General features: G+C 43.4%; 4 protein-coding genes, 3 non-coding genes and 3 pseudogenes across 10 annotated transcripts; 7 read left to right on the plus strand and 3 right to left on the minus strand.

Moving 5' to 3' along the window:
• Positions 1 to 7,739: 7,739 nt before the first annotated feature.
• Positions 7,740 to 80,297, plus strand: PAQR5 (progestin and adipoQ receptor family member 5). 2 transcript variants are annotated; one of them, XM_090270836.1, is made up of 8 exons: positions 7,740 to 7,862; positions 36,204 to 36,366; positions 57,134 to 57,261; positions 59,648 to 59,853; positions 64,235 to 64,361; positions 71,598 to 71,694; positions 73,844 to 73,985; positions 77,037 to 80,297. In XM_090270836.1, exons 2-8 carry the CDS (start codon positions 36,316 to 36,318, stop codon positions 77,276 to 77,278), a joined length of 993 nt encoding a protein of 330 aa, XP_090126962.1. In that variant the 5' UTR covers positions 7,740 to 7,862; positions 36,204 to 36,315; the 3' UTR covers positions 77,279 to 80,297. The 2 variants fall into 2 exon arrangements, with proteins under 2 accessions (XP_090126962.1, XP_090126963.1); XM_090270837.1 differs by lacking the exons at positions 7,740 to 7,862; positions 36,204 to 36,366; positions 57,134 to 57,261 and adding an exon at positions 58,996 to 59,334.
• A 4,325-nt stretch (positions 80,298 to 84,622) lies between these two features.
• On the plus strand, positions 84,623 to 111,395 carry KIF23 (kinesin family member 23). 3 transcript variants are annotated; one of them, XM_090270838.1, is made up of 24 exons: positions 84,623 to 84,778; positions 86,614 to 86,683; positions 87,783 to 87,911; positions 92,740 to 92,845; positions 93,062 to 93,198; positions 93,408 to 93,517; positions 93,952 to 94,122; positions 95,891 to 95,932; positions 96,629 to 96,741; positions 96,888 to 97,009; positions 99,302 to 99,404; positions 101,025 to 101,104; positions 101,192 to 101,311; positions 101,515 to 101,641; positions 102,192 to 102,350; positions 103,135 to 103,292; positions 103,837 to 104,010; positions 104,282 to 104,461; positions 104,733 to 105,044; positions 108,175 to 108,405; positions 109,020 to 109,102; positions 109,279 to 109,357; positions 110,478 to 110,548; positions 111,318 to 111,395. In XM_090270838.1, exons 1-24 carry the CDS (start codon positions 84,768 to 84,770, stop codon positions 111,331 to 111,333), a joined length of 2,904 nt encoding a protein of 967 aa, XP_090126964.1. In that variant the 5' UTR covers positions 84,623 to 84,767; the 3' UTR covers positions 111,334 to 111,395. The 3 variants fall into 3 exon arrangements, with proteins under 3 accessions (XP_090126964.1, XP_090126966.1, XP_090126965.1); XM_090270840.1 differs by lacking the exon at positions 104,733 to 105,044; XM_090270839.1 differs by lacking the exon at positions 95,891 to 95,932 and having other exon boundaries at positions 84,624 to 84,778.
• Positions 111,396 to 120,194: 8,799 nt separating this feature from the next.
• RPLP1 (ribosomal protein lateral stalk subunit P1) lies at positions 120,195 to 122,429 on the plus strand. The gene is made up of 4 exons (XM_090270841.1): positions 120,195 to 120,409; positions 121,138 to 121,212; positions 121,976 to 122,093; positions 122,304 to 122,429. The coding sequence occupies exons 1-4, from the start codon at positions 120,338 to 120,340 to the stop codon at positions 122,381 to 122,383; spliced, it is 345 nt and encodes a 114-aa protein (XP_090126967.1). The 5' UTR covers positions 120,195 to 120,337; the 3' UTR covers positions 122,384 to 122,429.
• Positions 122,430 to 133,261: 10,832 nt separating this feature from the next.
• Positions 133,262 to 133,368, minus strand: LOC150016722 (U6 spliceosomal RNA). The gene has a single exon (XR_016510126.1). It is a non-coding gene; the product is annotated as a U6 spliceosomal RNA (small nuclear RNA).
• A 1,882-nt stretch (positions 133,369 to 135,250) lies between these two features.
• Positions 135,251 to 139,246, plus strand: ARF6 (ARF GTPase 6). The gene is made up of 2 exons (XM_090270842.1): positions 135,251 to 135,398; positions 135,499 to 139,246. Exon 2 carries the CDS (start codon positions 135,977 to 135,979, stop codon positions 136,502 to 136,504), a length of 528 nt encoding a protein of 175 aa, XP_090126968.1. The 5' UTR covers positions 135,251 to 135,398; positions 135,499 to 135,976; the 3' UTR covers positions 136,505 to 139,246.
• A 56,710-nt stretch (positions 139,247 to 195,956) lies between these two features.
• Positions 195,957 to 197,014, plus strand: LOC150016724 (nuclear pore complex protein Nup88 pseudogene; annotated as a pseudogene).
• A 1,099-nt stretch (positions 197,015 to 198,113) lies between these two features.
• On the plus strand, positions 198,114 to 198,601 carry LOC150016725 (procathepsin L pseudogene; annotated as a pseudogene).
• Positions 198,602 to 198,813: 212 nt separating this feature from the next.
• LOC150016726 (Y-box-binding protein 1 pseudogene) lies at positions 198,814 to 199,768 on the plus strand (annotated as a pseudogene).
• A 997-nt stretch (positions 199,769 to 200,765) lies between these two features.
• On the minus strand, positions 200,766 to 200,929 carry LOC150016727 (U1 spliceosomal RNA). Its single transcript, XR_016510397.1, has one exon. It is a non-coding gene; the product is annotated as a U1 spliceosomal RNA (small nuclear RNA).
• A 31,032-nt stretch (positions 200,930 to 231,961) lies between these two features.
• LOC150016728 (U6 spliceosomal RNA) lies at positions 231,962 to 232,068 on the minus strand. Its single transcript, XR_016510144.1, has one exon. It is a non-coding gene; the product is annotated as a U6 spliceosomal RNA (small nuclear RNA).
• Positions 232,069 to 288,358: the final 56,290 nt, after the last annotated feature.

Consider the following 288,358-nt stretch of genomic DNA (forward strand, 5'->3'; position numbering starts at 1 on the left):
CCTGCTGTTAGGTATAATGCTGGAACTTTGTTCAAAGAGCTTTCTCATTGTTTGAGGGTTATTCCCTTAGGATACATTCATAGGTGTGGGATGGCTGGGTAAAAGGTGATGAATATTTGTGTGATTCTTGAAAGAGAGTTGAATCCAGGTTTTGCCTAGAGCTTGCAGACAGCTGGTGCCTGGGGACTGAAAGAGAGCTGGGGGTCAGAGGGGGAATCTCAGGGTTCCCTAGGGTAGTCAAGATTTTGCAGGGGGAATCCTTAAAGGCTGTTAGCCCTGGAGGAGAGGCAGCAGCCCGGGGCTGAGGACAGATACCCGAGGCTGCCCAGAGGAGCTCCCTCCTTCCCACTCCTCCAGCGTGGGGGGCATCCACAGTGGGGGATAAGGAGGCTGGGAGGGGAAGAAACCCAGCGCAGGATGGCCCAGAATTCAGGCAGGAAGTGCAACTGCAATTGCTGCTGGGGAAATCCACCACATGGCTATGGGCTGAAGCGGTCAAGATAGGCTCCCCATGCTCCACGCACATTTCTTTGTACATACAGTATATTTGCTATGTGCCAAGTCCAACACAGGGCACTGTGGGGCAGGATGATGAGGACACAGAGGTGGCCACGGCTCTCTAGGCACCCCAAGAGTCAGGCAGCTAAGGGAGCTGAACTACCTTGGGGTCTTCATGCTGGCTGCACATCAGACTCACCTGGTAAACTTTAAAAAGACCTGCTCCCACCCGCAGAGGTTTGGATTGATTTGGTGGCTGATGCTGACATCAGCCAGGACAGAACCACTGGATCCGGTTTTATATTTTCTTGTTAGAGCAGTTTTGGACACAGGGACAGAGACCCTGGGGCTAGTAGGAGAAAACAGAGGTTATTGTGGGGTAGGGATGGTGCTTGCAGGGGGAGGGGGAGCAAAACCCCCTTCATAATCTCTACGTGTGTCCTTTTCCTAGCCACCCCAATTAAACCGTGCTTCTCTGAAATGTATCTTCAAGACCGGTCCCCTAGCTCTCCCCCTTGCAAGCAGGGGGCTGCCCAAGCCCTTTGTATGGAGGATTTCAGGCCCTCGGCTGGTGTGAAGATGCTGCCTTGTGCCTGAGAAGCTGGCATCTGCGACAAAGGCAGCCCTTGGACACCACAGGTCTGCTGGTCCCCCTCATAGCATCTTTGCTTCTTCTTCTTCTTCTTTTTTTTAAGTATATTTTATTGATTAGGTTGTTATAGTAGTCCCATTTTTTTCCCCTTTGCTCCCCTCTGCCCAGTACCCACCTTCCCTCCAGCAACCCACCTCCCTTAGTTCATGTCCATGGGTCACGCATATAAATTCTTTGGTTTCACCCTTTCCTATACTATTCTTAACTTCCTCCTGTCTAGTTTGTACCAACCGATTATGCTTCTTAATCCCTGCACCATTTCCCCATTACTCCCCTTCCCCCTCCCAGCTGATAACCCTCCAAATGATCACCATACTTATGATTCTGTTCCTATTCTGGTTTGCTTAGTTGAATTTTGTTTTTATTTTTTAGATTCAGTTGTTGATAGTTGTGAGTTTTTTGTCATTTTAGCATTCATAGTTTTGATCTTCTTTTTCTTAAGTAAGTCCCTTTGACATTTCATATAATAATGGCTTGGTGATGATGAAATCCTTTAGCTTTTCCCTGTCTGGGAAGCATTTTATCTGCCCTTCCATTTTAAATGATAGCTTTGCTGGATAGAGTAATCTTGACTGTAGGTCCTTGCTTTTCATTACATTGAATACTGCTTGCCAGTCCCTTCTTGCCTGCAATGTGTCTTTTGAGAAATCAGTTGATAGTTTTATAGGCACCCCTTTGTAGGTAACTCTCTGCTTCTCTCTTGCTGCTTTTAGGATTCTCTCTTTATCTTTTACCTTTGGTATTTTAATTATGATATGTCTTGTTGTGGTCCTCTTTGGATCTAGCTTGTTTGGGACTCTGTGCTTCACAGACTTGTATGTCTATTTCCTTTGCCAAATTTGGGAAGTTTTCCTCCATTGTTTTTTCACATAAGTTTTCAATTTCTTGTTCTTCCTCTTCTCCTTCTGGCACCCCTATGATTTGGATGTTGACATGTTTAAAGTTGTCCTAGAGGTTCCCAAGCCTCTCCTCGATTTTTCAATTCTTGCTTTCTCATTCTGTACTGGTTGACCGTTCTTTTCTTCCTTATGTTCCAAATCATTGATTTGAACCCCAGTTTTCTTCCCTTCACCATTTGTTATGTGTGGCTTTTCCTTCATTTCACTTAGTATAGCCTTTACTTCTTCTCTTATGCATTTTCTGTACTCAAGCATATCTGTCAAGCCTGTGAGCATCTTTATCACCAGTGTTTGGAATTCTTCATCTGTTAGATTGGCTCTCTCCTCGTCGCTTAGTTCTCCCACTGGAACCTTGCTCTGTTCCCTTTTTTGGACCATACTTCTCTGTCTCCTTCTCTTGACAGGTTCCTGTGTTTGTTTGCCTCTGTGTCTTAGGTAGAGCTGTCACACTTGTTATGTTGTAAGGGGTGGAGCCTTAGGTATTCATCACTATGGGTGAGCTGTTTCACCACGTTGCGGCACTGTGTGTGGGGGAGGGGACTGAGAGGGAACAACGCCACCTGCTCAGCACTCGCCCCTTTTCCAGGCACTTCTCCCACTTCTGTATGGGACTGATGCCTCTCCAGCTGTTTCCCTGGCTGTCGTTCCCAGAGTGGATGGGTCTGCAGACATTCTAGGACCATGGGACTCTTCTGAGAGACCAGCAGTTTCTGCCTCCACCCCAACCCCCACTGGTCTGCACAGTCAGAAGCAATGAGGCTTGATTTTCCCTGGTGCTGGGACCGTGAGCTGCGCATCTGGTGAGGAGCTGGGAATGCTCCCCAGGTGTCCCTCCTGACTTTTTTAAATGTGTAACTGTGCTTTCTGCCAGCCTGCCACTGCTGCCACCACCACACCACATCCTCTCCACCCCCAGCTCCACCCCTCCTACATTTCTGGATGAGTGTTTCTTCTTTATATCTTTGTTTGTTGGACTTCCATGCAGTTTGACTTTCTGGAACTTCTGGTTGTTTCTAGTTTTGAGGTAGTTTTATTCCTTCTTAGTTGTGGAGGGAGACGCAGCATGGCTGTCTATGCCTCCATCTTGGCTGAAAGTCTAGCATCTCTGCTTCTTGCTGAGCATCTTTACGATAGGTCAAATGACTCTGAATATCCTTTGGATTCTCTGGCTCTTGACAGATCCTGGCACTGGACAGGCCTGGGGCATCCTTCAGGGACCTGAGAGGTGAGGCCCTCATGGTCTCTCCCTGGGAAGGCAGAATTTCCAAGCCTGGCCCTGGCCAATGTGAGTCCCAGACAAGGTAGGTCATCCTCCTCCTCACCTAACATCTCCCTTCTCCACACACTCTTCAAGGGCCAGCCCTTCACACTCTGCCTCCCTCGATCCTGCTCTAAGGACAGGATCCACACATGGGGAGGGACTGCTGTGCCCCCCGCTACAGGGGGCTTTGCCTGGAGGGCTGCGCTCTCTGCACACATGCAAAGCTTTGGTGCTCCCTGGCAACAGGCTGTCACCTCCTGGCTTCAGAAGAGAGATTGGGGCATGGGGTGGGGTGAGCACATTCTCCAAAAGGGGCAAGATGCCTTCCATAGGTGCCTCATGGTAGAAAGATGTTAGAGCAAGGGGAGCAAAGCGTGCTATTGAAATAGCTATGGTCAGACCATGAGATGGTGTGAGAGGAAGTCAAATGGAGGTAAGTCCCCTGACTCAGTGCCCCCAGCAAGGTCCCCATATGACTCTTGTCTCCTCTCTCCTCTGTGACAGAACCAGATGGGAGAAGACGCCATACAAGGCTCTCTCCAGGCAGCTGAGATGAGGTGAGAAATTGAGGAAGGAAGGAGGGGACTGACTTCAAGGGACCACCAGGTACTGCCATTAGGAGGAAAGACACAGCAGTGGGTCAAACAGGGTCCCCCTAAAAGATCAGCTCATGTTCTAACCTTCAGTCCCTGTGACTTCTCTGCACACAGAATTAAGTTAAGGGCCTCAAGATGAGATCATACTGAACCCAGTGACTGGTGTCCTTATACAAACAGGAGAGAACACAGAGACACAGAGGAGGCCATGTGAAGACAGAGGCAGAGACTGGGGTCATGCCACCACAGGCAACGAAGCTCCCAGAGCCACCAGAAGCTGGGAGAACTGAGGCACATTCTCCTACAGCAGCTTCAAAGGGAGTGCAGCCCTGCTGATGCAGAATGGGGGCTTCGAGCAGGCAGAGCTGGGAGAGAGTATGTTTCTGCTTAAACTACTGCATCTGTGTTATTTGTCTCGGCAGCCCCCAGAAACTACTTATAGCAGTGACCACTTGTTGGAACACAGAGGCTGAAAGAGAGGCTTTCAGAGAAGTTCCTATGGGCCCTGTCCTCTCCCTGAGCCACCATGTCTTCCTCTGTACAAGGAGACTAATAATACTCTCGGCCCCGTTGAGACGATGGCCAGGAAAGGGCCTTGTTGGGGGCAGTGATGGTTCTCGATCAGCCCTGGCATGTCTCCCAGTCTCAGTTTTCCCATTTACAAAGGGGAGCAGTAAACCCTGCCCTGGTGACTCCACCACAGAGGAGGCGACAAGAGGGAGAGGGCTTATGTGGTAAATTAGGGTTGGGTGCTAGAGAGTTAAGAATGCATGAGGGACCAGAGTCCTGCAATTAAGTGGGATGATGGTCCCTTCTGTACTGTTCCTGCTGTCAGACGAGGAATTTTGAATAAAGAAGACAGAGAGTCTGGGCCCACTGGGTAGTAGCTGGTGAGCCCCGTAAGGAGCAGACGCCCAGTTAGGAAAGTAACATCTAATACTGCGCATGCTGAACACCTAGGGGCCAGGAGGGGCAGAGGCAGAGATGGGAGATTCTGAGTCATATGAATGGGGTGGGACAATTCTCCCACAAAGGGCATTAGAGTTACATTGCAAAGGTGTCCAAAGGAGGTGTGACATTTATGACCAGCATTCTCCTTCATTCCCACCCTCCATGGGTCCCTCTGACCATTTGCAGTTCCCCCCCTGGTTCGTGGTCCATGCACCCATTGCCATGAAGAGACACACAGAGCCCAACCCAACATGGGTCAGTTCCACAAATGTTTACCACGGCCCGTGACAGAAACAACAAAACTCCAAATGTTAAATTCACTCAGCACTCTGCAGTTTACAGAGCACCCCCAAATGCATCCTGTGGTCCCCATGATAACCCTGAAAGAAAAGACGTTATGATCCTGACTCTATAGATAAAGAAACCAAGGGTCAGAAAAGATAAACAACTGCTCAAAGCCATTTAAATACAGGTTGCCTGACTCCTGGTGCTCATTCCATGTCACCTCACCAACTTCCTGACATGTTATCTGCTTCCTCATTGGGTAATTTGGGGCCTGTGCCTCTCTGGGAATGTCCCGTGGCCATACCTTCCCAACTGCTATGGGCTCAAAAATCCTGCAAGCACCCTCCCTTCTGCTCATCCCTACCTCTGCCCTTTGGCTCATCCTTCTCCCAACTGGAATGCTTCTCCCAGTCACTGGTACATATCCCAGTCCTTCCCATGCTTCAAATTTCCTTGGACTGCACAGAAGGCCCCAAACCATCCCCTCCTTCCAGACTCCCGCCTTGCCAGTCTCCTGCTCTGCCCTCCCTGTGTGCTCCCCATCCACAAAAGCCTCTCCTTGTTCCACATCTTTCTCCAATGTGTTCCTGTTTAATCATTCAGCTAGATTTTAATCTCCCTGAGAGCAGAGCTGGGTGTCTATGGCACCTACCAGCCAGGTATTTACCCAGGACATGCTGATAGTTTCATTGGTAATACACTGAGCACCTCCCTTTTGGTCGGGAGCCTCTTGATCTACCCTCTCTAGTTTCCCAAGGTGCACATGAGGGCCTGAAGTGGGCTGGAGTCCGGTGAGGCACTGTGTGTCTGTGCGCTTTGCTGGTGGTAGGAGTGGGGTGAGGTACATGCCTGTGCTGTGCATGCTGCAGCATCTGCAGGGTGGGAGCAAGGCAGGAACTAGGCTTTGAACATCTTGGGTCCTCTTCTGCCTCCAAAGTCCATCACTGTCACAGGCATCAAAAGATGACATCAGAAAACACACAACCTCTTGCCTTGCCTATTCAAAGGGCTTCATAGCTAATATCTCAGTTAGCCTCCAACACCTTTGGGAAGGCAAAGGGAGGATTATTAATGAGGGACTTGTCTGAGGCCACTCTGAATTCAGCATAAGCTGGAACCAAGGCTTACTTCCCCAGTGCCAGCCATTCTTGTCAAACTCTGCTTTGCACAGGATGATCTACCTGTTTGTATGCCCTCAGTCACTTTCCCTTCAAGAACTTAAGGCTGAGTCCTGGCCAGGTGGCTCAATTGGTTGGAGTGTCATCCCATACACCAGAAAGTTGTGCATGCAATCCCTGGTCAGGGCACATATCTAAGTTGCAGATTTGATTCCTGGTCAGGGTGTGTATGGGAGATGTGATGTTTCTCTCTCTCTTCCTTCCTCTCTCTCTCAAATTAATAAACATATCCTTGGGTGAAGATTAAAATAAGTAAAATAAAAAGTAAAGGTGTGGTTAAAATATGCTTTATTTAAAAAAAAGAACTTAAGTCTAAGAGGACAAGCTAATCTGGACTGAGGGTCACACATACAACACACACACACATACCTCTTTACATGATTTGCAGCCATAGAAAAATGTATAAAGCAAGATGCCCAACAGTACAATTTGGGATTCATATAAAGGGCCTTAGAGATAATCAGTTGAAACCCACTCACTGCAAATGGGGAAACTGAAGTCCAGAAAGGAACAGAGACTTGTCCAAGGTCACAGGGCTAAATGGAGGCCTCTGGACTCCAGGTGTAAGTGCTCCTTCCACTGTCTGTGCACTTAGCAAACAAGGAAGCAGGGAGCAGAACAAGCTCAGTGAGGCTGAGGTCCCAAGGGGGTATGACGCCCCCTCCCCCACTTCAGTCCACAATTTTTGTCCAAGGGGTAGATTTTACAGAAGTGGGGGCAGGAAGTAGCTGGAACCTGTTCCTTCAGCACCTGGGAGCAGCCACAAAGTCTGGGTCCCAGGAACCAAAAGTTTCTTTGTCCTCTGTGTCCCTTCAACTCTTATCTCTGTGTCCACTGAGTGGCAGAAGCCCAGGCCCAGCACCCTCCAGACCTGGGAAATAGAAACTTGGGAGACAGGGTGAGGGGTGGTAAAGCAACACCTCGATCGCCTTCTTGGCCACGCGGGAGAGAGGCAGGTGTAACTGACAACAGGGCCCGAACAGCCCAGAGCTTCTTCCACCGGAGGAGAGCACATGTGCGCTGTGGCTGCGGGTACCTATTCTGTTTTGTTTTGTTTTCTTCCCTGTGCTCCACCCCATGCATTCTTTTGAAGGGCATGCTCAGGGCCCTGTCCCTCAAGGAGACCTCAGGCTCCTGACCCTGGGCCCCTGGAAGTGGGCGTGGGCGTGAAGGGCTCAGGGGGGGCACGAGGTAAGGGGGGCCTAGGCGCACCCCCTGGGGCGCAGGGCTTTGGTTTGACCTCAGCCTGGCAAGTGGTGGGGTGACCCTTTGGAGGTCACCGAGTCCAGCGTCGCTGGCTGGCCAGTTTTTAAGTGCGAGTCGCAAGAGGGGAGGGTGCCCCCTGCCAGCGGCTCCTCCCCCAGACTCTCTGCCCCGCCCGCCCCGCCCGCGCGGCGCAGATCTCGGGCGGGACTGGTGGAGTAGGCGCGCGGACCGGCCGGGCCAGGTGCAGTGCCCGCGTGTCTAGGGGCCGCTGCGCCCAGAGGAGCGCCTGGGTCCACGCGCCCTCTCAGCTGGACGCCCGTGACCCTCGGAACCCAGGTAACCGAGGGCGGAACTCCTCGCCGGTGCCGCCTCTGGTCCCTGTGCGCGCTCTCCCTGTTTCCCGTCCATGCGCACCCAACTCCGCGGCCTCCCGCAGGCTCCTTGGAGCCAGCCGGCCGCTCCGAGGGCGGGTCTTGGAAAGTTCGCGCAGGACGGCTGTGCGCGGGGCGGCAGGGAAATGCAGCCGGGCTCCCCGCACGCCGTCCGCCCACCTCCTGCTGCGGGGAGCCAGGGTCACGGTGGGGCGGCTGCCGCGGATGCACAGGGTCTCAGCTGAAATTGGTTGAGTTTTGCCTTCTCACTTTTTCCATCTGTCCCTCTTCTGAGCCTGTGCTGCCCTCCCCGTACTACCCAATCCCTTGAAAAAATCTTTGGTGGGGACTGCAGAGTTCGTGATGTCTTAAGGGATGTTTATATTTGTGCTTCCCGCCTCCTGGGACCAAATACACGCTAGGCCACCGGGCTGAGCGAGCAGGGGTGAGAGTGAGGTGGTGGCCCTTCGCCCAGGGGTGTCCGTCTGGGCGCTGTTGAAGTGGGTGCCCAGCCCAGGGATGTCCTGGCTTCTTTCCTGCCTTGTGGCAGGCCACAGCCCTGGCTGGGCATCCTTGGCGCACCCAGTACTTCCCAAGTCCCAGAGAGATGAACGCAGGAGAAAGGGTGGCCTGCAGCACAGCAGGAGCGTAGACCTAGGCTCAATAATCCTTGCTGATTTGATCAGAATGGGTGGGCATCCTCCAGTCTAGAATGTAAGGAGGCTCAAGGTAGAGATGAGGGTGAAAGGTGCCCCTTTCCACAAAGAACCAGAGAAAACAGGTTGGGGGAGGTCAGTGGGTCAGACAGGAGCTGACATGAACACATCTCTGATTCCATTTTACCCCCGCAAGAAACCAGTGCCCTAAGGAGGCCTTATTTCATTGGCAGAGAGGAAAAAAGGAGGCTCACAGAAGTTAAGCAGTTTGTTCATGAAAATTGGTGGACTTGGACCTCAAACCACAGTGTTCTTGAGCCAGATGGTTGCTTCTGGGCATTTTTTGGGGGCCCTCAACTCGGCAAGGGTTTGTTTCTTCTCCCTCTTCCTTGAGGTTCCTCCTCTGAAAGGGGTAGGCCAGGAAAGGGGACCTCCAAGAAGCAATAAAATATGGCCAGGAAGCCGCTCCATGAGAGAGTCTGCTCCTTGCTAAGCTAAGAACTGCAGGAGGGCAGGGCCCTGTTTTGTTCCCAGTTGTAGCCGGAGTACCTGGAACAAAGGTACTCAGCCAGAACTGAATGAATTAACCTGAAACAGCAGAGGCTCTTTCCCAGCTGAGGGCTATCTGACCTTGGTGAGCAGAAGAAAGGGCACTCTGAAAAGCTGGACCAGGAGGGGGTCACCACCACCAAAGGCCTTTGACTTCCTTACCCAGTGGAAGCAATTTGGCATTTTTAAACCAGTGAGCACATCCACAGTCCCATGTAGTTTCCCAGACAGAAGGGCTTCTGCTTTCCACTCAGTCCACTTCTTGTCAGGCCAGGGAAAAGTAGAGGGAGGTGGGCTACATGCTCGGCTTGGCCTGCCCTGGGCTGGAGGCAGAGGACCCTTGTCCTACTGACACCCAAGTCTTATCCATCCCTGCAGAAAATTGTATTTGGAAACGTTAATCTTTGTTGCCTCCCGCCTCTCATTACTACTCCGTGGGGCCATCATTGACTGAGGGAAGAGAACTTGCTTTTCTGGGCCTGCATTTCCTCACCTGTAAAATGGGGACAACAGATCTGCGTGGTTTTGTGGGAGAGCGGGTGGCCCGAAGTGCTCTGCAAAGTTCAGAGTGAACTGTGGTCATCCCCCCATGTGTATGGGGGTCAGGCTGGCATGCCCAGGCGGGCTGTGAATTCCTCTGGGAATTGATCACGCATCTTAGAATCCCTCAGAGAGCTGACCTCATCTGAGCACACAGTAGGTTCACAGGAAGTATTTACTGATCAAAAGTAGTCTCTACTGGATGAGAAATTGCTAAAATTGATAGAAAAAGGAAGAGTTTTTAAGCCCTCTTCCCCTCTGCATGTGAGATAGGGACAGGCTGCTATATAGAAAGGGTCCAGGAGGAGGGACAGGAGTGGTGTGAGTGCCCCTGGAGGTGGAAATGGTCATTGTCTTCTTGTTTATCCAAAGCCAGGGGTGAGTGGACTGTGTGGGGTATCTACAGAGGAGGGCCCGAGAAGATTTTCCATGGCTCTGCCCTGAAGACCGAGGCCCTGTGAGGAACCCTGGACTCCTCCGCAGAGCCCAGTGGCTGCTTTGGCCCCAGGACAGACCAGGACGCCCAGAGGTGGTCAGTTCTGTTCCCTAGAGGAGGCTACTGTGAGCTGCACCAACATGCTCCCCACCCCCTGGTTGTCCCTGCTCAGCTTCCTACTGCGGGTTCCTGGGTCTAAACAAGTGCTCCAGACTCAGAATTGCTCAGCTGGAATCAGCCTTAGAGATTCTATCTCCACACCCCTCCCTGCTTGATTTTCCGTAGTACTTCTTGCCAGGTAACATCCTGTATATGTCACTTTTTTTAAATCTTGTTTATTGTGTGTTGTCCCTGTAAGAATGTCAGCTGTATGAGGGCAGGGCTTGTTGTCTGTTTTATTTGCTGCTCTATCCCCAGGGATCAGAGCAGTGCTCGGTGTGTGTAGTGGGTGCTCTGTTATATATGCTGAATAAATGGTGCATCCAGCCTGCCCGTCCTCGTTGTACAGATGGGAGACCGAGGCACAGAGATGAGGAGTGACCTGTTGGAAACAGCACTGGAGCTTTTCTTGATTGGACTCCAACTAATTCAAAGCTGGGTCTCTGTCCCCTGCATCAGGTTGTTGGGGTGCTTCAGGCCAGCTGCCTCCAGTCACCCAGAAGTGCAGGTCCCAGGATAAGCAAGCAGCCACCCACACAGGGCGATTTGAGAGAGCCTGGGAAGAGTGCGTGGGGTCAGACCCCGTTCTGAAAAGAACCCACCCAGTGCTGGCCTCCAATGCTGGGCAGTTCCTCTGTTAGTGGGGAAAATTGTACCTTTTCCAGGCCTCCTTTTAAAGTTCCCCTGGGCACTGGAGAACCCAGGAAGACCAAAGCCAAGTCCCTGTAGTCCTGGGGAGAGGATGGAGCTTTAGGTCACTTGGGCCAGGGATAGCAAACCTGGCTGAGAAGGTGCAACCTGACATGTGGGCCGGGAAGAGTGAGGACATTATTCTCCCCAAGTCCCTGTGAAGGCTTGGAGCTCTGAGGCCTCACATAGGAATCTGATAGGATGGTTCCCTAGGGGGTCACAAGCACTTGAATTTCTGAGACAATGTATAGAGACAAGCAGGATGGAGAAACTTAAGTGTGGGGTATGGAGGTAGAAGTCCAAGAACTATGTCTGGGTAGAAGCTGAAGCTTTCTATGGGATAGAAAATATGGGAGACACATCCACACACACCAAGCAACTTCAGCCTCCCTTGCCCCGCATTCTTTCAGCCACCATTGTTTCAGCAAAGGAATGAGATCTGTGCTCTAAGGCAGAACTCTGGGGCCATGTGGAGTTGATTGGAGGGGAAGAGCCTGGTGGCGAGGAGACTTCCTGAGGACCTATGGCAGGGGCATAGATGGCAGGTGGGGTCCCTGGAGGCACCTCTCTATAGACTCTGTCTTCTTTCCTGATTGTTTGGAGGGCTGCATTTTTAATAATAGTAATGAACATTCAACAACTGTGAGCTGGGTGTTAGGCCCTGTTCCAAGCACTTTACATGTATTAGTTAATCCTTACAATTACTCCATATCATCTCCGTTTTACAGATGGGAAAACTGAGCCTCAGAAAGGTGGCATGACTTTGCCCAAGGTGACATGGGTAGGGACAAGGGGCACCAGAATTAGCCCTGACAGTCTGGCTTCAGACCCTGCAGCCTTAGCTTCCATGCTACACTGCCTCAATCAGCCAGGTAGGCCACACTCATGGGACAGGGAGCCTGGAGGCCAGGGTGGTGGGCTCAGCCTCGCAGAGGAAGCAGGTCCCATGCGAGCCCACACATTACATCCATGGGGGCTTTGGTTTCCCTAAGCCCTGCTGTTGACACTCACATTCTTTCCCATTGTTATTGTGGCTTGCTAAATTAAGAGTTGGAATGCACCTGAGACTTGGTTTTGGGGAAGAGGCTCCAGAAGTTCGGCCTTAGAGGGTTTGTAGGAGTTTATCAGCTTGTTGGAAAAATTGGAGAGGAAAGGGACAGGGCAGGTGGAGGGGACAGTAATGATTTTTAGACTGAAGAAATGAATTCGTAATGGCCACTCCTCCTGTGTCTGAAGCCACTGTAGGTTCCACCTCACCGCCTTGGCCCCACTACCACTCCCTGTGGGTGCCCTTCCCCTGAAGACGGTGAGGCCTTGGCCTGAGACATAACTCATGCATTTCTGTCCCCTGACCTTCTCTTTATCACCACCATCTCTACAAGTCTGGTGGCTTTCAGCAACAGTGGATGGAAAAGTACGGCTGTTGTGACATGATGTGAGTCAGTCCTTCATAAATAATGGGGTTGCACTGTCAGCTCTGATGCCTGGCCCTGTGCCCCAGTGTCTGGCCCAAGGCTGGTGTTGGCTCCTGGGGAAAAGGACAAGGGTGACTTGAGATGTTATTTGGAAATTATGCAGGATGGAGGCAAGGGGCCCACAGGTATGAGAGACACAGTCATTTCTGGCATGTAGGAAAAAAAGACAGTTGTTGTCCAAAGCGGTAATCTAGGGGTGTAATTCCCACCCATGCCCTGTTCTCTAAGCCTAGGTTTATCTGATAGAGTTGTGCTCACGTCTGGCCTCGACAGCAGGCTGGGATCACCCCTCATGTTCTGTGGGGACTTGCACGGCAACTTCTGCCTAAGCCTCAAACAGGCTTTTTTTTTAAATCCTCACCCAAGGACATTTTTTCATTGCTTTAGAGAAAGGAAAAGAGAGAGAAAGGGAGAGAGAGAAAAACATCAATGTGAGACAGAAGCATCGATTGGTTGCCTCCCATTCACACCCAAACCAGGGATTGTAGGCCCCAGACCAGAGATCGGGGATCAAACCCGCAGCCCAGGCGTGCGCCCTGACCAGGAATCGAACTGCAACCCTTCAGTTACAAGACGACGGGCCGTCCAACTAAGTTGCACCAGTCAGAACCCAAGCAGATACTTTGCATGGACACACGATAGCCCCTTAAGACATTCTTTCTCTTTGGTTGTTTGGGAGCCCCAGAGGCACCGGGCCCAGCCATCATGGGCTCCTGGATTCCACGGTCCCAAATTCAGCCACGCTACCAGCTTGCCACCAGTCTTTAGTTGATCACTTCTTTTTTAAATCCTCACCAAGGATATGTTAATTGATTTTAGAGAGAGAGGAAGGAAGGGGAGAGAGAAACATCAAAATGAGAGAAAAACATCAATCAGTTGCCCTGTGGGGCATTGAACCTGCAACCTACATATGTGTCCTGACCAGGAACAAATCTGTAACCAATCAAGCCTCCGGGCCAGGACCCACTGCACTCTTGGGAGCTGAAGGCTGGTGTGGCTGGTTGGGAGCCTTGGATTCTAATTCTGACACTAACTCAGTTGACTTTGGCTCTGTCCCCTCCTGGGTCTCAGTGTTCTCATCTGTGAAACAGACAGCCTGGCTTTAGTCAGGGACTGTTGACTATGGGATTGGGTACAGCTTTGCTGTGGGGCTGTCCTGAGCACTCTAGGGTGTTTAGCAGCATCCCTCCCTCTACTCACCCGATGTCGGTAGTGCCACCTCTCACTTCCTTCTTTACAACCAAAAATGTCTCCAGACAATGCCAGATGTCCCCTGGGGACCAAAGTGTTGTGACCAGGTTAGATGATCTCTGAATACCCTCCCAAGAATTACTCTCAGGACCCAGGATACAGTTTTCTCTTTCCAGCACCTGTTTTGTAAATGTGGACTGTGTGTGGCTCTGTGGGAAGGGGCTCCAAGGGCTTAGAGGGCAGGATGTGAGAAAAGGGAAGGCTCTGGGCTTGCTGGGCCTCTTGCTGAGAGCCAAGGTCAAGTTCTCTTTGCTTTCCAGACCTTGGGTTACATAAGAAGATGGGGGGCAGGGGCAGCAGGCCTATGGTCGGCCCACGAACTAAGGTCAGCAGCTAGTGACTAACCAACTCTGTGTTCAAAGGACTTGGCTTTTCCGTGGTCCTCTCTCTCACTGTCCCAGAAGGGACACAGGAAGTGAATCACCTCATCCTCTGTGCAGAAGAAGGAAAGGACAGAGCTTCGTGATGTTAGACACAAGGGCCATGCACACCTGCCCCCGCCCAGCCCTGGTTTTATTTTGTTTATTCCTCCCAAGTTAGCTGTTTGTTATCTTCTGAAGCCCCTTCTGACCCTGTTGCTTAATGGAAGGGTGAAGATTTATCTTTTCCAGGCGTAGGAGGCATTTGTCGATGAATCTTGCAAGTATCCAATAAATCACTGTTTTAGGGACAACAGGCTGTGAGTTTTGGAGTAGTATTAACCCAAAATGGTTGAATTGGGTTATTAATTCTTATAGTTCCCACCAAAGGACTATAGAGTGCTCTAGACTGTGGGCTAGATGCTGGGGAAGGAGTAGTGTGTTAGACAGAGTCCCTGCCTGCAGAAACCTTCAGTCTGGGAGAACACGATGTGAGTCTGTAGTTGCTGTGTGACGTGGATGTGTGCAAGCCTGTGCAGAGGAGGGCCTGGTCTGCCCCACGCAGGGCGCGCTGTGGGGACTGGGGATGCGTGGGTGGGGTTTGATGAGGTGGTGTTGGCATATAGAGGTTTTCAACACCAAGAAGGAGGTTTGGGTTTTGTTTTCGCCTTTTTTTTATTGCAATAAAATATACATAACATGAAATATACTATTTTTATAATTTTAAAGTATACTATACTTCAGTGTTTTTAAGTGCGTTCACATCATTGTCCAACCATCACCACCACCCGACTGTGGAACCCCTTTCACTTTACAAAACTGAACTCTAAACACTAACCCCCGTGCTCTCCTGCCCCAGTCCCTGGCAACCAGCGTTCTTCGTTCTGTCTCCATGTGTTTGACTACGCTAGGTACCTAATACAAGTAGAGTCATGCAACGTGTGACCTTTAGCGTCGGGCTTCTTTCACTTAGCGTCGCGTTTTAAGGTTCTGCTGTGTTGTAGTGTGCCTCAGAGTGTCCTTTTAAGGCTGAATCATATTCCATTGTATGGATAGACCACACTTTTTTTTTTTTGGCAAACTCTTATTTTATTATAGATTTTTATTGTTTATGCTATTACAGTTGTTCCCTTTTCCCATCTCCACCCAGCCCCACCCTCTCCCCTCCTTTAGTTAATCCCCATATCATTGTCCAGGAGTCATGCATAAATACTTTGGTTAATCCCTTTACCATCTTTCATCCAGCCCTGCCTCCCTCCCCTGCAGTCATCTGTCAGGCTGCTTTCACCTTCTGGCTCTGTGAGTAGTGCTGCTATGAACATTCGTGTGCAAATACCTGTATGAGTCCCTGCTTTTAATTCTTTTGGGCATATAGCCGGAAGTAGAAACACTAGATCCTACGGTAATTTATGTTTAACTTTTTGAGGACCCACCATACTGTTGAGGAAGAAGTCTTTGCAGCAGACTTTAAGAATGAATATGAGATCTCCAGGTCTCTTAAGGAGAGGAAGGGGAAGGGAAGAGAAATGAGAAGGGCCCTGAGTGGAGAGGAAGGAGGAGAGGGAGAGGGGAGGGCCTAAAATGTGGCCTGAAGCTAGTGGCACAGTGCTGGGGACTGAAGCAGGGCTGTGACTGGTGATGAGGCCACGGAGGGGTAGAGTATGCAGGGTCTTGGACCAGGCTAGGGAGCTTGGCCTCCACACTGTAGGCAGTGAGAAGCATTGAAGGGGACTTTTAAATCAGGACGTTATATGTGCCATTTGCAACCTTAGAAGGGCGTCGCTGGGAGTGATGTCACAGGTGGACTGGGAGGGAAAGAGACTTAAGGCAAGAACCAAGTGGGAGAAAACTGGTAACACTGAAGTCACATCACTGGGGTGGACGGAGGGAGAAGGTTTGAAGGACACGAGGGTGCCAGGTTTCTGGTTCGGTGGCTGGGTGAATGGTGGGTAAGCTAGCAAGGGGAGCAGCTGGTTTGACAAAATTATGAGGCAGTAAGCTTGGGTCCCGTTGTTTTGAAGGGGCCCCTGGAACCACCTGGGTGGAGATGAGGGTTTGAGGGGTGTCTGTGTAGAGCTGGGTGCTGCAGCACAGGAGAGAAGCTGGTCAAGGGCAAGGGTAAGGACTGCTGTTGGCCAGCAGAGGACCCAGTGTTGCTGGAGGCCAGGACCCAGGGTGGCATCTGCTCAGGACAGGTCAGTCCCTGCCTTGAGCATCTCACATCAACCCACTCCTTTTCACTGCTGAGTTCAAGGTTCCAAGCTTGAGGCTACTCACTGGGGGTGGAGAGAGAGATAAACATGAGCCAGTGACTTTACTTCATTTATTTACCCCATAGAGCTTAGAAAATGGAACTTGGCCAATATCTTTGCACAGTTAAATATTTAATCACGATCCTGATAGGTGATATGCAAGAGAAATAGAGCATGTTATGAAAGTGTGTCATGGGGACGTGATTTAGTCTAGGCCAATGCTTCTCGCCTCTGCACCGTGGACATTTTGGGCTGGGTCATTCTTTGCTGCAGGGTGTCCTGTGCATTATAGGGCATTTAGGAGCATTCCTGGCTCTACTGACTACATGCAGGTAGCCACAAACAGCTCCACACCAGCTGTGAAAACAAACAATGTCTCCAGACATTGTCAAATGTCCTGGGGGGCAAAGTCACCCTCAAATGAGATCCATTGGTCTAGCAGGTCAGGAATGGTCTCTTGAGGAAATGGTGTTAATCTGAGTTTTAGAAGACAGATAAGCATTAAGATAAAGCAGATGTGGAGAGTGGAGGAGAGTATTCAAGGCACAGCTGTGGGCAAAGGCCCTGAGACAGGAAAGAGCAAGAGGAAGACCAGCGAGGGGGGTGGTGGAGCCGAAGAAAAGGCACCCAGTAGGTGAGCAGCGGTGGAGGGGGAAAAGTGAACAGACTAGGGACACTCAAGAAGGAACGCGTGCAAGGAGGCCTCCCAGGGGTGGAGGATGAAACGGGCAGGAAGCTGGTGAGTTACATTTTGATTATGTTGGGCTGGAGATCCCTGGGAGACAGCCGGGGAGGGGGGCGGTTGCTGAGCCGAGAAGCAAGGTCTGGCTGGAGGTGTGGATTTGGGAGTTACATGAACATAGCAGGTGAGTGAAGCCCTGGGTTGGATGAGCCAGAAAGCTCATGTGGACCAAGAAGGGAGGAGGGGAGGCCTAGAAGTGAGCTCCAGGCGTCCTGGAGTAAGGACGAGCCTGCAGAGCCTGGAGGAGTCCCAGAGATGCAGCAGAAGAACCCAGATTGGGTGGTGCCCTGGAAGAGAGCTTGGCTCACTGTGATGTCTCCAGAGCTCAGGCTCCTCAAGGAAGATGAGGGCCAGGAAGCAACCACTGAACTTAGAGACAAGTAAACGCCACAAGGGAGGTCAGATGGAGGTAGCTGAGGGACTGAGGGACGGGGCAGGAGGGAAGCTGGATGTCAGAAAGGGAAGTGAGTCAGGGAGAGTTTTGTTTTGTTTTGTTAATTGTGCATGTGCCCTCCCTCCCCCACCACACACACCTTTTCTTTTTTTCTTAGAAAAGGGATGTACATGGTTCAGAATTCAAAAACAATGAAGATTTCAGTGTGAAAAGTCTTCACCCCCATTTTCCTTGGCCTTCCAATTCCACCCCCTCCCCCTTCAGAGGCAACTTCACCAGTGTCTTCCAGATTCTTCCAGAGATGCTTCATGCATGAATCAGTAAGCACATATGTGGAATCTTGCCCCTCTAATGGGAGCATACTACATGTAGCCTTCTGCCCCAATTCATTCTTTTCCCAGTTCACTATCTTGAAATGCTTCTAGATCAGTGCATAGCATCTTCATTCTTGTTTACAGTTATACAGTATTCCACTACTACATGGATGTCTATAATTTAACTCATCTCCTGTGTTTTGAACATCACAAAAAACGTCCCATTGAATTACCTGTGCTTTAGTTATTTTGCAATGTAGGTAGATGCATGCGAGATAAGGTCCCAGAAGTGGAATTGATGGGTCAGACAATGTGAATTTGTACTTTGAAAGATATCGGCAAATTGCTGTCCACAGAATTGCTAACAATGTGTACTCCTACCAGCCATGTATGAGGATGCTCATTTTTCCACACCCTCCAACATACAGTGTTACCAAACTTACTGATATTTGCCAATCTGGAAGACAAAAATAATTTCTCAATATAGTTCTAATTTGCATTTTTCTTGCTGTGAATCAAGTTGAACATATTTTCATAGACATAAGAGCCATTTCTATTTCTTTTTCTGTGGACTATCTATGCATGTGTTTTCTATCATTTTCTACCAGGTTATTGGCCTTTTTCTTATTGAAAGGGAGGTGATCTTTAGTCTTTTGTTTAGAATATAAATTATAAGTGCTTTTCCCCCCATTTATTGCTACTGTCTTTTTTTTTTAAGAATCATGGATGCTGGTGGGAGAGGTTCACTAGGTCCCTGAGGAAGCATCAGGGTACATTCCAGATTGGGAAATCAGGAAACCCCTCCGCTGTTGTAACAGGCAGAAGCGGGGGACTGGGTGCTGGTGCGGGGGGCTGGTGGCCACAAGTTGGGGGAGTGAATGCTGATAGCTGAGTTAATCCAGGGATGGGGTTATGTTAAGGAGGTATCAGAGAATTCGAGGGACAGGAGAATTAATGTACTGGCAAGAGAGGGATTGGATTAATGAACCCTGGAAGCTGAGCTAGTTGAGAGGAAGTGAGTGGATGGGTGTTATATGTTTGCTCCGCTTCTGTCTGTCTGTTTGGCCCCCATTAATCACAGGGCCAAACTAACGGCTGAAGTTGTTTACACCTCCCTTGTGATCCGGAGTCTACACTCTGACCCGCCTCCTTATCTCACTCTCACACACTAAGCCCTATTTCCCCTTCCCTAAACCAGCCCAGCGCAGGTACCAGACAACTAGGAACAGCTCCTGTGCCCCCAAAACGCACTGGAATTATTCAAATGAGCCAGCCCTGAGCTGCTTAACCTGCCTGCCTTGCCTTTCCCATGGAAACCCAATGAAGGCTCTGGCTTAGGCCTTCCCTTCCCGCCAGCTTCTGTCTCTTGACTAAAATCTAGTGCCCCCCCACCCTGTCCTGAGTAGTGTGATGCATCCCCTTCTCTTGAGAAATATAAGTAATAAGTTCTTTCAATGGCATTAGCCTCTCCAGGTGCCATTCAGTCAACTCCATGAATTAAAATCCCTCAGGTACAATTGAGACATCAGGGCCCGTTGGACGGGCACAGAGTATGAGGCTCAGTAAACCTCAGGCCTCAGCAAAGCTCCCGAACTATCACAATGTGAGAGGTTGAATAAGCAGCTCCCAGGGTAGACTTCCTAGAGGAAGTGGGCTGGAGACGAGGCAAGGCCTCATGGGGGAATACAGGACCACAGACTAGAAGGCACGGGAGTGTGTTGGGATGGGGACGGGGGTCAGTGATCAGAACAGAATGTTTTTGGGGTCAAGGGAGAACTTACTTATTCTAAAAATGTTGGCCTACATTCCAGTCCTGTGTGCTGTAAGTCAATAAATTCACCAGAAGTTCACAAACGCATGTATACAATTGGCAATGACTCATGCTACCTTGTGATTTCTCTTTTATTGTTGTCTGGAGAGTTATTTACCTTCTTGAGAGTGGAATTTCGGGGGAAATAATCTCACACTCAACAAGTGCTTACCCATTTCTTATGATCTCTGACCTAGGCCTGGTGCTGTGGGTCTTACAGGTTTGTGGCAGGAAAGACACCAGGTCACAGCCCTGGGGGGCCAGTGCAGAGGGCCACGGGAGGCCAGTTGGGCTGTGGTTGGCAGAGAAGACTTCTTGAAAGAGGAGAAGCTGAAGCAGACAGGGGGTCTGGAAAGGTGGTGAAGGAGAAGGGAGGGGGAACAAGGTCCAGAGAGGAGGCTCCTTGTTTCAGGCATTCCGCTGGCCAGGTGTCCTTGGGGGAGATGGAGCATCAGGCCTCCCGGTGACAGGAAGATGGTCATGGTCACCCTGGGGCAACGCGTGAGCCTCCAAGATGGAAAGGGAAAGGAAGCGGTGGAGCATCTGGGGGCCCTGTCATAGTGGGGATCTCGGCTGCTAGCACGGAGCCCCGGAGTGGAGGGACCCTTGAGCTAGACGGGAGAGGTTGGACTCAGTGACCTTGCTTCTCTGAGTGACTGTGAGGCTTCAAAAACTTCCACTGGGGGGTTCTTGCCCCCTGAAGGATCCCTCTGTTGCCAGTAGGGCGGGGAACTAGTGTTTCCCCAGCTCAGGGCTCAGCAATGCTTCTCTCAGGGAGTCCTTGTGGAGGGTTGGCGGGGGAGGGCGAGCAGGAGCTGCTGGAAGGCGCCGAGGGGAGGGCGTCCATTTCTGAAATATGGGACCTCAAGAGTTTATTTCTTGAATGTTTTTGGTACACATCCTCTCTGGAACCTGACCAATGATTTCAAAAAAATGAAAGTGATTTTAAAAAAACAGGAAATTGTGTGAAGAAGGATGAAAATTTGGCTTACCCATGAGGCTGGGGGGCGGGGGGAGAAGGGAGGAAGGGAAAGTGGTCTGCGCCACTGCCTCCTCCCTCTGTTTTCCTTCTTCCTCCCTCCCCCCTCCTTCCCAGTCTGGTTGGGTTTGGTCTTCACCATCCTCCCAGGGACCGTTCCTCCAAGTTCCAGAGATGCCCAGCTGATGGAATGTTGCTTTTCAAGACTGGGGGCTTCAGGACTTACCAGAGCTTATGCTCCTGAGCAAGCCACCCCACATCTCTGGGCCTGGGTAGTACACCTGGCTTTTCTTCTAGAAGCATCAGTTTTGCCTTTTAGGTACCGTTTAAGCTCCGCCTAACGATCAAGTCTTTGCTTGTCATCCTCAAGATTTCCTTAAGGGCCTGAAAAGAGCCAAAGAGGAGTATGAGGAAGTTAATTCCAGAGGTCAGGCTTTTGCAGGCCTGGTGGGGAAGGGACGCAGCCTCTGGGGGCCTCCACCCTGCCTGCCTGGGTGTGCTGTGAACACCCCTCTTTATCTGAAAGCCTCAGATGTGACTTTCAAAGGGAAAGCACCTCTCCTGATAAAGGGGATCTTACTCCATTAAAGATGACTTTGTGTGGGCCCCCTGGTTTAATCCTGGTGTGAGGAGGATGGAGCTGACTTGGATCTCTGGGAGGTTGAATAATTCCTGCTCTGGATGAGCCAAAGTGTTTCACACACCTGGTCGTGCCCAGCCATGCCTTCAGCATTGTGTGTGAGTGCAATGGGTGCTGGGCAGGTATTGCCATCTCCATTTTCCCACGCTGGGATGGGGAAACTGAGGCACAGGCAGGGCATGCAGCTTGTGCAGGCACTTGGGCCTCTCAGGGACTGCTTAGTCAGAATTGAACCAGGTCTTTGGACTCCCTGCCCAGTGCTCTCCCCACACACACTGTTTATGATGTGCCCTAACACAGCAGGGTTTTCTGCCCCTCCACTCCATCCCTCCCAAAGTGCCAGCTGCCACCAATTATTGTGGAAATGAATTCACTTTGCTCAGGCAGGAAGATCTGGGCCTCTGTATGAAAAGTGAGAGGAAAAGAACTTCCTCAAAAAATTTCAGGGAATCATCATGACACCTCTCTTCTCCCCAAAGTACCAGTATACAGTGTATTCCTGAGGCCCTTCCTTGGAGCCTCAAAGAAATGAATCTGTAATGGTGAAATTTCCAGTCTCAGGTGTGGGAGTGGCCCTTAATTTGTACTGCTGAGGTGACCACCTTTCCGCCTCCTGATACCAAGCCCACTGGGACACTCCTGAGCCAAGAAATACAGAGATGTATGTTCAAGCATGTTTCCACCTTCACAACGCTCCTAACACGGCACTCTGTGGTACACTACAGGAACGCGTGTTTGGGAGGGCTGTTTTAAGCATGAAAAAGGTTTTTTCTTCCTTCTCACTTTTCATAGAGGCTTGGCTTTCCCTCCCTGGGCGAAAGTGAATCATTTCCCACAATAACCAGTGGCTGTTGGGGCTTTGTGGGGCAGGAAGGTATGACCAAGGCCGCTTCAGGCAGAATCTGCACCCTGACCCATGCTACTGCCTCTGGGGCCGGCCTTCTTAGGTTCTGGGTGGACGCTAGGTCAGGGGTGGGAGGCAGCGAGGCAGCCTGAAGCCCAAGGGGCACGTGGAAGGTGGGCAGGGGTTACTGTTTCCACCTTCCTGAGCTCTGGTTGCACGTTCTTGGGGCTGATTCCGTAGGACCCATTATTGCCATTCTTCATGGGTTTTTGAATAATGCATTTGTCTCAGCCCTTTAAAAAAGCCTGTGCTTAATAATGCTAGAATAATGACCTTGTGTCACATTTCAGCCACTGGGGCTCTTAATCCACTGCTGCATTCAAATGTGAAATGTGTTTCTAGTGACATTAGGTTAGCAGGAAAAATACCATCCTAGTGAGGAGGAAGGAGAATTAGTCTGGGGTCACCTTGTAGCCTGTGGTGGTTTTGAGGAGGGTCCTTGCTCTTAACATCACAGGGGCAGGTGCCCTGTCTTACACCTACTGTGCCCCCAACCCTCACATATGGGCTCTTGGTAATGCTCAAAACAGACCAAAGTGGTAGTCACTCTGGGGATTATAAACGTGCTCATCCAGAGGCATCTGTGGAGTGTAAAATGCCCATACAGGGCTTGGAATTGACTAAGTGCCCAATAAATGGGATTTCATATCAACACTATCGTCCCCATTTTACAGCAGAGGAAAGTGAGGCCTAGAGAGACTTAAGGACTCAAATCTGGGTTACTCTGAGTGCAGGGCCCAGACTCACACATCACCGATGGGAATGATTGTATGGCAGGGAGGCTTCCGTCTGTCTGAGCTTCTCACTGGCTGCGGGGCCATTTGCCAGTCATACCTGTTCCCATCAGGGCCCTGTGTCCTTCTCTGACCCCCTGTGTCCTCTGCTCTGAAGGCCTGGGCACATGCCAGTCCCCGGCCCAGTCCACGTGACCTTCTTCCTTCTTCCCTGACCATTTCCCCTGTTTTGGGGTAGTGATTATGTGAAATGGCTCACCCAGCAATTTGATCAGTGACCAGTCCCCCCAGTCCTGCTGGGGGGAAGCTCAGGGTTAATAATTGCCAGGGGGAGCTTCTGAGGAATGTCGATCCTCTGAAGAGGAAGTTTGCCCTAAAAACCCTGTCCTGGAGGAGAGACACCAGGGGCACGGTGTCCAGCCTGCTCCCCGTGCCCCTCCCATCTCTTGTCCCTCTGAGTTAGCACCAGTAGACCTCTGCTCACCCTCTGCTAGCCGCCGTCCCTGCTCTGGGCCTTTGCTCTAAAATTCCTCTCCCTGGAGTACCTTTCCTCCTTCTCTGCCAAAGCAGTCCCTCCCCACGTTTTGGGATCCACCCCAAGCGCTATCTCCTTCAGAAGCCTTCCCTGTCTGCCCCAGCCTCCTTGCTCGGGTCCCTTCTCTCAACTCCTCCAGGCTGTTGGGCAAAGTTTTCAGCACTCCCCAGTGTGGCCGGCGCTGTGCTTGGTCCCTGGGACCCTGCAGTGAGCAAGGTGCCAGCCTGTAGCCCGGGAGGGGGATAGACATGCTCCAGGGGCACATGTGCAGCCGAGGTGTGGCAGGGCTGGGGCAGGAGCTCCTGCTGGCCCGGGGCAAACAAGGGGGCGGGGGGGCGGGGCAGGGGGACTTGGGTGTACACTGAAGGGTAAGTGGAACTTTCCAGGCAGGCAAGGAATGAGGGTCAGGGCAACTCGAAGCAGAGGGTTTCAAGGCACCTGTGAAACCCCCAAGTGGGCTGTCCAGAAGGCAGGTGGCCTCTGAGACAAGTCTGTCTCCTTCCCATCTGTTGATACCACACAGTTTTATTACTGTGTCTGTCTCCTCGGAAAGAAGGGATTCTCCTTGTGGGCAGCCATGGTTTCTTATCTTGCTCACCAAGGGCCTGAGCATGGAATGCTGAGGAGATGTGGAACTGAGTAAAACCTCCTTCGGCACCCATCACTAGACTCCCTTTCTGCCCCACCCCCACACAACAGCTTTTCGCCTCCCTGCTGGTTCAGGTCCCTGTACTTCCATGCACTTTGGGCCCTGCGTGCCTGGTCTGCCTAGCCAATTCTCAGCCATGTGAAGGTGCGCAGTCACAGAAGCTCAGGGCAGCTGTTCTGGAACCCCCCATGTGTGGGAATCACCGTTCAAGCTTGATAACCAGGCTGCCCTCTGGGGATTCGGATTCAGAAAGCCTGAGATGGGCTCACCTGGGTGGTCTGTGTTTGCAGCAAGACCCCTGAGTGATATGGATGCATGTTTGGGTTTGGGACTTACTGCTAGAGAGCTCTTCCAGGCCCCTGTCTCTACCCCTAACTTCACCCCCCCTCCCAAGGGTCAGCACCCCAGACTCCACCCGGGCATTTTCTGGGTGGAGCAGCCTTTCTCAGTGGGGGACAGGGCCTCTGTGGCTCCCATCTGGGGCTCTTGGTTCTTTCCTCAGAGACTGCATGGCCTCCTCCAGCTTTCCAGAGCTGCTTCCCCAGGATGTGGGCTGGTATCTGGTGCCGTCCTCCTCCTTCCCCTTCCACGTTCTGGGCTCTCACAGGCTGACAGCCTTATCTCAGACTTTAAGTTTCTGATCAGATTAAAAGCTTGGGATGGGGGTGGAGATAAGATCATGCCTACCCCAGCAGCCTGACATTTCCCTGCTGGAGGAGGGGAACCCCAACAGTCAGGGCCTGCATTCACCTTCCATCAACCTGGCAGGGACTTCACCCTTTTACCCATGTTTGGGGGAGGGACCTGCCTTCTGTACCGACCCTGAAGGCCATCCAACCATAGCAGAGCTCCCCAACCCTCACTCTGCAGGGCTCAGGGCAGAGCAGCTCTGAGCAAGGTCTGCTCTCACCTTGGCCTAGACTTCCAGCAGCTCAACTCTGGCTTTGATTTCCAGTCCCCTGGGCCCCTCCTCCCTCCCTGACCTTTGGAGAGCCTAACTTACCTGAGCTGTAGTGGGCCTAAGGAAACTATGTTTTCAAGTTCCCTGCTGGTTCTAAGGTGCATCAGAGTTAAGCACCCTAGACTAGATGCCCAGCACCCACCTATCCAGCTCTGACAATGTGTAGAAATAGTTATACTGGAGTCAAATAACCTGGACCATCTTACTTTGTATATCACCTAGTACTAGAGTAAATCTTTGTATTTTATTTAAAAAGTATTTAAAAATTAAAATCAATAAAACCAATTATTTAATAATTTTTAAATACAAAAATATATAACAATTTAGAATATCAAGTAAATGTAAATTTATGAAAATAGACAATTCTGGTATATATTAGTAGTAAACAAAAATGAAGTATTCAAAACATTAAAATCTACACACTTCAAAAACATTTAGTCATGAAAAATTGAAGATGTAATATTATTTGATCCCTTTTAAAGCAGAGTCTTAAATACAGAGGACATTGGCAATATCATTATGTCAAAAGTATGTTTTTTTCCTATAAATTTTCTAGAAAAAGCTTTTCCTGACTCTAAACTAGCAGGGGAATGGTGAGAAGATATATTTGTGAGATATCTTTGAATATTTTCGGCTGACAAGGCCCTTTGTCTTTTTTTTTTTTTTTTTTTTTTTAAATCATGGACTGCAGTCTTTTATTTATCGGGAGCCATAGTTCTTATTTCTAAAGTGTGTCCAGTTTGTCCTTAAGTTCTTTAGTCTTATCTTGTTCAGACAGAGATTCTGAGGCAGTGTTTCTTGTATCAGTTTTAAAACTATGTTGCTATTCCATATGTTAGGAAAGTCTGTGAATAGAGTAATAACTATTCATGCAAGACTTTTGCTTTGTTTACTGCCATGTCTGAGAAGAACTCAAGGCTATTTCACATTTCAGGGTGTTGTTTTGTTTCGTTTTTTGACATTGTGATTGTTTCCTTTTAAAAATTGAGAGATGCGTGTAATGAACTTCCATGCCTGGCCTCAACAATCATAACTCATGGCCAATCTTTTGCACATCTACCCCTACCCACAAGCCCTTCTCCCAAGCAGGTTCTGTGGAAGCAGGTCCAAGACCTCATATCATTTCCTCTGTGATTACATCAGTATGCTTCTTTACACAAAAGGGCCCTTTAAAAAACATAACCATAGTACTATTATTGCACTTTAAGAACCGAACATTTCTCATTATTATGAAATAGCCAGCATTCATATTTCCACAATTATCTCATATATTCATTTTTTTATAGTTGGTTTGAGATTTCAGATTGTAACAATTCTGAAATAAAAATTTTGAACCAAGCAAAATACACCATTTTGGCACTGAAATGCAGGATTTATCAACAGAGCATGGCCACCACTGGGTGGACGGTTCTGGAGAAACGGGCCAGACCCTGCCTCTAGGATTCAGAGTGTTGTGGGTGGCGGAAGTCATTCAGCTGCTCAGCAAACATGCATTCTTTCAGCAGTAACATTGCGCCCAGTCCCGGGCTGAACACCTCGAACACATCAGAAGACAGACCAGCCAGTCTTGACCTGCGGGGAGCCAGGACACTGGTATTTCACTGTGAAGTTTGCAGATGGGCTGACATAGACCCTTGCAAGTGATACTTGAGTGTAGACTTGAGTGGGTAGAATTTCATCAAGAAAAGAAAGTGGAGGAAGAGGTGCCACCCGAGTAAACAGCGAGCACAAAAGCATGGAGGTGTGAAAGCCCTGTGTGTTCAAGGACAGAGACCAGTGGTGGCAACTGGCAGGGCTGGTGGGAGGGGAGGCTGGGGCTGGGTGGCCTGTGGAAAGCTGAGGATATGCTAAGTAAGGAGCAGGGCCTTCTGGAACCCTCTGGAGAGGACCCAAGGATTTCATTGTAGGAGCTTAAAGTGTGGACCATGAGTCAGGAAAGCAGTGCCTTGCAGGAACTCTGAGGAGTTTGGATTTCTAAGCCCTTCCTCAAGCTTTGTGTATACTAGGCCAGGAGTCCCGAGGGGGCAGGCCATTTCCCCTTTATCTCCAAGGCTAGCCTGGTGCCTGGACCACAGAAGGTGCTCAATATCTGTGTATTCACTGATGACTGATGATGACCTTAAGGGCTCCAGTGTGGGGCTCTCCTGTCCCCCTCTGCCACAGTTACAACAGAGGCAGTAGTACCCTCAGGCCTTTGGCTTGGGAAAGATGGTGGTTTTGCCAAACTGCATGAGCTATTTGGCTTTAGGACCTGGGTCCCAGTTCCCCTTAGTGGAGGACTTCAAGCCATTGTTGCCCCTAGGCCAGGGCAGAGGTGTGTGAAGCTTCCCAGGTAGGTGTGTGAAGAAATGCCACTGATTGCAATGGATGTGCAAATATTTGCCGTACAAACTTGCCGTGGGTTGGCTCACAAGCTAATTTCTTTAAGAATGGCCAAGGGTTAGACGACTCATTCATTATTGTTGCTTTGCTAAAAAAAATAATAATAGTAACATGCTCATTGTAGGCAAACTTATGTTATAGAAAAGTAGAAAGAAGTAAAGCAAATCCCTAGAGCTAACCACTACCATCTAGAGAGAACCACTGTGCACACTTTGGGGAACATCCTCCCAAACACTTTTCTGTCCATAAATACAAGCTGTTAAATGTAACACAGTTTTATATAGATGGTGTTACAAGATTTATGCTGTTCCATAACCTGCTTGTTTCATTTAACAACATGTCATGACACCATTTCCTGTCAGTAACCACAGATCTGTAACATTTTTAATAGCCGCACAGTACAGTTTTGCATGGGTGTACCATAACTTAACCATCCAGCTCTCTCTTGCCAGAAATGTGGATGGTTTCCAATTTTTCTCTACAACATGCTAAAGAATATTGTGCAGCCGTTTTCAAATGTGCACAAATCGCCTGGCAGTAAATATCTAGAATAACTGGGATAGCCGGAACAAAGAAAAGGTTCAGGTCACTCACCAAATCCAAAAGCCAAGCTGGAAGGTCACCATGGCAACCCCTCCCCACAGCACATGGAGCGCCCATTAGTCACAGCTCCAGGCAGGGAGGTGGGTCAGAGCCAAAGGGGAACAGTCTCTTTTTCATGCAAAATTACAAACCAAAGGCAGAGGGAACATGAGGGAGCATTAGTGAAGAATTCACATGGTGTGGGATGCAATGGTGATAATAGCCACCATTTATTGAGTGCTTGTTATCTGATAGATCCCGTGGTTTTTCATCCTCACAAGAGCCATTGATACTTTCATTATCCTCATTTAACTGATAAGAACATTCAAGTTTAAGAGACTGGTAATCTGCCAGAGGCACACAGTAAATGATGGAGCCAGGATTTGAAATTGACCAAAGTCCACTCCTCAGAATTCTCCTTATCAGTCTCTCTCCTGACACCATCCCTGAGATCCCCAATCCTAACTCCCCAGCTCCCCTGAGTCTTCATCTGGGCTCTTCTTCAAGGCTGCCCTGGCCACCTGACACTCCACCCTTGCCCCCTCCACTGAACGACAGACAGCTCCCAGAATTGTGTGCCCTTCTGACCTCCGTGCCTTGGCTCCTGCCACACCCTCAGTTCTAATGCCCTCTCTCCTCCATGGCTGCTGTGCTCCTGTTTATTCTTCAAGACTCTGCTCAAGTTTCATTTCTTCAAGAAGTCTCTCCTGATTCCCTAGTGTGATGTCCCTCCTCTGTGTTCCCCCAGAGCATCTGGTTCTAACTTCCCATCACATGTGCTTTGTATCAATTATTTGTGCCAGTCTCCTGGAACTGTCTTATCTGTTTCTCCATCCCCATATCCTGCCACAGCCTTGGACTCGTGGCTGGTATTCAGTAAATGTGTGCTGTGAATGAGTAAGTGATAGAACATATTCACATCCACTCTCCATTTCTGCTCCCAGCCTGAGGGCAGGCAGGAGAGAAAGAGCGCCCTGCCCCCCGCCGCCCCCCCAATCCCGGCAGCCACTCCCTGCTTCCCTGCCTCTCACCTGGCTGGTTCCCTAACATATTGCCCCACAACACTCACCCCCAACCTTATCCTCCTCAAGACTGGCTCACCCCTTTCTCTCACAATTTCTGTTCTTTCCCTTTCAGGGAAACCGAGGGAATGGGCACATCTCCTATATCACCCTTCTGCCCCCCCCCCAGCCCTTAGTCAGCATTACCCCCATCAGTCCCATGAACCTGACTTTTTCTCACCTCTTGTGTTCCTCTCCTTTGGGTGACCTCAGTGCTTCGAAACTCACCTCTCTGCCTCCTGAATTGATCTGTAGCCGCCTTCTTCACCTCTCAGATGTGGCCACATATCTTTAAACGCAAATCTGTGCAATTCAAACTCAACTGGTCTGAAAATTGTCCTCCTCCATTCCGCCATGGGTGTCACCATTCCCCAGCCCGTGGGAGATGGTGCTCCAAAGCCCGGCTCTCTCCTTGTGATTGGACACCTGACCTTTACCACTGGGTCCCCAAATGCAGAGCTCCCAGCTGAGTCTGCAGGAGTGGGGGTGCTGCCCAGACTGAACCATGAGCACTTACCCCTTGGGAAGGAGCAGCCAGTTGTCACCATGTGCAAATTTGGCCCAGGGCTGTAGGTCTTGAGATTGTCAGGTTTTTTATGTGAGGTCCCTTGATTTATTTTATGTTTGCCTAGTTTTTTTTTTTTTCTTAATAGACTTTGTTTTTTAGAGCAGTTTTAGTTTTATAGAAAAACTGTGCAGAAGGAACAGAGAGCTCCCATGTGCCCCCCTCTTTCCTCCCCCAAGTTCCCTCTGTTATTAATATCTTGCATTTGTGTGGTACATTTGTTATAGCTGATGAACCAATATTGATATATTATTAACTAAAGCCCATACTTTACACCAGAGTTCACTCTCTATTGTACATAGGATGGGCTTTGACCAATGATGTCTTGTATCTCTCATGACAGTATAATCTGTTGTTTTTAAAACACTTCAGAAGGGCAGCATCTCTGCTTTCCACACTCTTTCATCCCACTCTGCCCCTCTTTTCCTTGTCTCTACCACTGTCTGTGTTCACATCTTCTCACCTCTCTGTGCTCCTTGGAGTTTCCTAGCTCTGCCCATGGACAGTTTCTTGTCTGTCTTTTCTCTCTGCCAGACACGAGCTCCTGGAGACACTCAGAGAAGCCTAAGAAGCCTAGAAGTATGAGTCTTAGTGCCTAAGCTCGTGCTGGGATGCTTTAGGGATTCACTATGTACTGAGTAAATGCCTGCGCTGCTGCTGGGTACCGTGGACAAGAGGCAGAGAACGTGTGGCAAGGGGCAGACACCGGGGCACATCCCCAGTTCCGGAAGCTGCAGGGAGGAGTGAGCAGGTGTCCTGGCAAGCGCAGCTTTAGAGAGGGGAGATGGAGGAAGAACACAGCTGGGGGTGGTAGGATGCTTGGATCCCCGGCAGCAGCGAGCAGAGGTCTCGAGGGCAAAGAGAAGGCGCTGCCTCCATGGAACGCCCTCATGCCCCAGCTTTCTCTTCCCACCTGCCCATGCGGCAGCCTCCTGCAAGAAAGTGGGTGAGCAAGCAAGCATGGGAAAACATTTGAGAAGAAAATAAAAAGCTTCTCCCTGGTGGGGCTGCCCTCGCCCCCATGGCAACCCTGGGCTCCCTTCTACTACCTCCTACACACGCACACACTCCTCAACTCTGCCCCCAATCAGCCAGAAGAAGATACGTGCCTCCCACTCTGCTAAAGGAGCTCAAAGGGGTGACTTGCTATTCCTATAACATGTCTGTGTGCCTCTGTGCAAGCTGTTCCTTCTGCCAGCTGTGCCCTCTCCAAACTGACAGATTGTTTCTGATTGCTTACGCTCCCAGCAAATGGCACCTTCTCTGTAAAGCTGTAACCCGCCCCTGCTTCCCCACAACTCTGAAGGCATCCCTGCCCACATACTTCCATGCAAGTTTGTTTTCACCGCCCACGTAGCATGTATAGCCTCTAACCTGCCCAGTCACTGGTCTGCGCATCTCCCTTGTTCTGCAGGGGCTCCCGAAGGCTCAGCTTGTGGTCACACCACTGCGTCTGTGCTTTGGGGCAGTGCCTGACACAGAGACTCGCTACGTGGATGGATGGGTGAAGGGACAGACAAATGAACGAGTGGACTGCCTCTGAGTAGAACAGTCAGCAAGTTTGTATTGTCTCTTCTTTTATATAAAAGCAGATCCAGGCCCCATCTTCAAGAAATCAAAATTGTGGCCACCAAAACAACCAGCCTAAAAGAATCAGAGACTGTGTAGCCAGGGTGATAACAATTGCCATTTGCTGAGGTGCTACAGGCAGGCCCTGTGCGAAGGGCCCCGTGTGCATTATTTTCTTTGCTCCTACAGCTTACGAGTGAAGGGTGAGACCAAGGCTAAGAGAGTTCAGCATCGTCCTCCGGAGGGTCCAGCTCGTGCATAGAGCAGCCTGGCCTGGAACCCAGCGGACCGGGGTCTGTGTCTGGAGGTGCTCAGGGAAAAGAGAAAGCAGGGAGGTGGAACGGAGAGGTCTTCTTCTGGGGTGGGGCGGGGGAGGGTGGTAGGGGGCTGGGTCTGGAAGACAGCCAGAGAGAGGACAGTGAGGAGGTGTTCAAGGCTCAGGCCAGGCCTGAAGCCTGGCCAGGGTGGGGAGATTCCCAGGAGTTGCAGGGATGGGGTTGGGAGCAACTGTCCCCCCAGCCTGGCTAACTCTGGGTGGCCCACAGTGGCCGTGGTGCTGCAGTGCCTGTCTGTCTGCCTGGCCTGCCTTGCCAACCCCGCCCAGGGGAGAGCTGGGTCTGCAGTGAGAGCTACTCCCACTTTCCCCATGGGTGGGGCGAGGCTGGTCACCCTGGGTGTGGACATTCCTGTCAGAGGGCAAGGCCAGTGCTGCCTGCAGATGCAGCTCTCTCTGAGTACACCCACCGAGGGCATGGCTCTCCCAGACACCGAGGCCAGTTCCCAGGGTGGGGCAGTGGGTGCAGGGACAGGTGTCTGCAAAGGAACACTGCCCTCATTCACCAGCTGGTAGACACGACCCAAAGGGTTCAACTGTTTCCCACTGCTGAGAACGGGCCCAGGGACTCCTGGCCTAGAAGGAGGGTAGTGCTTCTGAGCCTTTCTAGCTCACTGAGACAACACTGAAAGCCATGGCCCTGTCCCCAGTGACACAGGCATCTTTGTGCATGTATACACATGAGCCCATACATGCACACACATAATTTTACCTCTAATTTTATTAACCTCAGTTACAAACCCCATCCTAGGAGTTGTTGCAGCTGATGGTTCACTCTGCTGAGTGTGTTGTTATTTATAGTAACGGTAGCACTACTACTAGGAGTAGGAGAAACACTACTGGCATTTATTTATAGAATTTGTAGTAATAAGCATATTCACATCCATCATTTCATTTTAGCTTCCCACAGCTCTGGTGGGGTAGATGTTAATACTCTTATTTCACAGGTGACACCAGTGAGTCGGGGAGAATTACTCAGCCCAGCCAAGGTCATATCTTAGGAGACAACACAAGGGAGACCTTGTAGGTACCAAACCCCCTATGCCTCCTTCCTGTCACACGTCATCGCAGGTTTCTGAGGAGCTGGGATTCCACCATGAGAACATTCTCCAAGCCCAGGTGGTCAGGGTGCTTATCACAGCATGCCAAGGAATGTTAGGAGGGGCTTCTTGTCCAGCCATTCTTCTGTCTAGATATCTGGAAGCATTGGTCCCCCAAATTCTATAGATGCAGCGTGGTATCTGTGACGCTAGGTGAAACTTTTAAAAGCCATAGCTCCTCATAACCAGTACAGGTGTTCTGTGACATTAGCACATTTTTTCAAACTTTTTTGACTGTGACCTTCAATAAGAAATACCTTTTGTCATAACCCACTACATACGTGTTGGCATGCATAACATGACAAACAAATACATATAACAACATACGTAACAAACAGGAATATCACAGAGCAATACTTCTCTTTACTCTAGGCAATACACTGATATTTTGTTTTACTATTTTTCATACTATTTTATTTTTAAATGCTAGTCACAACCCACTAAATCAATTTGATGATCTACTGACAGGTTGTGACCTGCAGTTTGGAAAACGCTGCATTAATAGACACAATAATCACGGTTTTAATTAATAGTGAGCTGTTTGAAAGTTGTTTGTAATTTTGCTGAGGTAGGCATTTGACCCTGACTGCAGCCAGGCTGGAGTTCAAGTGCAAGTCGTGTGTAATCTTGGGCAAGCCCCTAACTTTTTAATACCTCAGTTTTTTTGCCTGTAAAATATGAAGTCCATTTTCTACGTGAAAATTAATAATAATAGCAAGTATTTGTTGGAACCTTACTTTATAACAGGCCCTTTATGTGGCTTCTCTCTCTTTAATCATAATAACAACCCTATGAAGAAAGTATTACTGTTAGTTCCATTTTACAGATGGAAATACTGAGGCATGTGGAATTAGGTCCCTTGTCCAGGGTTACAAAGGAAATGTCAAACCAGTCTTTGAACCACGTGGCTTGAATCCAGTACCCAGGTCCGTACCTGCTCTGCCAGCTTCCTGAGATGGCATGGTGAGGGTGAACGAGATAAAACAGGTGGCAGGGTGACCTGCACAGGGTTGGTGCAGAGTGGGTGAGGGTCTCCCCCATTCTCAGGGTGACTTGTACTAGTTAGTTGGTTCATATCTGCCTCATCTCTTTATACATTTCTTGGGAACAGAGACTATCTTATTTGTCCCTTTTTCCTGTATGACAAAAATACAGAATGGTATGGCGGATACCCACCTCCCTCAAGTCTTCGTGTCACAAACCCCTTCAGTTTTAACGTCCATTAAATTCTCACCTGTTCCTTCAAGGTGCAGCAGTCCACCCAGAATAATGAGCTATACATTAGCCCTTACCCTTACTCTCCACATGATAAAAATGCAGTGGACAGCGGCTGAATGAAGAAATGGATGAATCATATATTACTTTTGTTGCCTCTCACTTTATTTTACTTCATTTTTTCAATTCCAGTTGACATTCGGTCTTGACGTGGCTTCTTTATATCCTTAGTTATAGGAGTTCTGTTCAGTTAGTTGTCAAATGATTCTCCAGGTTGTTTGTTCCATAATTTTGATGTGGTCATGGGAGGAGGTGAGCACAGCATTTACCTACTCTGCCATCTTGCCCAAAAGTCCTGTTACCCCCCCGCTTTTGATGTGTAGTGTAGCCATCCTACCAGGATAGTGTGTGCTGTGAGACTAGGGACCGTTTCTTTTCTTTTTCCTGCCCATGACATTGAGTCGATTCCAGGGAGGACTAGCGGACCAAGGCGGGCGGTCTGTAGAGACCCAGCCGTGCAGCCATTACTGTTCGCGGTTTTTCTAGTGTGCTTGAGATTCCCCAGCGCTGGTCTTTCGCCTTGTGTCCTGCCACTGGGTGAGCTCGTGGTGCTTCACTTGGTGAATTTGTGGCGCTTCTGGCTTGGCGACTTAGACCGGGAAAGCCAAGAGAACCAAGGTGTGCCGTGGCCCACTCACATCAGTGCTGTTTGCAAAGTATTAATTTTTGTTTTATAACCTGGATAAAATGTACATGTGCTTTAAAAAATTATTTTCTTTATTATTCTGTAATTTGGAAATATTACATAATTTTTTTTATTGTGGTAAAATATACACAACATAAAACCTACCATTTTCACCATTTTTAAGTGTACAATTCAGTGAAGAGTCACATGGTCGTTGGGCAGCCATTACTACTACCCACTTTCAGAACTTTCCATCATCCCAAATGGAAATTCTGTATCCATTAAACAATGCCTCTGGTCATCCCTCCACCCAGAATTCCTTTCTGTCTCTCTGAATTTGCCTGTTCTAGGTACTTCATATACGTGGAATCATACATTTGTTCTTTTGTGACTAGCTTATGTCACTCAACATTATGTCTTCAAGTTTCAGCCATGTTGTAGTGTGCATCAGAACTTCGTTCTTTGGAGACCACGTTTTGTTTATTTGTTATTTTGTTTATCCATTCTTCTGCTGATGGACATGTGTGCTATTCCCACCTTTTGACCATTGTGAATAATGCTTACATCAGTGTTTTTAAGAAAGAAGCAAATTTATGATGATGAAACATAAATACATTGGTTTCGCTACATAGTTCCAGGTGATACATAGAACATAAAAAACTATAATGAGAAGCAAAAGTATAAAGCAAGCCACAAAAAACAAAACACACTTGAAGTCCAAAGCATGAATCCGTCGTCGGCAGCCGTCCGTCTCGAGAGACGATGGTGTAGCTTCTTAAGAGTCTATCTGCACCGCCGAGAATGGCTGTGCAGTCCGACTCGGGAGTGACACGGTATCTGTCTCCTCCCGTGTTGAATCGACATCTTGCGATGACGCTGGAGTGTCCTCTCCAGTGAAGCTGAAGCTACAGAGCCTGGGCAGGGTGATATGGAGGGTCTGCTGTTGCCCATGCAGCAGACCCCCCCTCTCTTCTCAGCTGAAGGGTCCAAGGGAAAGACGGAGTCAATACAGCTTGGCTTCAGGTGCGCCACAGGAGTTGCCGGTGTTGACTACAACGTCGAACCGCCTTAGGGACTCCGGCTCCGGATTTTCTGTCGGGGTTTACTCCCTTAGCCTTTCCCCTGAAGAGGTATGCCGCAAGGCAGCGGAGGTTTTTTGGAGTCAGAGTTTTCCTTCTCTGAAAGCATGAATAGTATTGCTTTAATTAACAGAATTAAAGAAGTGTTTGATTAAGGCCCAGGGTGAGCCAGGCACCCAGCTGGGTTTCCAAGCATCCTGGAGGGTCCTTTCCATCAGTGGGGGAACTAGGCCTAGGCAGGTGGCTTCCCCTGCAAGCCTTCTGAAGAGCTGCTTCTCTTTGGGTGATTGGGAGCACAGCTCTCGGTCCTCTTCTGCCCACCAGGTGGACACTGTCTCGGGATCACACCATCTGGCTGGGGACAGCACACTGTGCAGTGGAAAGTAAGCAGTCCCAGCCCTGCCCTAGTGGTGCAACCTTGACCAAGTGACTCCACCCCCATGACCCTCAAGTGCGATGTGAGGGGTTCGGGTGACCTCTGCGGTCCTCTCCAGCTCAACAGTGTAATGATTGCCGTGTTATGATTTAACCACTTCCCTCCAGCACTCTTGGAGTGACTCAGAAGTCTGATAGTTTGGCTGTTGTTTTGAAGAAAGCCTGATTATTTTGCCGTCACAAGCAAGTATATGTTCCGTAAACAATCTGACAGTCTTGATCCAGCTGGAATTTGGCTGAGACTGACTGGACTTCACTCTCTCCTTTCAGGGAAGCAGCCCGGGCACCCCCTGGCCAGAGGATCCCCAGGCCATGTCAGAATTTTGAAGACTGGTGACAGGGAGCGGCTGCCACCCACCTGCCTTCCCAGTGGGGCTTCAAGATGCTGAGTCTGAAGCTCCCCAGGCTGTTCAGCATAGACCAAGTGCCCCAGGTAGGTGCTCTTATCCAGTGGCTGAAGTCCAGGTGGTGACAAGGATATGGCCTCTGCAACAGGGTGACTGCTCTGTCTTCAGCCAGTCTGTTCTCTTCAAGGAGTTCCTCCCAGACTCCTCAGTGGATGAGAGCTTCCTCTTCCTCCACTTACACCCAGTCTGGAATGGAAATGCTTCTGAAACTGTTTATGATACAGCCCTTCCCTGTGACATCTGTATTCTATCCTGAAGTGAACTCATTGAGACTACCGATTCAAGCTAAAGCGATGAAGCCAGCATCATCTAGCTGGGTAGAGTTTTATTTTTAGGACCCTTCCATGGGTATTGGAACTCAGTCTAGAGGTGAAGACACCCCAGGACATGCTTTGCTCTTGTCCCCCATCACTTGCAGGAGGCCCAGGCCAGGCAGGGGTCAGGTGATGAGGAGGGTTGTTGAGTGGGCCTGAGTCCTACCCCTGGTCTCCTGGGCTTGGGGACTCAAGGGAAGGCATCCCAGAACACCTGACACTCACTGGCAGTCTGCATTTTAAATAAGCCTTGGGTGAGGCTGGACTTCTTGTGAGCTGTGCTCTGGTCAACTAGTGCAAGCAGTCCTTCGCTTGCAAAGAGGACATCATTTCATGATACCCTTCTTTCGGTGTCCAATTTCCTTGTTTTGGGACTGGAGAAGTGTGACGTTTCATCTGGAGGGTGTCCCAGAGGGAGGGGAGAGCTCCTTTGCACTCATTTGACTACCAGGTGCTTACAACACTCCTCAGCAGCATGAATGAAAAATAAGGAGATATGCTGTCAAGTGCTCTCCCTAAAAGCCCATGATTCTAGCAAGATGACATTGAGGGGAAATCAGGGACGATACAGACCTGTTTGGGTAGGAAGAGATGAGGAATGCAGCAGGTAACAGACAAATTCAAAATGAGACTGGGTCCCCAGACTTTGAGAAAAGTGCCTGCCTCGGGTCTCACAGGCCATAAACTTGTCTTTCTGGTGCATGCATCTCGGTAGTTGACTCTACCCACAGAGCACACTAGTGGCTGTGATGAGTGGGGACACGGGGTGATGGTCGCGAATGTGTGTTTTGTGATATAGTCTTTCCTATGATCCAGGCTTCTATTCCCACCTGGGTCGTCTGATCCGGGCCTTAAGAATTGAAAGCACCAAGCTGCCTGTATGACCACCGGTCCTACAGGTGACACTGGCACTGGGAAATAAGAGGAAGCCAACACAGGGGACTGTGCTATCCACTTGGCTTTTATTAATGTAGATCCACTCAGCTTTTACTAATTCAGATTCCATTCAAAACCATATTAACCTAATAATAATAATAATAATTACACAAGAGGATTGGAGGATAAAGAGCCTGAGTCCCAGAGACTCAGTCTATGGGTCCGGGAGACAGCATGGTAGGCAGGGGAGCTGTCAGCATCTCACAAGGCAGAATCTCCAGAGCCAGGTTGGCAGCAGAGCAGATGAAGTCCTCGGTCCAGCACAGCAGAGCCTCTGGCAGCATGGTAGTCAGGAGATCAGCATGGCATGGGGCAGCACCTTGGTGCGTGGAGCCCAGCTGTCTTGGTGGTGGTCTGAAGTCCACCCCAATTATGCCAGAAAACTTGGCACTCAGATGAGCTGGAAAGTTCCGCGGTTCAGAGCCAAGAATCCCCCAGTGGCCTATCAGTAGGTGTGTCCTTTCTGCAGACACTTCTGTGTGCAGATATTTTGGGTGTCCTGTCCTGGAAGGCATTTGGCAGGGTGGCTGGCATGACTTAGGCAGTTTCCTTCTTGAGCCAAAGTGTCATGGCTGACTGGCAGCCATCTAGGTTGACATGAATGACGCTGTCTTGTTTTATATACTTTATCCTATTTTGACCGGACCAGTGCCATTTTATTGGTCCTGCCCTCCACAGTGATTCTTTGACCCATTCACTCATGAAATTTTTATTGTGCAAGGTATTACCCTATGTAGAGCTCAGAGAATGGTCTCAATGGGTACTTTGCTAACCTGCTGGAATTCCAAAGATGAGGACCAGAGAACCTCAGAATGTGTCTTCTCTATCCAATTTTTGTAAATGATGGAGATGACAGTATCCTTTTTAGTAAAATGACACTAGTAAGAGGTGGAGAACCAACATCAAAACCTTCCTTGGGCTCTCACGTCCACTACTGGGCTTCCCAGCATCATGCCCGAAGTTTCTGCAGCCAATGAGAAGAAAAAGTTGCTCCGCCCACCTGGAGGGTGGTTTTACTGGAGGATTTGGTGGGGGAGGGGGAAAGGCATTTTTGGTATTAAAATGGGTGCAAGTATATTAAGAAGAAAAATGCACAATTAGCATAAATATTTAAAGTAGGTGACTTCATGCAAATGTTAAGCTTACTTTTGGTAGACTCTGTTGATCCCAAGGCAGTCTGTAGAGTGACCTCAGACAAGATTCTTAATCTGCCTACCTCAGTTCCCCCATCTGTAAAATAGAGAATAGTATCTGCTTCCTAGGATTATGGTGAGGATTAAATGAGGGAGGGACACCACCTCTTGGCATTGTCAGAGTTATAATTCTGGCACATTCCTGGCTGACAGATTATTCACAGGAAAGGCCAGTTTCTCCCTTTCCGTAGAAGGTGGAACTTAGGTATATGCCTCCTAATTTTTAGTCTCCCTCATGCCTAAAAACAGACCTGGATTTGTTAGCTAGTTATTAAAGATTTGAACAAATAGGCCCTGGTCAGTGTGTCTCTGTTGGAGCATTGTCCCATAAACTCTAAAAGGTCACTGGTTCGATTCCCAGTCAGGACATATTCCTGGGTTGCAGGTTTGGTCCCCATTCAGGGAGTATACAAGAAGCAACTGATCAATGTTTCTCTCTCACATCAATGTTTCTCTCCCTTTCTCTCTCCCTCTCTCTAAAATCAATAACTTTGTCCTTGGGGGAGGATTAAAAAAAAAAGATTTGAATAAACAGCCAACAGAGGGAAAACATCTAGGCATTGATTCCTACACAGACCTAATTTAGAGACAACATGGAAACGTCTAGATAGCAAGTTAATATGGAGGGTGACATTTTGACACAAAACAAAGCCATTTTGTGTCAAATTGAGAATCTTTTATTAACTGCAGCCATGGCCCGCAGGCTGCAGGTAAGCACATGACATTGTCCCAGGTGTCTCAGTTCAGGGGCACAGGCAGGAAGATTCCCTGAGGTGCTTTGCAAGACAGAATTTCCCAGCCTTGCACTGCAGCTCTGCCACTTACTGCGGGAACTCCAGCAAGACTTGTAACTCCCTAAGCCTCCATTTCCTTATCTATAAAATGGAGACAGTACCTGGTAGGCCGGTCCACAGGGCTATTGTGAAGATCCTAGAAGAATTAAATAGAACAGTGGGATTATTGTGAAAGAAAGAAAGCATAGGCTGGTAAATGGCTGGGAGTGGTGTTGGTAGGTGGCCTTGGGCACCTGAGCAAGGAGCCATCACAACAGGCAAATGGTCTCTCCAGCCCAGGATTTCTCAAAGTAGATGTTTGGATCACCACCATCAGAATCACCTAGGAGCTTTTTGAACTATAATAGAAGTTGTGATTACAAGCATCTTGGTATTGGTCTTGATTTTAATCAGAAGGAACGCTTTCAATATTTCATCATTTAATATAATGTTAGCTCTGTGTGTGTGTAAATAATCTTGATCAGGTTAAGGATATTCTCTATTCCTAGTGGTTGTACAGGATTCATTTAAGTTGTTAATGTGGTGAGTTACATTGATTGGTTACTAATGTTAAACGAACCTTGCATTTAAATAAAACTTGGTCATGTTGTAATATTTTTTTAATCTATCGCTAGAATCTGTTAATTAATATTTAGTCTAGGATCCTCAAATCTATTTAATGAGTTGATATGTAATTTCTCCTTATACTGCCCTTGCCCGGATTTGGGATTAAGATTATGCCAACCACAAACAAGTGGGAAAGTATTGCCTATTTATTCTATGGAAAAATTTATACTATTAGAATTACATGTTTCTTAGTGTCTCATAGAATTTATCTGTAAAATGTCTGAGCGGGGCCACCATATCGCCCACTCCAAGGAGTGCCATTTACCTTTTTGGCTACATGCACAGCAACCTGCAAAGTTATAGAGGGAACAACTCAATTCTACAGCTGAATTTTCTTTGTGGAAAGATTTTTTTTATATATAACAACTTTGTTGAGATATAATTCATGTACCATAAAATTCACACTTTAAAAGTATAAACAATTCAGTGGGTTTTAGTATCTTTACATAAACAAAGTACATTGCATAAAACCATTACCACAGTAAATTTTAGAACATTTTCATCACTTTAGAAAAAAATTCTATACCAATTAGCAGACATTTTCCACCCCACCCACACCCCATCCCTACTCCCAGGCCTATGGCAACCCCTAATTTATTTTCTCTCTCTATGGACTTGCCTATTCTGGATATTTCATATAAATGGGATCATATCATAGGTGGCCTTTTGTGAATGACTTTTTTCACTTAGCAAAATGTTTTCAAGGTTCACCTGTGCAGTAGCTTGTACTAGTACTTCATTCATTTTTTTATGGCTGAATAATAGCCAACTGTATGGATATACCACAGTTTTTTATTTATTCATAAGTTGATGGACATATGAGTTGACTCAATTTGTTGGCTACTATGAATCATGCTGCTGTGAACATTTGCATACAAGTTTTTATGTAGACATATTTTCAGTTCTGTTAGGTACACACCTAGGAGTGGAACTGTTGGGTAATTCTCTGCTTAACTTTTTTATTGTAAAATATACTTAGCATAAAATTTACCATCTTAACCATTTTTAAATGCACAGTTCAGTGGTATTAAATATATTCACATTGTTGTGCAACTGTCACCACCATTCGGCTCCATCATTCTTTTTATCTTGTAAAACTGAAATTCTATATCTGTTAAGCAGAACTTCCCATTCTCCCCTCCCCCAACTTCAGACAACTACCCTTGTACTTTCTATCTTTATGATTTTGACTACTCTAGTACCTCATATAAGTGGAATCGTACAGTGTTTGTCCTTTTGTAACTAGCTTATTTATTTCACTTAGCATAATATCCTCAAGGTTCATTCATTTTGTAGCATATATGTCAGAATTTACTTCCTTTTTAAGCCTGAATAATATTCTGTTGTATGCATACACCCCCTTTTGCTTATCCATTCCTCTATCAATGAATACTCACTGGCTTGCCTCTATGTTTTAGCTATTGTGAATAGTGGTGCTGTGAACATGGGTTACATATAATTCTTTGAGACCCTATATATCCAGAAGTGGAGTTGCTGAATTATTTGGTAATTCTGTTTTCAGGAACCACTGTACTGTTTACCACAGTGGTTGTACCATTTTACATTTCCACCGACAATTCGAAAGGATTCCAGTTTCTCCACATCCATATCAACACTTGTTTTCTTTCATTTCTTTTTAAAAAATATATAATAGCCATCTGATGGGTATGAGGTAGTATCTCAAAGAAGTTTTATTTGCATTTCCCTAATGATTAGTGACATTGAGCATCTTTTCATGTACTTATTGGCCATTTGTATATCTTCTTTGGATAAATGTCTATTCAAGTCATTTAGTCATTTTTTAATTGAGCTATTTTTGTGTTTTTACTCTTGAGTTGTAAAAGTTCTTTAATATTCTAGATACAAGTTCCTTATGAGATATATGATTTGCAAATATTTTCTCCCATTTTTTGTGCTGCTTTTTTTTTTTTCAGTTTATTGATGGCATCTTTTGAAGCACAAAAGTTTAAAAATTTGATATTTATTTTCTTGTTGTTCCTTTTGTTTTTGGTGTCATATCTAAGAAAACTTTGGCTAATCCAAGGTCATAAAAGTTTACTCCTATATTTTCTTCTAAGAGTTTTCTCTCTTTCGTTTAGGTCTTTGATCCATTTTTGAGTTAATTATTGCATGTGGTGTAAGAAAGGAGTCCAACTTTATTCTTCTCTTTATATTCTTTATATGTGAGCATCAAGTAGCTCTTACACCATGTGTTGGAAGGACTATTCTTTTTTAAATTGCCCTGGCACCTTTATTGAAAATCAGTTGACTGTAAATGCAGGGGCTTATTTGTGGATTCTAAGTTCTAGTTCATTGATATCTGTCTATGTCATTGTCTTGATTTTGTAACTTTGTAATAATTTTTGGGAAATGTGAGACTTTCAACTTTGTTCTTCTTTTTTGAGATTGTTTTGGCTTTTCAGGGTCCCTTGCATTTCTATAGGAATTTAAGGATCACTTGTCAGTTTCTGCACAGAATTTAAAAAGGCAGCTGGGATTTTGATAGGATTGCATTGAATATGTTGATTAATTTGGGGAGCATTACCATCTTAACAATATTAAGTCTTTTAACCCATGAACATGGGTCATCTTTGCATTTATTTAGGTTTTCTTTTATTTCTTTCATTCATGTTTTGTAGTTTTCAGTATACAGATCTTGTAACATTAATTTGTTAAATTCCTAAGTATTTTATTGTTTTTGATTCTGTTGTAAATGAAAATGTTTCCTTAACTTCATTTTCAGAGTGTTTATTGCTTGTATGTTGAAATGAAACTGAGTTTTTTATATTGCTCTTCTATCCTGCAACCTTGCTGAACTCATTTATTACAATAGTTCTAATAGTTTTTAGTGAATCCTTTAAAATTTCTTAATGTAAGATTATGTCATCTGCAAATAGTTTTGCTTTTTCCTTCCTAGTGTGGATGACTTTTATCTCTTTTCCTTGTCCAGTTGTCCTAGCTAGACCCTCCACTGTGGTACTGAATAGGAGTGGTAAGAGTAGACAACCTTGTCTTATTCTTAATCTTAGAGGGAAAGCATTTCATTTTCCATCAAGAAGTTAGCTGTGGGTTTTTCATAGATGGGTTTTATTATGTTGAACAAGTTCTATTCCTATTTTCTTGAGTGTTTTCTTATCATGAAGGGATATTGGGTCTTGTGAAATGCTTTTTCTGCATCTACGGACATGATCATATGATTTTTGTTTTTCTCTCTTTTTGATTAATCTTGTCAGTTTGTATTTTTTAATATTTGAAAAGAGGCAAATTTGGGCTCAGTGGAGCTTCTATTATGTATTTTATATCTCTAATGACTGTTGTTATTTTTATTTTCTTTCTACTTTGGGTTGGTTTGCTTTCCTGTAACTTCTTAAGTACTGCCTTCCAGTGTAACAATTAAGTCTATTTATTTCCCTCTAAATATTGCTTTAACTGCAGCCCACATGTGCTATTCTAATTAATTTCTAATTTCCATTTTGATTTCTTATGTGACTTACGATTGCTTAGAAGTGTTTATTTTTTAATTCCCAGATGTAAAATAGAGTTTTTATGTCATTTATTTAACTTAATTGATTGCTGTATAAGAATGCCCTCTGTATTTTTCCAACCCTTGAAATTTGTTCAGACTAGCTTTATGGCATAACACATGATCAATTTTCATAAGTCTTATAAGTGTACCTGAAAATATTGTATACTCTCCAGTTGTTGGGGGGCAGTATTCCATATATGTCCCATAATATCAAATATTTTTATATTATTACTAATCTTGTTCAACTTAACCTATCATAATTGAGATGTGTTAAAAATCTACCATGATAGCAGGTTTGTGAATTATTCCTTGTAGAAAACTAAATTTTTACTTTATATATTTTGAGCCTATGTTTTTTAGGTATTTCCAAGTTTGTAATTGTTATATCTTCCTGGTGAAGTAAATTTCGTATTATTTCATAGCAATTCTCTTTGTGTCTAGCAGTGCTTTCTGTATTAGAATCTGATAGTCATATAGGCACTCCAACTTTGTTATTTTTGTTATTTTTCTGGTTTCTTCCTTTCCTTCCCTTGATTCTAAGTCCCTCCCTGACCTTATGTTTTAACTATGTCTCATGTAAATGACATATAGTTGGATTTTCTCCAGTCTGACAATATATTTTTTTTAACTGGATAGTTTAGTCCATTTACATTTTTAATAGGTATTGAAAAATTTTGCATTTATTTCAGTCATCTTAGGTGCTTTCCATTTGGCCTGTTTTCTCTGTTCAGTTATCCTTTCTTGCTTTCTTTGGCTTGACTTTTACATTCTTGTTTTCTATTTTCCTTTTAATATTCTATTTTCCTTTTAATATTCTATTTTCCCCTTCAATTCTTTTGTAATTCTATCTAGAAATATGCTCTACATTTATTAGTTTAGTGGCTACTCCAGCTTTTTAACATGAGTACTGTACTAGTCAGAAGCTAGGCTATGCTGACTTCAAAAATTCCTCCAGATGGCTCAGTGGCTTCACGTGGCAAAGGTTTATTTCACATTCACATTACATAACTAAGTGCTCAGTGGGGAACTTGAGGGACCCAGGCAGCCAGAAGATCTGTAATCTTGTAGCTGCACCATCTGGAACATGTGGTTTACCCAGGAGGAAAAGAAAGTGCGAGGTCTTAGGCTGGGTTTCCCAGAAACAGACTCTGAACAAAGATTTGTGTGCAGGAAGTTTATCAGGGTGAGTTCTCAGGAACGACAGCTGTAAGGAAGCGAGGGAAACAGGATTGGGTACAAGAAGAAGTTGCATTAGAGGCCTCAGCTGATCACACAGAGTGCTCTGGAATGGGGCTTGCCCTTCAGACTTGTCCCAAATGAGAACAGGGGGCCTGGATTTTGTACCCATCACCAGTGGATGTGTACTGCCCCTGGGCAGGGAGGATATCATGGTCAAGATAGCAGCCTTTGGCCAAAAACAATTCCCACAGAGGGATGAGTGGCTTGATTCTGAAGGGGGTAAGAGTTCACTCCTAAGTGCATCATGATGTCTTCTACAAGAAGGCACACTGCTTTGAACTGCCCTGGCCTGGAAGTAACATTCACCACAAGTAGCCATATGGCCCCAAGTTAACTGCAAAAAGTCTAAAACTGTATGAAAGCACAGTTATTTGGTGAGCAGCAATGTCTCTACCATACCTAACTTAACTTCTTGGCTCTGAGGACTGGTGACTTTTAACAGCTCCAGAACTTTAATAGTTATCTCTTCAAATATCACAAAGAAGACCATTGTATTTTCTCCTTCCAGAGAAATATTCTCCATGTCTCTTACTTGCTCTTTCACATTTCCTATTTCTTAATCTCTTTGTACTGCTTTCTTGATACTTTTGGGGGGAATCTTCTTTCAGTTGACTAATTTTCTCTTCAGCTAGGTCTACTCAGCTGTTTATTCTTCGGTGACTTTTTATTTCAATTATTTTTTAAATCCTCACCTGAGTATATGTTTATTAATTTTAGAGAGAGAGGAAGTGAGAGAGAAAGAGACAGAGAAACATCGATCTGAGAGAACCATTGATCGGTTGCCTCCTCTACGTACCCTGACCGGGGATCGAACCCACAACCTTTTGGTGTACAGGATGACGATCCAACCAACTGAGCCACCCAGCTAGGGCTGTTTCAATTATTTTAATTTCTAAAAGCTATACAGTACTCCCTCTCTATATCGCGGTTCACTTATCATGGCTTCACTGTATCGCGGGATTTTTTCAAATATTATATTTAATTATATACTGCGGATTTTTTGCTATATCACGGGATTTTGCAGTACTGTACAGTAAATACTAAAATAAATGTAAGGTTCCTACTTTGCGGATTTTCACTTATTGCGCGCGGGGGCGGGGGGGTGCCTAGAACATAATACCCGCGATAAGTGAGGGATCACTGTATTTGGTTCTTTTCAAATTTATTAATTTCTTGTTCATATTTTTAAGCTTTTTCTTTAAGCATATTGAGCATAGTTATTTTATATTTCAATACCTGTTCTTTGAGCTCTCTTTCTGTCATCTACTGTTTTTGCTGTCTCTCATTCATGATGTTTTGTTTCCAAGTCTGTGCATGCTTGTATTAAAGTAGAAATCCTTCAAAGATGATTTGGACTTGCTTTTGTTACTTACCTGAGGGAGCTACAAAACTTTGACCTCTGTTTGTAATCACAGAGGTAGTGTGAATTTGGATCAGAAACCTGTATGAAAATGAGCTGGTGGTTCTGAATTATTGGGAGAGATTTTTTTCAGAGAGACAACTCCTCATTGTCCCCTTCTCCCTGGTGGGATTTGTTTTTCATTCACTTCTCTTTTAGAGTCCTAGCTTTCCTTATTGGTGAGGTCTGTTAGATTCTCTGCCTTTGATGGACCTGGGTTTCATCTCTTATTTACAAAGTGTGACAGCAGAATCTCTGATGGTGAAAGCAGCTTACCTCAAAGGGTCCCTGGTTTCTTTTTGTCTGGGGGCTTGTGACTTCCTTGCTTTTCTGCTATCTTGCCGATACATTTTTCCAGCATACGATGCAGACTTTGTCCAGCATTTGAATTGTTTTAGCCAGAAGGGTCCTTTATGACATCTAATCAATTATCATTTCGCCAGAATCAGACATTCCCTAGCCATTCTTCCAGGTCCTTCTCTCATCACTCCAGTGATCTCTTTGTTTTGAAAACTTTGATAACACTTAGCATTTCCATTAAATGTCTATGGCAATCTCTAGTTACTGTAGTCTGGATGCAGTGAAGCAGACATAGACTTTGTAGTCCAACATACTACAGTTGCATCTTGGTCCTGCTGCTAATTATGCCTAGGGTTGTTTTTTCTTCCTCTTTTTTGTGGGGGAGAGGGGAGGGGTGGTGGTGGCTGCAGCAAGCAAGGCATGAGTTAAACTCTTGACTGGGAATTGAACCAGGGCTGCAGTGGTGAGAGCACCAAATCCTAACCACTACACCACCACGAGGTAATTGTGGCCTTGGAAACATCACCTCCCTGAGTTTTAGTTTCCCGTCTGTAAAATGAGGTTAACCATGCCTACCTCACAGTGCTCTCATCATGATCAAACAAAACAGGGTCTGTCCCTAACATGTGCTGGGTCTGAATCCAGAGAACAAATAGAGACCACAGACCACATGTCTGGATATATAGAAGTTACACAGGACTGGCAAACAGGTGAAGCTAGCAAATAGCTATATAAAACGATCTGTTTCTACCTTGACAATATCCTCTCATACCAACAAAAAATAATATGTAAAGCTCTGATTTTTATATAGCTAAAGTCAACAAAATATCAAAGATAACTAAATTCAATTATTATTGCACATTTGGATGTTATAATGATGGGTTAGTGATGTTTGGATGAGCAATAAAATAAAACATAACTTATTACATGTTTATTCCATAGTTTGCTTTTCTTGCTTTTATTTAAGCAAAACTATGAGTTAATTGTTGTAATGAATATTATCACATAATTTGTGTTCTATTAACAGTGATACCAAATCACACCACTGTTCTTGAATCATTGATTCTTTTTTTTTTTTAATTACATTCATTTGGAAGAAATTTCTGCTGCGTTTGGCCCAGTTCTGCTGAGGTAGAACTGGAATTATCAAAAAATATTCTTAAAGCCATAAATAGAATCAGAAATTAACTATAAATTTTACATATCAAGTTTAAACATTGTAATGCCTAATTATAATTTAGGAGAAAATTAAATATTTTAATTTCATATGGATCATCATTTTTTTATATAGCCGTTTTTAGTCTCAAAACAATAGCTAGATCCATACAGTACTGATTTCATTTTGCTTTTTCAAGAAAGAAGACAGTATCAAGAAAATTGAAAACGTCATTACTTTGATAAGTGAAAATTATACCTCAATTTATATAATACCCAGAAAAATAATCTGTATAGAAATTAATTTCAGGATTATTTGTATGTGAATCTTTTATTTCATAGTTTATAGACATCTTTGTTTCTTTTTTCAAATTTTATTTTATCTGAGTGTCATTTTTGTTGCATATTTCACATGTGGCTCCTTTGGTTTAGAAAAGTCCTGTATGCATTTAAAATAATAAATACATATTTTAATCTCTTTAAAAGTGAAATAGCCAAACCTAGATTTTTCTATGTAGGCTTTAACATCTCATAATAAATGTCTGTGGAGAGCTCAGATTCAAAATTAATGTAAATTTCCACCAAAGATGAGATTTTCTCTATATTTAAGAACCTTCTGTAATTTCACTGATTTCTGCTAGTCATCTTGTATCTTATCTAAATTAAATCTAAGTATTTAGTGGCATTTATTTGGCATTCCCATTGTGTGACTATGAATAGTTTATGGTCAAATTTGTTATGCATTTCAACAATACGTCCCATACTGGAGAAGATTCAGAAAATGTCCTACATAATCTTTGAATTGTTCTAAAGGAAGTCATTGATTCTCCTAGTAAGAAATTGAAAGTGTGTGCTTCCATTTCCATGTTCTAAGATTGCTTTTGGATTTTTGGTCACATTCTAACCTTGTATCAGTTTTCTGTTGTTGCCATAACAAATTACCACAGGCTTGGTGGCTTAAAAAAGAAGGTAAGTTTATTATGGGTCTTGCTAGACTAAAGTCAAGGTGATGGAGGTTCTGAGGGAGAATCTGTTTCCTTGCCTTTTCCAGCTCCCAGAGACCACCTGCATTCCTTGGCTCCTGGCCTCTTCCTCCATCTGCAAAACCAGCAATGTTGCCACTTGACTATCCTTTCATAGTCCCATTTCTTTCTGTCTCTTCTTCTGTCTCCTTCTTCCACTTGTGAGGACACTCGTGATTAACTGGGCCCACCTGAAAAACCCAGATGCTATTCCTATTTTAAGGTTAGCTGATTAGTAACTGTAATTCCATTGAAACCTTAATTCCCCTGTGCCACAGGTTCTGGCGATTAGGACATGAACATCTTTGGGGGCCATTTTTCTGCCTACCACAGACTTTCTAATCGTGTTATACTGTTACCACAAGCTTGCCTGCGGCAGATTTTTAAATCAATGCCTATAATTGAAAATCATTTTCCTAGTTCTTAAATCAAAGACTGCATTTTTACAACAATGGAGCTGATGGAATGCTCCATTGTTTCAGCTTCCTCCCATTCATCTTCTCAGGTCAGCACTCTGCCTGGTGCTGTCATTCAATGGGAGCTCTCTCCAAGATACCCCCTACCTAAACTGAGTAATATTTACTTTTTAAAGACATTATATGTCTTCTTTTTTTACTTTATTGTTCATTAAATTACAAATATCCTTTAGGTTCTCCATCCTGGATAGTAATAATTTATTTCATTGCTTTTTGTCCTTCTTATATGTTTGGCCAGAAGAAATTCACCACCATCTTTTATAAACTCTGTGTTGCTGTACACGACGCATCCTTATTGGATACTGGACAATTGTTTTGTAAAGAATGTCGCACCAGTGTTCGAAATTAGCATTTACCTATAATGGCTTAATACCCACAATGGTCATCTATTAAGTCAACATATTTAGTTCAAGTAATTGCATATGAGTTGTGTGCAAGTGATGTTTAGTTGAGAACCTAAGCATTCTCCCCTGGCAGGACCACCATGGTCCTGCGTGAGACAGTGCTTAACGTCCAACCCCGTGCCAGGCACACTGCAGGCACTCACTAAATGACGTTAAAACTGTTGCGGCAGGTCATGCCCTGCCTTCTTCCTTGCCCGTTCTCTTTGAGCCTTCTGCCCACCGCTCATCACTAGAGACCTCACTGGTCTCTATCTCCTTCCCTGGCTTTTCATGCCCATGTTTTTGGATTCATCTTGTCCCTCTTACCTAAAGGGAACCTCCTCTATTGTGGTGAACTGGATTCTAGGCAGGGAGGTGACAGCGGGATGCTGAGGCAAAAGCCTGGGTTGTGAAGCTAGAGACCGCTGCAGCCTCAGCATGCCCAGAGAGCTTGTTAGAAATGCAGACTCCACCCTGGCTGCTGTGACTCAGTGGATTGAGAGCCAGCCTGCTAAGCAAAGAGTCACTGGTTCAGTTCCTAATCAGAGCACATGCCTGGGTTGCGGGCCACATCCTCAGTTGGGGGTGTGCAAGAGTCAACCACACATTCATGTTTCTTTTCCTCTCTTTTTCCTTCCCTTACCCTCTCTCTAAAAATAAATAAATAAATCAAAAAGAAAGAAAGAAAGAAAATGCAGACTCTCACCCCAGCCCCACCCAATTGCAATAAGACCACTAAGTGATCTGCAGGCACCTAAGGAGGCCAGTTTGAGAGGCACTGGCTAAGGGACTTTGTCACCCAGCCTTACCACTTTGGTGTTAGTCTGCTCAGACTGCCATAACAAAGTACCACAGTCTGGCTGGCTTTAACAACAGAAATTTATTTTCTCACATTCTAGAGGTTGGAAGTCCAAGGTCAAGATGCCAACATAGTTGGTTCTCCTGAAGGCACCTCCTTGGCTTGTAATTGGTCACCTTCTTACTGCTTCTTCATGTCGTTATCCCTCTGTTCACTCATGCCCCTTGCATCACACTGTGTGTCCAAATTCCCTCTTCCTATAGGGACGCGGGCCAGATTGGAGTAGGACCCCCCACCAGTGGCCTCATTTTAACTGAATCACAACTTTAAAGACCCTATCTTCAAATTCGGTTCCATTCTGAAGTACTAGGTATTAGGGCTTCAACATATGAACTTTGTGGAGGACACAGTTCAGCCCACAACACCACTTTAAGGAAGAAGAAACTGAGGCTCAGAGAAGTATGTGGCAGTTCAAAATCACCCTGTAGGCCAGGAGATGAGAGCTTCATCTCTGACAGAGACCATCTGAGCAGCAGCGAAGATAGTGTAAGGGGCTGGGGAGATGGAGTCTGTTTGCATTTAAGTTTTAGCTTTGCTCCCACTATTTCTGGGATCTTGGGTACATGACTTAACCTCCTCAGGCCTTAGTTCCCTTTGCCATGAAACGGGGACCATAGAAGGCTCGCCCTCACAAGGTCATGGGGATGCCATGAGATTTGGGCAGGAAATGCAGACTTCCACACTGACGGCACCTGCAGCCCCTGACCCCACTCTGCCTCTCCCCTTCATCTGCTATCAAAAGCCACTTATTTGTTACCAGCCAGAATGCCTGATTATTTTCCCAAGGTGATTTGCAATTTAATAGCTAGAAAAACCAAGGGTTTAAAACTGTCACAGTGGAATGTCAGGCATCAGCTGGCAGGTGCACAGGGTCTTTTGTGGAAGGCAAGCCTGTGGCAGGCACTAAAAGGAAAACCTGCTGACGTGCCCTTCCACCCCGGTGCCTGGGGGTTCTCACTTCTAAATAATAGGCTGTGCACAATTTGATTTCATTTCACTGTAAATTGCCCCGTCTGCAACCAGGGATGCAAGGCGGAGTCCTACAAATCAATTCTGCTGAGCAAATAAGCTGGTGCCTGCTAACCTGAGGGTGCTTAGAAATGAGGCCCGGCTTCAGAGCATTAAGGCAATGATTGCAATTTGCCTTTTGGGGTCAAACTGGGTTTGAATACAAAATTGTTTTCAAATGTTTCGTTTGTTTAGATTTATGTAGCAAGCACTCTGATAAGATCGACTCTATGCAAAGTGCTTTGCTGAGGCTGGAGTGGGAAGGTGGGGAGAACGAGTCCCCTTCCCTGGGCTCAGAAGGGCTCAGCACTGGAAGGCGCCTAGCAACGTGGCCTAATAGATCATGGTTCAAGTTGGGAAGAGAAGGGACAGGTCAGAATGTCACTTTTCTGGGACAGAGGATCTCCATCTTTCAGCCACCCTTTATCCATCTGTACTTTCGGAGGAGGGGGCTGCTTTAAATCCTACCCTTATGGCAGGGTTCACCTTAGTTTCCCACGCACATCTGGGGTCAGGGCAGTGGCTCGGAGGGCTTTGGCTGTAAGCTTTCCTCTCCAGGTCTGGGCCAGATTCTTAAGTGTGGTCGAGGTGTCCAATTTGTTTATTTCCTGGCCCCTGTGTTCTCCTCTGGCTTTTGACTATGTCGACATCCTCTTTTGCCTCCTAAAATTCAGGACCTCAAGAGTAAAAGACAGTTGTCACACCCTGAGTCACCCTGGACAAAACCTAGTGGGCTCCGTCTCTGGCTAGTGTCCATCCACAGCCCACCTATGGTCCACAGTGTCTGGCTGTCCTGCAGTCCCATCTTGCTTCCTCCCCCTGTGCCACCACCCGCATGCCCAGGTCTCTGTAGGGCCCTTGTCATGCCATCTCTTGCTGCACAGGATCTGCTAACAATTACTCCTTTTCGGGGTCTTTGCATTTTAATAAGTAGCCAACGCTTTAATTTAAAAAACACTTTTTTGAAGGAAGGAAGAAAGAAACTTAAGAGGTAGAATGAAAGACCCATAGTCTCTACAGGAGGGCCTTCTGAGCGCGTGACAAACCCATGCCATCCTCCTCTCGGGGATCAAAGGCTGAAGGCCGTTGGCCCATTTGCCTCCTTGCTGGCAGCCCTGGTGGCATGGGCAGCTGCAAGCCAAGATCCCTGCTGCCCATTAGAGAAGCCTATCCACTGTAAACCAGGATGTCAGCAGAACTGAACAGTGATTCAAAAACTGGAACAAATCGTTTTAATTAGCTAAGACCCAAATCTAATTCAAATAGTATTCCTTCACTGAACCATGAACCAAAATCATTATCCTCCTCCCTCAGATGGCCAGTTTAACCCAGAATTGAACTAAGAAGGGAGCACACTGACCAGCCAGCTAGCTAATGCCTCCCATTTCGTAGGAAAGGACACTGAGGCCCTGAGCGGCATGACCCAGCTCAAGGTCACGTGGCACCTCAGTGGCCCACATTTAACTCTTTAATAACCCCCTGCTTTCTCCTCTATTTCAAGTAACCCCTTGACACAGAACCTCAAAAGTTGCTACAAGTTGTATATCTTTGAATCAGGATCCTCTCTTAAACTAAGAAGTTCAGAACTCAAATGAGAGATAGGTGTCTCAGCTGGAATTCTCCCAGCCTTCCCTTCCTTCCACAGCCATAGAAAATCAAAGGGAAATATTTAAAATTTATTGTGATCAAAATTACTACTAAAATATAAACAGTCATCACTCGGAACTGTGAGAAATCAAGTTGAATAAAAGTCTGACAACTATGGAATTAAAGAAACCACATCCATCCAGGCTGGTAGGAGGGGTGCAGAGGCAGAATGGGCTGGTCCCACATCCATGTGTGGTGGATAAAAATTCAGGAGGAATATTTCGGGAGCAAGGAGTCCCATCCCCACACCAGGCCCTTCCAGCCCAGGGTTCTAGTGCCAGGAAGATAAGTCCTCACAACATTTGCCTGCACAAACCAGTGGGGGTTGAGTCTGTGGAAGAAACTGCTGGAGCCCCAAGCAGTTCTTCTTAAAGAGCCCACACATGGGCTCACCTACTTGCTCCCTCTGAACTCTAGCACCGGGGTAGCAGCTTGAAAGGCACCAGTGGTATACAGGGAGGAACTGAAGTGTCTGGCATCAAGGCAACCAGAGGCCATTGTCTCTTCTCTAAACCCTCTCCCACAAAGCAGGCAGGCTGGTGCCATATCTGAGACTCTTATCAACCTGGCTAACACTGTTTGCCATGCCCTGAAGATCCCCTGAAATTCTGTCCCACCAAATTTACGGGTCCACCCAAGCTGTTTTTCCATGTGAGTGGCTGGTCTTGGCTCCTGCTTCACAACTTCCTAAATCTTCCCAAAAAGCATCAGCTGGCCAGCCGCAGTGAGCCCCAGGCCTGGACTAGCATCAGCCAGCCTAGATTCACAGCTTGGCTTCACCTGGAATCTCCAAGCCCAACACAGGTAGCAGCCATCTCAGATTGTTTTGTAGTAGCTCAGACAGAGTTGCCCCGAGAAAAATACAGGTGGGGGCTGACCTTGACCTGCACCACTTGGGAAACCCCAGAGCCTGTGCTCTCAGTGGATAGCTACAGACCATGGCGGAGCACCACCACCCTGCCCCTGCATAGCTGATTCTTTACCAAGAGCAGAGGGTGGTGGTCAGTGGTCACAGCCAGTCCTCGAAACTGACTGGCCTGGGCAAATCCATCCCATTGACCTGCCAACAGCTATCAAGGCTCAACTACAAGACAAGGGTGTACTCAGCCCACATGAAGGGTACAAGTTGAGTACCCAGCTTGGGCGATAGGGGAGGCTGTGCCACTGGACCCTACAGGACACCTGCTACATTAGGCCACACTACCAAGACAGGGAGTCATAACAGTTCTACCTAATACACAGAAACAAAACGCGGGGAGGCTTTTAAAACAAGGAGACAAAGAAACATGGCCCAAAAGAAAAAACAGATCAAAACTCCAGAAAAAGAGCTAAACAAAATAAAGATAAGCAATCTATCAGATGCAGAGTTTAAAACACTGGTTATAAAGGATGCTCAAGGAACTCAGTGAGGACCTCAACAGCATAAAAAAGATCAGTCAGAAACAAAGGATACTCTAATTGAAATAAAGAACAATTTACATGGAAACATCAGTAGAGTGGATGAAACCAAGAATCAAATCAATGATTTGGAGCAGAAGGAAGCAAAAAACAACCAATCAGAACAACAAGAAGAAAAAAGAATCCCCCCAAAATGAGGATAGTATAAGCAGCCTCTGGGACAACTTCAAGCGGTCCAACATTCGCATCATAGGGGTGCCAGAAGGAGAAGAGAAAGAGCAAGAAATAGGAAACATGTTTGAAAATATAATGAAAGAGAACCTCCCTAATTTGGTGAAGGAAATAGACATGCAAGTCCAGGAAGCATAGAGAGTCCCAAACAAGATGGATGCAAAGAGGCTCACTCCAAGACACATCATAATTAAAATGCTAAAGGTTAAGGATAAAGAGAGAATCTTAAAAATAGCAAGAGAAAAGAAGTTAGTTACCTACAGGGGAGTACCCATAAGATTGTCAGCTGATTTCTCAAAAGAAACTTTGCAGGCAAGAAAGGATTGGCAAGAAATATTCAAAGTCATGAAAAGCAGGGACTTTCAGCCAAGATTGTTCTACCCAGCAAAGATATCATTTAGAATCGAAGAGCAAGTAAAGAGCCTCCCAGACAAGAAAAAACTAAAGGAGTTTATTATCACCAACCCATTTGATATGACATGTTAAAGAGACTTATTTAAAAGAAAAAGAAGATCAAAACTATGAACAATAAAATGGCAATAAATACATGATCTATCAACAACTGAATCTAAAAACCAAACTAAGCAAAGAAGAACAGAGGCAGAATCATGGATACAGAGAGTCATTTGATGGTTGCCAGATGGGAAGTGGGAGAAGGGGAAGGGGTGAAGAAGTGAGGGAATTAAGAAGTACAAATAAGTAATCACAGAATAGCCACGGGGATGAAACATACAGTATAGGAAATGGAGTAGCCAAAGAAATTACACGCATGATCCATGGACATGAACAGTGGTATGGGGATGGCCTGAGGAAATGGGGGTTGCTGTGTGGAGCGGGGGCAAAGGGGGAACTATCAGAGCAACTGTAGTAGCATAATAAATAAACTATAATTAAAAATAGTAATAAAACTTATTGCGACCTGGTTTGTATTATAATTACTGATATTATCATTATTATTGGCCTCGATTATCTACTCATTTTAAACTTATCTCTTAGAGGTTATAACAACATTCATCTAAATCAGTGGTTCCTAACTGGGGGAGATTATACCCCCAGGGGACACTGGCAATATATGGAGACATTTTTGGTTGTCACAACTTGGGAGAGGGGCACAGTGTGTGCTACGGGCATCTTTTTTTTAAGGTTTTAATTTATTGATTTTTAGAGACAAGGGATAAGAGCAGGGGAGAAACATCAATGGTTGCCTCTCATATGCACCCTGAACAAGGACCAAACCTACAACCCAGGCAATGTGCTCTGACCAGAATCGAATCAGCGACCTTTAACTTCACAGGACCACACCCAACCAACTGAGCCACACTGGTCAGGGCATGACATCTTTTAGGGAGAGGCACAGACACCGCTAAACAATGCTTAGCACAGCCCCTACAACAAAGAATTATCTGGCCAAAAATGTCAATAGTGTTGAGATTAAGAAACTGATCAACACAAAGGGAACAATAGTGTCCTACAAATCCTGCTACCTCAAAAAATGGAACTTTACTTTTCTGTTGCCTGGCAGCCTCTGCCCCACTGCATGTACTGCAATTTCTATAGTTCTTACAATCATGGCTGGAATACAACTTACATTCTACTCTTTTTCATTTCATATTGCATCCTGAGCTTTTGTCCCTCTTGCCTCATTGTCTTCACAATGACCCTTTTTAATGGATGTAATGCCGTTCCCCAGGTGGGTCGACAGCCAATATTTTACCTGACAGTCCAAGTCTTCCATGGGGACTTGGTTACTGAGAGGCTGTGTTGTGTGGGGGTGGCTTTGTGGGCCTGCAGTGGCCAGCCTCCTCCTCTACCTCAGCCCCGACTCATGCCATCACAGTCTTCATCATCAAAAGGCCTTTATGAAGTGCCTTAGTGAATATATTCAAGAGGGATCTTCTGCATAGTTCTTCCCACCAGCCCCTGACATCTGGGGCATGTCGGCTCAGGCAGACAGCACATATGTCAGCTAGCCATGAGGGCATCGAAGGACCAGGCTGTAGGCCCCAGGCCGAGGGTGCCCAACCAGGTTCTTAAGCAATATTCATGACAAGAGTAAGTGTGTCTGAGAATGGAAGACAGGCTGGATTCCCGAAGGGAGCCAGGGCCTTAGATTCTCTCTCCCAAATGGCTCTAAGCTTCTTGAAGGACATGGGATTTCAGAAGCTATGGTTGGGTGGGCACTTTGACGGGGGTCAAGCGTTCAAGTGCATAGCCTTGGAGAAAACCAGATGCCACCCGAGGTGTCCCTCCTGAGACCTGCCTGCCACCCTTTCATCTCACCTCAGTGCCCCTTTTTGCCCCCTACAGGTATTCCATGAGCAGGGCATCCTCTTTGGCTACCGACATCCACAGAGTTCCGCCACTGCCTGTATCCTCAGCCTCTTCCAAATGACCAATGAGACCCTCAACATCTGGACTCACTTGCTGCCTTTCTGGTACCTTCCGGCCCCCTTGACCAACCGTCTCATTCAGGAGCGCTAGGAACCAGGACTTCTTTAAAACACACCTGGGGTTGGGAGGGCTGGGATGCTGTGATGAGATTTTGGGGACTCCCAATGGCATGTGGGTATGGAGCTGAGGTGAGCTTTAGGTCATGGATTGTGGTGGGATTCGTGGGGCTCCTGGTGGCTCCGCAGTCTTCCCTGCTCCCCTGCTTCCCTGCTCCTGGGCCTGATTTGATCTTATCCCCTTCAGTCTTGAAGACTTTCTGGGTCTTCCAGAAGCATTGGGCACAGAGCTGTGGGTGCCCCATAATCATTCTGGAAACACAGTGGCTGCAGGCAGTTGGTCAGGCAGCACTTCAATGGAGCAGCTAAAAACTAAGCTCTGGGACACACGTGGACACACAAGTGGGAGTTGCAAGGAAGATGAAGAGGGGAAGTACTTTGCTGGGAAGAGGGCAGTGTCCAAAGAACAGCTCCACACACCCTGTGCATGTACATAATGAGGGGAGAGTGGAGATGAGGTCAGGGGCCAAATCATAGTGTATCAGAGCTGCAAGGACCTCAGAGGTCATGCTGGCCACCCTCCCACTCGGACTACCTTTGGCAGACAAAATGTGGCCCAGAGAAGGGGTGGCTTGCATACATGACAGCGTTAGGGCACAGGCTGGTCTCAGGACTCCCCTCCAGATCATGTTGAGAAGCCAACAGAGTTTGAGAAACCTAGAGTGTGATGGACTAGGGCGATCTATAAAGAAGCCTATGGCCCATTAACTGGTTGGGGTGATGGCGAGATCCTGCCCAAGGAGGCTGTTTGTCATTTTAAATTTAAGTAAACCGAAGTAAACTTACATAAAATGTCTAAATGCTAACACATAACGTGCAGAAGACAGCAGTCATTGTCTCCCCTGTCCCCTCTTCTCCCTGGAGCTGTCAGGTGACCTGCTTCTTGTGCGTCCCCCCCTCCCCTCGAGCTCTTCTAGAGATGGGGACATCTGTGATGTGTCTGTACACCCAGAGCCTAGTTCTTCCCTTCGCCACTCTCCCCTGCTCTGCTTCCGCTGGGAGCTCTGACCATAGCCTCTCAGGCTTTGGAACGGCTGCATGGAGTCCGTTTTATGGATGAACCACGGGTGATTTAGGCTGTTCTAAAGTCTGTGCCGCTAAAGACTGCTGGCCTGACCATCCTCGTTTGTGGGGTCTGAACCCTGCGGGCAGACCCTGTGGGATGACCTGCTGTTTGACAGCTGAGCACCCCTACACTGCCTGGCCTAGCTGAACAACACAGAGTAGCAGGATAGCCCAGGGGAGCCAGGAGTAACACACCCTAAGGAAAGGAGACTAGGGAATGATCTCGAGATGATCAAAGGCTATGTTTTGAGAAACAGCAAAGAGCTTAAGCTTTATTTCTGCTGGGACAGGAGGAAAATAATCACAAGTACAGCCAGAGGATTTAGCAATGCTCCTTGGGTTCCTGCATAAAAAGCTTTGTAGTCTCCTCTGGGAGAGTTCAAGGGAAGGGGGCCAGCACTTAAGCAGTTGGTGGAATTGGGCAGCTCGGGAGGCAGGACCCCCTTGCATAGGCCACAGGTTAGGCAGATGTGACGCAGAAATGTGCAGCATCACTATGTAGAGATGGAGCCCAGAGACCCAGGCTCGGCTGAGATTCGGCATGGGCCTCGGCCACTCAGAAAAGGATTGCGGTGTTAGGAGGAATAGCATGGAAGAAAAGGGAGGAAAACATCCTGTTAGCCTCTAGACTTCTGGGGCCCCACCTGGGGGATTGCTTCGGACTGAGGAGCCTTCCTGTAAGGGGGACATAGACAAACCCCAGGAACGGTGACCAGGTCAAATGTGCATCCTATGAGGAATGGTTGAATGCACTGAGGTTATTTAGTGTGAAGTTCAAAGAGGTGGGGAGGGGTTATGAAGACTGCCTTAAGATATTTGATAGGCTTATTTTCTATGGTCCTGTCTGGGAGCACTAGGACTGATCAAATGGAGAGAGATTCCAGAGAGACAGATGGCAGCCTAATGAAGAACTTTCTGACACTCAGAGCTGCCTTGGTAGGTGGTGAGCTCCCCGTCCCTGGAAGCATGCAGGTTGAGGCTGAAGAAGCACTTGGTAAGATGCTGTAAGAAGGATCTGTCATCACAAGCAGAGAGAGAGGACTGGACTAGATAAAGGCTCTCTTTTTGTCCCTCCTGCTCATTTCCAACCCCAAAAGGACCTCACTCACCCTCCCTTGCTCATGGCATTTCACCCAAGTGAGAACACTTAGGGATTGGCCATCCCACGGGAGTGGAGGCAGAAGATAGTCAGGTGGGGAGAAGAAGAGGCCCCAGCCACATGGACTGAGTGGGCCCTGCTGTGTTCCAGGTTCTTCATGTGGAGGTTTGTGACCGCACTGTATGTGATAGACATCCAGAATGACAGCTACTCTTGGCCTCTGCTTGTGTACATGAGCACCAGCTGCGTGTACCCCCTTGTGTCCAGCTGCGCACACACCTTCAGCTCTATGTCCAAGAATGCCCGACACATCTGCTATTTCCTGGACTACGGCGCTGTCAACCTCTTCAGCCTGGGTATGTGAGGCCTTGCTCTCGACTTTCCTCTGCTGGGATGGAGCTATCTGCCCCTTCTGCTGGGAGGTGGGATCACCCTCAGGCTTTGATGGGCTTGCAGAAGAGTTGTGGGAATGCAGTGCCCTGTCACGGTCCCCGATGAGTGTTTTATAAGCAGCTTGTCCAGATGTGTGCTGGCAGTTAACAACTGGTTCTCTGGGGACAAAGGCCCTGATCTGTGGTGTCTGCTGATCTATGGTATAAATACTGCCACATGTCAGATGACAGGCGACCACCGTGTTGTCCCTGAACATGGGGGTGGGGAGAGAGACACGGCAGCCCAGTGATGGATTAACGCAGTAGTTATTATGTTTGTTAACATGATTCATTTAATTGTAAGTGTATGTCACTTAATTTTTAATAATGGCTGTGTCTAACAATTGGCTCACAAGTTCCCTGAAACTAACCGTCTGCTCTCACAGGCCAGGGTGAGCCGACCACACACAGACGTCTCGCTCGGGCCTGGCAGAGAAGTGGGGTGGTCACAAACGCCATTTGTCCAGAAGCTTACAGGAGGTGGCGATTTTCTCAAAATGCCCCAGAAACAGAGTGGAGAACCCAAAGCTAGTGAGCAAGGGTGCTGACACTCCTCCCCTCCTGTGTTTTCCCTTAGCTGTGATGTCCCCTCCTGGTGGCTCCTCTCTCCTCCCCCACTGTGGGCATCCATCTGTCCCCTCACCTCCCAGTTCTAGCCTCTTCCCCCTCCTGATCCTGCTCGAGGTATGAAAGCAAAGGCAACATCTTCTCCTCCCTAAGAGGGGGGTCCACGCGGGGCCCACCTCTATCCTATTTCCTCTTTTCTCTTCACAGGTTATACACACACGCTCACACACACACACACAGGTATACACACACACACGCACATGCGCGCGCACGTAGACATACAGACACACCACATATACACACGTGCACACATACACATACATATTCATATATACATACACAGTTTTTACTGCCTCAGTGCCTGCTGTCCAGCCCCCACCACTCACTCACACTGGATGCTGAGGCCCCAGCCTCTTCCTGGCTCTTGGGTTTATGCAGCTCTGTGGGTTCTCTCTTCAGCCTTTGATGCAGGGCCCACTGTCCTCCTCAAACCCCCCACTTTCTCAGGCCCCCGTTACGCCTCTCCCTCCCCTTTCTCCTTCTCCTTGCTGGTTCACCTTTCTCTGCTCTCCTCTGTATGCGGGTGAGCTCAGTACCGGTCCCTGGGCCTCGGCTCTGACACGGCCCAGCTCCCTGGGTGAGCTCCTTGGTGCCCCACCGCCCCTGACACCTCGGGGGAGGTGCCGCCAACCCCGTCTCCAGTTGAAACTGCTTACCTGAGGCCCCCCCACATCAAGGCCTGCAACCTTGGCTGTCCACAGTCTCCCTGCCCCTGCCTCCAAGTTAGAAATCTGTGAGTAACCCTCAGTCCTCTCCCTCTTGCACCAGCCCATCCTGCCTCTACCATCCTCTCTAATCAGCATGTTCAGCTGAGTCTCCTCTCCGTATTTTTCAAGTCGGCTCTGCCCCACTGGCTTGGCTCAGCCCCTCAGGCCTCTCCCCTGCATGTTACAGCAATCTCCTCTCGGCCCCCCAAACACGATTTCCACCCAGCTGTCCCGGGGAGGTTTCTACAACACCTTCCAACCATGGCACCGCTCCCACTTAAAACCTTTCAGGGTTCCCAAGTGGCTGGGATGAAGTCCAATCTCCTTAGCTCAGGAGCTTCCACAGCCCTCATCATCTGCCCAGACTCACTATGACAAGAACAAGCATATTGGGGTAACCAGGACAAGGCAGACTCTGAGCTGAGCACCTAACACACGTCACCAAGGGGTGGTATGACGCGGTGCTTGGTGGCCCTGATGCCACCACGCCCTAATAGTTATATGCACTTGGGCAAAGTTCTTAAGCTCTTCAACCTCCATTCTCTCATCCACAAAGTTGGCATAATATCTTCCTCATGGGAGGGCTGTGAAGATTAAATGCATTTTGGAAGTGAAGCACTTTGGACAGAGCCTGGCACTTAGGAAGCATTGGCGGGTAGCCTTTACCATGATGATCTGGTCACCCTGCCAGGAGTCACCTGCAGTGGGGATCATCATTATGCCCACAACATGGGCGAGAATAATGAGGCACAGTGAAGGTCGGTGACCCAGGTCACACAGCTTATCAATGGCAGGGCCAGGGCCCCAGGGCTGGACCCACCTCCATGCAGCTCTGGTCCCAGCTTTGTCAGTGGTCCCTGCATCTCTGCTCCTCACTGGAACAGCTCCCTGAGAACAGACATGTACCTTTCACATTTGGCTTTTCATGTCTGCCGTGGGATGTTCAGTAAACAGGAAAGAAGAGCCTGTGGGTTCCTCCGGGACACCCAGCTCTGTGTCTGCAGCTGCCTCTCCTCCCCACTCGCCTCCAATGCTGCGGAGACCCTCAGTCTCTGGAAAGTGGCTTTGCTCCAGCTTCCCCCTGACTTCCAGCTATTCCTCCCTTGAGGCCATTCCGTGCACTTTCACTTGATTTTGGTCACCTTAATCCCCACTCAGAAGCCTTCCAGTTACACCTGACACTAATACAAAATAATATTGAATGTAAACTGTCAAAAAATATTTTTTTTAAAGAAAATAGAGCCCCTATCGGCATGACTCAGTGGGTTGGGTGTCATTCTGCAAAGTGAAAGGTCACTGGTTAGATTCCCAGTTAGGGCACATGCCTGCGTTGCAGGTTCAGTCCCCAGTTAGAGCACATGCAAAAGGCAACCAGCCAATCGATGTTTCTCTCCCTCTCTTCCTCCCTTCCCCTCTCACTAAATTAAATACATACATACATACGTACATACATAAAATCTAAAAAATATATAAAAGAAAAAAGAAAGAAACCTGGTTGCTCCCAATTTCCTGAAAGATGAAGTTCATGTTTAGTCTGGCATCCAAAGCCATCTCCTGCTCTCCTGGGAAGCCCTCCCTGCCCTCAAGCCCCTGTCAGAATCCCCCACCTTCTAAGGAGGCTTCCCACAGCCCTGTGGCTGGATGCCCACCCATCCTGAATGCCCACCTCACACGACCACCTACCTGGAGGCTCTGATCAAGTGTGCTTCTCACTGCAGTTTCAGGCAGGTTCTGAGGCTTCTCGCTCTTGTACCACCCATGGAGCTTGGCATCTATGCCCCAGACAACATGCACAGAGCAAATGCCTCCTGGTCTACAGTGTCTGACTGAGAGAAGAATGTCCCTTGGAGGCAGTTCCCAGCTAAAACCTCACAGGTGACCTGCTGAAGTGGGGAACATTGTACCAGAAGGTGACAATTCTAGGTCCTTTCTGCCTCTGTGACCCTGAGAACACCAGTTGGCTTCAGTAGACTCCATCTGTCAAATGGGATCAAAGGCAGAAGGTATGTGGCCTGAGCCCTGTATCAGCCTTGAACTTGAATTCCAAGTTCTCTGGAATCACAGGTGACCTTAGGCCTCATCCCTCAGGCCCTGGGCTAAATGGCCTGTGGCTGCCTTTCCCAGAAGGCTGCCTCTGCTCCTTCAGCAGGTGAGGGTGCCTGGAGAGGCCATCTGATCTAGGTCCCCAGACAGAGAACTCCCTGTTCTTTCAAATAAAAGCTGCAGCAGGCAGGTCTCATGAAGTTCCTTAGTTAACCTTTCCCTTACAAACTCCAAAACCGAAAACAAAACAGAACACTGAGGCTAGCCTCTGACACCCAGTCTCTCAGCTCGTCAGTCTGCAGCCCACGATATGATTTGCCCTACCTCAGAAAGGGTCTTTCCTCCCTGCACCTTGGTCCTTCTGCAAGGAGCACCTTGTGCCATCGGGTGCATGTGCACACTCAGAGCAAAGCTGAGCGTGCTGGAGAGTCGTCATGGACCATGGCATGTCGTTAAAAGCAGGGACTGTGCTTGAAGCTTGGCTTTGCTGCTTTCTAGCTGTATTCCCCTGGGTGGATTACTAAACTGCTCTGTGCCTCTGTGTTGTCATCTGTAACATGAGGGTAAGTTCAGATGGTGCTTGTAGAGATTATGTGAGTTCCTGGCCAGGTAGCTCAGTTGCTTAGAGCGTTGTTCCAATACGCCAAGGTTGTGGGTTGGATCTCTGGTCAGGGCACATACAAGAGGCAACCAATAAATGAACAGATAAGGAGAGCAATGTAAACTATCAGGATCAGACCTGGGTGGGCAGAGGAGAGGAGGGCATTTGGGTTGGGCTGTGGCACTCACAGGGTATTGCAGCAGGACTGCTCACGGTCAGCAGGGCTGATGTGGTTAAGCCACGCGCTGGGGCCAGTCTTCCCACGCGCTGGGGTCGGTCACAGTGCCAAGTGGTGGCCTCTTGCCCAAGGCTGATTTTTCTTCCCCAGGCTCAGCCATTGCCTACTGTGCGTACTCGTTCCCCGACACCCTGGTGTACGCCACCTTCCGTGACTACTACCTGATCTTGGCTGTGCTGAACACCATCGTCAGCATCGGCCTGTCCTGCTACTCCAGGTACTTGGCCGCTGTGTCTCAGGTGGGATGGGGAGGGGAACTCGTGTGCTTCTCCATAGAATGTGGGAGGGGACAGTGCAAGAGGCAGTCAGGAGCCTGGGCCTCAGTTCTACATGGACTCCTGTGGCTGGGCAGGGACAGCTTCATGGGCACACAACCTGTGTAGTTGCTCAGTGCCCCACGATCCAGAGGGCTCCATGCTTGGTTTAATGGCCTGCTGTTGCCCTCCTGAAATTCTTAATGATTTTTGAACAAGGGGGTCCTGTGCTCTCACTTTGCACTGAGCCCTGCAAATTATGTAGCTTGTCTTGTTGCTGGACAGTCACTTATCCTCCTTCACCCTCAGTTTGTTCATCTATAAAACGGGGCCAACACCTACATTGTGAGATGATCGTAAGGATTACAGGTGACATACATGTACCCAGAACACGTAGTACACACCTGGCCCAGAGGAGCACCTCATGGATGAGCGGCCTGCTACTCGTGACTAAGTGGGCCTGCCTCTGGATATGTGTGATGGGTGACAGGTGATATTCACATGTCGGGCACATCCCCAGGGGAAGCCCCATGGCCATGCGTCACACTCAGCTCACTCTAATTTCCTTGATTTTTCCCCCCTTAACTCAAGAAAGCTTATTGGAATGAGAGCCAGAGACATTGTTTTGAGGGTAACTACTCTAGTTTATTTAGCTCTTTGTAAAAGTGACTGCCCCAAAGCTCCACTTCCCTAAATTACTTAGGAAACCTCTCAAATGGTGGTGTTGGGGCAACAGCCCTTCTAAGGTGTCAGGGTGCTGGGTGCTTCAGTGGCGCCAAGGCTGGCTGACAGGTCACACCTACTGTCAGTGCCCTCTACTGCCCTCCAGTGAGCCAGTTTGAGTCTCCCAGTTAAACCACAGGCCTCAAAGAACTGCTGTTACCTACAGCTGTGCACTCTTTGCCCCCGCCCCTCCCCCAAGCAGTAGATAACAGGGAGGGAAAGGCATACTTTGTAACTCCACAGTGATCTTCACTCCAGCGTTTTTGGGTGGCATTTAGGTTTCATGGGACCTGAGAGGTAGGCAAGTTTCACAAACTTGACAAACTGGTTTTCTTTAAGAATGGAAAGGTAGATTCTTAAACCAGCATCGGGAATACGTGCCCTAACTTGCCTTCCACTTACCTGTCCTAGGACAGGTTGGAGCGTGCAATTGCTTTCCATAGGCGTGAGTCTCATTTCTAGGCACAGTCTCAACACTGGGTCCTGTGTTACTTCGTCTCATGGAAAGGCCTGGGCATAGGAATTGGGGATCAACTCTTCCCTCTTCCTGGAAATCACAGAGCTCCCTTAAAGCTGTGAGGAGACAGAGTCTGCCACAGAGTAAGAAATAGAATCAGATGTCATGGGGTGATTGTTTCCTTCCTTACCCCCATTCTTCAAGGACACTGGTGATGAAAGGCTCTTTCTGAAGTGCAGCCCCCATGCCAGGGCCAGAGCTGGGAGGGCTGCAGAGTTGGTGGAGAGAGAAGGAGGAAGGGTCCCTGCCTTGGGTGAGACGAGGAGTAGCACACATAGAAAAGTAACAAGGATGCTCAAAACCGCTCAAGAGAGGTGAAACATGCCCATGAGGCAGGCAGCGTGCTTGGGTGACTAGGCTCACTGATGGCCTGGTCCAGGGACCCGGACACACCTGGATCTGGTCCTGGGACAAGTCCCTGTTCTGCCTGATTAGCTCCTGCAGGGCCATGTAGCCCTGGTGTTTGGAATTTAGGGTCAGAGGGCAGCAAGCACTGCGGGTTGAGGGGCCCAGGAAGGCTTTGTGGGTGTAGGAGGAACAGTCCCAGAGTTCATGATCCAGGACTGCCTTCCCATGAACCCCCAATGCAAATTCTTGGAACATTTTCTGCTTTATTATTATTTTTTTAAGCTTTCCATATTACCTATAAGCCACCAGGGTAGACTGTTTCCTTCTAGCCAGGCGACCCACCCTGATAGTTCAGATGCAATAAATGGGTCTTTTGTATGTGACAAGCCTGGTACCTTTGGACAAACTCGTTTGGCAGGGCAGATTAGCTAGGAATCTTTTGAATGCACGTGTCTGGGAACTTTTCCTTTATCGATGAAATGGATTATTTCTGTTTATTTATGGGCACATCTGTGGCTACTCCATCCACCCATCTATCCAACCATCCATCCATCTATCCAGCCATCCACTCATCTATCCAACCATCCACCCATCTATCCAACCATCCAACCAACCATCCAACAATCCACTCATCTATCCAACCATCCAGCCATCACTCACCCACCCATCCAACCAACAAACCATTCAACATGGCTTTATATGCCTGTCACGTTCCAGGCATCATGTTAAGATCTGGGAATACCAGGAGGAGTGAGGCACAGTCTTGCCCTCAGAGAATGCCCAGTGCCTTAGGAAAGGCACACTGCAGACCCCCTGGGGAAATGGCCTTTAAAGTGTAGCATTACAGAATGTAACATAAACATATAACGATAATACAAAATGACGCCCACCTGGATACCCAGAGTTTTGCGAAGTGGCATTAGGACTGAGTACTGAGGGAGGTTAAACATTTTAGCTGGAGAGGAGAGAAGGGCTTTTGGACAGAGCAAACAGCCTGGACAAGGATGAGGGGCCGGAGAGGATGGGACTGGGTTGGGAGGCAGCAGGGAGCTTCAGGGTTGCCAGAGCCCACACAGCTGGAAGGGAAAGAGCAGCTAGAGAGGGGCCCCAAAGGTGGCTGGGGATTTGAGTGTCCCTTGTGTCCTACCAGGGCCTGGCCCTGTGCTCCTGAAGGATGGTTAAGATTCCCAGGAAGACAGTTCCTAAGACCCAGCTTCCATGCCCTGACGGGCTCTCGGGTGTGGTAACTACCACCGGTGAGGGGCTGTGCTGGAACAGCAGGGAAGAAAGGGGGCAAACGCCCATTCTCGGAGCCAGAGGTAGAGTGGGATGTGCTATTATGGGGGCCCTTAGGTTTCCTCCTCCCCTTGTCCTCTTCCTTTCCACGCTGGTGGTCTCCTTGCTCTTACAAGACCTGTGCTCTTTGTTTTCGTTCTCTGTCTTCATTGTCTTCCATGTTTGAGTGAAAAGAGTGACATAGGCAGGAAGTGACTCTGGCCCTGGTTAACTTCTGGAGAAGCAGGTGGAGAGGAGGGCAAGGCCATCTCCCAGATTTCACAGCCATGCTATATGGCTAGTCACTGCCCCCCTGGGCACCAGCGTCCATACCTTAAAACAAGGACAGCTGAGAAGATGTCCTCTGGGTTCTTTCTGGTCTGGGCTTTCTACAGTGCCAGTGTCTTTTCCAAGATTTCTCTCCTGCCTCTCCCTCTGGCTCCCTTAGTCCATGGTTTGGCCAGGACCAGCGAAGAACCAACCACCTTCTCCTTCCCTGAGCACAGCAGGAGATTGTGACGCTCGTTAGTAGCTTTTCACTTAGTCACATGCTTACCACAATAGCATGGTCTAAATGGCATTCAGTCCATCACAGTACACATCCTGAAGGTAAGTCTCTGCACAGAGAACTATGAGCTTCCCTGGCTGGGTTTTTGGTCTTCATTACCATGGACTTTGGTTCAAATGAACATGTTCCAGAAAACTGCTTTCTTGGCCTGTAGCATTTGAGAGGGGAACTGAGGGGATGGGTGACTTCTCTGCAGTTCTCAGAGCCAGGTGTGGGGTGGGAGGTGATGGAGACCCTGTCTGCTCATGCCTGCCAACCACACAAAAGTCCAGGCAGGCACCACTCCTTAGCAATGGGAGTAACACGGTGTTTTCTATACATCACAAGTTGCTGTACAGGCTTTTCTGGTTATCCATCCAAAGCATCCGGCCATTGGGTTTTTTATGGACAAATATTTGCTCAGTGTATTGCCTTGTGGTCAGTGCTGTAAGGGACAGGATGGGATCATCATCCCTGTGAGAGCCACACCATGGCAGTGGTGCCATGGCAAGTCAGAGCAGCGTGGAGGCCTGGAAGCGGGTGTGGAGGTCAGAGTTGGAAACAGGAGGCTCAGCAGACAGTGGTTCCCAAGATACACTGAGGGTCAGAGGGCTCAGCCAGATGACAAAATGCCACTAGGGCCAAGGCCAGCATGTGGAAATGTCCACGTCCCTGCAGTGTCACCCAGACAACAATAAAACAGCCATAAACACACACACACACACACACACACACACACACACACACACACACACACACCCACCCACCCCCCCCCTCAGCATTAAAATGGTGTTTCCAAAGGCACACACACCCTCAGCATTAAAATGGTGTTTCCAAAGACCCATTCATTTCAAACACTAGTTCCAGAATTCACTGGCAAATCGTTCCAGCTCTGCTGCAACAAGAATGATCAGGTTTTGAAACAGACTGGTACTGCATCGATCCTCTCTTGATGGAGGCTTCTCTCCAAATCTGGTGTTTCCTGGTTCTAGGCAGAGGAGGCCTGACTCCCTGTAAATTGGCCATCAACCCTGGGGTGCAGGGACTGCCTTACCAGGCCAGGCTTTGTGCGTGGGGTGCTTTGCAGGATTTTGTGGCTCTGGTCCTTCCTGGCGGAATCTCTGACTGTGGCGACACCCCGTGGCCTTGCCTGGAATTGCACCTTGGTAGCGGGAGGCCCCTCTGTGGCTGCTGGCCTTTCTGCCTTTTATTCTGTGTTGCTGTCTCTCTTCTGTTCTGCTTTTTCTCCTTTTTTTCCCCCTGTAGACTCAGCATTGAAGTTGGAGAGGCTGGTTCACTTGCCCCTGGGAAAGCACTTTATCAGGCTGGGTGAAATGTTGTCTCAAGTCACAGGAAATTCATGCTTTGGGATATGGCCCTCACCAGCCAGAGCCAGCTTTCTTCCTGTGTAAGTGGCCACAGAAAGAGCATGCTTTCACAGGGAGCCTCTTTTAACCCAGAAACTACAGGGGTCACAGCTTGTGGGGAATGAGGGAGCGGGCTTGCTGTGGTCAACTGGATCTGCCAAGGGAGCCTGAGGAGGCTGTTGAGACCTGCCCTGGTTCTTGGGGCAGCGGAGTTATGCTGGGTTTGCCTCCTGGGGCCAAGGGGCCTAGGTAAGGACAGATGAAGGCTGGGTGGTAGTGGTCTGAGGCCTGCTCAGCCTGCTGGAGGGAGAGGGTGTGAAATGGGAGCCAGGCAGCCCTGGGTTTAAATCCTAGCTTTGCCCCTTCTTAGTCATTTGACTTTAGACAAATCACACAGCACCTGTCTGTTCCCTCCTGTTCTATTTTCTGGTACAATGTGGCTACAAGATGGAGAAAGAGAGAGAATGGGTCCCATGACACACCTTGTTGTAAAAGCTGCCATTTAGTGACTGTCACTCTGCACTGTGCACAGTTGCAAGCTCCATGTGAGTATCATTTCATCAAATCTTTGCAGCAAGCCCATGAGGGGATATTTGTCTCCATTACACACAAGGTTTCTGAAGTGCAGAAAGGTTGCATGGCCTGCAGTCACGTGACCATGGAGGGCAGAGGCAGGATTCGAACCCAGGCTGTCCAGGTCAAATACCGCATGTGAGATCACATCACTATGCTGGTACACCTGTCCCAGGGTTTGTGGTTTGCTCCAAGGCTGCAGTTCTTGTTTGGGGCGGAAGGGGTGGGGGGTAGTGGGGTGATGAACAGAGGTCCCTTATTTCTCTTCCTCCTTCTCTTTGAGCTTCTTTTCTACCTCATGCTGCCATGTGTTTCTGTGATTTATGGGCAGGATCAGGAAAGAAGGACAGATATACTGATGCGCTTGAGTGAAGTTGGGGCTTGTCTCTGGAGTCTGTGGGGCTTCTCAGGTCCCGTAGGGCTGCCTCTTACCCCAGAACAGAGATCTCCATGCTCGGCCGCCCTGAGGGCTAGGCAGAACACAACCTGGTGGACATGCTTCTGAGCTGGGTGTGGGGGATCCAGACCGGAGCAAACCCAGCTCCAGCCCTTGAGAAGGTTGCTGACCACCCAGGAGACAGGTGTGGGAGTCTCTGCCATGTCCCTCACCCAAGGATATGGGCAGCAACAGGGCTTCTGGTCAGGTGCCTACACTGGCTCATAGGACACATGGACAATCTGGCCAGGGAAAATGGGCCTGGGCTGGGGGGAGCAGCAAACCATGTCTGGGGGAGAAGGTGTAGGCTTATGGGCTGGGACAGGTTCTGGGGAGCGGAGGTGAGGCATGGTGGTGGGACACACACCCTGACCCATCGGGAAAGCATGACAACGGGCAGAACTGTGGGGAAGGCTGAGAGGGCCTGAGTGCCTCCATTGGCCTACAGAGCGCGCCAGAACAGATGCCCCATGAGCCTTGGCGTGCTGGCTCTGCACCGAGGGAGGACCCAGCCCTCCACAGCACTATGGTATTGAAGCAGGTACCTGCCCCACCGCCTGTCCCAGGTGCATGGGCATTCCTTTACTTGAACCCCAGTTCAGGGCTGTGGTTTTGCGTGGGCATTCTCCTTGCCCCTCCTGTGTCCTCGCTGCCATCTGTGCTGTCCCACTCCCCCTACCCTCAGCTGCTGCCCCCTCCCCAGGCCAGGCCCAAGCCACCTGAGGCCCTGTCATGTTCTGTCCCACAGGACCTGCCTGCCTGTGACCAGCAGCACTTGTATTAATGTCAACCTCACTTGTCTTTGGGTTGGAGGTAGGTGGGGATGGTGACAAGGAGAGAAGGAAAAACCATACTACCTCAGTTTCCCCAGGCAAGTAGTGTCCCTGGGTGTGGTATTAAATATTCTAGGAGTTCCTTAGAGTAATTAAACACCTCATTGGAGCAAGGCTTCTGCACAGTAACCACCGAATGGCTCTGACTACTTAGGCGTCTGAACCTTCGCAGATGTGCTCGCCCCAGGGCCCGTGCCGCTGCGGCTGCCCACACCCATGTGTCTCCTGGCCTGGGGGTCACTGCTCTGCTGAAGGGCTCTTGGGCAGTTAGATAAGTTGGTGCTTGAAGGGCTTCTGCCAAGAGCTCCTCACCAGCGTCATCTGGACACCATTTCTTTTCATGGTCCCAGCAGATAGAGTCCCCTGAGTTCTTGTCACCTCTGAGCTTGAGCCACTCCCGTGGAAGTGGGAGGAAGGAGGAAGGAAGAGGGTGGTGGAGAAGCTGCTGGAGGAGGTTGTACAGAAATGCTTGCCTCCTGTTGGCAGCTTGCCCTGGATTATTTTGAATTTGCATGTGTGTGTAATTTACTGACATTCCTGTCATTCCCATTTCTCCCCCGTCCTCTCGTCCCTGATGCAGGTTTCTGGAGCTCCAGAAGCCCAGGCTCTGTAAGATGCTTCGTGTCCTCGCGTTTGCTTATCCCTACACCTGGGACTCTCTCCCCATCTTCTACAGGGTAAGGGTCCTGCTCATCTCCCCTGATGACCGGCAACAGTAGGGAGTCAGTGTTTTCCTGAGCTCCTGGGGGTCAGAGCACCACGCCAGTCACCGTAGGACACACAGGAGTGGAGACCCAGGTGCTTCCTTACTGGCACTTGCAGAGTAGTGAGTAGATAGCATGGCACAGATGCCTTGAAGAGCCATAGGAGCTGTGCCAGCCACCGCTGCTGATTGGGGCTCAGGAGTGATCAGTGGTAGAGGGCTGGGCAGGGGAGGCAGCCTGGGGTTAGTAGAATGACCGGGAGAACAGCTCTAAAGACAGATCTCTAATATTTACTCACTGGAGCCTTTGGGCAGATTATCATCTCTGTGCTTTGATTTCTCATCTGTAAAATGAACGTGGTAATATGTTCTTTTATTAGGCTTGGGAGGATTATGTGAGGTGGTGGCAAGAGTCAAAAAAAAAGCATTATTATTTATTATCATCAATTAATGTATTATTAGTAGTGATGGGAAAAGAATGAATGAAGGTCTTCAAGGAAAGAGGGGAGTTAGATGGAGAACACAAAATAAGACTGTGTAGGAGGAAAGAATGAAAGCACAGAAGTCCATGCACTCTCAAATCCTGAGTTCAAATCCCAATCCCACTACTCACTGGCTGTGTGACCTTAGTGCACATAACCTTTCTGAGCCTCAGTTTCCTCACTGTAAATGGGACTAACATCCCCTCCTTCACAGAGGCATAGAGGGGATTCATCAGAACAACAGAGCTGCGAGGCTCACCCATGCATGGCACATGCTCAACACCCAGTGAGTGGCAGTCCCCTCCCAGAGGCAGCCCGTGGGTCTGATGCCTGCCACCCAAATGGCCATGCCAAGGAGTGAAGGGGAGGGGCACAGCTGGCTCCCCCAGCCAGAGCACTGACCATGAGCTCTGTGCTTTAGCCTGTGTGGGCCTAGAGGAGACCCAGAGGTGGGGGTACAGCCCATTCCCCACCACTCCTTCCTCGAGGACACAGACCTCACACAGAAAACTGGAGCTGAGAGACCAAGCTGGTCCCATGTGCCACCAAACCACATCACTCAGGTTCTGCGTTATTATGAGCACAGTGGGCTCCTGGCACACAGCCACAGAGGGCAGGGGGAGGGAGGTCTAACCCAAAAGTACAGGAGATAGAAATTATAACCGATGGTGATGAGCACACGGATTCTGGAATCAGCCTGCCTGGATCCAGATCCTGACCTCACTTCTCATTAGTGGTTTTTGCGAGTCACCTTCTGGCCCAGATTCCTCATCTGCAAAATGGGAAAATGGAATCTGCCCATAGGAGTTGTTGAGATGCCCATGAAATGACACAAGTAAAAGGCCTGGCCTTGTGCCCTCTGGAGGTGGTGGCTGCTGTCATAATTTATAACAATAACACAAAAACTATACTTAACTCTGAAACAGTATCATGGCTGTAAGGAATACTTCTTGATGACTCAGAAGGCCTTCGAGGAATTGCTAAACCTTGAAGTCTTGATTAGGAGTATCAATTCAGGGGATGTGCTGGTTAGAAGTGAGTTCAAATGTGAAATGACCACCTTTTTTTAAAATTTATTTTTTAATCCTCACCTGAAGATCTATTTATTGATTTTAGAGAGAGAAGAAGGAGGAGAGAGGGAGAGAAATATGATGTGAGAGAGAAACATCGATCTGTTGCCTTCCATATGCACCCCAAGTTGGGATTGAACCCACAACCTTTTGGTGTATGAATGAGCCACCTGGCCAGGGCTGAAATCATCACTTCTGAATAAACTTGCACATTATCTCTGGGAAAAAAATGGGACTGTATCTAATGGGGTTTTTATTTCCTATCCTCCTCTTTTGTTTTCCTTTCTTTCCTTCCTTCCTTTTTTTTTTTTTTTTTTTTTGTAATTAACCCAAAAAATTCTCATGAGTATTTGGGAGATTAAAATACTATTTTCTTGGATCTTAATTGATCCCTCTCAGAATAGGAATTCTGTTCACACAGCCCCTCAGAGTTCCCTTTCCAAGCCACAGCCCTGAGGAGGTGGGGGCCTTGGACTGTGCAGTCCACACGTGTGTGCCAAGATGTCTGCAGGTGGTGACAAGGAAGGGGGGCCTCCTCTCAAGACCTGACATTTCTTTTAAATACCTGCAGCTATTCCTGTTCCCAGGGGAGAGTGCACAGAATGAAGCCACCTTGTACCACCAAAAGCATGTGGCCATGACTCTCCTGGCCTCTTTCTTTTACTCTGCACACCTGCCAGAGCGCCTGGCCCCTGGATGCTTCGACTACATCGGTGAGTGTGCAGTGATTCTGCTGCCATTGCCCTTTAGCCTGGGGTGGGCTCCCATCGCTGACACCAGGGACGCAGTTGGGGAGGGGGGCTGGGGCGCGGAGAAAAACAGTTCTTCAGGAAGTTCTCCAGGCACTGACCAAGGTGAATGAAATTGTGAGATAACAGCATCCAGAATGTATGTAGCCAGCAAATGATCAGGAAGGATGGGAGAGCAGGTGGGTCTAAGACTCTAAAGCATTCCTATGGGATATGGGGCCAGGGTAGTCCTATTATTACTCAGAACTTGAAATCCTGTTATTAAATGACCATTGAGGGCACACCTGGAGAGGAAGAGGAATGACAGGGTACACATGGCTCTGAGGGTACCAGATGCTGTGCAGGACTGTGCCCAAGGGAATGTGTCTGCCTTTGTCTTGTTCAGGTGGGTGCGATGGGGCCAGGAGCCAGGGTAGGGGAGTGGTTCTCAGGTATGGTTCCCAGACCAGCAGTTTCAGCCTCATCTGGGAACATGCAGATTCTTGGGCACTAACCCAGACCTCTCAAACCAGAAACTTGAGGGGGTTGGGGAGGGGGGTGGGAGGGGCAGAGCTCACTCAGAGGCTGTGTCACTCTTCCGTGGGCCTGAGCTCACTGAAGTTAAAGAAGTACTGTGGTGGCAGGGAGGTGGCAGAGCCACAGGGTTTACACCTGCTGGCAGAGCTCCTCCCCTCTCTGTCTAGGGAAGTGGGGCAGCCACTGCAGAATGTGAATCCCCTGCTGCGGCTCTGGGACTGCTGGAGGAGGCCCTTGGGTCACTTTTGGTGAGGCTGGTGTGTGTTGGGAAGAGAGATCCTTAGATAAGCTATCATGGGGACCCATGTGGTGGGCAGGAACCTTGCTTCTTTCCAAGCCCATTTTGTGTATCATTTTCCACCACCTCCCACCTAAGACACATGGCCAGATTTGCTTTGTTCATCCTAATTAGAGTTTTATCTCCTTTACTTATTCTTTCCTGCTGAAAGGATTACAGCAAGCAAAATACTTAGAGGCAGCTTTCAAAAGAGAAGGGAGATAAGAGGACGAGGGGTACCTGCCTACAGGAACCCACTAACCATGTCTGCCAACCCTGCCCCAGCTGGATGAAGCAGAAGTGACTATGTATGAGTCTGGGGGCTGCAGGAAAAATAGCCCTGGGCCTTATATTGCCAACTCCTTGGCTTAATAACATTTTTTTTTCACCTCTATCTTGTCCTCTTGGGCCTAGGGGTACAGCCCTATGGGGAGAAATTTGCCAGACAGCAGGTAATGACAGATAATTAAATCACTGAGTCTGAGGGATTTGGGAGTCCCTCTCCACCAGCCCCAGCAGGAAGTAAGTGCTGGGCCGGCCTGGTTAGCATTGGCCCACAGGAAGCTCCTCCCTATTCCTGCCAGGCCGGATTGCTGAAACCACTCTTCCTGCTGCAGCCCCGTTTCAGCTCTGTCTGGGGCCCAGGCCTCTTCTGTCTTTTCATGTCCTATTGTAATGGAGCAGGTCTGAGCCTCCGCTGGTGAGCACAGCGAGTCACCTCGCTCTGCTTGTCCCTGTGTCCTTGGAGAGCATGGCTCTCTGCTGGACTAGAAGCCACATTGCGGCATCACCCATGGATTTTGGGAATTGTACACGGCCCGTTAGTACAGTGTGAGGGAGGCAGGGGTGGTACCTTTAAACACGCCTTCTTCGAAGGGGATGCTCCCTGACATAAGGAACTCATCAACCGCCCAGGTGCGCTCCCATTTCCACCTCTGCTCCTGCCCAGCCATGCAGGTGGCCAGCCCTTCCTGGGTTAAGTCCTAGGGTACAACACTGAACCCCTTTTTTTACTGAAGGAAAATCCTTATTTAACTCCTGTGTTGAATTAGTCTGCTGGGGCCGCCGTAACAACAGACATTTATTTCCTCACAGTTCTGGAGGCTGGAAGTCCCAGATCCTGGTGTCAGCAGGACGGGCTTCTTCTGAGTCTTCCCCTTGGCCCATAGAGGGCCAGCTTCATCTCTCAGCACGTGGTCTTCCCTCTGTATGTGCACATCCGCGTCCTAGTCTCCTCTTCTTATATAAGGACACCAGTTACAGTGGGTCCCACCCTAGTGACTTTGTTTTAACTTAATTATCTCTCAAAGACTCCATTTCCATATATGTTCACATTCTGAGGTACTAGCAGTTAGGACTTAAACATAAGAATTTAGAAGAGGGAGACATAATTCAGCCCATGACACACGTGGCCTTCTCATCTTACACTTGGTTTCTGAAGGTCATCTCCCAAGGCAGTCCCCAGCCCCCGCAGTGGACTCCTCTTCTCACCAACCAGTGAATTCGCAGGTCCCTGCCCACTCGCAGCACCCTCACTGAGCCCCCGACCCCCTGTGAATGCATTCTGGTGAGCTGGGGGCCAGCAGGTCGTGAGAAGAAAGAGCTCCTGGTCATGTCTGGGAGTAAGCAGCAGTAGGAAGTAGACCACCTCATAAGTGGCCAACAGAGACATTGGTGGCTTCTCCTTCAGCACTGAGGTCAGAATTTAAGCTCACTAGCACTGACTCTTACAAGATGACCTTTGGCAGAACATGATGCCTAACTTTCCATGTGAAAAACAGAACTAGTGAATTTGGTTTGCTCGTGTGGCGTTTTTATTTTTCTCACATTGTATTTTTAAAAATTCATTGAAGCATATTTTACATATCACATAATTCCCTAATTCCAAGTATACAATTTAATGATACTTTTAGTATATTACCAAGTTGTACAACCATCATCATAAATGAGGTTTAGGACCTCATTCCAGTAAGACTCCCTATGCCCATATGCTGTTCATCTCCATTCCCACTCCCTGCCCAGAAAAACTACTAATCTGCATGTTGTCTCTATAGATTTGCCTTGTCTGGACAAGTGATATGAATGAAATTATACAGTATATGTCTCATATCTGGCTTCATTCACTCAGCATGATGGTTTTAGCATACATGCCATGGCATGTATCAATAGTCATTCCTTTTCTTTATTACTGATGTTGGTGGCCTTTTGTATACTTGCTGTAGGTCACAGTCACCAGCTGTTCCATGTGTGTGTGATCCTGGCTACGCACATGCAGATGGAAGCCATACTTCTGGACAAGACTCTGAGGAGGGAATGGCTCCTGGCCAGCTCCGGTGCCCTGTCTTTTCCTCAGATAGCTGGAGCCATACTTCTGTGCCTCATCTTCAGCCTCAGCAATATAATTTATTTCTCAGCTGCTCTGTATCGGATGCCTGAGCCAAAATCACATAAAAAAGAAACATGATTCAGACCCTAAGCTTTTTGTGCCAGATGTCAACATTAAGCTACAACATCCTAAACAGCATAAACCAGTTGTATGGTACCAGTTTACGCTGTCCTAAAATATTTGTAATGATTGGTATCTTGGCATTTTTGAGTGGGTTCGTATCAATAAGGTATTTAACTGGGGAAATTTCTCTAAATGTGCACTGATTCTGTATGTGTGGTTTAAAAGGGGAACATAGGCTCAGGCAAGTCATTGTTCAGGCAAATCATTAATATTTCATTAAGTTTTAAATTTATTTAAAAGAAGTTTGTAATTCTATTTAAACAGTTGGGTTGGGCATACTGCCTTTGTAGCTTTACTGTTAAACAGTTAGATTAAGCTTTACCACTCTTGTAGTATTACTTTTTAAAAATGGAACTTGCTTCATTCGATGAGTTTCATGTAGCAAAACCTCTCCAAGGAGCTCCCACAGTGGGAGGAGAATAAGCCAGAAAGGTCAGGGTTGCCGTGGAGCCTTAGAAGGAGAAACTTGGGTCTGTGAGATCCCTGGGGACTGGAAGGCACTCCGTAATGAAGAGAACTGGTTTGAGAAGGGGGGTCTTCTTTCTTTTCCCACCTAGGGAAGGGCATGAATAGAAAGAGAGCCCTCTTTTTTCTCAGGTCTATTCTGCTTCAAAGTGCAAATTCCCATGTCAATGGATTTGCATTTTGGACTGTTGATTTGGATTTTCTTAAAAAGTCCACAGCCTATGGCTGATGCCATATGTTCTGTTTTGCTCTGGTTTCTTGTTTCCTGTTTGATGCTGCAAAGTGTTATATGGAGTTGGCTGATTCAATCCTTGTTGGTCCTGTTCATTGGTCACCTTTTAAATCAATGACCGCACTGTATTTAGGGATGCCATGCATTTGATGTTGCTTCAGCACTTCAAATATGCCACATACTTTAGTGTTCATATGCAGAGGATGCTGAAGACCTTGCCAAAGGATTGGTCAAATGTGGTGATTTTTCAAGCTTTCCTGAGAATCTGAAACACTTGATGAGCGTGTGACAAATGCAGATTCCCAGGGAAACCAGGAGATTCTGCTTTACTGGTATAAAATGTAGGTTCCCGAGAGGGGATCTGCACTGGAGCAAGTCCCCACATGATTCTCATGCAGAAGGGCCACAGGCCAAACTTGAAGAAATGCTGGTGTCAGGAATTCCAGAAGGCACTGGGCTTATCAGCTTTGTTTTCATTGATGTAATTTTTAGCAACTCATCACCTAAGGATGTGTTCCCAGCTTTCTGCTCTGCACAGTGATAAAACACTGAGCATTTTCTCATGTGTTGCGTTACGAATTAAAGTTCAGTATTTTGTGGTATTCTCAGCGCATACAGAAATGTTGATGCAAAGCAACTGTTAACAGAGGCCCATTAACCCCTGATCTGCACTTGTTAATGACTTAAAGGGCTGTCTATAATGCAGGATCCTCTTTGCTGACTCAGGAACACCCCCAGATCTTAGGATACTGCCTTTGTGGTTAACTGACCCAGGTTGAATGGCCTTGTAAATAGCTCATTATCCAGTCCTCTGAGGACAAGTGACAATTTATTTTGGATGAGAGTGGTCAAGAAGTATGATTTCATTAGTTCTATTATCTGGGTACTTCCTCTGGGGAAAGTAAACTGATAAAATTATATGGTAATTTTTTTGTATCAATACATTAATCGCAAACTATTGTACATGACAAAATTTGTTTTTTTTTTAGCCACAACCTGAAATCATTAGTGAAATTTTATTCCAGCAGGGTAAGTGGGCTTCCATTTCATCTTACTATAACTTTAGTTTTATAGTGAAAAAAAGGAACAACATTTAAATATCCGATTTTAGTAATACCAAAGACACGAAGGCTTTCAAATTCTCTTGTTTATACCAGTAAAGTCATACTCTTCACTTAGGTTAGACATAGTTGGAAGATAATGGATGATTAATCTGAAGGCTTATAGATTATTAAATCTTTGGTCATGTTACTTTTGTCAAGCCTAATGATGAAAACGAAATGTTAAATCAACAAAATAAGATCCAGTGTTTCATAATGTTTTTATGTTTGGTAAACTTAGTTCCATTGTATATTTTTGGAGTGTTACAAATTAAAATTTTATAACAGTTTGCAATACACTGATTTAGAAGCTTCTAATGTGCAGTGAGAATGAGTTCATTAAGAACTGAGTCTGATGTGGGTATAGTTTTGCCGAAGTAATCCCAGAAAGTCAAAAAGGTTGGCAGTGGGTCATTTGAAGACCACTCTGGGAAGATGCTTTTTAGTGTAGTTCTCAAAAATTTTTTGTCTTAATACACTTCACGGATGTGCCATCCTCCCATTGGTGTCAACTGCTGGCCCTGGCACTGTCTCAAAAGGGATGATGTGGGGCCAGGCAGAGCCACTCCAAATGGGATGTCCTTCTCCCCCCCCCACCTCCACTTGAGAAACAGAACTCTAAAGTTTACCAGACATTATAGCTGTGATAAAACTTGAATGTGTTTGAATGCGGCCATTTAATCAACTGTATCTCCTTTTAGTCATTGTAGATTTTCATTTTCCATTGCTCAATTTTTAGAGAGTAATGATCCATCTTCTTTGTTGAAGAAATGTTTGTCGTTGTTGATTAGAATTAGAAGTGGGAAGTTTAGAAACTTTTGAGTACACAGCGAGTTACATATTTGATCTGTTGCAGTCTTTTTCAAAGTGCTTTTTTGTGGAACCCTGTCCATGTGAGAGGTTCTGAGGAAGGTGGGTAGAACTGAATGGTATTGTCAGACACATTGGAGAAACACTTCATTTGGATCCACTGTGTCCTAAATTTGTTTTGGCCATGATACTCTTCTTATACGAAACATTATGCCCTTCTTATATGAATGCCGGCCTCTGATTTTCTAGTCAACAGTCCATATGGATGACAAGGCAAAGACCCATTTCCAAACTCAGAGATGTTCTTTCAGTGTCTGGTTTCCTTAAACTGTGGGAAAAATAAATAAAGTTTATTTATTATAAAACAGTTGTCCTGTTTCCCACTTGATTTGGTTATATTTCATCTACCACACTGCAAACATCTTCATTCACCTGTACATATGTGCATTGCTAAATCATTTGATGCATATTAATTCAGTGCCTGGTATATATGGAGCAAACATTGTCCTAGAAACTGGGGATGCAGAAGTGAATAAAACCCGCACTGTCCCTCCCTCACAGAGCTGATGTCTTGTCTGATCAGTCTGTCAGACAAGATAAATTCAGATCATGGTAAGTGCTATAAAGAAAATAAGTCTGCCCTGGCTGGTATGGCTCAGTGGATTGAGCACAGGACTGCAAACCAGAAGGGGCCAGGTCCCTGGTTGGAGGCATGCAAAGGGCAACCAATCGATGTTTCTCTCGCACACCAATGTTTCTCTCCCTCACTCACCTGTTTCTTTAAAATATAATAAATAAGATCTTCTTTAAAAAAAAAGAAAGTCAGTCTGGTGAAGAAATAGGGAGGGATTGGTAAGGAAGGTGAGAGTGGGTGGCCACTCTTGATAAGCTGACATATGAAGAAAGACTTGATGGGCAGAAAGGTGCCGCTGCCCCAGCAGGAGTTGCAAAAGCCAGTAGGCGCTTGTCCTATTGGAAGGATGGAAATCTGGCCATTGATTCCTGACATGCATAACTCCAGAAGATGTCTGGATGCCTTGATGTTGGAAGAATTCTTGAATTTCTCCTGAATGTTCTTCCTGGAAGATTGCTACGGGGCTTTCCTATGGCCTCTTACCATTTGTATGACTGGTTCAGCCCTGTGGTAATTGTACTTCAAAGAGACTTGCCACACCCACTCTCTTCATTTAAGCAACAGATTTCTGAAACAGGCTTAACTTCCTCCAAGGCACAGAACAAGACAATTTAATCCAGCCTTTCAAAAATGTATTTGCAGTAAAATGCACATTCTCAGGCCCAAATGAACAGATGAAGAGTACCCAGTGATTTGGGGAGAAGGGGGTGGGAGTTTTAAATTTTTGTTAAAGCCCCAGGAGTATTTTTTTAATATAAGGGAGTTTAAGAAGCACTGATATAATCCAGCCATTCCTTTTTTTTTTTTTTTTTAACATAATTTCAGACTTAGAAAAACGTTGCAAAATAGAACAAAGAATCCCCAGGTACTTTCTCCCCTCCCCCCTTTCAATATTTATATATAATAACTCTTCTCTAACAGGGAGAAACTTCTGTCATTATCCACAATGTATTTACTTATTTGTTCAATCCTAGAATGTACACAATGTCGTTTCAAAATTACCTATGTCTGAAAAAGCCTACTAATTAGAATTCAATACATGTTTCAAGATCTTTCTACCTTGAGTCTGAGGGCATGCAGTAGATAGTCTTCATTACTTGGGTTAGTTTTAGCCTCCTTCCTGTGTATGTTATTCATTTGAAACATGGTTCAGATCATTTGTTTCTTTTTGTATCAATTTTATAGCCCCCCCCAAGTTTGCTGATTTTATTAATTTGTTTTCTTACAATATAAAACATTAACTTCCAATCAGTCATTTTATAAATGTCCTGGGAATGTGAAATGATGTTTCCACAGGGCAGAGCAAAGGACAGAGCTCTTCCCAGTGGGTGTTGGGTATGTCCCAGCTCCCACAGTCTCCATTTTACCACCTTCCCTCAAACACTGGGCTTGGACAGGTTCTGGTCATTGGTGTTTACTCGGTTCCTGTAGCGGTACTTGCTTAGCTGGGTGTTTGGATTAATTATGGTTTCAAATTTTTGTAGTGTTGATTATTCTTCAGTGATTTGCATAAGACCCTTCCAGTCCAGGTTGGCAGTTTCTTATAAATTTAAACTTACACTTACGATACCAGTACTCCCACCCAAGAGAAATGAAAACACATGTCTACAATGAAGACCTTTGTACAAATAATTATACCAATTTCATTCATAATCACCAAAAAGTGGATACAACCTAAATGACCTTCAAAGTAATAAATGAATAAATCATCATGCATTTTTACAATGGAATACTACTCAGCGATAAAAAGGGAACACATACCAGTACGTGTGACACAGGGATAAACCTCAAAAGCATTATGCCGAGTTAAAGAAGAAACATTCTGGAAATGACAAAACTCGAAGTTAGAAAAGTGGTTGCCAAGGGCATTTGACTACAGGGGAATTTTTGTGTGATGGGAATATTATACAATTGATTGTGGCGTTGGTTATAAGATGGTGTATAGTTGTGAAATATGTAGACAGTACAACCAAAAACGGCGAATTTTACTGTAAGTTATACCACAATAAACCTGACTTAAAAAAAAAAAAAAAAAAACAGCCTCCCAGTTCTCTCTTCCCCTCGCTTACCTCTAGTCTGAATCTCTTAATTGTTGGGGAAAATCCAAATCTTTTATTGGTTATGGAAGCCCTTTGGGGGAAAAGATTAGGATGTGTTAGGTGTGAGGTGTCTCTGGGAAACCCAAAGAAATGATATAATTAATTGGCATTATAAGGAAAACTAATAAGCCAAAGAACTTAATGTGGATAGAAGTGAGGGAGGAAGAAAAAACTGGCTTGAAGAAAAGCTGGGGGTGATGCAATTTAACTCGATCCTCAACTGGGGTGGCCTTTGAAGGGACAGATTCATTCATTACTTCTGAACTCAATGGAGTATCTACATTATTGGACACTGCAGGTGTAACTGTGCCATCTGGTGAGATTGTAGGGAGAAGCTGGAGAGAAGACAGTAATCAACAGTGACTAAATTGGGAAGTGAGTGCCAGAGCAAATCAGCGGGCACAGTGACTGGGGGAATGCAGGTGACTGGATGTACAGGAGGGGCCCGCATCCAGATCTGCTGAGAACTGAAAATAAGGAGACATTGTCAGGGGAAGGGAGGAGGGAGAGCTTGACAGCAAGAGAGAATGGTGTGAGAGCTCAGTGTGTTCGGGACACTGAAGGTCAATGTGGCTGGGCACAGTGGTGCAGGGGTTAATGGTAGGTGATGAGCTTGAAGGCGAAGAGGCTTGGGGACCTGTTGAGGGTCTCCTGCAATGGGGAGCCACTGCAGTGTTACAAGCACAGGAGTGACCAGATCTATCATTTATAGGTGAGCTGGCTGCAAAGAGGATCCTGGATTGGAAGGTAGCAGCAGGGAAGCCTGTTAAGGTAATGCTGCAATCATCCAGATGAGAGCTGGTAATAGCCAAGAGGATGAAAAGAAGTGGAGAGGTTTGAAGGCTATAGGTAGAATTGCCAAGATGTGGTAATTGAATGTTGGAATAGAAGGGGAGGCACAAATGACTCGAATATATAAACAGATACCCAACCTCATTTATCATAAGAGAAAAGAAATTTTAAACTACATTGTGATTTTTTTCACCTACTTGATCAATTTTGTTGTCTGAGAATTGTGGAGAAAGAGGCACTCTTATACATGGCTGATAGGATTGTATGTTTGGACAATCTTTATAGAGGATAATTTGGCAATATTTGTGAAACATGCATGCATATACTCTGACTCAGCAATTATGCTTCTAGGAATTTATTATCCTCCAGTTTTACCTGCATTGTGTAAAATGATGAATTCCAAGTTTATTCACTGTAACTATGTAATTGCAAAGATCAGAACCATCTTTATGCCAAATAATATGGGCCAAGAATATTACATTATGTCTGTCCTTACTGGTGTCTGGTCCTGTAGGAAGTTGAGGAGATGGGACTAGAGTTCCATGAGAGCACAGACGTAGATGTATAATTGACAGCCATGAGTTTAGGGGCAGAGGTCGGAATGAGATAGAATCAGCTCATCATTGGAAAGACTGGTTCTGGATGTTGCTCCTCAGGGACAAGGACCAAATTTCATTCATTTCTGTATGCGTAGGATCAAAAATTTTAAAGAATTTGATTAAAACATATATATATATATATGAGAGAGCTGGAGAACCCGGGAAAGGTGAAGAGAAAGAAAGGAAGCCAAAATAATGTGGCGATATGAAAGCCAGAGAGGGCTTCTGACACTGCGCTGGGCACAGCACAAGAATAGGACATTCCTAGGCCGGAACGACAGTGCTGACTTCTGAATCAATCCTGGACGTGCTCTTCCATTGAACTTTTCGTGTTGTAGGAAAAAAACCGCTCAGCTTTCGCATTAGAAGTGGAGGGAATTGTATTTCATATTTGAGGTCCCGGGTCCAGCGCTGCAGCATAGACACCTATTCTCCGCGCCCTTTACGCGTCGGTCGCCTAGGAGACGAGCGTCATTTCCGGCAGGGCCATCACTTTCTTGGAGACCCCGCCTCTTTCTCCGGGGGCAGGCGCTGATTGGCCCGTTTGAAATGCGCCGGGCGGTAGCTCACCTGGGCTCGCAGCGGCACCGCCGGGTTCCACTGAGGGCAGCCCCGTAGCCGCCGCGCTTCTTTGCGACGCGACGTCCAAGCCAGACTTCCCGGGCCAGCCCGGCATCCTGCGTGCACATTTGGGCAGCGCGGAGCTTGCTGCCATGAAGCCAGTGTGAGTACGGGGCAGAGGAGCCCAGCCGCGGGCTGTACAGTCTACCCTGGGCCGCGGCACTCAAAGAGGGCGTCCCCTGACTCCCGGAGCCGGGCTCCGGGCGCCAGGCCCTGGCCTCCCGCCACCCGGGGAGGTCAGCCCCAAGTCAGGGACGGGGAGAGGTTAGTGCAGTCACGCTGGTTCCCGTTAGCTAGGTTGCTAGGCCCCTGGCTCCGGGCCGCCTCCGCCAACCCTTTAAGTTTCCCCTTAACCTCCTGGCCGCCCGCGCTCTCTGGCTGCATTTTGCCGAGTTTGTGCCGGGTCGTATCGCGGGTGGGGTCGAGTGTGGAGCTCTGGTGTTGGGGTTGGTTAGTGGGCCCATGCCCTGGAGAGAGCCCTGGCAGTTGTGTGCACTGCCTGCTTTTCTTACCCCTGCGCAGTGGCCTGGAGGCCGAGACCATGCCGTGGTGTAGGCCGGTTACTTTTGTCTTTTTCGACCGCAGACTTACCCGCCCACATTTCTCACTTAATGCGGATTTTTTTTTCCGCGCAGCAGAATTCCCTGACCGCTACTGGTAAAGAAATAATTATGCAAGGAAGAGGGTCGACTTTATTATTATTATCATTATCAAACTAGTAGCTACTAGTTTGCAAAAGGCAACTTATTTTCTTAAGAAGTCAAAGTCAAAATCTTTCATATTTAAAAAAAAGTGTAAGGTTAAGTAAACCTTTCATTATACCTTGCACTTAAAACACTAATTTGCTTCCATTTCATCTGGGAAAATGTTGAGAAAATTTTTTAATCTATAGTCCAAGCCAATAATTTCACGTAATTTTAGTATTAAATATCCATCCAGCCTATAGATAAATTGGGGATTGGGGCATGCCAGGGAAATGGTAAAATAAATCAAAATAATTTTTTCTATTGTTCCTACTGATAAAAAATTCTACTGAGGAAGTTTTTAAAAATCGTATTGGCTTTATTCAACAATTCATGAATTGGGCAGCATTCATTTAGCAACTAGAAAGGCCTGAGGAGCTGTACAAAATGGGAGACTTTTATAGGCAGAAAGGGGCAGGAACAAGCAAAAAGCAGACTGTTTCAGGCATGGGACCACCAGGGTCTATGGGGAGGGGGGCGGTTACCTCTTTAGTGCTGACCTGGAAAATCCATGCTGAGTGGCTGAGACACAGTCCTGGGAGAGACTAAAACTAATTAGGTATTAAGCTTGGTTTGGCGATGTAGGCTAAGCACAGGTGACTCCATTTGGACCCTGTTGTCTCTGACACTACTTAAAAGAGCAAGAAATTGCAGTTTGGGGACGACATTTTGTTTTGGGACAAAGGATGATAGGTTTTAAGAATTCAATGACCAGTTGTTTCTTGAAAGTATAGGCATAAATCTTGAAAGAATGAATTCCTCCATCTGTTTTTATAATTCATTGAAGTTAATCACTTTTCAGCCTACCTTGGGCAATGGCTGTTGGTGCAGCGCGTGTGTCTTTCCTGACAAGTATGGTCAATTATCTGTCGATTTTTCAAATTTATAATGCCTCTGTAAAATTGCTGCTTAAGAAAATATCCAAGCTATTTTAAATATGAAGTAGGTACATTTAATACCAAAAATGTCTCCTAAACAAAATTTTAATTATTTTTGGATTATGCAGGCCATAAAAACTCTTCTACTGATGAAATTTAGTCTTATTCATGCTAGTTATTTAGAGTGTAGTGTTTTGGAATTGCTAAGGAATAATTTATAAACCTTAGGAAGTGTGTCTCTGTATGAATTATAGGTGAAGTTTTGAGTGTTAGTGTTTAACTGAAATGTTTGTTTGTTTGTTTTAATCTATGACCAGGAGGACTAAGACACCCAGGAAACCTACAGTGAAAAAAGGATCCCAAACGAGTCTTAAAGACCCAGTCGGGGTAAGGTCTTTGTGTGTGTATTCTTTCTTTTATGTCTTATGTGTATGCTTGGAATGGATGGAGATGTGGAAGTGGAGTCCAAGGACATTTAGTTAAAAGAACTATACTGAATTTCTTAAGACTGGTTCTAGCTTTGAAATTTTGTTTTCTATGTAAGATTCAATAATCCAGTAAAATAAAGTTTTTGTGTGTCGACTGTATACTTCTATAACTAATTATAATTTGAAAAGTTAGATAATGAAAAATATTCAACTATCCCAGAGAATTTTTCATATTCTCTAAGATAGGAGTAGACGTTCTGCTTGGATGAGCATCCTCTCCCATCTTTAGGACTTGTACACCAACTGATGGCACACTTCATGAGGAGAGTCCCAAACTCCATGCTTTTTGGGGACTAAGTTTAAGAATTTGTTATAGAACAGTTTCATTCAATCCATTGGCTCTTCATAATTATATGTACTTCACTAGTTTCAGACTTGGGAACTTGCTTTTAAAAGCAAATGGCAAACACAAGAAGGTTGGTTTGCTCTGGGATATTTTAAATCTCCCCTTCCCTGGTACTGGAGTGTGTCACTTGGTCTGAGTTGAGGGAACCAGATGCTTTTGCACATACAGCTGAACAATTTTTTTTCCACCCTGTAATTGATTAAGCAAACCACATTTCAGATCTTGGCATCTACTTACTTATTAAGTATTAAGCTAGCAAGTTTTAACTGACATCCAATTCCAAAGAATTCTAATAGATTTTCAAATAATTATCATTGTGTGATATGTTACTGATTTTTAAAAAGAGATTTAAATTAGTAGTATGACTATTTAAATTCGTGCCAATATAGTAGTAAAGAGAAGCTGTGGATTTTATGCTTTTGTTATCAAAATGTTTTAATTTTATGTGCATTTAAAATCTTTTCTCATATCTAATACCTATTTGCATTTGACAATCTTGGGTGGCAGGTTTTGGTTTTCATAGCTCTTAAGTTTATATTGATCTCTTAAACTAAGATACCAAATGTTTATTGAATGAATGAATAGAAAGGTTAAATGAAAAGTCAGGTAAAAAGTCAACCTTTGTTCATTAAGCACTTTACTGTATTTTCAGGTATACTGTAGGGTGCGCCCACTGAGCTTTCCTGATCAAGAGTGTTGCATAGAAGTGATCAGTAATACAACCGTTCAGCTTCATACTCCTGAGGGTTATAGACTCAACCGAAATGGAGACTATAAGGAGGTATTTCCTATTGAAACAAAGCTGTTTTTACTTGATATGTTCTTTCCTGAATGGCTTTTCCATTTTTTAAATTTAGTAAAGTTCATGTGTTTCCACTTTTTTAAAAGACTTATCTACTTCACCGTAAGCACCATACCTTGGATATACTGGAGTCAGAAGATTGCTTTTTAGAAGATAATTTCTTGTATGGGGTATTTATTGCTTCTTAGAGGGTATGTTAGGAATAGTTTAATGTGGAAGGAGAAACGATCGTGCCAGGAAGTTTTATATACACAAAAAATTTCATGTGTGGAGAGATTCAAATAACATTTAATAGGCATTGTATACTTATAGCTATACCTCTTATAAAGTGTTCTTATTTTTAGTAAAATGTTGAACAAAATGAGTTCAGTTCAACAAACATGTGCTAAGTGGGAGGGTGGAAAGAGATTTTTAAAAATAAGTGAGACACAGTCCTTGCCTTTATGGAGTTTACAGCTTAGTTGGGGGCACAGATGGTAAACGTGACCCTCAAACAGGTAAGACAGAAAGGGATGCTAAAGGAGATGACTGAGAGAGTGCAGACGAAAGGATTAATTCAGGCTGTGGTGTCTATTTTCAAGTTGCCATTCACTTTTGTGCTCGTAGTCTAGTGAAATTGCTCATCAAGAGCCCATCAGTGGCCTTTTTGCTGCTTAATTCAATGGAGACCTCTTTGTTCTCATTATAATCTGTTTCTCAGGGGCACCCTCCTTCCTGAAACACTTCTTTTCCCTCCCACCCCCCACAGCCTTCCATGTTCTGTCTCTCTTGGCCCCTCTTTGCAGGCTCCTCCTCCTTTCCCAGCCTCTATCTACTAGGTTGGGCTACACCCAGGGCTCCCTTCTCTATCTATACTTTTCCATGGCTTTAAATGTTGATTATATGGTAATAATTCTGAAATTTTTACCTCGAGCTTAAACATTTTCTCTAGCTCTAAACTTAAACATCCACTGCTTGGATGTTACACAGGCATCTCAAATTTTACATGTCCAAAAGAACTCTTGATTATTTTCCCCTTTAAATCACTTCCTTCTTTACTTCTCAATAAATGGCACCACCACCTGTTATTCGCTCAAGCCAGAAACCTTGTTCCTGCCTTTCTCTGGTTCCCTTCATGTCCTATTCACCAGTAGGCCCTACCACTTCTACTCTAATGTAGAGCTTGAACTTGTCCTATCATTTCTATCTCCACTGCCACCATCCTCATATGAGTCCTCTTATTAATCATGGAGACCAGTGCTCCCAAACTCTAGTGAAGGAACAGCTTTTTTTTAATGAATTGTGACTGATACGTTTATGCGGCTTTACCACTTGGAACTAACCAAGTCAGACAGCAGAGAATCCGTTTACCTGTTTAGTGAGATAAACCCATTGATCACATCTTAGGATCTTGCAGCCATGCCAAGTGGCTATAAAAGTTTCTAAACATTTCTTCTTGGTTTCTGCAATTATCTCCTGCTAGACTGGAAAAAACAGTTCTCAGAGAGGCACAGGTTTGCTGACGTTATTCTGAGCAGCATTTGACAAGACTATGTTAAAACCTAACTGGACTGCCTGCTTCCACTCCAAATCTTCTTTAATCCACTTTCCACAGAGTAGTCATCATGATCTTTTAAAGCATAAATCAGATCTTACCATTTCTATGTTTAAAACCTTCCAAGGAATTGTTTTTAAGTAGGAAAAGTCCTGCTTAATCTACCTCCTATCCGGCCACCTCGACTTTAGTATTCCTCCAATCCTGGATTCCTGAAAAGCCAGAATTCTGCCTCAGGGCTGTTCTTTTGGCCAGATTTTTCCCTTGGCTCTTACCATGGGTGGCTCTTCTTCCTGTTTCAGTTTAAATATCACAACTTCAGAGAGTGTGTCCAGACTACCCCGTCAGAAGTAGCCCCCCTCCTCCTTCTCTCCTGATCTGCCTTCCATGTACTTCCTTTTTTTAAAAATATATTTTATTGATTATGCTGTTACAGTTGTCCCAATTTCTTTTCCCTTTGTTCCCCTCCACCCATTGAATCCCCTCCCTCCAGTTGTCCCCTGCCCTTAGTCCATGCTCACTGGTTGTTCATATAATTCTTCTCAGCATCTTCCTGTCTACTCCACTCCCTCATACTGTGTTTCTTAATTCCTGTACCATCTCCCTTCCTTTCCCCCTTTCCCCTCCCCGCTGACCTCCCCCCAAAATGCTCCCCTTACCTATAATTCTTTTTGCACACTCATTGCCTTAGTTTCGATTCCCTATCTTCTGTTGTTGGTTGTTGTGATACAGTTTTCATTTTAATGTTCATAGTTTTGATTCTCTTTCTCCTAAACAAGTCCCTTTAACATTTCATATAACAGTGGTTTGGATCTGGTGAAGTGCTTCAGTTTTACTTTGTCCTAGAAGCACTTTCTCTGCCCTTCTATTCTGAATGACAGTTTCGCTGGATAGAGTAATCGTGGTTGTATGTTTTTGCTTTTCATTACTTGGAATATTTCTTGCCAGCCCCTTCTTGCCTGTAGAGTTTCTTTTGAGAAATCAGCTGATAGTCTTATTGGAACCCCTTTGTACATAATTTTCTTCTTCTCTCTGTCCAGACTACCCTGTCAGAAGTAGCCCCCCTCCTCCTCCTCTCCTGATCTGCATTCCATGTATTTCCTTGATAGCACTTACCACAATCTATAGATGTATCTGCTTGTTTATTGCCTTTTTTGCGTGGTATACTGTAAGCTTCAAGGGGTATTGCACCCTCTCTGTCCTATTTACCAAACAATAAATATGGATTAAGCATGAATGAATGGTCCAAGAAGGTTTCATGGAGTAGTAGGCCTTTGAGGATGTAAAATAGTTAAAAACTGACTTACTGAATTTTACTTATTAGAGTTAATTTCAAGTATGTGTAAATGGTACAAAAGGTTTGGTGGAGATTAATATTGAATAATGGAAATGTTGGACTGGAAATGGCTTTGTTACTAATTAGCTCCATGGGCTTAGGGCATGTTCCTCCTTTGGACCTCACTTTTCTTTACCTGGAAAGGAGGGTTTTGTTCATGAGGACTTGGAGGGCATGTGACTAACCTGTCAGCACAGAGCTGTGTCCTTCCTTCCTTCCGTCCATCCTTCCTCCCTTCCTCCCTCCCCCGCTTCCTTCCTTCCCTCCTTCCTCCTTTCCTTCCTTAAAAATAACTTTTATTTCATTTAAAATAGCAGGACTTTGGCCTCAACCTAGATGGTCAGGGTTTTCATAACAATTTTACAAGTACAAAAAAACCTCATGCTATGTTATGCCATAATAGGAAGTTTATAAAAATGTCTTTTCTTCTCATAAACATATGAGGAGCTCTGTTTGTACCCTCAGCCTGGGCCAAATGATAATCTTTATTAAAATACAAACAAACAAGCCCTGGCTGGTGTGGCTCAGTGGATTGAGCACCGGCCTGCAAACCAAAGGGTCGCCAGTTCAATTCCTAGTCAGGGAACATGCAAGGGTTGCAGGCCAGGTCCCCAGTTGGGAGTGTGTGAGAGGCAACCACACGTTGATGTTTCTCTCCCTCTCTTTCTCTCTCCCTTCCCCTCTCTCTAAAATAAGTAAATAAAATATTTAAAAACAAACAAAAACAACTCCAATTGCTTGTTCTTTTTTATGAATTCTAGAGCTGTTTCACAGGAGTGAAATAAAAACTTCCACAAGGTGGGGGTTAGCCTAGCTGAAGTAGGTGTGTGATCTTTAACAAGTTATAAAATGAACATAATTAACAGAACCTGCATCAGGTTGTAAGAATGAAGTGATTCACTACCATGCTAAGATAGTGCTTGGGACTTGGTCTGTGCTAAGTGTAACCTGTTGTTATTTTCTTTCACCTGTTGTTATATTTGAGTACTAATCTATACACATCTCCTTTGGGGGGACAAAATTGCTGATTTTAAAAACATGAGGGTCATATTGGTTGATATCTTTGCAGGTTCAATTTAAAGGGTGTAAAACAGGAAAATGGGAGCCATGTGACAAATCCATAATAAATTCTAATGAATACTCATGTACCAAATAACTCAGCACTGACATACATGAAGCAAAAACTGCAAGAAATTTAGGAAACCTTCAGAAGCAATTGCAGTATCTGCAATCCAATAAAAGTAGAAAATAACAAAAATAGAAATAATAGAACTGCAGCCCTGGACAATTAGGACATTTTAACTTACTAATTTATACCCCACTCTCCAATCTAAATTCCCAAATAGAAGTTTGGTAATATTTTTGGCAGTATTCTGATACTTTATAATAATCATATTTTGAAAGAGATTTGATAATTGATGTATTATTGCTTTCTTAAAGTTTATTTAAAATTTATATAAGAACTCAGTTTATATTTACAGTTCATTGGTGGTTAAAAAAAATAGTATATCAAATTACTTAGCTTTATGCTGCTTTACCTTTTAAAATGACACCGTTATAAGGAAAAATAGGAAGTAGTAAAATGAGGTAATGCATGAGGATTTTCACAAGTGTGTGACTGAATCATAATATGTTTTGATCTTCTTGGTCATTTAATTAAAACAAAATCAGCCTTAGTCTAGAGAGATTAATGGGCTTAAGATTTTTCTACTTCTCTCCAGTAGTTATAACTGTAAGTATTTAGCATTTATAATTGGTATAATTAGGTAGGTCATGACTTTTAAGGGTTCCAAGTTTAAAGACCATTAGTGCTTTTTCTTTGTGCATCTAGATATTAAATGTTCGTAATGAAACATCTGAATAAGTTTAAACAGGTATTTCTAGCCTAGATATAGTGGAATCCATTTATGTGCTTTTTATTTTTTCCTTCTCCGCAGACTCAGTATTCATTTAAACAAGTATTTGGCACTCATACCACTCAGAAGGAGCTCTTTGATGTTGTGGCCAATCCCCTGGTAGATGACCTCATTCATGGCAAAAATGGTATGATTCTCAGAGTTTTGTTGATTTTCCTTTTTCTCCTCCTCTGATAAAACTTTTTGGTATTTATATATTTGATTTATGTTCGGCCTTCAGGTTTGTTAGGGTGGTGTTAAACTTTTTGAGCTGATTAATTTTAAGTGTTTTTTAATACAAGGAATAAATACTGCAAGTGGAAGGCTTTTAAGATGTAACCTAATGTGACTTACTATGTTGTAGGTCTCCTATTTACATACGGTGTGACAGGAAGTGGAAAAACTCACACCATGACTGGTTCTCCAGGGGAAGGAGGGCTGCTTCCTCGTTGTTTGCACATGCTCTTTAACAGTATAGGGTCATTTCAAGCTAAAAGATATGTGAGTATAATTCTTCTATGTTGTAACTATTTCACTTGAGGACATAGGGACCAAGATATCTGTGGATACAGTAGTATTAAGGAAGAATGAATTGGATACATTTTAAAGCCTTAAATATGTTTAAATAAATGTTTCTTAGTTCTCGAATATGTTTCTTACTATTTAAGTAAAATTCTCAAAATCATGGTCTGACTTTTGCCCCACTTCAGGTTTTTAAATCTAATGATAGGAATAGCATGGACGTACAGTGTGAAGTGGATGCCTTATTAGAACGGCAGAAAAGAGAGGCCATGCCCAATCCAAAGACCCCCTCTGCCAAGTAAGTAATTGCATTTGTATACAGCACTGGCCTAAGGGGAACCCTGTCCCCGTGGTTTCCTCAGGTATAGAGAATGGTGAACCTGAAGTGGAGAAGATGGTCTGACAGTTGACTGAGTAAGCTCTAAGATGAGGAATGTGCTTAAGTAACGTTATTTGCTCAGGTGTTCTCTGCTTATCAGAACAATGCCTTTGAATTACTACTTAAGAGAAGGTGCCACTCTAGGTGGGAAAGGGTGTAAAAAGCCTATGCTGTGTATCTGGGAGGACATGGGAGTATTGGTGGCTGCCTGTGCGTGAATAAAGTTGCTTTGTGCATTTCTGCTGGTAAGGCGGGTTCCTTATATCTTTTTGTTTTCTCTTGGGATCATTTACTTTTGATATTAATTCACAATGTAGAAAATCAGACTTTTGGCTTTTTTCCCCCTTTTTCAGACGACAAGTAGATCCAGAGTTTGCAGATATGATAAATGTACAAGAATTTTGCAAAGCAGAAGAGGTTGATGAAGATAGCGTCTATGGCGTATTTGTCTCTTATATTGAAATATATAATAATTACATATATGATCTACTGGAAGAGGTGCCATTTGATCCCATAAAGCCTAAGTAAGTAGTAAAGAGAGCCCCTTCTTAGCTGCTTAATCTTGGGGAAGTCACTTGACCTTGGTGCACCTTAGTTTCCTCAGCTATAAATAGGGATAATGGTTATTTTTGTTTTCAAAATTGAAATATAACTTGTGTATCCTACAGTTGGTCCTTAATGAGTCATTTTATCATTAACTAGATATGCAGGTATATTAGAGACCCAATAGAAGGAAAGACGTGACATAATTTTTTGAAAAATCTTGTCCCTGAGCTATATTTTAAGAAGGACCTTAATTGGATAAGGAAGTATCCCTATAGATGTGCCCTGGAGAGTTTATAGCCATTTTATTTATTTATTTTTAAAGATTGTATTTATTTAATTTTAGAGAGAGGGAAAAGGAGGGAGAAAGAGAGGAAGAGAAAAATGGTTGTGTGAGAGAGAAATCAGTCAGTTGTCTCTCACATGCCCCCAACTGGGAACCTGGCCCGCAACCCAGGCATGTGCCCTGACTGGGAATTGAACCGGCAGCAATCTTTCATTTTGCAGGCTGGCACTCAGGCCACTGAGCCACACCAGCCAGAATTGTAGCTGTTTTTTTTTTTGTTGTTGTTGTTTTCTTTTTAAGATTTTATTTATTTTTAGAAAGAGGGGAAGGGAGGGAGAAAGAGAGAAACATCAATGTGTGGTTGCCTCTTGTGCACGCTCCCAGCTGGGGACCTGGCCCGCAACCCAGGCATGTGCCTTGACTGGGAATTGAACCATTGACCTTTTGGTTCGCAGGCTGGTGGTACTCAGTCCACTGAGCCACACCAACCACAGTGAGCTATAGCTATTTTAACCATCTGTCTTAGTGATCTCTACAGAATGGAGTCTAAAGCTGTTGTCTGTACAACGAATACTCACAGACCTTCCCTCATTGATTAATATGAAGTTACATCTATATTGTCATTCTACCAGAGTTAAACTGCTCCCTAGATTTCCTTGAGTCTTGCCCTGCTAAGAATGAAGAGCAATTACTACCTGGCATCACAATAAATCCGCATTTGTGCCAGAGCTAACTCTGGAGTCTCATGTCTGATATTAATATCTTGTTTCTGAGTTGATAATTTTGTTCTTAAGCTCAATGCTTATCTTCAGTGCCCTCTTTATTATGGCCTATTGGGACATAAATAATTTGAGGACCTGTGTCTTATATACAACTTCTGTGTATTTGTCTAATCTGACATTGGAGAAAGAGCTGGCTTTAGCAAACCTTAGACTGAAAACGGGTGTCAGTATATCCACTTTTGTTTATATTAAACAATATTTTGACTAATTACTTTCCCATTTGCTTCAATGTCAGTTCTGCATACCATGTCCCTAAACGTTTGTGATGTCATTCATGTCTACCAGTCAGTTTCATGTTTGCACATGTGCTGGAGTTTTTGGTTTGTACTAAATGAGGTTAATTTCAAAGGAGCCTGTTATCTTAGTTTTATTTAGTTACACAAAAGGACTGACAAATATGACTTGTATGCTTTGTAACCTTTCTGGTAGCTCCTTGAATGAACTCACAAGATGCTTATTTGGCACTGAGCTCAGCTTTAATTTGTGTGGGTGGTATACAACCTGTTTCTTTGAGCTCATTAATGTTTACTGGTTTTTTTTTAATACAATTAATAAATACTGCATTGGAGGATTTTTAAGATACGACTCATCGTGACTGGCATACTGTGCACAGAACGTGTTACTGTGAAATGGCTGTGGCAGACACAGTAACTTGTAACTTATCCCTTATTCCTTTGGTAGGTGGAACAGTTGCAGCACGCCCGTGAGGAGCACAGACTTGGTGTATGTGATTGCGTTGACTCTTTTCTTAAGGAGAAGGGTGCAGTTATACTAGTGTTTGGCGTCTGTGGCATGTTTGCATGTAGATAGTTTTCTGCTGGTACTGGGCTATCTGCTACCTGTGAGCCTTTCCTTGCTTCCTGAAAAATCTGCCATTTACTGGATGATGGTATCTGGTAAAGGTTTCTATACCCACCATTCCTAAGACTGAGGCCAAACAAGCAGCACCCTTTCCCATCCCTATCTTATTACACAGACTAAAACTTGACCAGCCACTGTGCAAGCATTGCCACTCCTGGTATATACCAGCTCTCCCTGAATTTGTGCTTTGCCAACCTTGAGATCACAACCATCTCTAACTGTATCCTTTAAATGTAGGAAGGTGCTAGATTTTAATGCTTAACTTGTGCATATGATGTTGCTATAATACTACTTGATATCTATTTGTTTAGTAAGTGTTGTTTTATGTGCTTTGTTAAAACAAATTAGAGCAAACATTTTAAAAGAAAATAGGTTTTTGTAACTAATCTTGACTATATATTCTTCAAATTATGTTTTTAATATTTTTCTGGGTTCTTGCTTAGGCTTATTGTCATTATAACAGTGGATGTCATGTTGCCTGGCAGTTTAGTCCTAGTTTAAATTGAGATAGTAATAACTCATAATTTAGGAAACTTATATATTTTTTGTTTCCCATAGACTTCCACAATCTAAAGTACTTCGTGAAGATAAGAATCATAACATGTATGTTGCAGGATGTACAGAAGTAGAAGTGAAATCTACTGAGGAGGCTTTTGAAGTTTTCTGGAGAGGTTAGAATTAAAATTAGAAAACTATGAAATGATAAATATATTTGACCAGTAGTACTTTTTGGTTTAGTAGAAAGCATATATAATGAAATGGCTGAGTTCAGGTTTGAGCAATGATTTTTTTTTTTTTTTTCTTTCTGTTACTATAGGCCAGAAAAAGAGACGTATTGCTAACACACATTTGAATCGTGAGTCCAGCCGTTCCCATAGTGTGTTCAACATTAAATTAGTTCAAGCCCCACTGGATGCAGATGGAGACAACGTCTTACAGGTAAGTTGTAATGTGTGGAGCTTTTATTTTTCTAACTGAATCCTTAATTTTTGGAATTAGAATTAAATCAGGGAGATTTCACCCTGGATGGTGTGGCTCAGTGGATTGAGCACCGGCCTGTGAACTGAAGGATTGCCAGTTCAATTCCCAGTCAGGACACATGCCTGGGTTTTGGGCCAGGTCCCCAGTTGGGGGTGTGCAGGAGGCAGCCGAATAACATGTTCTCTCACACATTGAGGTTTCTCCTCCTCTCTTGCTCCCTTCCCCTCTCTCTATAAAAATAAATAAATAAACTCTTTTAAAAAAATAAATCAGGGAGGTTTCATTGCAATGAATATTTCTGTAGAAGACCAATTTTCAACTGGTGTGCCACAAGAATTTTTAAAAGATGCAGCACCTGACTAGTCAAGGGCACTGACCTCTTTTCCCTTAGATTGTCAAGTAAAAAATAACAGCCAACACATTAGCCACCCAGTGTGAATGAGTCAAAATTATACTTTTTTTTTTTTTTTTTTGGTCAGATTGGAAAAATATATATATATTTTTGGTGTGCCACAGAATTTTAGTATTTACTTTGTGTGCCATGAGATGAAAAAGGTTGAAAATCACTGCTCTAGAATTAATAGTATATGTAGATGGTGGCTTTAATTGTTCCATTAGACATGTAGTTCTGGGAAACTGGCTATTGAATGTTAGAACCAGGACTTTTGCTGTGAAAAAGGTTTACAAATCATAAATCTCTTTAATAGAGGAGATAAAGTAAGAAAAATGTGTAATTCGTTGTTTTATCTCTGAACGCTCATTTTTGAATGTGGAAATTCAGTTAATGGTTTTAAAATGTCAGCAATTAACTTGCCAGGGTAAGTATAGTTTAGGAGGAAATGGCCAATTCTGAATTGTTCTCTTGGCTGATAGGCCAGTCGTGCCCCCCAATCTGTTGATCACTGTTTATTGCTGGGCCTGTCAGGTTACAAGACTGACATCAATTAGAACCACATTTGAGCCCAAATATAAATGATTTAATAACTTTAAACTATTAAAGTATAACTCCATTCAAAATGTATTATGAAACTGTGGTATCACGAAGGTTTCCGGATGGCAGAAGGAGATGGTACAGCGTGGTACTGAAGACCACCAGGGTTCGAATTCTGATACCTAACAATGTACTAGCTGTCTAACCTAATGTAATAAACTCATAATACTGCGAGGATTAAAGGAGGTAGTACATGGAAAGTTCTTAGTCCCATGTTTGGCGTATAGTCAGCACTTGAGAAATGTTAGCTAGAAAATGTTTGTAAGTCCCTTTCTCACTCGCCGGCCATCTTGGTGGCTGCTCTTGGTTGGGGGCCGTGCTGCACCTGAGGCAGGAAGATGGTGGCCGCAAAGAAGACAAAAACATTGCTTCAGTCAGTCAACTCTAGGCTCCAACTTGTTATGGGAAATGAAGAGCACATGCTGGGGTGCAAATAGACTCTGAAGATGATCAGATAAGGCAAAGCGAAACTGGTCATCCTCGCCAACAACTGGCCAGCCCTGGGCAAACCGAAATAGAGTACTAGGCCATGTCGGCCAAGACTGGTGTCATCACTATAGTGGCATTAATATTGGGCACAGTGTGTGGGAAACACTACAGAGTATGCACACTGGCTATCATTGATCCAGGTGATTCTGATAGCATTAGAAGCATGCCAGAACAGACTGGTGAAAAGTTAATCATGTGAAGAGCTTGGTTTAAAAAAGAGGGAAGGAAGGAAAGGGAAAATGCTTATAAGTCAAGCTTCCATATAGGCTTGATTTCCTTTGAATTACATTTAACATTACAATATCATCTGTATACCTCTTGACTTTCATTTCTTACAAAAATTATTAGCATATTATGAAATGATTAGATTACAAAATTACTAAATATTTGATTATAGAAAATTTTAGGATAGCCTTGTTCTAGACTCACAATTTAGCAGATATTTATGGAGCTCCTGCTGAGCTCTAGGCACTGTGAAAGGTGCTGGAGATAAAGTCATTAGAAGGCAGAGTCTCTGCACTCCGTAGAACTTACAGCATAATGTAGGCAGCCAGACAATGGGCAAGTAATCGTTAATGTCACGAGTATGTTTATCATATACTTTTAGAAAACTTTCCCCCCAAAACGTGTATCCTTTGCCCCTACCAGTACATTGTGTATTGTGCAAATATTAGATCTATAATACAATAATTTGTTAATTTGAATTTAAAGAATATTATAAACTAGTTATAACTCATATGATGTTATTGGCATTATGAACTTCCCTTCAGGAAAAAGAACAAATCACTATCAGCCAGTTGTCCCTGGTAGATCTTGCTGGAAGTGAAAGAACCAACAGGACAAAAGCGGAGGGGAACAGACTACGTGAGGCTGGTGAGTAAGGCATAGTACTTATCTATAGCTATAGCTTTTAATAGCTTGCAGTGCCATTTTATCATCTGCTTACTGATAGAAGGTTTAAGCATAATTATCTTCAATTTCATAATGTACAGGCTAAGTTTAATGGTTAGTGCTGTTTCTTTAGTTATGCTGGTTTGATATTTATTACAATGCACTAATTTCTTTAAGAGCATGGAAAAATAAAACAAATTATATTCATATTGAAAGGGTCTGATATATCTATTGCTGGCATTGTCAATACTGGGTCCTTAAAATGAAGTTATTTAACAATTATTCCAGCATTCATTTTAGTAAAAATTGGCTTCTGGAGGTAGGAAAAAGGTCTTTGAACACAAAAGTTGATTGAAAGGAAATCTGTGATTTGTTTTTTAAATCTTTCATTTTCTGTAGCTGTTCAAGTTGTCTTATGTTAATAACATTTATGGAGTACCTATAGTGTGCCAGGAATTAACACAGATATAAAGGATGAAGCCCTGCCCTAGAGAGCCCAGCCTAGTACACAAGAGAGGCAGATAACGAGACTGTTTCAGTAGCAGATGATGGGCATGAGCTCAAGGTGCCGTGGGAGTACAGAGTAGAGCTGCCTCATCCAACCTGAGGGGAGCGGGGAAGGGGGGTTGGAGGAAGAATTCATGGAATTGACACTTAAATGAGGAATGAGGTCCATGAAGAAGGGTCAGATTAAAGGTATCATCCCTGGCAGCCACTTGTAAATAGACCCGTCCTGAGAGAACATGGCTGGGTCAAGGCAGCTGAAGTGGGGGGTGTGGGTGGTAAACTGTGGCAAAGAGGCAGGGAGCAGGGCAAGGTCATGAAGGCCCTTGTCTATCATTAAAATATCTGCCTTTTATATTGAGGGAGTAATGGTGGCTACCAGTTATTAAGGGGCTATTGTGTTTCACAGTATCTGCTATACACGGGCTTGATTTTTCTTTTATTTTATTGTTATTTTTTTTTCTTTTGAGAGAGAGAGACATTAGTTTGTTGTTCCATATTTTTGGGGTCTATGCAGGTGAGATCTCCTGCACTATTGGAAGCTGGGTTAATCTTTCATACTTGCCTTGGTGAAACAAGAAACCCAAATGAGTGGTGAAAAGTAGCAAGTATGCCACCTAAGAAATACTTGTTTAGATGTAGAGGGGACAAGTTAGCTGGATCCTAAGACACTGACTGTTAGAAACAGGAGCCTCTGGGTGCAGGAGAGATTTCAGTGTTGATGGAGCCAGCTGTAGCCTGAAATGATCATACTTTAGAGACAGTATTTTACATGAGGATATTAAACATTTACATCTAATATACTCTCCCACAGAATGTAAGATTGGAAGAAACAATGTGTCATGAAGTGTAATGTTGCATTCAGTGGAGAGTCCTTGGATAGAATTCCGGAAGGATGTATTTAACCTCTCCTAACACATTGTTGTTAAAATACTTTGGAAATGCTGCCAGACCATGCATAGACAGCTTTTTAAATTGAGCCACTAAAATCTGTAATTTCAGTTGAATAGTTCGGTGCACTAGGGATTTTATCATCAAATGGACCACACTCTTCCTACTCTTGCTTTCACATGTCTTCCTTGTACTTTTTTGTGTCAGGTAACATTAACCAGTCACTAATGACGCTAAGAACTTGTATGGAAGTCCTGAGAGAGAACCAAATGTATGGAACTAACAAGGTAAGCAGCAGTCTTTCATTTGTACAGTTTTATTTGTGTGCCTTTTTTTTGCCTTAGGTATTTATTTGGATTTGAATGTATTTCTAGATGGTTCCATATCGAGATTCAAAATTAACCCATCTGTTCAAGAACTACTTTGATGGGGAAGGAAAAGTACGCATGATTGTGTGTGTGAATCCAAAGGCTGAAGATTATGAAGAAAGCTTGGTAATTGTAATGTATTTATTTTATATAGTCTCAAAATTTCTGCAGAGAAAACTATGTGGATATGAAGAATGACATTTTGAATATTTTTAAAATTGTTGCAGCACTATCAGTTACAGAAATGAGCTGATGCTGATGGCCTTTTAATATAGTTTCATTTAGTAATTTGTGAGGAAGGACTTGGATATATTTGTTTTGTTTCTTAGCAAGTCATGAGGTTTGCAGAAGTGACCCAAGAAGTTGAAGTAGCAAGACCAGTAGACAAGGCGATATGTGGTTTAACTCCTGGACGGCGATACCGGAACCACGTCCGGGCAGGTCCCATTGGAGACGGTATGGTTTGGGGTTAGATCCTTTGCCCACTGATTTGTCTGTGTCTCTCTCTTTCAATCTGTTTCACATAAGAGAACTGTTTACTTCCCTTTCCCTCAAGAACCAAGTGCAGAAAGATATCCGAACCAATGTATAAATGATATTTCTTTGGTTACATATGATAACTCAATTTCTTAACTTTTCCCTTTTTTTCACAGCTGATTTTTAAAAAGATTTTATTTATTTATTTTTAGAGAGGGAAGGGAGGGAGAAAGAGAAGGAGAGAAACATCAATGGGTTGCCTCTCATACAGACCCCAACCAGGGACCAAACCCACAACCCAGGCAGGTGCCCTGACTGGGAATGGAACTGGCGACCTTTCGCTTTGTGGAATAACACCCAACCAACTGGGCCACACCGTCAGGGCACAGCTAATTTTTAAAGTGTGATTATGACAGCTCAAGATAATACATGCATAGTTGAACTGGGGCTGTCATCACAGTGTTAAACTTGTTTAAATAAGCTCTTCCTCTCCTATGTAACTTTCATAATTTTTTATACTTCAATACAGAACTGCTGGTTACAGAAGTGGTTTTACAAAGTTTCCCACCTTTGCCGTCCTGCGAAATTTTGGACATCAATGATGAGCAGACTCTCCCTAGGCTTATTGAAGCATTAGAGAAACGCCATCAGCTTCGACAAATGATGATTGATGAGTTTAACAAACAATGTAAGGGCAAAAATCTGTTTGCAATCATTTCAACTCCAGAAATTTGCAATGAATCTGAGTTCTGTGGTGGAATGGGTCCTTAAGGAAGGGTTCTTTGGTCTGCACTTTTATTGCTCAAGGCATTTGTTTAGTCTGACAGGAACTTTTCCCACAGCTCTTTTTATTTTTTTTAACAGAGATGTACACAAAGGAATAACGGCTAGTTATTAGTTCCTACTATTTACTTATTTTAAAGGCACTTAACATATATTACATCTTAATAACAGTTCCTTTTGGCAAATTATTTAATCCTCAATTTCTTAGTTTCCCTGACAGCAAAATGGAGATTGTAATTGTTCCTACCTCAGAGGGTGTTGTGAGATAAGGTATGAAAATCATGTAAAAGAGTGAAGAGCCTGGTACATAATTAGTGCTCCGTGAATGTATCTGCTGTTTTTAGCATCGTTGTCAATTCATTTTAATCTTCACAACAAAAGGTGTGAGATAAATGGTATTTAAATTCCTGTTTTGAAATGAGGAAGTGTGCTTGGGAAAACTACCTTGCCCAAGTCACACATCTAGTAAGTGGTGCACTAGGGAGTCAACTTGGATTTAACTGTTCCTAAAATGAATCTACTGTTATTTCTGTTTTTGCATTTGTTCAAAGCAAATTATTTACTCCTAAGGGCTGGAAAGGGAATGCCATAGTGCAAAGTGGAAGACTATAGTATTGGCTAATAAAAGTTGATTGCATTGGCTATTTTGGAATGGGGGGTGAATAAAAACCTGCATGCTTTTGTTTCAGCTATTACTTTTAAAGCTATGTTGCAAGAATTTGACAGTGGTATTTTAAATAAAGAAAACTACATTCAAGGAAAACTAAATGAAAAAGAAAAGGTGATCTCAGGACAGAAATTGGAAATAGAACAACTGGAGAAAAAAAACAAAACTTTAGAATATAAGGTTGGTTTTGGCGTTATTATCACTGCTATTTACTACTGTTCTCTGACTTAGCCCTTTTATAAAAGTTAGATGTTAGGAGTTGAAGGGAATGTTTTCTGGTCCAAACAAATGAGCTTTCTAGCGGTTAACTTTGGTTATAGCTTGGTTTTTTAACTTATTATTGGATAATACATGTTTATTCCTTCATTTACAGAGGCTTATGGGGGGGGGGGGGATGCTCATTCTAGAAGAAACTAGTTTCAACCAATACAGTGTTCTCTATTTCCAAAATAATCTTAAAAATAAAAATTTAGGCCTGAATTTTAAGGGAAAGTAATTTTTACATTAAGTCATTTGTAACTTAGTCTTTCAGTGAGGTACTTGTTTAAAAGTTCTCATTTCCAGGAAATGAAGGTAGGAATTCAGATGAAATTTTAGAGGAAAATATTTTCTCCATGATTTTTTCTTTCCACAACTATACTTACATAAATTATGAAAGAGATTATTTTACAGCTATATGAAATATTTACATACCAAATATTGAACATAACGGCCTGCCTTCCAGATTGGAATTTTAGAGAAGACAACTACTATCTATGAAGAAGATAAGCGCAATCTACAACAGGAACTTGAAGCCCAGAATCAGAAACTTCAGCGACAGTTTTCTGACAAACGCAGACTAGAAGCCAGGTTGCAAGGCATGGTGACAGAAACAACAATGAAGTGGGAGAAAGAATGCGTGAGTGTCATGCCTGTAGTGCTTATCGCAGAGACAGGTGATGTATTTCAAATTGTAGTATTTTGAATGACTTCTGGTGGTGGTGACAAGAATTGCCAGTTGAGTTCAGTTCATTTCTTTCTCTGACCTTGAAATTCATTAGTGTTATGAAGTATAGTTATCTCAGGAAGAATTGGAGAACTATCATTTTTAGGAAATAGTGTTTCAATAATCGGGTGTACTTGTTTGGTGCAATTGAATTAGAATGTATATTGCCGTTGATAATCTGTAGGAACGTCGAGTGGCAGCTAAACAATTGGAGATGCAAAATAAACTCTGGGTGAAAGATGAAAAACTGAAACAACTGAAAGCTATTGTTACTGAACCAAAAACTGAAAAGCCAGAGAGACCCTCTAGGGAGCGGGATCGAGAAAAAGCTACTCCAAGATCTGTTTCTCCATCGCCAGTACCTGTAAGTTATTTGTAGTTGTATAGTCATTTAGAACGTGATAAAATTTATTCTGATTAGGTGACTATTTCTATGACAATTTTTTTTGTTTTCTATTATATTTCTCAAATTTCTATTTAATTTTTTAATTTAGTAAAAATATAAATTTAGTATAAAAATGTAGTAATTTAGTACAAATAATTATAATGTTATTTTCATGTGTTAAATGTAGAAAAGTAAATTGTTTCTCTCAGTTTTTCTGTCTTGCTCATTAATTTCTTTTCAATTTTTTTAGCTTTCTGGTAACTATATTGCTCAGATTTCCAACGGCCAGCAACTCATGAGTCAGCCACAGCCACATAGGCGCTCTAACTCTTGCAGCAGCATTTCTGTAGCTTCCTGCGTTTCGGAGTGGGAGCAGAAAATTCCTCCGTACAACACACCTCTCAATGTCACATCCATTGCAAGGCGTAGGCAGCAGGAGCCAGGACAAAGTAAAACTTGTATCGTGTCAGACAGAAGGCGAGGGATGTACTGGACTGAAGGCAGGGAGGTGGTTCCTACATTCAGAAATGAGATAGAAATAGAAGAGGATCAATGCTGCAGGGTTAGTGCCAGTATTATTTTAAAGCATTATAGCAATGGATTTTACTCCTGTGTTTTTGTAACTTGGTTCAGAAAGTTCGACAAAAAGATATTTAAGCTTCAATGTAAATAAGGTCTAATTTTTATGTTAATTTGAAAAATCAAGTCACCCCAAAATGAGGCATAGCTCTAAAGCTGGCGGTAGAAATATGCCTTGGTTCGGCGTAATCTGTGTTTTTTAGTTGCATAAGCTAATGAGCATGTGATGAGTGTCTTAGAGCACATTTCCAATTTTTCTTCTGTTTTTTTCCCTAAAATTAGAATTTTTTTTTGCTGTTTTTACTTTTAAAACTGTTTTCCCAACTTTTGAAAAATTTCAAACACAAAACTTGAAACAATGATATAGTGTCGTCTTTTCCCCATTACCTAGATTTATCATTACTTATATAGATGATGTAAACGTTTTTTCCCTGAACTTTTTTTTTTTAAGATTTTATTTATTTTTTAGAGAGAGGGAGAAACATCAATGTGTGGTTGCCTCTCACACGCCCCCAAACTGGGAACCTGGCCCACAATCCAGGCATATGCCCGGACTGGGAATCAAACCGGCGACCCTTTGGTTCGCAGGCCGGCACTCCACTGAGGCACACCAGCCAGGTCTCCCTGAATTTTTGAAACTAAGTCAGACTTCATGACACTGCATCCCTAAGAATAAGGACATCGTCCTATATAACCACAATCTTTATCATACCTAAGAAAGTTAACATAGCTCTGAATAAATATCTTCTAACACACAATTCATGTTTACATTTCCCCAGTTGTCCCAGTAACAGCTCTTCTTTTTTTCATTCCATGATCCTATCACAGTGAATGCACTGCATGTGATTATTGTCTCTTTAATCTCTTTTAATATAAAATACTTTCCCCTTTTTGAATTTTCATGTCATTGACTATTTTTGAAGAGTTCGTGCCAATTGTTTTGTGACTACTGAAGGTTTGCATGACTAATAAATTGCTTTTAATTTCAAGACCTTTATTTCAATTTACAAGGGTTCTGCCTTATTTAAGGGTGTTTAAACAAATTCACATTTATATTTTCTTCCTAAAGATTAAGGTAAATTTTCCACCTGAATCTGAATAAATGAACCAAGTTACTATTATGAACTTACATTTAGTAAAATCTTAATACATAGCTTTTAAAAAATTTTTCTTCTAAACAAATTAATCTTATAGTAACTATTTGCTTTAGATTTTCTTGTATAATTAAGGGTACAGAAAATTTTCATTCAGTTGGCTTGCATTCCTAATTAATAAGGAATGGTCATGAATTCCAGGTATTTACCAAGGCAACAGAGATTTTAGTCACTTAAGTTATACACTTTGCAGGTACTGCTTTAAACCTTTTTTAGGGAGCAAATTAAGGTGACTGGTCTTTCTGATCAACTCTTGTAAATCCCTTTATTTCATGAAAGCTTATAGACAAAACTATTCAAGGCTTGCTTATGCCTGGTCAACATTAATTTAATACTTAATTTGGCTAGGAGATATATAAGAGGATTTACTAGAGATCCTTGAACTTTTCTCTTGAAATCAAAATCTCTTAAGAAGTGCAGCAGAAAAGTTTAGGCTAGTATTCTGTGCATGTAGGTTTGCTGATCAAAAATTATGTTCAGTGGACTGAAATTATACTTCAGAATTTTAAGTATAAATTTCATAAATTGTAGTAGATTGTAAGGTCTGTCATTTTCCAAAGCTGATTTCAGAAGGTATTTGTTGCTAAATGTTTTCAAGAAAACTCACTTTTGCTAAATGGTAGACTGAGAACCAGACTGTCCTTTTCAACACTAAGCCATTTTAACAATGGAAAGTTTCCTGCTTGCTGAAAGGCTTGGGCATCCTTAGGGCCAAATTATATTGTCCATGCTTGTTTTTGTTTTTAAGATTTCATTTATTTTTTTAGAGCCAGGGAAAGGGAGGGGGGGGAGAAACATCAATCGGTTCCTTCTCGTATGCCCCTGACTGACCAGGGATGGAACCCGCAACCCAGGCATGTGCCCTGACTGGGAATCGAACCAGCAACCTTTCACTTTGCAGGATGATGCCCAACCAGTCAGGGCAATATTGCACATGTTTTATACTGTTGTGATTTGTCATTGGTGCTTCATTTGTTTTTTCTAATTATATAGAGAAAATACTTTAGTTCTCCAGATATGCATTTGGAAATTGGGATCTTCATACTTGACAAGTTTTGAAGGATTTGGCCTGTGGCAAACTGTTTCATTTGCTTCCACTTTTACAAATAAACATGTTTGCAAAATGCCAGAGATAACTCATTGCTTCCAACTACTATCTCTTATGTGTGATGTAGTCTTACTTAGGTTGAGTGTTGAATGACATTTGACTAGAAGCAACTAGTTTTTTATTGTATGATAGAGACTGATTTGATACTATATTCTTTATCTGGTTCTTGGAATCATTTATGAAATGTTTCAGAAAAGTAGTTGGTATGTTATAGCCATTGTTGTATTTAAATTTTTAATGAAGTTTAGAAATTTTAAAATTTCAGAAAGTACTCAGAAGTATTTATATTCTTTTAATCATTTTATACATAGTGTGCTTAATTCCCTTATGTTCTTTAGCATTTTGTACTCTACCGCCCAATCAGCTTTTATTTTTTTGTCTTTGTATAAGGAGTGTTTTCTCTTTTGTTTAGAGGCCTATGAGATGTTTAGGCTTTTATTGATTATTGAAGCTTTTAACATAGTTGTGGGCCTAATAGATTACCTCACAATTGCAGGCACAAATATTGGTTTTTGATCGAGAATTCAAAATGAATGATTTATCTTAAATACCACCTATGTAGGAAAGACTAGCAACATTACCAGAAATTTTCCTTCCATTCTTTGTTGAAACGGACACTCCCTGGTAGAATATATAATATACAAGCTGGTGTTAAAAGATGTTTGTTGGTTTTGTGTTTAAAATCAAAGAGGACATTTAAATCATTTGAATAACATATTTAGGTTTTGAAAAGATTCGTGCATTTGTTTTGATATTGTCACCAACTAATGTAGCCAAACCTGCTGCACTTCTAATACCCTTAAATTAATTCTGGGTTATGCTTGTTTCTTGATTCCTTTCAACTTGATCAGAACGCACCACCACTTCGTCTCCGACATAGACGGTCACGCTCTGCAGGAGACAGATGGGTAGATCATAAGCCTGCCTCTAACGTGCAAACTGAAACAGTCATGCAGCCACATGTCCCTCATGCCATCACAGTATCTGTTCCAAATGAAAAGGCACTAGCTAAGTGTGAGAAGTACATGCTGACCCACCAGGAACTAGCCTCCGATGGGGAGATTGAAACTAAACTAATTAAGGTAAAAACAAATTTACACAGGCAGAAAAAATATATACAAAAAGTCAACTAAAAACCATGACACAGGCAGTGTCCACTGGAACACAAAGGGGTATTTGATATAATATCTTTGTTAGAAAACTAAAGTTACTGCTGAAAGTGTGAATCTGTTCAACTGGAACTAAATTTGCTTTCTGTTGAATGAAGCTTAGATTCTTAGGTTGGTTAGAGAAATTTCAAATTTATTATGTACTTTTAGTTAGTGTATATTTAGTTTTAACTCCTGTTTAAAAAGCAAACCTAAAACAAAGAACTACCTTTGCTTTCTGTCAGTTCAAGATAAGTCCACATTAAAATTTGACCTATCAAATAAGTTGAATGAAAAGGAATATAATTTTCTGCAGTAAATAATGTTACTGATTATATTGTATTGAACTTCTTTTATTTAGTGAGAGATAAATACCCAGATTTCTAAAGTATTTTAATAGTATAGACTCAGTAGTCCCAAGTACTATCTAGTTTTGTGGATGGGAGTTTCCATAAAACAGTAGTTTTAAATTCAGTTTGAAATATATATGTACATTTATCATTTGAATGTTATCAAAGTGTAACAGTGATCTTTTCTCTTGACTCTAGGGTGATGTTTATAAAACAAGGGGTGGTGGACAATCTGTTCAGTTTACTGATATTGAGACTTTGAAACAAGAATCACCAACTAGGTGAGTGATCATCAAGTGTATCTCTTTCTTAGCTGATCATTTTCAAGGAACAAAATAGTTTTTAAGTGCATCATCTATTCTCTGAAGAAGTGTAGTGGTATTTCTCTATTTCAAATAGGTTTTCTGTTGTTAGATGCAAAAATAATTGTTGCATCGTGTTTCCCCTTTTTCCATAGTCGGAAACGAAGATCTTCCACAGCAGCACCTGCCCAGCCAGATGGTGCAGAGTCTGAATGGACCGATGTAGAAACAAGGGTAGGGGTAAAAGTTAAATACTTGTCTGATTAATAAAATTAAGGGTTCATATTTTAAGCCCCGTAGCTGTTGCTTTTCATGCTCTTTGATGTAGCTGAGGTCTGATCTCAACTGCCACTGCAGCCTGTAGGACTTCCCTAGCAAACCTGTGAAGGTATTTGTATTTCTTCAGGTCTTTGGTTCAAAGGCCTTCTTTTCGGTTTAGACAAATAGGGCTGAAGGCCCACGAATCAAATCAGAGCATCACCCTAGAACAGCAATTTTCAACTAGTGTACCACAAGAATTTTTAAAACAGGAGATACCTGACTACTTAGTCAGGGGCACTGATATCTTTTCCCTTAGATTGTCAAAGAATGACAACAGCCAACACAACAATAGCTGTCGGTATGAATGTCCTATCTGGGACCATAAATATATATGCCATAAAATGGAGTTGCATCTTACTGGCTACATCACATAATAAAGTTGCATCTGATTGGTTAATTCTTGGTACCAGAAATCCTTATATACAAGTATGGGCACCTGATTTTTTAAAAAGTAGCTTTGGAGCAAAAAGGATAGGTAATTAAATTACTTTTTTTTTTTTTTTTTTTTTTTTTTGGTAAATCAAAATTAAACCCTTTTTGTGTGTCAGATTGTCAAAAAATATATATATTGGTGTGCTGCAGAATATGTAATTAGTTTATATGTGCCATGAGATGGAAAAGGTTGAAAATCACTGCCTTAGAATAACAGAAATTCACATCAAATTGATGGGAATCTGTCAGAAGCAGAACTTTCCTGTGGAACTGTTACTCCTAATGAGAGGCTCTTATGGAAGAGCATAGGAAGGTGGGATCTAGGGGACCAACCTCTGGCCACCAACTTTCTCAGGAACTCCTTTTCCTTATCTTAAAATGAGGAAATTTACCTGGATAATCATTTAAGCCCATTCCAGATCAGTCTTTGTGGCCTTTGTCAAATAAACTGCAAGTATCTGACCAATATTTTAACAGGTGCCTGTGCTGAAGTAGAAAGCATTGTTGGATTTCACCTTGGTGGAACCTATCTAAACAGAATTGTATCTTATAGACTGCTGAGAGGGACTGACCTTTTCCTCTTATGTAATTTTCCTTTCAGTGCTCTGTGGCTGTAGAGATGAGAGCAGGGTCTCAGCTGGGACCTGGATATCAGCATCATGCACAACCCAAGTGAGTACTGGGTAATGGGGGCTCTCCTCTAGTATTTCAACCACCACCCTTCCTCCTTATTATACACTTTGTTTTAAGAGGACATAGTGGTTTTTGTTTACCCCTTGGACTATCTGGTCCCTACTGGCAGACTGCAATAGGCAGCAGTAGGGCTGAGGGCCTCAGAAGGGGAACTGCAAGAACAGGAGGTGATGGAATATTGGTTCACTCTTGTTCATATTTTGCTGATGCTCAAAGCTTTCAGAGACTGAACTGAGACTACCTATAAGGAGGGGAAGCCAAAGGCTTTAGTCAGGGATGGCACCTCTTCCTGTAATTCATTCTTTCTTAACTTGCCACTTGGTTTTACTTATAGCAATTGAGTATTCACCAAAGTAATAGAATGCCGGGATTTATGGTTGGGAAAGGAATCATACTTTTCCCTCTTATATTATACACGTACCCAAGAATTTGGCCCATCCTTTTTCCATACTAGTAAAACTCCTTGTTTTCAAATATCTACTTATATAAGTCCATATGTCCATTTTTAACACATGTATTCCTTAGGCGACTTGTAAAATTGTTGCAATGGGATAAAGATGGGAAGTCTGGTTTCTTAAATTTAATACTAGATAAGCATACTTTGTAAGTTATTTGCTTTCTCAGAAGGACTTGAACTTTTCCCCTGATAAAACCAGGAATTCTCTTACAGCCCTCCTAGAGAGTAAATTGCTCTGAATGTGTCCTTGATCACAAAATTCAACACTAAATGCTGGCTTTTGCGTTTTAGGCGCAAGAAACCATGAACTGACAATCTCTGTAACGAAAGAACATTTTCATTGTGTTGGCGATTTCTCCAAAACCATGCCAGGAGTCTTCTGAGTCATCATGTAGAAGTCCAGCTTTGTTAACTACCACAGACCTCAGATACATCATACACTGGCCTAGATCAAAGATTCCCCTATGGTTCCAAAGACATCTAGGATTCAGCAAACTTTTCATATTATATGCCTTGCCATATTTAATATTAATAGCAGAGAAAGACCCCCTTTTCTCGTTGCCATATGTTTTTAATAATGCTATTTTTTGTATATTTCTTGTACACTTAAACTAATTCATGTAAGTGTTTGTCTTGGGTGATTAAGGCAGAATATATCTAGATCACGTTTTATTTTTTATAGTGACTTTTCCAGCTCTTGCGTGAATATTTCTTAAGGTTTATAATCAAAACAAATGCTGCTACTGGTTAGCTGCAAAATGCACTTTACATATTTGACAATTCAAACTTTCAAAATAAAGACGTCAATGACTGGCCAATACTAAAACCATTTTAGGAAGTTATTTTGAATTTTGTATGTATATATTCGCTTTCTGATACTTAGATATGCCAAAAGGAATAAAAAGCACTAAGAAATACACAGTTGTGTGATAGTCATAATATATTTCCAGCACCTAGCATTGTGCCCTGCATTTAGCTGGCACTCATTTGTGCGATAAATTAACAAGTGGAATGAATTAAAAGAAAGCACTAGAGGTTTCTCAAACTGGGACTACTTGTTTTAGTGCACAAAGAAACTGCTTTGAAAAACGGGGTGTTCCCCTGCCAAGAATCAGGAATCTTATCCCATCTCACATGTATAACCTGCTGGTATGCCATGGCCTATGAACAATCCTTAATAAACAGTGTTTGATCTGGAGTCTTCTCCCCTTTTTTTCCTTAGTTCAGTTGACTTGCCAGGGTTCCAAAAACAGTGTTCATAAATTCCCAGGTATCAAAGTTTCATTCTTGATACTATATGTAACTTAAATCCCTATAGCAAAAAGAGAGAGTGATGTCAGTATCATGGCAATATAAGTCCTTCATTTTTCTCCCCTTTTTACTTAAAACTAATTGGTCATTCATTACTGAAAAAAAAGTGTCTGCACATTACACCAGAACATCCAAGGGATTACATGTGCTCAGGAATTAGGTGGATGGGACCTCAGAGGGGGCTTTGGATCCAAGGCAATGAATGAGGCTGTCCCACACCCAACTTCCAGTGGTTAGGGGTGGAGTGAAAATGGACAGTGCAAAACAGGTGGACACACAAGGGAGACAGAATTTGTGGAGACCCAGCCAACGTGATGGGAGAACCAGGCATGCCATCAGATGGGACATAGACAAGTTGGAGGCCAGGGAGCACTAAAACTCAGGAAGTCAGTACTCCCCAGGGGGCACTGCAATAAGCTGGGCTTTCACCAGCAGTGACAACAGTTACCTCTCTCACAAAGGAGGTGGACAGAGAAAGTACTGAGTGACTGACCATGGGCTTGGAGCTGGAGGCACTCATTTCAGTAGCAGGGATTTCTGAGAAGTGACTTCATGACTGGGTGGGAGGAGAGGAAAGGGAACGTGGGAGACGGATTAAAAGGGGCACTGAAAGGACCATTGGGCTTCAGCAGGAGGTCTACATGAACCTCTGAGAGTAACAAATGGCAGTTCCCCCTACCGGACTGTGGGCAACAAAAGCCCCACATGCTAAGCCTGCACTTCCCTTAACTCTGCTGCAGATTTTTCTACACCAGTTTTTTTTATTAACTCCTTCAGAGTGCAGCAACCCCCAGAGCCAACTGAGGAAAAGAGAAACCAAAAACTTGAGCTATTACACCACCTTCTGGAAAATAAAGGGAAGGTTCCTAATTTCCAGTCCATTGAATTTTTTCCTTTATTGTTTACAATAATACAGATGTCCCATGCTAAGTGATATAAGTCAGTCAGAGAAAAACAAGTAACGCCAGTCTATTGAATTTTAACAGTGAGAAACTAAGAAAGGTGTGCTGATTTTTACTCTGGCAAAGTGCATGATGTCACCATCAATGGCCCGTTCACTGATGTCAGCTAGATGGTCTACATATTCTATGATTATACTCATGGAAAGTTCAAAGGTACAGTCAAGGCTGAGAACGGGAAGCTTTTCATCAATGGAAAGTCCATCTCCATCTCCCAGGAGTGAAATCCTGCCAACATCAAGTGGGGTGAGGCTGCTGCTGAATATGTTGTGGAGTCCACTGGTGCCTTTACCACCTTGGAGAAGGTTGGGGCTCCCCTGAAGGGTGGAGCCAAAAAGGTCATCATCTCTGCCCCTTCTGTGGATGCCCCCATGTTTGTGATGGATGTGAACCATGGCAAGTATGACAACTCCCCAGATTGTCAGCAATGCCTCCTGCACCACCAACTATTCAGCCCCCCTGTCCAAGTTCATCCATGACAACTTTGGCATGGTGGAGGGACTGATGCCCACAATCTGTGCCATCATTGCCACCCAGAAGACTGTGAATGGTCTGTTTGGGAAGCTGTGATGTGATGGCTGAGGGGCTACCCAGAACATCATCCCTGGTTCTAATGAGGCTGCCAAGGCTGTGGGCAGGGTCATCCCCGAGCTGAATGGGAAGCTCTCTGGCATGGCCTTCCGTGTCCCCACACCCAGTTTGTCAGTTGTGGATCTGACCTGCCACCTGGAGAAAGCTGCCAAATACAATGACATCAAGGAGGTAATGAAGTATGCATCAGAGGGGCCCTTCAAGGGAATCCTGGGCTATACTGAAGACCAAGTTGTCTCCTGTGACTTTAACAGTGACACCTACTTCTCCACCTTCCACGCTGAGGCTGGCATAGCCCTCAATGACCACTATGGCAAGCTCATTTCCTGGTATGACAATGAATCTGGCTACAGCAACAGGGTAGTGGACCATATGGTCCACATGGCCTCCAAGGAGTAAGAGCCACCTGGACCACCTGCCCCAGTGAGAGAAAGAGAGGCCCTCAGCTGCTGGGGAGTCCTTGTCCCAAATCAGTCCCCCAACACACTGAGAATCTCCCGACCTCCAGTTTCCATCCCAGACCCCCTGAAGAAAGGGAGGGGCTTAGGGAGCCCTACCTTGTCATGCACCATCAGTAAAGTTCACTGTACCCAGCCCCCCCCAACAAAAAGTTGTGTTGGGGAAACTGGACAGATACATGAAAAAGTCGAATTGGACCACTTTCTTACACCACATACAAAAGTAGACTCAAAATGGGTTAAAGACAAATATAAGATCAGAAACCATAAAACTCCTAGAAAGAAACAGGCAGTAAACTCTTTGACATCACTCTTAGCAATATCTTTTTGGATATATCTCCACAGGCAAGGGAAACAAAAAAAATAAACATTTGGGACTACATCAAACTAAAAATTTTTGCATAGTTAAGGATAACTTCTACAAAATGAAAAGACAACCTACTGAATGGGGGAAGATATTTTAAAGTGATACTTCTGATAAGGGGTTAATATCCAAAATATACAAGTAACTCGCACAACTTACACACATACACACAAAAAGCAATCCAATTTTTAAAATGGGCAGAGAACCTGAATAGACACTTCTCCAAAGAGGACACACAGATGGCCAACAGACATGAAAAGATGCCAACATCACTAATCATCAGGAAAATGCAAATTAAAATCACAATGAGATATCATCTCACACCTGTCAGAATGGCTATCATCAATAAATCAAATAACAAGCGCTAGTAAGAATGTGACGTAAAGGGAACCATCATACACTATTGGTGGAATTGTAAGTTAGTGCACACTATGAAAAACAATATGAAGATTCCTCAAAAAATTTTAAAAAAGAGCTGCTTTATGATCCAGCAATTCCACTTCTAGGAATTTATGAAGAAAACAAAAACACTAATTGGAAAAGATATATGCAACTCTATGCTCATTGCAGCATTACTAGTAACAGCCAAGATACAGAAGTAACCTAGATGTCCATCACTAGATGAACAGGTAAAGAACATGTGGTACATATATTCAATGGAATATTATTCAGTAATTAAAAAAAAGAAATGTTGCCATTTGCAACAACATGGATGAACCCAGAGAGTATATAATGGAATATAATTCAGGAAAAAAAAAAAAGAATGGTATCTTGCCATTGGAGTCATGCCATTTGGGACAACATGGATGTACCTAGATGGTATTATGCTATGTGAAATAAGTCAGACAGAAAAAGACAAATACCATGTGGTCTTGCTTATTATATGTGGAATCTAAGAAACCAAAACAAATGAAAAAAGTAAACAAAATAGAAACACACCCATAAATACAGAGAATAAGCTGATTGTTACCAAAGGGGAAGAGAATAGGGGACTGGAATTTTTTTTTTTTTTTTAAGTCCATACTACCCAAAGCCACCTACAGAATCAATGCAATCCCAATCAAAATACCAATAACATTCTTAAAAGAAATAGCATTTTTTTATGCCCTGGCTGCTGTGGCTCAGTGGATTGAGCGTTGGCCTGCAAGCCAAGTGTCTCTGGTTCGATTCCCAGTCAGGGCACATGACTAGGTTGCACGTCAGGTACCCAGTTAGGGGCGTGAGTGAGAGGCAACCACACAGTGGTGTTTCTCTCCCTCTCTTTCTCTTTTCCTCTCTCTCTAATAAAATAAAGAAACAAATTATTAAAAAAAAAAAAGAAGAAGAAGAAGAAGAGAAATAGCATTTTTGTGGGACCATAAAAGACCCCAAATAGCCAAAGCAATCCTGAAGCAAAAAAAGTATAAAACTGGAGGTATCACACTTCCTGACTTCAAACTATACTACCAGGCTACAATAATAAAACAGTATGGTATCAGCACAAAATAGACAAATAGCCCAATAAAACAGAATAAAGAAGCCAGAATTATCCCCTGCTTATATAGTTAATATTTTACAAGGGAGCCAAGAGCACCCAATAGGGAATGTGTAGTGTCTTCAACAAATGATGTTGGAAAAAATGGACAAACATATGCAGACTGATGAAACTTATCATACACCACACACAAAAATAACTTGAAATGGATCACAGATTTAAACATAAGTCCTGACAGTATGAAATTCCTAAAAGAAAATGTAGAAAGAAGATCCTTGACATTGGTATTGGCAATGATTTTTTGGATATGATGCCAAAAGCAAAAATAACAAAAGCAAAAATCAATAAATGGGACTACATTAAACTTAAAAGCTTTTGCATAGCAAAATAAACAACAAAATGAAAACACAACCTACAGAATGGGATAAAATTTTTGCAAATGACATATCAAATAAGGGGTTAATGTTCAAAATATATAAAGAATTCATACAACTCAGTAACAAAAATATCTGATTAAAAAATTGGCAGAAGATGTGAATAGACATTTTTCTAGAGAAGAGACACAGATGGCCAACAGTTACATGAAAGGATGCTCAACATCATACCCTGCCTGGTGTGGCTCAGTGGACTGAGTGCTGGCCTGAGAACCAAAAGGTTGCCAGTCAGAGCACATGCCTGGGTTGCAGGCCAAGTCCCCAGTTGGGGGCATGTGAGAGGCAAGGGATCGATGTTGTTTCTCTCTCTCTCTTTCACCCTCCCTTCTGCTCTCTCTGAAAATAGATAAAATCTTTTAAAAAAAAAGATGCTCAAAATCACTAGTCATCAGGGAAATGCAAATTAAAACTGCAAGGAGATATCACCTCACACCTGTTAGAATGGCTATCGTCAAGAAGACAAGAGATGAGTGGTGGGGAAGATGTGGAGAAAAGGGAAAATTTATGCACTGTTGGGAGAGATGTAAATTGGTCCAGCCACTGTAGAAAACAGTATGGTGGTTTCTAAAAAAATTAAAAACAGAACTACCATATGATCCAGCAATTCCACTTCTGAATATTTATCCAAAGAAAACAAAAACAGCAATTTGAAAACATAACTGTACCGCCATGTTCACTGCAACATTATTTACAATAGCCAAGACCTGGAAACAACAGAAGGGTCCACCATAAATGAAAGTACTAAGAAAATGTAGTCTATATATAATGGAATATTATTCAGCCACAAAAAGTGAATAGAATCTTGCCATTTGAGACAACATGGATGGACATTGAAGGCATTATGCTCAGTGAAAGAAATCAGACAGAGGACTACTGTAAATACAATATGATCTCACTTATATGTGGAATCTAAAAGAAAACAAACAAGCACATAAATACAGAAAACAGAATGGTAGGGTTGCAGGGAAGGAGTGCAGGGTAGAGAAGGGGTGTGGGGTAGTGGGTGGTGAAATAGGTAAAGGGGTCAAAAGGTAAAATCTTCCAATTATAAAAATATATAAAGCCCGGGCACATAATTGTATACCATGGTGACTATAGTTAACAATACTGTATTACATATTTAAAAGTTGCAAAGAAAGCAGACCTTAAGTCTTCATCAAAAGAAAAAGTATTGCTTCTTTTTTACCAGAACTGCCATCTTTCAGTAATTTGCCAAAATGATTAACACAAAGGGAAGGAGAGGCACCTGCTATATGTTCTCTGGGCCTTTTAGAAAACATGGAGTTGTTCCATTGGCCACATACATGCAAATATATAAGAAAGGTGATATTGCAGACATCAAAGGAATGGGCACTGTTCAAAAAGGAATGCCCCCAAAATGTTGCCATGCAAAACTGGAAGAGTCTACAATGTCACCCAGCATGCAGTGGGCATAGTTGTAAACAAACAAGTTAGGGGCAAGATTCTTGCCAACAGAGTTAATGTACGTATCGAGCATATGAAGCACTCTAAGAGCCAAAATAGCTTTCTGAAATGTGTGAAGGCAAATGATTAGAAAAAGAAGGAAGCCAAAGAGAAAAGTGCCTGGGTTTAACTGAAGCACCAGCCTGCTCCACTCAGAGAAGCACTTTGTGAGAACCAATAGAAAGCCTGGGCCACTGGAACCCATTCTCTATGAATTCATGTCATGATAAATATAAGAAATAAAATAAAATAAAAGACTTCTGTACTGATATAAAAAAGAAAGAAAAATTATAACTATGTATGATGATGATGTTAACTAAATTTATTGTGGTGAAATCATTATGTTGTACACATTAAACTAATACACTGTTATATGCTGTAGATGAAAAGGGGCCACATACTAAATCTGACAAGTTCAGGGGAGTCCTGTGTGGTGGTCTTATTAACCCAGAGACCGAAAGTAACCATGAAAGAATGTTATAAAATTAAGACTTATTAACCAAAAGCAGTTTATGGCAGGTAGTCCTGTCCTATGCTAGAAACTTCCCTGACCAAAGTCAATATTTAATTAATCCTGTCTAATGTCTTTTTGCATCTATAATAACTAACTTTGGAATGTCAAAGTAATTTCCTTTTTCCAGACCCCTCAAAGCAGATATCAAACGGAAGCACCAAAGAGATCACAAATCCCCTCATTGTTGTTGATTCTTAACTATGCTGTACCCACTATGTAAAAGAAGTATGTGTTTCTATCACTTTACTTTTTATCTAATCCCAGAAGTTACCCCCTTTTCTTTATCCCTCTTCCCTAATGTATCACCAATGGGTTTCATATAACCCACTTAAGTCCTCTCTTCCGATTGCAATGTATAAAGCAGGGTACAGAACTGCCCCTCTCTGGAGCATTTTCTCAATCCGTTGAGGTTTTGCCTCCTGGCAATTGTCATCCATTTGGCTCAAACAAACTCATGTGAAAAATCCAGTCCTGGCTGGTGTGGCTTAGTGGACTGAGCACTGGACTGTGAACAAAAAGGTTCCTGGTTCGAATCCTAGTCAGGGCACATGCCTGGTTGAGCGGTGGGAGAGGCAGCCAACTAATGTTTCTCTCTCACATGAATGTTTCTCTCCCTCTTTCTCCCTCCCTTCCCCACTCTCTGAAAATAAATAAAATCTTTTAAAAAATTCATACAGGTTTGGATATTTCTTATGTTGACAATTACACCTCAATTAAAAAACAAACAAACATGTTTTAAATACTCTATGAACCCAATAGGTTTTATTAGTCAAGGGATTTTTTAAAAATGCAATACAGCACCTAAGTCAAGAAGCAGTTGCAGCAAGAGGTCTTGCAATATCTCTAGTGCCTTAGCTATAAAAATTCAAGTTGAAATGGGAAGTCCCCCTACATTTCTAATATATATTTTATTCTTTGGGGGAAAAAAAGAAGACAAAGTTTGCTCATAATCTCCAAGCCCATCCCTCTCTACACACACAAGGATGTACTTAAATTGGGAGTCCAGATTCCAAATCCAGACTCCACCGCAGGCTGTTATCTTGGGTTTACACCTTAGTTTTGCTTCTATAAAGTGGAGATAATAGTACTTACCTCTTATGCTGTGTGAAGATTAAATGAAACCTTGTAGCATGTGGCTCAGTGCTTGGGACATAGTAGACGTTCAAATGCTACTGCTATCGTAAGGCTGCAAGTTTCTCATTTCCTCCTATATTCACTTATTTTACCTGAGACGCTGTACTAAGCACCAGGGACTAAAGGCAGTAAAGTAGCTTCAATCCAGGTGGGAGTAGGGAATGAGGGTTCAGGGATGGGACGTCATTAACTGGTTGTCTGAATAGTGTCACAGGAGCTACAGTGCATAGTAACGTCCATTTACCCAGGTGACTTTCCTAAAAACATTCCTAATGCTCACGAGCCCTGAGCTTCGCCCGAACCAATAAAATAGCACTGCTAGAGAAGCACCTAGCAACTTTAGAAATCTGGTCACTATTTGTGCGCAGGCGCCTCCAAAGTGGATGTTGGGACGTCTCTCGCCCCGCCTCTTCCGCCAGGCGCCGGCGCGGATTGGTCCGCATGGTCAGTATAAGATCCTGCGCGCAAGCGCAGCACCCCTTTTCCCCAGCTGCCGTTAAGGTGCTCGGTTCTTCCGAGGAAGCTAAGGCCGCGTTGGGGTGAGGCCCTCACTTCATCCGGCGACTAGCACCACGCCCGGCAGCGCTTGCCGAGCACTCGCCTATACCATGGCCTCCGTCTCGGAGCTCGCCTGCATCTACTCGGCCCTTATCCTGCACGACGATGAGGTAACAGTGACGGTGAGTGGAGGCCCGGGACGGCGGCAGGGATGTCCTGCGGGCTGCAGATTTACCCGCCCTCCCCGGCATCCGAGTCAGGCCTTACCGGCCGTAGTCCGGGTCGTCAACACACCCGGGGCGGCTTTAGGCTGGGCGCCCATCCGATGGACCCACGCGAGAGTTGACGAGGGGCCTCGGCCACGTGCCGGTTCCTGGAGGGACTGGATTACATTTGCCGCTGCGCCCTCTGGCTTTGAGAGCTTTTATTTAGAGAAGCTTGTGCAGCGCGTGGGCATCCTAATCCACACCCAATTATATTCCAGGACACTTATCTTTTTGGTGTGATTTTCTTGAATTCTCCCGGTTCTCTTAGTACGCCCTTGTGGGTCAAGTTGCATGGTGTTGAGAGCACATGATCTCTACTCCACCTCCCAGCTCTAAGTAGTAACTTAAAATAGCGTGACTCCGGCGAGTCCCAACCCGTGAAATGGCAGCGATGAGCTCGCCACTTTGCAGGGTGCATGGCACACAGGAGCAGATGGCATTTCTTTGGCTCATGACAGCCTTCAAGAAGAGTTGTTAGGAAAGATCGTCTTAAATAAACAGATAAAACATAGCTAAAATATTGAAACTTGATAAACATGGTTTAGTACACGTTTTGAATGATTTACTTTCAATTTGCGGTATTTTGGAGACATTTAAGAAAGCTACAGTTTGATTACTAATGGGTATTATTTTATTTGTTTTAGGAGGATAAGATCAATGCCCTCATTAAAGCAGCTGGTGTAAATGTTGAACCTTTCTGGCCAGGCTTGTTTGCAAAGGTAAGGTGATGGTGGCAAAGTGATTTGGAGAGGTAAATTTGGAAAGACCTAGTGATTACTGAGTAAGGTGTTCATACCAAACAACGTTCAAAAGTACCAGAAGGTCTTAAGTGGTATTTCCTCACATTTCTATCTCTAGGAGCTAATTAAGGTTTCAGTTGTCTCTGTGTCTTTCCTTTCTTGATCTCTTCTGTTTTCTCTTCTGTTCTAAAACCATGGTAAAAGAATTAACCAAGTCATCCCTTTCTAGAGAGTCGCCTTGGAGGTAACTCTCATGCTGTTCCAAGCAAATCCTAGTTATGATGGCATGCTTTAGTGGAAATCAGGTGTGGTGGCCTTCGATTGTGCACTTACTGTGTTCGGGATATAAAAGACAGGATTTCCTACCCAAGGAACTTGGCTATCTGTGGTTACCTTCTATTGTACAGGTTACTGAATCTCTGGCAACTGAAGCTCATAAATGCTAACTATTCACTTTTTGTCCTGCAAAGAGCTTTGAAAGATTGAAAATGTTGTACCTGTATCAGTTTTAATAAATTCCCTTGGAAAAAGTCCTAGTGGATTGTCGTAATTGAAGTTTTAGGGAATCTGAGTAGCAAATTGTCACTGGCAGACACCAGCAAAGGTGAAGGAAGAGAAATAGAGAGAGAAATGGGACTGGGTCATTGTAAGTTTGAAAGGGGGTACCTTTTCTTTTTAAGGCAAGTACTATAACAAAAGGACAGAACTGAGCATATTTACCTGTGTGTGTACTTTATTGCAGGCTTTGGCCAATGTCAACATTGGGAGTCTCATCTGCAATGTAGGGGCTGGTGGACCTGCCCCAGCAGCTAGTGCTGCACCAGCAGGAGGTCCTGCCCCCTCCACTGCTGCTGCCCCAGGTAGGAAACTGTGTTAGAGGGAGGAGTGGAATCTGAAATTATTATAGGAAAAATTGCCTTTGAGTCACTAAGTAGATGTATAGAAATCCTAAAACCAGAAGCATAGTTTGAGGGAAGTTGGGGGTATTTTGACCATATATATTGAAGGGCCTGGAGGTCTTTGGAGTTTAAAATAAAGGTGTGTGATTGACTTTTTTTTTTTTTTAATAGCTGAGGAAAAGAAAGTCGAAGCAAAGAAAGAAGAATCGGAGGAGTCTGATGATGACATGGGCTTTGGTCTTTTTGACTAAACCTCTTGTAACACATTCAATAAAACTGAACTCTACTGCTGCTCTTCTTGCTGATTGTCTGGGGATTTGCTACATAGAAGTGATCTCACTTCTGTAATGCTGGCTTTCAACCTTCTCTGCTATGACACCAGCTGGACACTGCTAAGAATGCATGTACTACTGAAAAATGCATGTGGGGAGGTAGGAGAAAGGATCAGAGTAGGTACATTGTCCAGATTACCTGTGTTAATTTCATTACAGGGTTTATCCTCCAGGCATGAATAAGAGTCAGTGGTGGGGTCCAGTCCTTAGATTTCGAAAGCTTCTTTGCTAATTCCCAAGCACAATCCTAGTTGGGGGTGTGCAACTGAACAGTGGTGTGGAGAGGGAATAGGTTCACTTTTCAAAATGCCAAAGCACCATAGGACTCTGGTTTATAAAACATTGTAAATTCAGCCCTGGCTGGTGTGGCTCAGTGGATTGAATGCCAGCCTGCGAACCAAAGGGTCACTGGTTCAATTCCTAGTCAGGGCACATGCCTGGGTTGTGGGCCTGGTCCCCATTTGGTGTCCGAGAGGCAACCACACTGACGTTTATCTCTCCCTCCCTTCCCCTCTCTAAAAATAAATAAAACCCTTTAAAAAAAAAAACAAAAACACTGTATTCAGAGCATCTATGATGTGCCAGGCATTTGAAACATCAGCTCTTAACCTTTGTCTCTATTTAATGAGACATGGGATTCAGAAGTTGAAGAAAAGCAGGACTTTCTCGACTCAATCCAGCTACAGGACCATTTATGTAAATTATTACGAACACTTAAGGGAATGGCTAGTGTATGAATACCCAATAATCTGGCACATAAAGATGGACATTAAGATACATCTCTGGCAGTGTTCAAAGTACTTAAAAATAGCAAGTCTCAGACTCATCAAAAAATAAATGGTTCTAGATTATCAGCAGTGAAAAACTACAGATGGGAATTCTTGCTAATAGGTTATGTTAAAAACAAGTTCGAGTAAATTACCTATAGCATATACTCTTCATAAAGCTCCATAATAAGAGATGCATTAGGTATATGTATGTGATACAAAGTTTGGTAAACAATTTAGGATCTTGAGTAAGGTTGCGGGGATACAATGAGGGAAAGTGCACAGGTGTTACTGTTAACTCAAATTTTCCAGTTTCCACATTTGGAAAAGGGCCATTGTGAAGCAAAGGAATGTCAAAGATGACTGGTTCACAGCCCCATGTTCAGTTCTTATCTCTCTTGCCTTCCTCATCCATCAGCTAAGAGCCAGGACTTCGGATCCCAAGTGTGTTCTTAAGCACAGCTATCTCAGGGTGAGACCCCATATCACAGATGGGTAAATGGAAGCTCAAAGTTACATGCCTGAGATTACAAAGTAAGTGCGTGGAAGGGCCCTGGCCATTGTGACTTGGAGCATTGTCATGTACACCAAAAGTTCAGGGGATTTGATTTCTGGTCAGAGCACGTACCTAGGTTGCGAGTTTGATCCCTGTTCAGGGTGAGTACAGGAAGCAACCAGTTGATGTTTCTCCTTCTCTCTAAAATTGATAAACATTTTTTTTTTTAAACTTGTTAACATCATCTCTCCCCATTCTGCTTTCTCCCCTCCTGCACCAGTTTCCTCATTAGTATGGTTGTACCTACCTCACAGAGTTCTCCAGAGGCCTGAGATAACAAATTCCTTGCACTTAGCACTCAGATATCACAGGAGGGAATACTGACACTTCACTTAGCTGAAGAAATACTTAGAGTGAGTGAAAGAGAAAACTTAAAGAGATAAAGGAAAGCACAGCATCTAGAACAAAATTAAGTGGCAAATTGGGACATTATAAATATATACAGTTATCCAAACTAATAAAACTGCAAATGTTCACTATAGCAAGACAAGTGTTAACATAGCCTAATGGGTGGCTGGCATTTTAAAACACATCTTTTAATATAGTAAAAATCTAATAGAGCTAAAAAAAAGAAAAGAAAAAGAATGATTTTATAATCAAATTAGAAGACACATGCTGATCTTTTATTAATTTTTTTATTGAGTAAACTGTAGTTGCACCCATCTTTTAGTTTCTGTGCCTGGATTTGCTCTTTGCAAACTGTAAAGACATACTTCTCATGTTGGGGAATGAACAGAATAAGTGAGAATGTAAATCAATGCTTACTGGCATGTGATGTTATTTCCCTTCTGCATAAGATAGAAGGAACCCAGCTGGCACCCCTGGTTCCCAGAAAGCCCAGGTCCAGCAGGCTTAAGTCTTGTGTTCCTCAAAACCATCACTGCCAAGCTTCACAATCAGACAGCATCTTTGGCTTCACACTTCTGATTGTTAGAACAATTTTTTTTTAAAGATTTTATTTACTTTTAGATAGAGGCAGGGAGAAAGAGAGGGAGAGAAATATCAAAGTGTGAGAGAAACATTGATCTGTTGTTCTCACCGACGCCCTGACGCAGGCATGTGCCCTGACGCAGGCATGTTCCCTGACTGGGAATCAATTTGAGGGTAGACACCCAACTGAGCCACACTGTTCAGGGCTAAGAACAACTTTTTAAAAATCCTAATTGTCACTGTATGTGCTGCACAATGAGATAACTTTTTTAAAAAATCCGAAGCTACTGTTAACTATTTTACTCTTTCTCTCTCTCTCTCTCTCTCTCTCTCTCTCTCTCTCTCTCTCTCTCTCTCTCTATATATATATATATATATATAACGGTACTTCTCAATTAAAAATGATAGAGAACCATGTATGAAATTTTATTTTTTTCATATACCAGAGAAAGTTTATTTAGAAAATTGCAGAGGTAGTAGAAATGAGCCAGCTGAGCTGTGCAGGCTCAGGAAACAAGTTACAGAGGCAGAAGAGGGGCCCTTGGAGTTTAGGAGAGACAAAGGCAAAGGTAGCGTGGCTGGGGGAAGAAGGGGAGGAAGGGAAAGACACACGACTGCTTCCGAGAGGGACAGTGCACCCACATGTGAAATTTTAAAACCACCTTTTGGAAATGGTAAACACTAATTAAAATGAGAGAATTCAAAATAACTATTACATACAATAAAGTAATTTGATATATTGCTACAAATTCAAATGTGTCAAATCTGTGCCCCTTCATAATTTGAAGGAGTACATACAATAGAATTCAGAGCAAACAGTTTGAACCAGGTGCTTATTTTTAATTTGAGTAGCACTGTATAGTTCAGAAATAATTTTCCCATTTTCTCCCATTCTGAACCTTACCATGTCAGTAGAACATAATTAGCCCTGTTTATATACAGACGTACCTCAGAAATACTGCATGTTCAGTACAGCCCACTGCAATAAAGTGATTTGTAACCTTTTTGCTGGTGGAGGGTCTTGCTTTCAATTTGTAAAAAAACATGTGAAGCACAATAAAGTGAAGTGCAACACAACGCAGTATGCCTGTACCAAAAAACTCCAAGTTTGATGCCAGGTGCACACAGCTAGTGCAGGGCAAAGCTGGGCCTGCTGCCTCAGTTGTCTCAAATCAGCAATTCTACCATGAGATGATGTCCCTTCCACACACACACTATTGTAAGGTATGGTGACCAGCTCTTGATTTTTTTCTGTCACTTTACAAGCCACCTCCCTCATCTCCTTATCTTTACAAACAAGCCTGGGTAATTAAGTTTGAGATAGACAGCGACTGCTTTCAAGAGAGCACTAATATTTTTAGTTCTTCTGAAACAGCAAGATGTCCTTCAAAGCCAGATCAGCTATAACCCAAAATGCATCATGGACCCTGGATTGTTCAAGTCAGATTCAACAATCTTCTGGAACGCTCATGTCAGGACACGCGGTCGGGGACCATCACTTATTTTCACAGAATTGAAATAGTTATGTTACAGAACCCCTGGGCTGCTCCACTCGGAACAGAACCCACGGGCTGTTTTGTTAGGGACCCGATTGCCCGCCGCCAGAATTATAACGCTCAATACCAGAGTTTAGTGAAAAGAAAAAGAATTGTTTATTTAATAGTTATATAGATTTAGATTTGCAGATTTCTGCCATTACGTCTTCAGTTCCTTAAAACACCCACAAACACATATCCTTGCCTCCCCCTGTTACAGAAACAGGGGTGTTCCAAAAAAACCCCCAGAGTTTGCAGCTGGGGGATGGGGAGAAGGAAGCAGCTTTCAGAATGCCTCCACATGCCTGAGGCCGGTGGCTACTGTCTTTTTTATGCAAAATGGCTTTAATGCATCCAAAGCCTCAGGTAGATGGGAGGAGTCTTGAACCAGGGGATGGTATAGAGAAAGCACCCAGAACCTGCGTAAGGTTCTGTGAATGGTCAGAACTGGTTACCGCACCCACTACATCAGAGGATGTAGTCAGGGATTTAAAAATAAGCGGCAGACATTTTAGGCGGGCTGACTGTGCGGATTTAACTAAGGTTAGGACTGACTGTGCGGATTTAACTAAGGTTAAGGCTGACTGTGCGGATTTAACTAAGGTTAAGGCTGACTGTGCGAATTGGACTAAGGCTGAGTCTGACTGTGCGGATTTAACTAAGGTTAAGGCGGACTGTGCGGATTACAAAAGGACTAACTATACAGTTTACAAGGAGGCTGAGAATCCATGAGGTTCTGGATTAAAAGCTGGTGGACCCCATAACACAGACGAGGTCTCCCCAATCAGGATTGAATGATTGGCAGCTACTGGTAAAGCTGAACCGTGTTTGGAAAGTAGGGAAAGGGTTTCTCTGACTTTTCTAAAACTAGCCTGGTTTGGTAGGGGGGAGGCAAGAATATGTGTTTATGGGTGTTTTAAAGAACATAAGACTTAACAACAGAAATCCGCAAATAACTAAATCTATATAACTTAAATAAACTATTCTTTTTCTTTTCACTAAACTCTGGTACTGAGAGTTATAATTTTGGCGGCGGGCAATCGGGCCCCTAACTAAAGAGCCCGCGGGTTTGTTTTCAACTGGAGCAGCCCAGGGGTTCTGTAACACCCCTACCAAACCAGGCTAGTTTTAGAAAAGTTAGAGATACTGTTTCCCTACTTTCTAAACACAGTTCAGCTTTACTGATAGCTAACAATCATTCAATTCTGATTGGGGAGGCCTTGTCTGTGTTAAGGTGCTTGCCAGCTTTTAATCCAGAGCCGCGTGAATTCTCAGAGTCTTTGTAAACTGCATATAGTTTTCCCTTCTTTGTGATCCGCATGGAAAACCCCGTTAAAAATGTCTGCTGCTTATTTTTAAATCCCTGACTGCATCCTGTGACGCAGCTGGCATGGTCCCCAGTTCTGACCATTCACAGAACCTCACGCAGGCTCTGTGCTTTTTCCATACCATCTCCCGGTCCAAGACCCCTCCCATCTCCTTGAGGCCTTGGAAGCATCTAACTATTTGCATAACAAAGACACCAGACACCAGCCTCAGGCATGTGAAAGCATCCTGAAAGCTGCTTCCTTCTCCCCATCCCCCAGCCGCAAGCTCTGGGGGTTTTTGGGCACCCCTGTTCTGTAACAGTTACGGGCTTTCAAAGAATCCCCAAGTTCTATTCAATTTAACTTACTGAAACTTCCAACCATCTTACATATTTTGAGGGTTATTTGGATGTCCAATAAAAAGAAGAAATGAAATGTGCGTCTTTCACCTTCCAGAACTTTGCACTGCCATCCTCCCTTTCTCTGGGTCATTGATTACCTACCCCAGTTAAATTCTCCTTCTGAAAGCCTTAAGAAGCCCATCTTGGGCTATATTAAATTTCCACTCTAAGTTTCCTGTACCACTTCTGAAAAGTAGATGTATAATTGTATGTCTATGATAATTCATTCAATTATCTTCCTCCCTCTCCACATGGTAAGTTGGGGGATCGGGGCTAAAGTTTTGCTCACCTGTCTCTCCAGTACTTATCACGATGCCTGGATCATTGTTGGCGTTCAGTATATATTTCTCAGAGTCCAACCTCTCCTTTAACTGCGAGGAACATAATTAGCAATCAGGGCCCAGATAGAAAGGGGAACTTGCTCAGCAGCAATGATTAGCAGAGCCAGAACCGAAACACAAGTCCCTGGCGCAGCAAATGCTCTTTCCACAGTAGTGTGCCACACAAACCTATCCTGCCTCAAGACACAAGCCTCGTTTATTCATGGAATTCACATTTAGTATGCACCTTCCACGTTGCCAGGTATGGGTGTTCAGGTCCTGAGACGGGAACCCAGGGACCCAGATGAGGACATAAGGCCAAGACGCTGGTACCAGGTCTGACCTAACACATCCTATACCTTAAACCCAGAGGACCCGGCTCCGCATATGTAACGTGAGGGCGGCAGGGGATTACCCCAGGTGATACCTAAACCAAGCCTGTTGAGAAAGGACGAATTCTCATTAGGTGGGACAAGAAAAGGAAGGCTTGGTATCCCTGAGCCTGTAACTTCCTTTTGGACATGTGACCTGTCACCTCCCCAAGACTGTCATCTCCTAGGATGAGGGAGAAGACGCAGGAAAACTCGGAGACTCGGGCCAGGTGGCCGGATGAAGTGTTCTTAGCTTGCCTCGGCCTTTCATTCACGAAGAACTAAACTTCTGTACTGGCACAGGGGCTTGACTTTCAAGCTCCCGCTTTCAAATTCTTCTAGCCCGCCGTTCAACAGTCAACTTCCGCACTGGGAGGAAGAGGCAGGATGAAAGGCGGGGTTAGAAGCCACTTGTGGTCCAGGGAAGCGGAACTTTTCAATGGCACTGACACCTATTGACCGCTAGGGGCGCTCGAAGAACCTTGAAGTCTTGCGCATGCCCATTAGCATCAGCCCACTAGTAAGCTTTTTTTTTTTTTTTTTGGTGTACTTTATTTTTTTATTGTTGTTCTGTTACAGTTGTCCCAATTTTTCTCCCGTTGTTCTCCACTGCCCCACCCCCACCCAGCTCCCACAGTCAATCCTCGCCCTGTTGTCCATGCCCATGGGTCATTTATACTACTAGTTCCTTGCCCACTAGTAAAAGCTTTTTAAGGCTGGTTTAGTGGCTGCGTTGCAGTCTCGGGCGCTAGTTAGTGGATTAAGGCAGCTAATCTTGTGAAACCTCTATGTCGTAAGATTCCAACAAAAATGGGAAGGGACATATTTGTAAATTGGGAATAATGACGCGTTCCTGCCACAGGGCTGTTTTTGTTTGTTTTGTTTGTTTTTGAGGCGGTAGGGAGTAACAGTAGATTTCGGCGTTTGGGCATTACTAGTTAAGATCACGTCAATTAGTTCCCTTATCTTTTGCTTTGGGGAAGTGGGTCCATACTGCTCCCAGCACCTTCATTTACAGAAAGCGGTTTTTTTTCCAGAGAAAGAAGTGAAAAGATTTGCTCCACTTTTGGCTTTTGGCTGCTCATCTTCTAGCTAGCTAAGTTACCTAGTAACCTGTTAAAACAAAACAACACAACACAAAACAAAAAGAACCAGAATGAAACAACTAAACAGCTTCCTGGACTCCTCCACAGGCCACTGAACTAGGACCTCCGGGGAGGAGGCTGGGAATCTGCAGTTTAACAAACTCTCCTGAAGAGCCTGATTAGGGTTGGGAACTCCTGGATAAGAGCAAACTCAGCTCCTCTCACAGTACCTAACAAGTAGAAGATGAATATTAACCACGAAATGACTGAATTAATAACTGTCTTCAAATATTGAAGAAAGATTTAACAGTTGGATAATAAACCATGCTGACAACACTTGGAAAATGGACTGTTGCTGTGAGTGTAAATCAATACAACTTTTAAAGAAGTGTAAAGGGTTTTATCTCTCGGAATTCGAAGTTCCCTTACTTTTGACCTAGGAAGTTCACTTACAGAATTCCATCTAAAAATATGTGTACAATTTCACTGAACCATTATTTTTTTTGTAGCATTATTTGTAAGAGGAAAAAAAATGTGGAGAGGAGGTTTCCATGTAGCCATTAATAGGAACGCTGCTACTAAAATATATCCAGGATAACTTAAGAGAAAAAGGCAAGTTTCAGACCAGTATATATAATATGATCCTAAAAGATTCAGAAGCATATATTTATATATGTAAAGAAAAATTCCAAAAGGATTAAAAAGTAACAACAGTGATTACCTCTGAAGAGAGGAGTTAGAAAGGATGGGAGAGAGTTTTTTCCATTTCAATTTATTCTTTTTCATATTGCTGGAATTTTTAAAAACTACGACCATGCATTACTTTTAATAGCTTTTAAGTCTGATTTAGTAATAGCGTCATAGTTTCAGGTGCTGGTTAGTGGATTAAGGCAACAGATCTGTTGTGAAACGTCTATGTCAGGAGATTCTAGCACTTTTATTAACCAGCAGGAATGGGATGGGACATATCTGTAAATTGAGAATAATAACCATTTCTGCCATAGGATTGTTTGAGGGATGGGGAGCAATAATTAACACTATTGTTAATTTTTCAAAAATGGGAGAGGCTTTAATATGGAAAAGAAACTCAACTCATTCTAAGAAGCTCTGGAGAGAACAACTCCGGCCAATTTTGAGACAGTTTTAGCTCAAAATAAAGAATATAAGGAAAACCTTTGGCAGTAGGCTGAGGCCGGAATGGGGAAGATAATATCTGCTTCGGAAAGAGTGTGGACTCCAGAGACCTCTCACAGGTCTTTTGACGTGTAGGGTTAAGTGCTCTGTGTCAGACTACCTGGACTGATTCAAACCCCACACTGCCACTACAGCGCTGTGTGATCGTAGACAAAGCACTTGAGTAGGCAAGTTCTGTGTTTCTTTTATATGCAAGGTGAGGATAATGACAATACCTCACAGAGTTCTTGTAAGATTAAATGAAAGGGTACATGTAAAACAGCACTTCGTGTTCAAAAAATGTTAGCATTTCTTTGCTATCTCTCACAGAATGGATTGACACTTCAAATATTTAAAAGAGAATCTGAGAAATAATTCCTACTATTGGAACTGCTGTTTTATTTTTACACCCTTTAAATATTTATGAAAACAGTTGAATATTGGATTTTCAAGATTAATGGAATTAGTAGATTGGTAAAGTTGCATACAAGCTGGATGGCTTTACTTACAAAAGGGAATTTTTGCAAGTTTGCTTTCCAGTTGCTGTCTCAATGCTGCCCAACCGTGACTAATGATAGGAATGGCTAAATTGGCCTCCATACCAGAGTGCCCCTAGGCCAGCATGTGGGAGTCAGGCGGGCAAGGGTAACTGCTGTGGGCCCAGGGGTGAGAGTCAGTCTTACACCTTGAAAAAGAAAGGCATGTTTGTATGTCTATCAGTGACCCCACTAAGAGGAAACCAAGTGCACTTTAATAAGGCCTTGCCTCCTGTGTAATTTACTTAGCAAGTTTGACTTTTCCTTTTAATATGCTCAAGTTCATTTCTTGTCTAAAAACTAAGAAGACCGTTACTGAGCTACAGTACTATCTAGTGTGTCATTGGTTTTCATCCAAGGATTCTGGAAGAAAACAGCCACACGAAAACCACTTCTACTTTTGCCATAAAATTTGTGGAGGCTGCTGTGTCCTTACTGTCCCCTAAATAAGGTCATGTGTGAAAAATTCTTTTAAAATTTAGGGCTAGGAGAAAGCTTGTATCCTCTGAGGAACTGGTAGCCATGCCTCCTTCATAGTAAGTGCTCTGTGACTCACAGCACTTGCTTCTCTGCCCCTGCTGCTGAGAAAGTGCCAGGCATGATGGCTGATCTTAGCAATTCAATTGGCCCACATGGATAATGTATTTGCTTCTTCCTCCTTTTCTGGTCTCTCCAGTGCTGGATCTTGCTTGTCCCTGAATAAGCTCTGGGAGCATCCTGCAATGCACAATTAATGCCCATTTCCATTGAGCTCAGTCTGGTTTGTCTTATTTGTGGCGCATTAGTCTTGCCGCCCCTCCATGAGAGCAGGCAGTAGATTTTCCAGGACAAACAGAACATGTTAGATTTACAAGGGACTCAGAGTACACATAACCTTCTCCTTTTTTACATTTGTGGAAGAGGAACTCAGAGTGGCAGGTGGTGTGATTGTATAATTTTGGAATCAAACCCAGGGTATCCACCATTCTTGTTCTCACATCAAGTTACAACATCCCACCTCCTCAGCTTGTCAGCAGGAGCTGTATTTTTAGAGGCCTCCTTGGCTTGGACAGCCTCAGCTTTCCTGCTGGTTTCTCATAGACAAGGAGGCCAGAGCCTGGGGCTTGGCATCTGGGTACTGTCCCTGGGATTCTCTCAGGCCTACGTTACCCCTCTGCTCCAGCTGCAGGTACAGGTCTGCACCCCGAGTCAGCAGCAGGACCCAAGCTTCAGAATGGTACAGGAATTCTTGTAGGCAGCTGAGGCAGTGCCCCAGGAAATGTGACCTTGGGCTGGCAGTGGCCGTTTGACAGTTCTACTAAGTGTGATCTCTGTGAAACCAGAGGACAACTGAGTCTGGAGCTCAGCCAAAGAGCAGAGAGTGATTGGATTATAATTGTGCTTTTATTAATATCAGAGGCCAGCAATCTGAGAAGATGGCAGGTACAAACCTTAACAACCGCCTTCCCTTGAGCTTTCAGAAGCAAGTTTATATAGGGGAAATGTGGGAATTTGGGAGGGGGAAATTCCTAAGGTCTTCGATTCACAAGCTGGCTGTAAGTTGCTCAAACTGTTTGGCCTTGTTTAATTTTCTTGTCTCAGTTCCCCCATTCCACTTGTCCAGGGATTTTCCTAGCTTCTTACTATCCTGTCTCACCTGGATCCATGCTGGCTTACAAACTATTGTTACCTGTCCATATGAAGACAAGAACAGGAAGTATTTACTGAGAATTTGAGAGTAAGCATTTAGAAACTTTTATTTTGCATTATTTAATAGGTATTATTTATTTTAATAATACAATTGGATAAAAATAAATGGTTGATAAAACCAAGACAAAAAAATATGGAACGCTACACGAATTTGTGTGTCATCCTTGCACAGGGGCCATGCTAATCTTCTCTGGATCGTTCCAATTTTAGTATATGTGCTGCCGAAGCAAGCACGCATTTAGGCTTTTATAGCAATTTGACGTTGTTACATCATTCAAGCAGCATTTTTTTTTTTTGCTAATTCCTTTTTATTGCATTTTACCAAAAGTTAACAGCAAGTTAAACAATTAAAAAAAAATACCCACAGCCTGGTCCTTCTTCATGGGTGCCTTGGGAAGCACTGCTCCTGACCCCCTTTTCCAGCCTGACTGGACTTGGGATGCTCCCCAAGGGCTGTGGGCATGTGAAGTTCTCCTTTGGACAGGAGGGGGCGACAGAGACATAGGTAATCTGTCCTTCCCCAAGCAAGGCCAACTCCTTCCAGCAACCTCCCTTTGGCCCTTTTGGATGCTGGGACATTGGAGAAAGGCAGGCTTGCTTCTTGTTTTGCCTCAGCTGAGGACAAATTCACCAGGAATAACATCGAAGAGGGCCAACCACGCAGAGATGTCAGAAAAGTGAGGCTTTCTGCCAGGGGCCTTTTCCCCAAGGAAGCAGTTTTGTGGCTTGGGCTACACAGCAAGAGGCCTTGAATCGGGCTGTTAGGGTTTGAATCCTAGATCCTCCTCTTAGTTGCTGTGAGGCGTGGAATCTCTTAGAAAGCCCACTTTCCTCAAGTGGAAAGGAACCATTTTAATGCTACCTATCCCACGGGGCTCTTGGGGGATTAAGTGCATATTAAGACAGATGGAAAGTAAATTAGATCATTGTCCAAATATTAATAACAAGTTTTATTTCAGGCATGAAATTTATAAGATTATTATTTAACCTATCTACCATTATGAAGTTTTCTTGAATTATGAAATAAAAAGTATGTTACCATATGCTATTATACCATCTCTCTTTAAAAAAAAAATCCTGTTTCTCCTCCCCTCGGTTCATTTATTTTAAACTTTTACCTCGTTTTAACTTTAAGCTATCTTTATCACTGGCCATTTGATACAAAAAGGTTCCCTAAAGTCTCCCCTAATATTAGGTTCCCTGATATTATTTAAACCTCAAATGGGATGCAAAGAGCAAGGCCAATATTACTGTTTACACACGAGATAACAAACTTAGAAAGGTTAAATGCCCATATTTAGGCCACAGAAGTGGTTAAATCTTTTTTATTCTAAACGATATGCTAAGATTATATCATCTGAGCCTCTTAAAGTTAAGAATGGATGGTGGGTGAGAGGCTACTATTAATACACTAAAAGGAGATATTTAAATATGGAAAGTCAGCACATTCTAAAAGGTTGAAAATGTGGCGATGGACGGGTACTGTTGATAATACTGTAATTTTTTAAGAAATGCGGACTGGTCCTGACGAGTTATATAAAGATAGCGCTTCAACACTCAAAAGAAGGGCTTCAGAGCAAACCCAAGCTAGAAAAAGCACCGCACTCACACGGGCAGATTCCAAAGGAAACAGTTGTCTCCCACGTGTCTTTCAGGAAACGCACAGAGCACGAGGAATAAAGGAAGCCGAGGAAGGGTAGGGGGAAAGGTAAAAACAGCAGATGGGGCTTTCCTCATAGACCGAGGGGGAGCGAAGGCTGGGGCGGTATGTAGGGAACTCGGGAGGCATGTAGCGGGCAACGAGGTTTGAGAAAAGACCTGGAAGCAGCTTGTGGGAGGCGCTGGTCATGGGAGCAGGCTACCCACGGGCCCCACCCTGTGCAGCTCCCCAGTGTTTTTGCTCCTCTAGTTCGAGTAGGGGTATTGGGGAAGAGAAATACGGAGCGGGGAGGAGACAGCTAAAGTAACGACAGATGGGTGGAGGTCGGAGTCCGAGTTTCGTGGGTTTTCGGGAGTGCCGCACCTGCAAGCCCTCCGAGCCACCGTAGCCCCGCCCCTCTACGCGTGGCGCCCGTGACGCTCGGCGCGCGGGCCTCTCCTTACAGAGGTCGCTCTGGTCCGAACGGTCGGCCTGTTCTGCGCGTGCGTGATCGGGAGGGGAAGTGAGGCGGTTTCCTCGGCGCCTTTTCCGGCGGCGGCGGCGGCGGCAGAACTGGGAGGAGGAGGTGGTGGTCGGGAGCCCGCGCTCGGGGCGGCGGCTAGAGGTAACCACCCGGTCCGATCTGGAAAGGCGAGCCACCTCGTTCGCCGCTCCCCTCTGGAGCTCCGGCAGTAACTCTCTTTTCCCCCTCTGTGTCTCTGCAGGCAGCGCACTGAGTTCCCGCGAGGATCAATGACCTGACGAGCCGCCGGAGCCTCGCTGCCTCTCAGGTGGCTTGGGTCGGTGGAGAGCCTGGTGCTCGCGGACCGGCGGGCGGACCGGCGGGTCGTAGTTTCCCGCGGCATTGAGAGGAGAAGGCGGAGGAGCGGGAACCGCAGCGGCACTCGCGCGGCGCCTGCGGGGGGAAGGGCAGTTCCGGGCCGGGCCGCGCCTCAGCAGGGCGGCGGCTCCCAGCGCAGACTCAGGGCCGCGGCGACTGGAGGAACCAAGTTGTGCGGTCGGTGATGCCCGAGTGAGCGGCGGGCCCTGCCCTCTGCCCCGAGGAGGCAACTCCCACGCAGGCCGCACGGGCGCCCTCGCGGCTGGGAGGCTTCGTTTCGGTTTCGCGGCGGCGGCAGCGGCGTGCTTGGCTGAGGGGACCCGGGACACCTGAATGCCCCCGGCCCCGGCTCCTCCGACGCGATGGGGAAGGTGCTATCGAAGATCTTCGGGAACAAGGAAATGCGGATCCTCATGTTGGGCCTGGACGCGGCCGGCAAGACAACTATCCTGTACAAGTTGAAGCTGGGCCAGTCGGTGACCACCATCCCCACTGTGGGTTTCAACGTGGAGACGGTGACTTACAAAAATGTCAAGTTCAACGTGTGGGATGTGGGCGGCCAGGACAAGATCCGGCCGCTCTGGCGGCATTACTACACCGGGACTCAAGGTCTGATCTTCGTTGTGGACTGCGCCGACCGCGACCGCATAGACGAGGCCCGCCAGGAGCTGCACCGCATTATCAATGACCGGGAGATGAGGGACGCCATAATCCTCATCTTCGCCAACAAGCAGGACCTGCCTGATGCCATGAAACCCCACGAGATCCAGGAGAAACTGGGCCTGACCCGGATTCGGGACAGGAACTGGTATGTGCAGCCCTCCTGTGCCACCTCAGGGGACGGACTCTATGAGGGGCTTACATGGTTAACCTCTAACTACAAATCCTAATGAGCATTCTCCACCCCTCCCCCGGAAGGAGAGAAATCAAAAACCCATTCATAGGATTATCGCCACCATCACCTCTTTCAATGGCCACTCTCTTTTGAATTTGAACTCCGGAGTTAAACTGTTCTACAGTTTGGGAGGGTTAGAGGTTTTCCTTTTTGTTTGTTTTTCTTTCTTTTCTTTTCTTTTCTTTTTTGCTTTGCGTTAGGACGCTCTGATCTGACATTTGACATGAACACGAAGTGCTAGATGCTTTTGTTAATTTCCAGCAGATGGGATGGGGAAAATAGCAGTTCTTGGTAAAGTTCTTTATAATAATGGTATGATTTTTTTATTTCAAGAGAATCTTTTTTTTTCCCCAATGTATGCCTTTTTTTCCTTTTTGCCCAGTTTCCTTATCACTTGCTGTAGATGGCTTATTTTGCATTCATGCAGACTGTGTTGCAAGTCTGTTTCATCTAGTAAACTGAAAATTATTGCTTAATCAAACTGCCGTTTGTCTTTTATATTTAAGGCCTTTTCCCTCTCCCTTATGAGTTCTAAGTTTAACTTAGTAATTTCAATTGTGACCTTTTATATCTAAGACCAGTCTAGTAAACTTAGCCCACAGTGGCAAATAATGAGTAATATCATTGTAATATGTTCCAGTTGCACATCAGTATGTTAAAAAGGTAATATAAGAAGTTCAAGTTCTTTGAAATGCCAGCTATTAAGTTCTGAAACATACATCATGCATGAGTAGGGATAAATCTCAAGTTCCCCATTACATAGCTAACTTAACACCGCATAAAAATATGAAATTGTAACCTGTCAAGAACAGATTTTTTTCACTGCAAAGTTCACAACTTTGCTGTTTTGCCTTTTTTTACTTTAAAAAGACTTTCCAAAAAACGGAGCAATAATGGTATATCTGCACACAGTTAAAATACTTGTAGATATTTTAAGTGATTTTTGGGCAAAACTGGAATATATACTTTTACCATGTTTCAAACGTCTAAGATCAATAGTTTTAAAACTAGTAGGATGTTTACTTTGTTCATTAATAAAGCATTTAACAATTCAAATTGTATGCACCTTTTACCTAGTTGGAAAAATATACATTCCTGTTTTTACATTACAGCAACTGATTGAAGTTGAAAGTTTTTTATGGATGAGTGATCCACACCTCCATTAATAAGAACACTGGAAAAGATGTTTTATAAAAAAGATGTTTAATACTGTTCGATTGTAGAATTAACTCATCCAAATAGTAAGTCAGATATCCTGTTGGTTCAATAATATACTCTCCTTTAAGGAAGGTAATGTAATGAATGAGTGACGTGTAGGCACAAGGAATGACAGTTAAAGGGGAAGTAGGATGAAGAGAAAGAACCTACAGATGACAATGAATGTAAACTTATTTTTCTTCAAGGGTAAACAGTGTGCTCACTTGGTGATATCCAGATCCTAACAACATTACTCGTTTAACTGGTTACGACTAGTAACTAGATTATTGAGACCACTATGATAATACTCTGAACCAAATACTAATGCCTGATACAGAATTGTGAAGCAGCACCTGGTTCTTATATAGCCTTAAGGATTAATTTTAGAGATCCTCAAGGAATTAAACTTAGGGAATTTCAGAAATGTAGACTGCAAAGGCAGTATACAGGAAAAGATGTGGGTTTTATGAGGGTATCTGAAAACTAAAATTGAACGGGATATCATGGTATATAGTTGGACACTATTCGTCCTTCGTGCTTTGGCCATATTGTGTAATGGAGCTTTTACCAAAGATGTATGAGAAGCAAAGGCTATAAAAAGTTAACTATTCAAAGTAAAACTTGACATTTTACTTAAAGCAGATGAGCGAAGGTGCTGTGCTGCAGACTCCTGATGGTATGGAGGAACTTTTGAATTAAAACTGCAACAAAAGTGTAAAATTCTTAGTTTCACTTTAGTAGAAGTATCTCTAGAAACGAAGCTGGCAGACACATCTAAGAACATTTTAGTTGCTTTTAAGATTCCCAAAGCTCCACCATAAATTTAATTCTTAGTGTTTCAAATTACTACATTAAGGTACATACATCGGTAATACAAATATCAATGCTATAATAACATCCGGAAACAAGAGAAGCACAAAGGTATAAATGCCTAAACTGGAGGAAACTTGAAACCATGTTAATTCTAAATGTAGTATTTCTAACTTATGGGAGTTAGATTGATAGGCAGCCATTTTTTGTGTCTTAAAATAACTGGGGGCATAGCTAAAATTTTATACATCAAGTGATTGCTGTTGAATGTTGCAGGTGAGATGGGGTTATTTTTAGTTTATTTGAAATGTTTAATAATTGAAGGGGCTGGGGGGGGCGAACATTGGAAATTTGGAAAATCCTAAACCTTTTGGTAAGAAATTGTAATTTTCACTTACATTTTTTAAAGGATATAAAAGACTGATGATATAGTTAAGTTGAACCATAACTATTGCTGATCATGGGGCAGGAAATTATAGCCTGCAGAAAAAGTTATAATTAAGAACTTAAAAAACGAGATCCTCAAATTTTTGTTTAATTGCATCAATTTCTGTATTTATGTGAATTTATAAACTGCAGTACGTTTTGAATGAGGTTACTCTTGTCTAATATAAGAAAATGGGTCTGTAGACTGCCCCAAACTGAAAAGTACAGTACCTGAAATTGTGTTCTTAATGGTTGTAGTGTTGGTAAAGCACTAATATGCAGAAAATAAAGGAATTACACAGTGCAGTTTCTCACGTTATGTTGCTCCTTTGAACTAGGTTATGTGGGACATGTGGTGTGTTGGGCTATGTTATTCTCCAGGGACATAATGGGAGTCACCTAACTTTAAGAACAAAAAGAATTTGGTTCTTGTAATGCTAGCTCTATACAGAGCTTTTGCCCTGGTTTACTTCCACCAAACTTACCTGATTTTATGATAATTTAGGACACAAAAACAGTTGAAAACTTCTATAAAACAAAGTTCTACAGAGGTTTTTATTCTCGTTTTTTTTCAAAATCACAATCTTAGCATATTTAGGAGTACAGAATTGTGTCTATAAAGAATTGGCCTGACAAGTCATCATAACCCTTAACAACTGACTTCGATTTTAAAGTTGGGCTTTGTTGCTTCTCTGATCAGAAAGGTAAAATTGTAGCCATTTAGAAAGAAAATATTTGAAGAATAACTTCGATAAAAGGGTTTTTAAAACAGTTCCTTTGCTGTAAGCATTCCCTTTTGTATCAGCACTTATTGTAGTTTGATTTTAGAATGTCTTACTGTGATCTCTAGTGTGATTTAAATCCTCACATTAATGTTATTTACATATTTAGTCTTGTGATTTACTAATGGCTATTAAGTATCAATTTTTCAGTGATAGTAGAAAGTATTTTGCTCTCTAGTAGGTTATGTTTTAATATAGGTTTAGAAATATAGTAACCATAATCTGAATGGTGGTGGTGCTTACTAAATTCCTCAATACTTTGCAAAGTGTATATCAGAGTGATGGTAAGGCAAATCTTGTCTCTTTTTGTAGGTAAAAATTATAAAACCACATATAGCAATTAAAAATAACTTAAGCCTGACTAATCGCCGAGAATAGTGTATGTGGAGTATAACATTCAATAGAAACAGCTTTTTTTACTTAGTTTATTTTGAATGGTAAAGACAAAGTATGAAAGATTACAATATTAGGAAGTTTATTAAAAGGGTATATTGGGAGATGGAGCCATGGATGAGGCAAAGTAACTTTTCCCTGCTTTGCTTAACTTTAAAGTTGCCAGACTGGATTAGTGAGTTGAATGGGCAGGGAATACAGACCAATGAGATCAAAGAGCAGAACAGGTCTGTGGAGAGGTTTAGGAATGACAATTGAAATTTGTTATTAAATAAGTTAAAGTAATGGTGAACTTCCAGAGAATTAAAATATAAGAGAATACCTCATATTGTGGGACAGTAAGAAAATGCTTTTATTTTGAACCTTTTTTCCCTTTAAAATGTCTTATGGCTAGAAACAATTTTAAAATGAAAGTATTTCTCAGTCTTGTCCTTGAAGACCTTTTCACTTGTTAAATTATTTCATTAGGATACTATATATTTCCTCCATAGTATTCGTTTTATAAGTGTGAGGGTAAATTTATTAAGGCTACTATTGATATACTTGTTCTAGGGACAGGAGGCACATCAGTGAAAAAATAATCTCCCTTCATAGACCTTATCTTGGTGGTGGTGGGAAGGGATGGGGGTGGGGAGGCAAAGATCAGATGATAAAAATGTTAGGTGATATACTGTGTATTATGTACTATGTTCTATATATACATGTAGGGACAGGCAGGAAGGTGTTCAGAGAAGGCCTCATTGAGAAGGTGGCACTTGAACAAATATCGGAAGGGAGAAAATAATACAGAGGAAATGACATAGTGACAAGAAGATAATATACGATGGCCAAGGGCAGGTAGTTCTTTAATTTTTTTTGAAACTTTAAGAAATCTTAATTCATTGTCATTTGGGACTTTTTTTGTATTTTTCCTGTTACCATTTATTCCTCTTACAACCCCTCCCCACTCCCCATGATCACCACACTGTTGTCCACGTCCATGAGTCCTTTTTCCTTTTTGCTCAATCCCTTCACTCCCCTTACCCTCCCCGCATAGCTGTCAAAAACCAAATGCTAATATGCAACAGAGGCAGTATTTAGCCTGAAAAGCCTAAAATATTTATTATCTGGCCCTTTATGAAAAACATTTGTTTACCCCAGATCTAAAGTCCAATTTTTAAAAAATACTAATATATGGGAAATTAACAGTTCAAAGTAAAAGGCTATTGTTAAGTGAATGAGTCTAATGAAAACTTTAGGATACAGTGGCACATATAATTTACTACATTTGAACATTTAGGGATTCTTGAGACTTATTGAGTAGTCTAACTGGGATTTTCTTTTTCCCTAAATAAGTTTAAATGTGTGAAATTCGTAGTTTTTCAGTTTCAATTTTAACATTCTAAAATATTTTAATTCATTTTATTAAAAATATTTTTCTTTCATGGTAGTTTTGCTGGTCTTTGTGTATAAGTTAAGTGTTCTCTGCTAAAGTGCTTCCAGATAACCTATATTACTTTAGAAAGGTTCAGATATCACTAAACTGTGGCTTTTATTCAGTTAGTATTACTGTAAATCAAGTCCTGAGTCCAGTATTTTATATTATGAAACGTCGTAAAAGGAAATATTTTATCGACTTGGAAGCTAATATGTTGCATGATATTTGGTTTCTTCTGGTATTATTCCTATAACCAGTATAAATTGGGAAAAATAATTTACTTCACACATGAATTGTTTCTTCCCTAGAGTTGTATTCTGCTTACATAGTACGGTGTGGGAATCTATAATTCTTAAAAGAGAAACTAAACAAAGTAATTTAGCAGGAGTTATGGAAGTATGTTTTATAGAGGACATTTACAAATGGGCTTTAAAAAATAAAAACACTTGTGGTTCACAGGAAGACCTATGTGAATCTAGTTATTCATGACTATAAAAGCTGCTTCCCATTACACCTTACTAAATGTACTGGCCTAAGAAGGTCAGATCATATGAGGGGAAAAAACAAGTTTGTTATGGGAATTATAAAAGCAGGGATTTGGATCTTTGAAGTTTATCCTAATGTGGCAAATCAAAATGCTTTCTCTGTCTTTTTATTTCTAAAAGTTAGTTTTTGTGAATAAGTCCTAGGTTGGGTCTAGACCTAAAGAGATCAAATTAGGAAACATTTTAAGGATAATAGCATATTTTTATCATTTGCCATATGCCAGTTATTTTTCTAATAACTGGATTATTCTCGTAATCCTCACAATTTTGGGAAAAGGGCTTCCATTTTATAGTTGAGAAAACTGAGCCTCAGAGAGATATATGTTAATAAGCAGCAGAGTCAGACTTTGAACTCAGGTAGTTTGTACTATACCAAAATGTGATTGCGGTGAACCACAGGTTAATAATGTACTCTGTGTGTGTGTGTGTGTGTGTGTGTGTGTGTGTGTGTGTTTGCTTAGAAAAATCTTACTTTCAATAACATCTCATAGTTTTCTTATTTGATCATTAACAGGTTTTGAGTCGTATCATTTGAGTTACCTGTACAATGGATAAGATGGCTTTAGAGTCTACTTGAGAAAATTTTTTTCTGTAAAAATCACGTGACTGCTTTATAGATTGTGAATTTTACAGCTCATTGTGAAAAACGGGAAAAGTTTTCACTGATCTGGTTATTTGCATGCTTATTTTTATATATGCTCCTTTTGATGTAAAAAAAGTTTTGCATGAAATGGCTGAACAGAAAAGTTTTAGAAAATTTTGAGTGCACAGTTTATATTGCATCTCTACCTGATAAGGCATAACTACAGACATTTTAGTATTGTTTAATAAGTGAATTTCTTGCTTTTCAGATCCCACTACAATTTATTTTTATAAGTGAGGTTTACTAAGAACATTATATCCCCCCGTCAGCAAGAACCTAGAATCTAGGGTAGGCTAGAGTGCTCTAATCATGTACTTGGGAGTTTAAGCTGGGACTTATAAGTAAAAGTTGATAATATTGGTACAATGCGAAAGTGCCTTACTTAAAAATCCTATTTGTAAGTAATTTCTATATGAAGTAGAAACTTAAGGCTAGATAAGGCATATGCTTGAAATGGGTAATCAAGTACCCTTTCAAATACTAGACAGAGAAGGGAGATATGTTGTGGGCTGAAGTGGGCTAGAGAAGGCCAGTGAGAATTGAGTTGGACCCACAAAGTCAGAGGAATTACAGTATTAATGTTTATTGCATGGTTGTGATGTGCTAGGCACTGTTCTAAGTGCATTACATCCATTATCTCATTTAAAATGTATGAGCAAAGGCATAAGGGTAGTAATCTATATATATTTGGGAGATAAAGAATTGATTTATCATACCAGGGTTACCTGATTTAGCAAATAAATATACCCAGTTAAATTTCAATTTCACATAAACAGTATTTTGAATACAATATATTCCAAGTAGTACACTAAAATTACATACTAAGAATTGTTGTTTATCTGAAATTCAGATTTAAAATACAAGGTGGCCTATATCTTATCTGCAATCTTATGTCTGACTCGAGTGGTGGGAGGGAAGGTAAGGTTCAAAATGGAAGTTGAAAATGAGATTTTTAGAAGGCGTAAAGAGCTAGACCAAGTAGTTTGGTTATTGTTTTGTATGTAATGGAAGCCACTGAAAATTTAAAATGTTTATGTAGCTGGAGAGAGCCGCAATGTTTAGGAATATTAATCTAGTAGTTTTGTATAGAATTGTGGGTATCAGGGACATGGACAGACATTGAAAGAAAGAATCCCTTTCAAGAGACTCTTAATAATTTAGCTGAGAAAATGAGGACCAAGGATAGCATAGAAAAAGTGAGAAACAAGTGAAATAAAATTTATTGGTAGACGTTACTTGTAGAAGGAGAAAGAATTGAAGATTTTGATCCATTATTTTTTATTTTTTAAGATTTTATTTGTTTCTACAGATAGGGGAAGGGAGGGAGAAAGAGAGAGAGGAAAACACCAATGTGTGGTTACCTCACACACCCCCAACTGGGTCCTGGCCTGCAACCCAGGCATGTGCCCTGACTGGGAATTGAATTAGCAACCCTTCAATTTGCAGGCCAGTGCTCAATCCACTGAGCCACACCAGCCAGGGCTGATCCTTTATTCTTATGTAAAAGATTATAGCATCACTGATAGAAAGAAACCAGGATACACAGCAGATTTGAATAGACATTTTGGTAATTGGGTAAAGTATTTCATTTGCAATCTTGAAAAGAGGGATATTCTCTTCTATAACTATTCTGTCCTAGAGCAGTGCTGTCCACATATGTAATTTTAATTATTTTAGTAGTCACATTTTAAAAAGTAAAAAGAAACAGGTCAAATCAATTTAGTAATGTTTTACTTAACCCAATATATCAAATATTTTAACGTCACCAGTATAAAATAATTATTGAGATACTTTACATTCTGGAAGGAGAGGGGAGGGGAAACTAGTTGCGTTAGGGCAGGGAAGCTAATGCTCTCACTTTAGAATGGCAATTTCAGAGTGGAGAAACTAATCACTTTAGGGTGGCAATTTCAGGGTGGGGAAGCTAAGACTATAAAACCAGGTTCCTTTGTCTATTTGGGGCGCACATTCTCCTGGCTGTGAGGGTGCGCCCGGCTCTGCAGACTCGTGAATAAAGGCCTCGCTTTACTGCTCAAGTCCTGTGTCCCAGTTTTTATTGTGAGCGTTTCTCACAAGATGACGCTCCAACCAATCGAGCCACCAGCCCAGGGCAAACCTGGAACAATCTCAGCAAAAAAAAAATTCAGTGGTATTGGACTGTAACCCAAAGCATAAAATACATATTCATTAGTTCATACTACCCTGGCTGGTTTGGCTCAGTGGATTGAGCGTCGGCCTGCGAGCTAAGTGTCGCTGGTTCGATCTTCCAGTCAGGGCACATCAGAGAAGGAAAACTCTGACTCCAAAAAACCTCCACTGCCTTGCGGCATACCTCTTCAGGGGAAAGGCTAAGGGAGTAAACCCCGACAGAAAATCCGGAGCCGGAGTCCCTAAGGCGGTTCGACGTTGTAGTCAACACCGGCAACTCCTGCGGCGCACCTGAAGCCAAGCTGTATTGACTCCGTCTTTCCCTTGGACCCTTCAGCTGCGAAGAGAGGGGGGGTCTGCTGCATGGGCAACAGCAGACCCTCCATATCACCCTGCCCAGGCTCTGTAGCTTCAGCTTCACTGGAGAGGACACTCCAGCGTCATCGCAAGATGTCGATTCAACACGGGAGGAGACAGATACCGTGTCACTCCCGAGTCGGACTGCACAGCCATTCTCGGCGGTGCAGATAGACTCTTAAGAAGCTACACCATCGTCTCTCCAGACGGACGGCTGCCGACGACGACGACGACTTTACATTCTTTATTTCACACAAAACCTTCACAATCCAAAAGTGTATTTTTTATGCTTAAAGCGCATCTCAGTTTGGGCTAGCTATGTTTCAGTGCTCAATAGCCACACATGGTTACTGTCTATCATATTGCATTTGTAGAGGGTGGTTATTTTTTCCTAATACCATACCTATAATTTCAGTAACTGCACTAAAGGGTACCAGTTAAAATCATTGAGATATGGTGAACTTTCTATTGGAAAACTATCGTCTAGATACCAAATCTGGCCCACTGCCTGCTTTTATAAGTAAAGTTTTATTGGAACCTAACCACAGTCATTTATTAATATTTGTGTGTTGTCTATGGCTGTTTTGCATAGCAAAAGGAGTTGAGTAATTGTGACCTACAAAGCTTAAAACTTTCTAGGTCCCAAACTAAAGTTTCAGGGACAAAAGCAAATACTTTCTACACTTAAATGAGTTTTCAGAAAGAAACAATGTAATGGTGAAAAGATTATGTATGAATTCACTTATTCATCAAGGATTTATTTGATAGAGTCCAGTTGCTGTACTAGGCCAAGCAGAAATAAGTAAATGCCCTTAATCTTCAAGAAGTTCACAGTCTAGTTGAAAAATAGAGGTGTGTACACAGATAATTACAAAGATATGCTATAATAGATGGTGCATTGAGTGCACACCAGTGCACTAGGGAATGGGAGGTAGTCAGAAGAATGGAAGACTTCCGAAGATATCCATCTGAGGTGAATTCTAAGGCATGGGTAGGAGTTACTCAGATAAACAAGAGGTGGATGACATTTTAGGCAGTGTAACAGCTGTGTGCAAAAGCCAGAAGGTGTTAGCATAACATCATCAGGAATTGACAGTTAACTTATGCCTGGAGCATAGGGTGAACTGATGATGTGCAATGAAGATGGAAAGATGGTCAGGGGCTAGATCATGAAGTGCCTTTGGTTTTTTAAGGAACTTTGATTTTGTAATTTGGCTACTGGGAAACCTTGTGGAATTTTTAAGCACAAAACTGCATGAGATTTACATTTTAGAGAGCTCACCAACTACCATGTAAACACTGAGTAAAGATCCTAGGTAGGAAGCCTATTTTTTAAATTCCTTCACTAAAGCATTGGCTGTGGTGGTACACGGGGAGAACATGTTTGAGAAATACTTGAATGGCATTTTGCAAAGTGTGTTCTGTAGAACACTGATCACAATCCTTGGAAGAAAGGCTTCCAAGCTATTTGGAAAATGCTTCATATTTTACCCGCATTTGGGATTCACAAGGCACTTTAGCAATAGACAGGGGTGGGCAAAATAGGTTAAATTACCAGCCATCATTACTTAAAGGGTAAACCATAAGTAAGGATACAAAATAAGACAAATAAATAATACAAGAATAAATAGTTTTGTGTACTCACAACTGTAAACCTAATTTTGCTCATCCCTATATTGAAGTTTCTTAGAAGTCCTGCTTTAACCCAGCATTTGCCAAACTAATTTGATCACAGAGCCACCCCTCTCCCCTTTTTAAAGCAAGTATCCATCTCTATTCTATGAAACACGGTTCCAAGGACTGTAGTTGGTTTTTTTACTTTATTTATTTATTTGCTTCTTTAGAGGGGACGGGATAGAGAAAGAGAAACATTGATGTGAGAGAGCAACATCAATCCGATGCCTACTGTACGCACCCTGATTGGGACCTAACCACAATCCAAGCATGTGCTCTGACCAGAATGGAACCTGCAAGCTTTTGCTTTGCAGGATGACGCCCAACCAATTGAGCCACACTGGTCAGGGCAGGACTATAGTTTTGGAAGCCCTATTTTAGAGGTAGAATCAACAAGTTTTGGCCAACGAAATAAATAGAAACAAGGAGGAAAGTCTGAGTGAGCGACTGCTAAGGAGGTTAAATTTATAAAGATATAAATTGGAGAGAAAAGAGCAAGTTTAATGAGAGGAGGGAGAGATTACATGCCCAATTTTGACAACCAGTTTCAGCGCAGAGGTGGATTTAACAATGGGCGCACCGGGAGCGCACCCTGGGCCTGGACTTCTGAAGGGCCCCACAAAACCCCAACTTTACACTTTTTTCTAATGACACCAAGTTTGGTTTCATTACTACGCTGCATAAAATATGTTTAACATGTATTTTTATTTTCCCTGTCTCTTTCTTTTTTTTTAAGAGACCCAATATTTTCTTCTGCACCCTGGGCCTCAACCCACCTTAATCTGCCTCTGGTTTCAGGAGCCTGTGGCATGCATGGACGTCTACCTGGAGATATGCAGTTGATAGGTCAGGAGACACTAAGTTTACAGATAGCGGTTTAGGAGTTAACTTGCAAATGGATTTTCAAACCATAGATGCTAGTAGGATTTCCTGGGAGTGAAAAGAATAAAGGGCAGAGGATGGAACACCTCCTTGGGAATGGGTAGAAGAAGAGGACGTTAACAGAGAAAACTGAGAAGGAATGGGAGATAATGATGTCATATCTTACAGGGAGATTGAAGAGGTTGAAGTTCAAAATGAATTCTGTAGAACTGACATTGGAAAGCCATTGAGACCTTAGGTAAGTTTGAGTGAAGTGGTCAGAAACTAGTTTGCAATGAAAGAGACAGGAGCCAGTGAAGAAGCTGCTAATAGAAGTGTTCCAAAAACCTGGAGATGAAGAAATGTTAATAGATGTTAAGGGTGTGATAAAAAGCAGATATGTGAAAGTTTATAAAAACACTAATATAAGAGGGTCCTTTAATTTTTAAAACATTAATTATTGTAGGTATTGATTGTTGAAGGTAGAGTGGGGAATGAGGAACATGTGCTCCCTACCACCAGTTTCCTGGAGGTAAAGGAAAAGTGAAAAAAGAATCCATTTCAAAAATTTTAATTCCTTTAAGCTGCATTTTTTTTTTTTTTGCATAGTTACGGCTCTCCTCTTGGAAATCACTACAATGACCATGCCCAAGTAAATTCCAGTCCCACTATAATTACAGATATAGATGGGGGCATCCCTATTTCACAAATGCAGATAGGAAACCATGGTGGCTATTACTTGTCCAGTAAATCACAACAGTTAGTAATATAGCTGAGACTAGGTTCAAAATTTTTGTGTACTTATCGCTTACATAGCTATGGAGTGAAATTTTAAAAAATTTATAATATGCAGGCATCATGCCAATTTACTTAATGTCTATGAAAATTCTTTTAAGATTTACAAACTGAGGTTTTAATACATTCAGCATCAGTTCTGAATTTTAGATTATAGTTGACCCTTGAACAACTTGAGTAGTGGGGGCACTGACACTCCCCTCCCCCAGCACAGTTGAAAATCTGTGCATAACTTTTGACTTCCCCCAGCCTACTATCGACTAAATAGTTCATTAACACATATTTTATATGTATTGTATACTGTATTGTTACAATAAAATAAGTTAGAGAAAGCATGTTATTAAAAAATCATAAGGAAAATACATTTACAGTATTGTACATATTTATCAATACCGTAAGTTTTTAAAAATCCACATATAAGTGGACCCACACATTTCAAACCCATATTGTTCCACTGTATTTTTTTTCACAGTGATTTAGAAGTTAGAAGGAAAAAAAATATCTACAGGATGACAAAATGGAATATAGAATTAAATAATAGTACCCATTATTGAATAATTATTGTTTTCCTGCCAATGTGCTACAGGCTTCTTAAATGTAATCCTCACAACAGACTAGCAAAATAGGTGGTATTATCTCCCATTTTACAGAGAAACTTAATGCACTAAAGTTTTAAGTATTTTGTCTGCGATAACACAGCTATTAAATGGGAGAGCCTATATTTAAACCCAACTTGTTGACTCCAAAGCAACAGCCTTTAGGAAGGGGGAAAGATCTAAATAACTGCAGTATGTTTTTTTAAACATCGAATCCAGTAAGGCAAGGTACCTGTGACCCAGCAGATCTGTGTGTCATCAATCCAGTTTATCAGGTGCTTGTGTGTGCTCCTGGAGACAAAGCAGCATTTCTGAATAGGAGGGACTTGGTTGAAGTGTATGAGGAAGGCATTACCCTCCAATGAGTGGAAGAATTGGCAATTTTATTTGTTTATTTTTTAAAGATTTTATTTATTTATTTTTAGAGAGAATGGAAGAGAGGGAGAAAGGGCGAGAAATATCATGTATGAGAGATACATCAATTGCTTGCCTTTCTCACACCCCCAACTGGGGACCCAGCCCACAACCCAGGCATGTGCCCTGACTGGGAATTGAACCAGTGACCTTTCAGTTTGCAGACTAGCACTCAATCCACTGAGCCACACTAGCCAGAGTGGCAGTTTTAAATACTAACTCCCAAACATTTTTCTCTAAACACCCAGTAGCACCTAAGGGAAAGGTGAGGAGGAAGAGGCATTTCTTTCAGTTTACAGGTTGCTCTTTTTGAACAGCAGTGTCAGTATGCATGATTTCTGGACCCTTTATAGCTGGCTAGATCTTGTCTTGCCCATACTTGGAGAGGAGGAGCCAGATGTGTTCTTTCTGTGATGCACTTGGCCAGGCTTTCTGGGCATGTGCAGACACACTTTCAGTGTATTCGTGTTTAATGCTCTTCATTTGTTTTTGTGGGTCTGGACTCTGTGTCAAGTAAACTTATGAACTTATTCATAAGGACCTCAACATTTGAGACATATAAATATTTTTTAAAATCATGGAAGAACAAGACTTATTTTCAAACGTTTGTGCAGGTAGCAGAAAAACACACATTTCAATGAAATCATCTTTGCGCCAGTGACAATTTGATTATTCATTTATAAGAGGTGGGAAAAAACATCAATGAACTTTTTCAATTACTTTTAGAAAAATCAAAGTAGCATATTTGAGTTTGATCCCCTGTTAATTGAATGATATAATAGGACTTTAACATCAAACGTGTATAAAGGCTGTAGAAAGAAAATTTATTTAAAAGATGATGATGTGGCAGCACGGGAAAGCTAGCTCTACAGTATCAGCAGTTTATTTCCCTTTGTACTGAATTAAATTGGAAGGGGGAGGGGAAGGCAAGGCAGTATTAAAGCAGGAGGTTGAATCATCTAAGGAAATGAGTCAGTGGCCATGAACCAAAACTTTCCTTTTTCTGAGGCTTTGACTTTGAGAGCTTAACATTGCTTATTTTAAATATCTGGCTTGCTATCAGTAAATTAGAAGTAGAGTTGGGGGGGGTTGTTTGTTTTTTGTTTTTAGAAATCTTTTAATATTAGTGTTTGGGATTCATTCTTTCAACAAATATTTAGAGAAAAATAAGGATATTAAAAACAGTTATAGCCTGCTGTGGCTCAGTGGATTGAGCGTCGGCCTGCGAACCAAATGTCGCTGGTTCGATACTCAGTCAGGGCACACGACTAGGTTGCACGCCAGGTCCCCTGATGGGGGCACGTGAGAGGCAACCGCACATTGATGTTTCTCTCCCTCTCTTTCTCCTTTCCCCTCTCTCTAAAAACAGATAAATAAAATAAAAATAAAATAAAGTAACCTTGTTATAAAATAAATAAATAAAAGACTTCAGAAACAGTTATATACTTAAAACTAAGAAAATATGTAGTGATTTGGTAATAAGGCATTATGTCAGTATCTTTGTGTATATATTTAGCTCTAGGTAACTAATAGTGATTCTTAATCAGCTTTAAAGCAAGACTTTTGAGGTTAATAACTGATGACAATTTACAGACTTAGGATAAACCTGGGGTGCTGGTAGCTATTGACACATCATATTTCTATTCAATACACTTGAGTTTTTTCCTAAACCATGAATTGCTTCTTAGGAACCTTGAATCCTTAATTGAAATGAATACCTTGCATTATGACTTATTTTTGAGACTTTAAAAATCTGAACTGTAATTATCAGGTTTGAGGGTAAAGAAAGGTAGGTATCTTAAATTAAACACTAGTACTATTATATGAAAAATTTTCAGCTTTTTGTGGCTGATTGCTTGTCTTTATGATTTGAACTCTTTTTGTAAGATTGGATAGTACTTTTTATTTTCTCCAATTCATGAATGATACTTAAGACAGTAAATGCATTTCACACAAGAACCTAGTGTTTAGAAACCTACTTGAGGAATCTTTTGTTTTTTATTGTTATTGAGACAAACTTGAATTATAGAACAAAAGTAATTTTTTTTCTTTAGTGTAATAATACGGTAGTGATATCTTGAAAAAAATATTTTAAGTAAATGACAACACTGGGGAACACAATTTTCATTGAGTTAGATCTGACACTTGTTTTTGACTAACTTTTGGCATCTGAATCCAAAAATGACTTCAGTTTTTCTCTATCACGTCAACTTTTTAAGATACAAGATACCCTTCCTTTGTCCTAAAAATCATACAAAATGTACATACAAAGGAAAATAAAGAAAAAAATACCTAAATATACTGTTTATTTAGCTATTTTATTCATATAAGGCTATGTATTGTTACTGTAAGTCAAATTGTGTACAAGTATTAAAGTTCTGCTACCAAACATACATATTAAAGTATTTTATCTTTTCAAATGACAGGCTAGAAAATGCCAAAATGAGGTACTTGAAAACAGTCTCCTTCAGTTGGCAAAGCTTTAACAAATTGCTTCATGAGACCCAGTTTTATGTGCAGAGGTGTTCTTTCTGTCAACTAGTGGCTCATGTAGAATGTTTGGATCACCGGGTTTGAGGTCAGATGTTGGAGCCAATTCGACTCCACCCAATGCTTCTCGTGAACTCTGCTGTCCCACATACACAGAAAACAGGAATACTTGGTGTATCCACGTTGCTGACCAAAAAGGAAGCAGACCATTTTAAGATCAACACAGATGATCCAACTGTGCTTGTGATATTGCAACAGATCAATGACTCCATGTCTTTATATTCTTCATGAAAACAAACTGAATGGCCAATGGGACTGCACCAAATAAATTGCCATTGTGGAGGAGGACACACTTCAAGGTCCACTTTGAGCTATCGATGAACAGTCACCATTCAGTTGTGTTATTGAGTGGAATTCCCAATTTCTCCATTAAACCATACATGTTATGGCAATACACAAAGTCACCGTCACTTCGAAAGTACTGCAGAAATGCATTTTCTCTTGATTGAAAGTAGGATACCTTTGCTCCTTTTTCAAGCAACTTTTTCTTGTGCAGTATTGATGCTAGGAGTTCTGAAGTCTTTTTGGATAATCCAAATCTCGTGCCAAATCATTCAACTCATACTGATCAAATCCATTATGAACTGAGTCATCTTCAATTTCAAGATCTTCGTTGTTGCTGTCACTTAGTTCTTCACCATACGCCTGTGTTTTGAAAGAGGGTAGCTCAATGAAAACTGGCACTGGGATTTCAGGTGAATGAGGCACTGGGTGTATAGCTGATGGTAGACTAGGATACTTTATTTTACATTTATTTTTCTTGTTATATCCTGACATTTTCACTATACAAAAGTAACAGTCACTGGAATGATCTCTGGACTCTCACCAAACCATAGATATACCAAATGGCAATTGATCACATGTTCCCTTCGTCCATATCTGTAAACTCTTAACACACTGCTTGCACACCTTGTGAGGGGCCCAAGACTTATCTTGATCACCAAGTTTTACTTTAAAATATGCAAAATAGGCTTGCCTGACAAATGTGCTGATGTTTGTCCTTTAACTGGGAATGGTGAAACTGCCACAGATATAACAAAATGAATCAGGGTTGTTTAAGCACTTATGACAAGAAATAGCGGAGGTAGACATGATCTGAAGGAAAGGAAATAAGTACGTATGTAAATAAAAAAAATAAGTTCTGCTAACTCCTTGTATACAGACAAGAACTCAGACTACACTTCGGAATATGATTCACTATATAGAGTGGCACACAACCTCTCACCACACTGTCTCATGTGTAACTGAATAGCCTAGACAAGCATGAACTGGTTGCTAGTCTCCAAGGTCATCCCCTACCCCTACCTACTCAAGGGAGGTTTGCTCTCAGCCAATAGGAGAGCACTAGTGCTTCCCTCTATCCAGGCTTGATCCAGCCTAGAGTGGTCGCATCAAGGTAAGCTGAACAGAAAATCTTGACATGATAGAAGAAAACTAACTGCAGTTTTGAAATCAGCATGCCTATTTAAGTCTAAAACAGCTGAAAAATCGAACTCAACAGGAATTATGTTAAAATTTGTTCCCCTGTGTTATAGGTGCTCTTTTATTTGTTGGCTATCTTATCGAATAGTGTTTAGGTTTTAAACTAGCATGACAAATTTTCTAAATTATATCCTGGGTAACTAATCTTCTGATCAGTATGGTTGGCAGGGCTGTTGTTTCCATATGCTTAGACATGGCAATTTTTCTCCTTTCAATCTATGGTTATTTCTAGGCTGTTTTTGTTTGTTTGTTTGTTTGTTTTCCCCTTGATGCATGTTCCATCCTAATAAAACCTGAAGTATGTTGCCTATTGGTACACGTCAGGTCCACATTGCTTTGCTGAGCATCAAAATAGTAACTTAGAAAACTGTGAGACTTTTGGATTCTGGATTAGTGTTAGAAATACTAGAGGAATTAGGATCCGGAAACATCCTGTGTGTGATGTCATAAATGTCATTCACAGCATGGAGGGAAGCTTGAAGATAGAAGAGATCCCCCTTTCCTCAAATAGGACTTCCTACCTTTTTTAAAAGTATATTTTATTGATTATGTTGTTACATTAGTTCCATTTTTTCCCCTTTGCTCGCCTCTGCCCAGTACCCCCCTTCCCTCAGCAATCCCACCCCCCTTAGTTTGTGTCCATGGGTCGTGCATATAAGTTCTTTGGCTTCACCCTTCCTATATTATTCTTAACTTCCCTGTCTATTTTGTACCAACCAATTATGCTTCTTAATCCCTGCACCATATCCCCATTTCTCCCCCTTCCCCCTCCCAGCTGATAACCCTCCAAATGATCCCCATACCTATGATGCTGTTCCTATTCTGGTTTGGTTAGTTGGATTTTATTTTTATTTTTTAGGTTCAGTTGTTGATAGTTGTGAGTTTGTTGTCATTTTATTGTTCATAGTTTTGATCTTCTTTTTCTTGAGTACATTTCATACAATAATGGCTTGATGATGATGAACTTCTTTAGCTTTACCTTATCTGGGAAGCACTTCATCTGCCCTTCCATTCCAAATCATAGCTTTGCTGGGTAGAGTAGCCCTGGTTGCAGGTTGCCTTTCATCACATTGAATACTGCTTGCCAGTTCCTTCCTGCCTGCAAAGTGTCATCTGAGAAATCAGTGGATAGTCCTATAGGCAACCCCCTGTAGGCAACTCTCTGCCTCTCTCTTGCTGCCCCCAGGACTCTGTCTTTATCTTTCATCTTTGGAATCTCAATCATGATGCGTCCTTGTGTGGTCCCCTCTGGGTCCAGGTTGCCCAGGCCCCTCCGTGCTTCCCGGACCTGTATGTCCATCTCCTTTGCAAAATTTGGGAAGTTTTCCTCATTATTTTCAATTCTTGCTTCCTCATTCCATACTGGTTTTTCTCTTCCTTATGTTCCAAATCATTGATTTGAACCCTGGTTTCCTACCTTTCACCATTGGCTTTGTGTGGATTTTCCTTCGTTTCACTTAGCATAGCCTTCACTTCTTCTCTTATGTGTTTGCCATACTCAAGCATATCTGTCAAGCCTGTGAGCATCTTCATCACCAGTGTTTTGAATTCTGCATCTGTTAGGTTGTCTGTCTCTTCCTCTGTTAGATTGGCTATCTCCTTGTCGCTTAGTTCTCCCACTGGAACCTTGATTCGTTCCCCCTTTTGGGCCATACTTCTCTGTCTCCTCATTCTGACAGGCTCCTGTGTTTGTTTGCCTCCACATCCCAGGTAGAGCTGTCGCTCCTGTTACATTGTAAGTGGCAGAGCCTTAGGGATTCATCAATATAGAGCAACCTGTTTCACCACGTTGTGGCGCTGTATGTGGGGGAGGGGTCCGTGAAGGAACAACGCCACCTGCCCAGCACTCGCTTATTTTCCAGGTGCCTCTCCCACTTCTGCACCAGACTAGCACCCCTCTAGCTGCTGCTCTGGCCATTGTTCCAAGAGTGGGTGGGTCTGCAGACGTTCTAGGACTGTGGGGGCCCTTTAAACAAGTGGACTCTGCCGAGAGACCAGCAGTTTCTGCCTTCACCTCAACCCCTACTGGTCTGCACAGTCAGAAGCAATGAGGCTTGATTTCCCCTGGTGCTGGGACTGTGAGCTGCAAGGTCCAGTGAGGAGCTGGGAACGCTCCCCAGGTGTCCCTCCTGACTTTTTAAAACATGTGACTGAGCTTTCCACTGGCCTGCTGCTGCCCCCGCTGCAGCCGTCACCACACCGCGTCCTCTCCACCCCGGTTCTGCCCCTCCTACCTGTCTGGATGAGTATTTCTTCTTTATATCTTTGTTTGCTGGACTTCCATGCAGTTTGATTTTCTGGAACTTCTGGTTGTTTCTAATTTTGAGGTAGTTGTGTTCCTTCTTAGTTGTGGAGGGAGACGCAGTGTGTCTGTCTATGCCTCCATCTTAGACAGAAGTCAACACTTCCTACTTTTTATTAGGTACTTTTAGTTCCCTGCCTGACATTGTTGATTTGGGGAAAGAGCATGGGGTTTTGAGTCAGACAGACCTAGGTTTGAATCCCAGCCCTGCTAACTCAATAGCTAAGTGATATTGGAGTGTTTATCTCTAAGTCTGTTTCCTTTTTTTTTTATGGGAATTGTAATATTTATCCAGGGGGTTCACCCAGTAGTAACTCAGGAGAAATTCTCTAGCATAACATCTGGTATGGTAAGCACAATATAGAAGTTAATTCCATTTTCCTTCTTCCATCTAGTTTATAATTAAAAGAATAAAGCAGAAATAAAACTCAAGATTTATAGTTAGTATTATTGAAATATTTAAATATGTAATTATATGACTAGGATTTATATTAAAATAATCTGTAAGTGGGATTATAGATGAAACAATATTGCCCATGGATTGATAATTGTTGAAGTTGAGGAATGTTTGTATGGGTATTCATTTGCATGTTTAAAATCATGCATAATAAATTTTTTTTAATTATGCTAAACATAAAAAGATATTCAATAAACAAAGACTTTCTCAAGAGAATGAGGTGCCAACTATTTGTTGTACTGCAATTTTTGAAAATAATTGAGAACAGTCATTATTAGTTTATGAATGGCGATAGCTTTTTGTCCTTCAACTACACAAAATGTGTAGTCATCAATTCTTTGACTAATAGGAAGGAATGTCAAGAGAGAAGACTGAAAAAATCCTGGAGAGGTTTAAATGCTTTTGTCTAATTATCTGAGTCACTCCTAAGGGTGGAGATTCTGTGGTGTGGCTCCCAGCCAACATAATTTTCAGCTGGAAAAGAGAGCAGTTGGGCCAGAAACACATTAACCAAAATGACCACTTTGACACTGGAATCAGCTTTATATACAGACATTTACTCTGTTATCTCAGGGTAATAATGGAGATCTACCCGTGTTTACTCTTCTCAGCCATATTGATTTTCTAAGAATGAATGTATGTATACTGAAAAAATTAAAAACATTCCAGAGAGTGACCAAATGTTGATCACTTGCTCATAAGGATGTGGCTATTTCCATACAGCACCGAGATGCACAAGAAAAAAAACCCCAGGGCTTTCTTATGTTTAATAATTGATTAAAGGCATATCAATTATTGCAAAAAGCTAAAAATCTACTTTTTTGGTTATAAATATTATTATTTTTATTATTATTAGGTTCCCCAGTGGTATAGTTTTAGTTTTAAGGTATATTTAATTTAATTATTTTTTAGCATATCAAATTTTATTGTAGTTTTTCCATTATAATTTCTCTCTTATACCCTCTTCCACCCCACCCCCACAATCACTACACTGTTGTCAGTGTCCATGAGCTCTTTTTCTTTTTTTACTTGATCCTTCCACCCCAGCCACCCCACTCAGATCTGTTAGCCTGCTCTCTATCTGTGAGTCTGTTTCTATTTTTCTTGTTAGTTCATTTTGTTAATCAGATTCCACATATGAGTGAAATCATATGGTACTTGTTTTTCTCTGACTGGCTTATTTCACTTAGTATATTGTTCTCCAGGTTCATTACAAAGGGTAAAATTTTCTTATTTTTTATGACCAAGTAGTATTCTATTGTGTAAACATACCACAGCTGTTTTATCCACTCATTTACTGATCTAAAGGTAAAGATGTATTTTTAAAAAATTATTGCAAATCTCATTGGGGTCAATTCTACAGACTAATGTATTTGAGAAACATTTCTGGAAGAAAGGACTGCCATTGACATATTTAAACAATTGGTGTTCATGATATAGGAACAAAATTAGATTAATGTACTTAGTATTTGATGTTCTTAATCATTAATTAAAGATTTGTTTTTATTTTTAAAAATATATTGTTAATGCCATTACAGTTGTCCCAAATTTTCCCCCTCTGTCCCCATCCACCCAGTGCCCCCACTCTCCCTTAGGCAATTCCCACACCATTGTCCATGTCCATGGGTCCTGCACATGTGTTCTTTGGCTACTCTATTCCCTGTGCTGTACTTTACATTCCCATGACTGTTCTGTAATTAACAATTTGTACTTCTTAATCCCTTCACCTTTTCACTTTTCTCCCCAATTCTCTTCCCATTTGGCTACCATCAAAATGTTCTCTGTATCTAAAATTCTGTTTCTGTTCTGCTTGTTTGTTTATTTTGTTTTTTTAGATTCAGGTGTTGACAGATATATATTCTTAGCTGTTTTATTGTTCATATTTTTTATCTTCTTCTTCTACTTCTTAAAGAATACCCTTTAACATTTCATATAATACTGATTTGGTGATGATGAACTCCTTTAGCTTTTTCTTGTCTGGGAAGCTCTTAATCTGTCTTTCTATTTTAGATGATAGCTTTGCAGGGTAGAATAACCTTGGTTGTAAGTCCTTGCTTTTCATCACTTTGAATATTTCTTGCCAATCCCTTCTAGCCTGCAAAGTTTCTTTTGAGAAATCAGCTGACAGTCTTCTAGGAGCTCCCTTGTATGTAACTAACTGCATTTCTCTTGCTACTTTTAAGATTCTCTCTTTGTATTTAATTTTTGACATTTTAATTATGATGTGTCTTGGTGTGAGCCTCTTTGCATCCATCTAGTTTGGGACTCTCTGTGCTTTCTGGACTTGTATATCTATTTCCTTCACCAAGTTAGGAAAGTTTTCTTTCATTATTGTTTCAAATAGGTTTCCAATTTCTTTAAAGATTTATTTTTTTAAGAACAAAATTAGAAGTCAAGCATCAATTTACTGGGAGTAGGTATTTTCACTTTCCTGTTCTGCATTTATAAAGTAATTGTTTATTTCTTCTAAAAATTTTTTGTAGAGCTTACTTGAGACATACTGATGACATATGCTGCAAGCAAGATCTCAAATTCTCAAATTGTTTATTTCTTAAAACTTTCCCCAAGGATGTTGGTATTCTTAACATGACCTGATAAATTAATATTTAAGTAACTTTTCATTAAAGTCTCAATTTAAGAATTATGATCATTCAACATTAACATCTACTTGTAGAATATTACCATGAAAGAAGTAAAGCAAAGAACAATGGGTACCAAAAGGGTTAATTTAATTCTAAGGGGGTTGGGGTATAGTGAGGACGGGAGCAGGACAGAGAAGGAAGACACCTGGAAGGGAAGCAGCATTGAAAATTTACTATTGTGGGTACCAAGTCCTTTTATGTATTTATTTGTCTTGCAGAACTGCTTGAAGTTACTTGAAGTTAGCGGTGATTGTTCCAGAGTCAGACTCTCTAGGTTCCCATCCTGGCACCTAACAGCATATACTACAATGAGACCTTGGGCAAAGACTGCAGAGAATGTAGTTATACTAAAAATTATTGATTTCTAAAATCTGAAACTTAAATTTAACTCCGTAGTCTTAATTTTATCTGACAACCCTACCACAGGGGATTAAGTTAGTAAAATCTTAGAAATTACCTAGAACTGTGCTGGTACATGTAAGCCAGTTCTCAATGAATGTTAGTCTTTATTTTTGAAATTATCTCATTCTGTAAACAATGGAAAACTCAGGTTAAATAGTTTGCATTTTGCTCCATATATTAAAAGGTAGTTTACCTGGATTGTAAAATGCTGCAGCTACTTTAGAAAAAGAGTTTGGCTGTTCCTTAGCACGGTAAACATAGAGTTACCATATGACCTGGCAACTGAATTCAGCCCACACTCTAGGGCAGCAGATTAAACCAAGGTGTAAGTATGGGGAGGTGGGGAACACTGGGACCACCTTAGAGTATGGCTGCCATAGCATAAAATTGTCATCTGTCCAAAATCTCTTCTGTGAGGGAAAGCAAAGGTTAATATATAAAATTTTGACAACTTGGAACTCTCTTTTGCATTACAGTAAAGGAGAACTAAATGCTTATAGGATACCTCAAACATATTGCTATAGAAGAACTGAAATTCTCCCTTTAACTGACACAAGTTGGGTGTTTTAATTGTTGGCTCTCCTAGACTCTGTGGCCTTCTGGAAAGAGCCATAATTGATGGAATTTGTGTGCTTACATATCTTAACTGGTTTTTTACTAGATACATATTTGAACTATCAAGTGAATGTTAATTTCTGTGCATAAAGTCTCGTGTGAACTTATTGACTATAAGGGTATGTTATTGTTTGAGATTATATAATGTGAGTGTACCATGTACATCAATTTTGAATATTTTCTGCAGCAAAACAACAACAAGAACAACAAACAAGCAAAAAGATAGACATCTGGAGCCTAAAATGTAGGCCTTATTGTCTCACATACTTTATGTGCAGAGGTAGGCAGTCTGGCCTGGTGTGGCCTCAGGATGTAATCAAGGACCCAGTAATCTATGTTTTGCCACATTATAATCCTTAGCATGCTGACGTGTTGCTTTGTGATCCCATGATGGCTGCTGCAGTTCTGGGTACCTATGCCCACTTTGGGGCAGAAAGGAGCAGGGAGCAGCACCGTTGGCCAGAACTGTGTCACATGGCTTATCCTAGTTCTGAAGGAAGCCTAGAAAAAAAGCACTGAAATGTTCCAGCCTCTCTAGTAGAAGAGGACAAGCATGAAAGGGATTGGGAATGCATTTTGAGTTAGCTCTATCAAAAGGAATCATCATCAAAAAATTGAGAGATACTACTTTAAATGTCAACAGGGTTTGGGTAAACCAAGAGGAGGAAATTACAGATTAGGAGTACATGAACCAAGGATGGAATGAACACTGGGTTGGTTCACATGACATTGAGGAGCCTCATCTTATTAGATAGAGAATAATGTTGAGAAGTGATAGAAACTGAGTGTGGGGCTTACCTTGGCTTAGAAATTAATAGGACACTGTTAAAGGGTTTTGAGCAGGGGAATAATATATAAGGAAATGTATGAGAAATATTTAGCTATATGAATTACAAGGAGGTGAACTGGGAGATAAAGAATCCAGGAAACTGCTGTGATAATGCAGTTGTAAAATCCCAATTATTAAGATTGAACCATATGTGATTCCAATATTTAACAATTTTTTGACCTACAGTATCATTAGATCCATTCGTGGTTGGGGCAATGGTAGGATGGCCAAATGAAAAAGTCTGTTAAGTAAGTGAAGATTGAGGACACAGGCTTTCTGAGATTAGATTATTGGAGAAAAGTTTGAAATTTAGATATCCTGGATGATTTTGTTTCCTTTCTATGCTGAAGCTGGTTTAACTTCCACAATTGTTTCTAAACTCCACACACATATTCAACTGCTCACAGGACATTTGCCCTCAATTATCCCAGTAGACACTTCCAACTCACCATGTCATTTTTATTCCCTTTGCCTCATCTCTCTCTCATTTGCCTCTTATTCTTTGTCTCATTTAGTGATATCAACATCCAACTAGATGACTGTGCTAAACACTTTGAACTTATCTTTGATCGATCCCTCTCCTCACCCCCTACATCCTTTTGCTTGTAGATCTGATCAGTTCTGCCCCTTGAATCCATCCTTCCCCTCCAACTCCTCTTGCCACTCTCGTACCTTAGGCTCCATCACTTCTCACCTGGATTACTGAAATGCCTTTTACCTGCTTAGGTCTTAGCAGGAAACGATCCAAACTGCTTCCAAAGGGATCATTTTAAAATATAAATATGACCCTGTCTCTTCTTGCTTAACCCCTTTTAATGGCTTTCAGTACATAATGAGTAAAGTAAAAAATAAAAGTATTACCAGTGCTTAGAGGAACTCTCTGCATCATTCACTTTATTTCCATCCTGAGTTCCTTGGACCTCTTTGAGCCCTTCTAAATTCTTCCACACATCCTTTTGCAAACATGCTTTGCTGTCATAATTCCGTGCCTTTGCACTTATTGTCCCCTTAGCCTGAAACTGTCACATCCACCTTTGAATTTTTTGGTCATCTTTTAGCAATATCTCCTTCTATAAAGATTTCTCAGATGTCAGTCAAACCATTTTCTCTGCTCCCATGGTAATTTTTTACTTACCTTTAAAGAGCATTTATCACATTATATTGTCGATACTCAAATGTTTTTCTGAGGCTCATCGACAATGTGTTCTTGGTGTGTCTTTGTGTCTAGTGTAGTACCTGGTTCACAGTTGGTGCTCAATATGTGTTTGTTAAGTGCATAGCCATGAATGTGGTTAACCTGTCCCCAGAAGAAAGAGTAGGACAGGGGAGCAAGGACTGACCCAAGAGAATGCTTATAATTAGAAGATGGAGAAAAAAAAACAGAGGAACCATGAATGAGATTAGGCAAGAATCATTCATTTGCCATGTTGCAGAATACTGTACTGGGTGTTATGAGGTATGCTGATATGTTAACCTAATGATATGTCTGTTGACTTAGCTTTGTCTCCAGCTTATATCCAGTTGAGATATCTAAAGCAGAACTTTTCCCTGTTACTTTGATTTGTAGTTTCAAAACAAGTACTGTCATATTTTCTTAAATGAACTCAACCTATAGGTTTTTGTACTGATGTACAAATTAATTTTAATTTGGTGAGCAGACATACAGAAGGAAAATATCTGAATCTAAAAATCTTTCCTAGGGTAAGTTTCTTCCTAGGCCCTCACCAAGTTCGCACAGCGCCCTTTTCATGTTTGAAATCATACACTCTTTCTGGGGCTGTCATTGCCCAAGCTCAGCCTTGGCCACCTGACTATACTCTATTCTCAGAGAGTAAAAGTGAGTTCCAATCTCTTCCTATACTTACCAACTACCAAAGTGACATTATTATATAAAATCTAACTCTATGCAAAACTGACAATTATGCTTCACACATTAATTTTCAATTGTTTATTACCAAGTGATTATATTCCACCATATGGAAAAAATTTTTTTTCTTGTGTGATCTGGTGGTCTATTGATTAACCCAAATATGTGTACTAAAATACCACCTACATAGAGTTTACATTAGTCTTCCCATTCTACCTGTTATTTAGGTCATTACTATGTTCATATATTCTGAAAGTATATTCATACTTTTAGAGAGAGGGGAAGAGAGGGAGAAAAAGAGGGAGAGAAACATTAATGTATGAGAGATACATGGATTGGTTACCTCTCGCTCGTCCCCAACTGGGGACCTGGCCTGCCATCCAGATATGTGCCCTGATTGGGAATCGAATTGGCAACCTCTTGGTTCACAGGCTGGCGCTCAATCCACTAAGCCACACCAGCCAGGGCTCAAATATTCTCTTCTCTGTTTCTTTTTTCTTTTCTTTCTTTTTTTCTTCTTCCTCCCTTCCTTCCTCCCTCCCTCTCTTTTTTTTCTTCCTTCCTTCCTTCCTTCCTTCCTTCCTTCCTTTCTTTCTATCTTCCTTCCTTCCTTCCTTCCTTCCTTCCTTCCTTCCTTCCTTCCTTCCTTCCTTCCTTCCTTCCTTTCTTTCTTTCTTTCTTTCTTTCACTTCCTACTGGCTTTGACTGCTAGGACTCTATAACTCTTCCTCTTGGGTTTGTGCCATACATGTTCCATTTTTCCTAATTCAGTTTTCCAAATTGTAGCTTCACTGAACTGCTTCTCCTTTCACTGGTCTATCTTATTACGAACATCTGCTCTCGATCAACCCCCAAGTTACTCACAATGGTGGAAATTACCTGTGTCCACAATATGAAAATAGGTAGATATACTGTGGTATAGCAGAATACAAATCAGCAATAAATTTAACAAATTACTGATACAATAAAACAACATGAATGAATCTTAGAAATACATTATGCTGAGCAAAAGGGAACTTGTACAAAAGAGTGCATTCTTTATGATTTCATTTATATGAAATTCTAGAACAAGCAAAATTAATCAGTGGTGAAAAAAAAAAACAGAATGACAGCTTCTCAGGGCTCAGAAGTGTGAGTTAACTGGGAAGGGGCATGAAAGAGCTTTAGGGGTAATGGTAATATTTTATGTTTTGATAAGGATTTGGGTTCCAAAGGTACATGCATTTGTTAAAACAGTAACTATATGCATTTGTCAAAACATTGTAAACATTAAAGTATGTGTTCATTGTATATAAATTTTACATGAAGACTATAAACAAATATTGAATTCTAATTAATAATAGGCAAGAAATATGTATTAAGGGAAAGTGTACTAATGTCTGTAATTTTCTTTGAAATGCATCAAAAATTAAAATGGATTGATGATGGCCCTGGTCAGGTAGCCCAGTTGGTTAGAACATCATCTCCATTGTGCCAAGGTTGTGGGTTTGATCCCTGGTCAGGGAACATACAAGAATCAACCAATGAATACATACATGAATAAGTCAAACAGCAAATTGATGTTTCTCTCTCTCTATCTCTTACTCTCTCTCTCTCTAAAAATCTATCAATCAATAAAATAAAATGGATTGATGATTATGGAGGATGGATAGAGTATAAAGTATAATAAAATGGAAATGGTTGAATCAAGACAGGAGGTATATAGGTGTTCATCACAAAATTCTTTCAACTTTGCTGTTTAAAATTTTTCATAATCAGATATTGGGGGGAAATGCCATAGATTTTCTTTAATTTGCTTTAGCTGGATGTATCCTTTACTATTAATATCTCACATAAATATTTTTAATCATTTCCTCTCAAAGGGAACTTACATCACACTTCTGCCAATTTATTTAATGTATAATTTAAACAGTTTCACAGATTTAATGGTCTTCCATCTAGATATGACTCACTTTGAAATTTAGGTGAATGTTGATGTATTATGATCCATTTTGCCCTGATGTACTGTGTTTGTGGTGGGATATTCCCAGGGATATTGCATATGGCACTAGATGAGTGCCCAACACAGGATTCAGGCTTCTGCACACCTCTGATGATCTCAAAATAAACTCAACTTTAGTGACTTTTTTTTAATGGTACAGTCACTTTTTAAAAAATTATTATTTTTCAATCCTCATCCAAGGATATGTTTATTGATTTTAGAGAGAGGGAGAGAAAGGAAGAGTGAAAGACAGTGAGCAAGAGAAACATCCACGTGAGAGAGAAATATCCATCGTCTGCTTCCCATAAGTGCCCCGACCAGGGATCAAACCCTTAACCTAGGGGGTGCCCTGACTGGGGATCGAACCTGCAACTTTTTGGTGTACGAGATAACAATCCACTGACTGAGCCACCCAGCCATGGCAGCTTTAACGACTTTTAAAAGAAATTGAGAAAAGTTCCTATTATATTAGCAGAAGACCTGGTAGATCAATAATACTGGTGTCAAAACACATCTCACTCTCTAGCTTGCCCTCCTTTCACTTAACTGGGTTGTAATTCAATAGCCTAACAGACCAAGAGTGTGGGCTGTGGGATATCTTTATCCCAGAAAGGCTAACTTAAGCCAGGGCCATTCTAGTTTGTTCCCTATCTGACGTTTTGTGTTGATTTAGCACATAATGACTGCCAAGGTCAGCAAACAGAGGAATATCAGTCAGTTGGGATGACTGAGGTACCTATTGATTGGGGCTGGGAGGAAATGAAGGGTGCATAAGAGAAACCAGCTGATAAGATGGTGTAAGGCAGACTCTTCCCTAAATCAAATTTAAACTCCTGTTATGGCTACTTTCAAGAAGAAAAGTAGCTAATGAAAATCATATACTTCTAAGCAGGTGGGCTTTGCCAAAAAAAGAAACCTTTGAGTGACTGTGATGTAATGCTTAATAAAGAAATGCTTTCAATTTCAGATATTGCATCGTCTGATTTTAAATATTAAAAAACCCTCACAAACCACAAGTATTTTATTTTTCATAAGTAGGCCTTTGTGTTGCTCACCACTAGCCTCTATGCTTCAGGTTTATTCCGAAAGTTTCCATTCTCATTATCTCATATCCTTGTTCTCTTTCTCTCTCTCTCTCTCTTTCCCGCCCTCTCCCCCACCCCTGTCTCTCTGCCTCTGTCTCTGTCTCTCGCCCTCTCTCTCTCTCTCTCTCCCTCTGTTCTCCGTCTCTGTCTCTGTCTGTGTGTGTGTGTGTGTGTGTTTCTCTCTCCTGCACTGAGTGCCTACGACAAGCCAGGCACTGACCCAGGTGCCAAAACAGACCAAACCCTGCTCATCTGGAGTTTATAATTGAATGAGGGAAGACAGTGAAGAAGAAAATGAATAAATGGCTATTTTGGAACAGTGAGAAGAGGTACCATTTGAACTCAGACCCAGACATGCAGAAGGAATTAGTCTTGGGGAGACCTGAGAGCGAAGTGTTTAATGACACAGCAAGTATAAAGACCCTGAGTGAAGAGAAGAGCCAGCACGTCTTCATTATGGAGGATTCTAGCTTGGGGTTTTGTCACATTAATAGTTCATCTAATAGTTCTATCTTAGAGTTTTTGATCAAGAAATGATAGTGCATTTTTATCAAATCATTTTGTAGCATCTATAGAGATGATTATATACATGATTTTTCTAATATTAAGCCAAACTTGCATCCCTAGAAAGAAACCCATCTGGTAGATTGTAATTTTAATGCGATGTTGGATTCTGTTTGCTGACACTCAATTTAGGTTCCTTGGCATTGATAACCATTAGTGATATTGGTCTGTAGCTTTTTTTGGTGTGTGTAATATCTTTGTCATATTTTGGTGTCTATGAACTATCTGAGCTTGGCAAGTTCTTACCCCTTCTGCACCTCAGTTTCTTCATCTATACAATTAGGTTGGTGTTGGAGTGAATGGATTAATGCACAGCACTTTGTACTGTACCTGGCCCGCCTTAACCAGTTATGAGTGTTAGCTGTCATGACAAGCGTTAACTATTTTCTTTATTTACTCGCTGGACCTGCAGCCAAACCAGCAGAGGAGCAACTACTGACTAACTACATCAAGAATTGCTGGCTAAGTGATAGTAGGTGCTCAGAAACCATTGTTGGAACAAGTCACTGATGGGAGAAGTGGTATATAAAGGAGGGGATCCACACTGAACCTTCACCTCAACATCTGCCAGACAGGAAGCTGTATTCAAGAGATAAAGCAAGTCAAATCTCCAAGAACAGTGTCTGGGGTATGTGTGCTCTGTAGCTATCAGTGGAATCTGAATAGTTAATGACACTATTTTAGAGTGAGAATGTTCAAACCACTCATTCCAACTATAGAGAAGGAGTGTAAAGTACTGAACACCAAGGAAGAGATTGTTTCTAATAGGAGGAAATCAGTTTGTAACTCTGCAAGCAAATAAAAATTGCTTGAGTAATAGGATTAAGTTGCTGTTCTGTGAATATTTTAACTCTTGTGAATAAAACTTTTCCATTCCTTTTCAGGAAGGACTTATAAATTTTTAACAATTAAAAGTTCTGGGCAAGGTGTTTGGTTTCCATTTCTGTATGGAAAAGCTGAGGTATGGCAGTTGGAATCATCCATCCCCTGGATATCCCCGACCTCTCTCACAGACCTCAACTTACTATTCCGCATGAGATCCTTCCGTTTTCTTATGGGAAGACAAAGACCTGTAAAGCTATATTGGTGCACGTAACAGGAGGACTGGGGATCAGATGGAAAATAAGAGCCCTGTTTAATAGGTCTGATGGTGCTATGAAAAGAACAAAGGCTTTGGAGTTACAGACTGAATTTGCAATTCAGGCTCTGGGACTAGCCTGCTGGATGACTTTAGGCCAAGGTACTTAACCCCTTTGAATCACATTTTTCCCATCTGGGAAATGGGGTTAATATTATCTTCTGAGGCTGTTGTAAGGATTAAAGATAATCTACATAAAATGCTAGGTACAAAGTCGGCCCTCAATTAATAGTATCTTTTCTCAATATTAACTGAAGACACAGCATCTGACCTGATTCTGTTGAAGCAGTGTGGTATTATTTCCTGTCTCCAGAAGTGAGGTGAAAACTAGAAATAAGTTTATTATCTATAAAGATTCCATTCAAGGTCTCTATGCAATAGAGAATAATAAAGGACCTTAATTTTTAGAAACTCTTCTCATATCAAATGATCAGAACGATATGACCACTTGCTTATAACGAAACAAATGAGTTTTGATGTTAGCTGAGTAGTGATATAACAAAGTAAGATTTCTCTGAGGGCGGAAACTATCTTCTTTAGGATTCCCAGAAACAGCTGCTCTGCTGTGGTGTACACAGGAAGTGCTGAAAGATGTTTAAGTACTTAAAGTGCACATTATACATATTTATACACACATACATTTTTATTATTTATTTCTGTACCTTTGAGAATGAATCTTAAAAGAGAAAGTGTAGCCAAACAAAGTTTTGCTAGGACTGTCAAGGTTAGGACTGACTCCGCATTGACTCATCCTTTGTCATTGTCAACAACTCAGTGCTGTACTAAACGAACAACCTGAGTAGGCAAAAATGTGTGACGGAAGTAAGCAAGAATGTGAACTGCAGTTCTGTTAGTGCCTGCACCTCGAGTAATTTTTTTCTACTTATTTTAATTTTCTTCAGTACTCTTATTACTTTATACTTTTAAATTCTGATTTTTTTTTTCCTTCTAATCATGGACAAAAAAGCATGTATATGTCTCCCCTCTACCCTTCCTCCACCCCAATACAAACACAGCCTTTTACAGATTCATTCTTGGCTAGGCAAAAACTAAACTAAAACATTAAATATAGGATTGAAGGAATGAATGAAAGGGTGCTTGTTTCATTGTTCTCTTGGGATTTAAGTACTGATGTGTCAGAACAAAGTCTAAAGAGGTTTGGTTCTTGTATATACAAGCTGACCTTATAACTCATTATTTTGTCCATAGTCTTTTGATATTTTTTAAGGATCCCAGAAAATATGTAAAAATATCATACAACAGAACTGGATTTTAAAAATCAAAGTTACATGAGCATGTAATATACATAGTTTTTGTATTGGTTATCTATTAACGCATACAAATTTTTCTTAAAATTTAATGGCATGAAACACTTATTATCTCATAGTCTGTGGGTCAGGAATTTGGGGTAAGCTCATCTGGTTGGTTCTGGGGTCTTTCAGGGTCTTTCATGAGGTTGTAATCAAGACACTGGCATTTTGAAGCTACAGAGTCTGAAGGCTTGACTGGGGATGGGGAATCCACTTCCAAAGGGGCTCATTATCATGGTTGACAGGCTGGTGCTGGATGTTGGCAGGAGGCCTCAGTTTCTCACCACTTGGTCTTCTCCATAGGGCTGCTTCTGAGTCTTCACGGCATGACAGCTGGCCTTTCTCAGATCATCTGATCTGAGAGAGAGAAGGAAGCTGCAATATCTTTTATGACTTAGTCTCAGAAGTCACATTCCATTATTTCCACAATATACTATTATTTAACAATTCAGGCCTATTCATTGTAGGAAGAGACTATACAACAGTGTAAATACCACCAGGCAAGCATCATCAGGGTGAGCTTGGAGGCTAACTACCAGAAGTCTACAAAGTTTGATACATTAAAAAAAAGTTATTTTCACACTGGAGTGGGGGTGTATGAGGAGATTTCTTTCTCTCCTGAGATAATAATTTTTAACCTTTAGCCAATTCTTTTGCTATGCTTAATTTTGGATAGAAATTTTCTCTCTCTTCCACTCTTTCTAACCACTTGTCTCTATCAATGTGCCTGTTTCTAAAATGTTCTCCTCACTCTTTTTATTCACATTCTAGTCCTGCTTGAATTTGTGGGCAAATAAAAGTATGTGGTGCTGATGAAGGAACTGAAATGTCCGTCCCTGAGTAAAACATTTACGTTTCAGGAAACAATTTCTCTAGGACAGTATATAAAACAAAACACTTACAAATTGTACAGTGTTTAAAATAAGAATGTATTGGGTTGGCCAAAAAGTTCCTTTTTTTTTTTGTTTTTTTTTTTTTGTAAGATGGCTCTAGTAGCACCTAGTTGTCTTTAACTTCATTCAAAACAATTTTGTTAGATTGTATTGTGACAGCTGCCATATCAATTGCATTTTAAAAAACTTTATTAAAGTTGGTAAATTTTTTTCAAAGATTTTATTTATTTATTTTTAGGGAGAGGGGAAAGTAGGGAGAAAAAGAGGGAAAGAAACATCAATGTGTGGTTGCTTCTCATGCTCCCCAACTGGGACCTAGCCTGCAACCCAGGCACATGCCCTGACTGGGAATCAAATTGGTGACCCTTTGGTTTGGAGGCCGGTGCTCAGTCCACTGAGCCACACCAGCCAGGGCTGAAGTTGGTGAATTTTTGTGTAACCATTTTAATATTGAAGATGGAAGAAAATATGCATTTCGGCATATTATGCTTTATTATTTCAAGAAAGGTAAAATGCAACTGAAATGCAAAAAATGATTTGTGCAGTGTATAGAGAAGCTGCTGTGACTGATCAAACATGTCAAAAGTGACTTGGGAAATTTCATGCTGGAGATTTCTTGCTGAATGATGCTCCGTGGGTGGGTAGACCAGTTGAAGTTGAAAGCGATCAAATCGAGATATTAATTGACAACAATCAATGTTATACCACACAGGAGATAACTGACATACTCAAAATATCCATATCAATCAAGTCATTGGTGAAAGCGAAAAATGTCTTTTATTTTACTGAAAAAAAAAAAAATACAGAGCTTTTGGCCAATGCAATGCAATTGGTTCATCACAGAAAGAAATATAATTCATTATCTATGCAATAAAGACATTTGGGCATCAAACACTCATGTGACACATTATAAAGTTAGATTTATTGGATATGATTTCTGGCTCCAAACTACCATTTAGGGAAAAGCCAAGATGAATTTAGATATTTGTAAAGACAGTTTGATAATTGCGTGTTCATAAAAAGAATACTTAATCCCCATGTAAGCGCTTTAGTAGATTCACGTTTGCCAGCTCTACAGGGCTGTATGCTGCCCCCAGTGTCCAGGAGGACCCACTTCATGAGATGATGCTGTCCTACAGAGTCCATAGAAGGAGGGCTCCTTGCCCTGAGGGTTGTCTGTGGATCAATCATTTACGACCCATGGGAAGGGTGGATTCTGACCACACTTAAAGTTCCTGTGTCTTCCTTTAACAGTTTTCAAGCTTTTTCTAACTACCATTTATCTATCGATGTTTTCTGGAGTTAGCCTTTACCTCACAGTCACTTCTAAGATTTTATTTCTTCAGAATTGCTCTTAACTAGGAAGGGAAATAACAAGTGTGGATAATAAAAAGGGGTTCTGTGGAAAGTAACATCATAGTAAGTAATATGATCATAAATTCCTTACTGGGTCATGCCCCAGGCATATAACTTCTTTAATAAAAGGCTTATCTTTGCCTTAAGCAAGCTATGTCCATTGTTTTTGCCCATCTAGGTTAACACACCTTTGAAATGCCTCTTTTCAGACCCCTCCTTCTAAAAAGTGACCTCCCTCAAGAGAGCACATAATCTTAACTGTTTCGTAATCCAATCCAAGTATTGCTGTCTCCCACCTTCATGTCATCTTCCTTATGTCCCCTCCTTAATTTAAAATGGATAAAAGAAAATGCAAACTATCATTTCTCAAAAGCATTTCTCTCAGCCCGTTGAGATCTTGCTTCCGGACCAGATCCTCTGTTTGAGGCAAATAATTTTTATAAAAATTCTCTACAAGTTTAGACGTTCTACTGTCCGCACAAGAATATTTCCTTTAAGTCTAAAAATGGATATATACCATTCGTCGGCGGCGGCGGCAGCCGTCCGTCTCGAGAGACGATGGCATAGATTCTTGAGAGTCTATCTGCACCGCCGAGAATGGCTGTGCAGTCCGACTCGGGAGTGACAATCCCTGCCGCACTTGGTACAGGTGAAGGCAGATGGCTGTTGTTGCTGCTGTTGACGCTGCTTCCGCCTCGATCTTTTCTGGACCGCCTCCTCGTTGCGCGCAGCCTCTGCGCCTGACGTACCTTGCCTGACCGCGAGCCTCCAGGCTAGGCGGTCGTCTGCTTGAACTTCCCATGTGTTGAGATTGATGGAGCATTGTGTCATGTCCTTTTTGCAGATGTCTTTGAACCGCAGTTTTGGGCGCCCTGTCATCCTCTGGCCTTCTGCTAGCTCGCCGTAGAGGAGGTCTTTGGGAATACGGCCTGCATCCATTCTTTTGACATGGCCGAGCCACCTGAGGCGTCTCTCGCTAAGAACTGCATGCAAACTGCTCATGTTGGCTCGCTTCAGCACCTCGGTGTTGGGGACCTTATCCTGCCAGGCGACATGCAGGACGCGTCGCAGGCACCTCATGTGGAAGCTGTTGAGTTTCCTTTCGTGCCTTGCATAGGTGGTCCACGTCTCGCTGCCATAGAGGAGAGTGCTGAGTACGCAGGCTTGGTAGATGCGCAGTCTGGTTTTCTCAGTGAGGCTGGAATTGTTCCACGCTCGCCGGTTCAGTTTGGCCATAACTGTGGCTGCCCTGGCGATTCTCCGATTGACCTCCAAGTCGACTGACAGAGAGCTTGAGATGGTGGACCCGAGGTAAGTGAAATCGTTGAAAACCTCCAGGGTGTATCCATCGATGGTGATGCATGGGGGAGTCCCCGTGCCTTGAGCCATAACGTTCGTCTTCGTCAGGCTGATGGCTAGTCCGAACTTGCATGCGTGGGAAAGGCAAGTGACTAACTGCTGGAGTCCCTCTTCAGAGTGTGATGTCAAGGCTGCGTCGTCGGCGAAGAGCATCTCACGGATGAGCACCTCTTTGACTTTGGTCTTGACTCGTAGATGGGCCAGGTTGTAGAGCTTGCCATTGGATCTGGTGTGAATGAAGACACCCTCGCTGCAGTCCTTAAAGGCGTATTGGAGGAGCATGGAGAAGAAGATTCCGAACAGCGTAGGCGCGAGGACGCAGCCCTGCTTTACTCCGCTGCTGACTGGGAAGGCCTCAGCGGTTGCGCCGTTGTAGGACACCGTGCTGTGCATGTTGTCGTGAAAGGACATGCCCACAGCAAGCAGATGTGGTGGACAGCCAATCTTCCGTAGCAAGCTGAAGAGTCCGCTTCGACTGACCAGATCAAACGCCTTCGTGAGGTCGATAAAGGCGAGGTAGAGTGGTTTATGCTGCTTGTGACACTTCTCCTGCAGCTGGCGTAGGGAGAAGATCATGTCCACTGTTGATCGGCCAGCTCTGAAGCCACACTGGGACTCTGGGTAGACGCGGGAAGCAAGGGTCTGCAGGCGGGCAAGAGCGACCCGGGCGAATACTTTGCCGACAACGCTGAGGAGAGAGATGCCCCGGTAGTTGTTGCAGTCGCTGCGGTCTCCTTTGTTCTTGTACATGGTGATAATGTTGGCGTCTCTCATATCCTGGGGGATGTAACCCTCCTTCCAGCAGAGACAGAGTAGATGGTGGAGCGGCTGTAGCAGGACTGGTTTCCCGCTCTTTAGGATTTCTGGAGGGATTCCGTCGCTTCCTGGTGCTTTCCCGCAAGCGAGGCGGTCGATGGCTTTGCCGAGCTCTGCCGCAGTAGGTGGGGTGTCTAGCTCCTCCATGACTGATATCGATCTTCCAGTCAGGGCACATCAGAGAAGGAAAACTCTGATTCCAGAAAACCTCCGCTGCCTTGCAGCATACCTCTTCAGGGGAAAGGCTAAGGGAGTAAACCCCGACAGAAAATCCGGAGCCGGAGTCCCTAAGGCGGTTTGACGTTGTAGTCAACACCGGCAACTCCTGCGGCGCACCTGAAGCCAAGCTGTATTGACTCTGTCTTTCCCTTGGACCCTTCAGCTGTGAGGAGAGGGGGGGTCTGCTGCATGGGCAACAGCTGGCCCTCCATATCACCCTGCCCAGGCTTTGTAGCTTCACTGGAGAGGACACTCCAGCGTCATCGCAAGATGTCGACTCAACACGGGAGGAGACAGATACCGGTTATAAGCTCATCCGATTGGCGAAGGAAACGAGCGCCAGGGGTCTCCTCTGATGGTGGGAGAGGTCATCGCACCTCACTGGACAGCTACCACCCGCCTCAAGCTGGGCAGCCCCCAGCCAATTAGGTGCCGTCTCGCCATGGCTCGCCTGCCCCACTGGGTGCGTGGGGATCAGAGAGGTGTCTCTCGAAAAGTGGGCCACAAAACACTCGCACCAGGCAATTCCAAGCAAAAAACAAGAAAGAAGCCTCCAGCTCTTCGCCTCGCTAGCTGGAACATCAGGACCATGTGTTCCGGACTTACTGCAGACCTTCCGTGGATCAATGATGCCAGGAAAACTGCCATCATCGACAGGGAACTGGCACGACTAAACATCGACATTGCGGCTCTACAGGAGACCCGGTTGGCCGACAACGGAACTATCAGAGAAACCAACTACACCTTCTACTGGCAAGGGAAGTCTCCGGACCAACCAAGACAGCACGGTGTTGGGTTCGCTGTGAAGAACACGCTTGTTAACTTCATAGAGCCACCCACAGGAGGCACAGAGAGATTACTTACCCTCCGATTGTCAACAACTTTCGGCCAAGTCAGCATTCTTAGCGCGTACTCCCCAACCCTCTGCGCCGCCACCGAAGAGAAAGAACAGTTCTACCATGCACTGGACGAAGTGTTATCCAAGATCCCCAGAAGTAACGCTCTTTATCTCCTTGGAGACTTCAACGCAAGAGTAGGAGCCGACCACATGGCCTGGCCCACCTGCCTCGGAAACTTTGGGAGAGGAAAGATCAATGAGAATGGTCAGCGACTGCTTGAGCTTTCGTGTCACCACGGCCTGTGCGTGACAAACACATTCTTCAAGTGCAAAGAGATCCACCAGGTGTCACGGAGGCACCCCCGCTCCCGCCACTGGCACCAGCTTGACCTCGTCATCACCAGAAGAACGGATATTGGCAGCACCCTCCTCACCCGCAGCTACCACAGTGCAGACTGCGATACGGACCATGCCCTCGTGGTAAGCAAGGTGCGCATAATGCCGAAGAGGTTGCACCACTCCAAGATGAAGGGTCACCCACGCATCAACACCAGTTGTGCCAGCAACCCAGTTAAGACCCAGCAATTCATCAACAGGATGGAAGATGCACTCGGTGAGGGAATGGCGGCAGATGACATTATCGAATCCAATTGGCCACGTCTCCGCGACGCCATATACAACTCCGCCATTATTGCTTACGGGAAGAAAGAGCGGAAGAACGCTGACTGGTACGAGGCTCACTGGGAAGAAATGGAACCCGTGATCGAGGCTAAGAGGAAGGCCCTACTGGCTTACAAGGTCACGCCCACTCCCAGTACACTTCAAGCTCTACGGGCTGCCAGGAACAAAGTCCAGAAGACCGCCCGCCACTGTGCCAACACCTATTGGCTAAACCTGTGCAGAAGCATCCAGGAAGCCGCCGATATAGGCAACGCACGAGGAATGTATGAGGGTATCAAGAAGGCAACAGGCCCAATCCCCTCCAAGATCGCCCCCCTTAAGTCCAAGACAGGTGAGGTCATCACTGACCAGGAACAGCAAATGCGGCGGTGGACCGAGCACTACCTCTAGCTGTACACAACGAGGAACACCGTAACAGACACTGAGCAAAACGCCCGGGGGTTATTACATGAATACAGCCGCTAGGGCCACCTGGGATTGGTTACAACTTGGGGGGAGCCTAGTGCTGGGTGGGTCACAGTAGAAGCGTTGAGAGTTAACCCAGGTAAAAGGCTGACCTACAGTCCTAAATTACTGGTGCAGAGCAACTCAAAAGGAAGTCCCTTTGGGGCATTCCAAGGAAGCAAATGGCAGTGCGCACAGGGGCTGTAAGAGAGCCTTTGGATTCCGTTAGTCCAGCGACTCCAGCTTATCACCTGTGTGACCTTGAGCAGTTTATTTACATCTCTTTTTTAAATGGGAGATGAAAGTACCTAGTAAATAAAGTTGTCATAAGGATTAATGAAAAAAAATGTTTGTAAGATTTTTCTTGCCTGACACACAAGTTTTAAAATATTAGCATTGATTTAAAAAGACATACACATACCTTGGGTGCCCACTGTAGTTCATCATGGGAGTCCATTTTTAATAGGCCGGCCAATTTAAGATGAAAATCCTCTCCTTTTCAGCAATTAAAAGAACAGTGTTACAACAAGACTGAGTCTTAGGGAATAGCACTTAGGATATGATTATTGGATGGAATGTATCCATGTATGTATATATTAAAGACTGTAAGGCTTTGCAAAGTATGGGTTAATATAGAAACTATCCCTGTAAGAGTTAGATTTTAACCTGAGTTTAAAGGGCTGGAGGGGAAGATACAGAGAATTTAAGGCAAAGACCACAAAAAGAAAAGATAACCATCTAATAAGTTATGCAGAAGCTAGGGAGGGGATGAGGCTAGGTGTTTATTAGTAGCGAAGATTTAGAAGAGAGTACTGCGTCCTATGTGGCTTAAGTAAAAATGGGATTTGATTATTCATGGAAATGAAATCCAGGCTAATCTTGGCTCCAGGCAGGGCTGGATCCAGGGCTCACGTGATGTGGTGTTGGAAGGTTCCTGCCTCCACCTGGTAGACAGATTCTAAGTGGTGAAAAAGACACGTTTTTTTAGCTCAATGACCAAGGAGGAACTCTTTTTTTAGAAATTAAATTTCAAAGAGGCCTCAGGTGGGCCTGGATCATAGGTCCAACTTTCTTCAGTCACTGTGGCCTTGGAAGAAATGGAGAGCGCCAGGGGAGGGCCAACTGACAGAACCACATGGGTGGATTCTCCACCACCAAGAGGAGTTCTCTTTGCTCCCAGCAGGCAGGACAGAATATGCTGAGCAGGCAAGAGGAACATAGTCACAGCAGGTATTGCTCTGCCTAACCTCCCACACCATCTGCCAGTACCCCTGGGCAGACGTAGCTTCTGTTTCAGCTTGACATCAGCTCCCTGAGTCAACAGAAACCCCTGAGGTGACTGGGGAGTCGTATGGTCACACGAGTCCCTGGAAACCCCATGGTAAGATAGTTGTCAAGTGGGCTAAGTGTAGGCAGTTCTTTTGTTTCAAGGGATTTGGAGCTCTGACAGAATTCGTTGAATACCAGGTCAGTAGAGCAAAGAGTGGAGTGAGGGTATTTGCTCCAGCGGTACTAAATGAACAGAGCCATGGGGACCACCTGGGATTGGCTAATTGGCTGCACATCAGAGTCCAGTGCTGGGTCGGTCACAGGAAAAGAGTTGGGAGCTAACTTAGGGAGAACACTGACCCCCTAGTGCTGAGATACATGTGTAGCTCCCTTGCCCGTGTCCTTCCCATGTACCATATGTGGTCTTCAGTTCAATGGAATATTACTCTTTATCCCTAGTAGAGAAATCTCATGAATATTTTTAGAGAATTGTTTACTGACTGTAGAAATAGCACACATCCTGTGCTTGACATGCATGCCTCAAAGCCTTCTGTGTGAGGAGGCATGTGGGACTGGGGGAAGAGCCAGTGGAGAGAATGAGCACAGATTACTAGAATGCTTTAGAAATCCTTTCCTGCTTCAGATAAGTGGCTAATTAAATTTGGGGTTGGCTACTGGAAAAGTGCCAGTTATGGAAACGAGCATCTGTTGATCACACTTTGCTTGAGATACTTGGCTCCTTACTAGAGCTGTGTTGGAAGGAAAGCAGGGAGCTGCTGCTCGCACCAGACCAGCAGGCAGGGGAGGAGGAGTGATTCATCATATTTACTTTCAGGCTTTCGTCTTGTAACAAGATTAATTCAGTAGAACTCAACTTGCGGAGAAAAATGGACCATTTACTGTTTTAGATTCCGGCTTAGGCACAGCAGGTGGGTTTTCCAAATTGCCTCATCTGACATTTCCTAGAAATGTAAGCTAACATTATTCCATTTTTTGGCAACTGGAAAGTTATATTTGAGCATTCTACAAGTCAGTTGGCAGGACTGGGAATTTCAAACACTTAACTATCTCTCTTGAGCCTGAGCTTGATTTTGTTAAGTGATTTTTAACTGCGAGACCATCTTTTTTTAGATGTGGAAATTGACTCAGAAAATTTACGTTACTTGCCAAAGGTCACACTTAAGAGCTGGGAACTGATGAATATTGTTTAAATCCAGTTCTCCTAGATCTTGGAGTCACATATAATAAGAGGCTTTAATTTATGAAGTGTGTAATTTTGCTTAGCACCTGGAATAAGTGAAGATTTTTGACATCCCTCTTCTGGCTTTTTCCCTTGGTGCTTGTAGGGCTTGCTTACTGTGGTGTCTGTCTTGCCATAAGTGAGCACGGAAAGCTGCAAATCACATTTACCCTTCTAGAGACAAACTTTCCTGCTGTGCTGGGCAGATCCCACAGGCAAATCCACTTTGCCAACAGCAATATCATATTCCAGGTAATGATGTCCTTTGATCTTTTCAATTGGAAATGGTAGGACTAAGCAAATTAAATCCAAGCAAGCACCACCAGTTAATGACTTCTTAATTGTTAGACATGTCTGATCCTCACTAGCTGTCTCTAAGACAGCACTTTAATTAACTATTTTAATATATTTTATACTCCTTTGGGGTTTCTCTATTCAATAATATTTTAGTCATTCTTTGGTGCTTTTGTTTGTTTTTATGGATGTCACAGATTTCCTCCATATTCCTCTGTACTTTGGGGTTATTTAATGTGACTGTAATCTTTTCATGTTTATAGAATCTCTAATATTTAAAAATATCTCTGAGGTTGATAAAATGCAGGCATTGTCTGGAGGTGTGAGTTTGAGGAGAGACGAACCAGTGAATGAGTCTTGATTTAGACTTGTTTATTTAGGTTCCTCTAGTATACCCAGGTGGATATGGCCAATATGCACTTAGGAATGGTTTGGAACTCAGAAGAGAATTTAGGGATAAAGATAGATCTTTGGAATTATCAGTTTATAAGTAATACATGAAGCCATGAAAATAGACATCAGTATCCAAGGGAGAAAGCGTGGGCTGAAAAAGGCTAGTATTAAGGGCAGCCGGCTGAGGTATGAATGACTGGTGCAGAGAGGAAGACAGCACATTCAAAAAGACCGGCAAGTGAGAAGGTGAGAAGTAGAACTGAGAGGGTTTTCAGGATTAAGTGTGTTGACCACTTTTCTTAAGGAGAATAGGAAAAAGGGGAATTCATGGCAAGAAATGAATTAAGGAAAGAAGACAATGGGGCCTATTGATGATTTGAGGTTTCAGGGTGGTGAGATAGTCTCAGGAGCTGCACGGTGAGTCTTGGATGGGGTCCATGTTCCTTCTTCAGCTAGAAGGAAGGAGGTGACTGAAAATATAAGTTAGGAAGTAGAAAAGAGAGTAATTATGGGCGTTATCAGTCCTGATGCCCTTTCCCTTCTCCGTGAAGCAAGAGGCTGAGCACAGACGGAGCATTGGTGGAGTTTGGGAGGTCTTTATAAATTACAACATATGATGCACCTAGATTCTGTGGAACTCATAAACTGCATTTCCATTTTGAAGTATGTCATTTTTTACTTCCTTCTAAACCCTAAAACATCATAATGAAAAGCCAACAACTTACACCGAAGACCACAGAAGTATGAGGGTCTCCACCACTGTTTACAAAACTCACAGTGGGAATTTCTGACCAGCTGAAGGCTTGTCTTCAAATGTGTGACTTGATCTAATATAGTAATCTATGCACCTCTGATAGATGTGAAGATTGATGGCTGGGTAATTTATGCCTTAACTAATCTGATAAATTGACTCCGTTTTTAAGAATGTTATATCTTCTTTGGAGATAGAGTAAAAACTCTTTGGGATAGGGTGGTCCCCTGAGAAATGTTAGTGTTTCTGAAGTAATAATAGGCTAGAAAGGCTTTTATTATAGGATGAGTGTGACAGCTAAGAAATAAATGTGAGTCATACAAAGTCCCCATTCCATGACCTTTAGTCATTTGTCAATCATATTTAGGAAAATGTGAGGAGTTTCAATATTATGTAATAGTTATAAATGCTATAACTTTAGTTTCACATCTGGTGAAAAATTAGGCAAATATACAGTTTCACTTTCTTCCTTTATTTTAATGTTTTTTTGCTGCTACAAGAGGCAGAAGCTCCTTCTTTAGCGGAGTGATCAGCCTTGAGAGAAGGAACAAGAAAGGGGAGGAGTTAAAGGCTTCATCTCACTGGAGCCCTTAGAATTTTAAAATTTCTTCTGTTTTCCATTGGGACTTCTTACCTTTGCCCCAGGTTTCCATTGCAGAGCCTAATTTGGAGGAGGCCCAGAGCAGGCTTACCCCACGCTCCCCAGAAATCAGCAGAAGCCTGCCAGTTCTTGTCCAGGCTTCACACTGCACCTCAGGGCAGGTACAAAGTAGCATTCAAAACCTCAGATATGGCCCACCAGAACCTGTTTATTCTTGGCCCGTGGCCAACTTTGAGGGCAAAGGTGCTGTGGCTCTCAAGGTCCTGCTCATTGGCACATTCAGTTACACCCTGGTTGGAAACCTTGGACAGCCTCAGGGGACTTTGCCCTTCCTTTGGCCAAACTGACAACACAAGACCCTTAAATATGGAGCAAACTAAGTGAAAAAATTAAGGAAAATTAGAACCAGAAGCATTGGGAAGATTTTGCCTTTATGTAAAATTTCCCAGCCTTTTCTTTTCCAAAGCAAACTAGCTAATAAACATTTATTGAGCGTTGGTCATTTATGGCTTATAAAACTTTCTAAGACTTGGTGGCACTCACTGTTCTTCAGCTGTAGGTTCGAATGTATCCTTAGACCTCATCTAGTTTTCCCTCTGCCAGAGTTTATGTATACACTGTCCTGTCCTACTTACGAATGAACCTCGAGAAAATAAGAGATTCTTTTGTCAAACACATATCCTGAGGCTCTTCCCATCCAGTGCTGCCTGATGTAAAAGAGGGCTTCTTTCCTGCCTCAGAAGGAACACAGGCTCCATCTGCTCACTGTGTCCATCGCTCAAAGCTAGCAAAGCAGCAAGGAGCAATCACAGATGGGAGAATGACATGCTCCCTGCCATTGTCATGATCTCTTGGACATATTCCTCCTGTGCACATGAATGGATTTGAAGACAGTCTGTGAGTATCTTTTTTTTTCCTGTTTTTAATGAGTGTTCTTTGTTTTCTACTGAATCTTCAAACATGCTTGTATCTTATTCACTATGGGATGTATCAAGAATAGTGTTTTCCCACTTCTGAAGAACTTAAAAAAACAGGCCACATTCCTATTTTCCTGAGATTTTTAGTTTTGCCTGTAAGTAAGGAGATAAAAATAGCCTTCTCAATCTATGGTCCTTAAGTTTATCTTCCCTCTTAACTTTACCAGGAAGTCAACAGGACCCAAGTGCATTCAGGGTGGAGGTAAGAGGTGAGAAGTGAAGTGAAGAGGTTGTTCTGCACTTAGGAGCCTGGCAAGTGTTCCAGTCCCCTAGCCCGGGAATTGCTGCAGTAATCTAAAATCAACAGAAGAAGCAATCCAGGGCCAATGAGCAGGGCAAAGTACACAGCAGGAATCAGGGTCAGAGCTTACACATTGATCTGACAGTGAAATTATGAGCTTGCATTAAGCTTTTACAGGGCTTGATTCCAGGAAATAAAGTGACTATACTTCCAAAGTAGTTAATTTAAAGCTGGAGGTTTCAGAACTTGAATACCTTTTTGTTTTCCATCAGTGGTTGGGAACGTGGTGGACATTTGTCTAGTGCGTTTGTGTTCTGGTCGGCATGCCCCTTTCATCTGGAGGGAATTCGCCACTGCATGTCATGTTGGGAGGTGCAGTGCTTGACACGGGATCGAGCATAATCGCCCTCTCCCTACCCCAGACACCAGTGTTTGGTGTGAGACCCAGGCTCAGTCCCTTCCTTCTGGACCTTTGAATTTCAAGGGTGTGAAACAGATATTCAAGAAGATTTCAGAAGCCACTTGTTTTGTCATCCTGTGGGCAACAGTGGGGTACTAGCAGGGGCAGATTGTCCTGTGGCATGACCTTGACTGTGATCCTTACTGCATGTTCTCTCTTGGTTTCCAGCCCTCCCATCCAATCTGTGAAGGATTCAGTATCTTTCCAATACATTCCATTTTAGATAAAATTAGCCAGGGCTGCTTCTGTTGCTTGCGACTAAGAATTAGATTGAGCCACCTAAAGTTTCTGTCCTCAAAGCTAAGGAGGTGTTCCAAGTGCTGTTGGTGGGCCTCTGTTTAGAATCTTTTGGACTCAAGCATGAGAGAAGCTGGAATGTTCCCAAAATGGACACAACCAACAATATACAGAAATGTCACTGCGTATGGACTCTGGACAGTCAAAAATGGCAGGTGGAATCCCAGGCCACAGACCTAGGTGGCAAGAGATACTAAGTTTTCCATATACGTATATGTATCAACCTAATTTCAACTTCATCTTTTCCTACACAGCAAGAAGGAAATATATTCCCAAGTATATTTGACTGGCACCAAAGCCCCCTCACCCCAAGGGTCATTTGGAAGCCCAGTGTCTCATAGTGCCAACACACAAGTGAGGCCCTCTGGTCACCAGTCATTGGACTATATTGGTGACTGCTGAGACACCCGTTGTCCTGGCCAGTGCAGTCTCTTTAAACCTATAGGTTTTGTTCCCCTGTGGCACTGTAAGCATGGGAACCTTTGGCAAGGCTACTGCCTAGAGTCTTATGTCCATAGGTGTACCACAAATATAAACTTTTGAAGATTTGGTCACCTCCTTAAGGCACTATTAGGGACATGGCTCTTGTCACTAAAGCTTGAGGAACCCAGAGAACTCTGTCCCTCTTTCCTATCTCGAGGAATCTTTTACTGTGATAAACATTACACTTTCTTCATGTTTCCCTTACAAACTCCCACACCCAGCTTCTGAAAAAAAAAAAAAAGAAGAAGAAGGAGAATATCTTAGAGGCAAATTGTGTTTTCTGTTCTGCCACGAACCTCCTTTAAAACAAGGAGGCAAAGAACTTATTTTCTGCTCAAAAGGGGAAAGGGTGGGGGTAGGAGGAATAAAAACAAATTAATAGATTTTAAAGTTTTGCCAATAAAATTTAAAATTAATGAAGGGAAAATAAAATAGAAGTGCTGAAAGGCTATGGGCTGTCAAATAGAAGGGTTAATGGTATTTGGTGTCATTATCTTCCGTGATTCCTTAAAATTCATAAGAGATGCAATCTATTTGGGTGTGAATAATGTCACTCCCTTCTTTCACAACCTAACTTTCGAGAGTCAGGAAGGAGGAGTGTTTCTTGTCTACATTCTCTAAAACAAGTCAGCATTTCTCTCTCTAATTAATATGGGACTTCTACTCTAGCCAGAGACAAATATTTGTGTTACAAATGAAACACAATCAAGCTTCTTACCAAGTCCCATGTTCCAGCTGCTCCTTTGAATAGAATCCACTTACTATAGACTTTTCGATGTTGGGTAGCAAGATGGCTTAGGTGAAGTATCCAGCAGCACATGAGCCTGATAATTCACTGATACATTTAAAATAACCATTTGCTAAAAATGTTAAATTCATTATAGATGCTGATTCCAAGAAGCAAATAATCCACATTTTGGGGATTTCCAGGTCTAGTTCATTCCACACATATGAAACCTGGATCCTGGTAAAACTGATGAATTACTAGAAGGTGGGGGAGGGGCCAATTTTCATAAAACCATAACCACTACTAAGTTCAGGTCACAGAAACTGATCAAATGGGCTTAAGCCATAGTGGGATTTATGTTCCTTTGAACAAGGCTAGAGGTAGATTAGATCTAGAATTGGTCAATCCAGAGGCTCAATGAGATCATAGAAGACCCAGATTCTGTCCTTCATTCCCCTCTACCACCCTCTAGGTACTGGCTCCTCCCCTTATGGTCCCAAGAGAGCTAAAGCACTTGTAACCATCAAGATTTCCAGAGTGAGCCCTGACTGGTGTGGCTCAGTTGGTTGGGTGTCGACCCACAAAGGGAAAGGTTACCGGTTCAATTCCTGGTGAGGACACCACCCAGTTTGTGGTTTCAGTCCCCGAATGGGGCACGCATTGACCAATATTTCTTTCCCTCTCTTTCTCCCTCCCTTCTCCTCTCTCTAAAAAGTAAATAAAATCTTTAAATAAAGGAAAAAGATTTCCAGAGTGAGAGGAAAAGAATGATTTCTTCTTACTTATCCCTTCCTAGCAGCAAGAGAATTTCTCCCAGAACTATGTCCCACCCCAGAAGATTTCTTCTCCTGTTTCACAGGTTAGAATTGAATCAAGACCACTCCCTTAGGGCTTGACCCAGGGTGCCCTTTCCATGTCACATGACCACGGGGGCCAAATCTCTGCTTTCCCACAGAAAGAAGGGGTAGGTTTAGAGAGGAAGCCAGCAGTATATATCATGTCAGCTTATATCCCGTGAGCTTATAAATGGCTGTTAAATGTCTCTTCTACTTTTCTGTTCCTGTGTTTCTTGAGACTCTCTCTATATCCCCTGTTCTTGAGGTTACCCCAATTGCCACCATCCCTTCTCTCCCCAACCCACATCCCATCACATACCCCCCACTGACAAGATCGAAAGAGAGCTCAGAATTCTGTTCTCTTAGTTATTTATTTAGTTAATACATATTTATTGAGTGTCTACCATATGTCAGTCTGGCAGAGTGCTAGATGCTAAGGATAGGTAATTAAAGCACAGCTTCTGCCATCAAAAAAAGAAAACTTGTAGAGGAAATAAGTAAATAGGCAAACCATCTAGTATGAGGATTGTTATAGAAACCACATTATAAGTAGGGGGTAAGAGAACTATTGATAATGTGGTTCAGGGACACTGTGGAAAAAATAAGTATTTGCAAGGTAGGTTGGGAACAAGGCCACATTGCTTGTGTTTCCCAATTACTGGTTTAAAAATAAATTTTTGAAGAATAATTAATTTACAGATTAGGAGCCATATAAAGTGTTCCATATCAAGAGGAAAGCATGAGAGGAGGGGGTTAGATTCTCCAGCTTTTCAAAGCAGTTGGTGACTTTGTCCTTAACTAATCTTATGAGAAATATCTCATATAGATTTTAATTAGCAGTAAATATATGATGTTAAAATATATTCTAACTAATGGATGTTTCTTGTGAATTTTCATGAAGTTTCAGAAGAAGCAAAATATTTTAGAATGAGCTTCTTAATGATTGGTATTTCTTACTCAAGATCATTTTCACATTTTTCAGAGAGCTGTTTCAGGAGTTAGGGAGATATTATATGATTTGGAGGCTGCTACTTCTTGAGAATCACCCTGAATCCCTGGATGGCTTTCCTAGATCCTCTTCAGACTCATCCAGTCATTGTCTCCACAACTTGGCCCTTTGTGCTTTGCTATTCTCTGTACACACCCTTCTCATTGGAGACTGGCATCTGCTTATGCAATTCTCCTATCACAACCATGTGAATTATGCCCAAATCTACACTTTGGTTCTGTCTCTCTTCCAAGTGCTAAATCACATTTCCTCATGACTGATGGATATTTCCAATTGGGTATGTTGCTAGTGATTCAAACTTAGTTCACTTAAGTCATCATACCCTCTTTCATCATCTCTAATTCTATTCTAAATATTTATTTATTTAAGACCAATCTATTCAAGTCCCACCTTCCCTATAATGTGCCTGTTATGGGACTTGACCTATGATAAATCAGAGTATAGAGTGGTAAGCAGGCAGGAGAGTCCTAGGTCCTGTAGAGCTAGGTGACAGTGTATCAGGTAATGAGTGATGAATCATCTTAATCATCTCACTAAAACTGATTTCTCATTCCTGATCTTCTAATACAAATACAGAAATAACAAAGGCTTACTTTGAAGAGAATTTTCAATGGACTGGATGATATTATAAGTGCTCAACACACAATAACTTATTTAATCTTCACAACAACCCTGTGAGGTTTTAGCACTGTTTCCCCCTCCCATTTTTTACAGAAGAGGAAACAAATACCAAATGAGGTTAAGAAACTTGCCCAAGATTACAAAGCTAGTAAGTGATGAGTTTGCTTCCATGAAAGCCAGGAAAATAAAATTATAACAAATTCTGTTTTGGGTAAAATAGACTATTTAAACTTAATGTTTTAAACACCCTACTTTACAGTTTTCAATATGTTACCAACCACATTAATGTCCTGGAAAAAAATTAACCATTAAAACATACACTGAACCAGATGGAGGCCTAGACAGACACGCTGCATCTCCCTCCAAACTAAGAAGGAATACAACTACCTCAAAACTAGAGACAACCAGAAGTGCCAGAAAATGGAGCTGCAAGGAAGTCCCACAAACAAAGATATTAAGAAGAAATACTTATCCAGACAGGGAGGAGGGGCGGAGCTGGGGTGGAGAGGACGCGGTGTGGTGGTAGTGGTGGCAGCAGTGGCGGCAGTGGCAGGCTGTAGAAAGCACAGTCACGTGTTTTAAAAAGTAGGGAGGGACACCTGGGGAGCGCTCCCAGCACCAGACCAGACCACACAGCTCACGGCCCCAGCGCCGGGAAAATAAAGCCTCATTGATTCTGACAGTGCAAACCAATGGGGGTTGGGACAGAGGTAGAGACTGCTGGTCTCTCAGCAGAGTCTGCTTGTTTAAAGGGCCCCCATGGTCCTAGAATGTCTGCAAACCCACCCACTCTGGGAACAATGGCCAGGGCAACAGCTAGAGGGACAACAGCCCCATACGGAAGTGGAAGAAGTGCCTGGAAAAGGGGAGAGTGCTGAGCGGGAGGCATTGTTTCCTCTCAGACCCCTCCCCCTCACACAGCATCACAACATGGTGAAATGGGTCGCCCTGTACTGATGAATACCTAAGGTTCTGCCCCTTACAACATAACAGGTGTGACAGCTCTACCTAAGACACAGAGGCAAACAAACACAGGAGCCTGTCAAATGAGGAGACAGAGAAGTATGGTCCAAAAGAGGGAATGGATCAAGTTCTAGTGAGAGAACTAAGTGATGAGGAGATAGCCAACCTAACAAACGAGGAGATAAAGATGCTCACAGGCTTGAGAGATATGCTTAAGTATGGCAAATGCATAGAGAAGAAGTGAAGGTTATGCTGAATGAAATGAAGGAAAATCCACACAAAACCAATGATAAAAGGAAAGAAAGCAGGGTTCAAATCAATGGTTTGGAATATAAGGAAGAAAAAAACAGTCAACCAGTACAGAATGAAGAAGCAAGAATTGAAAAAAATGAGGAGAGGCTTAGGAACCTCTGGGACAACTTTAAACATGCCAATATCTGAATCATAGGGGTGCCAGAAGGAGAAGAGGAAGAGCAAGAAATTGAAAGCTTATGTGAAAAAATAATGAAGGAAAACTTCCCAAATTTGATGAAGGAAATAGATATACAAGCCCAGGAAGCAAAGAGAGTCCCAAACAAGCTAGACCCAAGGAGGCCCACACAAAACACATCATCATTAAAATGCCAAAGGTGAAAGATAAAGAGAGAATCTTAAAAGCAGAAGAGAAAAGCAGAGAGTTACCTACAAAGGGTTGCCTATAAGACTATCAGCCGATTTCTCAAAAGAAACTTTCCAGGCAAGAAGTATTCAAAGTGATGTAAAGCAAGGACCTACAACCAAGACTACTCTACCCAGCAAAGCTGTCATTTAGAATGGAAGGACAGATAAAGTGCTTCCCAGGCAAAGTAAAGCTAAAGGAGTTCATCATCACCAAGCCATTATTATATGAAATGTTAAGGGGACTTATTTCAGAAAAAGATCAACACTATGAACATTAAAACGACAATAAACTTACAACTATCAACAACTGAATCTAAAAAATAAAAACAAAACAAACTAAGCAAACAACCAGAACAGGAACAGAATAGTAAGTATGGGGATCATCTGGAGGATTATCAACTGGGAGAGGGAAGGGGAGAAATGGGGAAATGGTGCAGGGACTAAGAAGCATAATTGTTTGATAAAAAATAGACAGGGGAAAGTTAAGAACAATATAGGAAATGGTGAAGCCCAAGAACTTATATTCATGACCCATGGACATGAACTAAGGGCAGTGGGATTGCTGAAGGGAAGGGGGGTCCTGGAAGAGGGGAGCAAAGGGAAAAGAAATTGGGACAACTGTAACAATATAATCAATAAAATATACTTTAAAAAAGAATTTAAAGGAAAACAAACAAACAAAACCATACACTGAACCATGAACAATGGGATGCACATTTTTCCTTTGGCCTTGGGCTCCAATATGATTTGGCACAGCATTACTGGGACCTGTCTTTATTTGAACTTTTGCTATTTTGTGCATTAGAGTTTTTGCATTAATTTTATTTTTTTAAATATTGCATTAAATTTTGTGCTGGAAGTGAGTGCCTTGTTCTAATCTTGTCCTTGAGTGGTAGTGCTAGGATTGAAACTAAAGCAATCTGGTTCCATGTCTGTGCTCCTGACCATTACACTACTCATGTCCTAGAATCCTCCATTTTTTAAATCTATATCTATATATAACCACTCTTTCCAATGAAACTAAAATGGCCTTGAGGGCATAGACCATTTATTATACTGCCTTCTTTATTCCCAAAGCATCTAGCATGGTGTTTGTTGAGCACACAAGGATGTTTAATAAAGGTTGACTGAAAGGAATAAAAAGAAAACACCAGCTACTGTCACCACAATTTGTAGTTTTGCTTTTTTACTGCAATTTTGTTCTTATAGATTGCATTTTAATGTTATAAAAATAATTAACTGAACAACCTAGCTCATATAAAGATGATGAATGAGTATATTAATCGTCGGCCCGTCGTCGGCAGCCGTCCGTCTCGAGAGACGATGGTGTAGCTTCTTAAGTGTCTATCTGCACCGCCGAGAATGGCTGTGCAGTCCGACACGGGAGTGACACGGCATCTGTCTCCTCCCGTGTTGAATTGACATCTTGCGATGACGCTGGAGTGTCCTCTCCAGTGGAGCTGAAGCTACAGAGCCTGGGCAGGGTGATATGGAGGGTCTGCTGTTGCCCATGCAGCAGACCCCCCCTCTCTTCGCAGCTGAAGGATCCAAGGGAAAGACGGAGTCGATACAGCTTGGCTTCAGGTGCGCCGCAGGAGTTGCCGGTGTTGACTACAACGTCAAACCGCCTTAGGGACTCCGGCTCCGGATTTTCTGTCGGGGTTTACTCCCTTAGCCTTTCCCCAGAAGAGGTATGCCGCAAGGCAGCGGAGGTTTTTTGGAGTCAGAGTTTTCCTTCTCTGATGTACCCTGACTGGAAGATCGAACCAGCGACACTTAGCTCGCAGGCCGACGCTCAATCCACTGAGCTAAACCAGCCAGGGCCTGAGTATATTAATACCATTATGAAATAAAATGCAACTTTTTTTGCATTTTATATATATCGTCGTCGGCAGCCGTCCGTCTCGAGAGACGATGGTGTAGCTTCTTAAGAGTCTATCTGCACCGCCGAGAATGGCTGTGCAGTCCAACTCGGGAGTGACACGGTATCTGTCTCCTCCCGTGTTGAATCGACATCTTGTGATGACGCTGGAGTGTCCTCTCCAGTGAAGCTGAAGCTACAGAGCCTGGGCAGGGTGATATGGAGGGTCTGCTGTTGCCCATGCAGCAGACCCCCCCTCTCTTCGCAGCTGAAGGGTCCAAGGGAAAGACGGAGTCAATACAGCTTGGCTTCAGGTGCGCCGCAGGAGTTGCCGGTGTTGACTACAACGTCAAACCGCCTTAGGGACTCCGGCTCCGGATTTTCTGTCGGGGTTTACTCCCTTAGCCTTTCCCCTGAAGAGGTATGCCGCAAGGCAGCGGAGGTTTTTTGGAGTCAGAGTTTTCCTTCTCTGATGTTTATATATATATATATATATAAATACACACACACACACACACACACACACATATATATATGTATATATCCTTTGGGAAGAAAACCTACAAGTTTTAGTTTTGTGAGTTAACAGATCAGTGTAGTAAAGAGAAGGTACAATGTTCTGACATCATTATCAGCACTTTAGTTACAATGTGGTAGTTTCTGAAGGCACAGCAGTTCTGTGGATTTATGTTTTCCGACAAACCTGAGTTTCACCTCCTGCACTTCGCTGTGCAATCCTCTTCACCTGTGGGTGTGCCCATTTCAGTGTGGTGCATCACGCTTGGTTGGTTATATTTTCTCCAGCACTACTTCTGCGAATGACAGGAAAGGATGAGTATTTTCTCTCCTGCCACTGAATGACCAGAAATGTGGCTTTTGGAGGTGGGATCAATGATGAATACAACAATTTCTTCAGGGTGTGTTACATAAAACCCTTTGAGAGCTCTCCTCACGGTGGGAGTCTTGAAGATAAAATGAAGAAAATGTATAGCACCAGGGAACAGTCATAGCAGGTGACTTCTGGAGGGCTCCCCTTGCCAAGCACTGTCACTGTCAAAGGGTCCTGCACCCTTTCTGCCAGTCTACTCCTGGGCTGGATTGGAAAAGGCACAAATCTCTTTGACTTGTTCGTCTGTATGTTAAAATCTTCTGAGCAGGATTGAGCTTCTCTTGAATTTCATTTTGGAGTATTGTATACTTCCTAGTTTATTGATTCTTTTTACAGAGAGCTTTTAAAAATAGAGCCAGGCAACTTACCACATACTTGAAATTTGGGGTTTATATTGATGCTTCCTGATGCTCTTGGGTTCTGCAGGGAATAAAACACTCAGACTAATTTGGAAACCATGTTGTTATTCCATGTGATATAAAGCATTGTGTAATTACCAAAACTCCACAGCTATTAAAATTTGCCCAAGTTTTGTCTCACTACGAAAAAATGAGGTGTAAGGAGAACTGAATAGAATTGTTAGTTTGCTCTAAAGACAGTTTTGCTGAACATGATTCTTCCCAACAAATTAGTGCACTGAAAGCCTTACTCTATCCCTGGTGCAAATACAATTTCATGAATTTTGGGGGAAGAAGAAACACTCCTGGACAACATAGTATTTTCTTGATGCTACTGTTAGCAACTCCAGGGTACCTCTATTCATCACCTAGACTGCCATTGAGCATAATGGGGTAGCAAAAATTGTAAAGTTTAACTAATACGCAAATCCATGGTAACTTCAATTTTAATAATCTGAGCAGAGAAAAGAGTTTTTAGCAGATCATCTGAGTTAGAGTAAACTGATAAGAGACAGTCTCCAAATATGTGAAGGAGAGTAACAAGAAGTGTCTGTACAGAGTGAGAAAAAAGTTCCAAAGGGTGGACAGTGGCAGGGCCCCATGCGTAGTCCGGGGGCTGTATGATACCTCTCTGATTCTCAGGGAAGGGAGAAATGTTTTAAAATAAGACAGCCAGAACTTCATCTGGGGTAAGCCAAGCTCAGACCGGGCACAGCAGAGGTCAACAAGCATCTCACTACTCCTTCTGTATCAAGGCCAGTTCTATATACCATGGCAGGATGCTTAAATTTAGAGATATGAAGGTTTAAAGTTGACAGCTAGTCTTACATTTAGGTGTCAAACGGTCAAGAGAGTAACAGATGGGGATGTCTGGAAGGATGTGATTCAAGAAACACGAAATGAAAGCCCATCATGGGGCAGGTGCTGACATGGGGCTGGAGACACAGACACAATTACATAACGGTGTCCTCATGGAGCTTGGACCTCTCTGTTCAGGACTGTGTGTCTTATGTTCCAACCTACTACAGGTTTCCAAGATTGCTTGGTGTTAAATAAATTGCAAGTGCTCTTTCAGCACCTCATGCTACAGCTAGAAAAGTCTGCAGTAATAGGACTCTCTTTTCGTCCCCTACTTAGGTGGTAATGCCTGCACTTCAAATAACCTTTGTACTATGCATCTTCCGCATCCTCCATGCAGTGTTTCTTCAACACCTGCCTGGCTTTTCTCCTGCTGAGCTCTGCTTTACCACACATTTGCCTCCCCAGAGAGCTAATTATAAGCCTCTATTTTAGTGCCTATTTACAATGAAAGCCTGTGACACATACCTATACACAAATTTCAAATGGTATAATTCCAGAACAGTGATGGAACAACGCTCTTGGATATGTTCACCACCCAACTGATGGTTCAGGGAATTTGAGATGGGTGTAATCGGGTGTGCTGGCAAAGTGGGTGTCTGATAAGTGTTTTTTGACAATAATCATTGTGATAATAATGAAATTACCTAGTGCAAGTTTAGTTGGGACGTTTTTTATTTATAAGAGGCAAAGGAACCTCTGTGTTCATCAAGATCAGAGCTTAGGCTATAGCATTCTGGTAAGTGAGTGCTCACCTTTGCAAGCCTATGAAGTTTTTCAGTAACCCTTCTATATCTTGAGAAATAATGTTTCTGATCTAACAGTAGCTGAAAATATATGAACATTTGGTCTTAAGTTTTGGATTTTTAATCACAGCCTTTCTTGTTAATGTCATAATGTCTTTTAGGACTTTGGTCTCTGAGCCAGTTCTAAATGGCTGGGAGGCTGTTATCACAGCCTCTTCTCAATTTCACAGGTATGAGGGGCAAAAGGGGAGGGTAGAAATAGGAACAATATAAATGTTTGTTGATTTACCTATACCTTGAATTTTGAAAAGGAAACTTAGATCTTCCAAATTGTCTTTTATCTTCTATTCAAGGTTGAGAACTCTATAGAAATGCCTCACTCATTAATAAAAAACAAACAAAAACTTCTGTGTTGAGAGCTTCCGTGTACCTTTGTGTTTAAAGATGGAAATATCTGTGGGACCAAAAGTTTTCAAGTCTTATTGCAGATCCCGAGTTGCTGTGAGGTTATGTAAGACCATGTATTGCTGAAAACCCTCCTCTGTGCTCCTCCATCTTGAGGCAGTGTTCAGCATTTTATCAGATTGACAGCAGGGGAATGTTTTACCTGCTTGACTTGTTCTTACAGTTTTATTCAGGTTTCACTCAATGTTGTGACACCTCACTGGGTGTGGGAGGTCTGACTCACCAGGTGAGAGGACATCATCTGTGTGCCATCCAGGGTGTTGCAGGATGACTGAGGAACTCCGCATTCCAGCTTGGTGACATTTTGTTCCTTCCCTTGTTCCTTCTCTTGAATATTCACTTGGCTACTTGCTCCCCAGCAGAACCAGTCAGTTGAGTGTTCAAATATTAAATCAATTCCTCTTTCTGCACAAGTGGCCAATTTTTTTTACTGGGAACATGGACTAGTGCCTGAGGAAAGCTGCGGGTGAGGAAAAGAAAGACTAAGTTTAAGAGGCAAAGGAACCTGTATGAAATTACTTTTCTGCCTAATTATAAGTTTGATGATACTTTTTCATTGTCTGTAATCTTTGTGCATAAGCAGACTAAGAAAATATTTTAAAGTATACTTTATTGATTATGCTGTTACAACAGTTCCAATTTTTTTCCCTTTGCTACCCTCTGCCCAGTTCCCCCTTCCCTCCAGCAATTCCACCCCCCTTAGTTTATGTCCATGGGTCATGCATGTAAGTTCTTTGGCTTCACCCTTTCCTATATTATTCTTAACTTCCTCCTGTCTATTTTGTACCAACCAATTATGCTTCTTAATTCCTGCACCATTTCCCCATTTCTCCCTCTTCCCCCTCCCAGCTGATAACCCTTCAAATGACCCCCATACCTATGATTCCGTTTCTATTCTGGTTTGCTTAGTTGGATTTTGTTTTTATTTTTTAGATTCAGTTGATGACAGCTGTGAGTTTGTTGTCATTTTAATGTTTATAGTTTTTTAAAGTTTTAAACTGATATGTATATATACATATATATATATATTTTACTATTTTATTTATTTTTAGAGAGCAAGGTGAGGGAGAAAGAGAGGGAGAGAAATATCAGTGTGCGAGAGAATCCACTGGTTGCCTCTCATGCCCCCAACTGGGGACCCAGCCTGCAACTCAGGCATGTGCCCTGATTGGGAATCGAACAAGCAACCCTTCCATTTGAAGGCCGGCGCTCAATCCACTGAACCACACCAGCTAGGGCAATGTTCATAGTTTTGATCTTCTTTTTCTTAAATAAGTCCCTTTAACACTTCATATAATAATGGCTTGGTGATGATGAACTCCTTTAGCTTTACTTTGCCTGGGAAGCACTTTATCTGCCCTATACTAAATAATAGCTTTGCTGGGTAGAGTAGTCTTGGTTGTAGGTCCTTGCTTTTCATCACATTGAATACTTCTTGCCTGCTAAGTTTCTTTTGAGAAATCAGCTGATAGTCTTATAGGCAACCCTTTGTAGGTAACTCTCTGCTTTTCTCTTCTGCTTTTAAGATTCTCTCTTTATCTTTCACCTTTGGCATTTTAATGATGATGTGTCTTGTATGGGCCTCCTTGGGTCTAGCTTGTTTGGGACTCTCTTTGCTTCCTGGACTTGTATGTCTGTTTCTTTCATCAAATTTGGGAAGTTTTCCTTCATTATTTTTTCACATAAGCTTTCAATTTCTTGCTCTTCCTCTTCTCCTTCTGGCACCCCTATGATTCAGATATTGGCATGTTTAAAGTTGTCCCAGAGGTTCCTAAGCCTCTCCTCATTTTTTTCAATTCTTGCTTCTTCATTCTGTACTGGTTGACTGTTTTTTTCTTCCTTATATTCCAAACCATTGATTTGAACCCTGCTTTCTTTCCTTTTATCATTGGTTTTGTGTGGATTTTCCTTCATTTCATTCAGCATAACCTTCACTTCTTCTTTATGCATTTGCCTTACTTAAGCATATCTCTCAAGCTTGTGAGCATCTTTATCACCAGTGTTTTGAACTCTACATCTGTTAGGTTGGCTATCTTCTTGTCACTTAGTTCTCCCACTAAAACCTTGATCCATTCCCCCATTTGGGCCACACTTCTCTGTCTCCTCATTTGACAGGCTCCTGTGTTTGTTTACCCCTGTGTTTTAGGTAGAGCTGTCACACCTGTTATGTTGTAAGGGGCAGAGCCTTAGGTATTCATCAGTACAGGGTGACCCATTTCACCATGTTGTGGCGCTGTATGTGGGGAGGGGTCTGAGAGGGAACAATGTCACTTGCTCAGCACTTGCCCCTTTTCCAGGCACTTCTCCCACTTTCTGTATGGAACTGTTGCCCCTCTAGCTGTTGTCTTGGCCATCATACCCAGAGTGGGTGGGTCTGTAGACGTTCTAGGACCACGGGGGCCCTTTAAACAAGTGGACTCTGCTGAGAGAGTGGCAGTTTCTTCCTCTGCCCCAACCCCCACTGGTTTGCACAGTCAAAATCAATGAGGCTTTATTTTCTCTGGCTCTGGAACCATGAGCTGTGTGGTCTGGTTTGGTGCTGGGAGCACTCTCCAGGTGTCCCTCCCTACTCTTTAAAACATGTGACTGCAGTTGCCGGCTTGCCGCTGCTGCTGCTGCTCCCACTGCTGCTGCCATCACACTGTGTCCTCTCAACCCAGCTCTGCCCCTCCTACCTGTCTGGATGAGTATTTCTTCCTAATATCTTTGTTTGTTGGACTTTTATGCATCTCATTTTTCTGGAACTTCTGGTTGCCTCTAGTTTTGAGGTAGTTGTATTCCTTCTTAGTTGTGGAAGGAGACGTAGTGTGTCTGTCTAGGCTTCGATCTTGGCCAAAAGTCCAGAAACTACTTTAGTGACAGTAATCTCACATTAATTTGTGCCAAGAAGCTTCCTATTTCCAGTCAAGGCACCATACGCTTGGACCATAGCTCAGAGAGGGACTGGCCATCTGACTCCCCTGAGTTGCATTTTGTACATAATACGTCCTCCTTTCAATCTCTTTCAGACTAAGGAATTATACAGGACCCAGTGGCCACAGACCTGCTACAACTGTAGGAAGAAGCTAGTTGAATGAAAGCTGCTATAGTCAGGTGAAGCTGCATACCAGGACACCCTGGTTCCTCCTGTGGGCGATAAAGTGATTCTAGGGAACCTCACAGGGTGATCTGATCATAAATTCTTAACTGGGCAGGTCATGGTGAGTAGTCTTTCCCTAGGCATATAAATGAAGAACCCACAGCTAACAACCTACTCAATGATGAAAGGCTGAAAGATTTTCTCCTAAGTTAGGAACAAAACATAGATGCCCATTTTTTTCAACATAATATTGGAAGTTCTAGCCAGCATGATTAGACATTAGAAAAAAATAAAAGGCATCCAAACTGGAAAGAAAGGAGTAACATTATTTCTGTTCACAGATGACATAATCTTATCTGTAGAAAATCCTAAGGATTTCACACACACACAAACATGCACACACCACAGCTAGAGCTAATAAACAAATTTAGTAGCTGCAGGATGCAAACTAACACAGAAAAGTCCTGGGATTGCAGGGTTGACTTTGTACCTTCTCTGCATGTTGGAGAGAACTGAGTTGGAACTTGCCCTGAAACTAGCATTTGTAGAGGATGATCCCTGTTTGATTTACTTTTCTTGTCCAGTCAATCTTCACAGAAGCCCCAAGTGTCCCTCAAGATATCACTGGACTCAGAAAGCTGGTGTATATACTGTTGGGCTAACTTGGATTTATAAACTTCCTAAATGTCTTGGATCAGATGAAGAAGATAAGGGTAGTTTACAGGAACCTGCTATCGAGCAGAAATACTCTGTAGAACACATTCTTTGTATGAAGCACTGCCACACAGGCAGCCGGCTCTGATTCAAGGGTTCTGGGCCCATGATGATCTGCGTCCCTAGTACCTGGAAATGCCTCCTAAGGCCTTTATTAAGCACAGTCCATCCAGCATTTCCTCCCCTGCCTTGTACCCAAGAATATGTTGAATTGGTAGAGTCTCCCCTCTGAATTCTAGCTAAAAACCTTATTCCTTTGAAAAGCACAGTAGAAGCACTTTGCAACATAGTATTGAAAATCTAGCAATTTTGAAATCATCTGAAAAAGATATGGCTCCCAAAGAATGTCTTCATCTCATCAGCAGAGCCAACCAGGTGTTCAGAGACTAGTACATTCCCAAACAGGACCTGGCAAACAGGGTGACTCAGTGGAGGGTCAAATGATTATGTGACCAAAAAAGCAAAGAACTGGAAAATCTGAAGAGGAGAGGAAAAGTCTATGGGAAATGGCTGAGTGCTTAGCTGACAAACATGAAGTCAAGAAAAAACAAGATGATATCATGAACAGGATGAATAAAGTACTTCACAGTATTCATTCTCTTCTCCCAGATCTCTCTGATAGTGAGAGAGACATAAAGAAACAATTACAGCTAATACCTGAGCAATTTAGACATTTGGGCTCTGCCATCAAACGGGTTATTGTGTAAAAAGACTATTAGCAGCAAAAGATGAAAAAGGTACTGCATCCTCAAAAGCCCACTATTACTCTCAGTGACTACAAGTGAAGGCTTAAATTCATATTGTGAAACAAATAGGTAGCATTATATAAGTTATTAAGAGGCATTTGAATTTTTAAAAATTGAAAACAAGGACTAAAATAGGTACTTATACATCATTGTTCATAGTGGCATTATTCACAATAACAAAAAAGGTAGAAATAACCCAATGGTCCACCAGCAGATGAGTGGATAAACAAACTGTGGTATATACATATGATGTGATATTATTTAGCTATAAAACAGAATAAAATTCTAATACATGCAATAACATAGATAAACCTTGAAACATCATGCTAACTGAAATAAGCCAAACATATTTTGTGATTCCATTTATATGAGGTACCCAGAAGGTAGAATGGAGGTTACCAGGAATTTGGGGGGAGTTACCATTAAACAGGCACAGAATTTCTGTTGGAGATAAGGATAGTGGTGATGATGACATAGATGGTGAATGTACTTAATGGCATAGAATTGCACACTTAAAAGTGGTTAGTTAAAATGGTAAATTTTACATTATGTATATTTTACCACAGTAAAAACATATTTTTTAAAAACATGTACATACCCTAGTCTTGCTTGAAGACCCATGGACCTGCATGTGCTGACTGCACCTGCATCACTGCACCCACTGCAGGTTTTTTAAACAGGTATCCTTCATTCTTCCTGAGTGCCTTTTGCTTGGGAGTAGCTTCACCTGCTCCAAAACTTGATGGTCATTTAGATACATAACAGAACCAATGGAAGCCACACACAGGAAACTATGTGGATTGAATGAAGAAGGATGGAGGAGAGCAGTGTGGGAGAAGAATATGAACATGATTGAACTGCACAATGAGGAATACAAACTAGGGAAACAGCTTCACCATGGCAACGAAAGCCTTTGGTGACATAACCAATGAAGAATTCAGGCAGGTGATGAAAAGCCTTCAATACCAAAATCCTTAACTGTGGATTGGATAGGGGAAGGCTATGTAACTCCTGTGAAGGATCAGGGACACTGTGGCTCTTGGGCTTTTAATGCAACTGGTGCTCTAGAAGAACAGATATTCCAGAAAATTGTCCAACTTATTTCACTGAGTGAGTAGGACCTTGTGAACAGCTAGTCTTAAGGCAATGAGGACTGCAGAAGTGGCTTAATGGATAATGTCTTCCAGTATGTTAAGTCCCATGGAGGCCTGGGCTCAGAGGAATCCTGTCCATATCATGCAAAGGTTGGGCCCTGCAAACTTAAGCCTGACAGTTCTGTTGCCAATGACACTGGCTTCATGGACATCCATCAGCAGGAGAGGTCCATCATGAAGGCAGTGGCAACTGTGGGGCCCATCTCTGTTGCTATAGAAGCAAACCATGGCAACTTCTGGTTCTATGAAGAAGGCATTTATTATGATCCACACTGCAGCAGTGAAGACCTACATCATGGTATTCTGGTGGGTTTGCTATAGCTTTAAAGGAGCAGAATCAAATAACGATAAATATTGGATAGTCAAGAACAGCTGGGGTATAGCCTAGGGCAAGAATGGCTACCTGAAGATGGCCAAAGACTGGAACAACCACCGTGGAACCGCCACCATGGCCAGCTATGCTACTGTGTGAGATGATGCTGATAAAGACTTGATTGAGAACAAGATATCCAGAGGAGGGATTTTATCTTAAAACTGGCCACATTTTAGTTCAATCAGTAGTGGAAGCAGAGAGCAGACTCTCAGAGAGCCCTGAGGAGCCCCACCACCTTCGCTGACCAAGGTACCATCATACCCGGGGATGAGCCGCAGCTGCCGCAGCTGACCCCAGTCACCATCAACGCAATGAGGAGCAGCGAGGCAGAGACACAGCAACCACCTGCCACCTGCAATCCCCCAGCAGCCCCCACCCTCAGTGCTGCCCACGCCAAGCCTGGCACCATGGGCAGAGGCACAGGGAGTGGTGGCCAGGGCAGCCTCATGTTGGTGGGGCCTGCCAGCAGGGACAAAAAGTCATTGCATTGAAGGTTTTAGGAACAGTAAAATGGTTCAATGTAAGAAACTGATATGGTTTCATCAATAGGAATGACACCAAGGAAGATGTATTTGTACACCAGACTGCCTTAAAGAATAACCCCAGGAAGTACCTTTGCAGTGTAGAAATGGAGAGACTATGGAGTTTCATGTTGGTGAAGGAGAAAAGGTTGCGGAGGGAGCAAATGTTAAGGCCCTGGTGGAGTTCCAGTACAAGGCAATAAGTATGCACCAGACCGTAACCATTACAGACGTGATCCACATCACAGGGATCCTCCACACAGTTACCAACAGAATTACCAGAACAGTGAGAGCTGAAGGAAAAGAACGAGGGGTGGGAGAGTGCCCCTGAAAGCCAAGCCAAACAGTGCCAGCCCTACTGCAGGCGACAGTTCCCACCTTACTACTTGCGGAGACCATCTGGGCGTCCACCACAGTATTCTAACCCCCCTGTTCAGGGAGAAGAGATGGAGGGTACAAACAACCAGGCTGAGGGAGAACAAGGTAGACCAGTGAGACAGCCTATGTTTCGGGGCTAAAGACCACGATTTCGCAGGGGCCCTCCTCGCCAAAGACAGCCTAGCAAGGACAGCAATGAAGAAGATAAGGAAAATCAAGGAGATGAGACCCAAGGTTAGAGCCACCTCAAGGTCGGCGCCGCTGCAACTTCAGTTACTGACGCAGATGCTCAGAAAACCCTAAACCACAAGATAGCAAAGACACAAAAGCAGCCCATTCACCAGCTGGGCAGGGCAGGGCTGAGTAGATGCCGGCTTACCGGGTCTACCATCATCCGGTTTAGCCATCCAACAAGAAGAAGTAAGTATGAAATTCCAGCAATAAAAGAACAACAACAGCAAAAAAGACTGGAGCTGAAGACCTTAAGTGCTTGCTTTTTGTTGGTTGACCAGATGACTAGAACTACCTGCATTATCTATGCAGCATGGGGTTTTTATTATTTTTTATCTAAAGGCATCTCTTTTTGGTAATGACAGATGTGTTTTTTAAAAAACATAATCCTGGTTTTTCTCAATACACCTTCAAAGGTTTTTAAATTGTTTCATGTTTGGTCAAGTTGAGATTTTTAAGAACCTCATTTTTAATTTGTAATAAGTTTACAAGTTGGTTTCTTCAAAAAAAATAACTCAACAAACTGCAAGCACCTGTTAATAAAGGTTTTAAATAATTGTAAAACAAAAACAAAAACGGACCACATTTTACTGCTGGAATAAAACACTTGACTCTTGAAGATGCAAGTTGTGATTTAAATTCTGTGATGTTTTACACTGGTAAAATGTTACCACTTCTTTAATTACTGCTGTAAACAGCTTTGTATGATTGACTTGCCTAATGATTTTGTAATTTTATGTTTTAAAAGTATGTATAAAGTTTTACCTTTTAAAATAAAACTTAATTTTATGTGAAAAAAAAAAAGTACACATACCCCAGTGTTGAAGAGGCTAATCGGCTGATGCAGTAAATACGGGTTGGGAACTTAGACTCTGCATTTTTAAAAATGCCTTCCTGTCTTTCTCAGGAATGGCTAGGTTTGAAAACTTATGATTTAATCTCTGCCAGTTCTTTCCAAGGGAATGTCCACCCATTCATGTCAAATACTTTTTGTAGATCTAAGTGTGTTAAATTTAAAGGGGTTTTTAAAATCTGAGATCATCATGACCAATAATAGTAAGGTGACCACTCACTTAAGTGATGATGACAATCGTTCAGGTTGTTTTTATTATTTTTATTTTTATTATTTTTTTCAGGAGCTAGCATGAACACAGTCCCTCGCTACCACAAGTTATGTAGTCAAGTTTCCCATGTTTGGGGAAATTGCAAGGGTCAGCACAGTGGGAGTGGAGAGGGTGAGCCTCACCCTGGGAAAACCATCTTTGTGATCATAGTATCTCCACTGCCAGGTAAGTGTAATAGTTCAGGTTGTTTTTTAATTATCTGTACCTGGCAAAATAAAAATGAGCCATCCTGATTCATTAAATTCCAAAGTCTGGGAATCTTCTCCCAGACACCAAAGTTATGAAAATAATGTAATAGAGACTGTTCCTGCTATTTATTTTATTTGCACAATAAGAAGCAGAAAGTACTGGTACATTTTCCTGTTGTTCATAGAATCCTTGAGCAAAATGTGGCCGAGTTGAAATTGAGAGTGTTAGGATGTTATTTCTCTTGCTGCCTGTTGCACTATTCTTCCTCAGCAGGGCAGAAAGGTTAGGCATGGAGGTGGGGCCAGGAGAGTAGAGAGCTGCCTAACTTTACCCCTAGAACAGATAGAAAGGAAGTTGTCTTGTCCTGGGCTGTGCCTTGAAGGCCCTCCTCACCTTGCCCAGTGGAGTTTGGGCACTGAGGCAGGGCGGGGCTGAGGGACAGCTACTTCTAGGGGATGCCTTTGCATTCCAGAGAGGAGCAAGGGGCAGAAGGGAGGGAGTGCTCAGTCTTGGCCAGCCTGGCACTGCCCTTTAGGCAGATTAGTTAATTTTTGAAAAGCGATTCTGCAGCACAAAGGTCTGGAGACACAGCCTGCGCTGTTGCTCAGGCCTGCGTGGGAGGTGACATTTCTGAGAGGCTGAGGCTCTTCTAGGAGGCTGTGGAAGAAGCAGCACCTCCTTCCTATTGTAGCACAGCCCTTTCAGAGAGAGTCTCAGAGAGTTCTTATGCGGTGCAATCTGTTTCAAGAGAGAAGATCAGTTCGTTTTGTAAGATATTTGAATAAATGAGTCACGCCAGATTTTAGTTTTGTTTTCAGGGGTTATTTTGTGTGTGTGTGTGTGTGTGTGTGTGTGTGTGTGAGTGTTTAAAGTTTACATTCAGGTCATTTATACATAAACAAGATTATGCAACAAGTTCTGGGAATTTTTTTTTTAAACTTTCACATTGTTCCGTGTAGCTCTTTCTGTGTTGGTACATATAGGCTTCTCCCAATAACAGCTACATTCTTTCCAGATTGTACAGCTGTATTACAGTTTCTTTACCTACTATTCTAGCACAGGACACGTAACTGGTTTGCCCCTTTTTTCACCATTACAAACAATATGATAACAAATGTTCTTGTACACAAATTTGTGTGCTTATGTGTAAGTATTTCTGAAAGATGTATTCCTAGAAATTGAGTTTCTGGACCAAAAGACATGTACATTTCAGTTTTTGATAAATAATACCAAGGCTCTCTCCTAAAATTCTGTTCTAATTTAGATTGCCACCATCATACTCATCAACACTGGACATTATCAATTTTTTAAAAATTGCCAGCATCATGTGCAGAAAAAGCTGTGGCATTTTAAATTTTCATCTCTCTGATTTACTAGTTAAGTGTATCTTTTCATATGCCTACTGACCATTTGGATTTTTTGAACTTTTTCCTTGAATTATAAAAATACAAAAAAAGGTACTCAAGTCATAAGTGTACTGCCTAATGAATTCTTTTTGTAATCACCACCCAGGTCAAGAAATAAAATATTATCAGACCTTCTCCCACCTCCCCCAAAGTAATCACTATCCTGACATCTAACCCCTGCCTATAGATTAGTCATGTCTGTTTTTGAACTTCATATAAGTGGAATTATATAGTATGCACTCTTTTGCATCTGGCTTTCTTCATTCAACCTTATGTTTATGAGTCATTCATGTTCTTGCATGTAACTGTAATATATACATTTACATTGTTTATTATATTCCATTATGTGAATATATCACAATTTATTCATTGATGGACATTTGGGTTGTCCTCAACTTAAAACTACTAGCAAATAATGTTGCTGTGAACATTATTATGCTTGTCTTTTTCTATATATGTAAATACAGTTCTGTTGGGTACGTATCTAAAAATAAAATTTGGGGGGTTATGAACAATGTTTTATCAACCTAACCTGGCAAATTATATTTGTGAATATCCTATGAATATTCCTTGCACATTAAATATTGAGTTATTTGTGTTTTATTATTGATTTGTTTGTGCTATATTTATTCTAGATATTAATTCTGTGCTATATCTGTTGTAAATATGTCTCTTAGTCTTTACTTATATTGCCTTTTATTTTAGAAAGTTTTAAAAAATTACACCATCAAATCTGTAGGGTTTTTTTTTTTTATGGTTTCTGGGTTTTATATCTTATTTAGAAAATCCTTCCTTATGTCAAGGTAGTGAATATTTTCTCATATTTCCTTCTAAAACTCATTTTATTTTGATTTTCATATTAGGCTTTTTGATCAGTCTGGAATTTATTTTATGAGGATGAGAGACAGAGGCTAATTTATTATCTAACACTTGGGGAATGATTTGTTGCCTAGATTTTTTTTTTATTAGTTTTCAAAATCTCAAAGTAATACCAAAAAGCTAAGAAACCATCAAAAATTAAGAGGGCTTTTTTTTGGTTTTGTATTTTACTTTGGGATAGTCTCCCCTAAGTTGAGCCCAAGTTAGCACCTAAATGGGGCCCATGCTCTAAATTGGTGGTTGGTACCCAAAATGCCATGCGTATAAATGGCCAGTGACTATTTATTCATTTACTGTGTATGTATGGAACTTTAAAGTGCAGTTCTCATGGATGGTGTGTCTAATGAGGACAAAGACTCCATCCTGGCACCCTCAAGGCAGCTGGGCTGCACATTGGGTCTACGCATATCTGCCCAGTCTGAGTAGATGCCTTGAAGTGGATTATGTGCTCTGAGCTCATCTCCAGTGTAGACAGAGGTCCAGTTTGAACTTGATTGCAAACCCCCGGGGGTCAGCTTTGGGTTATTGACATGACTTCCTTAGGCAAGACTGCTCACTTGAGGGAAACTATTTTCTTGGCTGGCTGGGTGACAGGTATAGAGTCACATATGGGAAGAAGTGTGTTTGGACTCAGTCTGCTTTCCCCTTTTGTGTAAAACCAAGCACTGGCTTCTTCTGCCTATTAACTAGCAGCACTCAGCTTGGAATTGATTGGTTGTGCGCAGATTCTCTAGTTGCTAGTAGTGTGAGGTGGTTTTGTCCCACTTGCCCCTCCTGTTTCCTTTTCCCTTACACATTTTTGGGAAGGTTGATTACCTGAGATTTAGTTGATAACTTGGAGCTTGAGCTGGGGTAGAGAGAGCAAACATCCCTCTTAGCGTGACAAAGAGCTTGGTTTAAGACTGGTGAGCTGATGTGCAACTGTGAACCATCTGAGCTGGTTTTCTTGGAAATCGCTCTGCTGGCAAAGCTCCAGAAATGTAATCAAAAGTGGCCTGAAATCACAAATTTTACTGCTTGCATTCTTAGTTTCACAGTTTAAGGATTTGGCTGGTGCCTGTCCTGGAAGCACCGAATTTTCTACTGTTTGTAACACATGCCATTGAGTGTGTGTGTATGTGTGTGTGCATGCACATGTGCAGTGCACGCGGGCTTGGGCTTGTCTGCACAGGCATGTTTTACAGCTGAACTGCTTATGCCTTCTGGGAGGCGGTGACTAAAGAACGGTTATGGCCAATTTTCTTGGACTTCAAGAATCACACATCTGGGTTTGTAAGTTAGTGTCTTTGGAGAAATGCAGTGGAGAATCTTGCATGTAACTGCAGCTGACCACCTGGGCACAGGACCTCGCCTCAGAAATACCTGAGGATAATTTACGTAGGAAAATTCACATACCATTTTTTGGAGGAGCAGGTGTATTTGGCTATACATGAGGGGAAGTGAAGACATGAGCTTTGAGGAAGTTAGGCTTGAGGCCCCCACAGGCAGCTATTTATAGAAGAATGATGTGTATTGAAAGCAGAAGACTTTCACTCCACCATTGTCACAGAACTTTTTTGAGAAGAGGAAGGGCATGCATTTTGCCCTATTAAATACCTACTGCACTAAGAGCTTCTCATGTGGTTCAGATTTCTGGCAGTCTGCACCCAAGCTCCAAAGTCAATGAATGGGGTGCTTACACTCTTCCTTCAGCCTACTTTGCAGAGAAAGTGACTCACTTCCAGTTGGTTGATAGATGTCTGACTTGATTCTTGCTTCCTTTCCCCAAATGCCCCCCACCTCCCCGTGTGAGCAGCCTGGTATGTGTGTTTGAGGGGAGAGGAATGGCTTTTCATTTTGTCTAAACTCAAAATAAGGACAACGGACTTTAACAATGACCAAAAGCAATACAATAGGAACTTTTGTGTTTGCTATTATAATAAATGAAACCTCGCATAATTAGTGTCCATTTTTCATATCTCTTTAGTTCTTAAGTTTGTCCCCCTACCTCATCAAGCTCTTCTGACTTCGGGAAATAAGTGTGTTTTGGGAGAAACCTGTCAGAATCATGAGGGAGAAACTTGGCAGTCAAACAAACTATATGATATGCTTGACAAAAATTGAAAACAATACATTAAAGATTTTCTGAGTCAGTCTTCAATTTTAGGTTCAGAAATATGACCCAGAAGCCACAAAAAGGGAAGCACCTTACAGCTTCATTAGGTCATTAACAGTTAGTTTTTACTAAGGAGCCAACAGAGAGAATATTTCTGCTCAGAAAGATGAGGGGTCCGTTGGGGGAAAACTTAGTCCTGCTTCCACCAGGGTTAGATGGAAATTGAAAAGAGAGAACCTGTGATTGGTCATTGGCTTTAAATGAGAAGACCAAGGAGTTAGAGGTCCCAAAAGCAGAACACAGAATAAGAGGGCAGTAAGGAAATTTTTGGTGGCAGGAAACATGAGCATGTTTTCTGATCCCAGGCCTTTAGAGTTTGCCTTCTATGAGGGTAAATATGGTTTAATAGTGAGCAAATATTAGTTCACATAATGAAAACCTGTTGAGTTGAACAGGAAACACTCAAGGGAAATCTGCAGGTACTTGCAAGCAAGGGTGACACCAGAAGAATCTTGGTATGTCACCCCCTTCCTCCCCAGAGTGTGTCCCTGGAATGAAGCCGCCCACAACAGAAGAAGAAACAGACGGCTTATAAAAAGTATTACAAAGGGTCCTAATATTTGAGAGGGGGGGGGGATAGTTAATTTTTACGAACCAGGGGTATGGACTTGGGGGGAATTGCTGGGGGAGGGGGGAGCTGGGGGGAGGGGAACAAGGGGGAGAAAATTGGAACTGTTGTAACAATATAATCAATAAAAAACATTAAAAAAAAAAAAAAAAAAGTATGAGCAGCGTGGAAAGGTTCTGAACTTATTAATAAGCTGCTAGCCCCAAGGAGAGTGTAACAGTCATCTGGGATATTTGCATTTTTGTTTATTGAAAGGAGGAAGGCTTTTCACAACTCCCTCTCTCTCTAATTCATTCAGGACCTGCCGTTTCCAAGACTGCTGCTATCTTAGGGTTTGCATCTGTTTTCAGCTTCACTCCAGGTTTCACCATGCATATTAAAGAAAGATGTTCCGGTATGACTTCAGGAAGGAAAGCCAGCCTGACTTCTAAAGTGCAATTTTGCACCATGGATGGAGCCATGTGATTTCTCCCTCCACACCACGCCACATTCTTTTCATTCCGAGACCTGGTCACATCAGGACAGAAACCCTCATGCCCAGGCTTTTGGTGATAAATGGAAGGTGTGCCCTGCTCAAACCGAAGTGGGGACAAACGAGTGTGAAACTCACCATAATCCATGGCAAGACATGATACATGCCATGAGAGAAAAATAAACAGAGTGCAGATGGGAAATTAATCTAATTTGGGAGATTTGTTTATGGTACATTTGAAATGAACCTGAAAAACAAGTAGGATTTTGACAGATGGAGAAGAGCGTCCCTGGAGTTATTATGGTATTTCTGTTTGAGAATATCTAAAAGAATCTGGATCTGTGCAGGACACTTGGAGCTCTTGCAAGGCCTGATCTCAACTCACTATTATGCTGGCAGGAGCATCCCAACTAACCTTTGGAGGACCATCTTTTTCCCACTCTCAACCTAAGTGGTTTAAATGAGGCTGACTCCATCCCTGGCCCCAGGCTCAGGCATGTGACCCAGACTAGCCAGTAAGAGAACCATATTTCTTTAGCATGCTGATTGGCTCAGGCATGGGCATGTGACCCAACCCAGGTCAGTCCTGAAGCTTTTTCTGGAACCACTGGGGAAAAGGCTGCGTCTTTCTGCTGGGGTTGCTGTACTGGTGGGTTGTAATTTAGGAGCTGCAAGGGACCTATTTTGTTACCACAGAGGGAGAACCTAAGCTGGGGAGAAATTCCTGAGCACCTGGATTTAGTCATTGAAATGACTGTTGGGTTTTTTAGTCACTCAAGTCAATATATTCACTTTTTAACAAGCCATTTTGTGCTTTTCCCTTGCAAACAGAAAAGTCCTAGCCAAAATAAAAATTTTAAATGATTTGCTAAAATAAGCAAAAACAACAACAAGAACAAACCCAAACAAACAAAAGCAAAAACAGAGAACACACAAAAAGCTCCAGGGGGCAGAGGGTAGCAGATTCATAGAGCAGGTTACTAGCGAAAAGAAATCTTGACTGTCGCTAATGTTCTCCAGGTCAGCTTCTTTGGGCCCCAGTGACTTAGATATTGGAAACTTTATGTTTAAAATCCCTGGTCTGAGGCCTCTCACCAAGAGAGCTGACTCCTGATTGCTGGATATTTTTCCATGAATCAGAAATGAAATATGCAGCTCTGGAGCCACAACACAATGAAAACAGCTCATTTGCCTTTTGTGTCTCTCCAAGCTCTGCTTTTCCCGGGCCACACGTTGTAAGTGAAGAGTCATAATGATAATCCAGTTGGATTTATGAACCGTTGAAGAGATGATTGAGAAAAAACTCATTAACCACCAGAAGCGCATTCACTGCAGAAGAATGGCAAACAGAGACTGAGACACCTGCCCTGAGCCAGCTGATGTTCTGCCCCTTCAGGGAAAACGCTTGGATATTTGAAGTCAAATGCTACATCTGGAAATGTGGAAAGATAATAGCTTTTTATCAAATGTTTACATGGCCTTGGTACTAAGAACAATCTATTGCCTGCATCCCTTAATTTCATCAACGCTACCAGGTAGGTCCTAGTCCTAATCCTGTGTCACAGGTGAGGGATGAGGCAGATACTACGAGTTGCTCTGCAATATTCATTTTCTCTTTGTTCCCTGCAGAGACAGCCCCACACAGTTACTGCTTCTAGTCCAAAGCTTAGGTTCTCTGGACAATTACTGTAGCTTCTTCTGCCATTATCAATAGCCATGTGATTCGGTTCTGGCTGGTGAGACTTGAGGAGAAGTCTCCTGGGAGGCTCCGGGGAGGGTGCTCCTTTCCTGATATGGGCATTGCCTTCTCCTCCTGTTCCTTCCTTTTCCCTGCCTGGCACAGAGAGATGAGGCTGGCGGCAGAGCAGCCAAGCTGTGAGGACGCGGAGGACAGCCGTAGTCCAAGGGAGGTGGAGCAGGAAGACAGAAGGAAACTGGGGTCTTGCTGACATTGTAAAGCCACTGTTTCTGCCCTGGAAGCACTACTTTTAAACATTTAATGTGAAAAAGCAAAAACAAAAACAAAATAAAACAAAACATTATTTGTTTAACACAGTGAGGCTGGTTTCTGTTACAGACAACTGAATGCAATCCCTAAGTGACGCAGGAAAACTGAGCTAAAGGAGTTTAAGGGACTTGTTCTCATTTCCAAATAAAGTGACATCTCAAAGCCAAATAAGAGAGAGTACCCACCCTTAAAGAATTCAAGCCCCGTTTGGGAGACAGATACATAAAGTAGCAATTATAATATAATGTCATTAGTACAATAAGACTGGTTTGCGCAGGATATCATGAGTGCCTAAGAGGGTAGGAAAAAAAAAAAAAGAAACAAAAGTGGAACAGAAGTTAACCAAGCAAAGGAAAGAGGTGGGAAAAGGAGTTACAGCTTGGAAAAATGCAAGGAGGTAAGGCACAGCAGAGCGTGTACAACCAGCCACACTCTGGCGTCAGTTGCTGGAGCATAAGCATCAGGCAGGCAGTGGGGAGAAATGCATGGAGAGGTGTTTCATTTAGCTATTGCTGCACCATAAGCTACCCCTGCCACTTGGTGGCTTAAAACTACATGCTAGCATTTATATAATTCCATAATCTGAGCTGAATTCAGCTGGGTGGTTCTTCTATTTGTGGAGTATTTGTTGGGGTTGGAACATCCAAGAAAACTTCTTAACTTCCATGTCTGGGATAAATGGAGTAGCTGGTATTGACTTTGCATCTCTCTCTCTCTCTCTCTCACTTCTCCTCCTCCCTCCCTGCCTCCTTCTCTCATCTCTCCTTGTGAATAGCTAGGGCTTCCTCATAACATGATGATCTCAGGGTAGCTGGACTCCTTACATGGTAGATGACTTCTCACTGAGAGGAAGAGAAAAAGGAAGCTGCCAATGCATTGAAGATCTGGGCTCAGAAGTACCAGAACATCACTTCCACTGCACTCTGTTGATCAAAGCAAGTCACAAGGCCAGCCCTGAATCAGGGAGAGGAAGTAGCTTCTACTTCTTGATGGGAGGAGCAGAATGCACATGCAGGGAGAGATGAATTGACAGTGGTTATCTTTACAGACCACCTACCACATAGATAAGAAGGGTACAGATGACGGACAACCTCGTCTGCTGGCCAGGTAGGTTGATGTGAACACCAGACCTGGGGGATGTGCCCTGCCTCATATTTGGGATCTGAAAGGAGTAAAACAGACAGAGTAGCATGATTAGGCAGCAGAAGGGCTGGGGTTTGACTTCCCTGAACCCCTATTCAGTGTCCATGTAGCATGGGCAGTGCTCAGAGGTCCCCATGTGTCACAGGACATGGTTGAGTTGAAAGTCAGAGAGCCTTCTGTGGGGTCTGATTTGGTGAAGGGTGAGGTGAGCCTGTCACAGAGGCTGGGAGGGTCTCTCAGGCCAGGGACTGGAGGGGAGACTGGCAGAGAACCCCTGGAGTCAGGAGGGCAGGGGAAGCTGAGCAGGCCAAGTCTATGTGGGAGAAGGACCGACGCCCTGGCTAAGCCGAGAGTCCAGAGGAGGAGCCACCCTACAGCAGAAACCAGTGAAGATCTGGAGGGCGTGGAAGTGGTTCTTGCACCCCACCTTCTACCCTCCCAACTCCCACCCCTCCCACCCAGTGACTTACCCAGACACCATCTTGGAGAGCAGCAAAGGGAAGGAGAGACAACCTACCTCTCCACAGCATTTCCTGGAAGGACTTCACTAAAATTTACCCAGGGAGAGAGGCTCAAAAGGAAGAATGATGAGTCATGACACAATGGAGAACTCCAGTGAAGTAAAATGACAAAGGAATAATAGGAATAATGACAAAGGCAGGATAGCAGTTATGCCTGTGAGGGGGGAGGGAAATGTGGAAATTCATAGAACTCAACTGGTTTTAGAGATAAGGTTTGATCTCTAAAGTTAGAAGATGGATATGTGTGTTGTTATATTCTTTATGCCTTTTAAAAAAAGATTTTATTTATTTTTAGAGAGAAAGGAAGGGGAGGAGAAAGTGAGGGAGAGAAACATCAATGTGTGGTTGCCTCTCACACTCCTCCAACTGGGAACCTGGCCCGTAACCCAGGCATATGCCATGACTGGGAATTGAATCAGTGACCCTTTGGTTCACAGGCCAGTGCTTGATCCACTGAGCCACACCAGCCAGGACTATCTTTATGCCTTTTTGTGGGTTTTAAATAGTTCATAAGATAACTTTGAAAAGGTATACTTCTGAACAGCACTGTGAGCCCCCAATGCCAAGTTTAGGTCTTGACATACTGTATGGGAGCGGGGACATAGAAAGATGCTTGAAACAGGAGTTAGATTTGTTTGTTGGAAAAACTGCTCTAGCTGGATTTGAGGAAGACAAGAGAAAGAAAGGGAGGCCAGAGAGGGGGCAGTCACACCAATCCAGTGAGAGGTGATGAGCATCTGACCTTCCAGGGGGTGGTTGGATGGCTTAGAGTCAAGTTGGTAGAATTCGGTCATTGACAAGATGTGGGTAGATGGAAAAGGATTCAGGTTTGAGTGAGTAGGTGTTTGGGAGTCCCCTTGTATTGGGTGAGATAAAAGACCCACTGAAGCACATACGTAGATGGAAAGAAAAAGGGTCAGTTAGGTGAAGTTGGGTTTGAGGTGCCTATGGGCTGTCCTGGTAGGGGTGACTAGCTGGGGGGAGGATAGAGTTTGGACCCCAAGGAAAAGACCTGGGAAACCTCAGCATTGATGCAGATTGAGCTGTAGGAGGATGTGAGGAGCCCTGAGGGACAGCAGGAAAGAGGACCAAGGACACATGAGAATTCAGCATTCCTTTAGCTGCATAAAGGGAAGCTCCAGTCTAGATATGGACACCTGCTCTGAAGCAAGGGCCGTGGCCTCCCCGATCAGAGGACAGCTTTCTCCTGGAGTCTGCTCTGTGGCAAATGACAAGGAAAGTAAGAAACGGAGAGCTGCGGAGGTGCAGCTTGTAGACCCTGGGGTGTGTTGGTTTCTGCCCACTTCCTGCTGCTGGGTGTCCCCCTCCTGTGTATGCCAGGCCCTCCATAGCTGATCTCCTTCCCCATGGCCCTCGGCCCCGGATGAGCCTTTGGGCATCTTCGAAGCACCGCCACAGAGCCTCTTTCTAAAGACTGGGATCTGTGGAAAGAAACCTCATAAGCCTGCACCGCTGACACTTCTCCCCTTGGCCTCTTCCTCTCTTAAAGAAGGAATATAACATTATGGCCTTCAAAATGGGTTCATTGGCACAGAAGCTGACTGAGCAGTTTTGGTTGATGAGAGAAGGAGGAGGAGGAGAAAAAGGAGGAGGAGGCAGAAATAAGTGGATCCATGCAACAAAGAGAACATAGAGAATACCATTCAGAGGTGAGCACCACTAATATTTTGTATAGATATGAATGAACATCTTTACCTTAGAAGTCAAATCGAGATACTTCCATAAAACTCAAAAGTTGCATACATGGTTTCTATGTGTACCATTTAGTAACACACTCCTTGTTTCAGTAACCCTACTTCTAGGAATTTATCCTAAAGAGAAATCTAGAATAATCAGAATAACATTAGCTATGATGTATTGAATTTTAATTGTGTACCAAGGACTCTACAACACATTGGCTCATTTAATTCTTACACCAAGCCTAGAAAGCAGGTAACTTCATACCTCACCTGAGGCTGGAAAAGTGAAGGACCTTGTCCAGAGCCCTCTGCTAGCAGGTTGGTCTGGAACTGGGGCTTAGTGTGGGGGAGGGAACCCCAGGAAAAGGCATCGTCTACCTGGATCCTCTCAGAAGTGAGTGTACCTCTTTGTCCCAAGCCTCCTGTCTTCCCCAAATGCTCCAAAGGCCCTGCGTGAGGAGAATGTACCTGAAGTCTGGCCCTCACCTTCAGGGATTGGCAGGCAGCAGGTGACAGTGTCTCTTTCATGAAGCCTTCCCTCAATCTCTCAGACCAGTTTAGTCTCTCCTTTCCCTGTTCCTTGGGTGCTGCGAGGCTACCTCAGTATAACACAGAAGCTATTCTACTGCTTCCCACTCATCAAAATGTTTCTCAAAATGTGTTCTTAGGATCCCAATCCGATTTCTGTGGGGAGCTGTTAAAAGTGCAGACTGGCTGAATCTTCCTCTGGTGACGGAGCCCAGGAACCTGCGTCTCCCAAACATTTAGTGGTGCTTGTCACACCCTCTTCAGAGCAGGGACTCTCGTGTCCCCGTGTGTCCCCCAGGGTACTCAGCACCGAGAGGGACAGCGGACACAAGTGTTTGGTGAATTCAACGCAAAGATGTACTTCTTAGGAAGGACATGAGAGAGGGAGAAATGGGAGAAGTAAGGTTATGGGTGTGGAATAACTAAAGAGGGTGTAATTTGAGAGCTCTTGTAGGAGAGTAAATAAAATGGAAACTCTCCAGGCTGATGTGGGATGCCCACGGCTGAGACCTCTGGAATGCTACCCATAGAAATCCAGTCACTTCCTCTTCCCCTCCTTTTTTTTTCCCACAGACACATACTTCAGTCGCAGGAATTTTTTTTTTTTTTTTAATCTGAACTTTCCATGACAGAATGAGAAATTGTGTACAAAGTGGGTCACAAGGAAGTGATAACTAATGCACAGACAAAATAACTGCTGAATCAGAAATCTCTCCATTATGGAATATGCAGGAAGGAAAATAAACAGATGATAAGAGTGGAAGGAATCCTAAAATAATATTTTCCCAAACAATTCTGGCCCAACATATGCCTAGGGTGGGGGTGGAGGTGGGACTGGGGGAACAGAATAAAATTGCTGAACCAGAAATCCTCCCCGGTGATGTACGGCCTCCGGAGGCATATGAGCACTCAAACCCTCAGCCTTGGGCCTTCTTAGTCACTGTGCCTCACAGCGCCAGCAGGCAGGGCTTAAAGAAAGCAAGGACAAGATAAAACAAAACCCACACACAAAATTTAAAATCTGGTTCCCACCATTTTGGTTTAATCTGTTTCAGAGATTATTTTTTAAATTGTGGCAAAATATATATAACATAAAAATTACCACTTTAACCATGTTTAAATGTGAAACTCAGTGGCCATTAAGTACGTTTACGATGTTGTGCAACTGTTCCCACTATCTATTTCCAGAACTTTTTCATCATCCTAACAGTAACTGTATACCCAATAAGCAATAACTTCCCATCGCTCATCCTCTAGTCCCTGGTAACCAACATTCCACTTTCTGTCTCTACAAATTTGCCTATTCCGGATACCTCATATAAATGAAATCATATAATATTTCACTTAGCCTAATCTTTTCAAGGTCCATCCATGTTGTAGCATGTATACCAGAATTTCATTCCTCTTTAGGACTGTGTAATAGTCCTTTGTATGTATATGACATTTTACTCCAATTCTTTAATTCTTAGGAGTGTATATCACTGGAACACCTCCACCCTACTGCTCAGGCATATGTTGGGCCAGAATTTGTTTAAAAAATATTATTTTAGGATTCCTCCCATTCCTGTCATCTGCTTATTTTCCTTCTTTTGTTTTTTATAATATAGATAGAGATTTCTGATTCAGTTGTTAACTAGTCTGTAGTATATCATAATACACACATTTTGTTGATCCCTTCATATGCTAATGGAGAGTTGGGTTGTTTCTACCTTTAGCTATTGTGAATAATGCTATCAACAATGGTGTACAAGTATCTGTTTTAGTCCTTATTTTCAGTTCTTTTGAGCATATACTAGAGTGGAATTGCTGAATCATATGCTAATTTTATTTTTTAACTCCTGAGGAACCAGTGTTTTTCTCTAGTGACCACACTATTTTACATTCCCACCAGTATAGCACACAAGGGATCCAGTTTCTTCACATTCTTGACAATATGCGCTCTTTTCCTTTTTCTTAATAAAATATAGCCATTTTAATACGTGTGAAATGGTATCTCTTTGTGGTTTAGATAAATGTTTAAACAGAAATCATACCGAGGAAACATATTATAGGCAATTTCACATAGTTTATGTTTTAAACAGAAACTAAGAATCATAATGTACTGAAAATTATGAGGTCTGTCCAGAAGGTATCCAGCCATGTACTATGACAAATAGAGACACTTATTGAAGAAGATACCAGATATAAGAAACATTGCACATAGGACAATGATGCCTCAGTCCTTGGGACCTCACACAATTCTCCCAGTTGCCATCAGCTGCCCCATCGTATTTTCATGAATCTCATCGATGGTCTGAAATTTCTTCCCTTTCAAAGGTGATTTTAGTTTTGGAAAGAGCCAGAAGTCGCAGGGCACCAAATCTGAACTATGGGGGTGCTGAGTCACCTGGATGACTTGATGTTTCACCAAAAAACTGCACTAGATGTGATGCCTGAGCAGGTGCCTTGTCATGAAGAAGCTGCCAATCACCAGTTGCCCATAGCTGCGGTCTTCTGAATCATCCAAACAGCTTCTGTGGAGGAATATTCAAGCTTAAAGCAAAATTTGATGCAGACTTGTTGCTCTACTTGCTCAGTCATTTTGAATGCAACAACCACACAGTACACATGCTCTACCACGCCCACTGACTAGTACAGCGAAGTTGTCATTGTTCACATATGCACAGCCCAGTCCATTCTCTTTGGCTGCCAGATTACATCCATGCTGCGCAAACCATTCTAGTTATATTAACAATGGCTGAACTTTTTCTGGACAGACCTCGTACTAAGGATATTTGTAACTCATCTCATTGTGCAGAGTATTCTTTTGTTTATCCTATTTTTTGGTGTAAAATTCTGAGTTATCCTCCTACATTCTCATCTTGTGTTTTAATTTTTCTTCTTGACACAAGTTTCAAATTTTATCCAATGTCTTAAAAATAACTTTTGTACATGACTTTCAAAGATGTTTTGATCTCTCATGATACTTGTTATTACTTGTGGTATCTTATTGAACCAGCCTTTTAGGTTGCATGGATTTTTTATTTTTTTAATTTTTAATCCTCACCTGAGGATATGTTTAATGATTTTAGAGAGAGAGGAAGGGAGAGGGAGAGAGAAACATTGATGGGAGAGAGAAACATCAATTGGTTGCATCCCATATGTGCCCCAGGGGAGGATAAAACCCATAATGTAGGTATGTACCCTGACTGGGAATCAAACCTGCCACATTTTGATGTATGGGATGACACTCCAATCAACTGAGCCACCCAGTGAGGGCAAGATTCTTTTTATTCCATTATTAAGTTATTCGGCATTTTGTAGTCTTTAGGAACAAAAATAAGAAGTTGTTTCTTTGAAGTTGAGCTATGATTTTTTCTTGAAACACTTATTGTAGTCAAATGACAGACCTAATGTATTGAAATACTTTCTGTTAAATATTAATTTTCTTTGGGCCTAACCAGTACGTTTGCTAGAGACACCTTTCACAGCACTTTATCAGTAAATATTTGAAGGCCTACTATCATCCAGCCATTATGCTAGGGGTTAGGTAACATTGGTGAGGTAACAGGCCTCAAGGCACCAGGTGTAAATTTGCAGAAAGGGATAGTCCTATTGTTTTTCCTTCTTGATTAATAAGTTAGGAGATAAGTCACAAAAGCTCAGGGCCACATTTGGCCTGGAACCAAACTGTATTTATTGAGTTGAGTTTTTATACATCTTTCCCAAAAGGATTTGAGGTCGTTTATAAGAGACGCATACTATAATGTTAAAATACAGAGAGGTAGAATCAGGATCAATAAGTAGGGAAGGCAGTGAAACCAGAAAAGCCGGTGTCCGTGCTGCCTGTCACCTACCAGACCCAATAAGCAGAGACAGGGACTGAATCTTTATGGGCGCTTTATTCAGAGGGTCAGCGATCTGAGAAGACAGCGGGTTTGTACCCTAACAGACCGTCTTAAATTCCATTATAAACGGACCCTTTTTATAAGGAGAAGAAACATGTAGATAAGGGGTTTGGAATTCACGGGGAAAGTTAATGAGTTAAAAGCTGCAGCATTCTTTCATCTGCGTCCTGGGCTGTGGTCTTTATCCTTGTCCCAGCAGTGGCAGTGGTAGGTCATCCCACCCTGGAGCATAATGACTCAGATGCCGTCTTGATTGCTTGCAGTCCTCCTCAGGCACAAGGATGGAATTGCTTATGGTCTCCTGGAGTCAAAGTGGGTCATACCTACAGTTCCTGAAACAATAGCTTTTTATATACATTAATTACTAAGCTTAATAGCTATTACCTGAAACTAAAATTTTTTCTAACATTTAAATCCCCCATCAGTGGCAACATACTAGCCCTAAGTTGCATATGTTTGACACTGTTACTATTACATAATTACTATGTTACTATGTTTGACACAAACTCTAGGGATGTATTTTCCTGAAGAAAAAAAAAAAATGTTGATGAAGTTAGAGGCTCATTTATCTCATATAACCAGACTCCTGAAATTAATTATGCAGTCTAGGGCTAGTACAGTAGCTCTCTGTTAGGTACCCAGATTTTTCATCTTTCTTCTCTGCCGCCTATCTTTAGATGTAGACTTTGTATTCACACTGTCACTTTATGATCCCAAATTGGTTGTTGTACCTCAAGGCAAGAGGAAAGGAGAAAGGCCAAGAGACAAGAGCTTTCTCCTACCTCATTTTTCTACTCTGAAAGGAATATCTTGTCAAGAACTATGGAGAGTCTGAGATTTCACCCTGTTAACAAGCTAAAAGTTAGTCTGCCATGTTTCATGGATGCTGGCAGAAGACACAAGACTCCTGGGTCAGAGATAAAGGACTTTATGACTCAACACAGCAAGTAGCACGCGTATCAGTATATTTGTAGCAGTTCTCCTTGTCCTCAAGACCCAAGGGGGCAATACAGAGAGGTCCACAGGAATGCCTTATGGGAGAGGAAAGCTGAAGTTAGGAAACCCACATCTTACAAAATGGTCAGTAGGTAGGCCAGCCCTTTGCCCTGGAGTTAAACAATATCTCTGTCTCCCAAGATTTGGAGAGGCAGTATGTCTGTCTTCCAGAATTGTATGCCATTCAAGCATCCTTGGGAAGAGAATGTAAAACAAAAGATATGTGCCTCTGCTTGCAAGATAAATATATGTATGAGAGATTAGGGATAAATGTCTCCCTATAATGGCCTCCTCACAGACTTTGACTATATACTACTGGCCAGAACTCTATCACATGGGTACCTCTAACTGCAAAGGATGCTATGAAATTGAGTATTTTGGGCTGAGCACACTGCTGCTCTAAATAAAATTGTGGTTCTGTTAATAAGGGAGTGCAAGCGAGGGATAGAGCTTGGCAAAAACTGTGCCCAAGTGTCTTCATCTGTGTTACCGATGTCTTTTGCCTGCTGCATAACACATTTTATGCCACTTTATTTATTGAACCTGCCAGAAATAATTTGTACAGCTTAGACATAAGAAAACTCCCTGTCAAGTACCACTTTACATATTTCAAATAAGTCACTGGTCATTTAGTGCAGAATTTTAATGTCACAACTGCCTAGTATCTAAGTGTACAAACCCATAATTCCTTAGAACTCTCTTTGTTTAAAAAAAATCTGTATTAGTTATTTTTACAGACTATTTTTTGAGAGATGAGAATAACAGTTTTTTTAAGAAAATATTTATGTCACCTGACTGGTGTGGCTCAGTGGATTGAGTGTCAGCCTGTGAACCAAAGGGTCGTTGGTTCAATTCCCAGTGAGGGCACATGTCTGGGTTACGGGCCAGGTTCCCAGTTGGAAGTGCACGAGAGGCAACCACACATTGATGTTTCTCTCCCTCTCTTTCTCCCTCCCTTCCCCGTTCTAAAAATGGCTAAATTAAAAAAAAAAAATTTAAAGAAAAAGCAAATGTTTATGTCATGAAATTTCCCCCAAATTTCCTCCAAATCTTTGGGTATCTATAGTCTAAAGAACACATCCTGTTGCTGAGCAAAGGGGGGCTTGTTCACATGATGCCTTGGTGTAAGACCCAACAATCAGTGTTGAGAAAAACAGGCCTTTATTTACAATATTCCAACCTTGAGTGGGGCTTGGAGCACTCCTGCTCAGATCCGCATTCTCACACGAAACCCAGCACTTCCCTTGCTGCCCAAAAGGCTATAAGCCACCCCCAAACCCAATAGTTTCCCATTCCTTATCCGTCAGCTCTCTCCTTCATGATCTGAGGTATGATGTCATCAGCCTCCAAATAATAGTCCAGAAAAGCACATGCCTTGTTACACTGCATCATGGTGAAGTCCAGGAAAGGCACAAGTCTTAAGACAGGGTCCTTTCCATATGTCCCAAGTTCAAGGAGTCCAGATAGAGTCTGGGTCTGTGAGGCAGAGTCCTCGGTGGCTTCAGGGTCATCTGGGGCAGGCACAATCAAAGCAGCAGCGTGCCTGCTTTCTTACTAGCCCAGGCTGCATGGCCAGATCCTGACTGCAAACTGCATTAGCTGCTTCTCACATGGCTGCTACAACCGGCTGCTCCATCATGCTCCTCTAACATGCTCCTTCCATCGTACTTCTCATGGTGGATTGGGGCCCTTCTCCATTCTTTCAAACAGGATGGCCCCCTTCTTTCACATCAGACTTCATGGCATTTGGTGGGGTCCCTCTGTAGGCTTTCAAACCATGTGGCCCAGCACACAAATGGCTGCCGCCTTTCTTTCTGGCTCTCCCCTTTCCTTCTCCTTGGTGCTGTGGCATGGCCACAGCAATTTGCATAACTAAGAAACTAGCTACCAGCCATAGATATACAGCAGCGTCTCTCAGGAAAATGGCTGTGCCCCACTGAGTCTCATCCCCCAGATTCTGAGGCTTCTGTCCACTCTCCTACAATACTACTCTGTGAACAGATAGGTGTTTGGTAAGAGTTTATAAATATATCTTTTTCTGCTTCATTTATTTTAAGAGGATTTTTTTCACCCCATGACAGTCATTTGGGGTTGACGATGTTACCACGGTAACCATGCTCCACAATGCTGGTTGCCAGTAAATATTGATCCTTAGCACATCAGCACCTTTCACTACAGTGCTCACCCCCCTTCCTGGAAAGAGGCTTTACTCAGAGCATATTTAGGTCAAGGAGTCCACACCCAGTGACTAGCAGGTATGAGAACAGAAATTGACTGGATTTTCCTCCCAGGAACCAATCTAAGGATTCCACTGAGAATCCTGGCTCCACCCACATCATTATGGCTTACATTTCCCTGGACACAGGAAGGGGCAAAACTTCCTTTGCTTTTCAGCTGCATAGTGAGTGCTCAGAAGCTTAGTCAATGCGTCACCTGAGGCATTGAGGGAAAATTTCAGATGTAAATGGACACGCCTTCCCCAGAGGCAAAGACGTTTGCAAATTAATTTTCAAGGCCCTTACTTTATAATTTTGAAATTTAAAAAATGCTTCTCCCCTGAAAAGGGAGGGTGAGATTTTAATCTGGGCAGTGCATGGGGAACTGAATGACTGATCCTGATCAGGGTTCAGGGATGCCATGGAGCAGAGTGATCACCATTGTTCACTTCTCTTCTGTAAATGGGGTGAGCCTCTGCCCTTCAGCAAGGGTTGTCTGGGAGAAAGGGGAGCAGCTCTGAAAAGGTAATCTCCTTGCCAAGAACTAACGGACTGTCTTCAACGTGCATAAAAAATAACACTCTGTTGCTGTGGCTCAGTGGATTGAGCGTTGGCCTGCGAGCCAAGTGTCATCACTGGTTTGATTCCCAGTCAGGGCACATGACTAGGTTGCACGTCAGGTCCCCAGTTGGGGGTGCGAGTGAGAGACAACCACACAGTGATGTTTCTCTCACTCTCTTTCTCCTTTCCCCTCTCTCTAAAAATAAATAAATAAACAAACAAATAAATAAATTATATATATATAAACACTCTGCAAGGGGACCAGAGAAGCCACAACCAGGTCTCCGCAGACCTAATTTGACATCAGTCTCACGGTGTGAGAAGATTTGGATGCACTTATTTTACTCTTTGCTGTAACTAAGAAAAAAAATAAACAACCAGCAAAGGTCCAATGAGACAACAGTCGAGTCGCAAAAAAGGACTTTGAACCAAGATGTTGTTAGTTACGTTTTATCCACATGTTCCCGAGGCCTGCACACTTACAGTTGAACAAATGTGACTTAGCCTTTCATCATTCGATTAAAATGGAATCAAATCAGCATAGACTTTGTATAAGTTAAGAGAATCTACATATACACATGTGCACACAGGTGTCTCTTGATAGGTCAAGAACTACTGACAGAATTAAAGGATTGTGAGGCATTTCCTTTTCTTATCATCTTTGCCCTTTGTTGGGAGGGGCCCATGTGTGTTGAGTGAAGTGGAAATCCGTGGAGAAAGTGCAAGAGAAGAAACTGCTCTCCTATGACTTGTGGCGATGGCTTGCCTCTGTGGAGCTCTGACCAGGATCCAGGCACTGTTCTTCGGTGCTTTACAGTAGGATTTTGTCAAATGCTCGTTAACAGTCCCATTAGGTGAATGTGATTATAATCCCCACTATACACTTGTGACAACCGAGGCACAGAGGAGTTAAGTGACTTTCCCAACATCACACAGCTAGTTGTACAGGTCCTGTGTCCTTTGTGTAAAATGGGACCACAGCTCTCTCCACCTCCAACCAGCTTCATGGCTCAGGGTCCTCTGAGCAGAATACTACAGCAGGAAGGGGAGAGGAAGTCAGGCCGTGGAGTACTGAGTGGAAAAAACAAAGGCAGGCCCTTAAAGTCAAGGCAAGAACAGCGTCTCCAAGGACAGTGCAATTTCTCACTGGGGAGGTAGTGGTCAGGCTCCCCAGCCTCAGAGGCCTGTCCAGGGTTTGTCTGCCGCCAGGGTCACGCTGCTCAGCTGCCTGTAGGGTGCTGCAGCCCTGGAAAGGAGCCCAGGCTGTAGGGCTGCCAGGACCTGGCTGGTTTTCAGCTCAGCGACAGAGGAGAATGTCATTCCTCGGTAAGTTCTCCTTCAAATGACCTTTCTGAGATAAGTCCTATCTGTTTCACTGTCTGCCCTCCTCAGTATCTCTTCATCAGCACCAAAAAGACACATCCTCTGATATCAAACCAGTTCCCCAGTGTCCTTGGGTGCCGGTGATTCTTTGTGCTCGTAGGGGAGTGGAGTCATTCCCAGTATTGCCTTTCTGACAGTGTTGTGACGCTGGAGGACAGACTGGCTTATCAGCAAAAAGCACCTCTTTAGTTTATGCTGCCTATTTTCCCAGGAGAATAAAGCTCTGTAGAAGCCAAGTAATATATGGGAAATATTTGGAACTATGATGTCACCATCTGTTGTTGGAAATTGAAAAGCAGAGAAGTCGTATGCCAACACCTTCATTTGGAATTTCTTTATCTGCCCTCTCAATATAGCAGCAGAGCCTCTTATATTTATCATTTGGCCATTAAGATAATGAATGTTTCTGGCCCTAAAATATGCACTATTACAAACATTTGGTTAGAATATAAATATATATGTATATATATGTGTGTATGTCCTGGCTGGTTTGGCTCAGTGGATTGAGCGTCGGCTTGCGAGCTAAGTGTCGCTGGTTCGATCTTCCAGTCAGGGCACATCAGAGAAGGAAAACTCTGACTCCAAAAACCTCCGCTGCCTTGCGGCATACCTCTTCAGGGGAAAGGCTAAGGGAGTAAACCCCGACAGAAAATCCGGAGCCGGAGTCCCTAAGGCGCTTTGACGTTGTAGTCAACACCGGCAACTCCTGCGGCGCACCTGAAGCCAAGCTGTATTGACTCCGTCTTTCCCTTGGACCCTTCAGCTGCGAAGAGAGGGGGGGTCTGCTGCATGGGCAACAGCAGACCCTCCATATCACCCTGCCCAGGCTCTGTAGCTTCAGCTTCACTGGAGAGGACACTCCAGCGTCATCAACACGGGAGGAGACAGATACCGTGTCACTCCCGAGTCGGACTGCACAACCATTTTCGGCGGTGCAGATAGACTCTTAAGAAGCTACACCATCGTCTCTCGAGACGGACGGCTGCCGATATATGTGTGTATATACATACATACACATACACACACACATATAAAAAAAGTGATGACTAGGTCAATTAACAAAGTTTCTAAATCCAAATCAAGCTCTCTTGGTTAAGCCTATAACATCAGGTCTCATAGGTTTAATTTTAAACCAATGATTTAAAGAATAATTTAACCCTGGTCGGTGTGGCTCAGTGGGTTGGGCGTTGTCCCGTAAATGGAAAGGGCGAGGTTCCTCGGGTCAGAGCGTGTGCAGGAGGCAGCCAAACGATGTTTCTCTCTCACATTGCTGTTTCTCTCTCTCTCTCTCCATCCCTTCTACTTTCTCTAAAATGAATAAGCATGTCTTCGGGTGAAGATCAAAAAATAAAAATAAAATGTTAAAGCATAATTTAGCTTTAAACTTAAACTTAAAAAAACCCACTTGGGGATAATTGTTCACATCTGCCTAATGATATTTTTATTTGAAAAGACTTAATAGAAAGTAATATTTTGAGTTATAATAGCTTTCAGTTTAATATTAAAATAAAAATGGGAAAATCCACATGAAAGAACTAGAGACTTCTGAAAGGTATTCTTCATATGAGGACTCAAGGTATCACGTTTTGTTAGCATTATCAAACATTAATTTTTTTAAGCTTTTGTGCAGGTGAGGTAGGGAGGAGCAGATGTTTTGATTCTACTGAGGCAATAATTCACTTCATTATTATTGTTTGACTTTTCTTGTGTGTGCTCTTCATTGATAACTGAACCCTGCAATGAGACCTGAAATGTACCATACGGGTCAGAAGGACTTAGGAAAACTGGAGAAAAAAAAGATATCAGTGTTCTGGCCTCACTCAGGTACCTGTACCCAGGCAAAATCATGCCCTGTTATCCAGGAAGATTTGGAGAAGCCCAGCCTTGACTTAATTGCTGACGCTGACCATAGTCCTTATTGCCGCAGGCCACACAGGCCTCATCCATGGGGTTTAGAACACTAATCCCAGAAAGCAGTTAGAAACCAGCTCTTAAAGAGCAGACCTGTGTGGGAAAACACATCGTTCTAGGGAAAGATTAGTGAACAAAGAAGGAGAAGTATGAATGTGTCTAACTGGAGCATGACAGAGAGGAAGTTCAAGGGTGCTATGAGTTAAACTGAAGCCAAGATTTAATGAAAGACTAATGTAGTCTAATAAAAGACAGTAGGTGCTTGAAATATGCTTCTTAGCTGAATAAATCAGAAGATGCTGGTCGAAGGCTCCTGGGTAGGTGGGGGTGCAATGGGGAACCAGCTTGGGATGCTAAGGGTCCAAGGAGAGAGTAATTGCAGTTTGAATCAGGAGGTCTCCTGGGAGGAACAGGCACCAAGAAGCAGAACTGAAGACAGAAGCCCAACTTGTTTGCTAGGTAGGGTGGAGCAGAAACTGCTAGTTGCCTACCCAGTGTCTACTCTCCACTTTTGCCTTAGTAACACAACCCAGATTTAATCTGGGTGGCAATGTGCCCAGCTAAAAGACTACACTTGCCAGCCACATTTTTAACTGATTGGTCACTGAGATATGAACAGAAGTTGTTGGGTGGGTCTTCTGTGAAGACTCCTCAAGAGTCTACTACTAACACATTCATTTTTTTCTACTTCTTCCTTCCTGCTGTGCCTTCCTGGAATTGGAAGATCAATGTGATGGCTGGAGCTCTAGCTGCCACATTGGACCATGAAGTGAATTTGAAGATGGAAGTTATATAAGGATGGCAGAACAAAATGACAGAGGAAACCTAGGACCTTGGTGACATTATAGCTCCCCTACAAGCCAGATTCCAGCCTTCTTTTATATGATAGAGAAATAAGGTTCTATCATGTTGAAATCACTATTATTTTCCCATTTACCTGACATAGCACAAGCCTAGGGATCTTGGGAAGGCTTTGACTAAAGAGAAAAAAATTATGAGTTTTGTTTTTTGGCATGTTTAAGCTATAAGATAAAGATAATTTAAGATTAAAAAATACAGCCTCTGAGATCAGATAAAAAGGAATCAAGGGGTTATAATATTGTGTTGTATATTTATTTAGCTTAAACAAAAAAGAGGCTTTATTCATTTATGTAATTAAAAAGTCTGAAAGTCAGGTGGGCTTCAAGTAAGGTCTTATATAGTAGCTGGACAAGTCAATGATGTCCCAGTGACTTTCCCTCTCTTCTTAGTCTCTCATGTACTGTTAGCCAACCTGGAGTGCGTCTGCTTCAGGCCCGCCCGTAGTGTGTAGGTTCTTGATGTCCTGTAGGAAAGATTTCACAACACAAGTCCAGGTCACTTTGAAAGCACATTTATTAAAGCAGGGGACAGTGAAACAAGGAAGGGCTTAAGGTAGAAGAAGCAACAAGAGAGATAAAGTCAGAGAAAAAGGGGACCTAGGAGACAGATTCAGGGGGTAAGCCAAGGGTGAGCTGCCTCTGTCTGGTGTTCCCATTTGTAAGTCTCATGGGGTCCATTTGAGCTTAGGAGAAAAACAGTAGATACAAGGTATGGGTGTGCTCTAGTGAGAACACCCAAAGGTTTGTTGTCTTGAAGCTTTTTATCTTTCTTTGGTCCACCCAAATCCTAGGGGAGGTTTCAGGGGAGGATGTTAACAGAATATTCATTAGCTTTTCAGGTGTGTTCTTCCATATATTGATTCATCAAAATGTGCGGATGGCCCCATCACCCTGCGAACCAACTGGACTCCTTGTCAGAGCACATGCCTGGGCTGCAGGTTCAGTCCCTGGTTGGGGTGCATATGAAGGGAAGGGAACTGATCGATGTTTCTCCCCCTCTCTTTCTCCCTTCCTTCCCCAGTCTCTAAAAAATCAAAATTAAAAATAATTATTTTAAATGTGTGTATAAAAAGGTCAGGGGTTATTTTCTGGTTAGTTTTATTTTCAAAGAATGTCATAAAAGGACTGGGACCGGGGCCATTCTGTCCCAGGACAGTCTGGAATGTGTAAACCATTTGCTCTTAAGTGTTCTTGGTGAGGAAAGATTAAAACCTTGTGATTCATTAGCTGGCTGTAAATTGCTCAAATCAATTGGCTTTGTTTAATTATTTTGTCTCAGTTTCCCTTATCCCACTTGTCCAGTAATTTCATTAGCTCCTTACTAGCTTGTCACAGCACTGGCTGTAGCTAGCTCACTTGACGATCTCAAGATCCCAGAAGCCCTGGGAAAAGTCTCCTTGCATCTGGGCCAGGGGGCCATCTCCAAACCAATATCTGTGGCTAGGGTGGCTAGGACAGTGGATCCCACTGGGTGGCTGAAGACTACCAAGGTCCACCCAGAGAACTGCAGCTAGGTTAACCCCTTCCAACCACGTGGGTATGAAGTATGGAACCCTGGTAAGAAGAGGAGGAAAGGGAACACATGTGGGGAGGTCCTCCCAGGTCCTGTATCTCTCCCAGCCATTCTCACCAGTTAGTGTTATTTAAAAGTCTTCCATTTTTAAAAAGGCAAAGGTCTTTTACTTCCAAATTTATTTTTACTAGTGACTAAGCCAGTACTGGTTTGGGGTAAGGCATGGGATTTCCAGAGACTCTTTGCTATTCTTATTTCATTCATTAATTCAACAGTAAACTTTTCTGGGGTACTGGTTATATGTCATACAACCAGCAGGTCTTGCCTGAGAGGATGGGCACATATTAAGACATTATGATTAGTGGCTAGCCCACAAGGGCATGCATACTCTTTATGAAGGTCAGGAAGGAAGTGTGAGGACATGGGAAATAGGGCAGGTCAGTCTTGCTAGTGATAAGGGAACAAGCGTAGGAGCTGGGTATGGAGGATGCCCAGAGACAACACACCTGTGTGGGTCCCTCACGAAGGCCCCTGGGTAGGTTGTTGATTCTGTAAACCTGAGAAAGGGAAAGCAGGATATGGGAGGCACACATGGGGTCTTCAAAATGTGCCTGTTTTGCTGTCTTACCAGAGCTGGCTTTTTGATTGGGGTTCTGAGTCTCCCTGGTTAGAAAGTCTCTGGGGGATGGATGGGTAGAGTTAATGGTTCTTAATTTGGGCTTTAAGGGTAAAATGCTAGGAAGTGAGAGAGAAATTCCTGAAACTCCCAGGGAGAATCTTCCCCAATCCAGCTAGCCTGCTGTTCTCCTGACCCTGGAATAGCTACTTGGGGTTTTCAGTTTACCATGACACAATTCTTTCATCCTGCAAGAGTCAGAGAATAAGAGCTTCATAACCCAAATAGTTCACACAGCATGGTATTTGTCTCTATTTAAAATCATCTCCCATCGGGTTCAATTAACAATGTACATGTCAAATTATGTCACACCCATTACTTGCTCTAATTTGGTTAGGCTGGGTCAGGCAGTCCCTGAACTGACAGAGCTGTTCACCTCCCAGCATGCCATCAACAGCTGCAGTGCCCGACTGTCCTTGGCTGAAGCTGCATCAGGGTGTAACATCCCACTTGGAAGTATCAGGCAGTGCTATGGGAAAGGTCAAGCTCATGACGATAGTGGCCTGTCATCAACCCCCTGTATCAGATCTTTGCCCCTAGACACTGAAGTATGTGGGTTTGAATCATAGCTCTGTCATTTAGCAGCCATGTGATCTTGGGCAAGTTCTTTAAATTTTCTGAGCCTCATTTTCCACATCTGTAAAATAGGAATGCTTACAACACTTCATTTGCATAAGGATTAAACATGATAATGCATATAAAATGTTTGGCAGAATGCCTGGTACTTAATAACAACTCAATGCTAACTATTTATTATTAGTAGTAGTATTTAATTTTGTATCTTGTTCAGTCCTTCAAAATTAGGGCTCCTCCCATGATCGCCCACAGAAAATATTCCACCAGCCCTCTAGAAACCAAGAGAAGGCAGGCAGCCCTTCCTGGAGGGCATGCAGTCTAGCCAGAAAAACCACAATGATATTTTGACATCCGATTTAAAAATGTGGCAAGAATGACCTGGACTTTAAGAATAGCTTTGTGTGGGTACAGAAACCTTCTTCTTCTGCCCAGGGGGATCATACGATGCCTTTGTGAGGCCATTCAATTGGTCTGCAGAACATTGAAGAAGCAGCCATAAGGCTGCCAGTCATTCTCTCCATTGTATATAGAGGTAAACTGAGGCACAGAGAAGTCTACACACGCATATGCAGTTCCTTCCCCCACTTCACAAAGAACAAGTGAAACTGTAATTTTAGAGCTGGAAGCAGAATCTCCTGCCCGGATGACTTGAGACTGAGACATCTGGGTCAGAAACCACAACGGAAGCCAATATTGGGGAAATTATCTGGGGTTACTTTTCATGCACAGAGACTGTGCTTCTGACCCTTTTTCACATTCAGAATCTCTGGGTAGTCTGGCAGGCCCTTTGTGGGCACATCCAGGAGGTGGTGTGCTGTAGGAAAAGCCCTGGATTACATTCAAGAGACCCAGTCCTGTCAAACCAGCTGAGTGGCCTGGGAAAAGTTACATAACCTGGGATTATACTTTTGAAACAGCTGAAGGCTTTGGACATCAGCGGTTCCCAAGCCCAGACTGCTCAGGAGAATCACTGTGTGTGTGTGTGTGTGTGTGTGTGTGTGTGTGTGTGTGTGTGTGTGTGTGTTGGGGGAAGGAGGTGTGAGAGCTGCAACCTGGGAACCTGTATTTTAAACGTGTTCTAGGTGATTCTGAAGAGCAGTCACAGTTGGTAACCCTGGAACAGATGTTATCTAAGATGCCTCACAGAGCTCTGATGTTTTCTGACTCCAGAGCCCCTTTTAGCACAATCTACACAATTCCACACAGTTCAGTCCAGAGAAGATGTCAGTCTTCCTAGTGGACCCCATGAGAGAGTCAGAGTGTGACTCCAGATAGCAGCTAGCATGGCCCAGTGTCCTGCTCCAGGGCTGCCAGGTGCACGCTGGCTCCCAGACACACCTGTTTCTTGGCTGGTTCTGCTTCGGAGCCTGAGCCAGCAGTGCTTGGTTCTGACTGTGATCATCCACTGCCTTGCTTCTTGTCACCACTGTGCTGTGGTCTGGGACACAGGCCTTGTCACCACCGTCTTGTGGCCTGGGACACAGAGTCAGCCTGAATCTGAAGAGCATGTCAAGAATCCTGACAAGCAGGCCTTGCCTAGTTGAGGTGGGCATCCTTCACGTGAGCTTTTGAATGTAATCATGTGTCTCCAGTTGCCCTAGAGCTGTGGAATGCTAAGGCTAAAGCTGCCTTTAGCTCTTCTTTCGAAAGTTTCAATTATGGGTTAATCCTGACATTCTTTAGCTTTAGTAAATGGGGAGGAGGCTTTTGTGTTTTACATAGTGGCTCTCAGGACTGACTTTAATCCGGAAATGTGTGTCTAGACTCCCTTTGAGTGGCAGAGAGAACAGGGGAGTGGTGGCCCCTCACTGCCTACAGGGTACCCAAGGAGGAAGAGGGGCTGCGTGCATGTGTGCTGTGAGGAGTAGGGGAGAGGGCATGCCTGGGCTAACAGGGTCAGCCACCACTCATTCTTGCCCATTGCTGCCATGCACCAATGAAAGTTTAGTGTGGCCAACACTCTGGTTCTTTGAAAGAAGTCAGAAATCTCAAATTTACCTGAATTCTCCTAATTTTAAAATAATGACACATTTAATTTAGAAAGTTACTCAGACCAAGCAAATCATACCTTCAGCCCCAGTGGGAGACTGAGGAGAGAGCCTGGTCTCAAGGACTGGTCTGGGCATGCTCTAATATTCTGCTCTCAAATAAGCAGAACCCCCAAAGCAGGTTCTTAAGTCCCAAGAACTAAATCTACCTCTTACTTGGCAATTTCCTTTGTTGAGGGGGAAGGGATTCTCTGGCTTTCTAAGGGCCCTAAAATCCCCTTCTTTGCTACTGTGTAATACCCACTGCAGCGCCATAAATGGGCCGTCCTTGTCTTCCCTCTCCTTCTGACTGCCCCTTGCTCCCAATAACCCCTAACAGTGGATAGCTCATTCCTTGGACTGCCCTCAAGTATGACACCCTGTATACAGACTGCAATGTCATTGTTCCCACGCTAGAAAAACATTCCAACCCAAGCAATCTTATGACGTGAACAACCTTGACCTATCATTTATTTTTTTTAAAGGTAAATCACTTACGTAGTGTGGTACTATATCAGAACCAGTTTATTCATGACACACAACATAGTGAATGAGTAGTGGCTCCAGAATTTCTATAGAAGAAAGTCTTATGGATGGCATCTTGTTTGGAAGCAAGGCATAGCTAAAGCCCTTCTCCTAAAACTATACATTACATATTAAACTCCTTTTTACTTTAAAAGCACATTTATTTTTTAAAAAAGGGTGGAGGACTTCCAGTCAAGATGGCAGCGTACGTAAACACAGCTCACCTACTCACACAACCACAACAAAATTACAATTAAAATATAAAATAACCATCATTCAGAACCATCAGAAATAAGTTGACTGGAAGTCTGACAACTACGAAATTAAAGAAACCAGCTCCAGCCCTGGCTGCTGTGGCTCAGTGGATTGAGCATCGGCCTGCGAGCCAAGTGTCGCTGCTTCAATTCCCACTCAGGGCACATTAACAGGTTGCACATCAGGTCCCCAGTTAAGGACGCGAGTGAGAGGCAACCACACAGTGATGTTTCTCTCCCTCTCTTTCTCCTTTCCCCTCTCTCTAAAAATAAAATAAACAAACAAATAAATAATTAAAAGATCATTAAAAAAAAAAAAAAAAGAAAGAAACCAGCTCCATCCAGACTGGTAGAAGGGACAGAAGTGCAGAACAGGCTGGTACATACCCATGTGTGCTGGATAAAAATTTAGAGTGAGTATCTTGGGAACAAGGAGTCCCAGCCCTACTTCAGGCCCCTCAGCCCAGTGTTCCAGTAACAGGAAGATAAATCTCCATAAGTTCTGGTTGCAAAGACCAGTGGGGACTCAGTCAGTGGAAGAAACTTCTGGAGCCCCAAACAGTTCCTCTTAAAGAACCAACACATGGATTCACCTACAAAGACTCACTCCCTCTGAGCTCCAGCACCAGGGTAGCACCTTGAAAGGCACCAGTGACATACAGGGAGGAAGTGAAAGGTCTGGCATCAAGGTGAGAACTGGGGTACAGCTTGTTCCCAGACAGAAAGGCCATTATCCCTCTTCTGAACCCTCCCCCACAGAGCCACAGAGCCACAGAGCTGGCAGGCTGGTGTTGTATCTGAGACTCCATCAACCTGGTTAACACTGTTTGCCTCACCCTGGAGATCCCCTGTGACTCTATGCCACCCAACTTACAGGCCCACCCAAGCTGTTAACAATGACTTTTCCATATGAAATGATGCTCTTGGCTCATGCTTCACAACTTCCTAAATCCTCTCAAACAAGTAAAGCCAATCTCAGTGAGCCCCCAGCCCCTGTACCTCTTGTTAAGTGGCCCCAGGCCCAGCACTAGCAACAGCCAGCCTAGATTGCCTGGGAATCTGCAAGCCCAGCACAAGTAGCAACCATCTCACATTGCTTTATAGCTCAGTCAGGGTGGCCCTGGGAAAAACACAGGTGGGGGTTGACCTTGGCCTGCACCACCCGGGAAATCCCAGAGCCTGCGTACCCAGTAGACAGCTACAGACCGTGTCGGAGCACCACCACCCTGCCCCTGCACAGCTGATCCTCCACAGAGGGCAGAGGCTGGTGGTAACTAGTCACAGCCAGTTCTTGCAGCTGACTGACCTGGGTAAATCCCTCCCATTGACCTGCCAAAAGCAATCAAGGCTCAAGAGGAGGGTGTACTTATCTCACATGAAGGACACACCTCCAGTACCCAGCTGAGTGATAGGTGAGGCTCTGCCACTGGACCCTACAGGATACCTGCTACATTAGGCCATGCTACCAAGACAGGAAGTCATAGCAGCTCTACTAATTACATAGAAACAAACACAGGGGGGCTACTAAATTGAGGAGACAAAGAAACATGACCCAAATGGAAAAAACAGATCAATGCTCCAGAAAAAGATAGAAACAAAATGGAGACAAACAATGTATCAGACACAGAGTTCAAAACACTGGTTATAAGGATGCTCAAGGAACTAAGTGAGGACCTCAACAGCATAAAAGAGATCTAGTCAAAAACAAAAGGTACACTAAGTGAAATAAAGAACAATTTACAGGGAAACAATAGTAGAGTGGATGAAGCTGAGAATCAAATCAATGATTTGAAACATAAGGAAGCAAAAAACATTCAGTTAGAACAAGAAGAAGAAAAAAATTAATCCCCCCAAAATAAGGATAGCATAAGGAGCCTCTGGGACAACTTCAAGAGGTCCAATGTTCCCATCATAAGGAGTACCAGAAGAAGAAGAGAAAGAGCAAGAATTTGGAAATCTATTTGAAAAAATAATGAAGAAAAACTTCCCTAATTTGGTGAAGGAAATAGACATGTAAGTCCAGGAAGCACACAGTGACCCAAACACCATGAATGCAAAGAGGCCCCCTCCAGGACACATCATAATTAAAATGCCAAAGGTTAAAGATAAAGAGAGAATCTTTTTTTTAACCTCACCTGAGGACCTGCCTATTGATTTTTCTATTAAATATTTTATTGTTTTATTACAGTTATCCCAATTTTTCCCCTTTTGCTCTCCTCCACCCAGCCCTTCTGCCCCACTCCTACAGTCAAAAAATATGCAATGCTTCACAGATTTGTATGTCATCCTTGGGCAGGGGTCATGCTAATCTTCTCTGTATCATTTTAATTTTAGTATATGTGCTGCCAAAGTGAATACTAAAGAGAGAATCTTAAAAGTAGCAAGAGAAAAACAGTTAGTTATCTACAGAGGAGTTCCTATAAGACTGTGAGCTGATTTCTCAAAAGAAACTTTGCAGGCTAGAAGAGATAATATTCAAAGTCATGAAAAGCAGGGACCTACAACCAAGATTGCTCTACCCAGCAAAAATATCATTTAGAATGGAAAGGCAGATAAAGTGCTTCCCAGACAAGAAAAAACTAAAGGAGTTCATCATCACCATACCATTATTACATGAAATGTTAAAGGGACTTATTTAAGAAAAAGAAGATCAAAACTATGAACAACAAAAATGGCAATAAATACATATATATCAACAACTGAATCTAAAAAACAAACTAAGCAAACAAGAAGAACAGAGGCAGAATCATGAATGCAGAGAGCATTTTGATGTCTGCCAGATGGGATGGGCATGTGGGGAAGTGGGTGAAGAGGTAAGGGGATTAAGAAGTACAAAGTGTAGTTATGAAAGCCATGAGGATGTAAAGCACAGTATAGAAAATGGAATAGCCAAATAACTTGTACACTTGACTGATGGACATGAACAATGGTGTGGGGATGGCCTGAGGGACAGGAGGAAAAGGCGGCGGGAGGGGGGATTGGGACAACTGTAATAGTATAAGCAACAAAATGTAATTAAAAAAATAAACCTGCTTTGGTTGACGTTTAAAAAAAAAACAGAAACAAAGAAACATTCCAGGAGCTGATTCTTGGCCCTGCTATTGCAATTGGTCAGGGCACTGTGATTGGGGAGAGTGATGGGCAGGATGAGATCCCAGAACAACCCAGGTGCAACATTGGCCACACTGCTCAAGAACATACTCAGTTTGGAGGTTGAGAATTTTCAGCATAGTCCCTGAAAGTATCCTGGACCAAGAGGATGAATTCTTATCACCAGGCAAAGCCATTCAGGGTAACACCAAACCCACTCCTTGGCAAAGGTCAGTGGTAATATCAGTAATGTCCCAGACACCTGTTTTCATGGGCTCCTTCTGCCAGGCAGCCAGATGGCTCATTATGACAAAGACGCAGCCCTCCAGGCCTGGTGCCATGGCTTGTTGGCAACAGATAGCATGAGGGACAGGAACTTAAGCTCATTCCTCAGAATATATCCCAGGGGATCCTGCCCATGTTCCCCTTGTTGGGATCAGCAAACTTAAGGGACACAAGGGAAGATTTCCTTAGAGTTTATTTCAAAGTGACTTCTAAACTTGAGAAAGGTAGAACAAAGTTAAATACTTGTTGCTTGCCAGGAAATGGTTGAGTTCTCTCTGTCACCATAATGCCACTATTTGGTATTATTTCAAGTAAGTGATCCATGTATAACTCAGAGGGTTTCAATAATTAAAAATAAATAAATAAACAAAAAAAATTGGTGGTTGTCATCACACTTACTAACTGCCTCAACAGCACACAATTCTGTTCTGGAAAACTGGTGATCAGCAACTGGCAGGTACCTGCGTTGTTGTCACTTAAATGTATCTGTTAATAGATGGTTTGACTGCACTTTTTTTCTTTGACTTTTCAAACAGTAGTAATTCAACACTGAAAAGGAACGTGATGTTTGTAGCTTATGTTTCTCCTCGGGAACAAAGAAATCTGGCAGCACATACGACAGGTCTGGATGTACACACAGGTGTGGACCTGCCTTCAGAGTTATGCACAATTATTAGTTCTTAGTTGGAGTGTGTGTCTGGGGATAAGGGGCAAGTAAGTCACTTCTTCAGAGGGGGTGGTCCACACTGCAGCTTCCTCTGCCCTAAGCCACCTCCCTGCGCCACCTCGGGGTGTGTGCATGCTTTCATTTGCCTTACTGAGCTCACCCACAGCACTTCCTCCACCAACTCCCTCGGGCCTGACCAACCAGGAAGTCCCACCACAGCAGAGGCTTGAGGTGAGCATCTTCACAGGCCCTGAAGGCCAGAGGCAGATGGTGACGTCAAAGACAGGTCTGAGGCTTGGGGCCACTTCACAGCATGACCATCCTTCTACTTCACACTTGGCTTTAGAGCTCCATTGGAGTTCTTTGTCTCAGATGCCCTCATCAGTCTGCAGGTCTCCTGAAGGCTCCTCTGGTTTGCTACATCTGAGTCTGCTAAACACAGATAATAAAATGGTGGACAAGACAAGAGGTTTGGTAACGTTAGTTCTTGGTGATATGAGATGTGGATGATATATGTGCAATTTCTCAACATGCATGTGGCCTGAACACTTTCACACGCAGCATCTTAGAACAGAGAGAGACTTCTTTAAATTTTTTTTAAAGGAATGATAATAATCCAACAAACACAAATCACCTGAGAACACTCACTCTTTTAAAGGCACTATTGCAAGACCATGATATTCATTGTCAGAGAACCCTTGCCCTCTAGATTTTCACAGTTTGTGGAAAGAGATTCTTGTTAAAAAGTAAAAATCCAGATTACTCTTGCTTCTATGTTAGGTCCTTGTATCTAGGAGTCAGCCACAGCCTGCCAAGCACAGTAGCAGCATGAGCCACAGGCTAGACATGCTTCACACCCTCCTGGAATCAAAGGTCCTCAATGATTTGGAGGGAACATTGATTTTTAAAAAGAATTAAAATAACCACAAACCCATTCTGGAATAACATACAGAACTCATATAGCTTACCCCTAGCTGCATCCCCTCCTTTACCCATGTTTTCTCAGTGGGAAGGGATGCAGTGGGACAGAGGGGCAGAGGGCACAGTGGAGAAGAGGGAGGGAGCAGGGCCCACTAGAAAGGCAGCAGAAAGGGCAGAAGCACCAAGATGGTGTCAACCACAGAAAGCAGCTCTGCTAGGGGAGGTTGGGGCATTCCTGTAGAGGCCACCAGCCCAGTTAGAGGGAGCAACACAGAAATGTCCTTGGGGACATTGTAAACACCAGCAGCTTTTCATTTTGTCTCAGGAATGGGGGAGAGACATTCACTGAGAGCCGACTGGGAGGAGAGAAAGTCTTTGAAGCAAGCCAGGGTCTTCTCAGCGGCAGCTTGTCTGCTTTGAAGTTCTCTGCCACTCTCCCCAGGAAGTGTGGAGCCTCTCCAGCGACTGGAGCAGAGAAGTTGTGTAGAACAGAAAGGGCGGAGGGAGGCACACATGCCCTCCAGCACAGCAGCCTGGCAGGAAGCTCTGCTGAGTAACTTTGGTTTTAGTTGGAAACCGGCTGTCATGTTCCTGTCGTGGTAGTGGTGGGGAGTGTGGTTCGATTTCCTCCTTCCTTGCAGTGGACAGGGGTGGTGGGTGAGGGCATGGAGCAATGGACAAGTGGAGAAGTGACCTTGGGAGGGGGTGGAGATCACCGCAGAAGGTTTTCAATTCACAAAAGCACTTCTGCTGTAAGGAGAGTGAGGAGCATTCGCCTATGGAACAGGCCACGGGAGATTCCAGAGGAGGGACACGCCCAGGCCTCCTGACTTGTGGCTTTAATTATCCAGTTAGTCATTGCTCTACCGTCATCCAAGTTTAATAAGCCTGACTGACCTGTGAGGGAAAAAAAAGAAAGGAAGAGAAAGAAAGAAAAGAAATGAAACCACCCTGAGCTGCCTAGTAGGCTGAGGCAGAACCTCAGCGCCCACCAGCGCTGCAGAAGTAAAGACCGCCTAGTTTGTCTTCTCTTTCTTTGGAACTGTGATCTTGAATTCAGGGTCTCAAGCACAGGCCAGTCAGGTCAAACCTGAAAAATTTAGGCGCCAACAGTTTATAACTGCTCAGAGAGAAATTTCACTAGCACAGAGCACCCTTGGATGGCAGAAGCCAGATCTACAAGCCCGGGAGGGTGCAGGTGAGGTGCTAGGACCCAGCCACTGGCTGCTCACCCAGTTTTTCATGGGAGCCTGCAGATCTCTGTCAGCCCTGGCCCCCTGCCCACGCCCTGGGAGGAATGGGTGTGTTTGGATGGTATCCTTCTCGATGGGAATAGGCAGGTTTTTGTCCACCTGACCTTGAGCAAAGCCTGAAACTCAGCGCGCAGAGCTCGGGCTTCCATTCTGAGAAATCTGATCCTTGGGCCTGAACACTCTGCTCTTTGTGTTTTGCACAACAGGATGGTCCTGCTCCTCGCTCAGCTCAGTGAAATGTTCTGGCTTCAGCTTCCCTCTTGAGCACCTGACAGCGGCTGTCGGTTTACTGTGACTCATTGCCATTACATCTGCCTGGACTTATATTTCCAGCCTCTCACCAGAGCTGCCGGGATGCTTCTCCTGGGCAAGGCTTCCCACTCAGAGGCTGCTGGGCCTGCAGGAAGGAGACCTCCAATCTAGCTGTCAGCATTTGAAAATTTTCATCCATACATACTTCTCTTCCAACCATCCAGCCTATTTTAGTTTCCCTGAACCATAAAAGCCAGAGGTGCCATCAGCCCACTCCTTCTCTGGAGTAGGATGCATCCCCCTGAATGCCCGAGGAGCCCCAGCACAGTGGTTTCTTTGTGAGGTCATCTGTGCCGTGGTTTCCGGGCGCTCTGGCCTCCATCCTGGTAGCTTCACACATTCTGGTTTGCCAGAGTTCTGAAGCTGTTTCCATTCAGTAAAAGCATAAGGGCCTTCTGAGCATTCACCCCTGTGCTTTACATGGTGGAAGATACCAAAGTCCCCAGGGGGAGCTCTGGGGGTACCTTGTATTCAGGAATTATGGAAGGTGGGTCCATTCAATGAGAGTCCCAAAGAAAAAGAATTCCATTGTCAATCAGACTGGGAAATCTTAATGATTAAAAATACATTTATATATGGAGTGGGCAAAAGTATAGGTTTACAGTTGTGAGTATATGAACCGTTTATTCTTATAATATTTTTTATTATTGTATTATTTATCTGTATTACAACTGTAAACCTACTTTTGCCCACCCTGTATTAAAGGTTCTGAGACGTCCTGTAGTAAATAAATTCTGCTCTCTTTTTTAAACCCACCATTTCCCAATCACAGCATAATATCGACTGTGATCTCTTTTCATTGCATACTTACATCTCAAGGAACTAATTAATATCTTTTGGACTGTAGTTTAAGAAATGATTTAACAGTAGTTTTCAACCTCAGGAGGCATCTCAATCTCTGAAGATTGTTTAGGCCAAGGTGGTGGCATCTTTGGTTGTCACAAAGATGGGGAGGTGCTACTGGCATCTAAGGCAGGCGGAGCTAGTGACACTAAACTTCCCGCAATGCAGCCCCAACTTCATTAGGCCAAGAATTGTCCCGCCCCAAGTGGCCACAGCGCTTTCCTCCCCCGCTGAGAAGGAGCAGTGGGACAAGTGCTCAGCCCTGTGTTTTTAAAACCTCCTCTGCTGATTTAAACACCCCAGATGCTATTTTTTTGCCCTCTTCTCACCCCACCCCCACCCCCTTCCTTGCTTCCTCTTGTTTGGGATGCCTTCATGTTGTGTCGAGAGAGTTCATTCTTGGCCTCTTGTGGGTCTGGTCCCGTTTGGAGTCCACTATGGAGAGAAAAAGAGGGTGCTGCTTTCACCTCACCTCACCTGTCAGGAAAAAGGGTGTCCATGGCGCAAGCCTAAGCGAAAGCACCTGGAGCTTAGCCAAGGTCAGGTGACTTGAGAAGGAAAGCGAGAATGGCAGGTGCAGATCTCCTTTCTTCCGGGGTAAAGCAGTGGAGACACCAACATCCACAACCTGCAACTCAAAGTCTCAGGGGGTTCGTATGTCCCTGCTTCTGTCAAAACAGAAACGCCCATGGCAACGGGCTAGTGTTGCCTGAAACTGCAGTGTGTGTTTAACAAAACAAGGGTGGCTCATTGATACAGTCAGCCGGGGAGATTCTGGCCCCGAGCCCGGGAGGCATCAGGTCCCCCTTTGCGGGGAGGACGGATCTCGCCGAGCGGGCCGGGTTTCCCGCGCCGCCGCCCGCAGGGAGGGGCCGCTGGGCGGGGCGCGAAGAGAGCCGCCCAGCGCCCGGCCCGCAATCAGCCGCAGCTCCAGCGCGGGTGGGAGAAGTAATTAGACGTTTGACAGAGAAGTGTGACAGTCACCAGCTTGCTGTCCCACACTCAACTAAAGTGGCAACGCCTGTCAACTTGCAACGATCCTCTCCCAGCCCAGAACGTTTCACATAAATTGCTTCTGTGGCCTTTTCCCCCTTCCTCTTCCTCTCTCAGGATTAGTGGGGGTAAAAGGGGTGGTGCATTTTTATCGCTATTATTTTTAAAATGACCTTTAGGGCAAAGTCTTGCCAAGTGTGTAGTTCAATAGCCCCACTTTATAGATGAGGACACTGAGTTCCAGTAAGGTCAGATTTAAGGTCACACTGCTGGTCGGCTGCCAAGCCATGTAGAGAATCCTGCCCCCACCCCGCCTTGGGCTTCGTGTCACCCAGAGTCACTATTGTTTTCCCTTCTTTAATTACCATTAAAGCAAAATGTTGACTTTTCCCTCTGTTAAGAACTATTAAAACTTGGGGTGGGGGGCTAAAACATCTCTCAATAAGCCGTGTCTGCCAAGCCCATCTGGGGGTCATCTGGCTCTCTAGGGGAAGGCAACTTCTGCTTGCTATTTACTGTCAAATGGAGTCCAGACATGCATAACGCTGTAAAATTAGATGATACTGTGTAAAAACTGTTAAAATGCAAATGACTTTTCTGTTCAGTATGATGCAAATGATTTCTATCTGGAGGAAAAAAATAATCCTAAATTTACAGTTTTGTTGCCCTGGGACATACACCAGTTTTGTATCTAATTTTGCAATCTTACTTCAGCATTCCTTTTTGTTCTCGGAGTGTGCAATATCTTTGTTCTCATATCCTCTTTTAAACTAGCTTTGTCACCCCACAGAGTCCCTTATTAATGAGTTAATTAAATTATTGGCAGACCATCTCTTGTCAAGGCTTCATATTCCTCTTCCTCTATAGTCAACCCCCCCAATCCACTCTCAGCTGAAATGCACAATACATATCCATTGTTGATTCTCTGACCCAAGTGGAGCATACATGTGACATCAGGGGGACCTAGGGATGTGTGCTCCCTAACTTTGCAGAGTAAAACATATCTCTGTGATTGTCAGCAGCACATCAGAACTGTCAAAACTGTACTAACTCAGTATGTTTCTTCAAGTAATCTGTTCCCCTCCCCTCTCACCTTTTTTCCTTTTTATTGAATTTATTGGGGTAACACTGGTTAGCAAAATATATAAGTTTCAGCCCTGGTTGTGCAGCTCAGTTGGTTAAAGCATAGGCCCGATATGCCAAAGTTGCGAGTGCGATTCTCATTCAGGGCGCATACAAGAATCAACTAATGAGTGCATAGATGAGTGGAACAACAGATCTCTCTCTCTCTCTCTCTTTCTCTCTCTCTCTCTCTCTCTCTCTCTCTCTCCTTTCTCCTAAAATAAATAATAAGTACTTTTTTAAAAAGGAAAGAAAAGCATCATTAAAAAATACATGTTGCAGGTACACAATTCCACAACACATCATCTGTACACTGTACTCTGTGTTTACCCCCCCAAGTCAAGTCTCCATCCATCACCATTTATCCCCCCTATATCCTCCACCACCCCTGCAGCAATCCCTACACTTGTCCATGTCCATGAGTTTTTTTCTTTTTCATTTTTCTCGATCCTTCCACCCCTTCCACCCAACTCCTCAATCCTCCCACCCCAAGAGCTATCAGCATACTCTGTCTATGGATCTGTCTCTAACTTGCTTGATAGTTCATTTTGTCATGTTTTAATTATGACAGGTCTGTGATCAGTAGCTAAGGGCTCTGGTCCTCAGGACACCTGCTATGCCTTCAGCACTACGAAGAACCTCTGGCCATACACACAGTCATACCTATGACTCCACCACCCTGGGCTGTGCACATGGTCCAAACAGCAGCCCACTTACGTGTTGGTTGGCCAGTAAAGGCCTAGCCCAACTATACCAATGAGATCGTCTATCTTGGCAAACTTGACAAGGAGACTTAGAGGGAACTCTTGGTCATAAATGAGACTGAGACAAGGCAGGGATTTGAGATCCTGAAGCAGCAGATGCTTAAATAAAGCAGCAGGAAGAGGAGGCAGAAAAAGGAGGACCTGAGTTGCCCTAGTAGCAGAAGGCGGCAAGGAATGATGGCATCTGCTGCTGCTGAGCTGGCCAGGAGATGGAGTGTCTTTCCTTTAAAACTGTGTTTGATCTTGTGGATGAAAAAAGGGGTTCTACAGAAAGTTACCTCACAGGGTGAGCTGATCATAAATTCCTAAATTGGTAGGTTATAGTGGGTAATTATGCCCCAGGCATGTAACTTCTTTAGTGAAAGGTTTATCTTTGCCTTAAACAAGCCCTTTCTCTTGTTCTTCCGTATCTAGGTTAACACACATTTGAAATAAGCGTAACCCACCCTCAAAGAGCACATAATCTTAACTATTCTGTAATCCAATCCTTGCCTTGCTTTCCCTCACCTTCATGTCATCTTCCTTAATTTCAGATGCATAAAAGTAATGCAAAACTGTTACTCTCCAGAGCATTTGAAATTTTGCTTCTAGGAAGTTGTCCTCAGTTTTGGCTCAATAAATTCATAAAAATTCTCTACAGGTTAGGAAGTTTATTATGCAATCTTGAAAGACCTCTTGGTTCTTGAACTATGTCCCAGGCTCTGTCAGGTTCCACAGAGATTCACCTTCTCCTATTCCTCCCAATAGTCTAGGTTGCCAGTAGGCCCATCATTTGGTCTACAGCCCTTACCTTCTTATCCATGTGTGGCCTTAAACCCCACAAGCTGGAGGGAAACTAGTGAATCTCTCCTCCTGCTAATAAAAAACAAACAAACAAACAAAAAAACAAAAAAAAAAACAAGCAAAACTCACTCTCTCACTTTTTCTAGTAATTTAAGTACTAATACAAGAGCTTTATTACTTTTTGTTCTGCCAACTTTCTCCAGGAGCATTAAGAATTTTCTAGGAAAGAGCTGTTTTCCTTGGTAAGAGCTGCCCTTCCTTTCTGTCCCCCTCCATTCATTTATGTTTGATCATTCATTCATTCTCTCCACAAGCACGCCAAGGATTCTAAAATGAATAAGGCAATATTCATGCTATGAAAGAGCTCACAATCTTCCAAGGGTTAAGAGAGTGAGGTCAGTGCAGGAGTGATAGGATGCCTGTTGTGTGCAGTCCAAGGTAGGGGGACTAGAACCTGGGGTCCCAGCACGGGGTAGGGTGGGGCACTCCTTCACTCCATGACCTGCACTGGCAGTTATTCTTCCTGGCTCTCCCACAAACCCTGGCTGTCATGCCTCTGGCCTGGAACCACATGTAACCAAAGCCATATGTTCAAGTTGGGTTAATTAAGGTGGCATCAGCAAATTTCTGGTGTTTCTTTTGATGCTTTTGTGTTATAATATCTTTAATATTTGTTACTGCGTGTTGTTTATTATATTTAACCCAGAAGCCAAGATTTTATTAGGCTGTAAAAGTTAAATGGTGAAAATCTTCTGGTCTTAATTTTTTAAAATAAAGGTTACTTTTGGTTTGTTCCATGAGAACATGTCTTCTCTCTCCCAGGTTGGCCCTGAGAGGGTCCAAGTCCTGATTAAAAAAAAAAAAAAAAAAAAAAAAAAATATATATATATATATATATATGTTTGTTTGTTTATTTACTTATTTTATTTTTAGAGAGAAAGGAAAGGAGAAAAAGAGGGAGAGAAACATCACTGTGTGGTTGCCTCTCACTTGCACCGCAACTGGGAAGCTGACATTTAACCTAGTCATGTGCCCTGCCTGGGAATCAAATCAGCGACAGTTGGCTCACAGGCCGATGCTCAATCCGCTGAGCCACAGCAGCCAGGGCTCAAGTTCTGATTTTTAATGACTATGATCTTAACTGTAACCTTATTTTTTTAATTTATTTGTTTTTAAATTGTATTTTGTTGATTATGCTATTATAGTTGCCCTAGCCAGGGCTTCTTCTTTTTCTTAAATAAGTTCTTTTAACATTTCATATGATAATTGTTTGGTGATAATGAACTCCTTTGGTTTTTTCTTGTCTAGGAAGTTCTTCATCTGTCCTTCAATTCTAAATGAAAGCTTTGCTGGGTAGAACAATCTTGACTGCAGGTCCCTGCTTTTCATGACTGAATATTTCTTGCCAATTCCTTCTAGCCTGCAAAGTTTCTTATGAGAAATCAGCTGACAGTCTTATGGGAACTCCCCTGTAGGTAACTAACTGCTTTTCTCTTGCTGCTTTTAAGATTCTTACTGTATCTTAAATATTTGGCATTTTAATGATGATGTATTTTTTTAATATGCTTTATTGATTATGTTGTTAAAGTTGTCCCAATTTCTTTTCCCTTTGTTCCTCTCCACCCAGTGACCCCCCTCCCTCCCTCCCTCCAGTTGTTCCCCTCACTTAGTCCATGCCCATTGGTTGTGCATATAGTTCTTCTCAACATCTTCCTGTCTACTACACTCCCTCCTACTATGCTTAATTCCTGTACCATCTCCTTCCCTTTCCCCCCTTTCCCCTCCCCGCTGACCTCCCTCCATAATGTTCCCCACACCTATAATTCTTTTCTCACTCTCATTGCCTTCTTAGTTTGCCTATTTCGGTTCCCTAGCTTCTGTTGTTGGTTGTTGTGATACAGTTTTCATTTTAATATTCATAGTTTTGATCCTCTCTTTCTCCTAAACAAGTCCCTTTAACATTTCATATAACAATGGTTTGGATCTAATGAACTCCTTCAGTTTTACTTTGTACTGGAAGCACTTTCTCTGCCCTTCTATTCTGAATGACAGCTTCACTGGATAGAGTAATCGTGGTTGTAGGTTTTTGCTTTTCATTTCTTTGAATATTTCTTGCTAGTCGCTTCTTGCCTGCAGAGTTTCTTTTGAGAAATCAGCTGATAGTCTTATTGGAACCCCTTTGTACATAATTCTCTTCTTGTCTCTTGCTGCTTTTAAGATTCTCTCTTTATCCTTAACTTTTAAAAATAATTTATTTATTTGTTTGTTTGTTTATTTATTTATTTTTAGAGAAAGGGGAAAGGAGAAAGAGAGGGAGAGAAACATCACTGTGTGGTTGCCTCTCATTCACGCCCCCAATTGGGGACCTGACATGCAACTTAGTCATGTGCCCTGACTGGGAATCAAACCAGTGACACTTGGCTCCAGGCCGATGCTCAATCCACTGAGCCACAGCAGCCAGGGCTTTATCCTTAATTTTTGACATTTTGATTATAACGTGTCTTGGTGTGGTTCTCCCTGGGTCTAGTTTTTTTTGAAACTCTGTGCTTCCTGGACCTGTAAGTCTATTTCCTTCTCCAAGTTTAGGGAAGTTCTGTTTCATTATTTTTTCACATAATTTTTCAATTTCTAGTTCTTCTTTTTCATACTCTGGCAACCCTGTGATTCAGATGTTGGCCTGCTTATAGCTGTCCCATAGGTTTCTGGGCCTCTCTCATTTTCCTCCCTTTTTGTTTCCTCTTTCTGCCTTGGTTGACTGTTTGTTCCTTCCCTTGTTCTGATTTGTTGATTTAATCCCTGGTTTTCTTTCCCTCACCACTAGTTTTGTATGTGTTTTTGTTCATTTCAGCAGGACTAGCCTTCATTCCTTCCCCGTCTTGTTTAGAATCTGCTGTTATGTCTGTAAGCATTTGTATAACCAAAGCTCTGAACTGTGCCTCAGAAAGATTTTCTATCTGCTGCTTCGTTAGATTAGATATTTGGTGGCTGGTCAGCTCCATCACTGGGATCTCTATCATGATCTGTGCCATCCTGACAGTTTTGTGTTTACCTTTGCTTCCTGGATGGGGCTGTCACACCTCCTATGCTATAGGGGGCAGAGCCCCATGCACTCATCACTACCAGGTGACCCTTCTCACCATGCTGTGGCATTTTGTGTGGGGCGGGCGTCCAAGATGGATTACTGCCATTCACTCTCTGCTGGGAGACCGGGAGCCTCCTCCTCCATCCCCACCCTCTCCAGACTTCACAGTCCAAGGCAATGGGGGTCTGCCTTCCCAGCATTGGAATTGTGATCTGACGGGTCTGGTCTGCAGCCAGGGGTGCTCCCAAGGTGCTTCTTGCCTCCCCTTAAATACAGGTGTCTATGCTTACCATCATCCCACCGCCGTCACTGTTGCCACCATTGCCATTACAGCTGGACCTCTCTGCCCCAGCTTTGGCCCTCCTACCCATCTGGATGAGCACCATTTCTTTATAACTTCATACATTGGACTCCATACAGCTTTATTTTCTGGAACTTCTGGTTATTTCTGGTTTTGCGGTAGTTGTATTTCTTCTTAGTTGTGAAGGGAGATGGAACATGTCAGTCTAGGCCTCCATCTTGGCTGGAAGTCAATGATGATGTGTCTTGATGTGGTTCTCTTTGCATCAATCTTGTTTGGGACTCTCTGTGCTTCCTGGATTTGTATGTATATTTTCTTCACTAAATTAGGGAAGTTTTTCTTCATTATTTTTTCAAATATATTTCTAATTTCTTACTATTTCTCTTCTCCTTCTGGCACCCCTATGATCAGAATATTGAAATGCTTGAAGTTGTCCCAGAGGGTCCTTACACTATCCTCATTTTTTTGCATTCTTCTTTCTTCTTCTTGTTCTGGTCGGCTGTTTTTTGCTTCCTTATGTTCCAAGTCATTAATTTGATTCTCAGCTTCATCCACTCTACTATTGTTTCCCTGTAAATTGTTCATTTCAATTAGTGTGACTTTTGTTTCTGACTGGATTTTTTAATGCTATTGAGGTCCTCACTTGTTCCTTGAGCATACTTATAACCAGTGTTTTGAACTCTGTGTCTGATTCATTGCTTATCTCCATTTTATTTTGATCCTTTTCTGGATCTTTGATCTGTTTTTTCATTTGGGTCATACTTCTTTGTCTCCTCAATTTAGCAGCCTCCCTGTGTTTGTTTCTATGTAATTAGTAGAGCTGCTATGACTCCCTGTCTTGGTAGCATGGCCTAATGTAGCAGGTATCCTGTAGGGTCCAGTGGCAGAGCCTCACCTATCACTCAGCTGGGTACTGGAGGTGTGTCCTTCATGTGAGATAAGTACACCCTCTTCTTGTGGTTGAGCCTTGATTGCTTTTGGCAGGTCAATGGGAGGGATTTATCCAGGTCAGTCAGCTGCAAGAACTGGCTGTGACTAGTTACCACCAGCCTCTGCCCTCTGTGGAGGATCAGCTGTGCAGGAACAGGGTGGTGGTGCTCCGACATGGTCTGTAGCTGTCCACTGGGTGCACAGGCTCTGGAGCATCCCAGGTGGTGCAGGCCAAGGTCAAGCTCCCACCTGTGTTTTTCCCAGGGCCACCCTGACTGAGCTATAAAGCAATGTGAGATGGTTGCTACTTGTGCTGAGCTTGGAGATTCCCAGGTGAAGCCAAACTGTGAATCTAGGCTGGCTGTTGCTAGTGCTGGGCCTGGGGCCACTTATCAAGATGTACAGGAGCTGGGGACCCAATGAAATTGGCTATTACTTGTTTGAGAGGATTTAGGAAGTTGTGAAGCATGGATGCCAAGAGCATCCATTCATATGGAAAAGTCATTGTTAACAACTTGGGTGGGCCTGTAAGTTGGGTGGGATAGAGTCACAGGGGATCTCCAGGGTGGGGCAAACAGTGTTAGCCAGGTTGATGGAGTCTCAGATATGGCACCAGCCTGCCAGCTCTGTGGCTCTGTGGCTCTGTGGGGAAGGGTTCAGAAGAGGGATAATGGCCTTTCTGTCTGGGAATAATCTGTCCCCCAGTTCTTGCCTTGATGCCAGACCCTTTACCTCTCCCTGTATGCCACTGGTGCCTTTCAAGCTGCTACACTGGTGCTGGAGCTCAGAGGGAGTGAGTCTTTGTAGGTGAATCCATGTGTTGGTTCTTTAAGAGGAACTGCTTGGGGCTCCAGAAGTTTCTTCCACCAACTGAGTCCCCACTGATCTTTGCAGCTAGAAGTTATGGGGACTTATCTTCCTGTCACTGAAACACTGGGCAGAGGGGCCTGAAGTAGGGCTGGGACTCCTTGTTCCCAAGATATCCCTTTCAAATTTTTAGCCACCATGCATGGATGTGGGACCAGCCTTCTGCATCTCTACCCCTCCTGGATTCTTTAATTCTATAGTTGTCAGACTTCCATTCAATTTGATCTGATGGTTCCAAGTGATGTTTCTATATTTTAGTTGTAATTTTGATGTGGTTGTGTGAGTAGGCGGGCTGTGTTTACCTATGCCACCATCTTGACCAGAAGTCTGTTCACTATAATCTTATGTAAGATGGAAGATGACTAATCTTAACTGACTTTAGAAAATGGTATTAGAAAAGGCTGTGCTGTGAATTCAAAATCCTGATCCTTAGTTCTTAGCAGCAAGCTGCAGAAAAGAATTATATTCTCAGTCCAGAGTCTAACTGTAGGTGTCCAAGCATCCAAGATGTCAGGGAGAAGGAAAAGGGGGTTCCTTTTTAGCAACGGGCCTGAGTTGGCAGATTCACTCAGAGAGCACATGTACATGTGGACCCCTCTGTGCCCCTAGATTGCAGAGCTTTGTGGGGCCAGCGGTGTCACTGCCCTGGCCATTCTCTTGCTCTCCATGCAGACCAACACTAGTGCCGGTGACATAATGGCAGGGTTGGTCTTTTTTATTTGGGAAAGTGGTGTTGTCACCATGATGAAGAGTCCCTATACCTTGTGCGGGTTCCCTAAACCGCAGGTCTCATTCTCAGCTTCTTCCTCTGCAGTATGGCAAGGGGAACATCTGCTTCCTGAGGTGACAGTGACAGAGTGTATGTGTGAGTGCTTGTATGTGTACGTAAAGGCCCTGCTGTGCTCTCCTGGCTGTGAGGCATGGCCTTTTTCCTGGGGTGGGGCATTGAGCCCTTTCCCTGAGGCTCCAATCCCTAGGCAGAGTGGGGGTGGGGGTGGGGAGCTGACAGCTGCTTCCCTCAGTTGAGTACAGTGAGATCAACCTGCAGGTCTTGCTGGGCCAGTTTTGCAGGGAGCTGGGGTTCCCTCATTTCCTGCCTAACGTCTCTTTATATCCAGCTCTTGCGTCCAGGGAAATTTGGCCATGATTTCAAATAAGCAATTATGATTCAGAAGACATGCTTACCCACAACTCCAAGGCCCCTGCCACACTGTACGGCAAGTGACCACACCCTTAGTACCTCCCTTGCCTTACATGGACCATTCTAGCTTTCAACTTGGAAACAAATGAATTCCATCCTCCCATCTCCCTTCTAGTTCCCCTCTCTGTGTTGCTGCTGTGTACACGTCTCTCTAATGAAGAACACAGAAATTAGTAAACCAGGTTTGCCTCCTGAGCAGGATTTATGAAATCCATGTAATAGTTTTAAAACTTAGTTTTGGCTACTCAGCATTGTCCTGGTTTTTGTCAGAGCACCCCTGCTCACTCGTGAGGCTGACTCTACCCAGGCTCAGCACAGAAATCACCTGGCTGGTCGGCAATGTGTTCAGTGATAGGCCCAGGCCTAACTCCATGGGTCAGTCCCAGGATTTTTGCTGAAACTATTGGCAAAGAGGGTCTGGCTTTCCACAGGGCTTGCTAAACTGGGACGATGTGATCCTAAGGCTTCTGCTGGCCACCTTGCCATTATTTGTGGAGGGAGAGGCAAATAGAAGAAAGCAAAGGTGAGAGATACTCTTGGTGACACTGTTTAAGCGCCTGAATCCAGCAGTGTGTGAGGCCCCTGGCTAGATGAACTAATAAACATAAACTTTTTTTTTTTTTTTTTTTTGCTTAAGTCCATTTAAATTGGAATTTATATCACTTTCCATTTAAAGAGAGCTGACTGCTAGCTGGATGAAATGTAAACTGATTTCTGGCAATCAAAGACAATGTGTTTCTTCAGGTAAAGGAGAAAAAAAGGTGGGGGCAGAGGAAGAGAAAAGAGAAACCTGGGTAGAGGGGCCGGAGTCTGTGAAATACGGCCTTACATTTTCTCTCTGCTTATCCAAACCATGCCTTCCCCTCTCTTCCTCAAAACCATGCAGTCAGTGTCTGCTGTGCTTTTAGCAACACACCCTTGAAAATGAGACTCTGAGAGACTTGCTCTGGTCACACAGAATTTTTAGAACATAGTAGGTTTTCTCTCCAAGGGTTCTTTCCTTGAGCATCCTTCCAGAGACTGTTCTGAACCACAATGTTCCCCCCAAGCCAATAGGCAGTGGCTGTGGGGAATGGTGATCTGGATCCCCCATACATGACTTGGAAGATAGTTCTTGGAGTAAGCTTCCATTTCCAGAAGTCTTCCAACCTTCAGTGGGAGCAGCCTCATTCCCTATCCAGGTGCCAGTGAGAATTAGATTCAGCTTTTAATGGCCCCACCTTCCACCCCCCCAAAAAATTTAAACAAGATAGAGATCTATTTTCTTCTCATGCAAATGAAGTTTGAATTTAGGCTCCCTGAAGTTGTGGAGAACCAGGTATCTTTTTAGCTTGCCTTCTCACTGTCCTCAGCGTTTGGCATATACATTCACTCCTCCCTCCCCTACTCCCTCTCTCCTCCTGCCCCCACACACCACTTTCACTTACATCATTGGGCAGACACAGACGCAACCAGCGAGGGAGGCTAGAAAGGCACCCTTTTACTCTGTGTGTGTGTAGGGGGGGTGGGTCCATTACTAAGGAAGAAAGATAAAATGGATAGTGGGGGACACTAGGAGTCTCTGCCATATGAGTTACCCCATGATGTGCCACAGCAGCTCTTCACAGCTCCATGGACGGGGCCACTGGGGAAAAGAATAATGAACTCCAGACACATCAGTACAGATGCCCTCCTGTTGCAAATGCTGAGAGAATGGCCTGGGACCATCTGGGGAAGCCTGCCCCATCATTATCTGCCCTGACCATTCAAGGGTTAACTGCCTTTAGGGAGTAAGGCCTCAAATCCCATCTCGATTCCTCAAGGATGGCTGGACTTGCAATGGCATTAGATCTGTAGAAACGTCTTAGGAAACTGCTGAGAGCCAGAGAGCAGGCAAAGGAGCCTTGTCCCTGCTTGACCCAGTCTCAGCTGAGAGTACACAATAGAAGCTTTCTTAGTGAAAAAATAAAGTGGATGTGTTTCTCGATATATTTCACTACCATTTGACATCGGGTTCATTTATGAATAAGTGAACTGTAGAACTCCACACCAGGCTGTTGGACCCCAAGCACCTTCTGCAGCTCAGAACTGTCGCCGCCGCCTCGGAACGTCACGCATGTACAACCGTGTGACAGACTGTCTTTAGGGAAGGCCCCCAACTTCCCTACGCACTGCTTAACATTTGCAAAGTGCTTAAGATGCTGGTTGGCACTTGTTAGGGACTCAGCTACTATTAGTGGGATACGGGCCTGAGTGTTCTGGGTAAGAAAAGGACTTGTTATTCTTATCATTTTGTGAAATGTTTATTACACCACTATGTGTAAGGGACTGCTTTAAGCACCATGGTGGGTCACAGAGATAAAAAAGACACCACCATCCTTTGCCCTCAAGTTTACAATTCTAATAAAAATTATTAAAAAAACTGTTTAATTCATGTTGATTATCAAAACAAAGCAGAAATTCTGCTTTCTGCATTTATAATTGTCTGTAAACAGGCTGGTCTCTCAACCCCCATTCTGTCCTCTGGAAGAAATGGTGAGGGTTCCCTATAGTCCCACGGACCAGGGTTTGAAGAGTCTCAGGTGGAACAAGGTCCTTGGAAACCACAGTGGTGGTGTCTTCTGTTTTCTCCAGGCAACTCCTCTCTCTAGGTGAGCCTCTGCCTCAGTTCACCTCCCTCCAAAGTGAGCGCAACCGCAACTGTTTCCTCCCAGCTCCCTCGCTCCCTCCCTTGTAGTCTGTGCTGATGGAAGCAATGATACCTGTGAATTACGGGGAACTTCCTGAGAACTGGTTTCACAGCAAATCTTTCTTGGGAATGTAGGAGTGAAACAGCTGGCCTTTCAACATAGCAGTTGTGTTTTGAATTCATCTTTACACCAGCTCTTCCCAGGGAAAAATAATGGAGGAGGGAACAGAGGGCAGGATAAATGCCCAACAGAGAGTAAACCAAGATGCTAGAGACCTGGGGGAAGATCAGAAATTTCCAGAGCCCAATACTCTGCCATCAGACGTGAGGGCAGCTCTTTGATCTTTGGGCACCCCCATCCTCCATGTCTGTGCCTTGGGCAGCTGCTATCCTTACCCCAGGCCACTCTCTTCCCCACTGCACAGCAAGTTTGCTGTGCCCAGCAAATTATAGCCTTCAAAATCATGTACCTTTTTGTTTCATTCATTTAGTGACTCATTTACTCATTCTATATTCAATGTTTATTGAGTACCAGTAGGTGCCGTCTGGAAGTCTTGCCTCCATCTGCTACCAGGAAGGGTATGTATTTGCATCAACATTTCTGTACAGTTAGTTTCATTTCTCAGGCGTGGTTTTGGACTTGAAAGTAGATGTTACGCAGAACCTTTTCTGAAAGCTGTGTCTACAGTTCTTAGGGTAGGGCTCACTTCTCCAAAATAGGGTTACATATCCTTAGCCCAGGTGAGCACTCATCTCCCAGCTCGACCCCATGGGCATGCAAAACCAGAAGTATCTCTGCACAGTTGGAGGTGTCCCCAGGGAAATCAGAGGTGACTGCCTGTAAGTAATAAAGACTCTTTGTGTGGATGGGACTGAGTCGCCTGACAGATCTGAAATGTAACTTCCTCCTCTGAGGCCAGAGGAACCGAATCTGAAAGACTAGAAGGATGGGTCAAAATGAAGATAAAATTTAAAGGAATAAAAGTAGAGTTTTGTACTTGGTGATTTAAAAAAAAAGATGGAAGAAGAAGGAATCCCATCTTGGTGGTGTTGTATCATATGTGAAACTGACTTAGAGATTTTGGTTGACTGCAAGCTCAGTATGAACCAAGGGCAGCTAGAGACCCAAAGTACCTTTGACTGTGTCGTCTGAGTCATAAGTGTCTAGAGAAGGCAATGGTAGTAGCCCCCTGGGCTTGTCCCAGGGAAGGCCATATCTGAAGTTTTCAGGCTTAGTTCTGGATCCACATTTTGAGACACTTAAATATACTAGAAGGATCTCTTAGGAAGATGGTATTAGTGTAGAAACACGACCACATGAGAAATCATGAATATTCAGTCTATAAAAACAATTTATGAACATGACACCATCCTTCACATAGTTGATTGGTCACATGGAAAAGGCAGCCTGGAGAACCGAAGGTTGGGAGGGCTACGCCATCCTCAGATCATTGCAGAGACCTTCTAATGTGGACTTCCACAAATTCAAGTCCCTCCTCATTTGATCTGCACTTTTCTCTCTTCTTTCATTTCCTCCTGTTTCAGAAGAAGATCACTCTTCCTCCTTTTGGAGGTTGACCTCATCCTCTCCCATCTTCTCTCGGTCATACCCCACCAATTACAACCCCTTCCAGAATCTTTCATTTTTCCTTCTCCACTTGTTTTTCCCATGAGTCTTCGAATATAAGAAAGATAATGATTCTGGTTTTAACTATGTTCTGGGTTCATCGTGATTTATCTTCCTTTTCTTGATTAAGCCTCACACCAACCCAATGATATCCTCTCTATTTGTAGATGAGGAAACTGAGGCTTTGAGGAGTTCAATGACATTCCCAAGTTCGCACAGTTGCCAATGGTGAAATAGGAGTCAGTTCCAGGCCCATCTGCCTCTAATACTCTGAACTTCACTTGTATTTGGACTGTGAAACACTCTCTCCTCCCTTTCCCAGACTAATTCCTTTAAAGATTTCTCTTTTCATGTGTCTACTTCCTCACCTCTAATTCAGTCCTCAACCTGTGCAGCCTCTTTCTGCGTTCACCCCCCACAGAAACAGCCTCCCCAAAGGTCATCAGTGACCTAATGGTTAATTCCAACAGCCCATCCTCAGTTCTCATCCTGCCTGGCCCTTCTGCGGCATCTGACATTGCTGACCGTGCTCCCCTTTCTCCCTTTCTCCTATGTCTGCCTCAGCCACTCCCATCACTTCACCTCTCAGCCTCCTAATCCTCATCTAATGTCCCTCCTTCCAAGTATCACTAGTTATTTTTAGGGATCTGAGGACTGCATGTACGGCCCCCTGGCAGGTGTGAGGGTAAGGCATGGAGTGCGAAGAACTGAGTGGGCTGGAGAGCACAGTTCCAATGATCCAGCTGTCCTTACCCATGCCATGCAGAGTTAGAGTGGGTAGAGAAAAGCTATAAGGCAGAAACAAAGGCCCATGGGGACTGGTATAATCTCAAAAATCCCCCCAAAACAGAGAAAGCTGGCAAGGCAGAAGGCAGTGCTTAAGAAATGAAATGATGAAGTTTAAGGAGAAAGGAGGCTGAGACCCTGGGAAAGAATGACCATGATACAGATCAGATGGATCTTGCTGCGATTATAGATGTCAAGGAAAGAAGAGTTTAGATTGCTGGCTGGCTTATCTCTCTAGACTCTAAAACTCCCTACCATCATGGTAGGAAGTGGGTTAAAATTCCCTAACTTGTGCCTGCATTCCATATGAAGCTATGTCCTCAGCAGCAACAAGATTTCTATCCCTCAGGCTTATCTTCAATTTCCAGTTTTCTCAGACCTCAGCATTCCTATTCCAGTTAAGCAGGACCGTAAGTCCAGTGCTGTCCTGAGTGGCATAACTCCAGTAGTGCCCCACCCTTGAACCACTCTGATAGCACAGTGTGTAGCACACATAAGCACTTATTGAATGAACCGATGAATGAATGAATTCATTTCCTCTGAGTCTTATTCCAATTTAGTTTAGCAACATTATTTGAACACTTACTGATGTCAGGCTTTTTGTGAAGGACCGAGACAGATCAAGATGATAGAAGGGAGGAGAAAACAGCCTGACGCCCAGCTGCTAATATCCTAGCTGATTCTAAATGAGGGTTTACCTTAGAGGGTTCTAGATGCAGCCTTAAGCTCTCCTGGGCTCAGCATTTGCAACTGTCCTTTAGAATCCCAGAAACTCTTTAGCTTCATAAATGTCAAGAAGATGGTCTTGATGAGACTACTCAAGACTATTTGGCTTTTCTCAGGTACTGAGCTTCTCCCCCGAGAGTCACCGGGTGAATGAAGTTGAAATATCATAATACATCTTAGACAGAGCTGCTGCTGGGTCCTCCATGGAAGGATCTGGAGGTTGCATCCAAGAGAGTCCCTCTGGATCCTCTCTTCATGTTTTCCAAATTTGAGGGGGCATGAAATGTACTGCTCATCCTCCTTGCTTCATCTCTCATCTCATTTTATTCTGAAAGGAGTCTGAAGATCTCTTTTTATTTACATAGAGAAAACTCTGGCTTCCAAACCCGTTGTAGTATTTCTTGGAGAATTACCTCTGGGATGTTTCTGTCTACCCCAAGAGCTAGAGCATCACAAGAGGCTTCCCCTCTTAATTTCCAGAAGAGTGCAGGGAAAGAGCCTTGCAAAGAGAGCCCCAAATCATTCCTGCTGTGCCCACATTAAAGTAGCGGTTTCCCCTTCCTCTCCCATTCTAAGCAGTGATGCGTCAGGAGAGCAGGCTGAGGATTCAGCTAGACAGAAGCATAGGTCTTGGATGGCTGCCACCAAAGGTCTTCCTTCAGAGACTTCCAGAAGAGCTTCCCTCTTTGTTACTTGCCTGGCTGGCCATTAATGTCCCTGCCTGCAAACCCTGGTACCCAGGTTCCTACTACATGAGCTATAAAAACCCAAGCAAAACTGGTGAATCCAACCCGGGGGGGTCACTTTTGGCTGACAGGCCTCCTCTGCCAGCACCCTATCTCTTTCCTCTTCAAACACAGGAAAAAAAAAAAAAAAAAACAAAAAATACTGAACCTGGGGGAAGGAAGCCAAAGAGAGGAGTTTAGAACACAGATGAGGAGGGGATTGGTCCAACAGACAACGGGGAACCCCTTTCCACAGAAGCCAGCTTTGATATGGGGGTGGAGCAAGGGAATCTGGAGACCCTCCGGAAGTTTGAACCCTAGACCTGGACTCCCAGACTGATTCTATTTAGACTCCTGGGTTAGTCCTGCTACAGGGCAACCCTAGAACCAGACTGGCTTCAGTGATAACTGGCAACACTGGGGACACGTACATCTGCAGATGTAAAATATTCCAAGAAATTTCGATCCACTGTTTATAGATTGGGAGAGTCACAGACTTATGGATCCTTTTGGAAGAAAGAAAAATGAGAAGATATTGCTAAACTGGGCTGTCATGGCAAACTGGTCTGGGCTGGCTGCAAGGAGTGCATGCCTGACAATTCCCCACACTCTCCACTACACCCTGTGAAGTCCCTCACACGCTGGCCAGGTGCTGTTGACCTTGCACTTGCCCTGCTGTTTTCCTTATAGTAGAGAAAGATTTCTCTACATGCCCTCACCATCAAAAATAATTTTTCAACTGTCAAAAATGATTTTTCAACACTGGACTTCCCAGCTCCCATTAGAATTTGAATTTGCAAACCCTAACCTAAAACACCTAGATGACCCAAGACTTTCAATTACAAGAAGCAGAAAATAAAGCCACCCAATTTAAGCAGAAATAAAAAGAAGGGTGAGCTGGCTCGTGCAGCGAGGAAGGATATGTGAGTGGCTACAGAAGTGAAGGAAGGACTGCAGGAATCACGGAAAATGGCCACTCAGTGCTGCCAGGACTCTCCCCAGCTCTCCACTCCGCTCATCTCTGTGTATCTTCACATGTTGCCCTCATTCCCTTTCAGCAGAGATGCCTTTGCTACATGGTGCCGATCATGGGTACCTGAAGCCCTAGTTTAGAAATCCCAGTAGAAAAATGAGCTTCCTTTCTCCACTTCTGAAAGTTAATCTGAGGGAAGGATGCTGGCCTCACTTGGGCATATGTCTTAGAGCTGCAGGGGGTTTTCTTTTAAAGCCAACTCTTACATAGCTGGTCACTATTCTAAGTAGGTCACAAATATTAACTTATTTAATCCCCATAGCAAATGAAGAAACTGAGGCCCAGATAAGTTAAGTGGCTTTCCCAAGGCCACATAGCTGTTATTTGGTAAAACTGGAATTTGGGCCCAGGCAGTGTGGCTCCAGAGCCCATGCTTGTACCCTCATGCTATGCTTGTCCCCCATGCTATGCTTGTCCCCCATGCTATTAGGTTGCAAGTTTGCTGCATAACTCTAGAGGAGCAAATCCTGGACTCAGGAGACCTGGACTTAGGAGCATGACCTACACAGGCAACAGGAAGGGCCAGCATGTACTCACCCCTTGGGTCAGTCACCATGGCCAGGGTGGGTGGGAGCCTGCCTAATGTTGGCTCATATGTGGTGTGTGTGTTGGGGGGGCTGTGACTGGCAGCCCCCTGTACCACATTTACTGAGGGACAAGTGGTTCCCCAAAGAAAGAATCCCAAGCAGACGATAATGTACGACCATCTCAAGAGCATCTAGGGTCCATCTTAGCTACAGCCTCTGCTTGTCTTCCTGCCCCCCAAAGATGTCCAAGGTCTGAAATGGCCTCTGGGAAGATATTCTGGTTCAGGGTCTCTTTTATAAATATTACAGATTTCATCAACTAAACAATAAAGATAAACAGACATAGTTCAATGTCAATAACACAAAAAGGCTTAAAGAAAACTCCCAATCATTGTCTGTGTACATGCTCTGAGCCTCTTGCAATTCCACCTTTTAGCTGAGATACCCCACACAAGTTACCTCGCCTTTCTGAATCTCAGTTTCTTCATTTGTAGAGTAGGAGTACAAGGCCTATCTTCTGGGGCTGTCAGGATTTGGTGAGATAAACAACCATCTAGCATGGCTTATGGCACATGGAAGGCTCTAAATAATGTTAGCATTAGAGAGCTAATTTTCACTTTTGCTCTCATGGGCAAGTGTCACTCAGAACATTCTCCTCTGACTTCGACCATATCTAGTATGTACCTCTGAGAGCCACATGGGCCTTATGCATTTGGCCTGCCTGTTGTCCTCCACACAAGGCTCCTAAGAGCAAAGTTTGAAACCAAGTCTGAATCAATCAGGGAATTCACCACTACCACAAATATTTACTCTGCTTGCACTCTGCAAATGAATTACCTATTTCATTATTCACCCCAAAACTTAATGTCTTAAAACAACCACGGTTATATTTGCTCATGATCCTGTGGGTCAGCCATTTGGCCTGAGCTCAGCAAGGGAGTTCTCCTGGGCCTACTTACATAGTTGCTGTCATAGACACTCACGGCTCCAATGGGACTGGATAGTCCAAGATGGCCTCACTCGTGCATGTGGTAGTCCATGCTGGCTACTAGCTAGGCTTCTCTCTATATATGGTCTTCATTCGAGGAGAGCTACTCTGAGGCTTTTCATATGTAACACTGAGTTCTAAGAAGGCAAAAATAGAAGCTGAAAAGCCCCTTGAGGTATGAGCTAGGCAGTCACACAGCATCATTTTTGCCACGTTCTACTGGTCAAAACAGTAGGGGGGAATGTCGAAGTCACACTGAAAGGGGTTATTTATACAGGAATGGGAGGAAATTTTGACTATTTTTTTGTAATCTACCATTTCTTATTTTCTATAACCCTTTAAAAATAAACTTGGCATGTGTCTGGTATACAAGGTTAACAACTTGTAGTATGTGTGGGAGGATGTGGCAAACCCTGCTAGTTCTCTACTCATTGTTCCTTCTCCATCTTTTTCTTATTTACAGAACCTTAATTCTTTTTTTTCAGGGTGGCAAGTGCCCAGTTACAAACATTCACCTTCTCAGATGCCCTAATAGTGGGGGTGACTGACCATGTGACCCAGTTCTGGTCAATGAAGGTAACTAGAAGTCTCCCAGGCAGGGTCCCCAGGAGAGCTGTTGTTTTCTTGATAAAAAGGAACAGGCTCTGTGCCACTTGCCTTTTGCCTTTTCCTCTTCTCTCTTCCTGTCCGATTCCTGCCTGGGTCTCATATGTAACACTTAGGGTGGAGCAGCATTCTTCAGATCATGAGGATGTTGTGAAGGATGTCAGGATAGAAGCACAGAAGAAGCCTGATCTCCGATGGAACCATGGGATGGCAATTCCAGTCCTGGACTCCTGACCTCCGAGCTTCTTGGTGTCAGAGGAAAATAAAACTGCCTTAGTTAACTCACAGTTGGAGCTGTGCTTTCTGATACTGACACAGGGAGTGACAAGGAGATGAGACTGGAAAGGAGTTCAGAAGGCTGACGGCAAAGGGCTGTAACTATTAGGAAGACATTGTAGTTCCTATGAAAACTGAAATGAGTTTCTGCCTTTTGTAATATGATTGTGTTTTTGTATGTATTTGGATGTGCATGAGTCTGGATATATGTGTGTTTGGGAGTGGGGGTGAATGTGTCCACATCAGGAAATATTGTAATTGTCGTAAAACTTAAAATCAAATTAAAGCCCTTATAGGTGTGGCTCCCTCAGGTGTTGTCCTGCAAAGCCGAAGGTTGCCAGTTCAGTTCCCAGTCAGGGCACATGCCTGGGGTATAGGCCATCCCAGGTCGGGGCTTGTGCAAAAGGCAATCTATCAATGTTTCTCTCACATATCAATGTTTCTTTCCCTCTCTTTCTACCTCCCTTCCCCTCTCTCTAAGAATAAATAAATAAAAACCTTTTAAATCAAGTTGGAGTCCAGATTTTGAAAGGCTAAGATAATAGGTTGAAAGTGAAAAGATAAGTTTAATGGTGATGAATATAAACCCTTGTACTTAGATTTTTTTTAAAAAGATGTCAGGTTGGGAGAGCTTAGTTTCACAGACAGGGAGTTAAGTTGACTGCAAAGGCTTAGCATGAGCTCTCAGAATGAACCACGAGTACCAAAAGCTCCGGCTCACCCTTCCCACTGTGATGGTCATCTAGGATCTGGGACACAGAGGGCAAATGTCCCTCAGCCTCCGCATGTCAGAGCACTGCAAGCCAGCACAAAGTCCCTCCCAGGGCTGGTGAATGGAGCCCAGCCAGAGGAAGTCCAGGATGCCATCCAGAGCTCTGGGGAAGTTTAACATGGACAAGAAGACATGGAGGGGCCTGATAGCATAACCACTTAGTAAGTCATCTGTCACTGTGTATAAAGCACACCTAAAACTTAATGATTGAAATCAACAATGACCATTCATTTGCTCACACTTCTGCAGTCTGGGCTGAAGACATTTTCTCTGCCCCATGTGGAGCAGCGGTGTGGGCTGTGATCTCTGATATACTTGCAGCCAGCTGGCAGGTCTACAGAGGCTGGAAGAGCCATCATGGTTTTACTTGCACGTCTGTCGCTTCAGATGGGATGGTTGGAATGGCCATACTTTCTGCTCATGCTCTTTCCACCTCCTTTTCCAGATGGCCTCTCATCCTCAAGGAAGCAGCCCAGGCTTTGAGGCTTCTGTGGACAGCAAGAGAGTGAAAGCAGATGCTACAAGGCTCCTAATGCCCAGGGCTAGAAGTCTTATCACATTCTATCAGACCAAGCAAGTCATAAGACCAGTCCAGATATAACGTGGAAAGTGACTACACAAAAGGGAGAACACAGGCTCTGGCCGGTGTGGCTCAGCTTGTTGGAGGACTGTCCAGTACATTGAAAGTTTTCAGGCTCGAGTCTCAGATGGGAGCCTATGAGAGGCGCCCAACTGATATTTCTATTACATCAATGTTTCTCTCTCTCTCTCTCTGTCCCCCTTCCTCTCTCTAAAAACAATAAAAAAATGTTCTCAGGTGAGGATTTTTTAAAAAGTGTGAACACAAGAGTGTGGTTCATTTGAGACTGTTTTGTAGCAGTCTTTCAAAATAACTAATATTCATTTTTTTATATAATCTTTACAGTTCACAAAGGACATTTGCTTATACTGTCTTACTGGATCCTTACAACCAAGTTAAAATATGGCCAGTTGTGTGCTGGTAAAACAAAATTAAACCAACAAAAAGCCCTGATTCATCACATTTGCCTCTTGCCATAGTGTAAACACTCCCACTATGGCTCATTTTAAGAGACTAATGTGAGATCACTGAATGCAGAGCTGAGAGGAGATACACTCAATAGCTGGTTCCAACACACCACTATGTACAGTGGGAATTATCTCCACTTGCAGATGAGGTTATGGGACTTAAAAAAAATTACACACAACCAACAGTAGCAGAACTGGACTCAACCCATGTCCAAACTGTAGGCTTTGGATCAATTTTCTCCAAGCAATTTTCTTCAAAGAGCTAACAGGCTGCTATAGAGAAGGGGTAGCTGAAGTCTAGGTTGCCCCAGAAGGAAAAATAAGAGCCAATGTGAGTAAGTTTCAGAGTGGCAGATTTCAGTATAACAAAGTCAATTTGAAGATGGATTCTTCAGTACTAGAGCCATCCAAAGAGAATGAATTGCTATGTGCCATACTGCTGTCCCTATCATACAGTGCCAGAGGCCAGACCTCTGAAGGTTTCTGAGTTAGGGAAGAAATGGAACTAGATAACCACAAAGACCCTTTCTATCTCTTAAATTCTGGATGTAAAAATGTCCTGAACTCCTAATGTTCTGAACTCCAAAATCTGGAATCATTTCATGTCCTTTTGAGACCAAAGAATGTAAGAGAAGGGAGGAAGGCAAGTGAAGGGAGAGAAGATAAGGGAAGAAAGAAAGAAAGGAGGTGAGTGTTAAATCCTGGGAGAAGCTTAGCCAGATGAGAAGTCCCAGCCCTGGTGAGCTAGGTCTTGTGAATATACTCAGAGTTGAGAAATGAGTCTTCACTAGGGTAGCTCTGGTCTAAGTGACAGAGCCATATAACTCATTACATGAATTCACATCTTTTATTTTTATCCCAAGTCAATCGAAATGACAGTAGACAGCCCCAGACCTTGTGTCTGAAACATTAAGATTATTCTCAGTGCAGTAGAATGCAACCACTGATATTGCCTGACTGTTTAGACAATGCTCTTTCTTTCCTTTTCTCAGAAGAAAAACTTGCTGAGGAGTAAGCATTTAGTCTTTTTGGCTCAGCCAGAACCCAACTGCTCCTCCTCCTGGCTACCCACTGCCCCAGCTCTGCAAAAGTACAGATGACTTGCCTGATGGTCTGGCAGTCATGGGCACTTCCCCCTCAGCCCTGGGGGCTTCCTGAAGCAGTTAAAGGTTCTGGTTTTATAACGAGAAGCACAAAACTGGAAGCTTTCCAGAAGGAACAGCTCAAAACTTGAGGAATAGATCTTAGCACTTGGGAATAAACACCTGGGATATTGTCTGGGATGACTCAGGCGTCACCAACAATGCCAAGAAATTACACGGGTAATCATAAAGCCTGAGAGCTTCCAGAGAATGCCCAAGACAGTTGCTGAAGTAGCTAACTCATCTCTGAGAACATGTCTCCCAGTTCAAAAATTGCAGAAGTCCATGTATCTGAGGAGCTGCTATTTCCCTGTGCTGATCCCAAAGAAAGGAAGGCAAGTCGACCAAGTGAAGCCTGGCCCTGCTCTTTCTGCAGGCAGCTCCCCAAAGCAGGACTAGCCCCATCAAAGGCTTTCAAGGACACATTCACATCAAGGTTCCTAGGTGCCCACTAGGTGACATGCTTCCTGAAGTCCAATGGATTCATCACCCATGGGTAGAAGGGCCTGGAATAGCTGGGCAGGATGTATAATAAGCAATGATGGTCTCAAGAGCTGCTCCCCTGGAGACAAGTGCCGAGGTGACTGTACTCCCCTCTGAGAAACATTTAGACAATAAGGATCATCACTGATTTAAACACAAACAGCCACCAGCTCTGGAAACCAGAGGAGCCCTCTCTCCAGGCTCAGAGTGCCCTCAGTTATTTCTGTTTTCTCTTGCACAGAAATAGGTAGAAAAACCTCAGGGAAACAAGGCCTAAGCTATTAAACTAGAGCTTCCGCTTCCCATTTTCTCCCTCAGCAAATGGTAGGATATGCCATCCAGCCTGAGCCTGGAACTGTGGGGCACTCTGGGCCTGGGACCTGGAGCTAGCTCAGGGCTCAGGAGTCAGGGCTTGGGTTTGGGGTTTCTTCATGAGACCTGCACTCCTTTTCTCCCTACTCCTTCCCTTCTTCTTCTTTTTATTTTCATTTCTCAAGGACTTTGTTTATTCATTCATTCATTTATTTTTTAACTTTATTTTTTGGGGGGGGATCCCCACTCTGTAACAATTCCCCCCTCTCAGATTTAAGACCCTTTATAATCTCATAAAGGACAATGGGCAAAGGTCACTGTCCTACCTTCCCTTGGGTCCAGAAATCCCTAATAAGACTAGGGGTGTGGAGGGGAGGGTGGCCTTCCCACATGGGGAAGGATCTTGCAGACTCCAAGTCAGTTGGCTGTCCCCAGACAATGGCAAGCTTGGTTTAACAGGCTGGCATCCTTGTTGTATTCTGGGGTCAACAGATTTGGCAACAAGGTTAAAAGGCATCATTCAATCCATAACCACTAGAAGACAAAAGGCAGGGATTAATTTTTCAATGTCCCACATTAGGGAAAAGAAGGGCTTCTTTGGAGGAAGGTGTGCAAGGCACATCACACCTGTCCAAAACTCTTTTGCCCACTATACTTAGTTTGGGCTGAGGGAAATATTTTAGGTTTCCCCCCATCTCAGATCCCTGGGCCCTTTCTGTCTAAGCCATTAGGATAGAAAAGAGAAACTAGTTTTAAAGTGAAGCCCACAGACCACCCCATACTTCACCAACCCAGCCACTTAGTTCAGCCAAACCGTTGAGTCTTAAGAGGCAGCAATGCAGACAGGGTTAAGTGAGGCCTATACATACAGACAATCACTCAGGTAATGAGATCATAGGCTTATGCCCTATGAAAACAGAACACACATGTTAATTTACGCAACATAACCCACAAACCAGTCTCTAAATCTTCAAGACTGTCTTATTGGGAAGTCATCTAGCTGCAAGGCATTTGACATTCTTCCTGCCTGTAAATTAAGCATCTTTGATGATGTCACAGGCCTAGTTTAACTTTCAAATGAAAACAAACTTTAAATGAAAATAAACTTTAAAGACAGTTAGCTGCACTACTTTATAGTCTATCACTGACATTATGATTTTCCTTGAATCACAATTTTCCTCCTTAAGATTACCCTCCTCATCATTAAAGGGACCGCAGTAAGTGCAGTTTTAATTTATTCTGTTTATCTGCATAAACACAACAAGAGCAGCAAATGATCACATATGATCTTTATGCCTGCTTTGCTGAAAATTACATAAAGAACCTTCAGGGTGACTTTCAGTCTGCCCTTCAGAGCACAGAAGCTGAGCCACATACCTGCCATTCAGCCTTGCCTGTACACACCTGTCTTTTCCAAGTCCTTCTGGTTTTCCATTGTGCATTTAGGTCCCTTCTAGCCATTTTTCAGGAAAGCAACCTTCGTTCCTTCCCTGGAAAGATTGCCATGAACCACACAACCAATGAAGGTACCAGGCCTTTTATCTCGTGGGCTTTTATTACCTTCAAAAGTCAATCCTAGTTCCTCAGGGCTTTTTGGTAACAACCAGAGCCCAGGCATGTCTCCTTTAGGCATGACATTCCAGTCAAAGTCTTGGTCAACAAAACCTCTATTAACAATTGGTCTTAGTAGTTTTATGCAAAGAACCTTATGTCATTACTCACTTCTTCAGAATGCCAAATGTGAGAGGAATCAGGTAGGGAGAAAAATACACAGTGTGAAGGAAAATCCTTGTCCTTCTAATATTCACTGAAATTGCATTTCTATACTTAACATTTTCTTTTGTTCACTTTCTTACATGTGAGGTTTTTGGGGGGGTGGGGAGAGGGGGGATTTGCTGGCTTATTTATTTATTTTGCTTTTTATTTCCCCCACTAAAAATTTTTGTTTGTTTTTCCATTACAGTTGTCCCACTTTTTTCCCTATTGCTTCCCCACAACCTCCCCACCCCTTCTCCCACAGTCAGTCCCCACCCAGTTGTCCATGTCCATGGGTCATTTATACATGTTCTTTGACTGGACCCTTCCCCTTCTTACCCCTCTTCTCCCCCTCACCCCTCCCCTACTCCTTCCCTTCTTCACTCCTCTCCTCACCAACTTCAAGTCACTAGAATCACAGACCTTAAGAAACTTAAAGATCATGCTAGTTTAAACACCTGTCTTTGTGAGAGAGGCCCAGAAATGAGGAGCAGAGATGCTGACATTTGAAAGACATTCAACTAGTTAATAAATGAGACTGTCATAAGCCAGTTCATACCATTAACCTTTTTAGTGCATGACCCTCTTCCCCATTTCTCTCTTTCCCAAACAGGATGTGGTAGCCAGCCACTGAATGGTTCCTAAGGTCCCTGCCGTCTGGTATTTGCATCCTTGTAGAGCCTCCTCTCCCCCGTACTAAGGTTGTTCTATATGATCAATAGAATATAACAGACGTGATGGTATGTCACTCCGGAGATTCCACCTTGGACTCTCTGTCCTTGTCTTGGGTCACTTGCTCAGGGGGAAGCCAGCTGCCACATCATAAGGACACTCAGGTGGACGATGAGAGCTTCATGGTATGAGGAACTGAAGTCTCTGGCCAACAACCAATGAGGAACTAAGGCCTGTTAACAACCACCTGAGCTTGAAAGCAAATCCTTCCCCCAATTGAGCCTTCAGATGACTGCCGCCCCAGGCAACAGCTTAACTGCAACTGACACCATGAGTCAGAACTACCATCTCAGCCACTCCTGGATTCCTAAATCCCAGAAGCTATGAGATGATAAATGTATGTTGTTTTAAGCTGGTAAATTTAATAGTCATTTGTTACATAAGAGATTAAAACACTGGGGTTTTTTCTTTAAAAGAAAAAAAAAAAGATTAAATCAAATTCTAGCTTACCAGTCAATAAGGCCTTGTTCCACACCAGGAAAGAGGAAGCTTGCCTGGAGGCCTAGGCCAAGGGTCTCACTGGCACAGGACTGAGCATCTTTCCAGGCCTAAGTGAAAGAGTTTCTATTAGTGGGTATCTAGAAGGTATCATTTCATTTTATAGAAGTTGTGAGCGTGTGGCCCGTGCAAATACCGACCACAAAACATGCACCATGGATAAACCTTACAAAGCTGTAGAAATGGAGTTTCTCATTGGTGGCAGTTCTGTAACTTAAGGGTGCTCCCTTTTAAGTTAAAGGTGATATCCCATAATCCTGGCTTCCCAGTTAGCCCTAAGTTTCCATGTGATGTTTTCAGAGGCAGCAGCTAAGACAGAGCCTGCATTTAATGTCTTCCTGACCCCCATCACTCCCACTGTGGACCCGCCCAACCCTATCTGCCATATACACACCAAGAGAAGCTCTTTGAAAGGTGTCTGAGCAAAAAACATCTTATAAATGCATACATTCAACAGAATATGGTCATAAGTGTTCTTTCAGATGAACTTATTGGAGGGTCCCAAACTGTAGGGTCCTTAAGTAACAGGCTCTGTCCTATGCACTCTGCCCTTTGCTCAAAGGTAAGCTCTGTCTCTTATTCTCTCCAGAAAACCTATGACTGGTAGCATAATGTGCTTTCCGGTGCCAAGCATTTGTTTCCTAAAATATAGCTAAACTAGGTTAACACTTTGCTTTTTCTGTCCTTGAAGTGTAGATTCAAGGGAAACTTCCTAACTTCTTATTTTAAAGATCCAGTGAGAATAGAACTGTTACCCTCCTTTTGGGAGGAATTTCAGTTGAACACCATGGAAACAGACAAGCCAGAGAAGTGAGCCTGATTGGCTCTCCCAGGTCAGTAAGAGACAGTGAGAGCTGGCTGGTGCTCACTCTGCAATGTTATGGTATCTTACTGTACAAAATAATGCCAAGTTCAGTTGGCTGGGAGAGGGCTAGAGGCGCTTTCAGGACCTATTATATGTCAGCCAACAACCTCATCTCTCCAGCTGTTCCTTGGTCTCCTACAGGAGACCAGGAAGTAGATGAAAATAAAGAAGTTAGAGCCAGAAGTCAGCTTCCACAAACAGGAACAATGGGTGCAATTGTGCTTCTCACATAGCAGCAACTGCTCTCAAGAAGCATTAAATGAAATTATGCATGTGCTGTTACCATCATGAGAACCTCACCAAGGGAATTTCCGGATGTAACCTTTTGGAATCTGAGGGATCTGGGGAGGCCATTCCAGTAAGGGAGAGATTCTATAGAAGCCTCAATTAGTGGTCAGTTCTTGGGTGACCTCTTCAAGTGAGAGAAAATGTAAATATGTGCTTTAGGAGTTTCCTCAAAATTAATGAAAATCTTTGCTCGTGCAAAAGACATACTTTCCCCTAAGATAGTCTTGGCTCAACTGTTACCAAATTCAGAGGAAAGAAAGAGACCCTCAGAGCTGGGAAATCATGACTTCACATTGTCCCTCGTCCTTGCCTTGACCTGTGCTCATGCCAAAGTCAGCAAAGTCTACAAATGGGTTGGGGGTGGGGGGTGGCATCCTATGCATATGCTGTGATTCTGAGACTTTTCAGAGGTAAGAACTGAGGTGGAATCTCAGAGGCAATGTGGTGTGCTAATAAGGGCAAATAACTTGAGTTCTGCTAACCTCAGGAGAGTTCCTTAACTTCTCCCAGCCTCTGTTCTCTGTTTCATCCACTGTACAATGGAGATTATAATTACTTTCTGGTTTTTTTTTTTTTCCAGACATTAAGGAGACAATGTATGTGAATGAGGTTTGAAAACTAAACAATAATTTCTGTATTACATTTGATTGTGCCTGATCTATAGCATTAATGGTTCAATGACCCAGGGCCAGTAGAGGAAGCTCTGCCTCATATTCTTTACAGAAAACCTATAGCTGGAAGCATGTGAGACCTCATTCCAGGCCTGCCTGAGAGCACTGTTCTACTAGATAATGAGAACTCTTGAGTGGGCAGACTTACCTGTCCTAGGATCTCCTCAAGGCAGTGGAGTGATGTTGCTGGAAGATCTTCATCCCTCCTCTTCTTTATGTCCATCTAGTATTGCTTTCTTTATCCTAACATGGTTCTGTGTTCCATCACTCACAAACTGTTACATTTACAGATCAAAAGACCATTTCAAAAAACTCACTGACCCAGCTCTCATCCTTCTTCCGATGACTCTCAAAACTCTGACTCTAGCCCTGACCTCAACCTCAAGTGCCTACTGGAAAACACTATCTAGATGTCTATTCTACCTTTAATTCAGTTTTTTTAAAGGATATTTTCTTCTTAAAATAGTTCCAACTCCCAATGATGGTAAGCTAATAAAATAAGGGATCTAATTTTTATTTATTTTGCCAACACTTTATTCTCTTTCATTCCCTATTTCAACCTGTTACCAAAACCTGGTACATCTTCCTTCAAAATGGCTCTTGAAATTCCCTCATTCTTTCCAGGTCTTTTCTTGCTATCCTGCTTCATCTCCTTTCTCTCACATCTGGATTCATGTATCTACTTCTCATCATCTCTTTATCTCCAACTCTCACCCATTTATTTGAACACATCTTGATCTTTGTATTAGTCAGGCAAGGTGAGGCTATACTACAATAACAAATGACTCCAAAATCTAAGTGGCTTAACACAATAAAAGTTTACTTCTTATTTACATTATATATCCATCATGGACTTACTCTGACTCTGCTCCAAGTTGTTTTCATTCTGGGACCCAAGCTAATGGAACGTTCCTCATTTGGGACAGTGTTGCTCTCGATGCAAAGGGAAAGAGGGCATGGTGATCCATGCAACAGCTATCGAAGCTTTTGCCTAGGAATGACAGACATCCTGTCTACTCATATTTTATTGGCAAAGTCACATGTCCAAGTCTGATGTCATGTGGTTAGAGATGTATAATCCTTCCACAGGGAAGGGAAACAGATAATTGTGAATACTACTATAATCTGCCACAGTACCCATTCCTGCATTTAGTTTTTCCTCTTCTCTCCCATGCTCAATTGCAATATATTGAAACCCCAGCCATCTCACTGCCCTATGAAGCCTACTTTCTGCAGCTCAGAGCACTTTCTCTCTTTAATGACCTTCAGTTGATGTTATAATCAACAGTCCCCATCCTGGATTTATTTTAGGTGTCTATCTGCCCATAGCCCTTTAGTGGTCTTGTGAACCACTATTCCTGGCCACAGCTGACTGGACCTTCAGAGATGGCAAGTGACTTAAGGATAGCCAAAATATAAACTCACAGAGGCCTAGGAGCTGGATCAATGAAGCGTATAAAGAACTACCAAACAACTACCACTTGGGGTGGTACCGAAGATCGAAAGGATGCCTTGAGGTAGCATCAGAACAGGTAGAAGCCATTCATAAGTTGAGGTTAGGAGAGGTGGGAGAAGGCTCACTAGTCCTCAGAGCTGTCTTAAGTCCCGTGCCAACCCCATGGACTCTTCAATGAATCCTTATTTTCTTTACAGTTTGAGGGGGCCTCTGTCATTATCAGCAAATCCTGAATGAAGCCACTTTGAGTTTAGAGAAACATCAGTTATCAACTTGTTTTGCATGAGTTTAGCCTGACATTCTCATTGAGACTAAACCCCTGAAAAAAGGTGCATGTTTGCATTCTCCGTGAGCCTGATACCGTGTAGATCTGCATAAATATTCCACAAACAGCTTGCCATCAATTCCCATATACCTTTGCCCCATTGTTATCATTATCTCCTTTGAAGCTAACTTAAAAATCAACCCAAAATGTTATTTCTGGGCAAATGAAAAAGGAAATAGTCTCTATGCCCACTTAGCATAAACTTCTTTCTGGGACACTTGTAACTGATGTGCTGTGGGTTATGGGCACAAAGTGGACTTTTCAGAATTGCTATAGCCCAGTCTCCAAGGCTCTCATTTAGATCCCCCAGGCCAATTTCTGGGTTTCAGATTCAGCCTCTCAGAAATGGCGTTAACACTCATCAACAAGAAAAGAAGCAACACAGATGCTTAGTAGCAGCAAGTCCTCATTTGTTTTAAAAAATGCCCCATGTGCTCAAAGCAGTTTCAGCCTAGACTGTCATGATACGAGGTGGATCAAGGGAGCAGATGAGAGGAGCAGCTGGTGGCCACTTGGCCTGCTGGCCTGTTTCTGCAGAGCCCTTGAAAGTCCTTTGTCCCTCCTGCCCCACCCCTTCTGCCTTCCAGGTCCCCAAGTGGAAAGCAAAGTTGGAGGGAAAGGGGAGACCACACACAGTTTTGTTTTCCATGTTTGTGTTTGTGTATATAATCATTCAACAGAGAAAGGCTTTAGTTGGGGTCTGAAAAGACTGCCTATCACTTTTCCCACCTATCTGAACATTGATTTCCTGCCAAGAAAAGGAAAAAATAGACAGATGGTAGATAGATAGAGTAACAGGCAGCCAGGCCGACATATTCACAGACAGACCCCACCAGTTGGCATCAGCTCTTTATCTTTAGGAAGCATCCTTAACAGGACTCCAAGGAAAAGAACAGAAAAGATTCTTCTGAAGGACTTGATCTCACTGGGTAAGCCTCTGGTTGTTGTCTGCCTGCAGGTGGAGAGAGGATTTCCCAAGATTCTCTGTCATGAGAAATGACCAGGGAACCCTCCGGCTCCTCTCAACATCTTCATATCCTGACACGAGGCAGCAGGGAAATCGTTTGAGACCAGTGGCTGCCGCCAAACTCCTCTGTTTGCTTGGGCTGTCCTAACAAAAATCCAGAAACTCTGTGGCTTAAACAACAGAAATTCATTGTCTCAAAGTTCTGGAAGCTAGAAGCCTAAGATAAAGGTGTCTGTAGCATTGGTTCCTTCTGGGGGCTGTAAGGGAGAAGCTGTTCCAGGCTTTTCTCCTAGTTTCTGGTGGCTTGCTGGCAATCTTTGGCATTCCTTGGCATGTAGAAACATCATCCCATCTTTGCCTTCCTGTTAATATGCCATTCTCCTTCTACGTTTGTCTGTCTCCAAATGTCCCCTTTTTATAAGGACACAAGACACATTGGAATAGGGCCTACCCAATGATCTCATTTTAACCTTATGCCCTCTGTAGACTCCATCTCCAAATACTGTCACGTTCAACATATTTTGTAGGGGGCGAGAGGAAGGGATGCAATTTAACTCACATCAGGCCTCATCTCATTTGACCCAGCATGCTGCAGTCTGCACCTACCCCAGCCACCCCTGAGTTTTATAACCAACCAGGCACATTGACCTTCTCCCTTTGAATCTTCAACTCTTGGACTCAGCCAGAGGCCGGGGAAACAGAGAGATTAAAGCCTGCACAGCTTGAAAAGCCCAAAGGGAGGAGGTCTTGTTAAAGCATCTCTAATTATTTTTGTGGTTTCTCCAAATTGGCGCATGTTCTCTGCTTTGCTTGATTATAACTTTTTTTTTTTTTGAGGTAGTTTTTAAAAAAAATAAATTTATTAGGTGACATTGGTTAATACAATTAAATAGACTTCAAGTGTGCATTTCTATGATACATGATTTGTACATTGCATTATGTATCCACCACCCAAAGTCATGTCTTCTTCCTTCACCATATATTTGAACCCCTGTACCCTTTCTAGCCTCTATCACTTTTCCCTCCGGTAACTGCCATGCTGTTGTCTGTGTCTGTGAGTTTCAGTTTTATATCCCACATATGAGTGAAATCATATAGTCCTTGACTTTTTCTGTCTGACTTATTTCACTTAGAAGATCCATCTTCTTTATCCAATCCTGTCTCAAAGGACACTTCGGTGTTTCCAAGTCTTGGCCATTGTGAGTAATGCTGCAATGAACATAGGGATGTATGTATCTTTGTAGATAAATGTTCTCAAATTTGGGGGGTAGGTATCCAGAAGAGGGTTGCTAGATCATATGGTAACATTATTCTTAAGTTTTTTGAGGAGCCTCCGTACTGTTTTCCTTAGTGGCTGTACCAGTTTACATTCCCATCAGCAGTGAGTGAGGGTTTCTTTTTCTCTCCAACCTCTCCAGCACTTATTATTTGTCTTGTTGATGATAGCCATTCTAACAGCTGTGAGGTGGTATCTCATTGTAGTTTTGATTTGCAATTTCCTAATAGCTAGTAAAATTGAGCATCTTTTCATATATTTGTCTGCCATTTGTATGTCTTCTTGGGAGAAATGTCCGTTCAGTTCCTCTGCCCAGCTTTTAATTTGTGTGCTGGCTTGTTCGGTGTTGAATTGCACGAGTTTCTTATATATTTTGAATATTAACCCCTTGTTAGAGCTGTTATTTGCAAATATCCTGGTTGGTTGGTTTTTTGTTTTGCTGACACTTTCTTTGTTATGCAGAGCTTTTAGTTTGATATAGTCCCATTCATTTATTTCTGCCTTTACTTCCCTTGCCTTTGAAGTCAAATTCATAAAAATCCTTCTAAGGCCAAGGTTCCTAAGTTTAGCACCTATGCTTTTTTCTGTGTAATTTATTGTTTCAGGTCTTATATTTAGGTCTTTGATCCATTCTAATTCTTCATACCTCTTTGGGAAGGATGAGAAGGAACCCAGGGGCCTGACTGCCTCCCTGGGCTTTGTGTGACTGACTCTCTGCAGTGGGACTCTTGGCAGGCAGCCACTAGGGAAGGAGCAGGAGCCCAAGAACTTTTGGGCCATGAGCATGTCATTTGTGGGGGTGGAAACACTAAGGGCAGGCCTGGCTCTGGTGTGTGAGTCAGAAAAGAGAGGTGGTATAGGGAACTCGGGGGGATAGGGGTACCAGGGAGAGGATAAAGGAGTTTGGAAAAAGAGATATTATTATTACAGACTTTTCTATAAAATAGGTAATTTGTGGGTAGTTTAGATAAATGATCTTTTTGTTAGGCTGAAAGGAAATTGTGTGTAATAGTTGGGATTATATTTGGCTTTGTGTAACAGAAAATCCCCAGATAATAGAGGCTTTATAAAGAATGATCTTTATTTCTCCCTCACATAAAAGAAGTATGGAGATAGACAATCTAGTGCCAGTATGGTTGTCCTCTGATCACCAGGAAGTCAGGCTCTACTTAATATACTGCTCCCCAAACCCTGGCATGTCTCCTCTAGGTCCCTGATGGCTGCTCAGCCTCCAGCCATCACATCCACATACCTGGTAGCAGAAAAGAGGTTTTTCAGAGACCCCATACATTACTGATGTCTAGCCCTCATTGGCCACAAGTTAGTAATGTGGCCATAGAATCTTTTCTCTGGGTAGCTGTTTCACTAGCAAAAACTGGGGATTTGTTATTAAGAAAAGAAGAAGGAATGTTGGAGGGCAAACGGTGGTCTCTACCTCCATACTGTATATGAAGGAGAAAGTTACTGTCTAAATTGCTAAGCTTGACCTTGAAAAGAGAATGTTTCTGAAGCATAAATTCTTTGTGTTCTGGAGGATCTTCCCTTCTAACCTCATATTCCACCACATCTAAATGGTCCCTTGATTTCAGCTTCAACTTCAGCTCCTCAAAGAGTCCTCCCAACTCCTTAGCCTGCATTATGTGCGCCTTGTGCTTCTCCTTCAAAGCATTTTGCACCTGGTCAGCACTGAACACTCTGAAGAGTGTGCAAGGACTTCCCTCCCCGTGAACAAGACTGTAAGCTCTGCGTCAGCAGGGACTCTGCCTTGCTCACCATCGTCTCTGCAGTTGATGTAGGCAGAAGAGGAAAAGCTTCCTTTCACCCTTTTAGGTTCTGGAGCTGGACCTAAGAATTAAGCTGACATAAAATATATTAACAAGATTGAGAAAAGTATACACATTTTATTTAATATTTTTATATGTACATAAGAGTCTTCAAAAGGAAAATAAAGACCCGAAGAAACCATTAGGTCCCAAATATTATATACATTTTAAAACAAAGAACAATACATCTTGGGGAATGTGACAAGACAAAGGGGCTTGGGCTAGGGGCAGTAAATTTGGGGCCAGTGACTAGGAAACACCTTGGGGAACTAAAGGAAGATAAGTATTATTTAAGTAGGTATATTTGCACAGGCCCATTTTGGAATCTTCTCCCAGTCTCTAGTGATAAGAATGTTCTTCTCTCCCTAGTGCAGAAGGGGCATCTTTCTCGGGGGAAATTTAATGAGCTACTTTCAGGTAGAAAGGGGGAAGTCAGAGAACCCTTCTTGCATCTGCTGTTTCTCAAGTGCCTTCAGCTAGAAATAATCAATATGCCAAAGTAACATAATTTGAGTGGCACATTCTGAACTCCTTCATGCACCCTCAATAAATATTTGTTAATTGACTGACTTTAAGAGATTAGAATACTAGAGAGGCCCCAGATTCAAGGCCATTTCCAATGAGACTTCTCTCGAACTGACTTCCCAGGAGGCAGGGAAACAAAAACTGTAGCAGTGTGGGTGAGTTTTAGATCCAGAAATGTAACCAGTTACCCAGTGTTTGGGGAGAAAAAATAGGGTACTGTCTTACCTCAGTCCAATGACATCCCCAGGCCCTAAAAAGAAAAGAAGAATTGTGTGACCTCTGGTGTCACAGACTGTGGGCAAATCTGGTTACGCTCAGCCTTATGAGAACTACTTGCCCCCCATCCCCTCATTTTCAAGACTCCCTAAAGAGTTACAAAAAGATTAGTCCAAGCTGTTCAGCCTTTAGCTCTTAGGCAGAGAATCTTCCTGAAGCCAGCTTTTTAAGCAGGAGTCTATTTGAGCACCACACAAGCAAAAAGGCAAGACCCAGAACCCAGAATGGCTCCCAAACCCATTTTAAACTTAAGAAGAGAGCATTCCTTTTTCTAGCCTGGGACCACGGGGTTTTAAAGGACCAGGCAAGAAGGAGGAAGAGCTTATGGGAGGCCTCAAGTCAAGCGCTGCCTTGAAGCTCATGAGGAAATCTGCGAAGAGGGTTCCCTTCAACTTCCCCAGCCCTGGGAGAAATGAGAACAGGTTGAGAAATGAAAACAAGGTTGAGAAATGAAAACATACCTCTAATATGGTAGGCAAAAAATGTCATCCCCTGCATCCTGTCCCAGCACTGTCACCATTATGTTTAGTCATAACCGGGCATGCTTCAACCACTTCTCCTTCTGATGGAGAAGCTGAAAGTGACATTTACCCTGGGTATGACGTGGGGAGTTTTCTGGGGCAGGTCTGGGATGATGAGGTGTTGGAGTTGCCTCCTTCTAATTTGCAAGAGTTTGGTGAGCCATCGTTGAACCACTGGTAACTTGAAACCTGCCATGGTAGGAGTATTTACACTGCAGAATTAGGCAACCCTTACAAATTGATTTTTATCCCTTTTTTAAAGAGAGCTTTATCAGTACACAATACATCCCTCAGGCAGGAGCTCAGAGAGGACTGGAGGAGAAGGCAGGAGAGAGAGAGTTCAGTGCTTTTCCCAGCATCTTCTTCACGTCTTCCTTCTCTGCTCTTCACACATGTCCTTGGGGTCAGTGTTTTCTCTGGAGAAACACCTATGGATTCCACTTTTGCTTTGTTAGAGACTGTGAAGAAGTTGGCTTTCATTGTCCCAGTGCTGAAGGACTCCAAGATCACAGCCTGCAAGAGTAGCAGGCCCATCTTCTTGCAGGAAAAAAGAGAGAAGAAAAAGCTGAGGAGGTGCCTTTAATGGCAACAAATCAACGGAAAAGTAGACATGGGCAGCCTGAAAATCAAGGGTTGGCTTCCTTCAAATCTCCTGATGAGATCGGCAATTGTTGCTTGCCAATTAAGGCCACAGGCGACCTTTCTTATGTAAACCGATCGCTCTGCTTCAGATTCATTTTCAGGGGTCACAAAAGGTTGAAAGGAAACAAATTATTTTTTCATGAAAAGGATAATAAGTGAGACCAGAATTGGTACAGAGAACGGTTCTTAAACTTTACTGCGCCAGCCAACTTGAGGACGGGGTGCTTGCAGAAGCACAGATTTGCGGAACTTTATCTGAGCAATGTAGGTTCTGGAGATCTGCAGAAGGAGCCAAGCACCAGCCTTTTGGACAGCTCCCCCTCCCACCCCATCATTTGGCCGCGGGTGGCCTGAGGTCTTCACTTTGAGAACCTGGTCTGAAGAGGCTCCTCAGGAGGGATTTTGTAGATAGTGAACTGACCCCTGAGTAGGACCCTGCTCAGTGACCAGGTCCTGCCTTACCACAGCTGCTGGTCTTCAGGATTTATCCACTGGGACATGTGGGCCCAGCGCTGTGCCGAGAGGTATGGGACTGGTGTGAGAACACAGCAGAGCATTCCGTTTCTCACCACTGTCAGTAAGGAATGGGGTGGAGCCTGGGAAAGGTAGTCCTGAGGCTCTGAAAAGAACGGCTGGGATGACAGTGAACTTTTGTTTCTCGGCGCAAGCGCAAGAATGCCTGTTCCCCGTGGGCTCAGAGAACCCTTCAGGAACTACTGCAAGCTACCGGAAGTCTGTTTTTCTTGTTGGAAGTGCCTTAAGAATTTAGATTTATGAGGCCTGGCAAAATATATCTCAGTAACTCAAATCCCCTTGGAAAGGTTAGGTGGAAAGGGACTGTGACGTCCAACAGATGTGCTCACTCTGGAGAGAAGCTACTGACCCACAGCTGTCCCACTTCCCCACCCCTGGATCCCACCTCCAGGAAGATACCCCACTCCCTACTCGGATGGCCCATCCCTGCTGGGCGGCATCATAACGATGGAGAGAAAGAAAAGATCCCAGTCTTCACCTCTGCACATTGGATACTGTGTCATCAGAGAATTCGACTGCAGCCCTTCCTTAACTGTGCTCTTTATAGTTCTAAGCCACTTCCTGTTTCCGTTTCTAGGTCATATGCCAAGCTTACAGTTGCTGTGATTCACTCACCCAGGAGGCTCTGCTCTTATCTCCCCTCAGAGACCATTGCTGCCTCTCAGGGAGGGGTCAGAGGGTGCAACTCGGAAAGACAAGTCTTGGTCCATTCTTAGGAAAACATACTGACTATCCTAGGCTTTTCAGAATACTTGTGTCTAGGCCCAGAAGCTCAGCATGCCTGGAAAATCTGTGACTTGCTTGGTTTGCATTTTCTTCTGCACTGACCATGAGGTCCTTGGTTCCCTAGAGAGACTGAGCAAGTACACTTCTAAAAGACTTTTTGCCAAAGATCTCCCTGGAAACCTTGCTGTGCCAAGGGGCCAGGGAGACAACCATCAGGCAACAGCTAGTAGTCCCTGAGGGAGACATGAAAGAGAAGCCATTCGAAAGCATTATCTTCTAGAAACTAAATTTCAAAATGAGGAGGAAACCACAGCTCAGATGTAAGCTGGTGTTCAGCAGCCTGTGTTCACTTGAAGGCAGACAAGTATAGGCCTTGCACAATTGTATTGCCCTCCATTTATGACTTCTAACAGCTTACTCATTGGGGAAGGATTATTCCAGTGGAACAGTGAGTACTCGGGACAAGGCAGTGGATGAGTAGTCAAGATCAATATGCCAAGTCAGCACCAGGGTGCTATATTTGTCTCTCAATTGCATTCTCTGACTTAGTGTGTATGTGTCTGTGTGTGTGAAAATGTATCATAAGTTGGAACACACCCGAGGTGGCACAGAAAATGCAGAGCTCCAGAGCTGTGCTGAGGGAAAAAAAGAAAAAAGAAAAAGAAAAGCAGAAAATGCAGAGCTCCAATATTTTCCCCCTTGTCCCTGAGTGAGCCATGCATTCAGGATGATGCTGGAGCCGGGCCAAGGCAGCAGACACACGCACACCACATCTTATTCTACAGCAGGGAAGGGGGAGAGAGAGGGAAAAATTAGGCAGAGAAAGACCCAGAAACTCAGGCCAGCCAAAGAAATAGGACTGTTGTCCTGAAAGCAGCCTGGAATGCAGAGTCCTGGCTTTCTAGAGGCTCCCTTGGTCCTGACTGCAGTGAGATTATCTCCAAAGAGAAAAACAAGCACTCTGAGTCTAGTTATGCAGAGAAGCAACAATGCCACATGCAGATCTACAGAAAAACAGAGCACACACATGCAAAATGTCATTATCTTAATTATAGAGGGTGTAAGGAAGTTCTTATACCCTGATGGTGGGAATGTAAACTGGAAAAACTTGGTTCACTGGCAACTTGGCAATATATGTCCAAAGCAGAGACAATGCTCTATATTCACCAAACTTTGTTCCCCTGTTCCCCGCACCCCTGACACTCAGGAAGGCTACATTTCCCAGCAAGCCTTGCAGTTAGAAGTGGCCATGTGACTGAGTTCTGGACAACTGAAAGGTGGACAGAGGAAGTGATGTGAGTTACCTCCAAGTCTGGCCCTAAAACCACCTGTGCAATTCTCCATTCTCTCTCTCCTCCCTGCTCTTGGTCTCTCTCCTCCTTTATCTTTCAGCTGAAATCAGAGGACCCAGTGGAGAGGTCCAAGGCCCTTGCAAATGGGGAACAAATCCTGGTTGCAGAGGACCAAGTAAAGCACCCTCCACCCCCAACCAGATGACCTACACTGAACTGTAATACGAGAGAAATAAATCTTTATCGTGTTAAGCCACTGAGATTTGGGGTATCTGTTATAGTATTTAGCCTGTCCTGACTACTGAAGTATCAAAATCCTTATTAATGTCTGTAAGCTTTGATCTAGCAATTACATTCTTTGGAACATATCCTAAAAAAATAATTAAGAATAATCACTACAATGTTGCTTATTCTAGAAAAATAAAAGGTAAACATTAATCTCCAATAGAAGATTCTTTCTATAAGTTATAATATAGTTTTGCAAAGAAATATTAAACACTTAACACCATTGAAATGTATTTACTAACATGAAAAACCTTCATGATATAGTGTTATTTGAAAAACAGCAAGGAACAAAACAACATGGAAGATAAGACACTATAACCATTTATGTGTGTGTGTGTGTGTGTCTGTATCTGTTACTATACCAAAATAACGGTGATTATTTCTGATAATAGCCTTACAGGTGGCTTTTTAAAAAACTCTCTTTTATGCTTTTTTCTACAATAAATATATATTTTTTGAGTAAAATTTGTGTTTAAGTAGCTTGTTGAAAATGGATGGGTCTCCTTTGAACTTGAAGGCTGGCCTCGTTCTCTCTGTGTATAAGTGTAATGTATGCAAAGGAAATCCAGGTCTCTTGGATGCTCTACCAGTCAGGGGCTAAAACTCCACCATTCATAAGACTGAACATCTATTGATCTTATCTACCTGGTGTAGCTCTTAAACTTTTCACATAGCTTCAAAGTTCAGTTCCACTGACAAACTGCCTGGGTTCTAAGGAAGAAAGTGCCTTTTCATCACAATGTTTTCCAGAATTTCCTCTCAGAGTTGATGTGGCTCAGAAATTTCTTCTTTTGGGGTCTGAATTTGGATGATTTTAGAAAACAACCACATATCTCCCTTCGCCTGAGACAAACTGTGTGATGTAGATCATACCCGTGCTGTAGAAAGCAGGACAGGAAATTACACTCTAACTATAGGTCTTTATTCAGAAACCAAGCAACCTCACCACAAAATACACTCCAAGAGCCCTGAAGCCTCTGGACCCAGATCTACAAGATCAAAGAGTCTTATTCAATCTCTCCAAGTGAACTTTGAACAAAAACTAATGTTGCAGGTTTTTGTTTTGACCTTCCAACCACATGATGAAGCCAGAATTAAGTTGAAACTCCAATTTGTTTTCTGCTGAATTACTCCCTGTCCTTTTCAACAGGCCTTCACACAGAGAATAAGCCACTGAGGTTTCCTGTTGAGGAAGGTTCTTTAGATTCTGTAAGGGGACCATATATTAACACAACCCAAGAATAAATTTTGTGTGTAGTAGGGCAAAGCTATTTTAGTAGAATTCAATGTCTTTTTGGCAAACCAAATGGAAGATATGGAGGGAGAGGATGACTTATTTTTAACAGGAGATCCTGATATACTTGTATCAGGAAAATGAAGTAAATGAAGACCAAAGTCTGAGGACCTGAGAGTGCCCACAAGAAAACCTTAGTAATTCTTTTCCATTTTCCTTCAGGACTCAAATCCTACCTGCCTTCCAAGGACCAGACAAAGAAAATACTCACAGAGGCCTCTATGGGCAGGTCAGCGCACCCCAGTGTGTTTATTTCTGAATCCCTTCCCAGTGAAAAGGTTGTATCATGCAATATCTAACCCGAGTTGCTGTAGACTCTGAGTGAACACCTTCTGGGCCAATGCATCAGATTCACATTAGTGTCTGGCTTAGGATTGCTCAGGTCCCTTCCCACTCAGGGTCTCTACTCCTTGAAGATTCCTCTTTCGCCAGATATTGAGAACCTAATACAGAGTAGTAGCTAAATGTACAGGTGTTGGAGCTAGAGTGCTATGTGATCTTGAGCAAGTCGCTGGTTTTCTCTGTGCCCAGTTCCTCATTTGTAAGACGGTCTTAATAGTTGTGAGAATTAAATGAGAGAATCTATGGAATGCACATCAAACTCAGATAACTGTGCTCTCATTTTTTAAAATGGCCCCAAATTCTCTGACACACTTCCCATGCAGAGGTGGCGGCTCTCTGTCCCCTCTTGAATCTGGTCTCTGAAACTGTCTGACCAATAAAATGTAGGTAAGAGATGCCACACCAGTTCCCGGCCTCAGGCCTCCAGAAATGGGTAGCTTCCACGCCCTGCCTCACTCTCAGAACCCAGACAACACACTGCGAGGGAGCCTGGCCACATGGGGAGGCATGTTCTGGCGGAAAGCCCCAGCTGAGGTAAAAGTCAGCGTAAAAGCACTGAAGATTTTACAATGAGTCCAACTACAACCACCATCGGTCTGAAACCACAAAAATTGGAGATCAGAAACCCTGAGTAAGAACATGCCCAGTCAACCCCCAGAACCATGAACAATAAGAATAAAATGATCATGGTTGTTTTAAGTCACTAAGTTTTCCAGAAATAGCTATTTGTTGCTTTTCCTTGTTGCTTTGAGGAGGTCTTACCCTGGTCCATGAGTGATCTTAGCCCTCACTCGCTACTCCTCCTTTGGCAGGAGGACACTTGCTCATGCTGCTTCTTTCTCCCCAGCTTTGTACAGTCAAGTGTGTCCTTCCCCTCCCTTCACCCAGAGGTGTGGCTAAGTTTCAAAATCCAGCTGCAAAGCTGATTCAGATTTTCTCATAGAGGAAACTTCTTGGTTCCCATGTTACTTGGTGCCTTCAAAGATCACAACAGAGCAGCTTCTTACTGCTGTGTGCTGCCGCCTTCTGCTCACTACATTTTCTGTCTGTTAGCTTTTTTTTGCCGAAAAAAGAATGTAAGCTCCTAAAGAGCAGGCACCCTAATTTTTGTACATTGTTAATTATATTTTTTGAGCAAATTTTAACTTTTGAGAAAAAAAAAAAAAAAAAAGCTCTCACAGCTAGTTAGAATCAGTTAAAGGCCCAAGTCCATGATGATACTCAAAAGGGACAAATAGTCAAATATGTGCGAGAGGAAAATTACACTGCCTGATATGAGCCTATTGGTGCCCAAATTCTCAATTAAAAAAAAAAAAAAAAGTATATGGGGCTAAATTATTCTGTTGTTAAAAGAGGGTGAAGATGGTTCAAATAAAATGAAAAGTCCTGGGGTTAGAAGGTAAAATTTTTTTGATTGTTTCAATGTTGTCTCCTTACTGAAAATTCAAGTAATTACTATCCACTGCCCAAGATGTAAGAAGTATTTTACGTGCTGAGTTGATAAATGCAAAAATCTTGACACTTAGGTCTGGCCCTGAAGTCAGACCAGAAGGATATTCAGTGGCTGGCGTGGGGGTGGGGGTGGGGGTGATGGTGCCCCTGGGAAGCCTCATGCACTCTGCACCATGGCTCATCCACAAGCCTCTGTTTGGAAGCATGTGACATGCTGTCTCCTGCTCTGTAGAACCAACTCTGTAAATTTCCCTATCAGTTGCCAGCCAAGGAGCTTAACATGCTCTATGACTACTGGCTTCTGTTGGGCAATCATACCCCTCCACCACTGGCCCCACCTCCAGGCTGGGTTAGCGGTGCCTCCTCTGTGCTCCCGCAGCCTTCGGTGCTTGCTTTGATCCCAACCCTTACTCTGCCTTTCCAGTCTGTGTACATCTCTCTCTCTCTAACAGACTGAGCTTCTGGAGGGCCTTGACAGCCACCTGTTTTTCTCTTCCTGCTCCCTGGCAGTAGCAGGATCCCCCTTTGTAAAGTTTTAAATGAGTAGAGTGAGTATATGAATTAACAAATGAATGTACTTTCCATTATTTCAACCAGCACAGACAACTTGCTTTTTCCCAAATGTGCCCTGTGATTTCTAAGTTTTTCTGGAAGCTTTTCCAGGACACACAGTAGTGTAGCCACAAGAGCAGCTGCATAATTTGCAGGATCAAGTGAAAAATAAAAATGTAGGGCCCCTAATTCAAAAAATTAAGATTTCAAAATAGCGACAGCAGAGTATTACACCATGTGTGGGGCCCATTTATGGGCCAGGCCCTGTGTAACTGCACAGTCACGTATCCGTGAAGCTGGCCTGTGCAGCGGCTACCTGGTGTTTGCAGGAGCACTGCAGGCCATGCCCCTCCTTCTGGTAACTGCAACTTTTATTTGGGGAGCCACCCTTCCCTATCTATGTGGCTTGGATGGGACTGCCAACCCCAAGAGGGAACATGTGATCCTGGTCTGACCAATGAGAGCATAACATCCTCCTTGTCCTGACTGGTTCAGGGATGGGCAAGTGAACACCAGTGAGAACCATACTTTAGAAAGGTGTTCTTTTTGCTGGTACTACTAAGTAGTCAGGAAATAAGATTAGAGCTTTAGAGTCACCAGTTGGGGAAATCCTGCCTAAGATAAATCTGATACTGAAAAATCAAGAGCTGAGAAGATGGAGTAGTGGGGAGTGAGATTCTTGCCAACATTCATTTAAGTAGCTGGTTGAGCTGACCCTCCAGACTCTTCTTTTTTTCTAGTTTGTATAAACCAATAAATTTCCTTCTTGGCCTAAGCCAGCTTACCTCAGATTTCAGTCCCCTGTGATAAAAACAGACCTGACGAATGAGTGGGAACTTAATAAATACCTTTCAGTTTGAATAACAGACCAGAAGGGCTTGAAGGAATCCATTGTTATAGTTCTATTACCCATCCTTTGCTTAGTTCCATTTGACTTGAGAATCAGGGCAAGAAATAGAATAGCCTAGAGAGACTGTGACTGGGTTATTAAAATGGGAATTGAATAGTATATTAAGGACTTATCTGTTCCTCAGGCGTACTGTTGTGTGTGTAGAGGGAGACAGGAATGAGGAGCCTGGGCTGGAAGGTGTCTTTGCTTTGGAGATTTGAAAACAAAGTTTTTATGTTAAACATGTTTTACTTTGATAGTATGAAAGAATAATAATCAAGTTTATTGTTTTAAAGGATTTGAAAACATGTGACTCAGGCCAGTTTACGTTTCTGCAGACTTTTAGGGTTACCAGTCCCATACAGTAAACTCAGATCAGCCATGCCAACCCTTCATCCAAAGCCAAGCTTAGCAGAGTCGGGAAGTCAGTGAGCCCTGCAGCTCCACCCTAGGCCTCAGCCTGCCTGGTCGGCCCCTCTCTGCTCAGGGCTGCTGTGTTGAGGCCAGCAGGGCACTGGGGTGTTTGCTGACTTGGACCTAACCACGCCCACCTGCATCCTTTCGCCAGTTTCATTTGGAATCCCTAGAACTGGTCTCAGATTGCTGACTTGACTGCCAACAGCAAAACATTATTTATCTTCTGGATGTGTTGGCAGAAAAACCAAATTTTCATCTCTCCAGGCCAGCCAAAATCTTGAGGCCAGTTAACTTCCCTCGTGATCTCATCAATCATCCTTCACTTCTGCTCAGAGCAAAAGCCTCATCGGTGCCCTGCTCGGCTCACAGCCCAGCACTGCTCCCTGCATCCAGCCCCAGACTCATCTCCCCCTACAGCCTTCCCTCACAACCCTTCCTGAGGGGTGCCCTCCCCCGTTCCACTGGGAGCCCTTTCTCCATCTCATTCCCTCAGACCCTTCACTGAACACTGTAGGCCTTCACTGAAACTAGATCTTTCCAAGGATACCTACCACCTTCCCCCACGGGCCCCTCACAGTGCTCTAGTGGCAACAGCCAGTGCCTCTCCTCACCACTATTATGCTGCGAAAGTTTAATTTTCTAATAGGTGTCTCGGCCAATATCTTATCAACTCAACCTCAGTGACTTCTGTCTTCTCCCCACTTCAGTCATGTTCACATCTTGTATATTCTCAAAACTCAGAAGTGAAATGTTAAACTCCAATATCTCAAAACTTGTTTAAACATACACACACCTAATATCCCACTTTCTAACTTCAGTTCCCTGGTTACCAGCATTCATGTTGTCAAACATCACCATTTTTGCTTTATTGAGACTTCTAGTTAATGGTTAACTCCATTTTCCCCAAACTCACATATTCAACAAATGTCTCCTGAGTCTATAGCTGTGCCAGGTATGGCCAGGCAAAGCTCTCGAAGCTTCCTCCTAGTGGGAGGATGTTTCAGTTACCTACTGCTATATAACACAACACCAAAACTTCAACTTCAAACAGAAGAATTTATTCTCTCTCACAGTTCTCTGTCAGGAACTGGGTCAGGGTTGGGTTGGGCAGCCCTGATGCTGTTCACTCACTTGCTGACATTCACCATCACTTCGTGTCTGTCACTTCAGTGGTCCTCCACACAGAGGCATGGACTTCCTCCCCGCATGCTGACCTCAGGTAGTCACACCTGTTACATGGCAGCCAGCTCCCAAAGGTCGAACTGGAATCTGATCTGACAATCTTCCCCAAAGTGAGGCTGAGAACTGCACAGCATCTTTTCTGCTGAATTCTGCCAGTCAAAGTGGGTGATAAGAAGTCATAGGCCAGTCCAGATTCAGTGGAAGAAGAAACAGACTCTGCCTCGTGGTTGGTAAACCAGCATGTGAGTACTGTGAGAGAAGGGATGAATGACAGCTATTTTTGGAGACTATTAATTACAAAGGAAGGAGGCAATAAATATATGGACAAATAAACAGTAAAGTACAAGGCAGTAGTACAAGCTGCTCAGGGAATTGACACAAGGTGTTTCGATAGAGAACCACTCGGTAGCTCCTGTGGACTAAGGGGATTATCGAAGAAAATCTCTCTGAGGAGGTGTATTTAAATTACAACTTGAAAGGCAAGAAGTCATAGTTGTATGAGGATCCAGGCGGAAGGAAGAATTAGCAAAAAGCTCTAACTGGGAATGAGTTGGGCGGGTGTAAGGAACGGAAAGAAGGACCAGTTGTTAGGAGTGAGGACAATGACAGAGTGCAGTTGGAAATGAGGTCAGACAAGTAGGGAGGACCAGATTGAGTGCACTGTGGTCAGGAGGTTAGATTTTATTCCAAGAGTAGTCAATGAAAAGCCAACGAAGGGTTTTAAACAGACAGGGGACATGATACAACTTACATCGTTAAAAGGTCACTCTGGCGGCCTGGTGGGGAACAGGTTGTGAAGGACAGAAGCCAGACTGGCGAGGGGACTACTGCAGGAGCCTGGACCAAGACATGAGGGCTTGTTTGGCTGCTGGCTTTCTGGAAATGATGAGGATATGTCTGGGGGCTGGGCCAGCAGGAAGTGTTCAGGAATGAGCTTGTACTCTCTTGGTTCAAGTCCCCTTCATGCCTGAGTGATCACCAATGCTCCACACCCATCTGTCCTTAAATGGCACCTTAGAGGTTTTCAGGATTGCAGTCATGAGTCACTTTAATGACAGGGATACATTTTCTCATTGTTAGGTGATTTCATTGTTGTGTGAACATCACAGAGTGCAGTTACACAAACCTGGATAATACAGCCTGCTATACACCTAGGCTATATGGTATAGCCTATTGCTCCCAGGTTACAGGCCTGTTGGGCATATTGCTATACTGAGTACTGTAGGCAACAGTAACACGTGGTATTTATGTATCTAAACATATCTAACCATGGAAAAGATACATTAAAAATACCATGTAAAAGGTAAAAAATGGTACACTGGTGTAGGGCATTTACTGTGGGTAGAGCTCACAGTACTGAAAGTAGCTCTGGGTCAGTGAGTGGGGAGTGAATGTGAAGGCCTAGGTCACTACTATACACTACCATAGACTTCATAAACACGTACACTTTGGCTACACTAAATTTATAAAACAATATGAGACTAAATCAAGCACAAGAGAAAATGATGCAATCAAGAGATAAGGAAAACACGGAATGTATGAAGCTGTTTCCAGCATAACATGACATACCGTTTTACAGAAAGATTACACTCTAAAACAGTGATTAAAAAGTATAATATAGTAAATGCATAATCCAGCACCATAGTCATTTATTATCATTATTAAATATTAGGTGCTGTATATAACTGTATGTGCTATATTTTATATGACAGGAGGTGCAGTAGGTTTGTTTACACCTGCATCACCACAAACATATGAGTAATGTATTGCACTGCGACATTACCATGGCTACATCACTAGGCGACAGGAATTTTTCAGCTCCATTATAATCTTATGGGACCACCATAGCATATGTGGTTCTGCTATGTAGCACACAACTATATTTTAAATTTAGTATCTTTGCGCACAATGCAGCCCATCATGATAGGCTCTGCCCCCTCCCCACTTAGGCTCATTTCCAGTGTCTGTCCCAACATGCTCATTGCTCCACGCATTTCTAATTACTCACTGTTACCTGCCCACATCCTAGGTCATGATCCCATGCCTGGCAGATACTGTTTCTTCTTTCTAAAAGGTTTCTTCTCCCTCATCTTCATTTGTCATCCAACCAACTTTTATTCCTCCTTTAAAATATAACATGTGGCACCTTTCCCGCTAGGTCTTTCCTGAAACCTCAGTTTTACTTAGATTCCTATGCACTCAACATGTGGCACCATACACATCTAACTCCTTGTCTGCCTCTTCCAACTGACTGTGGGTGCTTTAAGGACTGGAACCTAGTGCATTGCTCCATAAGAGAAGAACGTGAGAAATTTCAGACAGCTGATGCTATCCCATTTCGCATGATTTGCCTTTGGGGAGTGAAAATGTGTATAAGGTCAAATCACAGCAGGCAGATGGTTTTGATAGGTGGGTCCCTTTACTGACTTCCTCTCTTCTCCCAGGGTGATTCTAGGAAATTAACCTGATCACTTCACAGCCCTTGCAAGCCTCCAATGGGAAGTAATTATTTTCCTCTGAGCTCAAAATTCTCCAGGAAGGGTCTGGACTCTGCACACACAAAGTATCAACATCATTGTTGATGGAAATCAGGAAAATCTGAAAAGCCCATTTCAACCAACATGAAGTTCACTGTGATGTTTAAAGGTAAATAAACTACAAGTTGCTTCCTTTCAAATCTATAGCCAGACCTGGTCCTTTCATTGAAATTTAGACTCTCAATTCCAATTGTCCAATACACTTCTTTACCTGGATCTTCCCCAAAATTGGCAGGTCTAAAATCAAACTCATCATCTCTCTTGCCTCCGTACGTCCACGACTCACCAAGGAGTCACCAATGGATGTTTCTTGAGTTCACCCTCTTCTTCATTCCTATTTCCAGGATCCTAATCCAAGTCCTCAGCTTCTCTGTTCTACACAGCCACATCAGCCCCCTCACCACACTCCCTACTCCCAGCCAGTGTTCTTCTGGTTCCCTAAGGACCTATGTGAAATGCAAATCTGGTCCTGTACCTCTCCAGCCTGAAACCCTTTAAATACCCAACACAGGTTGTCAAACTTTAGTTTGCATCTGAATCACCTTGAGAGCTTTTTTAACAATGCAGATTTGGACTTCCAGCCAAGATGGAGGCCTAGACAGACACTCCGCATCTCCCTCCACAACTAAGAAGGAATACAACTACCTCAAAACTAGAGACAACCAGAAGTTCCAGAAAATCGAGCTGCATGGAAGTCCAACAAACAAAGATATAAAGAAGAAATACTTATCCAAACAGGTAGGAGGGGCGGAGCTGGGGCAGAGAGGACGCAGTGTGGTGGTGGAAGCAGCAGCAGCAGCGGTGACAGCAGCTGTGGCCAGCCAACAAAAAGCAAAGTCACACATTAAAAAATGTTGGGAGGGATACCTGGGGAGCGCTCCCAGCACCAGACCAGACCATGCAGCTCATGGTCCCAGTGCTGTGGAAAATAAAGCCTCATTGCTTCTGTCTGTGCAAACCAGTGGGGGTTGGGGTGGAGGAAGAAACAGCCAGTCTCTCAGCAGAGTCCACTTGTTTAAAGGGTCTCCATGGTCCTAGAATGTCCGCAGACCCACCCACTCTGGGAACTATGGCCGGGGCAACACTAGAGAGGTGCCAGTCCCATACAAAGTGGAAAAACTGCCTGGAAAAGGGGCGAGTTCTGGGAAGGTGACATTGTTCCTTCTCAGGCCCCTCCCCCATATACAACAGCACAACGTGGTGAAACAGGTCGCCCTGTACTGACGAATACCTAAGGCTCCACCCCTTACAACAAAACAGGAGCGACAGCTCTACCTAAGACAAAGAGGCAAACAGACACAGGAGCCTGTCAAGATGAGGATACAGAGAAGTATGGCCCAAAAGGAGGAACAGATCAAGGTTCCAGTGGGAGAACTAAGCGACGAGGAGATAGCCAACCTAACAGATGCAGAGTTCAAAACACCGGTGACAAAGATGCTCACCGGCTTGACAGATATGCTTAAGTATGGCAAACACATAAGGGAAGAAGTGAAGGCTATGCTAAGTGAAATGAAGAAAACTGGGGTTCATATCAATTATTTGGAATGTAAGGAAGAAAAAAACAGTCAACCAGTACCAAATGAGGAAACAAGAATTGAAAAAAATGAAGAGAGGCTTAGGAACCTCTGGGACAACTTTAAATATGCCAACATCCAAACCATAGAGGTGCCGGAAGAAAGAGCAAGAAATTGAAAACTTTTGTGAGAAAAATATGAGGAGGACTTCCGGCCAAGATGGAGGCTTAGACGGACACGCTAGGTCTCCCTCTACAACTATAGTGGAATACAACTACTTCAAAACAAAGGATAACTAGAAATTCCAGAAAATAAAGCTACACGGAAGCCCAACATATGAAGTTATAAACCAGCGGTGCCATTTGGGCAGGTAAGAGTTAAAGAAGGCAAAGCTGTTTGCGGAGCGGCGGGGCGGGGCTGCGAAAAATCCTGGAGGCAATCAAGCCCCTGGCGTGCGCGACTCCAATCAAGCCCCTGGCGTGCCCGACTCCGGTGCTGGGGAGCAGCCGCAGCATCGCCTTGAACAGTGAGGCCCAGGGGGGCGGGAGGACGGATCCCGGTCTCCTAGCTGAATAACTGTGTGAATCCATCTTGGACCCCCGCCCCCACAGAAAGCACCACAGGGCTGCGAAATAGGTCGCGGACAGGCAGACGCCGGCGGTCGCTGATTTGTGACGCGTACACAGGCACTGCCCCCGACAGCCGGCCCAAGAAAACAAAACGCATCTGTCAAAATGAGGCAGACAACTATAGAAATCCCGGTGGCACAACTCACCAGACAGCAGATAGAGAACCTGACAGATGAACAGATAAGAAACCTGTCAGAGGCTCAGTTCTAGGCCATTGTTATCAGGTGGCTTACAGAATTCACAAAAGAGCAGGAAAAAGATATGAAAGAAGCGAAAAACTTTCATAACGAAAGGAACAAAACCACATACGAGACAGATGGTGAGGAATCCAGAGTCCATTTCAACAAACTGGAATATGGAGAAGGAACAAGCAGTCAACCAATGCAGCGAGAGGAAATGGCAAGCAACAATGAGAGGATCAGAAACCTCTGGGACAGCTATAAAAGGCCCAACATAAGAATCATTGGTTTGCCAGAGAATGAGGAAGATGAACTAGAACTTGAAAAATTGAGTGAAAATATAATAAAGGAGAACTTCCCAGACTTGGGGAAGGGAATAGACTTGCAGGTCCAGGAAGCAAGGAGAGTTCCCAAGAGACTGGACCCAGGGAGAACCACTCCAAGACACATTATAATCAAAATGTCAAAAATTAAAGATAAAGAGAGAATCTTAAAAGCAGCAAGAGAGAAGAAAAGAATTATGTACAAAGGGGTCCCAATTAGACTATCAGCTGACTTCTCAAGGGAAACCCTACAGACAAGAAGGGACTGGCAAGAAATATTCAAAGTAATGAAAATCCAAAACCTACAACCACGAATACTCTATCCAGTGAAATTGTCATTCAGAATAGAAGGACAGAGAAAGTGTTTCCAGGACAAAATAAAACTGAAAGAGTTCATTAGATCCAAACCACTGTTATATGAGAAGTTAAAGGGACTGGTTTAAAAAACAGAAGCTAGGGAGATGAAACAAAGGCAAACGAAACAGGCAACGAGAGTGGAAAAGGAACTGTGGGTAAGGGAAACATAGTGGGGGGAGGCCAACAGGGAGGGGGAGTGGGGAGAGGGAGGGAGATGACATAGGAATTGGGGATCATGGTAGGAGGGAATGGAATAGACGGAGAGAGGTTGGGAGGAACTGTAAGCACAACTAATGGACATAATCTAAAAGGGGGGGACAACTGGAGGGAGGGGGCCACCGGGTGGAGGGGAGCAGAGGGAAGGGAAAGTGGCACAAATGTAATATTTTAAT

The sequence above is a fragment of the Furipterus horrens genome, unplaced genomic scaffold (genome assembly GCF_987537825.1).
Source record: "Furipterus horrens unplaced genomic scaffold, mFurHor1.1.pri manual_scaffold_3, whole genome shotgun sequence".
Lineage (NCBI taxonomy): Eukaryota > Metazoa > Chordata > Mammalia > Chiroptera > Furipteridae > Furipterus > Furipterus horrens.

What these genes read in the sequence shown, in the direction of transcription:
- PAQR5 (XM_090270836.1), top strand. Translation starts at nt 36,316, where the DNA reads ATGCTGAGTCTGAAGCTCCCCAGGCTGTTCAGCATAGACCAAGTGCCC. An exon ending in GCATAGACCAAGTGCCCCAG is followed by an intron (nt 36,367 to 57,133) that starts GTAGGTGCTCTT and finishes TGCCCCCTACAG; the next exon opens with GTATTCCATGAGCAGGGCAT. An exon ending in TGGATGCTTCGACTACATCG is followed by an intron (nt 73,986 to 77,036) that starts GTGAGTGTGCAG and finishes TACTTGCTGTAG; the next exon opens with GTCACAGTCACCAGCTGTTC.
- KIF23 (XM_090270838.1), top strand. An exon ending in TGATGAGTTTAACAAACAAT is followed by an intron (nt 102,351 to 103,134) that starts GTAAGGGCAAAA and finishes CTTTTGTTTCAG; the next exon opens with CTATTACTTTTAAAGCTATG. An exon ending in ACAAAACTTTAGAATATAAG is followed by an intron (nt 103,293 to 103,836) that starts GTTGGTTTTGGC and finishes CCTGCCTTCCAG; the next exon opens with ATTGGAATTTTAGAGAAGAC.
- RPLP1 (XM_090270841.1), top strand. Translation starts at nt 120,338, where the DNA reads ATGGCCTCCGTCTCGGAGCTCGCCTGCATCTACTCGGCCCTTATCCTG. An exon ending in GGCCAGGCTTGTTTGCAAAG is followed by an intron (nt 121,213 to 121,975) that starts GTAAGGTGATGG and finishes ACTTTATTGCAG; the next exon opens with GCTTTGGCCAATGTCAACAT. An exon ending in CTCCACTGCTGCTGCCCCAG is followed by an intron (nt 122,094 to 122,303) that starts GTAGGAAACTGT and finishes TTTTTTTAATAG; the next exon opens with CTGAGGAAAAGAAAGTCGAA.
- ARF6 (XM_090270842.1), top strand. Translation starts at nt 135,977, where the DNA reads ATGGGGAAGGTGCTATCGAAGATCTTCGGGAACAAGGAAATGCGGATC.